The following is a 246,883-nucleotide window of genomic DNA, read 5'->3' as shown; positions in this document are numbered from 1 at the left end:
ATAAACAATCACTATGTAAAACAACTTTCTTACTTTATTGTCCTTTTTTTAGCTTTATTGAGATATAATTGACAAATAAAATTATACATTATTTAAATGTACATTGTGGTGATTTAATATACATAGACATTGTGAAAGGATTCCCCCCATAGAGTTAATTGACACAGCCATTATCCCGAATATTTAGCCTCACCCTCACCCCCTCCCACCGTGAGAACATTTAAGTTCACCTCTCAGCAAATTTCAGTTACACGATACAGTGTTATCAACTATAATCACATGTTATGCATTAGATCCTCATACCTTACTCATTTTATAATTGAAAGTTTGTACCCTTTTACCAACCTCTCCCTATTCTCCCCATCCTCCCCTTTCCCCTCCCACCCTTGGAAACTACTTTTCTACTCTCCATCTCAATGAGTTCTACTTTTTAAAAATTATTAGCCCATATATAAGTGATACGATGTAGTATTTGTCTTCCTCTGTCTGGCTTATTTCACTTAGCATGCTGCTCTCAAGTTCTACCCATTGTTGTAGCAAATGGATGTAGCAGGATTTCCTTCTTTCTCATTGCTGAATAATAGTCCATTGTATATGTATGCCACAGCTTCTTTATCCATTTATCCATTGCCAGACTTCGGTTGTTGCCAAACTTTGGCAATTGTGAATAATGTTGCAATGAACATGGGAGTGCAGATATGTCTTCTGTTTTCTTTGGATATATACCAGAAGTGGGATGGCTGGATCTTACTTTATTTTCTTGATAATTATAATTTTCCCTTCCTGATTTATAGAAGACTTTAGAAGGTATAAAATACAGTTTATACATACTGTATAACTATCCCTGACATTTCCCTGAGAATCATTCAAGTTGGACCTTTGTGTGAGCTTACTTCAACTGTGCCTGCTCTGGCAACCACCTCGTCTTGCCTGTGTTCTGTAGTCCATTAAATACCTGATTAGTCATTCAAAAACTAATTAAGGAGTACCCATAGGGTACATAGTTCAACCCTTTATTTCTCTAATTCCAGCCTCCCATCTATTATACCTTTGCTAAACATTAAATCTTTCAGAGATGAACAAGGCTACACCTTGTTATTCTAATACTAGTCATTACAACAATAACATGACTTAGATTTAATGTACACAGCATTTCTTGATGGAATTCTGATTACTGTGCAAATATCAGCTTTTTTTTTTTTTTAAATGACCAAAGCCAGAAATAGCTTGAAATGAGACATGAAGATTTCTGTGGGAAGCTTCCCAGTACCTAAACATTTCTGGCATTGAATAGACGGGACAGAAATAATTTAAAGAAAAAATGTTGGTCAAAGAAAAGGAATATTATGACACACAAGGAAGAAAGGCTAAATAAAAATCTGAAAGTTTGGTGCTGATATTTGATTAAATCTACTTCTTTAATAGTTATTCAATACAAATACACACGGCACATTGCTATACTTTTCTCTCAAGATACTTGAGATCATCTGCGTTGGGGAGCTATGCCACCTAAGCTCCATCTTCACCATCTTTATTTACAGAATGTTCCTGAAAAGGCACGCTATCTATAGTAACTGACTTCACTTCTTGACTTCCCATTCACACCTTAATCCACTGTGCAATCTGGTTTCATACTCCACCCTCCTGCAAATGCTCTTTACCTGACCAAGTCTAATGACCATTTTCATGACATCATGAAATATCTGCTGCACGTTGACAATGTTGATTCCTCCCTCATTTAGTTAAATTTCCTATGTATTAAATACTCCAGATTCTCCTTGTATTTCTCACTGGTATTATTTCACTCTCTCTTTCACCAGCTTTCCCCCAGCCCACCTCTAAGGAGTCTATCCTTTGTTCAGGGCTCTTCTTCATTCAGGCGTCCTCAAACTATGGCCCGCGGGCCACCTGCGGCCCGCCGAGGACATTTATCCAGCCCGCCGGGTGCCGCTGTCTGTCCTGCTTAGCAGCCGACTCGTCCCGGGCCCGCAGTGCGCATAGGAATTTGTTCATAGTTTTTTTTTTAAAACTATAGTCCGGCCCTCCAAAGGTCTGAGGGACAGTGAACTGGCCTCCTGTTTAAAAAGTTTGAGGACCCCTGAATATTCTCCCCTGGAGAAACTTGCCCAACTTCATGATTTTAAATACCTCCTCTATTCTGATGACTCCCAAATCATTTTCCAGTTCAGATAGCTCCCTTGAGCTTCAAAATCCAACTGCCTATTGGACACACCCAACTGGTTTTCTCAGAAATGTTTGGTCACACCACCATCCATATCTAGACACCAAGAAGTGAAAGCCATCTTCAGTTTCTCCCTCTCTTTCACTTCCCATGCCCTGTTGATAAACCAAGTTCTGCCAGTCCTGTCTTTTATTTATCCCTTCCTTTTCATCTTTATGATCAACCACTTAGTTTTACTCCTTATTGTTGCTCACCTGACTATCACATTTCCTTAACTGATCATCCAGCCTTTAGGTATGGGCCCCTCAAAAAACCGCCTCCACACTAGCCTGTATTCTCAAAATTGCAAATCTGACTAGGCTCCACTGCTGTTTAAAATCTTCAATACTCATGATCGCCTAAGGAATAAAATCTAAGATTCTCAATATGACATTCAAGTCCCCATGATCTGGCCCCACCTACTTCCAGCTTCATCTCCAACACCTCTCTCACTATAAGTCAATGAACTGTTAACAATTCCCCATATGGACCTTGCTTCCAGCCTCCACATCTTTGCTCAGCCTGTTTCCCCTCCTCAAATGTTTTCTCCCCTGTTCTACACCCATCACCTTCATTTCACTTGGCTCGCTCCCTAACCCCTCCTCTGGTTAGATTAGGTTCCTCCTCTTTGGTTCCATGAGGTCACATAATTGTGCTTACCACATGCAATGAACTCTATGTTTATGTTTAGGTTTCTCCCATTCAACAGATGGGTTTGGGAACCTGCTTTGGTAGTCTCAGGTTCCCCAGCACTTAGTATTATGTATGTGCTTCACTAGATGACTTCTGAATGAATTAATGAATGTACAAATAAATTAGCTAACAAACTTGAAGAAATAATAACAGCATGAGATGTCACAGGGCAATGTGTGATTATGATTCAAACTCTAAAAGCTTAGAGGCAAAGCCATCATATTGGGCGGAGTAATTGTGGATGGGGGAAAGGACACAATAGAATTGACAAGAGAAAATTCACAAAAGGTATGGATGTTGGAAAATTGATGAGAAAATAAGGGATCAACTACTAGTTGATTCATTAAAAAAAAATAAAAGAAAGTTATCTAAAATTCATTTAGCAAGTATTTTAAGATCAGGATTATTTAGTTAAGAAACAAGAATGGTTACAAACCCAGGGCTCTACTTAGCACAATTCCAGGAAGAGGAAAGAGAGAAAGTTCCAAAATGCATGTGGGGGCGAGGGGTGGGACCGTGGATGGTGAAGTCCTTTCATGCTGAATATTAAAACTCCTCCCCTGCCTCCAGCAGACCACCTGTAAGGCTCAGTTCCCAAACCGCTGACCTTATACTACACCGGCTTCCCACTTGCCCCCATCAGGCCTGATTCTCTCCTCTCTCATTCTCAAAGAGGTGGAGAACTCTTCTAGGAATAAACAGTGGCATCAAAGACATCACAACAGCTGATCCCTTCCATTCACACATTCAGAATTCTACTAACTGCCTTTTTAGTTTAGTGCCAGAAGACCAACACTGGCCAGATTGTTAGGGAAAGCCTCCACTTATGAAATACAGAGACCAAAAGAAATAGGAAAAAAAGGAACATTGAGGAAACGACAAGGGAAGAAAGGAAGACGAACAAAAAGCTGTAATCAATATCATCAAAGACTTAAAAACAGGGTTTTATAAAAAAGAACAATCTGAGAACAAGAAAGAGTTCTTAGAAACTAAATATCCAATAACCAAAATAAAAAGTTTCAACAAAATCTTTAGAAGAAACATTGAGGAAATATCCTAGGTAGTGAATAAAAAGACAGAGGGATAAAAAGAAATAGATGAGAAGAGATGGAAAAAATAGAGGATTAATTCAAGGAGAACAGGGTCTGACTAATAAGAGTACCACTAAGAGAGAACATGAGAACAGAGGAGAGAATAATCTTAGAAGTAATTCAAGAAAATAGCCAAAATTGAAGGATGGCTATCTAGATTGATAGGGCACACTGAATACCAGTTCTAGGAATGGAAAAACGCCCTTAACAGAGATAAAACTTTCAGAAAGAAAAACAAAAAACTTGGTCCCTACAAAGAATTGAGAATCAGAAGGGCAACTACAAAAGCATCAGGAGCTCCAGGACAATGGAGCAAGGCGTTCAAAACTGGGAGAGAATTCCATAACCCCAGCCAAACCATTAGTCAGATATGAGAATAGAATTAAGATATTGTTAGCTATGAAGAATAATGCACATCTTTAAATCCTTTTCCAGAAAAATACTGTCCGAACAAATGAGTGAACAAAAACGAGGGGACCTGGGTATCAGGAAAGCAAAGGTAGCACATTGGAGAGGAGTTTAAAAGGTTCTAGGAGAGAGCTGTGCAACCCCCTGGAGCCCGGATTAGAGCAAGAAGACAGGCCTCCAGAGGAGTGTCTCTGGGGAACACAGGACTGGACGTGGTCCGATTCCAGACACCTGATCCGACTGACTTTCTGAGAAACATTATGCAGAGGGAGTTCACAGTTGTAAAGTTGGGAAGAAAAAGTGATTAAAAACAACAACGACGACGACGATGACATCTTTGTTGTTGTTAATCCTCACCCAAAGATCTATTTTCCATGGATTTTTAGAGTGGAAGAGAGGGGGAGAGTCAGAGGGAGAGACATCAACGTGAGAGAGACACATTGATGGGTTGCCTCCCCCGTGTGCCCTGACCAGGGCCTGCAGTGGAGGGATGTGCCCTTGTCTGGGTTCTAGTCCAAGGGCCAACGCTCTAACCAGCCAGGCAAAACTAAGCACTTTCTGAAAATGAGGCAGCTTTTCATTCCAAGAAGTACAAAACAGTTTTACAATAAAGCAGACCTAACTATAGTATATTGCTTGACTTATATCACCCCACACTAAAAAGACAATGTTGGATAGCCCTAGCCCCGTGGTCGGCAAACTGCGGTTCGTGAGCCACATGCAGCTCTTTGGCCCCTTGAGTGTGGCTCTTCCACAAAATACCACGGCCTGGGCGAGTCTATTTTGAACAAGTGGCGTTAGAAGAAGTTTAAGTTTAAAAAATTTGGCTCTCCAAAGAAATGTCAATCATTGTACTGTTGATATTTGGCTCTGTTGACTAATGAGTTTGCCGACCACTGGACTATCTAATAAAGAGGGAATATGCTAATTGACCATCACTCCATCACAAAGATGGCTGCACCCACAGCTGAGGCCAAGTTCCCATAAGGAGCCTTAACGAGCAATCAGCAGGGACCTGAGGCTATGCCCTTCCCCGCCCCCATGAGGCTTGACAGGGGACCTCAGGCCGCACTCCCCGCCCTGGCATCAGGCTGGGGGACCTCAGGCTGTGCCCCCGCAACCCAGCGCCAGGCCGGGGGACCTCAGGCCACACCCCCCCCAGGTGGGGCTTGACGGGGGACTCAGGCCATGCCCCCACCCCAGCATCGGGCCAGGGGACCTGAGGCTGCACCCTGCTGCCTGGCTGGGCTTGACAGGGCACCTCAGGCCGTGCCCCCCACCCATTGGGGCTTGACAGGGGACCTCAGACCATGCCCCCCACCCAGCGGGGCTTGACAGGGGACCTCAAGGTGCACCCCCAGTGCTGGGTCAGGGGAACTCAGGCCAAGCCCCCAGCCCAGTGGGGCTTGATGGGGGACCTGAGGCTGCGCCCTCCCCTCCCCCCCCCCCGCCTGGTAGGGCTTGATGGGGGACATCAGGCCATGCCCCCCACACAGCAGGGCTTGAGAGGGACCTCAAGGCACGCCCCCCACCCTGGTCTGGGCTGGGGCACCTCAGGCCACGCCCCCCCCATCCTGGCACAGGGCCAGGGGACCTGAGGCTACGCCCCCTGCCTGGCGGGGCTTGACAAGGGTGGGACTGGCTGGGTCTGGATCTAGCCCAATGCGGGGGGGGGGGGGGGGGGAAGGCGCGGCCGGGTCTGGGTCTCACGCGATTTTGAGGCACATGTGGGTGGGCGGGGACTTGACTCTGGGTTCCGTGGTGCGCCCCAGACTCTGACAGGAGGAAGGTTTTCATATACATTTTACTAATTTTCTTTCATCTCTGACACTTCTATTATAGAGAAAGGGCAAATAGCAATATTAAATTATTTCCTCTAATTAATCCTCTTTTAATGTGCATGAATTTTGTGCACCAGGCCACTAGTTTAGAAATATGCAGGTAAATATATTTTAAAAAACTTGTTTAAGAATTGGGGAATGGAGCCTACCTCAAGCAAGAGACAATTTTCCAGCAGGTTCCCTTTGGACATCATCTGCAACATCAGCTTTTCCTGGTTGTATAGCAGACAGCCTTCAGATTTGAACTGGAACATTAGCTCTCCTGGGCCTCCAAGCTTGCCATCTGACCCGGCAGATATTGAACTTGCCAGCATCCATAATCACATGTGCCAATCCTTACTTTTTAAATATACGTATAAAAGAATTGGGGAATAGTGCCCAGCTGGTGTGGTTCAGTGGTTGAGCATTGACCTATGAACCCGGAGGTCAAGGTTCAATTCCCGGTCAGGGCACATGTGCAGGTTGCGGGCTCAATCTCCAGTGGGGGTCATGCAGGAGGCAGGAGATCAATGATTCTTTCTCACCATTGATGTTTCTCTCTTTCCTTCTCCTTCCTCTCTAAAATCCATAAAAATATATTAAAAAAAAAAAAAAAGAATTGGGGGAATGGGACTCTGGGGTAGAATAAGGTGGGGCAGTAGATACCTCTTTTATAACCTAAACCTTGTAGTACCTTTTTTTTTAAAAAAAAAAAAAAGAAAAAGAAACTATCGTTCTCACCAATGTGGCTCAGTGGATAGAGCGTCAGCCTGCAGACTGAAGGGTCCCGGGTTCGATTCCGGTCAAGGGCATGTACCTTGGTTGTGGGCACATCCCCAGTAGGGGGCATGCAGGAGGCAGCTGATCGATGTTTCTCTCTCATTGATGTTTCTAACTCTCTATCCCCCTCCCTTCCTCTCTGTAAAAAAATCAATAAAATATATTTTTTTTAAAAAAGAAACTATTTTTGTGTTATTTTGATTAAAGAAGAGTATTTCCAAAAAGCCTACAAATTCTAACTTCTGTTCCTACCTCAAGATCTTACTGCTTAGCCATAGACACATTTAATTAACTGCGTTCTGGTAGGTATTTGGGGGTGGATATTTGGGATGACAAATTTCTAAAAGACTGGAGTGTTGTGGCTATGTGGGAGTAAAAGCAGTTGCTACTTGCCTATATGGTACTATTTCCCAGTCTCTCTCTAGAAAAAAATCAGTTCCTGTCGCGTCAGTTGTCTGTCACTGTATAACAAATTATCACAAAACTTAGTGGCCTAAAACAACAAACATTTATCATCTCACAGTTTTTGTGGGCCAGCAATTCAAAAACAGCTGGACTGGGCTACGTGGCTCAGTTCCTAAGGATGTTGCAATCACGACTAAGGCTTCAGTCACCTAAAGGCTTGCTGGGCTCCCTCGCATGGCTGCTGGCAGCAGGCCTCAGTTTCTTGCAGGCTGACCCTTGCCATGTGGGCCTCTCCATGGATCTGCTGGTGTGTCTTCGTCACAGGACAGCTGGCTTCCCACAGAGGTCATGATCCAAGGGAGAATAAAGAGGAACCCCAATGCTTTTTATGACCTGGTCTCTAATTATATACTGTCCCTCCCACTGTATTCTATTTGTTCAGAGGAGGTCACTAGATCTGACGAATGGTGGGGGGAAAATGGGGAGTACCAAAAAATTTGTGTACGTATTTTAAAACCACACATCCATCAATGCTACATTATAGTTAAGTAGGAGACAATCCTTAAATAATTCTTTGAAGGTTTAAATCTATGTCATCACTGCTTGTTATGACATTTCTTTTATTGACACCCCCCCGCAAAAACAACAACAACAAGTTAGCCCTACTTTCTCATATCTCTTCTTTTCTAGTCTGTGATATTGTAAGTTCCTTGAGTCCTGATGGCATTTCTTAGTCTTTCTGTATCTCTACTTAGTTATCATGGTATCTGACATACTCACATATTTATTCATTCAGGAATTTATCTATATAACCATCTTCTGGGGATACAATAATGAGCAAGAAAATAGTCAGAGTCCTTGCTTTCCTGGAACTTATAGTCTACTGAAGGAAATGACACCAACCATTTAATCACATTTGTGAATGTATAATTACAAATTGAGCTACATTTTCTGATGGAGAGGAATAGAGTCTTACAGGTACATATAAAAAAGGAGCAGGGCTGTTCTGATGCAAGCATAGGGAAAATAGATAGGTTCATCTGAAGTTGGAATTTTACCAGATGGGCAAGAGAAAGAGAATGTGGGACAAGGGGGACTAAACAATTGGTGTTGAAATAACACATTAGTATGTGCTCATAAATAGTTATTGAATTGAACCAACTGTGCTGTCTTTTTTTCTCTGCTTTATCTTCTCTTCTTTACTTCCTGATGTCAGAGGTGCTATATTTTGATGTGGATGGGCTCGTTTGACCAGAATAGTTGCAGCTGAGTAGGAGAAGGGACTATTCCTGCTCAATTCATTTTCCTTGTTTATTGTCTGCTGCAATTCCCAGTTATACTTAGAAAAACAGAATAGAATATTCACACAACACACATACTTTTCCAAATAAATTTGAAGACATGTTTATGTGAGTTTGATAACTTAATTCACATAAATTTACACTTTATATGAATAGATAGGGTATTCCTATTTAAACTCAAAATTCAGAGCCAGTGGATAAGATGAAATCAAATGGACTCTCTTTGGAGAACTTGACTGATTCTACTGGAACAGCAATAAATTCTCTCCAAGAGCAAGGCTGGGAAAGGTACAGCTACAGAGACCTATCCCACAAAAATTGAGGTCATTACTACCCTTAAAATAAAGAATTTAAAATAACATTATTGAATGCTTACTATGTGTCAGACTTATTACGTTAGTGGCTATAGGCATACTATCTTATTTAATACTCTATGGCATCCCTATGAGATAGGTACAATTGTTATGCTCATTTTACAGATTATTGAAAGATTAAGTAATTTGTTCAAAAGCACAGAAATCTGACAGTTCTATCAGACTTCAAATTTCTGACTCAGTCTACTTGAGCATCTTTATCTTGTGCCCCACATCTCCATAATCTATCCCTTTCCACTCTTGTTGGCCTCTTTTCTGTTTCTGAAATGCGCCAAGGACTTCTTCACCTTAGGATCTTTGCACGTGCTGTTTCTTCTGCTTGGAAGGTTCTTCTCCACTTTGTTGCACAACTGGGTCCTTATTTCAGATATCTGTTTTAAATTAGTTCTCCTCACCTAGCTCTGTAACATTACCATGTTTTACTTCCAGTACAGCTTGGTCAGTTTGGATGACTATGGTACTGTGCACCGAGTTGGATTCCCAGTCAGGGCACATACTAGTACACGGGTGCCCCAGTCAGGGCATGCACAGAAGGCAACCGAAGGCAACCAATCGATGTTTCTCTCTCTCATTGATGTTTCTCTCTCTATCCCTTCCTCTCTAAGCATATCCTTGGGTGAGGATTTTTAAAAAAGTATTTACATTACAGTATGTAATTTATTACATTCTGAGATTATTTTTTTTCATCTCCCCACCAGATTCTGTACCCTTAGTACCTCTTTCATTGAATGAATAAATGAATGAAATAGCCTCCTTCCGTACCTAGAGGTCCTGGATAGTAGGACTGTGTTATACCGATAGGCCATCAAAACTATATATAAAGATTGCACATTCCCTACTTCATTCTGAACTCAGTTTATTACAAAGCCTTTTGTGGTTCCAGGGCATCAGTGATTTAAGAATAGCGAGGTCTCTTGAAAAGACCAGAATAACAGCACCCTGCTTTACCCATCCTGACCAGAAGGGGGCAGTGCGGTCGGAGGCCTCCTTCAGTGCACGCTTATGTCCTAGAAAGGCGAGATGAAGTAGAGAGGCGGGGGGGGCCAACAGAAAGGGGCGTGGCTTCTCACGAACCCGCCCTCCCAGGGAGGCTGTCCCCCCCTCGCCCCGCCCCCACCCCCGCCCGGGCGGCCATGGCCCTTCCCGGCATCCCCTATGAGCGACGGCTTCTCATCATGGCGGACCCTAGAGATAAGGCGCTGCAGGACTACCGCAAGAAACTGCTGGAGCACAAGGAGATTGACGGCCGCCTCAAGGAGTGTGAGTGCACCTCTCTTTCTACACGGTCTCGGGCCTGACCCCGCTCCGTCTCTGACAAGGCGGAGGCCTTTGACGGAGCCCGGCCACCTGGCCCAGGCGATGGGCAGGCCTCAGTCCAGGGACAAGGCGCTTTGTCATCGCGCCCTGAGGTTGGGAAGCAGAGCCTCCGCGGGCGTGGAAGTGGCCCAGTCTGGTCCAGGGGACAGAAAGAGCATTCCCAGTTCTGGGATGGACTGGAAGAGGACCCGAGGGGCGAGCGGAAGTGGGCCATCCAGGGATGCTGCCCAGTTGGGGTGCAGGTGGACAGTGTTGTCGAGGTCCCGGCCCCCAGAAGGAGAGACGTGGGTCAAGTACTTGGTCCAGCAAGAGATGGCACTCGGGTAGCTGACTTGTTAGTGGAGTGGAAAGCAGGGCGAGGAGCCTGAGAGGGAGTCCGCCCGTCATAATAACCCTCCTCGTCTTTTCTCGTGCTTCGAGTTGTACTCCGTCAGGCACACAAGTTTCCCTTAACTCTTGAGCTAAAAGGACACTTGTAGTTTTTTAATAGTGCATCTTCATGGAATTAAATGAAGCTCATAACCATATATTTCTGCGGAGCACCAAACCTGTAGCCCTTCTTTAAGGTAGAAAGCCAGAGAGCAATAATAATAATCCATGCGAGTAGGTGAAGAGGTGAGGAAGGGTCTAACTTTTATCGTTTGGATTTGTAGTGGCGAATCCGGAAGTGTCACAGTGTCAACATCTGTTACGAGTGTAGCCTAAAATGTGCTTAAACAATTAAGTATTGCCGATCAAAAAAAAAAAAAAAAGTTGCTTTCTCTGTAACATTTCATTTTTAAACGTGTCACCTATAAACAGTGTTATTTCTTTTGTACTTTGATATATTGGATATAAAATATGTAAAATGAAATAGACAAATAAACTTAAGTAAAGTGAGACTTAGTAACTTAAACCCACTAAGATTACTGTTTAATTAAAAATGTTCAAATTATATTATTTCAGTAAGGGAACAATTAAAAGAACTTACCAAGCAGTATGAAAAGTCTGAAAATGATCTGAAGGCCCTACAAAGTGTTGGGCAGGTAGGTAATGGAGTTTGCGGTGTAAGGGGTGATGATAATTGCTTTGTTGTTAAGCTGTTGGCAAAAGATAATGCTTTCTTTTTTCTTTCTTAGATTGTGGGTGAAGTACTTAAGCAGTTAACTGAAGAAAAATGTAAGTGGATTACACTGTTAATTAGTAAGAAAAAAGAGTGGACTCTGCCGCACCACCAACTTTTGAAATGCTTATAATGCTTATTATTCACAATAGTGAAGGTAGATGCTATTCTTGTGTAGACTTAATTTTCTTTGAACTATGTATTGTTTTCTTGGAGGACAGAAATAAAACTCAACCTGCCATCAATGTGGGTGTATTTCATTTTACTTGCTATTTTTAAATGTTTTCTTTCATTTTCTTTTCTCTAGTCATTGTTAAAGCTACAAATGGACCAAGATATGTTGTGGGTTGTCGTCGACAGGTAACACTTTAAATTTGTATAGTGCTGCCCTAACCGGTTTGGCTCAGTGGATAGAGCATTAGCCTGTGGACTGAAGGGTCCCAGGTTCGGTTCCCGTCAAGGGCATGTACCTTGGTTGCAGGCACATCCCCAGTAGGGGGTGTGCAGGAGGCAGCTGATCAATGTTTCTCTCTCATCGATGTTTCTAACTCTCTATCCCTCTCCCTTCCTTTCTGTAAAAAAATCAATAAAGTATATTTAAAAAAAAAAAAAAAAAAAAAGAAAAATTTGTATAGTGCTTTATAATTGGCCAAGGTGCATTCATAAAAGTTATTTAATTCTTGAAGTAAGCAGGTCAGGTATTAGGCCCATAACTCCCAAAAATGATTTGTTAAGATATAACTAATTGTTAGCAAAGCCTATAAACTAAAACCATGGGCTTTGACTCCTGGTATTCTCTACTTTCTACTGTACTTAGTTGCCTCAGTCAGCTCTACACACTTAGAAATCAAAGATTTTTATTTTTTTTATTTTTAAAATATATTTTTATTGATTTTAGAGAGGAAGGGAGAGGGATAGATAGAAACATCTATGAGAAGGAAACAATCGGCTGTCTCCTTCTCACCCCCGACTGGGGTTCAAACCTGCAACTGGGCATGTGCCCTGACCAGAAATCAAACCATGACCTCATGGTTCATGGGTTGATGCTCAACCACTTAGTCACACTGGCCAGGCAGAAATCAGAGACTTTTAGAACTAGATGTATCTCAGATAATTTTATTTTAATATATTTTTGAAAGGGATTTAAGAGGATTAGATCCTGTCAATTGCCTATGTTTTATATTTAAATATTAATGTTACTTATAGATTGTACTACAGCTTAAATTGATTTTGTATGAGTTCATTTAGATTAGAATAGGCAAATTGAAATAATTCCACATTTTATTTTGCAGATATCAAAAATGCCAACAAATGGTTTTGAATCATAATAGCCTCTGAATCCAATTTATGTATTACCCTATTCTCTACGAAGTATCCTTAGAGCATACTAGTACTTATAAGTTCTTTGGGAGGAACTTTCTCTGAGTATTTGTTATATCAGGTTTTTATAAACATTGATATAACATGGCTGTAGAATGGAATTTAACCCAGGGACTAACTCTAATCTGAGAATTTTGCATAGCATATACATGGAATGACATTTTCAAAAAAAAAAAAATATTAGATGCCTACTCTGACAGAGGATTATGTTCCTTTCAGGGCCCTCTGGATGACAAAAGTTGGCATTTCTGCCCTAGCCAGTATGGCTCGGTTGAATGCCATGCCATGGGCCAAGAAGTCACCAGTTTGATTCTCAGGGCACATGCCTGGGTTGTGGGCTCTATCCCCAGTAGGGGTGTACAGGAGGCAGCCGATCAATGTTTTTCACTCTCACATCGATGTTTCTCTCTTCCTTTCCCTTCCTCTCTCTAGAAAATCAATAAAAACATAAAATAAGAAAAAAGTTGGCATTTCAAAGATATTTAATTGTTGTATGAGGGCAAGGGAGTATTTGAAAACTGGAAAATATTAGAAAAGCCAGAATATATATTTTTTATAGATGTTAATGTTGAAATAGTTTCACATTGATCTCATTTTAGCTGTTTTTCAGGTACCTCACTTGCAATTTTTTTTTCAGTTTATTATATTAAACATAGTATTTTGCCTGCTTCTATTTATTGTAATTGATACTAAATCCTAACATTAGAGCTCTTTGCAAAATTCTGTGGTAAGTAGTAATTTGTATGATTTTGAAATTGTATTGGCAAGTTTTTTAATCTATGAAAAAGTAACTTTAGCCTGGCTGGTGTGGCTCAGTGGTTGAGCGTTGACCTATGAACCAGGAGATCACCATTCAATTCCTAGTCAAGGTACATGCCTGAGTTGTGGGCTCCATTCCCAGTGTGGGGTGTGCAGGAAGCAGCTGATCAGTGATTCTCTCTCATCATTGATGTTTCTATCTCTCCCTCTCCTTTCTTCTCTGAAATCAATAAAAACACTTTTTTTTTAAAGTAACTTTATTTATGAAAAGTAACAATGTGAGGTCGAACCTATTGGATAGATACTACCCAATTCTAGCCAAATAAGTTACTCTGCCCAAATATACCAATAAATTGTTTAGTATAGTTCAATCTAGTATAATACAGCATAGTGTCTGGCATAGAGCAAAGGCATGAAATAATGGTGGCTGTTTTGTTTTTAACAGTTTACTAAAAATCTCTAAAGGGGAAACAATGCATTTCCCCCTTATCTCCTATGATCAAGTAACACATTCTTCCCAAAAGGTATAGTTTTTAAAATAAATCCAATGGGCACACCATTTTCCTTCTCCCAAAATGTTCACTTAACAGATTTCTGTATAAATGCCTTGGTAGCAATTACTGAAGTCACTGTACTACAGTGCCTGAGTGCGCATGAGTAGAACTATATTAATGAGCCTTTGAAAGTAAATTACTAAAGGCCATTTCTTCTCTAAAAACAAGGTCATTTACATCTCAAACTTTGTGTATTAGTGATTTCACATTTCATGCTGAGATTGCACAAAAGGGGCAGATGGAAATAACTTTGAATTATAATGTTTATAGCCTTCTGAAGGCATGGTGCTAATGATCTAATATTAGTGTTCTCTCTGCAGGGTAAAAAATGATTATTTGGCTTCTACATATTCTCCCCTTTTTAAGTGTTAAACTCCTTTTGTTTTACAAAATTAGCTTGACAAAAGTAAGCTGAAGCCAGGAACAAGAGTTGCTTTGGATATGACTACACTAACCATCATGAGGTAAGTTTCTGATTCTATTTAGTTTATTTTCACAGAGGGAAAATTTTATCCAAAATATGTTTTTAGAGATCACTGAATATTCTGCCACTTCTTCCCTTTTACTAATTCCTAATTAGTTTAAACATTTAAAAATAAAATCACCAAAATGTGCTTGCATCATTTATATTCTATCTATAGATTGAGAGAAAATTCATTTTAAAAAGAAAAATACATACCTTGTCATTATAGGTATTTGCCAAGAGAGGTGGATCCATTGGTTTACAACATGTCTCATGAAGACCCTGGGAATGTGTCCTATTCTGAGATTGGAGGGCTATCAGAACAGATTCGGGAATTAAGAGAGGTTGGTAGTGTATGCTTTGTTTCCTGAATTTAATAATAAATAGTATTGGTTTTAAGATTACTGAAGGGAGAGAGAGGATGAAAAATTACTTTGTCCAAATAGTGGTTACTGAATATTATACATTTAATATTCTTGCTGAGAAGAACAGTACTGAATTTCTAGCTGTGAAAATTATATTTGTTAATGTGGAGATAATTTGGTGTTAGAAAAATCCTGCTCTTTTTGACTAAGAATCTATCTATCTTAATAAAAAGAATCTATCTTTTTATTTTATTAAAAATAACAATATATTTATTTTTTATATATATAAAAGGCTAATATGCAGCTGAAACCGGTTTGGCTCAGTGGATAGAGCGTCGGCCTGCGGACTGAAGGGTCCCAGGTTCGATTCCGGTCGGGGGCATGTACCTGGGTTGCGGGCACGTCCCCAGTGGGGGGTGTGCAGGAGGCAGCTGATCAGTGTTTCTCTCTCATCAATGTTTCTAACTCTCTATCCCTCTCCCTTCCTCTCTGTAAAATATCAATAAAATATATTAAAAAAAAAAAAAAAAGGCTAATATGCAAAGTATCCCTCGGGAGTTTGACTGGGAGACCGGGAGTTCGATCACTCGCTATGACGTGCACTGACCATGGGGTGGGGAGGGGGGTGCGTGGAATGAAGGAAGGCCCCAGCCAGCAGCCGGAAGGCCCCGATCAGTCCTGATTGCCAGCCAGGCCTAGGGACCCTATCCGTGCATGAATTTCGTGCACCAGACCTCTAGTAATTGATATAATTCAATGCTCATGCCTTCTGTGATTTTGATTATCATAGTAGGTTATTTGGGTCAGAGCACATTTGGATAATGTGTAATATAGTTTTTCCCATACCCTTATTGTTAGCTTCCCACCCTTATAGTAGAGTAAGTTACCTGTGCCCTAAATATTTTCTTTTGGTAAAGCTGTTTACTGCTGTTAAAGAAAAATACTGGCTTTAAGGTGGCTTAAACCTTTAAGCTCTTAGGTGAAGAATCTAATCAGTATTGCCCTGCTTCAAAGCACAGGTGGCTTCTTAACAATTTTCTTTAAAGCAAATCGATTGTCCTATTTATTTCAACCTAATTTAGTAGGGAAATACTTAGGAATGAATGAAGATACCATATTTTTCTGTGTATAAGACACCTCCATGTGTAAGATGTCCCCATGTATAAGGTGCTCCCCACTTTTTCAAACCAAAAGTAAGAAATCAATATCTTAAACATAAAACAATGCATTTTTATTTAATAATTACCACAGGTAATGTTTATATAGTACTATGATATTATGCAGCATATCATTTTATTCAACCTTTGTTGCATCGCTGCTCTCTTCTTCATCACTATTAGTTCCAGACATATCAATTTCTTCTGTATCACTGCTGTCTTCTGAGTCACTGTCAATATATGTGAGATCACCTCATAAACTGGTGGCATTTTCTGACCTAACTTTGTTCATGTTCTTAGGGCCAACCCTTCTCTCCTCATGAAATTGAAGCACCATTTTGCCTTTCCTGTAAAATCAACAATGTTCATTTCACTTGCAAACATTCTTGCCTGACATTGAATAAGTTTGGTTGATACACATATGCCACTCTGGCGCTGCTCCATAATCCAAGTCTTAAACCTCTGCTCCAAGTCTTCCCATTTTGCTGGTTTTCCTCCTAAGGCCTTCTTCTTTTTTGGCCTCTTACGGAGTTGTTCTTCCTGTTGCCTCCACTGTCTGATCATACACTCAGTGGGAGGAGGTCCAAATTGTCTCTCTGCAGCTCTATTTCCAAGCTTTTTTGCATAGCTGATTACATTCAGTTTGAATTTTGCAGAGTAAGACAATCACTTCCGGTATTTATCTTTTTATTTTTTGACATCTTTATGGGCTCAGAACGCTCAGGTCCCTGTTGCATCTGCATACTCTCTACCTCCACCTCCAATTACGGTATCGGCTGATGTCAGTAACAATAAAGCTCGTGATTGGAGGAAGCCTGTTTGACAAGGTATGAGTGGTTCCCTCCTCAGCTGACTTCTGTGTATAAGACGCCCCTTGATTTTCAGTCTAACGATTTTAGAAAAAAATAGCGTCTTATACACAGAAAAATACGGTACTTGGAATGGTGTATATCATCCGATTTAAACCCTAAGCCAGTAGTTTTCAGAGTTTAGTATATTAAATTTTCTAGAACTCTTATTAAAATGCAGATTGCCCTCGGCATGGTTCTGATATAGTAGGCTGGGAGTGGGACAAAGGAATTAGCATTTAAACAAGCATTCCAGGTAATTATGTAACCAAATTGTTTTTTGACCATAGTTGAGGAAGCATTGGCCTGAGTGTAAATTAAAGCCTGTTTTTCTCACTTTGTAGTTAATGAAAGGTCAACAGGAAGAAAAGTGCTTCAAAGAACAGTGAAATCTTACCTTTTACAGTGATTTGCTGCAGCAGGCATAGGAGCAGAAAGAATCTCTCCCTCTCTATTTCTCACACACACCCCCACCATATGCAAATGCAGTGCCCTTTTCCATCTACATACACTTCAGAATACTGATTTCTCACTCTTTTAGCTTGTCTTAATCATACCTTATAGACACAACTATTCAATAGACGTTTATCTCTCAAGTTACTGATTTTGTAAAGAGATTAAGTTGGGCAGGCAAATGCTCAATTTTTCCATTCTCCACTTTTTTTCCTTGAATCAGTCTTAGTAGGATCTTGGAAGCAAAATACTTGGCTCTTTTAAAGTTGCTATGACAAAATGCCAAAATATGAAAGTTTTATATACTTTTTTACTTATTGGCAGTTATAACTTACCAAATTTCCCATTTTAGAATTATTTTGTATTAGAGGCCTGGTGCAGGAAATTTATGTATGAATAGGGTCCCTAGCGGCTGCCAGCTGCCAGCCGGGACCTCCCTTCCCCCCGGCTGCCTGCTGCCCCTGCCCCCTGGTCGAACTCCCCATCAGACTCCCGATTGAGGGGACAATTTGCAATTAGGCTTTTATTATATAGGATTGTATTCCCAAATGCAAAACAGTATATGTTTTTTTATTTTGATGCTTAACTGATTGTTTTTGTAGTGTCATTTTTTCATTGAGGCATAATTTACATTAAATAAAATGCATAGATTTAGCACTAGCTGGTTTGGCTCAGTGAATAGAACATTAACCTGCAGACAAAAGGGTCCCGGGTTTGATTCCAGTCAAGGGCATGTACCTCGGTTGCAGGCTCCTCCCAGGCCTGGGCCCTGGTCAGGGTACGTGCAGGAGGTAACCAATTGATGTGTTTCTCACACATCGATATTTCTCTCTGTCTTTCCCTTTCTTTTCTACTCCCTCTAAAAATCAATGGAAAAATATCCTCGGATGAGTATTAAAAAAATCATAGATTTAAAGTGTACAGTTCAAATGTGTTTGGACAAATTATATACCTATATAACCATCACTCTAGTCAAGTGTGTGGTTTGTTAAAATAACCACACACTTTTTAATTAATTAATTTAAAAATATTTAACATTTTTTAGATGTAAGAGATATCTAAGAAAAACCTCTAATATAGTTTTACATAACATGGGATTCTAGATCTATTATGAATTATGATACCTAACTATACTGATATTTTACTTAAACTCTTTGAAAGTACATCAAAATCTTTACCAATGTTTAAGAAACATGCAACTTCTTTTCTAGGTAATAGAATTACCTCTTACAAACCCAGAATTATTCCAGCGTGTAGGAATAATACCTCCAAAAGGCTGTTTGCTATATGGACCACCAGGTTGGTATTAATTATGTCCACCCTACTAATGAATGAATCAAGGAATAAAAAAATAAGTTGGCAACATGGTATTGGAGGCACTGACCATCCCCCCCCCCCCCCCCACACACACACAGTCAGAAATCTGCATATAACTTATGCCTCCCCAAAATCCCTTGGTACCCTCAGGCATTGGTTCTAGGACCCATAGGGACACCAAAATGTGCAGATGCTGAAGTCCCTTACATAAAATGGCATAGATCAACGCATATAGTTGGCCCTCCACGTGTGCAGATTCCCAGCTGCAACTGAAAACAGTACTGGTACTTACTGAAAAAACGCCACACATTAGTAGACCTGTGCGGTTCTTAACATGCCCTATAATTCTAGTGTATCGTCCTAGATGGTTCACAGACCTCTAGGTGTCCCTGAGACACTTGTAGGAAATCTGCAAGGTCAAAACTTAGTTTCATAATGCCAAGATCTTAGTTGCCTTTTTCACTGTGTTGGTGTCTGTACTGATGGTGTAATTGCAGGGGGTAAAACTGCTCTTGTTGTAGCATGATTCAGTTCAGTCAGTGGCACAAAATGGTGCTAGTAGTCACTCTGTTTTTGCCTGTTCACACTTGCAGTATTAAAATGCCAGTTTCACTTTAAAATGTCCTTGGTGAAGTAGTAAAAATTACTGTTATTAAATTTTGATACTTGAATAATATCTTTATTCTGTGTGATGAAATGGAAAATACATATAAAGTACTTCTGCATATTGAATAGGATAGTTAATCTCTTGTGCAATTATTTGAGTTGCTAGCTGAATTAGCTGAAAGGATAATTTTTAGATAGTCTGTGATTATTGGTTATTCAGACTGATTATTGGTTATCTGGCACATGCTTTTCAAAAGTAAATGAAGTTTGCCTGTCATAAAGAAAACAACTGACACCATTTGTAGCTAGTGATAAAATTTAACCTTTCAAGGGAAGATTAGAGTTTTAAAACCTTATATCTGGCATTATGAGCTTGACAGCTTTCTACTACATACTTAAAAGGATGAAATTGGTGATGATATTAACAAATGTGATCTTTTTAGTATTGTATAATGAAAAATACCAGAATTTTGGAGATTTTCATAACTCACTGAACGAATAGTTTCTAAATAATCAATACTTGATATACAATACATGGGTTAAAGATCCATTTTGTGTGCAGAATAGTCCAATGTGTTTCAGTGTAACAAGTTTTTATTGTAATCTGTAAATAGGGTTTATATAGTTCTTTTTTTTTTATTTTGTTTTTGTTAATCCTCACCCAAGGATATTTCTTCCATTGGTATATATACATTTTTTTAGAGCGAGTGGAAGGGAGATGGAGAGACAGACAGAAACATCAATGTGAGAGGGGCACAATGACTGGTTGCCTCCCACATGTGTCCCGGCCCCAACTGGCCTGGGGATCAAGCTTGCAATTGAGGTATGTTCCTTGACCAGAACTGAACCCACAACCCTTCAGGCTGCTGGCTGCAGGCCAATGCTCTAACCACTGAGCAACCAGCCAGGGGCTGACATATTTCTAAAGTTATTGTATTCGGTGTGCTTAAAATTAGAGGAGATATTTTGAATAAAATTAAAGATTTTAATATTGAAAGTAGAAGTATTATGGAATTTTCACTGGAAATTCTGTTTAGGATTTAGCTTCCATTTTGCAGCATTTACTATCCAAAGGATTACATTCTTAAAAGGCTTTTGAAAGTTTGTTTTACTTTCCATCTAATTAAAACTTCTTTTGCTATTCCTAGGTACAGGAAAAACACTCTTGGCACGAGCTGTTGCTAGCCAGCTAGACTGCAATTTCTTAAAGGTAAAGGAAAGATTCTTTTTTGTAGATGTTGAAATTAAATTTTCTTTGAATTAATTTATTTTTACCTTAATGTTTTTTCTTTAACCAGGTTGTATCTAGTTCTATTGTAGACAAGTACATTGGTGAAAGTGCTCGTTTGATCAGAGAAATGTTTAATTATGCCAGAGATCATCAGCCATGCATCATTTTTATGGATGAAATAGATGCTATTGGTAAGAGTAACTTGTTTTTTTCTTTTTATCCTTACCCGAAGAAGGGAGAGGAAGGGAGAGATCTATGTTAACATCAATCGGTTGCCTCCTGTTTGCTCCTGGACTGGAAATCGAACCTGCCATCTTTCGGTGTCCAGGATGATGCTCCAACCAACTGAGCCACCCAGCCAATGCAAGAGTTACATCTTTAAAAATTTATTTTAAACTTTTCTTGAAAGTGTTAGGAAATTGTTTTTTAATCTAAAAAAACTTTTTTCCCTCACCTTTCATTGAAACTTCTATGAAATAACAAAATGAATTGGATGTTATCTTTTTAAAATTCTTAAAGTTTAGCCAATTTTAATGCATAACCTTTGACATTGAAAAATAAGAGTTGTTATACTAAAATCATTGACTGTCAGTATAATTCTTACTACTTAATTTTCACCTTAATGGTTTTAACCCCAGCCACTAGTCATATTCTGTCTTAAGTGATGTTTATAGAAGAAAAGAGTAACGCATATGAAATTTCATGTCATTTTTTTAGGTGGTCGTCGGTTTTCTGAGGGGACTTCAGCTGATAGAGAGATTCAGAGAACTTTAATGGAGGTAATATTTGGTAAAGGGATTTTATAAAGAAATGTTTATTGAATAAAGAAGTGAACATTGGGTAATTGAAGGTCAAATATGTACAATTTAAATGAAGAATATACTTAAGTATGAAATTTGAAAATACTGCCAGGAATAAACACACTTCTCCACATATATCTCTAGTAAGAAAATGACTACTGGAAAATAAGAAGGGTATCTACAAAATGCCCATTTGATGTACAGATGTACTGTTCTGTGTCATTTAGATATTTAAATTGTGTATTGTACTACTTGTTTTGTGAATGTGATCTTGCACTAGTTTATTTATTTTTTTAATTTTTTTTTTTTAATATATTTTATTGATATTTTACAGAGAGGAAGGGAGAGGGATAGAGAGCTAGAAACATCGATGAGAGAGAAACATCGATCAGCTGCCTCCTGCACACCTCCCACTGGGGATGTGCCTGCAACCAAGGTACATGCCCTTGACCGGAATCGAACCCGGGACCCTTCAGTCCGCAGGCTGACGCTCTATCCACTGAGCCAAACCGGTTTTGGCTTGCACTAGTTTATTACGACATTTTATATCAATGGACTTAGTGAAACTGGTGGCAATAAATGAGTTACGATTATGTATGAGGCTGCTCTAAAAATCACTAACACTTTCTTCGTTAAATTGATGAGAATGAGAGGAAACTTTATTAATTGAAGAAGATGGATGATGGGATATTAGAAGGTACATAAAGCCTTTCTCCACTCAAAAATCTGAAAGTGATAGCAAGATCCTAAATACATTTCCCACTTCTACAACAGAAGCTAGGTAGCATAGGTAATGCAGTGTCAAATTCTGTCTGAGAATGGGTATTTGAAAATTACTTTTCATAAACTCATTTGCTCACAAGATAAACAGTGTTTTAAAATTATAGAGTCTCTTAGAAACCTTAAATTGAGGTATTTTAAAACAACACTGATACTAGTTTTATTCATTAAATTTATATGTTAGCTAACGTATTTTGTGAAAGAAATAGACATTTGAGGCTAGCTATATTTTAAAAAGTTGGTTGATTGAAGTTAGGTTTTCAACATTTATTCAAGAAAACTTTAGGAATCAAAGAAAAAATGTTTAGTGTCTCATATTTCTATGTATAGTAATTTGAAGAGATATTTAATGGATTTATTACCAGATTTGTAGAATAATCATTATATTCAGTTGTCCTAATGTAAATTTTATGTCAGACATACCATAAGCACTTTATATGTTAGTTTTATTATTAGTTTTTTATTTTTAAAAGTAATTTAGTGAAAAAAACTTGAACATTGGAAATCAGATCCACATAATTTAGTTCATAATTAGTAAAACTACCTCGTAGCTATAAATATAATAGCTATAGCTATAGTGAAATAATCTTGAAACTTTGAGGATGGAAAGTATATTCTGTAATATAAGAGAGAAAAAAAATTGGGTTCCATAAAATGATGATTTCTAAGGTTATCTGTAGGCAATACATTCCATGGTATTAGGCATATAAAAGTTGTGCCTGTATATTTTTTTAATGATTGGAATGTTTTGTAAAATCTGTCTATAATTTTTATTTATAAATATATTCTTAGTTACTGAATCAAATGGATGGATTTGATACTCTACATAGAGTTAAAATGATCATGGCTACAAACAGACCAGATACACTGGATCCTGCTTTGCTTCGTCCAGGAAGATTAGATAGAAAAATACGTGAGTTAAGGCTCTTTACTTGCTGTACATTTCCCTTTGTCTATGTTCAGTTCTCTTTCTTTTTATATGTTTTTATTGATTTCAGAGAGGAAGGGAGAGGGAGAGAGAGATAGAAACATCAATCAATGATGAGAATCATTGATTGGCTGCCTCCTGCACACCCCCTACTGGGAATCGAGCCTGCAACCCAGGCATGTGCCCTTGGCTGGAATCTAACCTGGGACTTTTCAGTCCGCAAGCCAACGCTCTATCCACTGAGCCAAACCGACTAGGGCAGTTCTCTTTCTATTATTCTTCCTCACCCCCTACTTTATTTAAAAAACAAAAACAAGCAAACAAAACTGACTGCAAAAGAATTTCTTAAAATTTCTTATTTTCAGATATTGACTTACCAAATGAACAAGCAAGATTAGATATATTGAAAATCCATGCAGGTCCCATTACAAAGCATGGTGAAATAGGTAAGAAAATAACCTATTTTTATATATATTTATATTTGGTAAATGAAGCAAAATGCTATTGTATATCATTGGTAGCCTATTGAATCTAGTTTTAAATTTAGCAAACATAGTGGTCTTTTTGGCTAATATTTATTGACCATCTACTGTATGTTAGGAATTAATTTAAGTGTTGGGGATACAGCTGTGAACAAAACTGACAAATTCCTGCCTTTGTGTAGAACTTATATTCTTGTCAGGAACTACAGATAAAGTGAATAAAATATATAGTATATTAGATGATGATAAGTGCTATGGAGAAAAAAGCAAGAAAAGGGGACTAGGTAATGCCAGGAGCGGGGGGGGGGGGGGGGGGGGGTGTGTGTGTGTGTGTGTGTGTGTGTGTGTGTGTGTGTGTGTGTGTGTGTGTAATTTAAATGGAAGTGGGGAGAGGGAAGACCTTACCAAAAGGTTGATTTTTTAAGCAATGACCTGCAAAGGTGAAGAAGCTAGATAGGAATATTTGGGGGGAAATCATGCAGAAGGAGTAGCAAGTAAGAAGACTTTAAAGCAGATATATGTCTGGAATATTCTAGGGGCAGCAAAGAGGCCAAAGTGTCTGTGGCAGAATAAATGGGACATTAGTAGTAAGTGAAATCCTAGAAGTAATAGGGTCCAGATTGTGTAGAGCCTTATTGATGTCATCCTGTAGGAACTTTGACTTTTATTTGTGAAGATATGGATGCCCTTGGAGGATTGTAAGCAAAGGAATGTTTTTACTTTGTTATTTTTTAACTTTTTATTCTAGAAAATTAGAAATACATCAAAGTAGAGATAAGAGTATAATGAACTTCTAATCCTAGGTACTCACTCATCCCCCAGCCTCAATAATTATTAACCCTTTAAAAATTTCATCTGTAACCTCCCCCACCCTTTACCTTCTCTGGATGTATTTTTAAAATAGAGGTGACAGAATTTGCTAATGAACTGGATGTGGGGTGTGAACTAAAGGGAAGAACCAAGGAAGACCTAGGGTTTTTACTCACACAACTGAAATATTGAAGTTACCATCAATAAAAATAGGGAAGACAGGAAAGATTAGGTTTTAAAGGGAGAATGAGTTTAATTCTGGGTATATTAAATTTGAGATGCTTATCAGATATCCAAATAAAGATATTGATTAGTAATTCTATATGCATCAATAGTTCTTTGGGGGTGGTCTGTGCTGGAGATACAAATGTGGATAATAGCATAAAAATGATTGTTAAAGTCTTGAGATTAGATCATATTTCTGAGGAAGTGAATGTGGATAGAGAAGAGCCTCAAAAACTGAGCTGATTCTGACATTAGGAAGTTGAGATGCAGAACCATTAAAGGAGACGGCAAAAGGTGTCCCAGAGGCAGGAGTAGAACCAGAAGCTGGTGGTGTCCTGAAGATGAATGAATGAATTGTTAAAAGGAGGGATTAATTCCCTGTCAAATGCTGACAGTAGATTAGATAAGAAGAGTTCTGAGAATGGACCTTTGGATTTTTGGAGATCATTGGTGACCTTATCAAAAGCAGTTTCTTTGGGATAGTGGGAATTTGGGAATGAAAGCCTACTTCAGATGGGGTTTCAGAGATATTGGAAAGAGTGACATTGAGTTTAGACATTTCTTTCAAGGAAATCTGTAGGAAAGGAGAAGAGAAGTAGAGCTATATCAGAAATGGAGATGAGGATTTGGGGGAGTTTTCTTTTAAGATACGAGAATTTAATTTTTGTGCTGATGGGATCTAGGAAAACGAGAAATAGTGCACTTTCCTTGAAGAGGAGTTGGCACTGTCTATGAATATAGACTTCATTTATAAGAATAGGAGGAAAGGCAGAATATTATAGATGCTGATGATGACAGGTTCTCAGATATGGCAGGAACTTGTAGAATTTTTCTTCTGAATGCTTTTATTTTCTAAATGAAATAGGAAGCAAGTTCACAGTGAAGATTGGAAAGGAATGTTAGAGATTTGAGGACAGAGGACAAGTTATAAAATAGTTTTCTATAGATTTGAGAGACTAGACTAGGGTAGAAGCCAGCAAACCATGGCTTGTAGGCCAAATTCTTTCTGCCTTCTGTTTTTGTAGAATAACAAAATTAATTTGTAAATAAATTTATATTATAACACAACCATTTATCTGTATTTTGTCTATGATTGCTTTCCCACCGTAATAGCAGAAATTAGTAGTTGTTTTTTCTTTCTTTAATCCTCACCCCAGGATATGCTTTTGATTTTTAGAGAGAGGAAGAGGGAGAGAAAGAGAGAGAGAGAAACATCAATGTGTGAGAGAAACATCGATGGGTTGCCTCTGACTGGGGATCAAGCCTGCAACCCAGTTATATGCCCTGACTAGGAATTGAACCCATAACCTTTTGGAGTATGGATGACCTCCATCCAACTGGGCCACCCAGCCAGGGCAGAAATGAGTAGTTTTGACAGAGACCATATGGCCTGCAAACCCTAAAAAATATTTACTATCTGGCTCATTACAGAAAGTATGCTGACCCCTGGACTACAGAAATCTAGTAATTATACTAAAAGCCCTTTAGAAATTAATAGTCCAGAATAATTACAAATAGTTGATTACTGCCTCTTAATTTTTTCATTGCTCATATGAAAGAATTTTGAGCTATAAAGATGAACTGAACTAAAAATATCAATTTATAGGTTTCTTCCGATACTGAGCTCTTGCTAGGTACCAGATATGTTAACCTTGGAAATCACTATTTTCAGGAAGTTTATAATTTGGACCTGGTTGAACTAATTAATGAATTATCTGTATGATTTCTTTTTTTTTCCTTTTTATTGATTTCAGAGAGGAAGGGAGAGGGAGAGAGAGAGAGAAACTTCAGTGATGAGAGAGAACCATTGATTCGCTGCCTGCACCTGCACGCCCCACACTGGGGATTGATCTCACAGCCTGGGCATATGCCCCAGCTGGGAATCGAACCGTGACTTCCTGGTTCATTGGTCGAGGCTCATCCACGTTGGCTGGGATATCTGTATGATTTCTAATAGAGATTGACATACTCTAGATTGCCTGATAAAGGGTGTCCCATCAGAGTTACTCACATTGTAGCAGTCTATGCTGACTCTTATTTCTCTCCCTATTCCATATCAAGTCCATTACTGCTATGAGTTCTTCATTTTAAGTCTGTCATGTGAATAGAAAGGTCACTTAATAGTCATTGTTATCATAGATCTGATACCACTTGGAGCCTACACAAAAACCAGAAAAGCTACCCGGTGCTTAATTTAGCATTTGAAAATTCCATATGATAAAATTATATCTGATGACTATTGTTGGTATATTTATATTTGGCTTATGATATTAAATTCCATTGTTGCTACAGTTGATTTTGGTGTCTTGGTTTATTCAAATTAAATATTTGGTTACAGTTTTAATGAGTTATAGCTTGACAGATAATCTGAAGTTCACATGTGTATAACTTTCACTGCATAAAAACAGATTAAGATGTTTATTGAGGATATTTCTTGGTTTTAAAGTTTCAGAAGTATGTTTATTTCTTCTTGGTGTTGGTTTACTTAACAGGATATAGTTTTTGGTTGTTAGTATTGTGTAATGTTAACAGAGATGATGCCTAGCTGATCAAATTCAAAGTAGGCTCTTCAGTTTAGATTTTCCATTTATGAGCATAAATCAAAAACCGGTCTTTTTAAAAAAATTAATTTCCAGTGCTTTTTCCTAACCAGATTATGAAGCAATTGTGAAGCTTTCAGATGGTTTTAATGGAGCAGACCTGAGAAATGTTTGTACTGAAGCAGGTATGCTTTTAAAGTATAGTTTTTGCTATTGATTTGATTTAATTTGCTCAAAATGTGTTGAGTTTGTCTAAAAGCAGAGCCTGGGCTTTGTAAGGAGTTGGGTGCTTGTTTTTTTTCAGGGGGAGGAATGATTCCAAGAAGCAGGAGGGAACAGGGCACGTGAGATGGGAAAAGGGAATGCTATTATAAGGGTGCAACATTGAGGTAGCTGCTCTAGGCAAGGGGGGGAGGTGCTGATTTTGATGAAATCCAGAGAAACATACCAGAATGCCATTAGCATTACCCAGCTGAAATATTGGGAGATGGGCATTTATTTACCAGCCCTCACCCCCATTGGATGAGATTTGCCCTTGGGAATGTTAACCCTTTTGCACTTCTGGATGCCTAGGGTAGAGTGTGGAAAGACATGCATATGATAGAATACTGGTCCCCTGAAGTAAGTCTGAAGCTATACAGAACTGTGCACCCACACCCGTGCCTGAAATGAGACTAGGTCAGCACCACAGGAATCTGCTCCAATGTGGATGACATGTTTTCTGATGCTAGTCTGTCAGCTTTGAAAGATTGATTTATGAATTTTGTGTTCGTACAACTTGTGTAAATGTAATCATTTTAAATATAATTTTCTCTATGGTTGTGTGATCCTTTTTTTATTTCTGGTACCAAGTGGCTTTAAAACCCCACATAAGAGTCAGTTAGTCTTTGTCCTCCACACAGAATCTGAAAATCAAAAAAATTGATTTCTATGATAAGTGTTACAATGTGTGATTTCCTCTTTTTCCATATCACCTTTGGCCTTATTTTAACATTTCTTATAAATTCACACAGTATTTAAAGGCATGGCTTTTCTATAAGAGTATCTTTGTGGGTATACTCTGACTCTGAATCAGAGATCTTCAGATCTAGAAACTCATTATGAATCAGAGTAAATCATGCTCACAAAGACTTAATAATGAACAAAAAATAATATTTAAGAGGTAAACTATCATGTGGTTTGAACTACTTGAAGTAATTTATGACATTCTCTTTCTAAAATCTCCACTGACCAAATTATCAAAAGATTGCTTTAGTTAAAATGGAATCCAAACAAAAGTCTCATCCCCCATTGCATGAGATTTGTCCTTGGGAATGTCATAATTTTAAAGGCTGATACCATCAAATTATGATGATCTCCATTTTTTCAACATATATAAAAGAATGATTTTTAGCTATTTCCAACAAAGCTTTTAGCTTTTTAACGGTGGAACATTCATATCTGGAGACATATTGAAATTCTTTGGAGTATTTTTGTTAACATATCTTCCTGTAGTTTAAAATACACTATATTCAGTTATAGTTGTCTCTTCCTTTCAAACCCAGAGATTATCATACTTTCTGGATTAGACTACATCTCATATTCACTCATTTACTAAACAATGATTTGGATTCACAAGGTTTGGAAAAATAACTTGCTTAACTTAGTTGTAGCCTTCTAGACAAGTTTTAAAACTTCAGTATTAAAAAAAAATCAGTTATTTCTACTCACCTGATTTCTGAAGACAACATAGAGTAGCTATTTTCAAGACTCCTTGTAATTAGAAATCTTGAAAGGGAAGAAGATAGGAATTAACCCTTGAAATCTTCTATTCAAACCCACTCATTTTATATGAGTGAAAATTCAATATAAGCAGATACTCAATGAAAATATTAGTAGGATTCATTTAATTAGTAAATAGGGATACCTTATTGGCTTTAGCTTATGAAATTAGGATCCTCTCAAAACCTGGGATCCATGATACAATACATAATATTAAAAAGAAAAAAACACAAAAAACTTTTACCCCTTTGTCAATTATTATTTGAGAAGTAACTTGTCAAAAACTTGAAGGAAAAAATTGAATTATGATACTTGAATAGGGAAGGCACAATATCAATTTGTATATAATTAGGGTAATTTTAATACATAAATAATGGCATTGAGTTTTGTTAAAGCGTACTGTTCACTTTCTAAAAATTCCTATTCTCTAAACTTTGATTATTAACAAGTCAGGGCTATCAGAATTACTGGAGGTGTTTTGTGTTTTCCCAAACCATACATGGGTTACTTCCTTCTAAGGAATTGCTACTTGTAGAGTTAAGAAACTGATGTTTAAAATGTGTATGTTTTGTTTATAGTTGGATTTTGTTTTGATTTTTTCAAGATGCCATTGGATACAGCGGTTGTGTGATTTGGATTTTAAATATTCAGATAATTATCTTGTTTTCTAACTTTTGATTTGGAAAATAATGTTCACAAGAGCTGGAAATTCATTGAACAGTGATAGTGATTTTTAACAAATCAGAACTGCTGATTCAGAAGTAGTAAATCTAGGCTCCTTCAGTTTTACTCCATAGAATTACATTATTTAGTTTTCTTATAATAAACTAGAGGCTCAGTGCACGAAATTCGGGCACGGGTAGGGTCCCTAGGCCTGGCTGGTGATCAGGGCCGATCTGCAGGGCGACCAGTGGGGCGATCAGGGGGCCCCTGCTGGCACCCGCCGTGGCCAGCCTGGAGCCGCCTGCTCACCGGCCCCACCGCTGCCACTGGTCGCCTCCCTCTGGGGGACGGTCGTGGGGGGAGGACCTCCACTCGCACCTGGCTTGGCTGGCCTGGGGCCTGCGGGCTGGGAGCAGCTCCTGCGTTGAGCGTCTGCCCCCTGGTGGTCAGTGCACATCATAGCAACCGGTCGTTCCGCCGGTTGTTCCGCTGTTTGGTCAATTTGCATATTAGGCTTTTATTATATAGGATAATTCACATATTACATAAAGCAGTCATGTTATTTTATTTTCCACAGGTATGTTTGCAATTCGTGCTGATCATGATTTTGTAGTACAGGAAGACTTCATGAAAGCAGTCAGAAAAGTGGCTGATTCTAAGAAGCTAGAGTCAAAATTAGACTACAAACCTGTGTAATTTACTGTGAGGATTTTGATGACTGCATGACAGACATTGGCTTAATGTAAAAATAAAGTTAAGAAAAATAATGTATGTATTGGCAATGATCTCATTAAAACTCATGAATAAAAATATATGTGAATAACAAAAATTAGTAACTCAGTATTTGTACTTTTAAGATTGGTACAGAAGAAATTTGTATGTTTGTTAATGTTGCATTTATTGCAGCAGAAGTTATAAGAGTGTGTTGTAACTTTTCATATTTGTTGTGTGAGCATCTTATAAAACATTGAAAATGGTTTGAGATAGTAGTATATTTCTATGACTTATTTTATATCATTTGTTATCCTCATCCTAAAAAGTTGAATAAAATCTGTTTGATTCAGTTCTACATATATTCTTGTCTTTTATAAGAGTACATTTACTATAGTCCTTAAGGTTCTTTATTTAGTAAGTAAACTATTTAGTAACCAAGATAAAGTTGTATTTAGGTCAGGGGTGGGGAACCTTTTTTTTTCCCCAAGGGCTATTTGGATATTTAAAACATCATTCCCAGGCCATACAAAATGATCAACTTAAAAATTAGTTGTTAATTTGGTCAAACATTTAATTAACTCATCCCTGATGCCTTGGCAGGGCCAGATCAAGTAAGGCCGGCGGGCCAGACATTCCCCACCCGATTTAGATTGTTGGCTCTTTAATTTTATTTCAAAATGGTATCCACACTCTTTTCATAACAGCATCTTACTGTGTTTTCATGTCTATATACCTCCTTTCAGAAAGTCTTTAATTTTCACCTACTGTAACTAGGCTGTATAATAGTTAATTGAAATAGTACAAGCACATCCATAACCTTTTAGATTATAATTGAAAGTAATATTTGCTAATAAACGTGATTTGGTTTTCTTAGGTTATATGAGATGATAGTTCCCTTTTTGAGAATGTTACAGCCTGGGCCCTCTTCCCAGAAAAGTTGGCACATAAGTATACATAATTTTGCGCATGCTAAAACTTAAGATCTATTATTTCCCAACTTCACTCATGGACTGCATAGGTATCTATGGATACCAGGCTGAGTGTCTGATGTAGGGGATGTTCATGTCAGAAATGTTCGAAACAAAAGTTCTGTTACCTATACACAGTTCTTTCTCATATCATGTGACAGTTAAAGATTTAACATTACAATAGGAAATCATCATTGGGCATCTATTAAGATTATCTTATTAAAGTTGTTAAAAAAAGAAACTTGGCTTTAGTTTCATAAACACTAAAAAACAAACATATGACCTGGGTAATTAGTTATATAATCATTCTTCAAATTAAAAACTTACTAACAGAGCCCTGGCCGGTGTGGCTAAGTGTTCAGAGCTTTGGCTTGGGCACTGAAAGGTCTTGGGTTTGATTACTGGTCAAGGGCACGTACCTGGATTGTAGGTTCAATCCTACCCTAGTTGGGCGAATTTGAGAGGCAACCACTGGATGTGTCTCATATTTCTCCCTCCCTCCTTCCCCTTCCCTCCCTTTCACTCTAAAAATCAATGGAAAAAATATCCTCCGGTGAGGATTAATACACACAAACACAAAACTAGCAGCGTATTGTATGCCTTTTTATAACTTTAAAAGAGAAAACAGATTACATAGAAAAAATGGATTGCTAAAGCTAGCCATCTAAAACTCAAAACTATTGAACAGTTCCATTTCTGTCTATATGTTGACTGTTTCATAAATATGACATTATAAAAAGTAATAGGATATTTGTGTTGGGGGGTCTAGGTCAAATATCCATGTGATTCTTTTTACTTTATCCATTGCAATTTGCAATTTAATAAATGACTTGCTTTTTTACTTTGGTGGTGGTTGTTTTTCAGGAATCAGTTTGGTATACAAACCTTAAATATTTAAGTGTGGGTTCTTCTAAGCTTGATTTTCCTCATCTGTTTAAATACAAAAAGGATAACAATATCTCCCTAGGTCCAGAGAGAACATCATATACCTAATCTTTATTAACAATATAGTATTTACTCCTAGTCCTTTTTAAAAGATACTGAAAGCCATGTAGTTTATCATCATTTGAAATATTCATACACTTCAAATTAAAGGGAGAGACTTTTCTTCAGTATTATGTACAATTTACTGAGTTATCAATTCCACTTCTTAGGACTTTTTTCTATTTGCCATTTCTTGAGATTTTCTAGTTGTCATATACCTAAGCCCACCATTTCAATTTGCTTAAAAGTGATGGGTGTTTCATTTTTTGTGTAGCATAATTTTAAGATGAACGCTTTACTCATTACTGTTGGTTATAACCTCACCACAGATTGCGCAGGATTCTGAGAAAGGAGAAACTATGGTTTTCCTTTCGGATTCCAGCTACTGGTGGCTGGGATGTATTGACCATTTTTATACCAAAGAAGAGATTTGCGTCTGTCTGCAAAGGGCCGAGCTGTTTTGGATGGTCCTACTGCCTTTCCCAGGACCTTCAGCTGTTCCCTCCCTCCTGCTGCAGCCCCGCCTTCTCCACACCCGGTGAGCTCTGCACGGTCCCTCCGAGGCCCCGCCCCCTGCGGCTGCGCTGTCGCGAAGGGGCGGGGCGGCGGCGCGCTGACACCTGGCGGCCGCGGGGGGCGGGCCGAAGGCGAGCGTGGGCTGGGATTGGCTGGGGCGGAGCGGGGAGGGCCGGAGGAAAAGGGAAGACGGTTGTGGGGCTCGTGGTAGTACCCAAGTCTGGGCGGCCTGTGGGGCGCGAGGACTCCGAGGGAGGGAGACCGCAACAGCATGGCGGCCGGGTATGAGCCGCCCAACCCTCCTCTGCCCCTCTGTCGCCGCCGCCGCCGCCGGAGTCGCCGGGACCCTTTGGTTTGCGTGTGTCAGTTGTAAGGCCGCTGCCGCCCGCCAGCCCTCGGTCCACCGGCCCTCCTTCCTCTACCGCCGCTGCCAGCCCGACGGTCGGGCTGGCGAATCGCTCTACTCCCACCCCACCCACCAGTCCGCCGGCCGGGATCATGGAGGACGTGAAGCTGGAGTTTCCCTCGCTCCCGCAGTGCAAAGAAGACGCCGAGGTAAGTCTGCCACTGGCCGCCGCGCACAGGCCGAGGGGAACCCCAGGCCCCAGCCCTGGGAGCCTCCGATGCTACCGGAGCTCTGTTGCCTCTTGACGTCCCGGGACCTCAGGCTGGAGCCTCCCGCTCGGGGAAGGTGGGCACTTTCCCCGACTCAGTTCTTGCCCTCCTCAGGCGCCGGCGATGGGCTTGGGTTTGGGGTAATTAATGAGACGGGCAAAAGCAGTCACCCCCACCCCAAGTCAGCGTCGAGGACTTGTCTTGGACTAAGTTCCCCTTTTATTGCCAAAGCAATGAGAGGAAAATGTTGCTTTTAATCTCAATTTGAGGGATATCTTTGGTGTCATAGATTTCACTTGTGGGACACATGCCCCTGCTCCACATGTGGACTAGATACGGGGTCTGACGTTCAAAATGCTCCTTTGGAAAAGTTCCCCAAAGTAGTTGTTTTTGTTTGTTTGTTTTGAGACAAAGCTGGCTTATTTGTATCTGAAAACTTAAATCAGAAATCTTGCCCTTTGGAGGGAAGTATAATAATAAAATTCTTATAACTTGGTCTCCTGATTTCTAATTTGGGGTTCTTTTTATAACCCACTTTACTTTTCCCCCGTCTAACTTTTGTATTGAGTTTTGTGTTGTTGTTTTTTACCCCATCTATTGCTTATTTCAAATGTATTGCAGAATACTAAATTAGAATTTTCTGAAATCTAAATTAGTAACAGGACAAGGCTTGCCTTAGCACGATCAAGAAAGAAATAAGGCTAAAATTTCTAGTTTTCAATATCTTAAAAGTAATTGGAAAAAACTCTATTTTTAAGAGACCATTCAATTTATACCAAATATTCATTCTATTGAATATCTTCACTTGGGGTTCACAGTTTTTTGTTTGGAGGGATCTTTTGCTTGTGGTAGTGATCCTTGAGATTTGCATATGTTTTCAGAATAGATTCTTTTTTTTACATTTTTATTGATTTGAGAGAGAGAGAGAGGAAGGAAAAGAGAGAGAGAAACATCGATTTGTTGTTCCATCTACTTATGCATTCATTGGCTGATTTATTGTATGTGCCCTGACCAGGGATGGAACCCACAACCTTGGTGTATGGGGAGGACACTCTAACCAACTAAGCTACCTGGCCAGGGTCAGAGTAGACTCCTTAATAGGGCGCAAAAAAAAAAAAAAAGTTGAATTTGTGTTTAAAAATGAATTTAACCTTTTTCTTTGTTTAATATGGAATAGTGTAAATGAGGAGTATGTTTTTATATCTTCATAATTATTCAGTCATTTCAGCACTGGAAGCAAACTTAGGAATAATGTAGAGCATCCCCAATTTTCAGGTGAAGAAATTGCAGTTTACTGAGAATAAGTCCATGGTAACAGAGCAGCACAAGACAAAGTGAGGACCTGAATTCTTCCCTGCTCTAATCCTAAAATTTCCAGTTTAAAATGTTTACAGATTTTAATTTACTCTTTTATTGTGTATATAATATGTGTTATCCCTGCAAAAATAATAAAATCTTACTGGAAATATAGCTTTCTTGTTCTCTGTGTGGGACAGAAGTAATGTTTAAAGTCTAGTAGGTAATGATAACAGATACTACCTACTGAAAGCCAATTAATTCCTTATTTCATAACATTAGATGTTTCTTCTCTTTTTGTTGCAAAACTCAGACTAGCTTAAGCAAAAAGACATGAAGTAACTAAATCCAGAAAGTTAGAGGTGCAGCTAATCTTAGGGTCTTGACTGGATAGTATTTTAGTGTATCAGAGCTGCCACTGCCTCTCATCAGTGCTTGTTCCTACTTTGTCAAAGTGTCTCTGCTTTTCCTTGGGCTCTTTCACACGTATGGAGTTTGGCCATCAACTTCTCCTGGGCCTACACATTGAGGAATAAAAGCGCTTCTCTCCAAGCTTCAGTGTTTAAAATCTAGAGGACTGGCCCAACTTGGGTCATGTGCCCATCCTTTGGATCAGTCACTACAGCCAGGAAGTGGTAAATATAATGAAGGGCCCAGGCTAGGTCATATACCCGCTTCCTTGGCCAGGATAGTGAAGTTTATCATCGGTAGACATTTCCACAGAAGATGGAAAGTGCTTTTTGAGCAGACAAAACTTTAAATACTCATTAAATAGGGTGTGTAGTTACTCATGCTAACCTGATAAACTAATTTACAATGAGATATGTGAAGTGTGAAATGGTTTTAAATGTAGCTAGCATGACCAGCCAGCATAGTGTCTTCCACATAGGAAGCACTGCATGGAAACTAAAGTACAATCCTATCATCTCTTTAAGAACATTCTTGAAATACTGGTCAGGGCGTTCTTTATAGGTCAGTGCTTGTGTTACCAGTCCAAAGTGCCCCAAAGCTTTGAAAGGCAAGACTAAGCAGGAGCTGTTATCCTGAAGGTCACGGAAACAATGCAGACTTGAACAAGATGGAGTCAGAGAGACCAAGCATTTTACTCTTACACTAGAAGCCTGGTGCACGAATTCGTGCATGGGTGAGGTCTGGCCAGCCTGCCTGGAATGAGGCCAATTGAGGTGGGGGGGCCTATTGGGGATGGGGTGTCTGGGGGGAGGGGCCCTGGGTGATTGGCGGGCCAGCCCTGCCCCCTGGTTGAACTCTGGTCAAACTCCTGGTCGAGGGGACAATTTGCATATTACCCTTTTATTATATAGGATGAGCAAAAATTTAGCTGTGTTCAGATCAGTTTGCAAAAAGATCAGCACTCCTTTGTTTAAAAATACTGTGATTTCCCATTGTTTTGAGGATGAAGTTCAAACCTATAACATCATCTGGAGGGTCTAGAGTGATCTTGTATCTGCCTACCTCTCTTACCTCATTATGAGCTATTCTTCCTCTTGCTCCCTTCTCTGTATGTCCTAGTTATGTTCATCTTTTCTCAGTTCCTGTAATTGCTTTTCATTCCACCCCAACCCCCGCCCCCCCAGTTAAGTACCTTTGCATTTACTGTGTTCCTCTGCATGATTGTCAGCACTCTCCTTTGCACTCAACTAGTTAACTATAGGCATGCATTGCATAATGACATTTCCATAAACTCTTTTAGTTTTTATAGGCAGAATGAAGGTGGAACGAAGAAATTAAAAGTGAATTATTTAGGATAGGACACCTTCCTCTAACGGGGATCTTTTCAGACAGGTAAGAAATTCCAGATGGCCCAGCCGGTGTGCCTCAGTGGTTGAGCGGCAACCTATGAACCAGGAGGTCCAAGGTTAGATTCCTGGTCAGGGCACGTGCCTGGGTTGTGGACTCAATCCCCAGGTTCCATCTCTCTTTCCCTCTCCCTTTCTCTCTGAAATCAATAAAAATATATTTTTAAAAATCAATTCCAGACTGATTAAGATTATGATTCTGGAAGAGGTTGAAACTGCATTTAGATTCAGTATTAGCTCTGGCCATTGTTTCTCAGTAGATAGAGTGGTAGCCTGAGCACAGAAGGTTCGTGGATTCGATCCTGAGCCCCAGTTAGGGTACGTGCAGGAGGCAACCAATCAATGATTCTCACATTGATGTTTCTCTCTTTCTCCCTTTCCTACCTCCCTTCCACTCTTTCTAAAAGTCAATGGAAAAAAGTATCCTCTGGTGAGGATTAACAAAAACAAACAAAAAAAGAATCAGGTAGTCAATATAGGTTTAGTATCATTGGCTTTCATCAAGAGTGATAACCATTTAGGGCCTGTGGTTTTCTGTTTAACAGTTTTGATGATAGAGTCTTTCTTACTTGTGGCAAGATTATAGTAGTTTTTTAAATGTGAGGAAGAAAAAATAAATTTTTCAGTGTTAATTTTTTTAAAAAAATTGGTTGCATAGTTAGGACTGTTGGTTTTATAATTCAAAAATTAATCTATTTTCAAGTAGAAAGTGAAATTTAATTTACTTCAATCTTAGGTTAGCAATTTAAATGTTATGCTTTCCATTTTTCTTTTTTTTTTTTTAATGTTTTTATTGATTTCAGAGAGGAAGGGAGAGGGAGAGAGGTAGAAAGGTCAGTGATGAGAGAGAATCATCAATTGGATGCTGCCTGCATGCCCCTCTACTGGGAATCGAGCCTGAAACCCAGGCATGTGCCCTGACCGGGAATCGAACTGTGATCTCCTTGTTCATGGGTCCATGCTCAACCGCTGAGCCACATCGGCTGGGCCCTTTATTTTTTGATTCCCTTAGTACAGTGGTCAGTAAACTCATTAGTCAACAGATCCAAATACCAACAGTACAACGACTAAAATTTCTTTTGAGAGCCAAATTTTTTAAACTTAAACTTCTTCTAACGCCACTTCGTCAAAATAGACTCGTCCAGGCCATTTTGTGGAAGAGCCACACTCAGGGACCAAAGAGCCGCATGTGGCTCGCGAGCTGCATTTTGCCGACCACGGCCTTAGTACAACATCAAAAATAAGACTTGCTTAATAGCGCTGATTTGAGCATCCCTTTCCTAGTACCTTTACATTTAGAATGGTGCTTTTGTAACCTAACTTAGAGTAAAATTACCCAAGGAACTTTTTAAAAATAGCCATGCCTAGACCCACAATCACCTATTCTGATTTAATTCATCTGAAATGGAGCCAGATAATTCTAACGAAGGTGGGCAGGTTTAAGAAAAATTGATATAGAAGCATTTTACTTGAATGCCTGTCTTCCCATATTCTCCTAACCCTTTTGACTGAACATCTTTGGTCCTTTGTTTTTGGCAAAGTTTGAGCAAGGGGTGGCAATTAAAGGAAAGGGCTTATTCTCAAGAGGACTACATTTTTTTTGGAGGAGAATGTAATACTAATTTTTCTGTTTTGTGAAATGTCCCAGGTCAGATATAGTATTCTGATCATTCTTTTCCCCCTAAGTTGTTCCCCGACCTATGTAATATTTGTAATCTATCTGGGCATTGTTAAAAATTACGTTTTAATCCACCTGATAGTAAGAATTAAGTTTTTATTTACCTGACTAGAGTCCCAGTGCATGAAATTCATGCACAGGTGGGGCTGAGGGGTCCCTCAGCCTGGCCTGCACCCTCTCAAAGTCCGAGAGCACTTGGAGGAAGTCCAACTGATGGTATCCTTAGCGCTGCTGCAGAGGCAGGAGAGACTCCCACCACTGCTGCTGCACTCAGCTCGCCAGCCGTGAGCCCAGCTTCTGGCTGAGTGGTGCTCCCTCTGTGAGAGTGCACTGACCACCAGGAAGCAGCTCCTGCGTTGAGTGTCTGCCCTCGGGTGGTCAGAGCGCATCATAGGGACCAGTTGTTCCACCATTTGGTCGATTTGCATATTAGCCTATTATTATATAGGATGGTTATAGCCTATATTCTTTGGTTCATTTATCATATATTCTTTGGTTTGTTGGTTTGTTTATTTACTTATTTATTTATTTTTAAACATATTTTTATTGATTTCAGAGAGAGAGTAAGAAACATCATTGATGAGAGAGAATCATTGATCAGCTAGCTAGCTGCCTCCTGCAAGCCCCCTACTGGGACGAGCCTGCAACCTAGACATGTGCCCTGACCGCAAATTGAACCATGATCTCCTGGTTGATATGTCGATGCTCAACCACTGAGCCACACTGGCCAGGCCATTTATTTATTGATGGATCCTTGAACATTTTTATAACATTTTCTGCCCCATAAATGCAGTTTTATAGATGCTGTAACTTTGCATTTATATTGGAAAGAAGAAGATAGAATGAAAGATGTTTTAATATGTGGTACCCTTTATCATTGATGATTGAAGGATTTTCACTTGTGAATTAATTTTTATTAGGAGCAGATGTGTTTCACAATTAGGGATATTTTGACTTAGTTGGCTTGCTTTGGTTTGAAAAATATAGTTGTACTACTTGGTTAATCAACAAAATTTGGGAAATTGATTCTTCTAATTAATATTAACTCACAATAGATTGACAGTTATACTAGGAGTCTGCCCAATTAATAATACCACCATTTCTAAAGTGATGGATTTTAGGAACAGCATGAGCAGGCAGAGATTATGATTGGCAAGACTTGGTTATTAGAGATCTATTCAGAACTATGGGTGTCTGATAGAGCAAGACTGTGAGCATGAATAAATTTTAAAATCTTGATATAGTATGCCAAAGGCATGAGCAGGATTGGTAGACTAAGAAGGTTTAAGATTTGTTCTGTAGGTAGATAGTAATCCAGGCTAGGGCAAAAAGGAGGGAAGACTCTTGAGATCAAGAATAGTTCCAAATGAAATATTCTGTGATAGAAAGCTTTTAAGTTTAAAAGGATACTTTTAGCAAGTCCTGATACTTAAGGAGGATGCGAACTTATCTGTCCTATGCACAGGAATAATTTTTCATTCTCTATAACTTACTTTTTACTCCTATAATACCTTTCCATTTCCTTGAAGCCTCTTTTTCACTTAAATTTTCAGGTAAATTTTGAATTCTATCCCATATGTTCATGCTTGTTCTGATATAAAATGTTTCGACAGTGAAAATTTTTTTCTTCAAAAAATTTTTTTGGTAAATGATATTCCAGAACCTCGTTTCCCTATATATTTTCCCATTTTTCTTCTTTTTTTAAAAAAATATATTTTATTGATATTTTACAGAGAGGAAGGGAGAGGGACAGAGAGCCAGAAACATCGATGAGAGAGAAACATCGACCAGCTGCCTCCTGCACACCTCCCACTGGAGATGTGCCCGCAACCAAGGCACGTGCCCCTGACCGGAATCGAACCCGGGACCCTTCAGTCCGCAGGTCGACGCTCTATCCACTGAGCCAAACTGGTTTCGGCAGCCATTTTTCTTCTTTTATCATGCACAATTTAGAGATTTCATTTTAGGTAAACTCAAAAGTACACATTTCTTTAATCACTTTTCTTTCTCACAGCTTGACAAGTTGCTTCAGGAAGATAAGGCTGGCTGTTTAAAAATAAAATAAAAATAAAAATGATTCATAGTATCCTGTGCAATGATCACTGAATGCACATCTATTGTGTACTTATTCTTCAGGCACTATACTCAATGTTTTGTCTTGACGTATTGTCCCCTTTATCATTATAAAATGCCCACCTTTGTCCCTTGTTACCTTTTTTTAAAATAAATCTTTATTGTTCAGATTATTACAGGTGTTCCTCTTTTTTTTTCCCCCCATAGCTCCCCTCCACCTGATTCCCCACCCCACCCAATGCCTTTACCCCCCGCCACTGTCTTCATCCATAGGTGTAAGATTTTTGTCCAATCTCTTCACACACCCCTCACACCCCTTTCCCCCTGGGACTTGTCAGTCCACTCCCTTTCTATGTCTCTGGTTCTATTATATTCACCAGTCCATTCTGTTCTTCAGATTTTTTATTCACTTGATTTTTAGATTCACTTGTTGGTAGGTATGTATTTGATGTCATTTTGTTGTTCATAATTTTTATCTTTACCTTTTTCTTCTTCTTCCTCTTCTTAAAGAATACCCTTCAGCATTTCATGTAATCCTGGTTTGGTGGTGATGAACTCCTTTAGCTTTTTCTTGTCTGTGAAGCTCTTTATCTGACCTTCAACTCTGAATGATAGCTTTGCTGGGTAGAGTAATCTTGGTTGTAGGTTCTTGCTGTTCATCACTTTGAATATTTCTTGCCACTCCCTTCTGGCCTGCATAGTTTCTGCTGAGAAATCAGCTGACAGTTGTATGGGTACTCCCTTGTAGGTAACTAACCGTTTTTCTCTTGCTGCTTTCAAGATTCTCTCTTTGTCTTTTGCCCTTGGCATTTTAATTATGATGTGTCTTGGTGTAGTCCTCTTTGGATTCCTCTTATACGGGGTTCTGTGCGCTTCCTGAACTTGTAAGTCTATTTCTTTCACCAGGTAGGGAAAGTTTTCTGTCATTATTTCTTCTAATAGGTTTTCAATATTTTGCTCTCTCTCTTCTTCTGACACCCCAAAAATTCGGATGTTGGTACGCTTAAAGTTGTCCCAGAGGCTCCTTACACTATCTTCATATTTTTGGATTCTTTTTTCTTTTTGTTTTTCTGGTTGGGTGTTTTTTGTTTTCTCATATTTTAGATCTTTGGTTTGATTCTTGGGGTACGTTGATCTACAGTTGAGTTTCTGTATATTCTTTATTTTAGACAGTGTATGCTTAATTTCTGACTGGTCCTTTTCCATTTTTTTGGCATTCTCATTAAGGTCCTTGAAGGTCTCACTAAGCTCCTCGGAGGACTCATCAAGTTTCTCGGCGGTTTTTAGAAGATTCTTGAGTAACCTTATAAATGTGGTTCTGAACTCTATGTCGTCCAGTAGTTTGCTTTCCTCCATTTCTTTCTTTCGTGACATGTTTTTTTGTCTCCGCATTTTGCTGCTTCCCTGTGTTGATGGAGTGGCTTTGTTTGGTAGGTGACCTATAGGGGCCAGTAGCTCAGCCTCCCCAATCACCTGAGGTGGACGCTCTTGGTACACCCCTTTGTGGGCTGAGTGCAAAGTCTTGGTGTAGTTAAGCCTTGATTGCTGTTGGTACACTGGGAGGAATTGACCTCCAGGCCAATTGGCTGCGAGGACCTGCTGTGTCTATAATGGAAGAACTGCTGTGCTGGAGACACACATATGGTGCAGGACTTGTTTCAGTGGGGCTTTGGTGCTCACTGAGTCTGCCTCTTGAATGTGTCACTTATGGATGTGAGGAGTTGAAATCTGGTGTCTCAATGACCACTAGGTACACTGGCTTCTGGATCTCCAATGGGGTGCAGGTCAGCTACTGTCTGAGGCCACCCAGCAGGAGCTACAGCGAGAACTACAGTTTTCTCCTCTTTGCTTGGGGTTTGGCGGTTTTGGAGCTGTCTGACCAGGGCTGCAAGTTTGCAAGGTTAAGCTGGGTAGGGCAGGCCATTCATATGCTAAAGCCGCTGCTTGGAGCTTGGGTGGGTTTGTAGATTGTGCGGGGCGGGGTCTCAGGGTGTCACTAGGCTAGGGCATGGCAAACAGCGATGGTTGCCAGTAAGCCTGCTCTGCATCTCCGACCCTGTCCCTGTGTCCCGCACCCCAGCACAGTAAACAATTATTCCTGTGCGTAGCCCTGCAAGCAAGCCACCCTCACTTTCCAATCCGACAACAGACAGTCCAGCTTCTCCCCGTAGGTGTTTGGGTCCCCCGCGTCTCCCCAGAAACTGGATTCCGGAGTAATTGGGAGCTTGTCTCCCTTCGGGTTGAAAAAAGCAGCACTCCCAGTCGCCCGCCACCAGCCCGATTCGCGCGCCTCCGTACCTCAGCTTTTCAGCGCTTGTGCACGTCTCAATGCTCTTTTCTCTTTCCTTCTAGTTGTAGAACTTCCACTCAGCCAGCTTTCCCATGGTTCTGGGTGATAGACGTTTTGTCTTTTAGTTGTAGTTTTAAAATTGTTGTGCGAGGAAGCAGTTTAGGTGTTTACCTACGCCGCCATCTTGGATCCTCTCCCTTGTTACCTTTTTTATCTTGAAATTTATTTTGTCAGATATAAGTACAGCTACACCTGCTTTTCTCTGGATGCCATTTGGAGTATCACTTTCTGCCTTTTCACTTTGAGTCTCTATTTGTCTTTGTAGCTGAGATGTGTCTCCTGAAGGCAGCATATTGTTGAATTTTGTTTTTTGATCAAATCCGCTATTCTATTTCTTTTTATTGGTGAGTTCAGTCCATTTACATTTAGGGTGATTATTGATACATGAGGATTTTTTGTAGCTGTTATATTTTTTGTTTTCTGGTAGCTCTGTGTCTCCTTTGTTTCTTTTCCCTTGTGTTTCTGTCTGTTATTTTAGTTTGGTGGTATTCTATGATTTAAAAATTTTTTTTTACTATTTCCTCTTTTTTACTATTATGTGTCTGTGTGTTTTTGTGTTGTTGTTTTTTTTTTTTCAGTGTGGTTACCATTAGGCTTTGGAAAAGAAAATTTCATATATACAGCAGTTCTTTTTCTTCTGAATGCTCCTTCATTTCCCTTTGAAAATTCAGACCTTTACCACCTCCCCTTTTATGTTTCTTTTTTAATTGTCTTCTCTTTTTTTAATGTTTTTATCCTTTAACTTTTATGTTATATTTATAAGTGTACTAGAGGCCCGGTGCACGAAATTCATGCACGGGGGGTGGTGTCCCTCAGCCCAGCCTGCACCCTCTCCAATCTGGGACCCCTCTAGGGATGTCCAACTGCCCGTTTAGGCCCGATCCCAGTGCAGTCGGACATCCCTCTCACAATCCAGGACTGCTGGCTCCCAACTGCTCGACTGCCTGCCTGCCTTCCTGATTGCCCCTAACAGCTTCTGCCTGCCAGCTTGATCACCCCCTAACCACTCCCCTGCCAGCCTGATTGATGCCTGACTGCTCCCCTGCTCTAACCCAATGGTCACCCACTGATGGTCTGCGGACCACTGGTGGTCTGTGAGGTCTGAAAGGTTGGCGACCGCTGGTTTAAGGAAACCTATGGAGCAGTGGTCGCCAACCAGTGGTCCGGGGACCACTGGTGGTCTGTGAGGTCCGAAAGGTTGCCGACTGCTGCTAACCAACTGAGCTATCTGGCCAGAGCCTGTCACTAATTTTTTATAGTTTTAATATAATGTGCCTTGGAGAAGGCCTTCTGGGGTTGAGATAATTAGGTGTTCTGTTTGCTTCTTGGACTCAAAGATCCAGTGCTTTCCATAGGTTTGGGAAGTTCTTATCAACTATTTGTTGTTTTTTTGTGGTTTTTGTATGTTTGTTTTTGTTAATCCTCACCCGAGGATATTTTCCATTGATTTTTAGGAAGAGTGGAAGAAAGAGGGAAAGACAGAAACATCGATGTGAGAGAAACACATTGATTGGTTGCCTCCTGCAGGACCTTTGACTGGGGTGGGGGAGCGGGGTGGGGGGGTTGGGGGGGTTGTTTCCACCCAAGGTACGTGCCCTTGACCGGATTTGAACTCGGGACCCTTTGGTTCGAAGGCTGATGCTGATGCTCTATCCACTGATCCAAAATGGCTAGGGCTCATCAACTATTTGTTTGAGTAGGCTCTTTGTTCTTTTCCCCCTCCCTTTTCATTCTGGTATACAAGTATTCTTATATTGCTCTTCCTGATGGAGTCAGATAGTTCTCATAGAATCCTCCCTCCCTCCCTCCCTACCTTCCTCCGTCCCTCTTTTTTTTCTTTCCTCTCAAGTTTATTCTTCTTCTATCTACATCATTTCTAGATTTCTATCTCCCATAGTACTATTTCTTTCCTTCATCTGGTCAGCGCTACTTCCTAAGCTCACTAGTTTATTGAGTTCTTCAGTTCCAGAATTTCTGTTTGGTTCTTTTTTTATTTTTATTTCAAATTGTAAGAGAAAGGGCTCTTGGAGCTAAGGACCCTAACCTTTAGCTCCACCTTGACTAGGTTCCAAGAAAGGAGACTGAAAGCATAAGGAGGTGCCTCTAGCCAACTGAGAGGGCGATAAGGCACCTTACATTAACTGGTGATATTGTCAAAACAATAAAGTTGGACCTTGGTTCTTGAGTTCTGCAAAGAAAGAATTCAGAGCCAAGAACTCAAATTATGAGAAGTTTATTTAGAAAATTATAGAGTTAGTAAAAATGAGGCATAGAAGAAATGGGTTAAGGAAACAAGTTACAGAGGCAAAAGAAGGGCCCTTGGAGCTTGAGAAAGTACACTTGAAAAGAAGGGTGTGCTCTGGGAAGAGAGAAAGTGACTATTTGGTCCTTTTTAAAAAAATGTTTTTATTGATTTTTAGAGAGAAAGGGATAGAGAGATAGAAACATTGATGACACAGAAATATCCTCAATGAGCTACCTCCTGCATGCCCCCTACTGGGGATCGACCTGCAAATGGGGCATGTTCCTTGTTCAGAATCGAACCATGACCTTCTGGTTCCTGGGTCTATGCTCAACCACTGAGTAACACCAGCTGGGCTTATTTGGTTCTTTAAAGATTAATCTCTTTGGCAAAGTATTCCTTTTGTATGTGCCCTGACTGGGGATCAAACCCGCAACCTTGGTGTATCGGAACAAGGCTGTAACCAACTGAGCTATTTTATTTTATTTCATTAAACTGCATGAGTTTTCTTCTATTTCATTGTGTTTTAGGAACTGCAGTCTTGAATTCTCTGTCATTTAAATCATATATTTTGATGTCTTTAAGTTTATTCTCAGGAGATGTTTTCATTTTCTTTCTGAGATACCTTGTTGCCTTGGTTTCATGGTATTTGATGGATTTTTTCCTCTGCCTAGGCATTTATGGGAATGCAATCTGCTTTTTAAAAAGAGTGATCCTACTCTATTTAGCAGGTCTATAAGAAGAAGGTTTTTTTGTTGTCCAGTAAGTTGTGCTGAAGTGTTTTAGTTTTCTCTTGCACTGCTTTGTCTTCTTGGATCTCTGTCGGTAAGTGAAAATGCCCTATATTCCCTGGGGAAGTAGGCATCTCCTGTGACCCTTTTGTTCAGAGCACCACCCCCATGGAGGAATGTGGTGGGCAATGGGGTTCTAAACCTGTGAAATCCCAGTGCTGTCCCCTGGAACCAGCTGCTTCCTTGTCCTAGGTGTCCAGGTGTCCCCCACTTGGCTTAGCTGCAATAGGTGGAAGCAGGGTGGCCTGGGAGAGGCAGGCTTTTGCATTGTGGCTTTGTTCTCCCAGTAATGGCAGCTGTCAGACCTCCATCATGGGGACCAGCCCCAGCATGCATCCACCACTCTGGAAGGAATGCTTCTGCCTCTCCAGTTCTCAAGGCTGCAGATAGTGCTTTCTGCAACCTGATACTGCTACAGCTTCTTCTGGGCCCTGTTGCTAGCTAGTTCTTGCTGCCAGCTCCCGGTGGGTGAGGGGGAGCGGCCAAGATTCAGTGGCCTTGCTTTCTTGCTTGCAATGGCGGCTGCTAGACCACAGCTGCCCTGTCACTGGGTTTAGCTACAATATGTGCTGACTACTTAGGCAGGAATGTTACTACCTTTCTGCTCCTAAGTGCTTCAAAGAGTGCACACTGCAATCTGATTCCTCCCCTCTTCTGAGACCTCATATTTTCCAACTCTGAATTTAGGTCATTTGAAAGGTCACTTCTATTTTCCAGTTCACAAATTCTTTCTTTATCTGTGTCCTTTCTTCTATTTAATTCATCTACTGTTTTTTTATTGTTAAATTCAATTGCACTTTTTCATTTCTACATATTCCGTTGCCTCTCTTAAAAATTAGTTTCTTAATTAATGGTCATATCATATTTTTGCTACTCTCTTATTATATTAAATGTTTGGTGTGGATTTTTTTTAATCCTCACCTGAAGATATCTTTATTGGTTTTGAGAGAGAGACAGACAAACATTGATGTGAGAGAGAAACATCAATCAGTTGTCTCTTCTACATGCCCCAACTGGGAATCAGTCTTTCAGTGTACAGATGATGCCCCAACCAACTGAGTTTCACTGGCCATGGCTATATGTGTTTTGAATTTTTCCTCATTGTCTGCAATCTGTGGATGTCATTCAGTTATATCTGCTTTTCATGGTAGCTCATTTCCACTACCACCTTTTTTTAGTCAGTGTTTTTATTGTGAGCTCATTGGAACTTACCTGTGTGAATTCTTTCTTTCTATTTTTTTTTTTATTCCGCACCTGAGGATATTTTCCCATTGATTTTTAGAGAGAGTGAAAGAAAGAGGGAAAGACAGAGAAATACCGATGTGAGAGAAACACATTGATTGGTTGATTCCTGCTTGAGCCCTAACCGGGGCCCAAGCCGGGGAGGAGCCAGCAACCAAGGTACGTGCCCTTGACCAGAATCAAACCTAGGACCCTTCAGTCCACAGGCCGACGCTTTATCCATTGAGACAAACCAGCTAGGGCCCAGCTTTTTATTTATTTTTTTTAATATATTCTATTGATTTTTTTACAGAGAGAAAGGGAGAGAGATAGAGAGTTAGAAACATCGATGAGAGAGAAACATCGATCAGCTGCCTCCTGCACACTCCCCACCGGGGATGTGTCCGCAACCAAGGTACATGCCCTTGACCAGAATCGAACCTGGGACCCTTGAGTCCACAGGCCGATGCTCTATCCACTGAGCCAAACCAGCCAGGGCCCAGCTTTTTATTTTTTATTTGACTTCTCAGTTTGAGCAAATCCTAGGCTTTGTCTTATGTCTCACATGTATAGTGCTATTTAAAATATGACTGTGATGAGGATGTGGAACAACTGCAACCTCCATTCCTTGCTGGTGGAAGTGTAAATTGGTTTTGGAAAACTTTTGGCATTGTCTAGTAAAGTCAAATATAGGCTTACCCTGTGATCTAGCAATTCCATTGCTACTTACATATTCAAGAGAAATGAATGCATATGACTACCAAAGGGCACATAAAAGCATTTTCGTAGCATCTTTATTCATAATTGCCAAAACCTGGAAGCTACTTAAATCTCCACAGGAGAATTAGTAAATTGTGTAATATTCATACAGTAGTATACTGCACAGAAATAAAAAGGGGGAAACTGACATACACGACAACATGGATGAATCCCAGACATTAAGTGGAATGAAAGAAGCCAGACATAAAATAATTGATTCCACTTATAAGAAGTTAAAAAACAGGCAAAACTAATCTGTAGTGATTAACTTGCTTGTTAATTTAGCTGTGCATTTAAAGATTAGTTTTTTACATAGATAAATTATATTTTTTTGTTGTTTTTCATTTAATTTTTTCCATTTATTCACTCTATGCCCTCTTCTCCACTCTCCCACAATCACCACACTGTTGTCCATATTCATAAATTCTCATTTTAAAAAATTTATTTATTGATTTTGAAAGAGAGATGGGGTGGGGGGAGAGAGAGAGAGAGAGAGAGAGAGAGAGAGAGATTTGTTGTTCCACTTACTTATGCATTCTTTGGTTGATTTTTATATGTACCCTGACCAGGACTTGAACTTGCAATCTTGATGCATCGGGATGATGCTCTAACCGAACTACCGGACCAGGGCCAAGTTCTCTCTCTCTCTCTCTTTTTTAAACATTTTTATTGATTTTTAGAGAGAGAGGAAAGGAGAGAGAAAGACAGAAACATGGATGAGAGAGAAACATCAGTTGATCAGCTGCCTCCTGAACACCCCCTACTGGATATCAAGCACGCAACCTGGGCATGCGCCCTGATCAAGAATCGAACTGGCGACCTCTTAGTGCGTGGGACCATGCTCAATCAATTGAGTCACACTAGCTGGGCTTTTTCCCTTTTTTAAACTGTCATTACATAGACAGTTTCTCAGGATTTATAATCTTCTACTACTACTACATTGCTGAGACCAGTTTTTAATATTAAAATATATTTTCTGTTGCTTCTCTGTTTGTTGTTGTTTTTTAAAAAGCCTGCTGTCATTGCAGGAGTATTCTCCCTTTCCATTATAGGTGTATAAAAGTTCTAAATTATGTGCTAAAAATACTTTTCTGACTTGGGGAATCAGGATAAAGGAGATTTCTTGTACAATTTTTTTGCAACTTTTCTGTAATCCTAAAATTATCCTATCTAATAAAAGAGTGATATGCAAATTAACCATCACTCTGCTACACCCACAAGCCACGCCCACAAGCCAATCAGGAGTGAATATGCAAATAAACCCAACCAAGATGGCTACGGCCACAGAGAGCAGGAGGGAGGCTTGGGTTTCCCTGGCAATGGAGGAAGCCAAGCTTTCCGCCTGCCCTTGCCGGCCTAGGCCTCCACTCAAGGCTACAAAGTTTCAATGATAGAAGATACATAAATCCAAACAGAAATGGCGGCAGCCACGGAGCTGGAAAGAGCAGGAGGCTAGGGTTGCCCCCGGTGATGGAGGAAGCCAAGCTTTCCACACACCCTGGCCAGCCCAGGCCTCCGCTTAAGGCTACAAAGTTTCAATTATAGAAGATACATAAATCCCAACAAAAATGGCTACCGCCATGGAGTAAGCGGAAGGCTTGGCTCTGCTCCAGACTACAAAGTTTCAATTGTAGAAGATAAATAAACCCCAGATACCAGGGCCTCCGCTTGGATCGCCAGGGGGTGTGGCCAGCCTGCAAACCACCACAGGCCCCTCGCCCAGTCCACCCCACGCCCCAAGGGAACCCCCACCCTGATCCGGGACACCCTTCAGGGCAAACCAGCTGGCCCCAACCCATGCACCAGGCCTCTATCCTATCTAATAAAGGAGTAATATGCAGATTGACCATCACTCCAACACACAAGATGGCTGCCCTCATTGGTCAAAGATACTGCCCCCATGTGGACACAAGATGGCCACCACAAGATGGCCAGCAAGGAAGGGCAGTTGGGAGGGACCAGGCCTGCAGGGGAGAGCAGTTGGGGGGGACCAGGCCTGCAGGGGAGGGCAGTTAGGGGTGACCACGCCTGCAGGGGAGGGCAGTTAGGGGTGACCACACCTGCAGGGGAGAGCAGTTAGGGGAAAACAGGCTGGCAGGGGAGTAGTTAGGCATCAATTAGGCTGGCAGGGGAGTAGTTAGGGGGTGATCAGGCTGGCGGGCAGAAGCTGTTAGGGGCAATCAGGAAGGCAGGCAGGCAGGCGAGCAGTTGGGAGCCAGCAGTCCTGGATTGTGAGAGGGATGTCCGACTGCCCAGTGGGATTGGGCCTAAAAACGGGCAGTCAGACATCCCTAGAGGGGTCCCAGATTGGAGAGGGCAGGCTGGGCTGAGGGTCACCCCTCCCCCTGCCCGTGCACGAATTTCGTGCACTGGGCCTCTAGTTTTAAAATAAAAGGTTTGTGTGTTTTTTAAAAAAACAACACTTCCAGTTTTAACTTCAGAAACCTAATTACTATTTACAATTCTGAGTTTTAAGCAACCAAGTTAGAAACTTAGAATGCAACCCATTTATAAATTAGGACTTTCTGTACTGTATTTGATTTTTCATGTCAATTTACTGTCATTTCTTTGTTTTTTTTCCTAACTTTTAAAATATTTTGTTTTTGCCATTGGCATTTTGCGTTATTTTCCGACTTCTTTATCTTGGTCTACATTCCAAAGACAGAATGAAATCTATGCTTTCTTGAATGTATATTTCAAATGAATTAAAAAGACAGAATCTGAAGCCCAAGTAAGATATGGGAAAGGCTGTTTGACAAGCATCTGGCAGTTTAGATCAGAGATGGCAAATATTTGTCATATACCATTCTAATTTCATCCATTGCAGATACTGCTTATTGATCACAACACTCTTCTTCCTTAGTCTTTTCCACACTTTGTTTTTAGCTATCTACTGCCAGTTGATTTGAGTTGGCATGAATGTAAAAAAATGTCTATTAATATCTGTAATGTAGAGGATTATTTGGGGGAGAAACTTCTGGAATATCTATTCTTATAATTCATGAACTATTCCATTCATTGTATGAAGTAATATAATCATAATTTTGGAAGGCCAATTATTTAAAGAATACCTTGTTTCTTGTTACTTACATTTTCAGGTGTTTTTGTAGCCAATTGAATCTGCTGAATTATATAGAAATTCTTAAAGTATAATCTTTTCTTAAAATCCACATGCTTGACTGTCACATCTTTAACTTTTAATTGGGTGACATTTTTTGTAATGTTATTTAACTTTTATTCTTTTGTTTTTTCTTTATTTTTAAGGAGTGGACCTACCCTATGAGACGAGAGATGCAGGTATGACAACCTTTTTGTTTACTTAAGCCAACCTATATTACTAAAGGCCCAGTGCATTCCTGCACCAGTGGGGTCTGGCCAGCCCACCTGGATGGGGGTGATTGGGTTGGCAAGGGGCGGGGGGGGGGGGGGAGGCGAGGGGAGACTTGGGAGATTGGCCGGCTGGCCCCACCCCCTGGTTGAACTCCCGGTGGAGGGGACAATTTGCATATTACCCTTTTATTATATAGGATCATTAAATAACCTAATTTCATGAAGGATTTGAATCTTTTGTGGCTCATCTGTTGACTCATAATCTGTAGATTCATCACTAAGTATTTTTAAATATTAACAGATTTAAACTTAATTGTGAATCTTAAAGAGATGGGAAATGAATTGTTGCAGTTCTTATTTTTAAGATTAGAACCATGGACATAGTAATATATGTACATGCTTAACGAGTCACTTTGTTTTTCTGTATCTAAAAAATTTGGTACAGATTTTTATTCTTTTTTTTTTAAAATATATTTTATTGATATTTTACAGAGAGGAAGGGAGAGGGATAGAGAGCTAGAAACATCGATGAGAGAGAAACATCGATCAGCTGCCTCCTGCACACCCCCTACTGGGGATATGCCCACAACCAAGGTACATGCCCTTGACCGGAATCGAACCCGGGACCCTTCAGTCCGCAGGCTGACGCTCTATCCACTGAGCCAAACCGGTTTCGGCAAGATTTTTATTCTTTTTGAAAGCAGTTTGTTCTGTTTGTCTAGTTTAGATACATTCAGGAGAGTTCAGTGTAAATGGAAATCTGTCAAACTATATCATACCTTAGATACTAATACAATGTATTATATTAATGATTTCCAATCAACTTCCATAACTAACTCTTGCAGAAGACTGAGTTGAATTCTCCCAGTATGGAATGACTTAAGCAATAGCTAATTCTCTTAACAGTTCACTTTTCTTTTGCATTTCTCACCATTTGCAGTCACTCTCCTAGACCTAGGATTAAGCAATATCTTTTGTTTCTGGGAATCCTTTTACTTCTAAAAATCTTTTTCTTTTATTTCTTAGTGAAAATCCATTTTTTTAAAAGTATGTGAGTACCTAAGAGGCATTTTACTTGGTGCTGTGGGGAATGCAAAGATGAGTAAAATGTTATTTCTGCTCACAAGAAGCTGTTATAAGAAATCAGAAGATATCCTATAGAACTGAACTACTATGTTAGTATCTTGGGTATGATACAGCCTCACTGAAAGCATTCTAGATTGAATTCACATAGAATAAGTTTTAATGCAACATAAATTGACAGTTTAATTGTTGAAACTGTCAATAAGCAAACATTTGATATTGGTCTTTTTTTTACTTGCTATACTTTATTTCTATTATTAACTATAGATAGCAGTTCTTTTTTTTAAATATATATTTTTATTGATTTCAGAGAGGAAGGGGGAGGGAGAGAGGGAGAGATGGAAACATCAGTGATGAGAGAGAATCATTGATCGGCTGCCTCCTGCATGCCCCACACTGGGGGATCAATCCCACAACCCAGGCATGTGCCCTGACCAAGAATTGAACCGTGACTTCCTGGCTCATAGGTAGATGCTAAAACACTGAGCTATGCTGGCCGGGCTAGATAGCAGTTCTAATCTTGTATTTGGTACTGCTTTTGCCTTGGCTGAATAAGGCTTAATATAATTCCAAAGGGAAGATTTTCTTTATGCCTATTTCTGGATTTTATCAGAGAATATAAGTAAAATTAGAGGTGTTTTATTAATGTAAAAGATAATCGTACAATGTATTAATTCTACCCAAACTGCTATAAAAAGCACTATTGTCAGTAAAACTGGAGGAAGAAAAAAGCACTGTGGAAGTTCAAATATCTGGAATGTATTATTTAGAACCACGTTTGAATTTTGAATATCTTGTTTGATATATTAAGCACATCTTCATTTCTCTTCCCAATCATTTTCTCATTGTAGCTGGGAAATGCTCTCTAGAAAATAAGCTTTTTAGCAAATTATTATAACTATGAAAACACCCAATGTCCATTTTTATGGTACAGATTTTATATAGATTTAAATTGCTGATGGTAAATATCTCTTTTTTTTTTTCTAGGAAATTTTACCTGGATTGTTTTTAGGCCCATATTCTTCCGCTATGAAAAGCAAGGTATGAACTTTAGGTTAGGTTCATCAAGAGACTTTATTAACCCACTTTTTTGGAGTAATTTTTTTTTTTTTTTAGTAGTAAGAGTTTTATTTGAGGGAGAGTTCACAAATAATTGCATGTTAACAGTAATTGTTATGCTGGAGTACCTGCCTCTTTCCAAATTTTACTGGGCCAGTGATTCTCAAGTGTTTAACCACAAATCATAAATGAGTTTTTTATTTTATTTTTCTCATGAAATCCTTGTGTTTGGAAGATGTACCAAATAGTGAACCTTTATTTAATGATTTACTTACCCTCTAAAATATAAAGCCCAAAATAAGGATATTTTAGTTAACCTTTCCTTATCAAGGGTGAGTGTGTGTTTGTTTGTCTGTATGTGCATTCACATACACACACTCATTTTGATTGAAATGACTCAAATCTTATTTTTGTTTTTCCAGACTTTAGAGGTCTGGATGCTCCAAGTTCTAAAGTATTGCACTATATAAAAACTAGAGGCCTGGTGCATGAAATTCGTGCACTGGAGGGGTGGGGGGTCCCCAGCCTGGCCTGTGCCCTCTCACAGTGCGGGAGCTCCGTGATCGATTGCCCCAAAGCGGTAGGCTGGAGCCGCAAGTCCCCCGGCCTCACCACGCAGAGCTGCGGGACCCACCTCCGCACCACACACGCAGCGTCAAGCCCCTGCCCACCCACGCGCACATGCAGCCTCCTGGTGATCGCTCATTATGGCGTGAGGGCACCATGACCACATAGGCTTTTATTAATAGGGTAGAGAAATTTTAGGGAATAAATTCCTTTTCTAGGACTCATTATTTAAGCATATCTTTTATTACATTCAAATACAGTTTTAGTAAAAAGGGCAAATTAAGGCTTTTTGTAACTGTTAAACTATTTCTTTTGTAGAACTTGTCTGTTGTTTATAGGTATGAAAAGATCATAATTTGTTTTATATAATCTATTGAACAGTAAAAAGTACTCTCTTTGCTATTGCATGTGGATTCTATTTTGATAGTCAGGCTTGTTTTTACTATTAATAACCTAATATGCCTTCAAATTGTTTTTATTGTCCACAATTATATATGTTGTCTTCTAGTTCCTCACATTAATGGATATAAAATCTTCTTCAGATTATCGTAGATCAAATGTGAACAAAGAAATGAATGTTGAATTCATTTTGTAGGTTGGATAAATGTGAATATGCAACATTAATTATTAATCCTACCAAATGCTTACCTCCCTTCTTATTCAGGTTATACTTAGACATACAAGATAATTGAACTCTAATCTCTGTTAGACATAGGAAAATTTGCTGCAAAAATTAAAACTTGAAAACCTTGTTTTCTTAATTAGCTCAGGCTGCTATAATAAAATACTTGGTGCCTATAATAAAAGACTGGGTGTTTTCAACAACAGACATTTATTTCTCACAGTTCTGGAGGATGGGAAGTCTGAGATCAGGGTGCCAACAAGATTAGGTTTTGGTGAGTTCCCTCTTCCTGGCTTGCCAAAGGCTGCCTTTTAGGTGTATCTTCACATGACAGAGAGGAAACTAATGTCTCTTCCTCTTATAAGAGCACTAATTCCATCATAGAGGCTCTACCCTCATGACCTCATCTAAGCCAACAACCTTGAAAGGTGTCTATCTGATTACTTTCCAGAGACATACCTCCTAATACCATCACCTTGGAAGTTAGGGCTTCAATGTGAATTTTAGGAGGATACATTCAGTCCATAGCAAATATAAATTATCCTTTGTCTTCTCTCATGAATTATTAGTATTGCTGTTCTGGAGTATTTAATGTAGAAAGTGGGAATTAAATATATAGGATTATAGGGTTAAAATATCATAGAAAACTCAAAATTATTCTGATTCCTCAGGCCTACATGAACTGTTCATTTGTTAAACATTATTATAGAACCACTATTATATTTGAGGCACTGTTACACATACTTAATATGAATCATTGAACAAAGTCCTTGTTCTCATAGAATTTATATTTTAGCTATTAAAATAACATCATCTATAAATTCACAGAAAACTATAATGGCTTGCAAGTAAAAATTTGATATTTTCTAGAGTTGTATTAAATTGCTCTATAATTCAAGTCAAAAAAGCACCACAGAATATAAGAAGATAACATTTGGAGTTGCCTATTTTTACCTTTAGTAGAACTTTAAAATCCTGAAAGGTTTCATTAGATTCTATGAATTGTATAAATTAATTCTGGCTTCTAGTACAAAAAATATACTGGGAGAGGCCAGGTATAATCTAGAGATTTGGACGCTGGTACTACTATTATTAATTAAGTCTGTGATGTCATACAACTGTTTATGTCTTAGTTCCCTCTAAAGAAAAACAGATTATAGTCAATACATGTAACTACTATTTAATAAACACTTGACATGTGCTGAAGCCACTATGCCAAACACTGCATGTATTACCTTACCTACTTCTTACAACCACTCAGTGACTAGGTAGTGTTTTTCCCATTTTCACATGAGAAAACTGAACTGCAGAGCTGGGGTATAAAGCTTAGGCTCTTATGACTCCAAAGTCCATGCTTTTAGCCACTGTATAGTATTGTTTTCCAAATAAATTATCTTTAAGCTCCCATCGAGCTCTAAAATTATAGTTGTAAAATAGTCCTATTAGTCTTTTGAGGACATTTAATGTATTAATCTTGAATCATTGAACTCTCTTGCTGATCACTTCAGTTATATTATTGTTTCCATTGATTCTAGAGAGAGTGGAAGCGAGGGAGGATGGGGTGAGAGAGAGAGAGAAACAGAAAGAAACATTGATGTGAAAGAGTCATATCGATTAGTTGCCTTCAACACATGACCCTACTGGGGGTGGGGAACCTGCAACCAAAGTACATGCCCTTGACAGGGAATCAAACCTGCAACCCTTTGGTCCACAGACTGATGCTCTACCAGTGAAAAACTGGCCACAGCAGTTATATTATTTTAAAATTAGCTTTAATCACCTTTATTTAAAGTTCAGATGTGTCTGTATTAATTCTAATGTTGAATTGTGTATTTTCAAACATCTGTGTTACAGTAAGATGATGTTTTTCTTTTAAACTGTTTCTCTCCCCTGCCTCTTCTTTTTTTATAGCTACCTATACTACAGAAACATGGAGTAACCCATATCATATGCATAAGACAAAATATTGAAGCAAACTTTATTAAACCAAACTTTCAACAATTATTTAGGTAAGATTATTGCTCTTATTTATTAAAATGTTCCGTGTAGCAAACATGTAATCTAGTTTTTAATTCAAGTTGATTTTATTATATCAGCTTTTCTTCTGTACATAGAGATGGGTTGTACAACACATCATTTTAAAAATAGATGTCCTTTAAAATATTTCAGCCCTGGCCAGTTTTGTTCAGTGGATAGAGCGTCAGCCTGCGGACTGAAGGGTCCCAGGTTCAATTCCGGTCAAGGGCATGTACCTTGGTTGTGGGCACATACCCAGTGCGGGGTGTGCAGGAGGCAGCTGATCAGTTTCTCGCTCATCGATGTTTCTGACTCTATCCCTCTCCCTTCCTCTCTGTAAAAAATCAATAAAATATATATTTTTTAAAATAAAATATTTTAAATAAGTAATTCATGTGCATAACGCAGAATTCTAAAGGTTTGAAATAATGTATACGAAAAGTAGGTTTCCCTATTCCTATCCCCTAAAGACTGAATTCCCTTCCTAAAGGCATCCAATTGTTACTTCTTTTTGAGTATCTTTCCAAAGTAATGTTACATATATAAGCAAATTCCTAAGGTAAACTATTTTTACTCTGGCTTTTTAAAGATTGTATATTTTTTGGAGGTTACTTCATTTCATTACTTAGAGCTGCGTTATTTTTTTTAAAAATATATTTGTATTGATTTCAGAGGAAGGGAGAGGGAGAGAGAGAAACAATATCAATGATGAGAGACTATCATTGATCGGCCGCCTCCTGCATGCCCCCTACTGGGGATCAAGCCCGCAACCCTGGCATGTGCCCTCGACCGGAATCAAACCTGGGACCCTTCAGTCTGCAGGCCGACACTATCCACTAAGCCAAACCGGTTAGGGCTGCCTCTCTTATTTATCTTACAGTGAGTGCTGTGGAACATCTAATAATCTATAATTTCTTTATTTTAACTTTATTTTTAAAATTAAGAGTATACTACAGGTGGTACAAAAATGGTATATAATGAAAGTCTCTTTTCTCCTCTAAATCCAGATACCTAACTTCTCTCCTGGGAGGCAGCTACTATTAAAACTCTTCCTTGAATATCATTCTAGAGATATTCTGTGTCTATATAAAAGCATATATATGTTAAAAATACTTTAATGCTCTGCTTTATTGCTTATAAAAATGAAAGCAACCTAAATGTCCATTAGTATAAGACATTGTAAAATATATTGTGTGAACATACAATAGAATATTATAACCATGAAAAAGAATGAAATTTTTCTGTTATTTTGCTACGTGAAATAAGCCAGCCAGAGAAAGACAGATATCATATGATCTCACTTATATGTAGGATTTAATGAACAAAATAAACTGACAAACAAAATAGGACCATAGATATGGAAGCATGGAACAAAATGACAGATTTCAAAGGGAAGTGGGGAAGGAGAACAGGAAGAGATGAACGAAAGAACTGATATGCATATATGCATAACCCTCAGACACAGACAATAGTGAAGTGAAGGCCTAGGTTCGGGTTGGTGCAGGGTGGAGGGGAGCAAAGGGGGACATCTGTAATACTCTCAATAAAAATAAATTTTAAAATATTTATGTGTATATTGATATGGAATAATCTCTAAGATTTATTAAAAGAAAAATCAGCCTGGTGGCATTGCTCAGTGGTTGAGCGTCAATCTATGAACCAAGAGGTCACAGTTCGATTCCCAGTCAGGGCACATTCCTGGGTTGCAGGCTTGATACCCAGTGTGGTGCATTCACGAGACAGCTGATCTATGATTTTCATCATTGATGTTTCTCTCTCTCTCTCTCCCTCTTCTCTCTGAAATCAATAAAAAATAAAAATTAAAAAATAAAAACCAAGGTGCAGAACCATGTATACTCTCAGTGTGTTTAAAAATGTGTATAAAGCATTAGGCATATAATGGGTGTCCCAAAAAATGTATGTGCACTTCGAATGATTATAAAGTCAGTGTTTATTATTTTATTTTCAGAGAAGGAGAGAGAGAGATAGAAACATCAACAATGAGAAAAAAAAATCAATGATCAGCTGCCTCCTGCATGCCCCACACTGGGGATCGAGCTCACAACCCAGGCATATTTCCTCACTGGGACTCAAACCCGTGATTTCCTGGTTCATAGGTCAACGCTCAACCACCGAGCCATGCTGGCCCAGCATAAAGTCAGTGTTTATTAACATATAGTTCATTTTCAAAATTTAAAAGAGTTAACAGAAATTAGTAATTCTTTTGTCAATGTCTGTTTTCAAACTGGACTGTTCTGGTCCAGGCATTGCTGATAATACAAAGCAGTGGAATCACAAACATCAAGAATCAGAATTTCATTTGGAATTTGTGTGCCTTCAATTTGTCAGCTGTTGGTTTTGTAACATAAATTTTATCCTTTCTGTATCCCCATAAAAACAGTCTAGTGGCACTTTAGGATAAATTTTCTTCGTTCAAAAGTCTGGCTTTACCTATTATTTTAAATCAGGTAAACCTGAAGAGGAGTGAAAATTAAGTGAATTATCAGCTGTTAAAGTGTGTATACATTTTTTGGGACACCCTATATATTTTTGTATCTATAGAAAATTTCTGGACTAAGACTAGAAACTTGACAGTGATTGCTTTTCAGAAGGGAAATTCAGGGTCTAGAATGGTAAAGGGACCTATTTTTCATTGCAAGTATTTTTTATACTGACAGACTTTGACTATGTGTACACATTTCTCAGTGAATAAAAACTAGTTTTTAAAAATGGATGTCTGTATTTTAAAAATAAAATAGATTGAATTATTTCTAATTGTAAAAAAAACACTTGTCCTTTAAAGATACTTTGGAAAAACTGAAATGCTACCAAGAAAAATATTTGAAAAGTCATTCATAATTCCACAACCCAGATGATACACTTTAGTTAACATTTTGTTATATTTCCTTCTGAATATAAGTATATACACATAGGCTTATGTATATTAGAGAAAATGAATGTTATCATTTTACATATGTTTTTAGTACCCAGAGCAGGTTCTTTATACTAATGGAAGAACCCTTTCTCCTTAGACTGGGTATTGGCTTATAGATTGACTAGTGGCCCAGTGCACGGACTCGTGCACTGGTGGGGGTCACTTGGCATGGCTTGGGGCTCTCCCACATCCCCTGATGGGTCTGGGATTGCAAGAGGGCACAGGCCAGGCCAAGGGACCCCACCAGTGCATGATCGGGGCCAGGGAGGGACCACGGGATGGCTCTAGGGCATGTCTGGTCCGTCTCACCCAGTCCTGATTGACCAGACCCCAGCCACAAGCTAACCCGCCGGTCTGAGCATCTGCCCCCTGGTGGTCAGTGCACATCATAGTGACTAGTCGAACGGTTGAATGAACGGTTGGACACTAGCTTTTATTATATAGGATAGTTCTAGTAGTAGTTTTTAAAATATATATATGTTGCCGGAACCGGTTTGGCTCAGTGGATAGAGCGTCGGCCTGTGGACTGAGGGGTCCCGGGTTCGATTCCGGTCAAGGGCATGTGCCTTGGTTGCGGGCACATCCCCAGTGGGAGGTGTGCAGGAGGCAGCTGATCGATGTTTCTCTCTCATCGATGTTTCTGGCTCTCTATCCCTCTCCCTTCCTCTCTGTAAAAATATCAATAAAATATATTTTAAAAATAAAATAAAATAAAATATATATATGTTAATATATTTTTATTAATTTCAGAGAGGAAGGGAGAGGGAGATAGAAACATCAGTGATGAGAATCATTGATCAGCTGCCTCTCGCACACCCCCTACTGGAGATCGAGCCACAACCTGGGCATGTGCACTTGACTGGAATTGAACCTGGGACCCTTCAGTCCACAGGCCGACACTATCCACTGAGCCGAAATAGCTAGGGCCACTAGTAGTTTTTGACATTCAAAATGGCATGTAGTAAAATATTTTAGTTTAACTCTGAATTAACATTTTTCCCCCTGAAGCAATGTTTTATACAACAGGTCTACCCAGTCATTCTAAGATACTGTTGTTGTCAGAATCCTTATGGTTTTTACATTGGATTATCCTTGGATCCTGAGCTTCAACTTCTCTCTGATATGCCCTGAATTTATTTATGTTTTACCATCAAAGAACTAATTTTTAAAACAATACTGACTAAAAATTAATTTCATAACTTATTTATAGTTGTTTTAGTAAACAGGTTATGTTGGATAAATTAGAAATGGAAGTTTTTCACAAAATTAAAAAAAAACCTAGCATATTAATAATGTCTTATTTTAAATGTTTTCCAAAGCATAAAATTCCAGGACAGGTGGTCTCTTGACTTTTTGCGCTACTGAAGGTTAGTTCAAACAGTGAATTTTTTACTCTTGGCTCCATCAGGCTGCCTTCTATTTTGATTAGCTCCTTCTCTTTCAGACTTTAGGCTTCTTCTGAAGTGCTCTCTGTAGGGTTTTAAGGAGGAGTGAATTACAGGACCATTCAGAGAATAATCATAGTCCTAAAGAAGTAGAAATAGAAGAATAACAATAATCAATGTAGGCACTTTTTGTCTTTATTTTCTAGGTCCACTCTGATCTGGAGGAAGGTCTCTTCTTGTGATTTTTCTATTTTAACCAGATAGATTTTTTAGTATTAATATACCAGAGAAATGTTCACATGTGTTATTTAAGGCTTTAAATGTTATGTATGCTGCCCGACTGGTGTTTCTCAGTGGCTGAGCATCGACCTATGAACCAGGAGGTCACAGTTCGATTCCCAGTCAGGGCACATGCCCAGGTTGGGGGCTCGATCCACAGTGGGAGGCTTGCAGGAGGCAACTGATCAATGATTCTCTCTCATCATTGATGCTTCTATCTCTCCCTCTCCCTTCTTCTCTGAAATCAATAAAAAAAAAAAACACATATAAAAAATAATGTTATGTATGCTTTAGGCAATATACAGTCTATGGCCCAGTTCTTGGGAATATGATACTTTGAAAGTTGTTATGCATTCTTTTTATGGTTGTCTAGAAATTTTCAAAGTATTTTTAATACATAAAGAGAGTTTTGTCTGTAAGTGTGCTTATCACAAAATATTCTATTTTCAGATATTTAGTCTTGGATATTGCAGATAATCCAGTTGAAAATATAATACGTTTTTTCCCCATGGTAGGTATCAATATTTTAATATTATTTAAAATGTATTCATAGTTTGACCTCTTAATTATGGTTCTGAACTTTTTCTGTGTTATGACTGAATTTGTGGTGTTATATATTTTTAAAATTTGAGAAATCACATTTTGAAATTATTAAAATTAAATTTTAGCTCCTATATAATTTTTTAAACTTCAAATAGTATTTGTAGCATTTTGAAAATTCTTGAATTAATGTAATTATTATTCATATAAATTAGCAGGAAATTGTTTTCAATATATTTTGTTTCACTGTATGTATTTTATGTTTATGTTAATCTACATGTTTTATTATAACACATTGTCTTTGCCTTCAGACTAAAGAATTTATTGATGGGAGCTTACAAACTGGAGGTAAGTAATATTTACTTAGCTAATGTTTATATTTAGATTATTTAGTTAATTTAGTTAGTATTCATTTTATTTATTTATTTATTTATTTATCCTCACCTGAGGATATTTTTTCATTGATTTTTAGAAAGAGTGGAAGAGAGAGGGAAAGACAGAAATATCAATGTGAGAGAAATCCTGTCTGTTGTGTATACTAAATATACAACATCTTTTAGTTGCCTCCTGTATGAGCCTTGACTAGGGCCCAGGCCCGGGAGGAGCCTGCAACCTAGATATATGCCCTTGACCAGAATCAAACCCAGGACCCTTTGGTCCACAGACCTGCCATCTATCCACTGAGCCAAACAAGCTAGGGCAGTTAGTATTCATTTTGAATTCAGGATATGGAAGTTGTAATTATATATAATGGACTGTTCTCAAGGTTGTGTTTTCTTGACTTCTTGTTTTGTATTTTTCTATCAGAATAACTATTTCTTGTTTTTCAGGGAAAGTTCTTGTCCATGGAAATGCAGGGATCTCCAGGAGGTATGAAGTTAAAGATAATTTTTTTTTCTCTCTAACATTTAATTAATGAGTTGTGTTTTCTGTTTTTTGTTTTTGTTTTTTTTCTAAATTTTTTCCCCCCTTTTCAGTGCTGCCTTTGTTATTGCATACATTATGGAAACATTTGGAATGAAGTACAGGTAAGAAAGTACTCTGAAACCGAGCCACAATTTAAATTATTATTAAAATGGAGCTTAATGGAGAAATTGGGAGTTTAAAGTTAATCTTTTGATTTTGTTATCTAGTCATGTTTGATTAGGCAGGCTCTTGTACCAGATGCTTTGTCTCTTAACCTTTGTAGCTTGTCTGTCTTGTCTACCTTATCTACTTAGACTAAATTTTTTGTTTTGTTTTATGGAGCAAGTGCTATTATTTTAAGAAGCCAAGGTAGTTATAGTTAGAATCATCCATGGAAGACTATTTACTGCTAAGGAATTGGTTAGTATAAGTTTTAAAACGCCTACATGCAGATGTTATTGCTTTCCTTCTTTAAAAGGCTAATTTATTATGTTTTCCTTTAACAGTAGTTGGATGAAAAATTACCTAAGAATTGTTTTAGCTTCTATTCATAATTCAGTGTAGTCTTTCTTGTCCAAAATAAACTTTTCCAAGCATATGCAAAGATAAAAAAGAGAGAGGAAGGATCATGAGCTTCTTGGCCCAAAAAAGAAGATAAACCTGGCCATTGTGCAGTGTTTCCTTTGTTAGTGTGTCTAGTTGCACAAGTTAGACATCTTCTACTCATTGACACCACCACCTCTTTTATTCCCCATCTCCTAAACTGATCCATTAACCAGTCCTATCTGTTCTATATCCTAAAATATACATTGAGTATCAATATATCTTTCCCTCATCATTTAATCCCCCTAATCCAAGCTCATTTGTGTCTTCCTGGACTCTTCTAGTAGGAGCCTTCTTAGTGGTCTCCTGTATTCTTTTCTCCAGTCTGTTTTGTTCTTCACACTATACTTGGAATGATCTTTTCCAAAGATAAATCTGATCTGAACATATAATCACCTTACCCCAAAAAGTGTTCAAAGGTTTCTAATTCTTAATAACTTAACTTAGCAAATGAAACTTGCATGACATGGACCCATCAACCTCTCCATCATCTTTTTTTCAGTATTTTTTTTATTGATTTCAGAGAGGAGAGGGAGAGATAGAAACATCAATGATGAGAGAGAATCATTGGTCGGCTGCCTCCTGCACGCCCCAAACTGGGGATTGAGCCCATAATCTGGGCATGTGCCCTGACCAGGAATTGAACCATGACTTCCCCATTCTCAGGGTGCTCAACCACTGAGTCATGCTGACTGGGCAGCCTCTTTATTTTTATACCATGTTCCCCATTACTCTCCATTTGAGCTATGTTCAGCATTGGATCCACATACCTGACACATAATAAACATTCAAATGCTTGGGGTTTTTTTTGTTTTCTTGTCAAATGACTTTACTTGAGGCAACAAGTGAAATATAACTCAACAGGAAATATTACACGTGAAGGAAAAACATAGGGGGGAAAACCTTAAAGCCAAACATTCTTTTCAAGGCATAGCACTGACATGTCCAGATTGACAACAGAATGAGTATGTTTCCATGAAGCAAAATTGTGAGTCCAAAGTCTAGCTTTGAAATAGTTTCCACTTCAGCTCCATTTCTCAAGGCTCAGGGAACGATGCTTGTGGTCTTTCTCAGGGCCAGGTAGCCAGTGACAGCATAGGATGCCAGCCTGCAAATGAGGGGAAAGTCTTTGATGGTGTTGAACCGCAGCTTGCTCTGTGGGTCAGTGTAGGTGGCAAGAAGACCTGAAACATCAGAATGCTTAGCTGGTTTGAAGGATGGAGGAGCATCAATACTGAAGTAGATAGGATTGTTCAGTTGTCATGGCAATGCCCTTTCAGAAGTGGGAATTTGTTAGTTCTTCCAAGTTCTCTTCTTGCCAGCTATACCACCATGGCCAGAGTGCACAAAGATGGGATCCTTAAATGGCAAAGGTTTGCAAGTTTTCTCTGAAGGTCCTGTGCTAAAATCAGAAGGCACCATTTTCTTCTCACTGATGACTTCCATGCTGATACCCTGTGCACAGCTAGAGGTGGACACTTTTTCTTCTTATTGGCAATATATCCCCGGTGCTGTTGCTGCCCTTATGGGAAGGATTGGCTGGCCTCCTTTTGCTGTTTCGGGCTACACCAGGATGGCATGGTGGTCACAGTTGGAATTGGAGCCCCCATTTCTACCTTGAGTCTTCTTTGTCCCCACTCCCACCCCCAACTGCTTTCCCTGTGAAGGCCCTGGACTTCTGAAGTGCTTATTTAAGTGTTGTTGTTTTTTCGTATCCTTTGTGTTTAAATTATAATGAACAAGTTTGCTTATAAGTTCTTAAAGGAATATTACTTGAATACAGATAATTTATTTTACTTGAAAAAGATGAACAAGTATTGGGAAACTTTTATATATTCTCTTTATTATTTGGTGTTTTGTCAGTAATAACATTAATAGTGAAAGTAACTTCCTTGTCTTGAGTCTCTACTATGTTCCAGGCACTATTTTCTAGGTATTTTTATCTCATTTATGCTTCATAACAGTGTGGAAGTAGATACACTTCTCATTTACCATTGATAATATTGTGATCCTGTATATGTGACAGATGCTCTATACGGTGCTCTATACTTACCTCCCATCTTCTCAATAGCCCTCCAAGATAGGTATTATAATAATACCATTTTATTGTGATTAGTCTGACCATGCTTTTGATATTTCCACTACCAATCACTACTTCTCTAGTACAAGCTATATGATTATGATTTCCTATCCTATATAATAAATTTGCTAATATGCAAATGACCGAATGGTGGAATAACTAGTCACTATGATGCGCACTGACCACAACGGGGCAGACACTCAATGCAGGAGCTGCCCTCTGGTGGTCAGTGTGCTCCCACAGGAGGAGCGCTGCTCAGCCAGAAGCCAGGCTCACGGCTGGTGAGCACAGCGGCAGTGGTGGGAGCCTCTCCCACAACCATGGCAGTGCTAAGGATGTCTGTCTGACGGCTTAGTGGGCCTAAGCATTCATTAGTCGAACACCCCCCCAGGGCTTCCAGACTGCTTGAGGGCCCAGGCCAGGCTGAGGGATTCTCCCCCCACCCCACCAAGTGCATGAATTTCATGCGCTGGGCCTCTAGTTTTAGATAAATATTTATATAAGTTTCTATTTTAGATGAATTCTCACAATTAAGATTAATTCATGAACTGATAACATCACTTTAATTTTCTTTTTCTGTTTTCAGAGATGCATTTGCTTATGTTCAAGAAAGAAGATTTTGTATTAATCCTAATGCTGGATTTGTTCATCAACTTCAGGTAACTTCTATTTTCTTCCCTTTTTAGGCAATTAGAAAGCAGGATAATTAAAATCTTATGTCTGTGTAATTTAGGTGTAAAATTTACTTTGTAAATACTTAAAAATTTCCATAATCTAATTTGATTCTTCAAGTTTGCATTTCTATTTAAAAGTTTTTCTTTTTTTTTAAATTAAATTTATAGGGGTGACATTGGTTATAATATGATATACTGGTAGATTTCAAGTATACATTTCTGATACAGAATTGCTTTGGCTATTCAGGGTCTTTTGTGGTTCCATACAAATCTGATAATTTTTTATCCTATTTCTTTAAAAAATGACATTGGGATTTTGATGAGGATTCCATTAAATCTATATATTGATTTGGGTAATACGGCCAAAAGAATTTTCTTAAAAACTGCTATTACCAGCCCTAGCCAGTTTGGCTCAAAGGATAGAGCATCGGCCTGTGGACTGAAGGGTCCTAGGTGCGATTCCAGTCAAGGGCACCTATTCCCAGCCCTGGTCAGGGCGCATGCATGAGGCAACTGGTCATCATCAATGTGTCTCTCTCACACTGATGTCTCTCCCTCTCCCTTCCACTCTCACTAAAAATCAATGGAAAAATATCCTCCGGTGAGGATTAAAAAAAAAAAAAAAGATTAAAGACACATTGTTAAATATAAAGTAAAATAATTCACATTAGAAATTTCTTCAATTTCTTTCTCTACTTTGGTCACACACATTGAGTTTTGATTCTAAGTATGCTACATACAACAACTTTTTAAATTTTAGATGCTTTATCTTTTCCATGATTTTTCAGATTTTGTTGTGCCCAGAAAGATGTACCTAAAAAGATAAGATTTTTTTTTTTTTTTCAAGAAGGAAAATCATAGGTTGAAGAATGTGCTCTGGCTAATTCCATGAATAAATTTCAAATTTAGACATCAAGTACATTATAACATATATTGTCTTCAGTTACTGTACTTTAAATTTTATCTCATTTTTGTTTTATTTTTTCTTTCTTTTTTTCTCTTAATCCTCACTTGATATTTTTCCATTGATTTTTAGAGAGAGTGGAAGAGAGAGGGAAAAAAGGAGAGAAATATCAGTGTGAGAGAAATACATCAATTGGTTGCTTCCTGCATGTGCCCCAAGGGCCTGGACCAGCAAGGAGCCTGCAACCCAGCTACGTGTCCTTGAGTGGAATTGAACCTGGGACCCTTTGGTCTGCAGGCCGATGTTCTATCCACTAAGCCAAACCAGCTAGGGCCTCATTTTTTGTTTTCAATTTACTATTAATTTTTACTTCATTTTTTAAACAAATAATTCTGTTATTTTTTAAATTGAATTTATTGGGGTAACATTGGTTAATAAAATTATACATGTTTCAGGTATACATGCTACAATACATCATCTGTATTTTGTATTGTATGTTTGTCACTCCAAATCAAGTCTCCTTCCATCACCATTTATCTCTTCCTTTACCATCGTCTACCACCCCCAACCCTTCTTTTCCCTCTGATAGTCACCATATGGTTGTCTGTCTATGAGTCTTTTTTTTTCTTTTACTTCATTTAAAAGAGAAACAGTGGTATCTCTGTTCTTACCTTGTTTGTGTAAAATGTTTTTTTATTCCTTCCTTATATTATAGAAGACAAAGTTAACTGTAATTTATTAGTTTCTTTGCCTTTTAACAGTTGTGTAAAAACATCTTTTTTTAAACTGATTTGAAAAAGTAATATGCACTCATGGTTTAAAAATTTAAATTTCAACAATGCTTAAGGAGAATACAATGAAAAATAAGTCTGCCTAATAGTATGCCTTAGTATATCATTCTAAAACAGCATGTATAAAAAAACAAAACAAAAACAAAAAAAACCCAGCATGTATAGCTCTATCTGCAAAATATTTTATATGTAGTATATGTACATATATAACAATTTTATATGATCACTTCCTTTTAACATGGGCCTTTAGATTGTTTTTAGCCTTTGATGATTATAAACAGCTAGAGGCCCGGTGCGCGAAATTCATGCATAGGGGGCGGGGGACTCCTCAGCCCGACCTACACCCTCTCCAATCCGGGAGCCCTCAGGGAATGTCCTACTGACGGCTTAGGCCCGCTCCCCATGGTTCTCTGCTCTCTGCGGGGCCTGCCTGCTCCACACCACGGCGATGGGCAAGCAGGCCCTGCTGGGTGCTGTCAAGCTGCGCGGCCGCCCTTGCTTCCCCGGGCTGGTGATGGTCCCGGGAGCCTGCGGGCTTGGCACCTGTCCCCGGGACCCAGGTCACTTGGTGCCACCCCACCCCCCGCCGATTGGCGCCTGCATATGCAAATTAACCTTCCATCTTTGTTGGGTTAATTTGCATACTCACTCCTGGTTGGCTGGTGGGCGTCATGGGGATATGGTCAATTTGCATCTTTCTCTTTTATTAGTGTAGATATTGGAAAGAATAGGTGCATCTCTGTGTGAATATACTTGTAAGATAACTGATCAGAGTGGAATTGCTGGGTTAGAGGGCATTTGAAAGGTGCTGTCAAGCACCTTTAACTCTAAAAAGACTGAAGTAATGTAAACTTAACATCAACCAAAAACAAGGAGACCTGTTTTGCCATACTCTAAACAATACCAGTAATCAAAAGTATTTTAACAAACTTTTGGTTATAGTCATATTGGTAGTAAAAGTGCGACTCCTTATTGTTTGCCCATTTTCCATACAGGTTGCAGGTCTTTTTCTCATTGGTTTGTAAGAGCTCTTTTAAGGAAATCTGTCTTTAGCTAATTGATTTGAAAAGCCATTTTTATTATACAGCGAATTCTGATCTGTGCTTGGGTCTATTTCTGGACTTTGTATTCTGTTCCATTGATCTGCTTATTGCTGTACCTGTATCAAACAATTTTAAGTACTGTAATATTATATAAACAATTTATGGTATGACTCAAGACCCCCTCATTATTCTTTCTAGAATTTTTCTAGCAGGTTCTTGCATTTATATTTTGATAACTTTACTGGAAGAAGTTTTATAGTTGTTTTTAATGATATATTCACAGTTCAGAAAGAAATGGCTCCATTAAATTTTTAGTCTTCTACTTTAAGAATATGTTCCAGTTATTCAAATCAACTTTTATATCTATTAGTGTTTTAAAGTTTTCTCTGTACAGAATATATACATTTCTTATGAAATTTATTCCTAGGTACTTTTTTGTTCCCATTATAACTGAAATTATTTCTTCTCCCAGTACATTTCCCATTTGGTGTTTTGTATATAGGAAAGCTACTAGTTTTTATTACATTTCAGTTGGCAACCTTATTAAACTATTATTCTAAGAAATTTTTTAGTTGATTGACTTAGCTTTTTATCTCATCTTCAAATTATAATTTGCCACTTTGCTAATTTTATATTGCTTTCTCATTGAATTTTCATTCATTCTATTAGAATAATAAGTAATAGTGGTGAAAGTATCATACTTATTATCCTAATGCCCCAATACATATTAATCGGTAGTTCAGTGTATGATAGATACCCTAGTGCAAGCTATTGGCCTGCCTTGATTTATAGTCTCATCAGTAAATGTGAAATTATGAGGTAAGAATTTTAAGCCTGAATTTTTCTTTAACAAAATGGTACCAGATATTTTGGTATAAACTTAAGAATACTAATAATGTGCACATCAACCACTGTTTTGGGTATCCAAGAATTTAAATGTATATTGAAGTTAATTAAATTTTTTTTAGGAATATGAAGCCATCTACTTAGCAAAATTAACAATACAGATGATGTCACCACTCCAGATAGAAAGGTCATTATCTGTTCATTCTGGTACCACAGGTAAGGGTTTTTTCATTTTTGAAAAAGTTGTGGGGAGAAAGATGATAGTACATGAAAGGTAGAAAAGAATCATATTTTGCTTGTTACAAGTTACACTAACAATTTAAATAGTATATAAAAAAGATAATTTCAAATTTTAATTTTATATGAATATGTCTTATCTGCTATGTGCACACCACTAACTGGTTAATCAGTGTAAGCTGGTTAGAAGATCAAATTTCTACTTGGTTTCATTTTAAGTCTCTAAGTAGTATAACTGTTGCTACTTAGATCAGAATAATAAGAGGAGTCTGGTGAAGGGGTGATCTTATTAAGAATAAATGATAGTTAATAAATTGAAAGTATGTTTCAAGTTAGAGTGATCAGTGTCAACTACCTCGTTTTTCTTTTACCATGGATATTCAAGCCCTTCTCCCTTCCCTATTTCAGAGTCCTCCCCCATTTTCAAAGGTAAATGACTCAAGCATACTCTCACAATCTTTTAACTTTCACCTTCCTTCTCCAAGATCTTGTTACATTTGTTTGCTCTGTTCTTTTTACTTTACTGGAGCACTCATAGAATTTACTCATTTATGGTTTTTCTCTCCCAAAGTTCATTTCATTTCCATTAGGATCAACAGCCTTTTATAATAGGAAGAACAGGTTACATTCCTACTGTGTGTTGGGCTGGAAAGTGAGCACTTATGATGAACCACAAGTCAGTCCAGCACTTTCTTCACTGTATTGCACAGCCTGTTGTGACAGTTTTATATATTTATCCTTCAGGCTCAGCTTTCTAGTTGCCATTAACACCTTTTTTTAAAATTTATGATTTTTAGAGAGAGAGGGAGACATCAATTTTTTTTTTTAAATATATTTTATTGATTTTTTACAGAGAGGAAGGGAGAGGGATAGAGAGGTAGAAACATCGATGAGAGAGAAACATCGATCAGCCGCCTCCTGCACACCTCCTACTGGGGATGTGCCCACAACCAAGGTACATGCCCTTGACTGGAATTGAACCTGGGACCTCTCAGTCTGCAGGCCAATGCTCTATCCACTGAGCCAAACCGATTAGGGCGAGACATCAGTTTGTTGTTCCAATAGTTTATGCATTTATTGGTTGACTAGAGGCCCGGTGCACGACATTCATGCACTGGAGGGCGAGGGAGGGGGGTCCCTCAGCCCAGCCTGCACCCTTTAGCAGTCTGGGAGCCCTCAGGGTATGTCCGACCAATGGCTTAGGTCCGCTGGGGGGAGCGGGCCTAAGCCGCAGTTGGACATCCTTAGAGCTGCCACGGAGGCAGGTGAGGCTCCCGCCACCACAGCCGCTCTCGCCAGCCATCAGCTTGGCTTGTGACTGAATGGCGCTGTCCTTGTGGGAACACACTGACCACCAGTGGCAGCTCCAGCGTTGAGCGTCTTCCCCCTGGTGGTCAGTGCGCATCATAGCGACTGATTGTTCTGCTGTTCGGTTGATTTGCATATTACCCTTTTATTATATAGGATAGAATTCTTTATATGTGCCCCAATCAGGGATTGAGCCCACAACCTTGACATATCAAGACAACTCTCTAACCCACTGAGCTACTGGGTCAGGGCCATTAACTATTTTTGTTTGTTTTTTGCCACGCCCATCTAGTTATCAAATCTGCTATAAATTAGGAATCTGTTTCCTCAGTACCTTCCCTAATTTATAGTATTCCTAGTCTCCATCTAGTTCAGGCTCCTATCCAAAGTCTTTTTGTTAGGTCTGTTTGAACATTGTGGCCAGACTTATTTTCACTAAATATAGTTCTAATTGTGATATTTTTCCTGTACAAAAGCCTTCATTGGATTAAGTCCTACAGAAGAAAACACAATAGGTAGTGTCATAGGTAGTAATTAAAGTCTCTTCTGATTTTTTTTTTTTTTTTTGCATCCCTCACTGTTCTTTTTTTCTTTAATCCTCACCTGAGGATGTTTTTATTGATTTTTAGAGAGGGAGGGATAAAAGGAGGAAGAGAAAGACAGACAGACATTGCTTTGTTGTTCCACCTATTTATGCATTCGTTGGTGGTTTCTTGTATGTGCCCTGACCAGGGATCGAACCTCACCCTTGGCATATGTGGACATGCTCTAACCACCTGAGCTACTCCGCCAGGGCCTCATTGTTTCTCATTGTACACTCCATGATGGTTTCCTTTACCTCTTTTTTTCCACCTAGAAAGCATCACATTTAATCTCTCTGTTCCTAAAAACTTAGTTCATTTGTCATCTCCTAAAGAAAACATGATTAACTTACTCTTCCTCCAATCCCATCATTGAAACTGTTCTATCTGTACTCCTCACTTTCTGCCTTGCATTAAGGTTATTTGGACCTTACCTCCCTTAGTAGAAGGCAAGTGCAGCACCTCCTCTGAAACTCAGTTACAGCAGCGGTACTTAGCCTTGTCTAACATATTTTCTTCTTTATCCCACTGTCTTGATTTATATTTCTATCCTTATTTGATTAGTCTTATAGTGACACATTAATTTCATGTTGGAATCTGCCCTCTGAATTAACATTATTACTGTGATTTAGCACAACTGTTAGAGCATAAATTTAAGGCCATCCCATTGTTAGGCATATAATACAGCACCACTTTACTAGTTATTGTTCCCTAATGTTTTCCTCCATTGAGATTTACATTTTTTTTATTATATCTATTGGCCTTATAGTGACAGCTTTGAGTCTATGTGGAAAATTTCTGTACTAGCAGACTCTGATGTGAAGAAAATCTCTGCTTTATGTGCTGCATGCTGTCCTTTCTCCCAGCTCTAGACTTGTTGATAAAAAACACAGCTTCAGTGGAAAAATATTTTCAGCAGCATCTATGAAAGCAAAGATAATTATATCTGCAAGATAAAATTGTACAAATTTAGAATTAATTTCTTAAATTTTATGTCCTAAGTCACGATTATGGTGCCTAAACTTGATAATCAATTGTTTATGTACCATTATCTCTAAAATTTCTATTTTCAAACTATTTTAAAAATTAATGTTTATCATTTACAATACCTAAGACATACTTAATTCTCAAGAGGGAAAATGTATCCTGTTATGAAGATCCAAAGTTATTTGTGTAATTCATAACCAGAGAATTTACTTAAGTTTGCTGAAAGTTCAGTCATGGAATTTTTTTAGTGCATATATACATGGCAACACTTCAGTAAAAATGAAACTTACTAGGTATATCATTTCTAATAAATTTAAGTTCCCATTATATGTTATGTTCATGCAATACATTTAGGCAGTTTGAAGAGAACACATGAAGAAGATGATGATTTTGGAAACATGCAAGTGGCTACTGCACAGAATGGCTGACTCAAGAGCACCATAGAGGATGTGAATTTCTATTTGGGAAGGAGAAAACACTAGAAACAATACTAATGTAAAATGGTAAAAACACAAGTAGTTTCTTTTCAATTATATGTTGCTTCCAGATGTGTTTCTCTACAACTTATTAAGCAACATTTTAAGATATTGGATTTCTGCAATAGATGGCACTGATGGTTTTGCTCCTTTTTTTTTTTTTTTTTAACACTTTACAGTTTTATTATAAACTAAAATTTTGGACTTGCAAAGAGGTATTATTGCAATAATGCACTTTTCATACTTGAAATTTATTTGTATGATATAAAGTTACTACTTTAAACAAAATGCAAAGTTAGGGGGATTTGTTTATAAAATTTGGGTAATTTATAACAAAAGAATTTCATAAAGTTTGCTAAAAATTCATTTTGTGTTCTATATATTACATTTAAAAAATAATTTTACAGTTCAATTTTATGATGGAGCCTCTTACAGAAACATTAACAAATGCAGGAACCCGTCACTTTCTTTTTTAGTATAATTAAATAGCTTAATTACCCTTTTATTTTTTAAAACATCTTGATCCCTTATCACTAATCTTGAAATCATGACACATATCCTTACTTTAAGATAATCTAAGTATTGCTTTTCTACTACCTTTCTAATTTATTTAGTCTATAGAAGAAAAATATTTAATGAACAAAAGATGCATTGCTTTATACCAGATGCTGAAAAACAAGGAGAGTTTTAGATTTTCAAGTGACTTTCTTTTCCCATTTCTTAGAAGCAAAATGTTGTGTTGTTCTTTTTAGAGTTGCTTAGCCCAATTTTCTTTGTCCAAAATGGTTCTAAATAGTCTATAATAAACCAATGTAGCACCATTTTTTCCTAAATGAATCCCAAAAAAGAAAAGTGCCTTGCATCGTAAAAAAAATAAATAAATCCTCATGACCTCTAAATGAGTATGTAGAACATTGAAAATTTTTTAACGTTTTTCTTTAACTTTTAAAACCCATAAATTAGTTTAAACTGAAAGCCTGAGGCTTGAAGAAACTTCAGTAAATAATTTGGAAATATTTACTCCTTTATTTTATGAAACCCTAATAATTCTTTGAGGTTGTTCTGGCTCAGACAGAAGCTTTTCTTTGAAAAGATGCATTTATTGAGGAAAATGATTTGTGGGAGACTTTAGAGTATTTTAAATTCGTGTATTAATCAGTTCTTTGCATTGAGTTAATCCAAATTTGCCCTATAATTTGCAATAGCAAAGTCACTTTATGGATCCTATTTCTCCCTATTTTTATTTATATATATAAAAATTGTTTTAACAAAAACGTTTTTGCTATTTTAAGTATGATGTGAGGGAGGAGTGTTTTAACTTTTATAGTTGATGATTTAGGTTAGCACAAACAAAACTCCTTTCTCACTTTTCTCAGTCCTCTCTTGAGGTGCTTTACTGATGGGAATGATTTCCATACATTCCCTTGGTACCAAGAGGTATTATGTAAAGTGACATTACACCAAGTCACATGCTAGGCTTTCCTCCCTAAAATGTAATAATACAGTAAAAGCTTGTTTTATCAAGCATAGCAGGAGTAGAAATTAATTAAAATTGCTTTGTTAATAAGTCAATTCCTGTTGACCCAGGTGGTATTCCTCTTCTGATTTCCCTTCCCTTTCTCTATTTTATGACCCTGAAAACAACATGCTAATTCCATTGTGGTTTGTATTTTGTTGTGTGATTATGTCATTTGGTGGCTGGCTAGTTGAGTCAAGATTTGCACTGAGTGTTCAGAAATTCCAGTTGGTAAAGTGCCAGATAACACAGCTTTCCTGTAAATAGATCACTATTGGTTAAGTCAGCAAAGATCTCTCTTGTAATCTAATAATATATGATGCTTCATTCAGCAGAAAGTCTGCTCAAAAGAATCTTCATAGTAGTACATTTAGGTTTTAAAAATGAGGTAAAGATTTTTAAAATTAGTTTCTTAGGTATACATATCCTCTCTAGTAAGTTGGGCCAAAAAATACAGATTTAGTTATTTCTAGCTGATAATTTTCCACTTTTTCTAACCACTATAATTTTTATGTTCTCACTAAAGTGCCTGCCCAGCACTGTACATTAAAGACTCTCTATCACAACACTACGAAAAGGGACTGTCATGAGTACAATATTAAGTGGACAAAATGATGTTATTCTTTCTTTCATATAAGAACATTGCAAGTTCGTTTTATCTGGGATCCGTTCTTCCACCTAATGTTCATCTAGTTCTGGTAGCTCTTCCAGTCTTTCTTCTATTTGGTTCCATTTCTGTGCTTTCTTTATTTCTACTGATGTTTTGTGATAGTTAACTATGATACATTTAACCAATCATGATTTATTTTCTAGAATATTTGAATAATGTATAAGTGGCATAGTTCCCAACTTTAAACATTAAATATGTAATCTGGGCATAGAATTTAAAGTGAAATTGCATTAAAACATAGGACAACTGTTTTGTTGTCCATTTTGAAAGTGAGAAACTTAAATATTGAAAATATTCAAACTGGAATGGCAGTATTCTAACCTAATATCAGTTAATTGGTTTATATTATTTTACCTATTAGATGTTTTAAATAGCAGTTCCTTTTGTTTGTATCTACTCTATGGTGGGAATGTTAAATCGTAATAGCTTTTGCTACGAACTCTCAACCACTTAATTTTTAGAGTAGAATATATATATTTCAGGGGAATTTTGTTTCACCTGAATTTAGAAGTAATGTCAGAAAATGTTAAGCATGTCCTTTTTAAGAAAATATAAGGTTTCTAATTGTCTTATTACTATGGTAATTCAAGTGAATTAGAAGTATTCAACTGCAATCTTGAATTATAAAGTTGGGATGCATATATATGCATATATATCAGTCTCAACTGATGTAAAGTAAATGAGCAGTTACCTGATGGATTCTTTTTTTTTCTCTTTTTTTTTTTTTCCCAATAACTGGCTTAACCCACACTTCCACAACAAACTTAGCTTCACTTCAGTATTTACTTTATTGTTGTTCATTGAACAATGTTCCAAAAAGGAAACGTTAGGAAATAGCTGAGAATTAAGATTTTATTTTATTTTTGGTCAGAAAAATGTTTCTAGGGTCTTTGAATGCTGGATTTTTTTTTTGTCTTACCCATCCATGGCAGCTAAAAAAAAAAAAAAAAAAAAAAAAATCAAAATATTCAGGTTTACATGTTAGCTCTCTTTATAGGGAGTTGCCATACCTCACAATTCAAAGTGTATTCTATAGATCAGTACATTATACTGACATGTAATTGCAATTTACTATGCAGCAAAAATTCAAGAAAAATAACTACAGTGTCTACTTACCTTTGTATAGGCAATTGCTTAAGTTACTCTGCTTTTAACATTTGTACTTAGACAAAATGCTTATGTATGTTTAGGAATGTCACAGTGCAAGATGCTGCTAGCCCAGACACAAAGTATTAAAATTATTTTGTGAAGATTGGTGGTTGTATTAAAACTATTGTGCCGTTATACCTCAAAATGATTGAAAAGCTCATTTATACTGCTCATGCTTCAGAATTTCTTTATTTAGATTGTTGGCTTCTAGGTAGAAGTAACTTAGTTTTATTCCCACACATTAAGAAGGATAAATGAACATTGGGAATTGATAAGCACTTAAGAGTATCTTCCAATACATTGTGGACACACACAAACTATGGTCAGTAATCAATGCAAGGTGCAAATTTCAGCTCAAGTATATTTTTAATTTATCAAGTTTAAAGTTGGGAGTGAGGAAATTCATGCCTGAAAGAAATGGTAGGTGATCTATGCAGTTTCCAGCCCATTAAAAAAAATACTTCTTGCTTTGTACCTCTTCCCCCCATTAGTTCACCTACATACTATTCTTCATCAAATATAAGATGCCATTACTACACCAATATTTTAGATACTACTAAAAGGCAAAATATTACTGAATAAACTATGACAAGCCCTTGATCATAAAATATACCCAGATTTCCAAAATGTTAACATGTCCAAAAATGCATCTTAGAATCAATGATATACAAATAGACACAGTATGTGGGGCACAATAAAAATCACACCTTCCATTTCATTATACTTTTTCAAAAGCAAACAATGCTCAAATTTGTGAATATAGTTAAATCACGTTTTTGTTTTTACTCAATTTACTAACAATGTGGCTTAGAAAATAATAAACATATTCTGGTTAACTAATTGATATAGAACATAATTTTCCTCATGACACAATAAAAAAATTTTTTTTTTCCTGTCACCATTATCCCCTCTATGCCTTCTTCCACCTCCTCCCATCCCCCTCCACCCTTGCAATCACCACCCTGTTGTCCATGAGTTCTTTTTTCTTTTATGCTCAATCCCTCCACCCCTCCAATCCCCCACACCCTGAGCTGTCTGCCTGCTCTCTATCCTCATGACACAATTTTTATATTCTATACCTTGCTTGTAACTATTTCCTTTAGGGGGGATATAAAGTAAGACCTTAAGAACACCACTTAAAGGAATTTGTTGAAATGCCAACTTTGTAGATAGTTTTACATCAAATTGTCCAGTGGTCAGAAATGTAATAAAGAATTTCATTTTGCCTTTTAGTAGGCTTATTTTCTAACATGGGTGTACTTGGTAAAGCTACTGTCATGGCAAGGTTGTGGGAACTCCAGTAAAGGCAAAACTAGCTTTGTTGCTTTCATTAAAGACAGTTCAGTACATCCATATAGGTCATCAGTGGGTAAGTAGTGCACCCTCTATTGGTGAAGGGCTTCTATGGTTTCATTAATTTATTTATTAAATATGTTTTTATTGATTTTAGAGAGGGTGAGAAAGAGAAAGATCAGTGTTAGAGAGAAACATCAGTTGGTTGCTTCCCATACACCACCCAACCAGGGATCAAACCTGAAACGTGGGTATGTACCCTGATTGGGAAAGGAACCAGTGATCTTTCAGTGCATTGGATGACTCTCAACCAATTGAGCCACACCAGCCAGGGCTGGGTTTCTATGGTTTTAGAAACCAACTTTAACTTACTGCATGGAGAGAAAGCCAAAATCCAGTTGAGGTAGGTCTGAGCCAAAGGGATGAGAAACCGGTGATCTTTGCTTTCCAAGTTCATTTTATAAAGAGTACACAAAACTAATGTTATGAACCATGAATTGACATAATAGTTCAAAAGAAGACTCAAGAAAAGCACAGACATTAGGATTCTAACAAAAGACTATTCATCATATGAACAGGTTTAATGTAACATGGAATGCAAAAGATTAGAACCATTAATAACATATCTAATATATCTACTTCAACTTAAAACAGGATAGTGACCAGAATAATAGTTCTATTATATGCCAGGATTTGCTAATTCATTGTTTTAAAGTACCTTATATTTGCTCTTAGATACTTTAAATAAATACTATATTTTACACATAACACAGGTGGCACTTGGCCTCCATTAGAATTATATAAACATTTAGATGTACATTTACATTGTTTTACTTTGAATCTTATCACATTTTATAAAGTTAATTTTCATTTCTATTTTAAAAGGCTGGCCAGATTATTTGTCAATACAGCATTAAGATCAACAAACGTACTGAACTACATGTAGTTATGTCTAATGTATCCAATTTCAAGTAATATATGGGAAATGGCATACATTCATTCATATTTAAGTGTTTCTTTGAACCGAAATATTAATTTTAAGAATGTGATAAACAGCCTTATTCATTGTATGCGTTTCTTAAAATGAGCAGTACAGATAGCAAATACATAACTCCTATAGTCTACCAAGAAATAAAGCCAAATTTTAGAAAAATACAATGCAAGAAAAGATTCAAGTTTAAAATATATTCCTTTGGTTAAAAATTATCCTCTATAATATTTATTTGTAATCTAAACTCACAGCATGTTCCACCAGCCCAAAGTAATCTTCTAAATGTCATATTTGTTGTACTACAATGGTTTTTCAACCCACTATTTGTGGAGGTCACTGGGTTGTAGCAAACTATTTTAACTTTAGGAAGGGTATACAACCTTGTTGCATTAGCTCCTTTGACAAATGTCTTTCTTAAAAGATTTTTACTTTAGAAACCTTTGACACATGTAGTTTTCTTCAGATACTGTATATCCAAACTTTTTATAGAAACCAACGTTTTGTGGTAGACATTCAAGGGTAATCTTATAACAGTTCAGTTTCTTGCTTAGCAAAGTAAGGGTTGATAATAACCTGAAATTTTAAAAAAAGGGAGGGAGAAGGCATAGAGCATTTGTTAATAGAAATAGATTTTAGTAACAATATGAATATTTCATGAGATTTCAAATTTATATTAGAAATAGGTTTAGGTCATGGCCATTCCCACTATATATTCATTTAAATATTGTAAATGGATAAGCATTTAAATCACTGAAAGCATTTTAATTTGTTTCAAATATACATTATCTGATAATCTCCAGCCAGTTAATGAATGGGACAAATACTAGTTCACCCTAACCCTCTTTAAAAATAAGTTTTAAGATGATGAACACTAAAGATTGTCAATCATTTAAAAAATATGGCCTATATTATTTTTTAAGTGTTTTTCTGTAAATCTATTCAAACTACTTAGGGGAACAATCAACATTCCCACACAAAATGGGTAAGTAATCGCTTTGTTCTTTATCATTTTTAAAATGACTCTAATGTTTGTGAAAGTAGATATGAGATTAACTCTGTTTTGGTCTAACTAATATGAAGCAGAAAGAAAGCAAAAAAGTATACTTCTTTCCAGTATATGAATGGGATTCTAACTGCCTTAGGAGTTTTAAAAAAACCTTAAAAAATCTATAAAAGTTTACCTGAAGTGTTTTCTCATGTTTGCATAAACTGAAAAATCCCATCAGTTTGAAGATAGAACATCTTGATTGAAGTTATAAAATTATAAAGGATATCACCAAGTGAAGACTAGAATATTAGAATTTGGTCTGTTTTTAAAAGTTTTAAGTAAGTGTATAAAGGATTATACAGTAAAGGCTGTTTTATATGTTTCTAAAACTTAGGAGACTGAGAACATTTTGTTTTAAAATATGACAGAGAAATGGGGAAATCACCTGACTCAGCCAAAAGTTTCTGTTTCCTACTCGTGTGAGAATTTGACTATTAAATATTAGTAATTTATAGATGTTACAGTCTGCAAAATGGTACACTTCCAATTTCCAAACTTTATGGTAAAACTAATGTAAAAATATTTAGTTTTCATTAAATTTAGTCTTAGCTATAGAGTAAGAATGGATTCATAATTCATGATGCCAGAAAGAACTTCAAACAGCAAAATATGTTTAACAAGTATCTTGGCAAGGCACTGTAAACTGAAACACAAAAAGCATCGTAATTTATCCAGGATTACCTTGTTTCTGCTTACTTACAATTTGCCAAGCTGCTTTCCTCTGCATTCATCACTAACGACAACATCTTCTACTCTTCCTCTCTGAAAATATTTACAATGTTTAAAGGATTAAGCATGTAGTTTTGTTTTTAAATGAATCAACAAGTGATGGATGGTAAGAATTCACTGACAAAAATAAATGTTTTGTGAACTTGAACTTAACATAAACTAAAATGCAAATTATTTTACAGAAGAAATAATATAATGAATCAACTTGTGGTCTAATCTTGTTCTGTCTATATTCTGAACCTCCACACCCCAATGTTTTAAAGCAACTCTCAAAATTTGAAGCACCAAAGGGTAATTTTGGTTATCCATCATCCTACTTCTTGCTTAACAGCAATTTATTTCAGACATCCAAATAAAATTTAATTTCTAATACAAAGGCCCCAAAACTGCTAACTTATAGAAAACATTCCAAGTGTTCCTACCTTTACTAGTTCATGTTGAGTCATGAGGAATAAAGGGGCTCTATAGGCATTAGAAAAGTCAGAATTAGAAAAGAATATGGTATTTTGAACCTTTTACCACTTGGAAACTGATGGGAATTTGTCTTAGTGTAGTATATTCAAAATACTGTTTAAAAAACCAACATTGGGGAGTCTAAAGATTACTGCCAAGTTTCACAAAGCTTTCTTGTTTTCTCTATGACCATATCAGATTGAATACATTACAGAACAATTTCTAGCGAACAATTCATACTGTGTGTTTTTTAAATATATTTTTATTGATTTTAGAGAAGAAGGGATAGGGGGAGAGAGAGAAACATCAATGATGAGAATCATTGATTGGCTGCCTCCTGCACACCCCACACTGGGGATTGAGCCTGCAACCTGGCATGTGCCCTGACCGGGAATCGAACTGTGACATCCTGGTTCAAAGGTCAACGCTCTCAACCACTGAGCCACCACGGCCAGGCCCAATTCATATTGTTAATACACTTTCTTCCTCATAACAAAGTGGGAAATTGCCTCTTACTAAGAGATTTCTAGGAAGCAGAACTTTTTCAGGGTAATATGCCTCTCATTTTACAATGAAAATAGTGAGAAAACAGATTTGTCTAATGGAAACTCAACATAGGTTTTGCTAAAAAACACCTGCCCATTTTAGCTCATTAGCATTAATGTGAACACATACCTTAGCACAGGAATGGGTGAATTTATGTTCTATTATCAGAGTTGCTGTAGCAACAATCTGTCCTAAAGTCACATCTTCCACCACTGTAACATAATAATCCCCAGATTTCTTCATGTGTTCAAAAGATTCTGTGGAAATTAGAAGACAGTGTTATATAGCAGACATTATACTATATTAGGTGGCAAAAAAATACTAGGACTAGCTGACTTCATTACTGAACATTTAAATTACTATTACCATAGTAATTTGTATTTTGTTTTTAAGAAAATATTTTAAATGACCAGGTAGTTGAAATATCAGTGATCAGTAAGTTGGAATATAGTCCATACATTTAAAGAGTATGCTAGCAAGGTAAAAGACTAACCCAGCCTTTTTAGGTGAATAGCACTTATACAAATAAATTGTATATGTACCACTTCTGTGACTAATAAATCATTACTCAGTTACTTTAAATCGCTTTCTGGAACATTTACACTCAGCAGATATTTGAATAGAACAAAACTCTGCAAATTTTTAACAAAAGAATGTTTTTACATGGCTCCATTCTGTAATTTTTAGTCTGGTTTCCAAATATTTTGGTGAAAGTAATTCTGTTTTCTCCTTGTGATCTCAAGTGTTTCATGATTACATGACTTTTTAGAAATTACAGTAATCATTTTGTTTCCTTTGAAGGCACCTCATGAAGTAGTTGAAAAATATGTCTCCATTTCTAAGTAAATGAGTAAGAATAAGAAAGGAAAAGACCTATAAAAGACAATCAGAAAAAAAAGGCAATAACATACCCATCAATAACTACTTTAGAGGGCCTGGTCAAGATGGTGGCATAGGTAAACATGGTACTCACATCCTCCCACAATCACATAAAAATTTATGACTAAAATACAGAACCATCATTCAGAACCACCTGAAATCTAGCTGAACGGAAGTCCTACAACTAGAGAATTAAAGAAGCAGCACATCCAGACTGATAGGAGGGGTGGACATGAGGGGTAGAATAGTGGAACCAGCTGGTCCCACACCCACGTGTGGCAGTTTCCCTGAGAAGCGAAGGGTCCCTGCCCCACACCAGGCCGCTAGCCCAGGGTTCCAGTGCTGGGAAGAAAAGTCCCCACAACTTCTGAAGGTAAAAACCAGTGGGGATTGTGGCTGAGTGACATGGAGGCTGTGGGAGTCCCAGACAGTTCCTCTTAAAGGGCCCTTGCATGGAACTCCCACTTGAGCTCCAGCACTGGGAAGCAGCTTGAAAGAAAACTGGGACATTCAGGGAGGAATTAACTAGTCTGGAATCGGGGCAAGAGCTGGAGGGGCAGCTTTAGAGGCCAGTGTTTCTTTACTGAGCACTCCCTGCCTCAGAATCGACAGGCTGCGCCATATCTCAATCTCCATCATCCTGGCTCACTTTTCACCCTGCCTGGTGATTTCCTGAGACCCCACCCCTCCCTACTTGCAAGCTCATCCAAGTCATTTCCAGTGGCTTTTCCATACAACTGGCCCCTCTCACCTCATGCTTTGGACTTTACTAAAATCTTACAAATAAGTAGCAGCTGGCATCAGCATACCCCAAACCTCTCAGTAAGTGGCCCCAGGCCCGGCATTAGTGGCAGCCTATCCTGGTCTACAGGTTGGCCTCTTCTGGACACCTCCAAACTCAACATAAGTAGCAGCCTATGCAGATTGCTTGTAGCTCGTGCTGGGTGGCCCTGGGCAGGACACAGGCAGAGGCCGACTTTGCACCGCCCAGGGGGCCCCAGAGCCAGTACACCCAGTGTTCAACTTCGACCACACCAGACTACAACCCTCCCACCTCCACGAATGGCTCAAGGGGTGGACTCAGTGAGCACCAAAGCCCCACTGAAGCAAGTCCTCCTCCATAGGATTGGCTCCTGCACAGCAACTCCTCTGTTGTAGTTGCAACTGGTTCTCACAGCTGATCAGCCTGGGGGGTCAATCCTTCCCAGTGATGCCAACAGTAATCAAGGCTCAACTAGAATAGGACAGTGCACACAACACAGCTCACACAGGGGCACACCTGGAGTGCCCAGCTCTCATGACTGGGGAGGCTGACCTACTGGGCCCTACAGAACACCTACTACACAAGGCCACTCTACCAAGTCCGGGAGACATAGCAGCTCTACCTAATACATGGAAACAAACACAGGAAGTAGCCAAAATGCTGAGACAAATATGTCACAAATGAAAGAACAGCGAGAAATCTCCAGAAAAAAACCTCAATGAATGTAAGCAAGAAAACTATCAGATACAGAGTTCAAAGCAATGGTTATAAGGATGATCAAGAAACTTAATGAGAGCTCCCAGGATCTTAGTGAGAATTTCAAGGAAATTAGTGTGAACATCAACAACATAAAAAGAGGACAAGTCATAAATGAAGCATACACTGAAATAAAGAATAATTTACAGGAGATCAACAGCAGAGTAGAGACGCCAAGAATCAAATCAAGAATTTAGAATATAAGGAAGCAAAAAACACCCAAAAAGAACAGCAAAAAGAATAAAAAATAAATTGAATATAAAAAAAATAAATGAACAAGAAATCTAATGAACAAAATAAACTGATGAATAAAGTAGAACCAGAAGCATGGAAACATGGAACAAACTGACAAATCTAAGAGGGAAGCCGGTAGGGGAGTGGGGAGAGATTAACCAAAGATCTTATATGTATACTAGAGGCCCAGTGCACGAAATTCATGCATGGAGGGCGGGGGTGGGGGGTGTCCCCTCAGCCCAGCCTGCACACTCTCCAATCCAGGATCCCTCTCACAATCCTGGACCGCTGGCTCCTAATCGCTCAACTGCCTGCCTGCCTGCCTAGTCGCACCTAACTGCTCCCCACCCCCCCGCCGGCCTGAATGCCTCTCACTGCCTCTGCATGCCAGCCTGATCGCCCCTAACTGCCCCCTGCTGCTGGCCAGGTTGCCCCCAACTGCCCCCCTGCTGGCCTAGTCGCCCCTCACTGCCCCTCCGCCAGCCTAACTGCCCCCCCACCACTGGCCTAGTTGCCCCCAACTGCACCCCACCCCCACCAGCCTGGTCGCCCCTAACTGCCCTCCCCCCACCAGCCTGGTCACCTCTTACTGCCACACACCCCCGCCCCCGCCAGCCTGGTTGCTCCTCATGGCCCCCCCTGCTGGCCTGGTCGCCCCACGCAGCCTGCTTGTTCAGTCATTTGGTCGTTCCTCACTAATCCCCCTGCTGGCCTGGTCGCCCCATGCAGCCTGCTTGTTCAGTCATTTGGTCGTTCCTCACTAATCCCCCTGCTGGCCTGGTCGCCCCACGCAGCCTGCTTGTTCAGTCATTTGGTCGTTCCTCACTAATCCCCCTGCTGGCCTGGTCGCCCCATGCAGCCTGCTTGTTCAGTTGTTTGGTCGTCCCTCACTAACCCCCCTGCCGGCCTGGTTGTAGGCAGCCATCTTGTGAGGGTATGAGGGTTAATTTGCATATTACCTCTATTATATAGGATATGCATTACCAATGGACAGACAATATGGTGGTGAAGGCTGGGACAGGGTGGGAAGTGGGTGGAGGGGGTTATTGGGGGAAAAAGGAAGAGACATCTGTAATACTCTCAACAATAAAGATTAGGAAAAAAAACTACTTTAAATGTAAATGAATTAAATGTTCCAATCAAAAGTTGATTGGCCCTGGCTGGTATGGCTCAGTTGAGCATTGCCCTGTGCACATAAAGGTCGCCCAGTTCAATTCCTGGTCAGGGTACAAACTCAGGTTTCAGATTCGATCCCTGGTCATTTCTCTTTCATATCAATTTCTCTTTTTCTCTCCCTCTCCCTTATTCTCTCTCTAAAATCAATAAAAGCATTGAAAAATGTTTTTAATAAGGAAGAAGTGGTACATGTATACAATGGAATATTACTCAGCCATAAAAAAAGAATGCAATCTAATCATTTTGTGACAACATGGATGGACCTAGACATTACTGTGCTAAGTCAAATAGGTTAGAGAAAGACAAATACCATATGATTTCACATATACAGGGTGAAGCAATAGTACTTTTATAGTTGTTCATATGGAAAAATACACAAATAATAATACAAGAATAAATTTTTGTGTACTCAAAGCTGTAAACCTACTTTTGCCCACAGTGTGTGGAATCTATAAAACAGAGACAAACTCATACATACAGAGAACAAATTGATTGTTGCCAGATGGGAAGGGATTGAGAAGTACAAATGCAGTTACAAAATAGTCACAGAGATGTAAAGAAAAGCATAGGGAATAAAGTCAATAATATTTTAATAACTATGTATGATGCCAGGGGGGTACTTGAAATATTGGGGGAATACTTTCTAAAGCGTATGACTATCTAACCACTATGCACTTAAAACTAATACAAAATAGTACTGAATGTCAACTGTAATTGGAAAAAAAATTTTTTTAAAGAGGCCAAAAATAGCTAATTAGCTATTTGAATAATTTCTATTTGAACAAAAATACATATAATATAGATAAAACAGATCTCTAAACAAAAATAAAATCTTGTTTCCCTTTATTTCTTTCATTCAGAAAAAAAAGGTGGTAGTACTTACTCATAAATTGTTCAGGATTGACAACTCCAGTCTCTGTCAGCTGACCTAGTACCTTAAAAAAACCTAGTTTTGCAAAAACAGATTTCCAGTCATGAGAAGAGCAAATGAAAGAGATATCAAATGAGGCAATGTATTAGAAGAGCAAATGAAAGAGATATCAAATGAGGCAATGTATTAAATAAGCAGGTGGGATTATGAGCAATTATTTTTTAAAACTTTAATGAATCAGCCCTAACTGGTTTGGCTTAGTGGATAAAGCGTCGGCCTATGGACTCAAGAGTCCCAGGTTCGATTCCAGTCAAGGGCATGTACCTTGGTTGCGGGCACATACCCAGTAGGGGGGTGTGCAGGAGGCAGCTGATTGATGTTTCTCTCTCATCAATGTTTCTAACTCTCTCTTCCTCTCTGTAAAAAATCAATAAAATATATATTTAAAACTTTAATAAATCATTTTAAAATTACTTCAAAAGATTAAATTAAAACCCTTTATTCTTTCTGTAATCACTACATGAAACAAAGAAAAATAGGTTTAACCAAAGTTTTTCCCTACATAAGATTTTTGGAATAGTGTTAACCTTAATGTTCAATATGTTCAATATTTATAGAACCAGTGTATACCTTTCTCAATGTAATTTGCATTAAATACAATGCAAAGGATGCTTCATATTCCAAATATGTGCTTTGGTTTTACTTAAAAGTGCAAGATTCTCAATGACCAAATATGATACTAAATAATATATAAATAATTGTTGAGACTACAATTTTTAAATATTCCTGATTAATTTCATTCATGTTAATATGGCACAGCACATTTTAGAACTTTGAGAATGTTGTTTTTTTTAATATTTTTTATTGATTTCAGAGAGGAAGGAAGAGGGAGAGGGAGAAACATCAATGATGAGAGAGAATCACTGATTGGCTGCCTCCTGCACGCCCCCGACTGGGGATCGAGCCTACAACCCGGGCATGTGCCCTTGACCAGAATCAAATCCGTGACCCTTCAGTCCGCAGGCCTATGCTCTATCCACTAAGCCAAACTGGTCAGGGCAAACTTTGAGAATCTTAATGTCTATACAGTCAATTGCAGTTTGACCAAAATTAGTTTCTTCATATTTCCTACCAAAGAGAAAACGGACAAAATTGACTTTTGATTACGAAAATTTAAGGAAATTATTTTGGAAAATATAGATGTTAAAAAATGAAGTAACATGTAGACCTTTTGCATCTTATCCAAGGCAAATTATCTCTATCCTTATTCCCCACCCAGCTTCTAAAAGAAAATTCTTCCTTATGTACCATTACACATGATAATTTCTACTTTTATAAGAAGTCTTTTGGCCTCTCATAGGAAGAAGCAGTGTTGTACTTAAGTCATTTGAAGTATTTCACAGTAATATATGGCCTTAGCCATGACACATACAATTGGAATTGTGGTTCTTAGTCACTTTAAAAATGAAATACAAAACATAATCTAAACTCAAGTATTATTTTTACAAATTATCATCATCATCATGATGTTTGTGGAGAAAACAGAGTGCTAACTACAATTCTAACCAGGGTTGGTAAACTGAGTCCATACCTCTATTTAAATCAGCAGTACAAAGAGGCCTCAAAACCAAACCTTCTCCAGGATGTGTTGGGGAAATGGCTGGAGAAAATGTAGCTGTATTCTGGCTCCAGTCCACTTCTTGGAGTAGACTTGGGTCAAACATAGGCGTTTCATCAGGTTTCATCTTTGCAGTAAGATCTAAAATAAAATTTTAAATGTTAAGACAATTTTTAAAAATATATTCTTATTGATTTCAGAGAGGGAGAAACATCAATGATGAGAGAGAACCATTGATTGACTGCCTCTTGCACACCCCCCACTGGAGATCAAGCCTGCAACCTTGGGCATACACCCTTGATTGGAATTGACCCGGGATCCTTCAATCTGTAGGCCAGTGCTCTATCCACTGAGCAAAACCGGCTAGGGCAAAGCATTTTATTTAATAGAAGGAAAGTTACTATGATTGCTATACCCAGTTAAAGAAAACATTCTATTTGACACCTGCCTCTAGCTCTTTGAAACAAAGAATTTGAAGATGTTTTTCAATAACACTAGAGGCCTGGTGCACGGATTCGTGCACTGGTGGGGCATGACCTGTGGGGATTGGACCGCTGTGGGAGCGCCGCTCATCCAGGTCAGCCAAGCGGTGCCCCCACTGTAGGAGCGCAATGACCACCAGTGGGCAGCTCCTGCATTGAGCGTCTGCCTCCTGGTGGTCAGTGCGCATCACAGCGACTAGTCGACCAGTCGTTCCGGTCATTCTGCCATTTGGTCGCTGGGCTTTTATATATTTGGATACTGCCATAAAAAAAACAATGCAGGGCCGAAACCGGTTTGGCTCAGTGGATAGAGCGCCGGCCTGCGGACTGAAGGGTCCCAGGTTCGATTCCGGTCAAGGGCATGTACCTTGGTTGCGGGCACATCCCCAGTAGCGGGTGTGCAGGAGGCAGCTGATCGATGTTTCTCTCTCATCGATGTTTCTAGCTCTCTATCCCTCTCCCTTCCTCTCTGTAAAATATCAATAAAATATATTTAAAAAAAAAAAAAAAAAAAAAAAACAATGCAGGAAAAATTAAAGTCTATTTAATGACAGAACAATTTTCCCAACAACCCAGCTCCCAGCTGTTTCCTATTTCATAAATCACAATATGCTTAAGGGCAACTCTTCTTAACTTTCCCTTAAAGGTTGATTGAACTTCTGCCTGTATAACCCGATGTAACTACAGAGGTAATGCTGTAGAGTAATAGAGGCTTTGGGAAGGTGGGATAGTGTAATAATAGAAACTAACACTGTTCAGCACTTATTATGTGCCAGGCATTGTTCAAAGAACTTGATACACTACTAATTCAATTACTTTGATAGTCCTACAGGGAAGGGATGATTATTATCACCACTTTAACAGAGGAGGAAATGCAGGCAGACATGTGCACTAATTTACCCAAGGTCACAAAATTAGTGGAGCCAGAATTTAAACCTAGGTGTGGAAAGAGCATGAGCTCTGGAATCAGACTTGGGGTTCAAATGTCAACTGTGTGACCATGGCTAAGGTAGTTAAACTCTGAGAATAAAATGGGAGGAAATTACTGGCAGGATGAAATGAATTACTATATATAAGCACCCAACAGTGCCTGCCACATTTCAAGTGTTCAGTAAAATATCCTTTAGTTAGCAATTAATTTAAAATTCATGTTTATAAATTCTTAATTTTTTTCATGTTTAAATTAATGAGCTGGGCACTGTGGTGGGTACAGGTGCTATAAAAAGAATGTCAGATTGTCTATTATATTTATGTTAAACTAATAGCATTCTTGGATAGAAAAGAATAAATTTTTTTAAATCACAGTTTTTTCTTTCATTTTCCCCCTCAAAAATGATTCAGATCATGGCCAAGAGGCATATGAAAAAATGCCCAAAGTCACTGATAACCAGAGAGATGCAAATTAAAACGACAATGAGGTATCACCTCACACCTGTCAGAATGGCTACCATCAACAAATTAACAATCACAGGTGCTGGCAAGGATGTGGAGAAAAGGGAACCCTAGTACACTGCTAGTGGGAATACAGACTGACGCAGCCATTATAGAAAACAGTATGGAGTTTCCTCAAAAAATTAAATATGGAAATGCCATTTGACCCAGTAATCCCACTTCTAGGGATAGAGCCTAAGAAACCCGAAACACCGATCAGAAAGAATGTATGCATCCTTATGTTTGTAGCAGCACAATTTACAATAGCTAAGATCTGAAAACAGCCTAAGTGCCCATCAGTAGATGAGTGGATAAAAAAGATGAGGTACGTTTATACCATGGAGTACTATGCAGCAGTAAAAAAGAAGGCTCTCTTACCTGTTGAGACAGCATGGAGGGACCTGGAGAGTATCATGCTAAGTGAAATAAGTCAGTCAGAAAAAGACAAATATTACATGATCTCACTCGATTGTGGAAGTTAATTAACAAAATAAACTGATGAACAGAGAGGATCCAGAGACCTGGAATCATGGAACAGAGTGCAGAATCTCAGAGGGAAGGCAGGGGAGGTAATCAACCAAAGACCTTGTATGTATATATGCATAACCCATGGACACAGAAAATTAGGTGGTGAAAGCCTGGGGAGGGGTAGGAGAGGGCTGGAGGGAGTTAGTTGGGGGGCGGGAAGGGAAAGGAGGACATATGTAATACTTCCAACAATAAGGATTAAAAAATAAATACGTAAAAAATAAAAAAAATAAAAAGGTAAGTGGACCCAGAAAAAAAAAGACTCAGATCATAATATATTCTAAACAACACTATACCTGGCTCTAAGAATAGTAAGGGAAGGAAATAACTTTTGTTGGTTAAAACAATCATTCCTATCAATTTAACAAGCCTACAGTCCGTTTGAAACATTTTTTTTTTCAAATAAACAATTTTTTTAGTATATATACGTCTCAGGCGGGGACATATTTAATCTGGCAAGCCTACAAAACATTTTTTATAGGTTAATTTTAGTGCAAGCATCTTAGTATTTGTCCCTGATAAATGGGCCCCTGAGGCTTACACGTCTATTTTTATCTGAATGATGGGTAACAATATTGTATTTTAAGTATGCAGATTAACAGGCTAAATATTTATCGATTAAGTAAAATGGGTACATTAAATTCAGATGCCAGAAAGTATTAAGAATTTAACTTCCTCAAGGCAACACATTACTTAAACATTTTGATGTTCATGTTATTTAACATAAAGTTGTAACCATGAAGTTTAAAGAAAGTTCAGAGAGGAATTTAGATGAACATAAAGACAATTTTAGCCTGGACAACATGGCTCAGTGGTTGAACTTCGACCTATGAACTAGGACAGTGGTTGGCAAACTGCAGCTCACGAGCTACATGCGGCTCTTTGGCCCCTTGAGTGTGGCTCTTCCACAAAATACCACGGCCTGTCTATTTTGAAGAAGTGGCGTTAGAAGAAGTTTAAGTTTAAAAAATTTGGCTCTCAAAAGAAATTTCAATCATTGTACTATTGATATTTGGCTCTGTTGACTAATGAGTTTGCTGACCACTGAACTAGGAGGCCACTGTTCCATTCCCAGTGAGGGCACATGCCTGGGTTGCAGGCTCGATCCGCAGTTTGGGACATGCAGGAGGCAGCCTATCAAGGATTCTCTCTCATCATAGATGTTTCTCTCTCCCTCTCTGAAATCAATATTTAAAAGTCAATGATACTGGCTAACATTTATTGAGTGCTTTCTATTTGTTAACTAAAAAATACAATGCACCATGTATCATCATCATTCTCGTTTGGCAGACCAGGAAGCAGGCATAGCAACTTGCTCAAGATAACAGAATCAATAAGGAAGAGACTTAGGATTCAAAAACAGGCAACAGGGCCAGCGTCATGGTTGCACAGGGCCCCACACTTGGATTGTCTGCTGCCACTTTCTTGCCTTTATAAGGCCCACATATGCCTAACCTTAGCCCAGTAAATGCCTAGAGAATGAATAACGAATGGTGTTAGACTTACCTGGAGGTTACATTTCAGAAAATCCAGAAGGAAAAAGGTTTGCAAATTGCCACAAGTGATAAAACAAAAACCATACACCAAATTCAATTTTACTACGATCACTTCAGGTTTTCATTCCGTTGACTATTTTTTAGATACAATTCCAACAATTGGGTTTGCCAGCCTCTATAGCAGACCGGGATACAAATGGGGAGGAGCTGCTGCTAGAAGCAAGCAACTGAAAGGAACAAGTAATAGGCACTGGGAATGAAGATTTTTAAGTTGATTTTAAAACTGTCATGTATTTCAAGAGCTCCTGGGGCATCCCTATACTACTTCATTACATTGTGAATGGGGGGAAGGAGGACTAGTGCCGTTTGGGACTAGGGTTAACCTACATACATTTTATTAACAATTTCAATAATTTGAATTTTTAATCTAAAGAACATTCCATTTGCTGATGACTTCAATAAGCTTGGCCACATTACTAAACTGTGCAATTACACTTCACTTGAGAATTTTTAAAAGTATTTCTTGGTAGTTTATTTTATCCTTGTAATCTAGGCATCCTTCCCAGTCTGTGGACCAGGAAATTGAACCACGTGGAGCTTCAAGGAATGGACCCCACCGTAGCACACGAATGAGTGAACTGGACTAGAATCCTATTTTGTTTTCCCATCTGAGCTCTAATGCCCATATTAAATTGACACCAGTCTTGAACATCATCGTAGCTGACAGGTAGCTTTGTCTCCCCCATGCTAAAAAATGTCTGTGAATCCTGCCTAAAAAGAGCTAAAGGATTCCTCAGATCCATTCCTTGATTCGTCTATAAGTGGATATCGCAACAACACTAACCCCTTAACCGCCTGTTTAATTTAGTATGAAACGGAGTTCGGTTTAAATACATAAACGTAAGCTCCTATAAGAAAAATCCCAGTACTCAGTGTTTCTAGGGGTAGAAGGCCCCGTGAAAAAAGACAAAGGATGTCCCTCGTTCCCGCAGTGAAAGCCCGCTGTAGTCAGTGCAGCAGGTGATCTTAGAAGCAGGAACAAGTCCTCAAGTGGCTCCTCAAACCGCCGCGGGGTGCGTCTTGGAAAGGAACGGGGTGGGGTGGTGAGGAAGGGGCTGTGGGTTTCGTGCCCATTCAAAACCGATGGCGACAGAGACTGAGCAGCTGTCTCGATTCCCATGCCGAAGCCTGTGAGCGAAGAGTTAAGTTTCGACCCCGGCCCCTGCTCGGGCCTTGCCAGGGACACCCTTGCAAGGCAGGACCACTGGCCATCATCCCTCACCTCTGCTCCAGGCGCGTGTCTGCTCAACTTGCTCCGAACCGCGCTCTACAACCTCGAGTGCACGCACCCAGCTGCAAGGGTAAATGCCGGGCTCCCCACAAGGAACCGCCCGCTCCCCTCCTCCCCCCGGGCCTACCTCGCCTCGCCCCGGCGGCAGGCGCACCTGTTTGATGAATCCAAAGGCAGGCCCACCACGGCCCCCAGGACCCCCGGCGCGCCCCGCTCTCGCTCCCGGGTCCCCAACCCTCCTCACCCGTGGAGGCCCCGCACTCTGCGCTCCCCTCCGGCACCGACGGACTCTCACCCACCTGGGTACACAGCCCTGGATCCGGATCCTGCTTCGGCGCCAGCACCACCTCCAGCACCTCCCTCGCCACAGTCGCCTGCCGCCGCCGCCGCCGCCCCCGCCAAGACGTGGCAGCGCCAACGCCTCCCCCCCGCCCCCGCCGCTGACGCAGGGCCTGGCGCAGGGGGCGGAGGCGCGGGCATCTGGGGGCGGGGCGCACCCCGGGGGCGGAGCGGGGCGGGGCCTGCGGCTATAAGTCCGCGCCCGCGGCGGGGGCGGACACATCCTGGGGACTCCACCCCGCAGCGGCGGGAGGCCGGATTCGGACCTCGCTCCCCGAGGCCTTTCCCACAGCGTCGGTATGTTGATTCAGTGGAAATAATCCTACTCCGGAGTCCGCTAAGCGCTGTCAGTGGTGACTAGTGTGGGCCTGGGGTTCGCGAAGTCCAGGGCCACAGGCCTCCATCCCTCTCCCTTCACCCCTGCTGCCCCTTTCCTTGATAGTTCATTAACTGGGACTTTGGAGCTCCTCACCCCATTTTCTGAGTCACAAATCCAGCCTCCATGAGGCTGCAAGTTACTCCTTGGAGGCTGTTGTTTTATTTCTCCCTCAAATTCTTTTTGTATGAACTAATCCCAACTGCAGCGACTTTGCCTCCCAGAAGACAGTTTGGGGGAGGTAATTTCCGCCTCATGTCTGGGCTAGCGTTGGTACTGACATCTCTCCAGATGATAGAGGATATATGCCCTACAGACTAGGCACGCTGCTAAACGTTTTACGTTATACAGGGCAGCGCCCCACAACAAATAATGGCCTGGCCTGAAAGGTCAGTACTGCTGAGATGGAGAAACCCTGGGTTAGGAGAAGAAAAGGCCTTTCTATAAATTCCCATTTCCAAAGCGTTTTTTACCCAAGCAGCACGTGTACCCATTTTACTGATTACGAAACAAGTTCGGTAATTTAACAAAGTTCCATAGTTAGTAACCCCCCTTTCTTGCCTTGTAGCATAAATTTGCAAAGTATTTGGGACTAAAACAATATTGTTCAGAGAATTAACACTGTGTATAGTCTGCCAGAAATTGTATATTTTCCTTTTGAGATTTACATTTCAATTAACTCTTTTATTGATTCATGCATTTTCACAATTTAAAACATCAGTGTGGCTGATGGCATTCACATCTCTGCATCCATCCTTGTTTTTACCCATACATACAAAAGAATATATGAGACAAAAATAAACACCACTAGCTTAAGAAATATATAGCCTTCTTTTCTTACCAGACTCTGACCCTGTGTTTTCTTTATTTATTTTTATTTTTTAATCTTTATTGTTTAGATTATTACAAATGTTCCTCTTCCCCCCCCCATAGCTCCCCTCCACCCGATTTCACACACCCCCCTCATTCCCTTACCCCCCGCCACTGTCTTCATCCATAGGTGTAAGATTTTTGTCCAATTTCTTCCTGCACCCCTCACACCCCTTTACCCCCGAGAATTGTCAGTCCACTCCCTTTCTATGCCCCTGATTCTATTATATTCATCAGTTTATTCTGTTCATCAGATTTTTTATTCACTTGATTTTTAGATTCACTTGTTGATAGGTATGTATTTGTTGTTCATAATTTTTATCTTTACCTTTTTCTTCTTCTTCCTCTTCTTAAAGAATACCTTTCAGCATTTCATATAATACTGATTTGGTGGTGATGAACTCCTTTAGCTTTTTCTTGTCTGTGAAGCTCTTTATCTGACCTTCAATACCGAATGATAGCTTTGCTGGGTAATCTTGGTTGTAGGTTCTTGCTTTTCATCACTTTGAATATTTCTTGCCACTCCCTTCTGGCCTGCATGGTTTCTGTTCAGAAATCAGCTGACAGTCGTATGGGTGCTCCCTTGTAGGTAACTGTTTTTCTCTTGCTGCTTTCAATATTCTCTCTTTGTCTTTTGCCCTTGGCATTTTAATTATGATGTGTCTTGTGGTCCTCTTTGGAGTACTCTTGTTTGGGGTTCTGTGCACTTCCTGGACTTGTAAGTCTATTTCTTTCACCAGGTAGGGAAGTTTTCTGTCATTATTTCTTCTAATAGGTTTTCAATATTTTGTGCTCTCTCTTCTTCTGGCACCCCCATAATTTGGATGTTGGTACGCTTAAAGTTGTCCCAGAGGCTCCTTACACTATCTTCATATTTTTGGATTCTTTTTTCTTTTTGTTTTTCTGGTTGGGTGTTTTTTGCTTCCTCATATTTCAAATCTTTGGTTTGATTCTTGGGATCCTTTGGTTTACTGTTGAATTTCTGTATATTATTCTTTATTTCAGACAGTGTATGCTTAATTTCTGACTGGTCCTTTTCCATTTTTTTTTTTGGCATTCTAATTAAGATCCTTAAAGGTCTCACTAAGTTCCTCAGAGGTTTCTAGAAAATTCTTGAGTAACCTTATAACTGTGGTTTTGAACTCTATATCCAGTAGTTTGCTTTCCTCCATTTCTTTCATTTGTGACCTGTTTCTTTGTCTCTGCATTTTGGTTGCTTCCCTGTGTTGATAGAGTGGCTTTGTGTGCTAGATGTCCTATAGCGCCCAGTGGCTCAGCTTCCCCAGTTACCTGAGGTGGACACTCTTGGTGCACCCCTTTGTGGGCTGTGTGCACAGTCTTGTTGTAGTTAAGCCTTGATTGTTGTTGGTATCACTGGGAGGAATTGACCTCCAGGCCAATTGGCTGTGAGGACCAGCTGTGTCTATGTTGGGAGAACTTCTGTGCTGGAGACACCCTTATGGGGCAAGACTTGCTTCAGTGGGGCTTTGGTGCTCACTGAGTCTGCCCCCTGAGTGTGCCCCTTATGGATCTGAGGAGTTGTAATCTGGATGGTCCTACTCTGACCCCTGGGTACACTGGCTCTTGGATCTCCAAGGAGATGCTAATTTAGCCTCTGCCTGAGGCCACCCAGCAGGAGCTACAGAGAGATCTGCAGATTCCTCTTCTTTGTCTGGGGTTTGGAGTTGCCCAGATGAGGCCCAGCTGTGAAGCAATGCAAGCTGCTATGGGGCCTTGGGCCTTCTTTTGGATGTTCTGGGTCTCTCTGACTCAACTGCAGTTTGTTAGGTAATTTTAGATTGCAAAGGGCCAGGCCATTCTTATGCAAAAGCCTCTGTGCACAGCTTGGGTGGGGTGGGGTCTCAGGGAATCCACAGGGCGGAGCAAACAGCTATGGCTAATCCTCAGCCCTGCCTTAAGAGGCCCCTGTGTCTCAGTGTCCCTCGGTAATTGCTGCAAGCACCTCTGAGAGAAAGCAGCCCTCGAGTTCTGCCCGCTGCCAGACTGTCCAGTGTCTCCCCGTATGAGTCTGGGTCCCCAGAGTCTTGCCTGGAACTGGAGTTCAGAGCAGTTGGGAGCTTGTGTCTCCCTCCAGACTGAAAAAGACAACCGCGTCCTCAGTTGCCAGCCCTTTCTGCGTGCGCACCTCCGTACCTCTGCACTTTACTTCTGCAGCTCCTGTGAGTCTCAGTGTGCTTTTCTCTTTCCTTCTAGTTGTAGAATTTCCACTCTGCCAGCCTTCCTGTGGTTCTGGATGATGTCCGTTTTGTCTTTTAGTTGTAGTTTTGAAGTGGTTGTGCGAGGCAGCAAGTTCAGGTGTTTACCTATGCCGCCATCTTGGTTTCTCCTGGCCCTGTGTTTTCAATAAGTTTCTCCTGACCAACAAAATCCTGTAAATTTTCCAATTGAGCGAAGAGTGAAACAATTATAAACTGTATCACAGAACACAGGAGTTCTAAGAAGCACCCCGAACGATCTGCATTCCAGACATTCTCCTCCTTACCCCCTTTGTGCCATAGGAACCCAATTTCTCCTTAATAGTCAAATTCAGTCACTCCAGCCAGTAAAGTGGCCCCCTTCTTTGCCTTTTGGTTTACTTGCAATAGGAGCCCAACATAGATTGGTGACAACCACAACTTCTATTTTAATGGAATCATTGGTGTGTCCTCTAATGATTTTTATTTATTTTATGGATTTCTAAATTGAAATATAATTGACATATAGCATGTATTAGTTTTAGGTGTAAAACATAATGATTCAATATATATATTTATTGCAAACTGATTACTTCATAGTTAATATCCATCACCACACAAAGTTACAAATTTGTTTTTCTCCTGTGAAGAGAATTAAGAGCTACTCTCAGCAACTTGCAAGTGTACAATACAGTAGTATTAGCTATAGTCACCATCCCCAGGACTTATTTATCTTATTAACTAGAAGTTTGTACCTTTGGACCAGCTTCATCCATTTCACTTATCAACCACCTGCACCTCTGGCAACCTCCAATCAGTTCTCTGTATCTATGAGGTCTATGAGAGGTGTGTGTGTGTGTGTGTGTGTGTGTGTGTTTTAAGGAATTGACAGATATGAGATCATACAGTATTGTCTTTCTCTGTCTGACTTATTTCACCTAGCCCAGTGGTCAGCAAACCGCAGCTCATGAGCCACTTGCGGCTCTTTGGCCCCTTGAGTGTGGCTCTTCCACAAAATACCATGGCCTGGGCGAGTCTATTTTGAAGAAGTGGCGTTAGAAGAAGTTTAAGTTTAAAAAATTGGGCTCTCAAAAGAAATTTCAATCATTGTACTGTTGATATTTGGCTCTGTTGACTAATGAGTTTGCTGACCAATGACCTAGAGTAATGCCCTTAAGCTTTATCCTTGTTGCAAATCACTTCCCTTTTATGACTGAATAATGTTCCATTATGAATATATATCACATCTTCTTTATCCATTCATTTGTTGATTGACATTTAGGTTGTTTCCATATATTCCCTATTATAAATAACTAGAGGCCCAGTGCATGAAATTGGTGCACGGGGGATGTGTCCCTCAGCCCAGCCTGCACCCTCTGCAATCTGGGACCCTTCGAGGGATGTCCGACTGCCCGTTTAGGCCCGACCCCGGTAGGATTGGGCCTAAACGGGCAGTCGGACATCCCTCTCACAATCCAGGACTGCTGGCTCCCCAACTGCTCGCCTGCCTGCCTCCCTAATTGTCCCTAACCGCTTCTGCCTTCCAGCCTGATCACCCTCTAACCACTCCCCTGCCAGCCTGATTGATGCCTAACTGCTCCCCTGCAGGTCTGGTCACCCCTAACTGCCCTCCCCTGCAGGTCTGGTCACCCCTAACTGCCCTCCCCTGCAGGCCTGGTCACCCCTAACTGCTCTCCCCTGCAGGCCTGGGTCCCCCCCAACTGCCCTTCCCTGCAGACCCAATCGCCCCCAACTTCCCTCCTCTGCTGGCCTGGTCACCCCTAACTGCCCTCTCCTGCAGGCTTTATCACCCCCAACTGCCCTTCCTTGCAGGCCTGGTCCCTCCCAACTCCCCTCCCCTGCTGGCCATTTTGTGGCGGCCATCTTGTGTCCACATGGGGGTAGCCATCTTTGACCACGTGGGGGCAGCCATCTTACGTGTTGGAGCGATGGTTAATTTGCATATTACTCTTTTATTAGATAGGAATAGATAGGATAGAGGCCTGGTGCATGGGTGGGGGCCAGCTGGTTTGCCCTGAAGGGTGTCCCTGATCAGGGTGGGGGTTCCCTTGTGGTGTGGGGAGGCCTGGGCCAGGGGCCTGTGGTGGTTTGCAGGCTGGCCACGCCCCCCGGCGACCCAAGTGGAGGCCCTGGTATCTGGGATTTATTTATCTTCTATAATTGAAACTTTGTAGCCTTGAGCGGAGCCAAGCCTCCTGCTTGCTCTGTGGCCGCAGCCATTTTTGTTGGGATTTATTTATCTTCTATAATTGAAACTTTGTAGCCTTGAATGGAGGCCTAGGCCAGCCAGGGTGTGTGGAAAGCTTGGCTTCCTCCATTACCGGGGAAACCCAAACCTCCTGCTCACTCAGTGGCCGCAGCCATCTTGGTTGGGTTAATTTGCATACTTGATCCTGATTGGCTGGTGGGCATGGCTTGTGGATGTAGCAGAGTGATGGTTAATTTGCATATTACTCTTTTATTACATAGGATGCTGCAAAGAACATGGGGTACAGAAATCTTTTCTGGGTAGGGATTTTGTTTCCTTGAGATAAATACCCAGAAGTAGGATTGCAAGATCATGTGTGGGAACCCTAATCAGAGTACGCCAGATGATCAAGGTCAATTTGCCTTACCCATGCGTGCAGGTGAGGACACAGCAATGTTATTAGGTGAAAGGCCCCTTTGCCCTATGCAGGTGTGAGGGCAATGACTCAGTAGTAGAAATATATGTACTGTGCAAGCGCACCCTTATGTAACCTGTTTATGTTCATGTAGCACCAGCGTGTATCACTGATTGGTATGAGGCCTCTTTTGTTTGAGTGTGTCTATAAGTCGCCACTGACCAGTCAGTGCATGGCTGCTTTGTTTGTAATAAAGCAGTCCCACTGACCTCTTCCCTGAGTGTTTTTCCAGTTCCCTGCTCCCAGAAGGGTCAAGTCCCTGGCTGAGGAGCTGTGCTCCCAACAATATGGTAGTTCTATTTTTTATTTTTCAAGAAACCTCCATACTGTTTTTCATAGTGGCTGCACCAATTTACATTCCCACCAACAGTGCACAAGGGTTTTCCTTTTCTCCACAGGCTTGCCAACATTTGTTATTTTTTTTTGTCTTTTTGATAATAGCCATTCTAACAGGTGTAAGGTGATACCTTATTGTGGTTTCAATTTGGATTTCCCTGAGAAGTAATGATGTTTAGCACTTCTTTATGTATCTATTAGCCATCTGTATGTCTTCTTTATAAAAATGTTTATTCAGAGTCTCTGCCCATTTTTAAATCAGGTTTTGTTTTTTTTTTTTGCTATTGAGTTGTGTAAGTTCTTTATATATTTTGGAGGTTTTTTTTTTTATTAATGGTTCAATCAGTCTGATCAGATTTTCTGTTTCTTTATGATTCAGTCTTAGTAGGTTGTATGTTTCTAGGAATTTACCAATTTCTTTTAGGTTGTCCACTTTGTTGGTGTGTAATGTTCATAATAGTCACTTACGGTTCTTTGTATTTATCCGATATCAAGATGTTTTATGTAAGCCTCATGTTAACCATGTCTCCTCTTTCATGTCTGATTTTAAGTCCTCTCTTTTCTTGGTAAGTCTTAGCTAAAGGTTTGTCAATTTTGTTTATCTTTTTAAAAAAACCACCTCTTATTTTCTATTGTCTTAGTCTATATTTTCTTTATTTACACTTTGATCTTTGTTGTTTTCTTCCTTCTATTAACTTTAGGCAGTTCGTTGGGTTGTTTATTTGAGATCTTTCTTATTTTGGCATTAATTACTATGGACTTCTCTCTTAGAACTGTTTTTGCTACATTCCATAAGTTTTGGTATACTGTATTTTCATTTTCATTTGTCTTAGGGTATTTTTTATTTCTCTTTTTATTTCTTCATTGACTATTGGCTGTTCAGTAGCATGTTGTTTAATCTCCATATATTTGTGAATTTTTAGTTTTCTTTTTGTAATTTATTTATTAAAAAATGTATCTTTACTGATTTCAGAGAGGAATGGGAAAGGGAGAGAGTGATAGAAATATCAATAATGAGAGGGAATCATTGATTGGCTGCCTCCTGCATGCCCCATACTGGGGATCAAGCCTGAAACCCTGGGCATGTGCCCCGACCAGGAATTGAACTGTGACCTCCTGGTTCTTAAGTTGACGCTCAACCACTGATCCACATTGGCCAGGCTGTAATTGATTTTTAGTTTCATACCATTGTGGTCCAAGAAAGTGCTTTCTATGATTTTGATCTTAAAAGTATTAAGACTCATTTTACGGCCCAATATAAGATCTGTCCTAAGCCAGTGGTCGGCAAACTGCGGCTCGTGAGCCACATGCAGCTCTTTGGCCCCTTGAGTGTGGCTCTTCCACAAAATACCACGGCCTGGGTGAGTCTATTTTGAAGAAGTGGCATTAGTAGAAGTTTAAGTTTAAAAAATTTGGCTCTCAAAAGAAATTTCAATCGTTGTTGATATTTGGCTCTGTTGACTAATGAGTTTGCTGACCACTGTCCTAAAGGATATTCCATGTGTGCTTGAGAGAATATATATTCTGTTGCTTTGGGATGAATTATGTCATTTGGCTCAATTTGTTGTTGAAGTCCAATGTTTCTTTATTGACTTTCTAACTGGATTATCTATCCTTTGATGAAAGTGGGGGTATTAAATTCTCCTACTATTATTGTATTACTGTCTATTTCCCCTTTTTGTCTGTTAATATTTGCTTGATATATTTAGACTAGAGGCCCAGTGCACGAAATTTGTGCACTGAGCGGGTGTCCCTCAGCCCAGCCTGCACCGTCTCCAATCTGGGACTCCTCGGAGGATGTTCGACTGCCAGCAGTTGGACATTCCTCTCACAATCCGGGACTGCTGGCTCCTAACTGCTCGCCTGCCTGCCAGTCTGATCGCCCCCTAACCACTCCCCTGCTGGCCTGATTGACACCTAACTGCTCCCCTGCCGGCCCAATCGCCCCCAACTGCCCTTCCCTGCAGGCCTGGTCCCCCCAACTGCCCTCCCCTGAAGGCCTGATCACCCCCAACAGCCCTCTCCTGCCGGCCAGCTTGTGACAATGTGGGGGTGGCCATCTTGTGATGATGTGGGGGCGGCCATCTTGTGGCAGCCATCTTGTGATGACATGGGGCGCCATCTTGTGGCGGCCATCTTGTGATGACATGGGGTGTCCATCTTGTGACGACATGGGGTGGCCATCTTGTGATGCGAGGGCATGAGGGTCAATTTGCTTATTACCTCTTTATTATATAGGATGCTCCTATGTTGGGTGCATAAATATTTACAAATGTTATATTCTCCTGTTGGATTGACCCCTTTATTATTACACAATGAACTTCTTTGTCTCTTATAGTTTTGTCTTAAAGTCTATTTTGTCTGATATGAATAAAGCTACCCCAGCTTTCTCTTGGTTTCCATTTGCATTGAATATCTTTTCCACGCCTTCATTTTCAGTCTGTATGTGTTCTTACATCTGACATGGGTCTCTTGTGGGCAGCATATCAATGAGTCTCATATAATAATCTGTTCACCCACTCTGTATCTTTTCGTTGGAGAATATAGTTCATTTGCACTTAAAGTTATTATTGATAGGTATGTACTATTTGACATTTTTTTCATTGTTAACTGACTTTCATAATTTCTTTATTCCTTTCTTATTCTTTTGATCTGTTTTTTTGTGATTGGATGATTTTATGTAGTGATATGCTTTCTTAGATTCCTATATCTGTTGTGCATCTACTATAGGTTTTTGCTTTATGGTTAACATGAGGCTTACATAAAACATCATATATATATATATATATAAAGTCTTAGAAGTTGCTAACAATGTAAATAAAGTCTTAGAAGTTGCTAACAATGTAAATTCAAAAGCATTCTAAAACTATATTTTTACTCTCCCCCTAAACATCTTACATTTTTGATGTCACAGTTTATATCTTTTTATCTGTGCATCCATTAACAAATTATTATGGTTATAGTTTTTGGTACTTTTTGGGGGTTTTTTTGGTCTTCATAACTAGATTTTTAAGTGAATAACCATCACCATTACTTTAGATTATTCTGAATTTAACTCTATATTTACTTTAACCAGTGAGATTTATACTTTCATTTGCTTTTCTGTAAATAATTAGTACCCTTTTATCAACTTAGTGAAGTCCCTTTAACATTTCTTATAAGGCCAGTGTAGCTCCCAGTAGTTGATGGTATGCAATTTCTTCAGCTTTTGCTTGTCTGGAAAACTCTCCTTTATTCTGGACAACTTTGTTAGGTAGAATATTCTTGGTTGGCAGTGTCTTTTCTTTCTTTCAGCACTTTGAATATATCATGTCACTCCCTCTGTCCTGCAAAGTCTGCTGAAAAATCTGCTGATAGTCTTATGGGGGTTCCCTTATAACAGGTTGTTTTTCTCTTGCTGCTTTTAATATTCTCTCCTTGTCTTTTTTTTTTTTTTTAATGTATTTTATTGATTTTTACAGAGAGGAAAGGAGACGGATAGAGAGTTAGAAACATCGATGAGAGAGAAACATCGATCAGCTGCCTCCTGCACACCTCCCACTGGGGATGTGCCCGCAACCAAGGTACATGCCCTTAACCGGAATCGAACCTGGAACCCTTCAATCCGCAGGCTGATGCTCTATCCACTGAGCCAAACCGGTTAGAGCTCTTCTTGTCTTTTTTAAAAAAACATATTTTATTGATTTTTCACAGAGAGGAGGGGAGAAGGATAGAGAGCCAGAAACATCGATGAGAGAGAAACATTGATCAGCTGCCTCCTGCACACTCCCCACTGGGGATGTGCCCGCAACCAAGGTACACGCCCTTGACCAGAATCGAACCTCGGACCCTTCAGTTCGCAGACCGACGCTCTATCCACTGAGCCAAACCAGTCAGGGCTCTAGCAGCATCTTTTAAAATATGTGAATATAATTCTATCAGGGGAAGACTTTGAGATGGGCATTTCTGTCTGCTCCCTATGTACTGAGTCCTGGGGCTGTGTGGGGGAAAGAGGCTAGCCAGTTAAGAACGGTTTCTTCTTTTGTCCACAAGCTCCTTTCTTAGAGACATCAGTGACCTGGAGTTCGGTATAGCATAACTGTGATGTCTGCCACCCTACCCAGTCTCTGGATAGGGTGCTGCTAAGTCCCTATGTGTGTGTTAATTAGATGCCTGCCCCTAGGGCTGCAGCCGTGAACTAATAACCTCTTTCACAGAAAGACTGGGTATTTCTGTCGGTTGCCTCTGTGCTGTGCCCTTAGGAACGATTTCTCTCCTACTTGTTACAGACCTGTGGGATCTGCACACAGAGCCTTCGCTGGCCACCAGAGCCAGGCAACCAAGGGCATCCTCTGGGTGGCAGATGCAAGAACCATCGTGCCAGACATTGCATGAACTCCTTTTGCTCCTCAGGCAGAAGCTTTTAAGGTCAGCCAGTTGCCTCTCTCACGGAAAGCCTGAGAGCCTTTCATTCTGCTGCTTCTACACTGGGCCCTGGGTGGTTAGCCACAGTGAATTCCCGTGAGCCCTGTAAGAACTGTTTTCTGGTTCACTATAGCCTTGTGTGTCTTGTAGGGGCAAGCCCTGCTGGCTTTCAAAACTAGGTGTTTTGGGGCCCGTCTCTCAGGTGGAAGTCTTAAAAGTTGTAATGCCGGCTCTGAGGTCCACACCCTTTGCTCTTGAGGGAGTCTGGGAATTGTGAGTTCCCTCCCGGTTGTGTGTTGGTGGGTTGCTATGCCAAGTGTAGGGTTTATGGTGAGGATCTGTTATTTAGCCTCTTCTACCCATTCCAAGTGGGTATTTTCTTGTTTGCTGCTGTGTAGAAGTCACTCAACTAGTTTCTGAATTTCACTGAGAGGAAATTGTTCCTTATGTAGCTGTAGATTTGATGTGTTCGTGGGAGGAGGTGAGTTCAAGAGCTAGAACAACATTTTATGGGTTCTTTTTTTTTTTTTAAACTATTATGGATTCTTATAAGAAATGCTATATCACAAACATTTTTGATGGCACAGATAATCTTATTATGTGGAAATACTTTGATATTAGTGATTGAATCGAAAATGATTCAGCAATGTTGGACTCAATGAGAAGTTTTAAGAGTACCTTCACCAATTTATTTCATTCATGTTTTCCTCTTAATGTTTGCACAAGAATTAGATATAACAATCCATGTCTAATTAAGGGTTCTTTTAATAGGTATTAAGAAAAGTTCCAAGTAATAAGGAAGAATGTGTTATAGTTTTTAGTTGGCCACATTGTTTCTTCCATAGTGGTATGTAAATTAATGCTGCATCTTACATGCATGTAAATGAAAAAGAAGCATGTTATAGTTTTTAATTGGCTACATTGTTTCTTTCTTAGTGGTATGTAAACTAATGGTGTGTCTTACAATGTTTCTTAAGATTTGAATACAGAACATACCTTAAAATAATAATTCTCTAAACATGTTCACAAATTATTTTATTTGATCTTTATATGAATACTCTGAAATAAGGTGGGCATTATTATTTCCATAGGCAAATGAAACTCAGGTAATTTTGATTTTCTTATAGCCTCACCTATTTTGTTTTATAGACTTTTGAACGTGAGCTAATAAAATAGTTCAGTAATTTATTTTCTATAACAGTAAGCCACAAATTTAAAGCATTTCTATTGTTGAATAGATCATGTTACATAATGACACCATTTTGAAAGTCTATGATATTATAAATGAAAGATGGGAGTTAAGCATAGGGAGACTTATGTGTGAAGTTAAGGAATACTCAGATATGACAGAAATTCCTGGAAGGGAACAAAAGATCAAACTTGGGAGAAATGTGTGGTATGGAAAGTATCTTAAATCTAGGCAAGGTGCTTTTTTGCTATTCATTGTCATATTATTATAGATTTAGGTCTTATTGTTTAGTCCTTCAATGGTGGTTCATTTTCTCCTACATGCTGTGCCTTCAAATTATATAGCTGCCAATAGTTACTGCTTAGTAGTCAGCTTCTTGCTTCCAAGCAAAAAAACAACAACAAAAACCAACTCTGAAAGAATTGTTAGTTTACAGAATCAACGGGGAGCTGGAGAACCAGACTCAGGGAATTGGACAGAGGCCAAGAGAACCTAGGCAGCCAAGGACACAGCCAAGGTCACGCTGTGGGAGTAGCTTTGCTAGATCGTCACACCATCGTGCACTATACTCAGGTGACACACATGCACCTGGCTGCCCAGAGTCTGGGACAACCAATATTTTGGACTTTTGGTTTACTCCTGTTAAGAATTCTACTAGGCCCTGACTGGTTTGGCTCAGTGGATAGAGCGTCAGCCTGGGGACTGAAAGGTCCCAGGTTCGATTCCTGTCAAGGGCATGTACCTTGGTTGCGGGCACAGCCCCAGTAGGGGTATGCAGGAGGCAGCTGATCGATGTTTCTCTCTCATCGATGTTTCTAACTCTCTATCCCTCTCCCTTCCTCTCTGTAAAATATCAATAAAATATATTTAAAAAAAAAAAAAAAAAAAGCTACTAGTAGCCAAATGGGGATTAAGTTTCTGGGCAGCCAGGAAAACGAGAGATACATCTGATTATTGTATATTTTGCCGTATATATTTTGTTTAAATAGGATTGAATAGAACATTTTAAATATACATTTAATAAAGCCATTTTTAGCTATAAGGAGTTGTTCTATTATTATTGCTTTTCTTTTTTTTTTTACGGTGGTTATTTAATTAACACCAAAAGTTAAAATAAATAGAGTGTTTTTTCTCCTAGGAAACTAATCCAATTTTATCATGAAGTATAATATGATTCACCTTATTTGCTGGAATTCACCTATAAAACCAGGTATGCCTACAGATTGGTAGAGAGTCATTCTTAGATATTCCTTGATTACACCAGTTTCCAGGGGTTACTTTAACGCCGGTGGTCTTGATTCAGCATCTAAAAGGGTTCAGCAATCTGGAGAAGGGCTGTGCGTAAATTAAATAAGAGTCCAGAGACGAAACATAATTTTGGAAGGCATTATGGGGAGTCAGAGAAGCTTGGCTGAATAAACCAAGTTCTCCTTGTCTCAGGACCCCTTGCTTTTTATTAACACAATTTGTCCTAAGTCAAGGTGGAGATATACACATCAAAGGGTAGGGTTTTGTACATAATCCATTGTCAGATTGGAAGAATTTGCCTATGGCTGTTCAGGTGTTTGGCCAGTAGGAGGCAATAACATGTAGATTAAGATGCCTTGAGCTGTCTGGCAGCAAGCAATCATTTTATGCATCCTTTTCAGGTTTTGGGGAAATGCCTTTTAGCCATTCCCAGATGATTCAGCCCTGCTGACATGCTGGAATTGGCTTCTGGCATTACTTGACTTTCATCTCTGAATTCGTAGTCTTTAAGTATCTAACATATAGTTTATTTATGTGTTTATTACTCACTGCAAAAGTACATGTGTAACATTACAGAAATACAGGATAGAGTGATTAACCCCCATAATCCTGCCCTCAGGGATAACTACTGTTAATAGCTTGGTTGATCATACTCCAGACTGCCTGGGTACCATTTCCATTTAGCTGGCAGCCTTGAACAAGCTATTTGTCCTCTTACTTCCTCATCTCGGTGTAATAGTACTGGCTTCCAGGGTTTTGTGAGGGTTTAATAAGAATGTGTAAAGTATCCAGCATGGTTTTGGGGATATAGTAAATGCTTAACAAATGCTAGTTTTGTACATGCATTAGGATAGGCTAGATTATGGTGCAGAAACCAACAACAAAATCTCAGTGCTTTAACACAACAACAATTTATTTCTGGCTCATGCTGCCTGTCTCACACAGGTTGGCAGAGTGGTTTCTCCATGCAGTCACTCAGGGACCCAGGATACTGGAGAGTCCACCATGCTGTGGTCATCATCTGCCATACATGGCTCCTCTGCTCATTTTAGGAGCGAAAATAGACCATAAAATCACACGTGGAGTTTTTATTGCTCCAGCCCATAATTGACATATTCCACTTTCAATCACAATTATTGGCCATAACGAGTAACCAAAGCCGTGCCCAACAGAAAGCGAGCTGGGAAATGTGTAGTGTGGAGTGCAGACTATTTAGTGAGTACTTCTACCTCAATCACAGTCCGCTTTCTTCCACCCAGCATGGTATGATGTTATCCAAACAGTGTTGCAGTTTTTTAAAATGTAATACATCATGGATGTCTCCTCATATCAGTACATATTTATTCGTTCATTTACTATTTATTAAGCCCTTCTGGGTGTCAGGCATTATTCTAAGTAGTGGATTATACCAATGAAAAAAGCATTTGACAGTCCTTCCCTTTATGTAGTTTACTGGATTGCAAACAGATAAGAAATAAAAATACTTTGAAAAAGTATAGAAAGTAAGAAATGTTATGGTGAGAAAGAAGAAAGACAAAAGGTAGCCCTGGCTGGTGTGACTCAGTTGGTTGGGCATCACCCCATGTACTGAAAGGTTGTTGGTTCAATTCCTGGTCAGGGCACATGCCCAGTTTGTGGGTTATGGGCTCTATCCCCAGTAGGGGGCATGTAGGAGGTAGTCAATCAATGATTCTCTCTCATCATTGATGTTTTGCTCTCACATTGATGTTTCTCTCTCTTCGTCTCACTTTCTCTCTGAACATCTATTTTAAAATCTTTAAAAAGAGAAAAGGTAGATGGAGTTTTAGGGGGTACAGTTTTAAGTCCAATGTTCATAGAAGGCCTCTGTGAGGTGATTTGAGTTCAATTCTGAAAGCTGATGAGAAGTGAGCTGTGTAAATACAGCTAGAGGAAGATCATTCCAAGAAAATAAAACTGTCAGTGTGGTTTGGTGATATGTACATGGAGATGCATTCTCCTGTTTTTGTATCTGTTTAAAATTTTCCATGAAAAAACATTTATAACAAAATGTAGCCCTGGATATAAAACTTGTATCTAGATTTTATTTCTGCATTTTTGGGGGGTAAATCATGACAGAAAATTTAATAGATATTCTCAATTTTCTAAAAAAAAAATGAGTAAAAAGGTCTTATCAATTTACCTCCTCAGAAACAATGTTTTAACATCCTCACTAACGCTGGCTACTATACTATCTAGCCCTTGATTACAGATTGCTGTTTATTACTGCATAATTGTGTTGTGTGTGTTAGTCTTCTCTTTCCAATTTTATTTTATTTCATTTTAAAATATTCTTTTTATTGTTGACTAGAGGCCAACAATAGTGAAGACATGGGGCTAGGAGGACTTAGCCCCTGGAGGGGGGGGGTCCCTCAGCCCAGCCTGACCCCTCTCACAGACTGGGAGCCCTCAGGGGATGTCCTACTGATGTCCTAAGCCGCAGTCTGGCCTCCCTCTGCGGGAGGTGACCGGGCTGATCAGGGAAGGCGCCAGCCCCATCACCCTGCTGCTGCTGCCACTGCTGCAGCCACCAAGGTGTTTTCATCAACACGGACTCCAGTCCCTTCACCACGAAAAAATGACAACTTTCTTTAGGCATTTTCAAGATGTGTCTTTCATAGGATATGACATTTCTTTCTTCTTCTTTTTTTTTTTAATCCTCACCTGCGGATATGTTTCCATTGATTTTTAGAGAGCTTGGAAGAGAGAGGGAAAGACAGAGAGAAACATCAATGTGAGAGGGACACTTCGATTGGTTGCCTCCTGCATGGGCCCTGGCCAGGGAGGAGCCTGCAACCTAGGTGCATGCCCTTGATCAGAATCGAACCTGGACTCTGCGGTCGCCAGGCTGAGGCTCTATCCATTGAGCCAAACCAGCTAGGGCGGGATATGACATTTCTTAGCCCCTCCAGCAGCGGACCTTTGTTTTTTCCTCCAGGAGTGAGGTGGAAAAACCCTAGATCACCTTCTTGGATTCTCATTACCCATGTTACCAAGAACACTGCGAGTGGCAGTGTACAGGGAGCTTAGCCAATGAGCGGTCAGAAAAGGTGTTTCCTCTGCAGTTCATGCACAGAGAACCCTCTGCATTGTGTCCGCTGGGCTGGGGGCGTGCCCTGAGCCATGAGGCACCTTCCGGGAGCATGCCCCCAGCCCAGCAGCCCCACATTGTGTCCGCAGCCCTCCCTCCCTCTGTGTCCGTGGTGCAGGACACTATGGGCACTGCCATCTTTGTGTTGGAGTGGCAATTAATTTGCATATTACCCTTTTATTAGATTAGATAATATTACAGATACCTCCCCTTCCCCTTTTACCCTTATCCTCCTAGCCCCTAACCCCCCCCGCCCCATGTCTTCACTACCTTATTGTCCATGTCCATGGGCTATGCCTAGAAGCATATAAGTTCTGGTTCATCTCTTCTTATCCCCCCAACTCCACATTAAGATATGTCAGTCTGTTCCATGCCTCCATGCTTCGGGTCTTATTTTGTTGGTCAATTCATTCTGCTCATTAGATTCCACAAATAAGGGAGATCATATTATATTTGTCTTTCTCAGATTGGCTTATTTCACTTTAGCATAACATTTTCCAGGTCCAAACATGCTGTCCAAAGGGTAAGAGATCCCTCTTTTTCACAGCTGCATAGTATTCCATAGTGTAAATATACCACACCTTTTTTATCCATTCATCTACTGATGGGCACTTGGGCTGTTTCCAAATCTTAGCTATTGTAAATAATGCTGCTATGAACATAGGGATGCATATATTATTTTTGATTTTTTTTTTGGGGGGGGAGTTCTTAGAATATATTCCCAGAAGTGGGATTGCTGGGTCAAATGGAAGTTCCATTTTTATTTTTTTGAGGAAACCCCATACTGTTTTCCACTGTGGTTTCACCAGTCTGCATTCCCACCAGCAGTGTACTAGGGTTCCCTTTTCTCCACATCCTCACCAGCATAGAATTGTTGTTTGTTGATTTATTAATGATAGCCTTTCTGACAGGTGTGAGGCGATATCTCGTTGTATTTTTAATTTGCATTTCTCTGATGATTAGTGACTTTGAGCATTTTTTCATATGTTTCTTGGCCAATTGTATGTCCTCTTTGGAGAAATGTCTATTCAGGTCTTCTACCCATTTTTAAATTGGATAATTTGTCTTCCTTTTGTTGAGTTGTATGACTTTATATATTGTTTCTGACTTTTTAAAATCCCCCTTTCTATCATTTCTTTTAAAGTGATTAGACATATAATAAATTCCCTATAAAAATTACAGATTCAGAAGTAAAACTTGAATCATTAAGTTTTATTAAATGTAACCTCAGTTTTACTGTGTTGAGAATGAAAAAAAAATTAGCTGCACAAAATATTAGAACCACCAGCAATTTAAAAGTTTTGAGCATTAGTGAGCTAGTTCAGAAATGCTTTAGGCTCCCCCTGCCCCGCCTCAGTAATTGGCTAGCTGTGAGGTATAATTTGAATGGAGACTTTTCTTAGTCACATACTTATCATGATTCTTCCACTAAAAATTCGTTCTTTCAGTGGTTTACTTTCTGTTGCCATAGAACTAGTCTACATTGCACAAACATTTTGAGTCAGTTTTTCCTTAAGATGACCAAGAGTCTTAACAATTAGATGATTGTGATTGAATTAAAAAAAAAATGAAATCAGCCTTGTCCAGCCCAAAGAGTTTACTGGACTCTTTAAAAGTTATTTGGCTAGATTGTGAGGTCACACCCAGACACCAAAGAGAAATGTCACTAAAAGATCACTCACTTAGAACCACCCTACATTGAGGGGAAATGGTGACAGGCTGGTCAAGCATGAGGAAGACTCCTGTCACAGACAAATTTGTCAGTGTTAGTCACACACTAGAACATAATGTTTAAAGGAAAATGCATGACACCACTGGGAAGCTATGTTGGAAGAGCTGTGGCCAAAGAAAAGAGAATTACAAATTTAGGGAGAATTGTGCTTCCATGACACAGATAATTTGGAAGTCTGGTGCATAAAAAGTTTTGTTTTTATAATTTAGTTCACCTTAGTTAGGATCTATTATATATAAGGCAAAAATCTCCCTTTTGAGAACAGTGTCTTTACATCAGGAAGGAAGGATTACTGCGTTATGCTGACATTCAGTTGAAAACATTTTTAGGGTGTGGGATGATTCATTATCAGTATCAGACTGTCTAATCATAAGCCTTATCCAATCATAAGAATACTTTTAGGCCCTGGACCATGTTGCTAAATGGTTAGAGCATTGGCCCACACACCAAAGGGTCACAGGTTCAATTCCTGGTCAAGGGCATATATCTGAGTTGCAGGTTCAATTCTCTGCTCTGATTGGGGTGCATGCGGGAGGCAGCCAATCAATGTGTCTCTCTCACATTGATGTTTCTCTCTCTTCCTCTCTCCTTCCCTCCCTCCACTTCTACTCTCTCTAAAAAAAAAAAAAATCAATGGAAAAAATATCCTGGGGTTAAGATTAACAAAACAAAACAAACAAAAACAAAACAAAACAAAAAAAAAAAAAACACTTTCAGAACAGTGGCCATACCTCAATGTCAAACACAGAAGACATATGGCACCATTATAATTCAAAAGTTACCAAACAGCTTTGAGACCACAGACAGTAATTTTGATCTTTGAACCTCAATTTCCTCATCTTAAAAATGGACACACAGATGATCTTTCTTCTGCATTTTACTGGTATGTTTTATGTATACCAAAATTCTGAGCCTCGTTCTTCAGGCAGAAACCTGAGCAAATGGAAAAATAAATATGAAAGTACTCAAACATAACGTTCCCCTATCAATTGCTAATCATCATCCCAAGGGAGAATTTCTTTAGATTTCTACCTGAGGATTATCCAAGCTTTGCTTAATACTCCTCTATTGTATCACAAGTTCTCTATTCAGTCATCCTTCATTTATTCATTCTTCTAGTGAGTTGATCACTCGCCAAATATTAAGATCCTATTACGTGCTAAGCACTGTGCTAGGGCCTGGAGATACAAAGAGCACTAAGGCAGACACAGTTCCAACCGCGTGGAACTTGTAATAGAGCAGGGGAGACCAACATTGCACTGAGTTTATGCAGAAGCAGGACAGGATGTTATGAGAGTTTTCAACAGGGGATTTCTTAACCTATTTGGGTTTTAGAGATATCAAAGCTGAAGCAAGAAAAATAGGGAGGAGTTGGCTGAGCAGAGAGTATAAGGGAAAGTGGTTTAGGCAGAGAGAATAGCACTGAATTGATTCGGAAGTACTGGAAGGAAGGCCAACACAGCTACAGTGTAGAGTCAGGATCCAGAGCTCAGAGGCCTCATTAAGGGTTTGGTCTTTGTTCTGAGAGTAATGGGAAGCCATTGAAGTTTTAGTTTTGTTTGTCTTTTGTTGTATATATTTATGATGGAAAGTGACATGATCACTTGCATTTTAAATAAGCTAATTTTAGCCCTTGCCAGGTGGCTCAGTTGTTTGAAGCATACCAAGGTTGCAAGCTCGATCCCCTGTCAGTGTGTTATGCCCAGATTTCATGATCCCCAAAGACCACCAGGGAGCCGAGTCCGATGCAAAAGCAAAGAGCCTTTATTCGAGCTAGCTCGAGCTCCCAGTCCACCACACTCTCCAACGCAGCGGCAGGAGGCAGAGAGAGAGCCCCAGGCCCCAAACGCGCTGATTTATAGGGGGCCTGGGAGAGGTAGGAGGGGTGAGGTAGTGTGGCCTCCGCTGATTGGTTGGGGTCAGGTTGCACATGGGGGCAGGGCGCGGCTTACTTTCCTCTTGCATTTCTGTTGGCTAATTCAAAAGTGTGGGTTGGGCTCTTGGAGAGGTTCTAGGGTGGGAACCTGGAGGACATGGAACAAAGGGAACATAGAGTCGGTCTCTCCCCGCCCTTTCAAGTGCACATGAAAGAATTAACCAATGAATTAATAAATAAGTGGAACAACACATCGATGTTTTTTTCTCTCTCTCTCAAATCAATTTTAAAAACTTAAAAGCTCATTCTAGGCACTATATGTAGGAGAAGATGGCACACAAATAATGTATATGAGGAAACCAGTTAGGAGGCAGCTGGAGGAAATGAATTAGGGGGTTGGCAATGAAGAGGAGGAAATCGTGGACTGATTCAAGAGATATTTAGGAGACAGAATCGGTAGGTGCCCTTTATTTTTGCCTTGCTTTTCTGATTGTGGGCACTTTCTGATGTGAGGTGCAGGGAGGTGGGTGTAAGTGCAGAGCAGCAATATTGCTAGGTAGAAGAGGCAGAGATCAGAGTTTGCGCTGCTGAGCTGGCTGTAATGTGTGAGTCAGTATGTCCAAAATGATGCAGCTGTGAAGAGGGGAGTGTCAGAGGTCTGCGGGGAGGTTATGTTTAGGACTATTGCTAAGTGCTTGGCTACACATGTGCAAGGCAGACCATGCTCGACCTACCTGTAATAACTGTTAGGGGACAGAGCAGTTAACAGAAATACCAGTGCTGGAAGACTGACCTCCATTCGATGGAGAGATCTTATCAAATGCCTTGGACGTTCAGTGGAAACTCCAGTAAGGTTCATGCTCTTAAGACTAAAGACAAAACCGAAACAGGATAAAGTTGAATCAGAGTAATTAACAACCTGCCAGAATAAAAGTCAACACTCTTTAAAAAAAGACAGTAAACATAGTTCCTCACAATGTAGCAGTCAGAATTGTTTTATATACAGTAAGAAATTACTAGGCAAGTAATTCAAGACAGAGGGAAATCAAGAGACAAAATAGTGAATAGAAAGAGAGATGACCCTAGAATCAGGGGTGGGCAAACTTTTTGACTTGAGGGCCACAATGGGTTCTTAAACTGGACCGGAGGGCCGGAACAAAAGCATGGATGGAGTGTTTGTGTGAACTAATATAAATTCAAAGTAAAAGAGCGGAGGGGAGAGCAAGATTACTGGATAGAACAGCCAGATCCGGCCCGCGGGCCGTAGTTTGCCCACGGCTGCCCTAGATGTTAGAATAGATGTGGGTTTCAAAGCATCTATAATAATAAAAGCATAATATGCTAATTAGATGGATTAGATTGTGGGGAAATGGAGACAGGCTGGTCAACCTTCTGGACAATCTTCCAGACAAAGCCACAGCGGTGGGGGCCAAGGCAGAGGTCGCCACCACAGCTGGCAGGGGCCAAGGCAGAGGCAGTTAGGGGTGATCAAGCAAGCAGAAAGAGGCCATTAGGGATGATCAGGCAGGCAGGCGAGTGGTTAGGGGCGATGAGGCAGGCAGGCAGAGGTGGTTAGGGGCAATGAGGCAGGCAGGCGAGTGGTTAGGGGCTATGAGGCAGGCAGGCAGAGTGGTTAGGGGCTATCAGGCAAGCAGGCGAGTGGTTAGGGGTGATGAGGCAGGCAGGCAGAGGTGGTTAGGGGCGATGAGGCAGGCAGGCAAGTGGTTAGGGACTATGAGGCAGGCAGGCAGAGTAGTTAGGGGTGACCAGGTAGGCAGGCAGGCAAGCAGTTAGGAGCTAGTGGTCCTGGATTGCGAGAGGGATGTCCGACTGCTGGTTTAGGCCCGATCCCACTGTAGGATCAGGCCTAAACCTGCAGTCGGACATCCCATGAGGGGTCCTGGATTGCGAGAGGGTGCAGGCTGGGCTGAGGAATTTCATGTACCAGGCCTCTAGTCTATAATAAGTATGCTCAAGAGTTTAGGAGAAGAGAGAGAGTTTTCCTTTTAAAGTAAGTGGACAGATGGGGAATCTCAGCAGAAAATGGAAACTAGGAAAACAGAACTAAATGGAAATTTGATAACTGAAAAACTATTGCTAAACAGAGCTTAGAGGAAAACGTACTATCTTAGATGGTTCTATTAGAAATGAAGAAAGGCTAAAAACTAATGCCCAGAGCATAAAAATTAAGTTAGAAAAGAAACAGATGAATAAACAAAATAGAATGAAGGAAACTGTAAGAATAAGAGGAGCAAGTTATGACATAAACAAATTTATACAGGCCAATGCAAAAGATTAATAAAAGCAGCAAACTTCTAGCAAGGTTGATCAAAGGGAAAAAAAGAGGATGCACAAATAACAATACTAGGAATGAAAAGGGGGATTTAGCCAGAAATGCTCCCAACTTTAAAAAGCTAATAAGATATTATAAACATGTTTATGCTAAAAGAACTTGAAAATTAAATAAAATTTGATAGAAAATATAACTTCCTACAGCTATCTCAAGAACAAATCAAATCCTGAATAATAGTTCTATAGCCATGAAGTAAGTTGTCAGTAAATTAAAATCTTCCTGCAAAGCAAACTTCAGTCACAGAATTCTATTAGCCAGGAAACATACAATTCAAATATTGTACAAACTACCACAGAGAACAGAAAAAGAGGAATAACTCCCCAGCTCTTTTCAAAAAGCTAGTGTAATCTTGATGCCAATATATCACTATATCAGTATAAGCAGACTAAGACAACAGAGAATCATTATGACCATAGTGAAAATCATAATAGTAAAAATCCTAAATAAGCTGAGTTAGAAAATGGAATCTGATAGTGTATAAAAGAGACAATAATACATCATTACAGGGTACCTGATGGATGTATCTCACAAATCCATGATTAGTTTAATATTAGAAAAAAAAACTAATTGAATTTTGATTTAAAAAACCTGTTGAATTTTGATAAAATTCAACACAGATGATTTTTTTAAAAGAAAGTTCCTTAAGCAAGGAATAAAAATGGCCTTTCTAACCAAAAAGAGGTTATCTACCAAATACGGCAGCTAACATTATTCTTAATTTGATGTGTTAAAAGCATTCTCATTTAGCTCAGGAAGAAGACAGGTGGCATAAAGGAGAAAAGATCTAAATGGACTTAAGGGTGTGAAAGATACCCCTGAAACTGCAATACTGTGGCTCAGTCTAAGTAAATGAAGAAATATATCATGTTTATGGATGATAAGGTTCAATAATTTTTTAAATCAATTCTTTTCAAATTGATAGAGTCAATGCAATTCCAACCAAAATCTGTGTGTGTGGCTCTAGCTGGTTGGCTCAGTGGATAGAGCGTCGGCCTGCGGACTCAAGGGTCCCAGGTTCGATTCCGGTCAAGGGCATGTACCTGGGTTGCGGGCACATCCCCAGTAGGGGGTGTGCAGGAGGCAGCTGATCGATGTTTCTCTCTCATCAATGTTTCTAACTTTCTATCCCTCTTCCTTCCTGTCTGTAAAAATCAATAAAATATATTTAAAAAAAAATCTGTGTGTGTGTGTGTGTGTGACATGTCAAATATCTATAATTTATATGAAAGAAGCAAAAATATCCTCTTGAAGAAGAACATGATGCAGAGATTTGCTTTACAAATTACCTTTTAAAAAATTATAGTAATTAGGGCAGTGGGATGCTGGTTCAGGGATAGAAAAAAATGACCAATGAAACAGGAAGAATAGGATACCCAACAGAACCCACCTAAATGGAAACTTGATTTATGGCAGGCTTGCTTTATGAAATCAGAGGCAGAAAGAATGTACTTTTTTTTTTTTAAAAAAAAAGTGTTAGATTTAGAACAAATACTCCAAAAATTTATATGGAACTAAAGAAGACCCCGAATAGCTGCAGCCATCTTGAGAAAGAAGAACAAAGTTGGAGGGATCACAATACCTGATATCAAGTTACATTACAAAGCCACTGTAATCAAAACAGCCTGGTACTGGCACAAGAACAGGCAAATAGATCAATGGAATAGAACAGAGAGCCCAGAAATCAAGCCATTACACTCAATTAATATTTGACAAAGGAGGCAGGAGCATACAATGGAGTAAAGACAATCTCTTCAATAAATGGTGTTAAAAAAAACTTGACAGATACATGCAAAAAAAAATGAAACTAGACCACCAACTTACAGTATACACAAGGATAAACTCAGAATGGATAAAAGACTTAAATGTAAGTCATGAAATCATAAAAAACCTAGAAGAAACCATAGGCAGAAAAATCTCAGACATCTCTCATAGCAATATGTTTGCTGATACATCTCCTAGGGCAAGGGAAACAAAAGAGAAAATAAACAAATGGGACTTCATAAAAATAAAAAGCTTCTGAAAAGCAAAAGAAACCATGAACAAAATGAAAAGGGAAACCACTATATGGAAGAACATATTTGCCAATAATACATCTGATAAAAGGGTTAATATCCAAAATATAGAAGGAACTCATACAACCTAACAAAAGGATGACAAACAGTCCAATTAAAAAATGGACAAAGAACCTAAATAGACACTTCTCCAAAGTGGACATACAGATGGCCAAGAGACATATGAAAAAATGCTCAAAGTCACTGATAACCAGAGAGATACAAATTAAAACAACAGTGAGGTATCACCTCATATCTGGCAGAATGGCTACCATCAACAAATCAACAAATGACAAGTGCTGACGAGGATGTGAAGAAAAGGGAACCCTAGTGCACTGCTGGTGGGAATGCAGACCAGTGTAACCACTATGGAAAACAGTATGGAGTTTCCTCAAAAAATTAAATATGGAACTGACCCAGTGATCCCACTTCTAGGAATATATCCAAAGAAACCTGAAACACTAATCAGAAAGAATGTATGCACCCTTATGTTCATAGCAGCACAATTTACAATAGCTAAGATCTCAAAACAGCTTAAGTGCCCATCAGTAGATGAGTGGATAAAAAAGATGTGGTACATTTACACCATGGAATACTATCCAGCAGTAAAAAGTAAGGATCTCTTACCCTTTGAGACGGCATGGAGGGACCTGGAGAGTACTATGCTAAGTGAAATAAGCCAGTCAGAGAAAGACAAGTATCACATGATCTCACTCATATATGGAATCTAAAGAACAAACTAAACTGATGAACAGAGAGGATCCAGAGACTGGATGCATGGAACAGACTGTGGAATCTCAGAGGGAATGTGGGGGTCGGGGAGTAGGTGGGAAGAGATTAATCAAAGAACTTGTATGCTTATATGCATAACCCATGGACACAGACAACAGGGTGGTGAAGGCCTGTGGCAAGGGGCAGAGGTAGGTTAGAAGTGATCAATGGGGACAAAGGAGACATCTATAATACTTTCAACAATACAATTTTTTTAAGTGTTAGTACAATTTAAAAGCATGGTATTTGACCCCTACCTCCCACTACACACTAAAATAAATTCTAAATAAGTCAAAAGTCTGAATGAGAAGGGCAAACAAGAAAACTTTTAGAAAACAATATAGAAAATATTTTATGGCTTTGGGCTCTAAATTTATTTCTTTTAAAAGATCCAAAAAGTACAAGTTAAAAGGCAAAATTAAAAGGCAAAAGATAACACCCAAAGCAATCTTGAAAATGAAGACAAAGTTGGAGCACTCCCAATTTCAAACCTTATTACAGAACTACAGTAATCAAGATAGTGTGGGGCTAGTAGAAGAATAGACATATAGATCAATGGAGAAAAATGGGGAATCCAGTAATAAAACCTTAGATTTATGGTCTGTTGATTTTCCATAATGATGCCAAGACTGTTTAATGGAGAAAAAATAACCTTTTCGAGAGAAACCAAGATGGCGGCATAGGTAAACACCTAAACTACTGCCTCGCACAACAATTTCAAAACTACAACTGAAAGACAAAACGGACACCATCCAGAACCACAGGAAAGCTGGCTGAGTGGGAATTCTACAACTAGAAGGAAAGAGAAAAGCACATTGAGACTCAGAGGAGCTGCAAAAGGCTGAGGTACGGAGACGCGCAGGTGCGCGGAGAGGACTGGCGACTGAGTGCACGACTGGCTTTCTCAAGTGGGAGGGAGATGGAAGCTCCCAACTGTGCTGAACTCCAGTCCCGGGCGAGACTCTGGGAACCCAGACTCATTCAGGGGGAATTTGGACTGTCAGGAAAAGAGAAAAGCACACTGAGACTCAGGGGAGCTGTGGGAGGCAGAGGTCCGGAGACGCGTGAGCGCAGAGAGGACTGACTGCTGAGTGCATGGCCGGCTTTCTCAAGCAGGAGGGAGACAGAAGCTCCCAACTGCACTGAACTCCAGTTGTGGGCGAGACTCTGGGAACCCAGACTCATTTGGGAAGAAACTGGACTGTCTGGCAGCGGGCAAAACTCGAGGGCGGCTTTCTCTCAGAGGTGCTTGCAGCGATTACTGAGGGACACTGAGACCCAGGGGCCTCATAGGGCAGGGCTGATGGGAAACCAAGGCTGTCTGCTCCACCCTGAGACTCCACCCCATCCAAGCTGAGCACATAGGCTTTTGCAGTTTTGCAAGTCTTGTCTCATAAGGGTGTATCCAGCACAGAAGTTCTCCCAACATAGACACAGCCGATCCTCACAACCCATTGGCCTGGAGGTCAATTCCTCCCAGTGATACCAACAACAATCAAGACTTAACTACAACAAGGCTGTACACACAGTCCACAAAGGGGTACACCGAGAGTGTCCACCTCAGATAACGGGGGAGGCTGATCCACTGGGCCCTATAGGACATCTAGCACACAAAGCCACTCTATCAACTCAGGGAAGCAGCCAAAATGCGGAGACAAAGAACAGATCACAAATGAAAGAAATGGAGGAAATCAAATGACTGGATATAGAGTTCAAAACCACGGTTATAAGGTTTTTCAAGAATTTCCTAGAAAAGGCTGATAAATTTAGTGAGACCCTCAAGGATATGAAAAAGGACCAACTAGAAATTAAACATACACTGACTGAAATAAAAAATATTATACAGAGACCTAACAGCAGACTAGAGGACCGCAAGAATCAAGTCAAAGATTTGAAATACAAAGAAGCAAAAACACTCAACAGGAAAAACAAAAAGAAAAAAGAATCCAAAAATATGAAGATAGTGTAAGGAGCCTCTGGGACCACTTCAGGCATACCAACATCCGAATTATGGGGGTGCTAGAAGAAGAGAGAGCAAGATATTGAAAACCTATTTGAAGAAATAATGACCAAAAACTTCCCCCACCTGGTGAAAGAAATAGACTTACAAGTCCAGGAAGCACAGAGAACACCAAACAAAAGGAATCCAAAGAGGACCACACCAAGACACATCATAATTAAAATGCCAAGAGCAAAAGACAGAGAATATTAAAAGCAGCAAGAGAAAAACAGTTAATTACCTACAAGGAAGCACCCATACAATTGTCAGCTGATTTCTCAACAGAAACTATGCACGCCAAACGGGAGTGGCAAGAAATATTCAAAGTGATGAATAGCAAGAACCTATAACCAAGATTACTCTACCCAGCAAAGTATCATTCAGAATTGAAGGTCAGGTAAAGAGCTTCACAGATAAGAAAAAAGCTAAAGGAGTTCATCAATGCCAAACCAGCATTATATGAAATGTTGAAAGGTGTTCTTTAAGAAGAGGAAGAAGAAAAAGATAAAGATAAAAATTATGAACAACTAATACATATCTATCAACAAGTGAATCTAAAAATCAAGTGAATAAAAAATCTGATGAACAGAATAAACTGGTGAATATAATAGAATCAGGGGCATAGAAAGGGAGTGGACTGACAATTCTCAGGGGGAAAGGGGTGTGGGAAGTACAGGAAGAGACTGGACAAAAATTGTACACCTATGGATGAGGACAGTGCGGGGAAGGTAAGGGCAGAGGGTGGGGTGGGAACTGGGTGGAGGGGAGCTATGGGGGGAAAAAAGGGAAACAACTGTAATAATCTGAACAATAAAGATTTATTAAATAAATAAAAAAATAATCTTTTCAACAAATGGTGCTTGGACAACTGGATATTCACATGTGAAGGAATGAAATTAGATCTCTATCTCAACCATACACCAAAAATGGTTCGTAGGCCTAAATGTAAAACAAAAACAAAACAAAACAAAAAACTGTAAAACTACTAGAAGAGAATATAGGCATTAATCGTAGCTTGGGTTGGCAATTATTTCTTAGCTACAACACCAAAAGGGAAAATGATAAAAAAGATTAATTGGACTTCATCAAAATTAAAAACTTTTGTCCTGCATACTTTACCATCAAGAAAATTAAAAGACAACCCATAGAATGGGAGAAAATACTGGTTTCATGTGGCAAAGAAAGCCCGGTAGCAGAGCAAAAGATGTAAATGCTGGCAGTCCAGAAAGCAAACCCTATAAATAAAGCCTGCAGGCATATGGGTAGGGCACCAGTAGTACCGTGTTTCCCCAAAAATAAGACATCCTCCGAAAATAAGACCTACTTACAGGTTTCCTTCTGAGTGAAATATAAGGCATCCACCGAAAATAAGGCCCCCAGGCTCTGTCTCAGAATGAAAATTAATTTACCATAAACTGGTCGCTAGGGCCGCCCCGACTGGCGTCTAGCAACCAGTGACGTTACGCGGAGTCCTGATGTCACTGCTGCGTGGAGGCGGAGCAGAGGTCAGAGTGAGCGGTGAGCGCAGGGCGGGAGAGAGGAGGAGACTTTCGCAGATGCGTGTAGAAGAACAGGAGGATTAGAGCGGACGGGACGCGGCGAAGGTGGTGAGTGCTGGTCTGTCTCTGGTGACACTACCTGATGCTCGCGGCCGCATTCATGATGACTGAAGGTTCTCAGTCAGTGGCAGACCCTGCTCCAGCCCAGATCCAGGCCCCAGCAAGCCCAGTGACAGTCCCCAGGCAGGCCCTAGGGGGTAAATGTCTGATAAAGGGGTAGGGGGGATGTCTGGTGAAGGTGTTCAGTGGCACAGGGGTGGGGGGAGGGGGATCACTTAAAATGACACAGGAGGATCAGAGGGGGCAATCAAAATGACACAGGAGGATCAGAGGGGACAATCAAAATGACACAGGAGGATCAAAAGGGGTTACTAAAATGGTAATCCCCCCTCTGATTCTCCTGTGCCATTTTGATTTCCCCCTCTAATCCCCCCTGTGTCATTTTGAGTGATCCCCCTCCCCCCACCTTGATACCCCAACTCCTTTTTTTTTTACCCCTAGAAATGAGCGCAAAAAGAAAAAGCTACTCCGTGGAGTACAAGAAAGGAATCGTGGAAGACTCTTGGGGCCAAAATCTTACTGCTTTCTGCAAAGAGAAGATGTTGAGTATCCGATTGGTCCAAAAATGGTGAGCAGAGTATGGTAACCTCATTGAACAAGTGGACAAGGGAAATGCTAAAAAGCGCAAGTGTGGATCAGGTCAGCAACCATTATTTTCCGAGCTGGAAGACCTGATCTGTGAATGGGTTGTTGACAGGAGAGCAAAGGCTTTGGTTGTGAATAGGGCTCAGATTCAAGAATTTGCCCTTGCAATGGCACCACAGTTTGACATAGCCCCCGAAGACTTCAAAGCATCACAACACTGGCTGGATAATTTCCTTCAGCGAAGTGAACTGTCTTTAAGAAGATCTACAACATTGTTTAGGTTGGAAGATACTCAAGTTATTAAGCGAGCACTTGCATTCAAGTCCTTTATTGATGATGCTGACTTCTCTAAATACAATCTTTCCAACATGATTGCTATGGATGAAACTGCAGTGTTTATGGGCCAATCATCTCAAACAACAATTGAACAGCGGGGTGCCTCCTTAGCATACATTCTCTCCACTGCTTACGAAAGTGCACGTGTTTCCTGTATTTTGGCAATTCATCTGGATGGCACTAAAATCCCACCTTTAATCATTTCTAAGGGCAAGAAGGAAAAGATTGAACGTGTTTTGGACGTTTTTATTCCTGAAACTGAAAAAGCCTGGGCCACACAAGCAGTTATAAGGAAGTGGGTCGATTTAATGCTGCCGCTTGTTATGCGAGGGAGCCAAAGAGGTCTGCTAGTCTGGGATGCAGCCAGCACTCACCACGCTAAAGATATGAAGACATTTCTTCATGAAAGAAAAATAGATCAGATAATGATTCCCTCAGGAATGACAGCCTATCTCCAGACTCTTGATATTGCAATAAACAAGCCATTCAAAGACAATTTGCGCATGGAAATTAATGACTACATTGAAAATAGAATGGAGAGAAATCAGCGTGGAAACATTGTGAAACCTAAACTGCAAGAAGTTGTGACTTGGGTGAAGAATTCATGGGAGAAAATCACTGACAGTTGCATTGCAAATGCACTGCGAGCAGGCTACCTTGACAAGAAGTACTCATTTAAAGACAGTGCTATTGCTAAACATGAGAGATTTGGTCCACTGATTCTGAAAGAAATGGAGTCACAAGAAATTCACCAGGAAATTCAGAAATTGGATTGTTATGATAATGTTCCAGAAGATGATGACATGATTGTCATTGAATAAATGAGTAAATGCTTGATACTGTAGGATTCACAGTTTGTCTGGTTTGTGTTGACAACTACCGTACTACCGTACCATATACAGGTAATAAATTTCCTTTATTTTCATTTAACAATAAATGTGTATCGTATTCTTCTTCATGGAAAAATAAGACATCCCCTGAAAATAAGACCTAGCGTGTCTTTGGGGGCAAAAATTAATATAAGACACTGTCTTATTTTCGGGGAAACACGAAATATGCTATTACTTAATTAGGCCGAGCACGTCCAAGAAACAGGGGTAGGAAAAGTGGGTGAATCAGAGGAGAGAGAACCAATATGAAATTGCATCATGGAGGAAGTTATCATTAAATGCCATTAATTGCTTGATGTCTTGGGATAGTCTTTAAGAAGCCTTAAAAAGCCTTTGGACTTTTGTACCCGAAGACCCAAAAAGAACCTGAATACATTTTTTTTTTAAAGTTTGGTCTCCCCTCCACAAGTAGTTAGTTGATATCTGTAAATTAAGATTCTCTTAGACTGCATTCATACCTCAGGTTCCCTTTCATCAACGTCCAACTCATGATTGGTGGTAATGGATAGCAGGGATCATTGAAATCCACAGAATAATAGCTACCATTTAGTAAGCACAAGGCAGTTTTATATAATGTCTCATCTTCACAAAGTAGTTTTTGTTACAATGATTTTATTAATGCCCCAAATTAGACTCCACTAATTTAAGGAACGTGGCCAAGGTCATGAAACTAGTAAGTAGCAGACCAGTTCTTGGACCCAGGTCTGTGTTTTTTTAAAACTCCCAAAACAATGCTCTTTCTATTATACCATGAAGCCTCTTAGAAGAAAGCATTGAGATTCCTAAATCTCTTCTTAGCCAATACTTTTTTAAAATGCTATTTATTTTTTTAAATTGGTCATACAAACACCTGGCTTAAAAATTAAAGAAAAACAAAAGACTTTTCAGTGAAAGCTCTCCTTTTTTATCCTGTCCACCAGTCACCCAATTCCTCTTTTCAGGGTCAGTGTTACCAGTTTCATGTGTATCTTTCCCAAAACAGTTACGCACAAATATAAGTATTATTTTTCTGTTTAACAGAAATTACATGGATACACACTCACCTTAGGTTTCTTTTTTTCACTTAACAATACATCTTTAATTCACATCCATATCTCCACATAAAGTTTAGCCAATACTTTGAAATGTTCTCATCATTAGGACTTTTATTATTAAAAAGGATGAGATAAATTATACTAAAATGTACCTACTATTTCCCCTGTGCTACTTATCCACTATTAAAAGAATAAACAAGAAGCAAATTGTCAAAGAACCAGGCAACAGGAAAGGAGTGGAGAAACATGAAATGCACACGAGCTCGAGAGTAGCTCTCAATTAAAAGACTTTCTTGTTTTCTCTTTTGGGTTACCTTGGCCCTAACTCTAATCTGTAGTTTTCAGGTGTGTTTTGAATGTAACTGCTGTTATTCTTCTGTGTTTTTTGTTTATAGGCATGAGTGAAATGTGAGTACATATTTGTTCTGTTGGCCTCTTAAACTATCTGGCCCCAATATTCCAAGATGAGAAGATAACGTGAAAATGAGTGGGAAACCTAGCTCTTGGCCTTCTCCAAATTTCATAGTCCTAAAGTCCTCCAAATTTCATAGTCCTAAAGTCTCTGTCACACCGTGTAGCACTTGATTGCGTTTAGTTTAATACTTTTCACTAGTTGTTTCTTTCATGTAGAAAATGTCATCTCCAGGGCAGAGACCATATCTCCCACCACAGTGGGTGGATGATAGTAAGTCCTGGAGGACAGAGGAGAAATCGGGTGATCCCGATACTTCCTCCTGCATTGACAAGAGGTAACATAGGTGGTGGGGTGTGGGGAGAGGTGAGGAGGAAAGCAGAGTAGAATCACAAGGAAGATTTCTCAGCTCTCTGTGCTCATCTGCTCCTGCATCAACATTTCAGTTGGGGGAGTGAATGGGACATACACAGGGGTGGGAACAGTAGGTTCACAGCTGTGAGTGTGTGAAACAGAGTTTATTCTTGTTGAGTTGATTAAGCTGTTGTAAACCATAACCTGCGTGACAATTGTAGACCTACTTTTGCTCACCCCTGTATATTTTGAAAAAGCTCCTTGAGGGATTCTTACATTCCTGCATCTTCTTACCCCTAATTCATAATTATCGCTAGTACAAAGGGGAGGTACAAAAGATAAGAGCAAATATCAAATATCCAACTAAGTTGAAAATTCTTACGCAATTTATTTTAAATCACAGAAGATGGGACTTTCTTTAAGCCGCTCGTTACATTAGTAGTGCACAGGACGGGCAGCCTGTAATGGTGAAAGCTGCCCATCCCGGGATTGAAAAGCTCAGATGGCCCGTTCTTGTGTGTCCCAAATGTTCTAATGTGTTCGCCTAAAGTTGTTCTATCTTCTTCTTATGTCCCTGAAAAAATCCCCCTGAAAGGTCCTGGATCCACGATGTCAATGTCCACTACCATTAGTGTTTTCTGATTTGGCGGTTCTTAACTTGAACGAGCACCGGAATTACCTGGAGGCTTTGTTAAGGCGCAGATTGCTGGAACCACCCCCAGATTTCCCGATTCAGTAGTTGTAGGGTGGAGCCCAAGAGTTTTCATTTCTAACAAATCCCCTTGGATGCTGATGCTGCTGGTCTGGGAACCACATTTTGAGAACCATTGTTCTGATTATTATTAATGTCATGCTTCCCACGGTAGGGTAAGGGAGAATCCCAGGAACTAGGAAAGGTGATTGGGATCAGCAGTGCCCATGCTGGGACTAGGTAAAGCCAAAGAAAACAAGGAGAAAAAAAGTTTAGCTTTTTTTTTTTTTTTTTTTTTTTTTTATAAAGGGTTTGATAAACATGAATAAGCAAAATCACTAGAATGTCCTTTTCCATACTCACTAATAATTAGTTGTTTTTGTTTGACTTTAAAGTATGGAAAGAACATTTTGTGTACATGAAATGATCACTTTGTATTATCAGGAAATCTGGTGGCATTAGCACTGAAGTTAAGTCAAAGTGAAAAAGTACATGAGTGTGTGAATATAAAATATGTACATGTATTATGTATATATGAACACTTTACATATAATTTACACATATTTCATATCTATCACTTTAAGGTTCTTTTCTGTTCACAGGTTCTTGCTTTTTTCTGTCTAGTGATTTTTTAAAATATATTTTTATTGATTTCAAAGAGGAAGGGAGAGGGGAGATAGAGATAGAAACATCAATGATGAGAGAGAATCATTGATCGGCTGCCTCCTGCATGCCCCCTACTGGGTATCAAGAATGTGCCCTTGACCAGAATCAAACCCAGGACTGATACTCAGTCCACTGAGCCAAACCAGATAGGGCTGTCCAGTGATTTTTTATTTGGCATCAGATGTTATAAATGTTATGTTAAGTGTTTTCATTTTGTTGTCTTTTTTCAGAGTATTGAAGTTTGTTTTGGCACACAGGTTAGTGTTTAGGTTAGTTGTGGATCAGCTTGATATTTTGGAGGTTTATTTTAAGCTTTGTTAGAGTGTTCCTAGAATAGCCTTTACTCTAGGGCTACTTTATTATTTTATTATTTTTAATTTTGTTATTTTTTTAATCCTCACCAGAGGATATTTTTTCCATTGATTTCTAGAGTGTGGAAGGGAAGGAGGGGGGAGGGGATAGAGAGAAACATCTATGTGAGAGAGACATTTGGATTGGTTGCCTCCTGAATGCACCCCTACAGGAAATTGAACCCATGATTCTCCATTCCATGGGCTGACGTTCTAACCTCTGTCCCAAACCGGCCAGGGCTGTTGTTGTTATTTATTTTTTTTTCAGAGGGGAAAGGAGAGAGAGAGAAAAAGAGATAGAAACATCAATGATAAACGAGAATCATAGATTGACTGCCTCCTGCATGTCCCACACTGGGGATCGAGCCTGTAACCTGGGCATATGCCCTGATCCGGAATCAAATCACGACTTCTGGTTTATAGGTTGATGTTCAACCACTGAGTCAATCCCGCTGGGCTAGGGCTATTTTTTAAAAAAATTATCTTTATTGTTGAAAGTGTTACAGATGTATCCTTTCCCCATTGACTCCCTCTGGGTCTACTTTAGTTTTAATAATAAACTGTAACCCTCCGGAATTTCTGTTACTGCCCAATGGCTTAGGGAGGCCAGTCTACTCCGGTTGGGTGGAATTTGAACATCTCCTAACCCTTTGTGTACTCGGAGAATGGCTCAGCTTACAGCCTCTGGTGGTAGTTCTTTGCCCAGCATTGCAGAGTTTCAGTCTATGCCTGTGCAGATTGATGTTCAGCCAAACATTCAAGAAGACCCTGTGCACATTTTGGAAGCTCTTTCTCTGTATAGCTCCCTCCTTTCTGCTACTTAGCCTTATACATTGCAGCTTCCTCTCCTCCTAAAAATCCAATGTCCAGCCTTGGGCAAACTACGGCCTGCGGGCCGGATCCGGCTGTTCTATCCGGTTCTCTTGCTCTCCCCTCCGCTCCTTTACTTTGAATTTATATTAGTTCACACAAACACTCCATCCATGCTTTTGTTCCGGCCCTCCGGTCCAGTTTAAGAACCCATTGTGGCCCTCGAGTCAAAAAGTTTGCCCACCCCTGGCTAGCTCATCAACTTAATGAGACCACTGTGCTTTGAGTTTTCCTTCCCTGTGCTGTAATCTCAAAATTGTCACCAGATGGGAAGAAGTTTTCCTTTTCTCAGAGATCGGATCTTTTCCTGTCTGTCGTCACAGTGGCTGAAAACAGTTGTCTCATATCTTTTGTCCAGGTTTCCAGGTGGGAGAGTAAATTCTGCACCAGTTACTTCTTCATGATCAGTAGTGGAGCTCAGTATTTTCAATGTTGAATCTTCTAATCCCTGTATATTTATTTAGATCTTCTTTGACATTTTATCTTTTAACGTATATTTTTATAGATTTCAGAGAGGAAGGAAGAGGGAGAGAGCGATAGAAACATCAATAATGAGAATCATTGATCTGCTGCCTACTGCATGCCCCCTACTGGCCACAGGCCGACGCTCTATCCACTGAGCCAAGCCAGCCAGGATGAAAATAATTCTTGTCTGGTAAGACAGATGTTTTCACCTAGTAGGTCTGGGTTTTCCTAGCCTCAGCCCCTGGCATAGGGTGTTCCCACAGTCCAGTGGGTGAGGGTTGAGAGGGGAGCAGTCGTGAGGCAGAGCACACAGGTTCAGAATGGAAGCCACCTACTTTTTCATTGTGCTTGTGCCGTCAGGTCCTGTTTGGTTCAGTTCAATGATGTTGTTTCTACCTGATTTCTGGAGATGCCTCAGGTTATAGCTAGTGGAACAGAAGCACACACTTCACGGTACCGCTTAGACTGAAGTCTGCTGGTGGCCCTTGCCTTCCCAGAGCCTAATGTGTGCCTCAGTCGTTGAACCTTCAACATATCCATTTAGTAAGTACTAGTATGTATTGAATTCCTACTCTATGCTTGCATTGTGGATGTAGTAATGACCCAATAGACAAAAATCCCTGTTCTCATGACATTTTTATTCTAGTTTATTAAAAGGAAAGAATTAGCCCTGGCCGGTGTTGCTCAGTGGTTAGAGTGTAAGCCTGCACACCAAAGGGTCTCGTGTTTGATTCTGGTCAAGGGCACGTACCTGGCTTGCAGATTCGATCCCCAGCCCTGGTCGGGGCAGGTATGGGAGGCAACCAATTGATGTGTCTCACATCAATGTGTTTCTCTCTCTCTCTCTCTCTCCCTCTCCCCTTCTGTCCCTCCTTTCCACTCTCTCTAAAAATCAAAGAAAAAAAAATACCCTGGAGTGAGGATTAATCAAAAAAATAAAACTTAAAAAAGGAAATAATTATTTTTTGTTGTTGGGTATAGTGCTTTACTAAAAATATATAAGGGCCTTCTCCATGATCACTAATGAAAATTGCTCCTCTTGGTCTTCGTTGTCCACATTTCTAATATTTCTGAAGACGTGTGAATTCAAAAATGCTTGCTGGCTGGTGACGCAATCCTCAACAAGGGTCAGTGTATTCAGGAGCACAGCATTCACGGGAAAACAATTTACCAATTTCTGCGTCACTGGGGCCAAATTTCTGATGGGGAAAAAACCTGCAGGCGTGGACAAGGCTGCCACCAAAACCTGGACACACACGGGCCTCTTTCCTCTCAGTCTGTGAAGTGCACACAAAAAGTACACACAAAAAGTAAATTTTGCAAACGGTCGTAATACTGCTAGCTTTTTAATGCAAACTTATCACACAGGAAGTAACTGAAAATTGTTCTTTTGGACAGATGTATGCTGGCTCAGGGAAAGGTGCTGGCTGGAATTTCTTACAATTCAGGTTTAAAGAATTCCCCTTCATCGAGAACCAAAAAGATATCAGATCAAACTGTAAAAATCTAAATAGGTGAATGATGCCATTATTCACCTTAAATGATGGTGGGTGACTTACAAGATTCCACCAACAACTAGAAGACAGAACTATACCTTTCTGAACCAGATTGCTGTGATTAATATTTATCCTGGTTAAAACTCCGAGTTACTTCAGATTCTTCACTTACATGTCACAGAAATTACCATCTTCATGGTAAAAGTCATCAGTCATCTTCTTTTCTAGAACAGTTCTTTGACAGATATGTCTCCTAGATTATAAAAGAGACTCACAAAGAATCAGAGAACAGCGTAAGCCCAATAAATGACATAAATGACTTACCTTCCTACCAGATAAGACTTACCAAAATGTTTACCAAAATTAGGCTGAAATTGTTACACTCTAATCACCTCTTTTGCAATAGTCGGTGTATATTTTGTCAGGCGTTAGCCTGCCATAACTCATAAACATTAAAATATTATTGTTGTTATTATCCCTATATCTTTATGTGAATCTTAGTCCTCAAAATATGGGGACCTCAGAAAGAGGAAAGACGTTGCCTGGATGCTAAACCTGATGTTTGCTGCTGGCTCCCTTTCCTTTATTGGTGTCCTAATTTGGTACCCCCTGTAGCCTGGTAAAGCAAATGGGATACTCTTTTCCTCCTTAATTTTTTTAAGTCATCTATATACATCACTTTTATTGGAAATTGTGTGAGGAATGAGTTTATCAGGGAACTAAGTATAAAGAAGGAATATTCATTCATTCAATGAATGTTTATCAAGTGTCTACAACGTGTGTATCTAGGTATGCTAGATGCTGAGGATATAACAGAGAACAAGTCAGACAAAATCCCTGTCTCCCGGAGCTGACATTCTAATGAGGATTAAAGAATGTCTAGTGGATGCAGTTGGAAAGACATCATTAATTAAAACAGAGAAATATGCCATCTATAATAAGCAGAATCTGTAAGGATGCTGTCCATGAAACCTAGGTGTTGAAAAAAGCTTGAAGAAATACTGTATTTTTTTTTAAATACATTTTATTGATTTTTTACAGAGAGGAAGGGAAAGGGATAGAGAGTTAAAAACATCGATGAGAGAGAAACATCGATCAGCTGCCTCCTGCACACTCCCTACTGGGGATGTGACCGCAACCAAGGTCCTTACCCTTGACTGGAATCGAACCTGGGACCCTTGAGTCTGCAGGCTGATGCTCTATCCACTGAGCCAAACTGTCAGGGCAAGAAATACTGTATTTTAACAGTTCCCAAACTTTGCTGAGAGCTTTGAAAAAATCCTGATGCGCAGGTGATACCCCAACCTTATTACATGAGAATGAATGGGGGTGGGAGTCGGGCATCAGTAATTTCCAAAGATAGCCAGGTGACTCTCTGCAGCTTCCGGGTCATGATCCCCAGTAGGGGGCATGCAGGAGGCAGCCAATCAATGACTCTCTCTCATCATATATGTTTCTCTCTCTCTCAATCCCTCTCTTCCTCTCTGAAATCAATAAAAATATATTTTTAAAAAGAAAGAAAAAAAGGTGAAGGGATTAAGCAAAAATGTATATTTATGTATATATGTAGTTTGCAATTTAGTTTCAATGTTTAGAAATAAATATAGTTAAAGAATGTTAACAGTGGTTAAATGTGGGGGTAGGTTTATGAGTGCTCATAGTACTATTCTTTCAATCTTTCTGGATGTTTGAAAACTTTCAGGATACATAGTTGGGAGAGTCTTTCCATCCCTTTACTCTTCCCTGTTCAGAACAACTTATAATGTTGCAATTCTCCAAAGGGAATATATTCCCCAAAATATGAGTTGCAAGTTGGATCCCATACAAATTTAAGCCAGTTTCCAAAAGGACTTTGTTTTCTTTTTTCTAAATCTACGTTATCTCAGCCAAGGGTCAACTCAGATCTTTGGCAACATTCTCCCTGAACTTTGTCACAGCAGTTTTTAAACATTTATTTGCCTGAACTCCATTTTACTATGTACATTTACCTTTGCCAGAGGAATTGTGTCTTCATAGTCACTAGCAAGGTACTATCAATCCACACAGTCGTTCACATTATAGCACACCTGGGCAGGGTGGCGGGTGGGGGGGGGCGCAGGGTGAATCCAAGACAATCAGAAGACACTGTGTGACATGGCGAGCTTACAGCTTAATTGAAAGATTAAACATGATGAAGATGAAAAACACTCCGAATAATTTAGAAAGTGGAAATTAAAATAGTGCAGTTCCAAAGGGGGTTAAAAAGAGGATGCTGTTGCTAACATCAGCATTGAAACAAACTGTTGTAATACTCTAGATGTTAGCAGGATTGGACAGCCATAGATTTCAAACATTGCCATCCATTACATTTTTCTTCAAGTCCAGGTACATTCAGAGCATCACCACTAGAATTTTCTGATGCTGCCCACATTTTCAACTTAGGCCTTCTTTTCCCTAAAGTTGAAGCCAGGGAGTGTGACATTGTGTATCTACTCATAGAGAAATTTGTGTTTTTTTTTGTTTTTTTTTTACCAGGGTTTTCATCAAGTCCACAAAACCCCAAAGGATAAAGAATGTGTCTAGGATAACCAATATATATTGTGTACTACAATATATCACATTTTAATCCCTTAGAGTCAGACTTAAGATAATGTCATTGATTTCTCAAGCAGTGCCAAAGACTGGTTGATCTAAAAAAATGATGATAGGAAAAAAAGATGAGCTAGATTTATATAGGAGCTAAGAATTGTTGCAGATTCATGAGAAAAATTTTATTCTGTCTTACAGAGGCTATTGAAATTCTTATGCATTTACTCAGGCAACTTACGCTAACATAAAATTTATCAACTTGATATTTTGCTAAAGCATAAAGATTTATTTTTTTACCTAAGGGAAAGATGTATAAAATCATTTCTTTTTTTTCCTCTAGGTGGTGCTATGTATTGTTTTATGTAAGGAGAGTCTTAAAGATTATGCGTCTTATTTTACAGCTGAACAAACTGAGGGTCATTGAAATCTTGTCTTATTTAAGGTAACATTTCTGGTTTGAGACAGAGCCAGGACTAATGCCCTTTTTTGTAAAATGTTGAATGTATGATTTGAGTAAAAATTAGTTATTTCATAATTATTTCAGGCTTATACTTATAGTGACAGGTTTAAGAATTTATTTTACTACATGGAGTCATGAAGTTTTCTTTAGAAAGCTCTAAAAGAAAATCACTTGCTCAAGTGACATGAAAATAGATTGTGAGTAAAGATAATGGGATATCATTACATATAGTATATCTGAATTACTTTATCAAAGAACAACTCCCAATGGTTAAAGAACACACAAGAGGTAATTCACTGAAAAGAAAATGCAAATTGCTAATAATTACATGAAAACACACTGCTCAGGGCACATGCAGGAATCAACCAAGGGGTGCGTAAGTAAGTTTGCAACAGATTGATGTTCCTCTCTCTCTCCCTTCCCCTCTGTCTCTCACTAATTATCAAAATAAAACTAAAATGGCATTGTTGTGCTCCTTTGTTCTTCCAGATCAGCAAAAAGTCTGTAATGAATAACTTCAGAGATACTGAGGCAGCGGTGAGGCACCCCACCCTGTGACAGCCACACACCACTGTGTCATTGGTACAGCTTTCTGGAAGTCAGGTTAACAGATGTTATCAAGAACCCTGCATTGTCCAAACTCTTACCTCGTAGTTTAACTCCTGAGTTCCTCTCTGTAGGAATGATCAGAAATGTGGACAATGACTTATACACAAAGATATTCATCACCACATTACTTATAGTACTTACACATAAAAATATCATTACATACATTAGGGTATGGTTATACTGTCAGGCCGCCATTTGCAAACTGTTTGCAAAGAATTTTAAATAACATGAAAATGTTCGTAACACTTTACTGAATTAAAGAGGAAGTTAAAATCTACACACATGGTATTATCTCAGTTATATAAAAATATTACTGTGTTTGGAGAAAAAGAATGAAAAACAGGCAAATATTAGCAGATGTGCGAAGAATGAGTGCTTTGCTTCTTCTATTCCCGCCCCTGCCCCAGTATTTCAAGATTTCTACAAGTATATCTTCTACAAAAGTATCATAAGTAGATTTATAGCCAGAAAAAAAGTTATTTTTTTAAAGAAATAAATAGCATTTTAAATGATTTTGAAAACTGTCCCAGTTTGTTCCTTTGTCCTGGTGGTCAGAGTGAGGGAACCCTACAGCATTAGGTCCCAGTCAGACTACATATGTCTGACTTGCATTCCTTTTTAACTCTTTGATTAAGATTGAGAAAATTCCTAAACCCCAAGCCTAAGGTTCATTTTCGGTAGTCATGAATAATCATGACATCGAAACAAAAGTCCGTGAATGTACAGGGTGGGGCAAAAGTAGGTTTACAGTTGTTCGTATGGAAAATAATATGATAATTAATAAACAATACATGAATAAACTCTGGCCCCAGCCTGCTAGCTCAGTTGGTTAGAGCGCCGTCCTGATACACCAAGGTTGCAGGTCTGATCCCTGCTCAGGGCACATGCAGGAATCAACCAAGGGGTGCGTAAGTAAGTGGAGCAACAGATTGATGTTCCTCTCTCTCTCCCTTCCCCTCTGTCTCTCAAAATCAATAAATAATAAAAATTTAAAAAAGAATAAACTGTTTCCCGTACTCACAACTGTAAACCTATTTTTGCCCCACCCTGTATGTTGTCTACTTTTCTTCTTCAAGATTTTTTTTTCTTCTTTATTTTATTGTATGATCAGTATTGACTCCATTTTTAAAGTCTAGTTTTTTGTGAATTACAATTCATATTAAGTTTTCTATCAAATACAAAGTTCACATTTTTGCATGTTTTGCTAGCTATTAGTTCATTCTTGAATTGGTTACTGCAAGGTTCTCAGTTTCACTGAAAGAGCCTCTTGCTGGCTCACAATCTCCAACTTTAAACCATTCATTCTTGTAGGAGGAAATGTTGGCTCATTTGAAACTTCCTTTTTCAATTCAGATTGTCTCGTAATGATGCAACTCATAAAAAGCACACTCAGTGTTATGTAGTGAAAAAAGTCTAGAATGGAACTGCAGGAGACCTTGACTCTTGTCCTGGGAATTGGTTAGAAGGACAGTGAGAAATGAACAGTTTAGCATTTCCATCTGGCATGAATTACTGTGTGATCTTTGGCAAATGATTCATCCTCAGTTTCTTTTGCCTATAAAAGTAAGATGGTGGCCCAGATGACCCCTGACCCATGATCTTACAGGAGCAGAATATCTGAAATCTTGCTCGCTCTGGAAAATCTGGGTCACACGGCTCCGTATATTCAAGATCTCTTCTGATTTTGAAATGCTTTTCTGCTCACGAAGCCCCTTCATAAGAGTGTTTACAGCAGGAAACTGTCTCTCACGTTTGTTCCCAGATCCCACCGTTTGGAAGCCACTGTTTGCTTCTATATCCTGAGTTCCTCAGAGAGGGCAGGGCTTACGTGTTGGAGTTGGGGTCATAGAAGCTGCTACTAAACTCCTAAAATAATGTGTCAGCTGCAGCCATTAAACACATCGGGAAGGGTACAACAGCTGTACACGAATATTCCTTTGCTGGGCACGGGGAAATGTCAGCAGAAACTCCAGTGTGTGACGATTCCCTAATCCTCATCCAGGGCCTGCCTTATAGTAGGTGGAACACATTGCCGGCTACCTGCAGGGCATGATTGAGGGCACGCCAGACAGGGTGCTTCATCCAGAAAAACTAACTCAGCCGGCTCTTAGTCCAACATTATTGAGCTTAACTTTGGCTCTTGAAAGCTACCACAATTGCTTTAAAACACGTCTTTCAAAAAGTGGAAAGACATCTACTTAGGAGAACAGAAAACTCACTAAGTCAAGTTCAAACTAAAACTTTGGTGAAGCTCCAGGTGAGACTTTAAAGAGGATTTTGGTGTGTTTCCTCTGACAGGAGGCCAGCAGCAGCGACTTCTAACAACATGAGCATCTTCACGTTTCACATTTCCCTTTATTCATTCCTGTGTTATCAGTGTACCGTGCTTTCCCGGTAAGTCACAAAGTCAGCTCTCAGTTTGCCCGTTCCTGTTTGAGCTGCTGTTGAAAAAGAGATTTTAGATTATGATTTACTCTGTGGCTGTTGTTAAAAATTATTTCTTTGATCTGAGTCATATTGCATTTTTGGCCATCAGTGTGTTTATAGGCAAACTTCTCACATATATCTCTGGGTGCTTTGTTTTAACAACAACTTTGGACATTAATAATGAAACAATTAAACTTTTAAACAAGATTATGAAAATGTATTAAATACAGGGGGAATATCTATGGCATTAAACACAGTGAATAGACTTTATTTTCTCTCAAAGTTCTTAGAACTATTTATGGTTTATAAACGTAGTGATCGTATAAACTTACAACATAAATTTGTAGTTTACAGAATTCTGAGCAACCCAAATAGATAATTTAGTGTGACCTCCTTTGGCCAGAGCTCTCGTCCAGAGATTTACGAAGTACTTAACTGACTGTCTTGCTGATTTTTCTGTGATTCCTCCTGTGCACTAAAAGTATTCTCTGACGTTTTAGATACTTACCCCTTTGTTTAACCAATCATCTGTTGGATACCCGCTTTGTTCCGGGCACTGTGCTTGTGCCTGAAGTCACAAAGATAAATAAGACAACGACCTTCTCAGTGGTAGTGGGAGACCATTATAGCATAATGATACACAAATGCTTGAGGTTCCAAGAAATCTCACGGGAAGGAACTTCTGGGAATATCAGGGGAGATCTTCCCAAGGAGGGAACACTTATCAGAGAAAGATACACCTACCATCTTGATCAAGAGAGGAAGAAAGTAGGTGGCTGGTGGAGCCCTGGGCTTCTGGCTGCAGGGCACCTAGCCCAGCCTGAGAGGTTCTGGGAAGGTGCTGGGAGGGAAATATGGAATAGGAGAGCCTTCCGGGAAGGCAGACTGGAGGGCCAGGGCACCAAGGTGACTGCACATGTACTCAGGGAACTACAAGTAGTTCCGAAATGCTGGGAGACAGGCTTCATGAGGGAAGTTGGTGAGGGGGGCGTGGTGGGAGAGAGACTTGGCAATGACAGCAGTAGCCAGTGCTGATGGAGTTCTCACCTTGTGCCATGCACCGTTCTACCCGGAGCAGGTATTAGCTCATTTAATCCTCATAAAATTCTGTACAGTAGTTACTCTTATTACCTCCATTTTGCAGAAGAGGATATTGTGGTAACATAGAAATATATCCACAAATTATTTGATACTCTTCCATTTAAGAAGTAGACCCTCCCTCCTCTCCCCTTGAATGTGGGCTGGTTAATGACTTCCTTCTACCTGAATAGATATGGCAGAAGTGATCATTTGTGACTCCTGAGACTAAGTCATAAGAGGCATTATGGCCTCCTTCTTGCTCTCTCTCGGATCACTCACTCTGGAGGAATGAATGAATGAATGCCATCTGATGAGGACACTGAAGCAGCCTATGCAGAAGCCCACGGGGCAAGGAATTGAGCCTCCTGCCAACAGCCATCATGGAACCGACGCCTCCTGCCATCTGCCAGGCGAGGGAGCTATTTTGGAAAGATCTGCTTGCCCCAATCAGGCCTTCATGTGACTGCAGCCCCAGCCGCCTTGACTGCAACCTCATTAGAAGTCCTGAGCCAAAACTACCTAGCTAGGCTGCTCCCAAGTTCCTGACCTCCAAACACCTCTGAGATGATGTGTTGCTGTTTTAAGCTACTAAGTTTTGAGGGAATTTGTTATGTAGCACTAGATAACTAGTACAGAAAATGAGGCATCAACATATTAAGTAACGTTTCCAAGGTCTTGTAACTCATAAATTAAGAATTTGAAATTTGAACCCAGGCATTCAAACTCCGGAGTCTCTGCAGCTAAACTATACTATTCTGCCTTGAAAAGTAGGTGGGGCCTGTCTGTGGAGATCTAGTGCTTCTGTTACACTTTCACACACACATTCTCTCTCTCCTTCCCTCCCACCCCCCTCCCTCTCTTTCTGTCCTTAATCCCGACAGTGATAGGGAACTACTGAAAGCAATTGCATTTTAGAAAGATTCTTTGGTATGGAGGCTGGAGCGTAAGGGCTACAACTGGAATTAGGAAGAACAGTGTCAGATAATGGAAATAATCCAGATAGTGTTAGGTGGCCCTGAACTAATGTGTGGGCTAGAAAGTATAAGACAGGTTCAAGAATTATTTAGTGGGTGGGCTTGAAAGACTCCTAGGTGGTTGACTAGATGTTTGTGGTGCTGGGCAGGGGGAGTTGACGAAGGACCTTCAGAAGTGGGTAGGTCAGGGTGTGAGGGTGGAGAGGGGGATGCTGGCAGCTGGTGGGAGAGTAGGGGAGGGTCATGATGAGTCCTGCCTTAGCCATGTGCATCTGAGATTTCTCTGAGACATTTAAGAGATATCTGAGAGGTGGGGTGCTGGCTCCACTGGACGGGCATTGCAGTGGAGAGGTCTTAACTGAAGTGGGGATTGGGAGTCATCAGCCTGCCTTTAGTCATCACCCATGCTGAAGTGGACAACTGTGCCCTGGGAGAGTGTGTGGAATGAGAGGAGGAGAGGTCTCTCCAAGGAGGCGTGGTCTAACCTTGACCTAGAGTAGGCAGAACAAGAGAAGCCAAAGAAAGGAGAACCAGGGGAAAATGGCATCAGAAAAGTTGAGGAGAGAGAAACCAAGATGGCGGCATAGATAAACACCTGAACTTCATGCCTCGCACAACCACTTCAAAACTACAACTAAAAGACAAAACGGACATCATCCAGAACCACAGGAAGGCTGGCTGAGTGGAAATTCTACAACTAGAAGGAAAGAGAAAAGCACACTGAGACTCAGAGGAGGTGCAGAAGTAAAGTGCAGAGGTACGGAGGCGCGCATGCGGAAAGGGCTGGCAACTGAGGATGCGGTTGTCTTTTTCAGTCTGGAGGGAGACACAAGCTTCCAACTGCTCTGAATTCCAGTTCCGGGTGAGACTCTGGGGACCCAGACTCACGGGGAGAAACTGGACTGTTTGGCAGCGGGCGGAACTCGAGGGCGGCTTTCTCTCAGAGGTGCTGCAGTGATTACCAAGGGACACTGAGACCCGGGGCCTCTTAGGGCAGAAATGACGGGAAGCTATTGCTGTTTGCTTTGCCCTGAGACTCCGCCCCACCCAAGCTGTGCACAGAGGCTTTTGCATATGAATGGCCTGGTCCTTTGAATTCTAAACTTACCTAACAAACTGCAGCTGAGTCAGAGAGACCCAGAACATCCAAAAGAAGGCCCAAGGCCCCACAGTAGCTTGCATTGCTTCACAGCTGGGCCTCATCTGGGCACCTCCAAAACCCAAACAAAGAAGAGGAATCTGCAGATCTCTCCGTAGCTCCTGCTGGGTGGCCTCAGGCAGAGGCTAAACTAGCATCTCCTTGGAGATCCAAGAGCCAGTGTACCCAGGGGTCAGAGTAGGACCATCCAGATTACAACTCCTCAGATCCATAAGGGACACACTCAGGGGGAAGACTCAGTGAGCACCAAAGCCCCACTGAAGCAAGTCTTGCCTCATAAGGGTGTATCCAGCACAGAAGTTCTCCCTGCATAGGCACAGCTGGTCCTCACAGCCAATTGGCCTGGAGGTCAATTCCTCCCAGTGATACCAACAACAATCAAAGCTTAACTACAACAAGACTGTGCACACAGCCTACAAAGGGGTGCACCAAGAGTGTCCACCTCAGGTAACTGGGGAGGCTGAGCCACTGGGCCCTATAGGACACCTAGCACACAAAGCCACTCTATCAACTCAGGGAAGCAGCCAAAATGCAGAGACAAAGAAACAGGTCACAAATGACAGAAATGGAGGAAAGCAAACGACTGGATATAGAGTTCAAAACCATGGTTATAAGGTTTTTCAAGAATTTTCTAGAAACTGCCGATAAATTTAGTGAGACCCTCAAGGATATGAAAAAGGACCAACTAGAAATTAAGCATACACTGACTGAAATAAAGAATAATATACAGAGATCCAACAGCATACTAGAGGATCACAAGAATCAAGTCAAAGTTTTGAAATACAAAGAAGCAAAAAACACCCAACTGGAAAAGCAAAAAGAAAAAAGACCAAAAAATATGAAGATAGTGTAAGGAGCCTCTGGGACAACTTCTGAATTATGGGGGTGCCAGAAGAAGAGAGAGAGCAAGATATTGAAAGCCTATTTGAAGAAATAATGACAGAAAACTTCCCCCACCTGGTGAAAGAAATAGACTTACAAGTCCAGGAAGCACAGAGAACCCCAAACAAAAGGAATCCAAAGAGGACCACACCAAGACACATCATAATTAAAATGCCAAGAGCAAAAGACAGAGAATATTAAAAGCAGCAAGAGAAAAACAGTTAATTACCTACAAGGGAGCACCCATATGACTGTCAGCTGATTTCTCAACAGAAACTATGCAGGCCAGATCAGAGTGGCAAGGAATATTCAAAGTGATGAATAGCAAGAACCTACAACCAAGATTACTCTACCCAGCAAAGCTATCATTCAGAATGGAAGGTCAGATAAAGAGCTTCACAGATAAGAACAAGCTAAAAGAGTTCATCAACACTAAACCAGCATTATATGAATGCTGAAAGGTATTCTTTAAGAGGAAGAAGAAGAAAAAGGTAAAGATAAAAATTATGAACAACAAATACATATCTATCAACAAGTGAATCTAAAAATCAAGTGAATAAAAAATCTGATGAACAGAATAAACTGGTGAATATAATAGAATCAGGGGCACAGAAAGGGAGTGGACTGACAATTCTCAGGGGGAAAGGGGTGTGGGGGGTGCGGGAAGAAATTGGACAAAAATCATACACCTATGGAAGAGGACAGTGCGGGGGGGGGGGGGGTGGGGGCGGTAAGGGCAGAGGGTGGGGTGGGAACCGGGTGGAGGGGAGCTATGGGGGAAAAAGAGGAACAACTGTAATAATCTGAACAATATAGATTTAATTTAAAAAAAAAAAAAGTTGAGGGGAGAGAGTCTGGAGAAAGAGAGTGTTATTAAAGTGTCAAATGCAGCCTCACTATCTGCCAGATGCCCTTTCTGGTTCAGTGGAATCTGGTCACTGTGATTCCAGGCCTGCCACCGGGAAGAGCACCGGCAGGGTCCTCTGCCTCCGAGGCTCCCAGAAGGCTCCCCATGGAACTGCACATGTTAGGGGAGGGGAAGGGGGGACTGGAGGAAAGACGGTGAAAGGATTAGCCAAAGAACATATATGCATAACCCATAGACACAGACAACAGATAGCCAGAGAGTGGGGTGGGAGCTAGGTGGAGGTAGGCAAAGGAGTGGGGTGGGGTGGGGAATGGGGTCATTTGTAACAGTATCAAGAATTAAAAAAAAAAGAAAGAAACTGCACATGTTCACCTGGTCTCAGCAATCCACTCACTTAACTCGTTTCAGCTCACCAAACATTTATACAAAGTTTAGCACCTAACAGGCAAGTAATAAATGATTGTTAGATGAATAAATACTTATTAATAATACATGCAAGGCTTTACTCTACTGGCACATGCAAAAGCAATACAAGAAGACTTCCCAGAGAGTCCCACGGACTTGTATTCAGTAGCTGCAGATTTCAATGAGGATTCGATGTCTCCTGTCGAGACAGAATTGTGTTTCTCTTGTGGAAAAGCTATGAATATTAACAACAACAAAAAGGAATCAAAGGCCTGGAGATCCAAAATATCCCCTGATATTTTAAGATTGAGTTTACAGATGCAATTTGGAAAGTTAACATGGATTAGGCTGAGATTTTTAAAGGGGCTTCTTTAATAACATAAGCTTCTTTCAACTCCAGCTGTTCTAATGGCAACTTCCTGTCCATCTGGGAGTCATTATTTTTAAAAGTTGTATTTAAGTTAAATGCCATAATGTCAGTACTAACCGTTTTTTGGTAATTAGATATAGTGAATAGATTCTCTTTTTAAATTATGCTTGGATTTTCAATTAAGAAAACCACGGCAAAGTCATAAAATAATAGGTTCATAATAAAGTTTCAAAGGTCCGAAAACTTTTACAGACTGAAAAATACTGAATTTAAAAAATTGAATTCTGTGGCTTTCATATTAAAAGCAAACAAGTTTCCCACATATTTAAATAATTAAGACAATTAGAAATTTGTGAACCAAGCTTTCAATTCTGTAGCCCTTTATAGTATGAAAGTCATGTGTAAATCTGCTGGATTCATTAGCTGGGGATGCTCATTGAGTAGGGCATATAGCCCTACATATAGCATACTGGTACTTACGAGGCTCGTTTTGTTTCTTAGTTTGTTTTAAACCTCCTCAAAAGTAAAAAGACTGGGGACAGGGAAGAGTTAATTGAGCTCAGCTGAAAGAACCTTGGTCTCCTCTCCCAAGGGAAACCTTACTCTTAAATCCCGCCCAGGCCTTGGTCTCAGCCCTCCCCCTCCCGCTTCCAGGCCCTCCCACCTGCTTTGAATCCCGTGCTGGACAGGTTTTCATTCTGTCGTCTTAACTATTCTATAGTGATTTCATGGGTACTTAGTACAGGTTTGTCTCTGCAGCTTACTTTTCTTGAGGGTGGGGAGCACTCTAAGCTTTATCTCCATTTCCCCACAGTGGCTTAAACAATGCTGATCACTGAACACCTTGTTTCCAGCATTGTGATGTGTAATTTTATGTGCCAGCTTGGTTAGGCTATGGTGCCCAATTTGGTCAAACACCAGTGAAGGTTATCCACAGCTCCTAGTCAGCCCCACCATCCCGAGGGTGAATAACCCATACTCTACAGTGTAGTATTAAATGCATTTCTGCTTACGGTATTTTCAATTTATAATGGGCTTATCAGGACATAACCCCCTCATAAATTAAGGAACATCTGTCATTTCAAACCTACAGGAATGTTGCAAAAATAATAGTACAAAGAGCCCAGCCGGTGTGGCTCAGTGGTTGAGAGTTGACCTATGACCCGGGAGGTTATGGTTTGATTCTGGTCAGAGCACACGCCCGGGTTGTGGGCTCGATCCCAGTGGGGAGTGTGCAGGAGGTGGCTGATCAATGATTCTCTCTCATCATGGATGTTTCTATCTCTCTCTGTCCTCTCTTAAATCAATAAAAGTATATTTAGAAAAAAAAATAGTACAAAGAAAACCCATATAACCCCTACTAGCTTCATCTAGTTGACCCATTTACTGTATCATCATGCACCCACTGTCTCTCTCCCTGCACACACAATTTATTTTTCTGAACCATTTGAGAGTAACTCACTGTAACTCTTCACTTCTAAATGTTTCAGTGTCTATTTCCTAAGAATAGGGATAATGTACAGTTAACAGCTGAAGAAAATTTGATACTTATATATCTATTCCATAATGTGTATTCAAATTGTATTTCTTGGTCTAATATTGTCTTTTAAGTAATTTTTTTTCTCTAGTATTGGATCAGTTATCATGTCTCTCTTAATCTGGAACATTTCTGCAGCCTGTTTTTGTCTTGTGTGACATAGGTGCCATCAGTTTTAGTGCATAATTTCCAGGGAAATTGATTGTTAGCTAATGCTGGTTTTAATAAAACTTGGAGTCAGAGATAAATCAATATAGGATGTCATTTTCCTCCTAGGACTTCGTTAGGATCACACAGAATTCTGGACATGAAACACACACCCTAATGATACCTGACTCAATCAGCCAATGGTCCTGTTGTTCTCTAATAGGCTTTCCTGTCTAGGTTTTCCCCTTTGCCCTGGGCACAGTCAATGGCTGAGACAGACGTTGCGTCTGGAGTTCTGTGACTAAGCTTATTCTGAATTAGAGCTGGGTTTTGAATGAGAACCAGATCTGTTTTTCAGTTAATTAATTTATAACATAAGAGAAAAAAAACTAAGAGCTTGAGTTTTTTAAAAAATTAATGAGAAGATATTGAAGTGATTGGGAACAGGCTTTTCCCTTCAGCTTTATTTAATATATTTTATTTAAAAACAAATATAATTAAGCTAGATTTAGCACATAACAAGTTCTGGCTTTTTCTTTCTCTCTCTCTCTCTCTTTTTCTTTAACAGAGGGGAACATTAGATTAAATTATTCATCTGAAAATATTATTCGATGGGGAAAAAATCCATTAGATGCATAAAGACAGATTACATTAAATTGGGAACAAAGAATCACCTGTAATGCAGATAAGAAAAAGTTATTAGTTTTGAAGTACGTTTTTATACCATGTCATATAATCTAGTTTAAATCACTGTCATGGTACCTTTGGGTCCAAAAATGGCTGTCATGCCCTGGCCAGTGTGGCTCAAGTTGGTTGGGTGTCATCCCGTGCATCAAAAGGTTGTGGGTTGGATCCCAGCCCAGGTTGTGGCTGAATCCCGGATCCCTGGTAGGGGGAGTGCAGGAGGCAGCCAATCAATGTTTTGCTCTTACAATGATGTTTCTCTCTCTCTCTCTCTCTCTCTCTCTCTCTCTCTCTCTCTCTCTCTCTCTCTCCCCCCCCCCTCACCCCTTCCTTTCTCTCTAAAAATCAATTCTAAAAAAAGAGAATGCCATTTTAAAACAACTGAATACCATTCTCACTTAGAAACAAACTAATTGTGGGCCTATAACCCAGGTCAGGAAATTAGTAATAAAGTTTATTAAGACAAATTGGCTCACTTTCCTAATTCAGTGGATACCTCTTGCTCTGGAAACCCAAATGGACTTAAGCCAAAGGAAAACCTACTAATACCAAGTGTAAACCATCCCTGATGAAACAAAGGTTTCCAGACACATTTCTAAAACATTTTCCGTATTTACCCTACAGGAGGTTAGATGTGATGCAAATGAAAGGCAGTTCTTCTCTGTTTCTGAGAGCTACCCACCTTCCCTGGGACACCTTGACAAAGGACAGACACACTTCTTTCTCGTGTAAATGGAATAGATTGTTTCCTTCTGAATGAGTCTGTGCAGGCTGAATGCAGAACACAGTCATGTGCCCGGGAATAGATTCTGGCCTTTGCCTTCCTGCTTCTTAAAGTGGTTTTCCATCCCTTAATGTACCTAAATGGGATTTAGAGAGGCTGCTCCCCACTTCCTCCCAAAGAGATGGCTCCTCCAGTGAGTCATGCAGACAAACACACACCAACGTCCAGGGCGTTTTCCTTTCTAAGCACAGACAGGGTCTCATGTTGCCTATAGCGTCAGCAGCTCCCTCCAGTTTCTCAGAGGAGGTGGCCAGCTCTGCCTAGGGCCACCCTGAGCACCCAAGGCGGGTGTCTAAGTGCCCTACAGAGGGGGAAGGAAAAGGGGGGGGCGGTGTGTGTGTGTGTGTGTGTGTGTGTGTACCCATTTTACAAGAGCAGTAGGTGTGCCAGTGTGCAGGATGGGTGGGATAGACTGGTGGTGATAGTAAATGGGTCAAGGGTTTGGGTTGCCTGAAACAGTATTTCAAGAATTAGGCATGGCTTTTTAAATCACCATGAATAATTTCTTTTCCAATCTCCCAAGAGAGCCCAGATATAATCACTTAATTTTCTAGCTTTTAGAAGGTTGTGAACCTGTGGGTTCATCACTGTTGGATTTTATTTACCAGAACCCAATCAGATAATTGGATAAATTGTTTGTTACTTTGACAGTAACTATAATTCTTGTGGCATTATTGCTTTTGAAAGGCTAAAACTTTTAAACTTCCAAGGTTCCTGCCAATCCGTGTTAAAGAAAAAAATACTCTGACACTTGTTAAAATGATAAGGAGGACTGTTGTAGAGAGCATTGCACTAAAGGAGAGAGATGGGACCCAACTCCAAATACAATAAACACAGTTGGGGATTAATAATTGACGAGTGGAGTGAGGGGATCAGCAGATGGAAATCAAGGGTGGAAGACTTGCAAAACCAACTTAACAGGATTCTTGCCAAAGGCAGGTCAAAGACATAGACATCAAAGTTGTGGGATGAGGAACTTGATCTCGGCAAGGATGAGGGCCAAGGTCGATGCCTAGTCGAGAAAGGGCTCAGAGAAGTCTGTCTAAAGTTTGGTCAAGAAGGGAGTCTTTGTAATATGTACTAAATCTGATTGTCCACTGCAGAGAGGAGATCGGGGGCTCTGGTTCAGTTCATCTGAGAAGGAGGAAAGCCCTCTTCAGACTTGAGTTTGGGAGGCAATGCACACAGAGCTGCTGTGCAAGGGCCCCTGACTTCCTCTCTCTGAAGGGATGGCTATGAACGCAGGGGTCGGCCGTTGGGCCCGCAGAGCTTTTAGGCCTTCTGTCCACTGTGTCCGCCTCCACCAGTGCAGCCAAACAAAGAGGAAGAGTCACTTTTCATTAGTTTAATGCATTAAAAATATTGGAAGTATGTATATATCCATCCTGAATATATATTCTGGATATTAGTTTCGTATCGGGAATATGATTTACAGATACTTTCTTCCATTTTGTAGGTGGCCTTTTCAATCTGTTGATAGTATTCTTTGATATACAAAATTTTAAATTTTGATAAAGTCCAACTTACCTATTTTTTTCTTCTGTTGTCTGTGTTTTGGTGTCATATCCAAGAATTCATTGCTAAATTTTATATAATAAACATTTCCCCTGTGTTTTCTTCTAAGAGTTTTATACTTTTAGGTCTCATATTTAGGTCTTTAATCCATTAGAGTTAATTTTTTATATGGTACTAGAGGCCTGGTGCATGAAATTTGTGCATGGGGGTGTGTGTCCCTCAGCCCAGCCTGCACCCTCTCTAATCTAGGACATCCCTCTGACAATTTAGGACTGCTGGCTCCCAACTGCTCGCCTGCCTGCCTGCCTGATTGCCCCTAACCACTTCTGCCTGCCAGCCTGATCACCTCCTAACCACTCCCCTGCCAGCCTGATTGACGCCTAACTGCTCTTCTGCCAGCCCGATTGCCCCTAACTACCCTTTCCTGCCGGCCTGGTCACCCCCAACTGCCCTCCCCTGCAGTGCAGCCAAACAAAGAGGAAGAGTCACTTTTCATTAGTTTAATGCATTAAAAACCCTAACTGCCCTCCCCTGCAGGCCTGATCCCCCCCAACTGCCCTCCCTTGCAGGCCTGGTTCTCCCCCCCCCCCCCCAACTGCCCTCTCCTGCAGGCCTGGTTGCTCCTAACTGTCCTCCCTGCTGGCCCGGTCACCCCTAACTTTCCTCCCTTGCCAGGCTGGTCGCCCCTCACTGCCCTCCCCTGCTGGCCATCTTGTGTTCACATGGGGGCGGCCATCTTGTGTGTTGGAGTGATGGTCAGTTTGCATATTACCTCTTTATTATGTAGGATAAGGTATGGGTCCAATTACTTTTCTTCCCCTCCCCACTCCCCCATGGATATCCAGTTTTCCCAGCACCATTTGTTGAAAAACTGTACTTTCCCCTTTGGATGGTCTTGGCACCCTGTTGATCATTCAGTTTTATCTTCTATTGAGAAGAGGAAACAGTTAGAATAACATTATTTTTAGATGTACATTTCACTTTTCCATCAGTTTTTCAAAATCTATGCATCTGCCAGTTATTCACCAACCCTTTGCTCAAGAATCAATGGGGGTGGTGACTTCCCCTCTACTAGGGGTGATGAGGCCTGGCCATATGAAGGCCTCTGCCAGTCTGATGGTACTAGTATGGTTTGAGGAAACCCAGACTTCTCTACATTTTTGTTGTTGGGTATCCTACAGATTGAACTTTCCTCCTAAGGAACACATTTCTTCAGCTTAACAAACTTTTAGAATGCCAGCACACATGGGAGAAATAAAAAATATTAGTCACTTAAATGCCAGTGTGAATTCATTTACAACATTGTTTTCCTCCCAGTTGAACTGAGTTGGAGGATTGGGGAGAAGGAGAGGGAGAGGAAAGGCCACATTCCAAGAAGGGCAGACCAGGGCGTTACTCTGGACAGCATGAGGCACTGAGCACCCTGGATGGACCTAGAAGAGGACCATCGCCCAGAAGGGGAAGTAGGAGGGTCTAAAGATAAATTTTGCCTACTCCGCAGCTGTGCCAGGGAGAGGCCCTGGAAGTGAGTATGAGTAATCCATAGATGTGCATGACCATGACCTGGCCCTTTCGTGTTTATTTTAAAGTAGTAGCACATATTTCTCCAGGCCTGGCAACATTTCTTTTAGGTATTGTCAGTCCAATCATTCTTTTAGGGAAAAATAAAAAGATTTCAGTGCTGAAAAACATCTAAGGAGCAGATTTTCTTTCTGTGACCCTACCTCATCCTCCTGCGTGCGTGTGCGCACATACACTCACACACATTCTTATCTGTTTGGGGGATTTGTCATGATTTTGTAATGATTCTAATTTGAGTGGATTGCATATATTTATTTATTAGACATATTTAAATAGCAGATATTTGAAATGTAGACTATATTGTTGAAGCTGGATCCTCTGTGAGAACTGGATATTTTATTTTATATATTTTTATTTTATATTTTTTACCCACAAGAAGCCCTAATTTTAAATAGTTTTTTATTGATTTTTCAGAGAGAGAGAGGAAGGGAGAGGGCAAGAAACATTTATGTGAGAGCCATAACTTTATTAATGATAGAAATAGTACAGATTTCAAACCAGGCTGCAATTACTCTTTTGAAACATCAAAAAAAACCCCAAAAACACAAACAAAATCCATGGTTACAGTGTGAATTTCATAATACCATTCACAATATCATTACTGTTGATCTTCAGGGCTTGGACTGAATTTGCTCTTGACACATTTGCTTGTGACATGAGCAATTCTATGTTCTTAACTACCATAACTTGTTTCATCAATTTCTTCCTCTTCACTCTATTCTTGTACTGTTGGCGTCTGTGTGTTTCCTTGAATGTCTGAGACAGCTTCACCTTGAACTTTGAATTTCTCAGCAGCCGCTAGCAGGACTTGCTGAGATCAATCCTCGATCTATGCTTCCCCCCAAACTACGTAGGTGTCTGAGGCTGGGCTCTTGTAGGCATCTGGTTTTGTGATGACAAAGAAGATATTCTTAGATTTTCAGATAATGACCCTAGTAACCCTTGTAACTTGTCTAAGACCAAGTTTGGACACAGCCTTCTGCGCCTTCTCTTCACTCCAGCTCTGTCTGGCTTTACTGACCGGTTCTTCATCTATTTCAGCGGCTGCCGACTGGGCTTGTTGTGTGGTTTGCCTGTGTGGACTCTTTCCTCGAGCTCTGGTACTGATTCATCGCCGTCAGATTCTGTTCCAGACCTTATCTCTGCCTGCGGCTGTGGCAACTCGTGCTCTGCAGCAGGGACGTTTCTGTGACTTCAATGGGCATTTTATGTGGGGAACACAGAACCAAGATGGCCTAGTAATGAATATTTTAATAGTTCCATTCTTCCGTTTCAAGCATTAGAATGTTTTTTAAATTATTAAAGTTTGACATTTTGTCAAGCTCCTGTTTCTAACCAGAGTCATCTCTACTACACATTAAAGAAAGTAGCTTTAAATTTTGATTTTATCTCTAAAGAATCTTTTATTCACAAAGGAAAAGGTGTGCCTAGATCACATCCACCATTTATATCTCATTAATGCTTCAGTAATCCCATTAATTGGACCACACAGGCATTGACCGTTGCTGGGTGTTAGTCCCGTAAAAAGTACCAGAGTCAGAACCTGTACTCCCTTAGTTCTGTGCTAAGCGTTCTCCCTTATTTATTACAGAACCACTTATATCTCACTTCGTGGTCTTTGCACTGTTATAAGAGAGTTGACTTGTGACACTAGAGTGCAAGATATCACAAATCACTCTGGCCAATGCTTTTTCTCTTTAACAAATCACACTTGACTGTTTTTAAGAAGTTAATGAGAGCGGCTATCTTGTGCTATCATTAGGAGCTAGGATTTCTACTTTCCAGTATCTTTCAGCCAGTATCTACTTTGTTGTTGTGTTGTTTTTTTTTTGTTTTTTTTTTACTTATGTTGTCCAACACTTCAGGCCCTCAAATCCAGTGACTAATTTCTCTTAGATTGTGAACAACCCTTAACACACTGCTAAAAGAAAAAATGTACATGCCAAACAAGCAAAATATATATATATGTATTTTAATATATTTTTATTGATTTCAGAGAGGAAGGAAGAGGGAGAGAGAGATAGAAACATCCATGATGAGAGAGAATCATGGATCAGCTGCCTCCTGCAAGTCCCTGACTGGGGATCAAGCCCACAACCTGGGCATGTGCCCTTGACTGGAATCGAACCTGGGACCTTTCAGTTCGAAGGCTGACGCTCTATCCACTGAGCCAAATCAGCTAGGGCAAAGAAAAGTATTTTTAACACAGTGGTGGGCATCTTGCTTGATTAGCTAATGTATATTTTATATATTTATATTTTGGGGAATACATTTTTCCCTGTTTAGAATTACAGTTGACCCTAGAACAATGCAGGGGGGAAGGGGGAAGACCTCTGCACCTTTGAAAATCCACATACTCAGACTCCCAACCAAGGAAATGACCCTTGAACTACATAGTGGACCATGCAGTTCAAACCCGTGTTGTTCAAGGGTCAAATGTATTTCTATTATTTGAGATAATCTCTGACTAAAATAATGGAATAGCTAATAAGTGTTTGAGTGTGGTGGAATGGAATAGAAAGCACATTTAACCTTGGAATAAAATATTCCTGATAACATTTTTTTTAAAGATTCCAATGTGATATCTTAAGTGTATGCATATATCCAGACTCTTCAAATTATATGCCTTAAGTATGTGAAGTTTTTTTTGAAGCATTAATTGAGCTCTCCTTTAACAAGAAAAGAATAACTCTGTTTTTGTCAGGTAAAATGAAGCTTAGTCTTGCCTCCCCCTTGCCCCCCCCCCAAAAAAAAATTCCAATAAATGGAAAGAGATACCATCCTCATGTATTGGAAAGACTCAGTATTGTTAAAATGTTAGTTCTCCCCAAAGTAATGTGGAGGTTTTCCCATAGGAGTGAGGGGTCCTAGCCACACCAGGCCCCCAAGTTCAGGGTTCCAGTGCCAGGAAGAGAAGTCCCTATAACCTCTGGCTATAAAAACCAGTGTGAATTGAGGCTGAGTGAGATGGAGGGCTGTTGGAGTTCCAGGCAATTCCTTTTAAAGGGCCTGCACCAGGGGCATAAGGGGAGGAACTGAATGGTCTGGCCTCAGGGCAAGAGCTAGGTGGCAGCTTTCTCCCAGACAAAAGTACCGGCCTGTGTTCCTTTGATGAGCCTTGCCCCCTCAGAGCCCAGAGGCAGAGACTCAGCCAAATTTGAGTCTGCATTAACCTGGCTCACACTGTTTGCCCTACCTTGATGATTCCCTGAGACTCCAGCCCACCAAACTAGTGGGCCCCCACCAGTGGCTTTTCCATATGAATGTCCTGTCTTTAGACTTTCCCAAAATCTCTAAAATAAGTAGCGTCTGGCCTCAGCATGCCCGCTACCTCTCGCTAAGTGACTGTAGGCCCAGCACTCGCAGTAGCTGGCTGTGGTTTACAGCTTGGCTTCTCCTGGGCACCCCAAGCTCAGCACAAGTGGCAGCCATCTGCAGATCACTTTGTAGCTCAAGCCAGGCGACCTTGGGCAGAACACAGGTGGCAGCTGACTTTGGTTTGCTCCTCCTGGAGGCTCCAGAGCCAGTGCACCCTTTGGACAGCTTCAGACCACATCAAGTACCACCCAACCACCTCCACAAGTGACACACTTAAGGGGCAGACTCAGCAGGCACCAGAGTCTCACCGAAGTAAGTGCTCTGTGAGGTGGGCCCTTGTACAGCTGATCGTCCATAGTGGTCGGAGCCAGTGCTTACAGCTGATTGGCTTAGGGGTAAATCCCTCCCATTGACTTGCCAACAGCCATCAAGGCTCAGTGACAACAGTGGATGAGGGGTGCACCTGGAGAGCCCAGCTTGGATGATGGGGAGGCTGTGCCACTGGACCCTACAGCACAACTACTACATTAGGCTACTCTATCTAGCCCTGAGACGAAGCAGCTCTACCTAATACATAAAAACAAACACAGAGAGGCTGCCAAAATGAAGAGACAAAAAAAACCATGTCCTAAATGAAAGAACAAAACAAAACTCCAGAAAAAGAACTAAACAAAATGGAGGCACGCAATGTACTAGATGCAGAGTTCAAAACACTGGTCATAAGGATGCTCAATAAACTTAGGGAAAGAGTAGATGAACTTAGAAAGAACTTCAGTGACATAAAAATGACATGGAAACTATAAAAAGAACCAGTCATAAATGAAGGATACACTAACTGAAATGAAGAATAATTTACAAGGACTCAACAGTAGGGTAGATGAAGCTGAGAATCAAATCAGCAATTTGGAATATAAGGAAGCAGAAAAAACCCCAATCAGAAGAGCAAAAAGAAAAAAGAATCCAAAAAATGAAGATAATGTAAGGAACCTCTGGGGCAACTTTAAGTGTACCAGCATTTGCATCATTGGGGTGCCAGTAGTGGAAGAGAGATAGCAAGAAATTGAAAACGTCTTTGAGAAAATAACAACAGAAAACTTCCCTAACCTGGTGAAGGGAATGGACATACATGTCCAGGAAGCACAGCGTCGGAAACAAGATGAATCCAAAGAGGCCCACACCAAGGCACATCATAATTAAAATGCCAAAGGTTAAAGACAAAGAGAGAATCTGAAAAGCAGCAAGAGAAAAACAATAGTTACCTTCAAGGAAACTCCCATAAGACTGTCAGCTGATTTCTCAACAGAAACTTTGTAGGCCAGAGGGATTGGCAAGAAATATTCAAAGTGATAAAAAGCAAGGTCCTACCACCAAGATGACTCTAACCAGCAAATCTATCATTTAGAATCAAAGGACATATGAAAAGCTTCCCAGACAAGAAAAAGCTAAAGAAGTTCATCACCAGCGAACCAGTATTACATAAAGTGTTAGAGGGTCTTCTTTAAGAAGAAGGAGAAGAAAAAGTTCAAAAATATGAACAATAAAATGGCTATAAATACATATCCATTAACAAATGAATCTAAAGAAATAAAATAAATGAAGAAACAGAATAGAAACAAACTCATAGTTACAGAGAACATTTTGATGGTTGCCTGATGGGAGTGGGGGTGGGGGATGGGTGAAAAAGTTGAAGGGATCAAGAAGTACAAATTGGTTGTTATAAAATAGTCATGGGGTTTTAAAGTACAGCATAGGGAATATAGTCAATAATAGTCTTAGTAACTATGCATGGTGTCAGATGGATACAAGATTTTTCAGGATCACTTAGTAAGTTATATAATGTCTAATCACTGAGGTGTACGTCTGAAACTAATATAATACTGTATGTCAACTGCAATTGAAAAATGATTTAAATTAAAAAGAAAAGAAAAGATACAAGCAATCCATGGCCTGGAAAAAGTGGCAATATGTGTATCTACTAGAGGACTTGTTTCCAGAACATATAAAGACCTTGGTAATTCAATAATAAAGACACCCCACTTTTAAAAAGATGTATAAAAAGTCTTAAACTGACACTTCAAAGATATATGAATGGTCAGCAATCAGGAAAAGATGCTCAACATCATTAGTCATCAGAGAAATGCATATTAAAACCCCAATGAACTAGTACTATACACCCATTAGAATGGCTAAAATGAGGAAGACTGACATCAAATGTTGGTGAATCTGCAGGCAACTCTAATACATTGCTAGTGAAAACATAAAATAGTGCATCTACTTTGGGGAAAGGGTTAGCAGTTTCACATAAAAATTCAACATACACCTATTCTTTGTCTTAGAAATTCCACTCCTAAGAGAAATGAAACACATGTTCACAAAAATGAATGTTCACAGTAGTTTTATTCATAATAGCTCCAGAATGGAAACATTCCACAGGTGCATCAATAGGAAAATGGATAAACAAATTGTGGTGTATTCAGGCAAGGAATGAACCACTGATACATTCAACAACATTGGATAAACCTCAAAAACATGCTGAGCAAAAACAGCCAAACACAAGAGGACATTGTGTGTGATTCCATTTATAGAAATTCTAGAAGAGGCAAAACAAATCTAAGGTGGAAAAACCCCAAAAAGACGGTAGCAGTGGTTGCCCAAGGGAATGGGAGGAGGGATGAGGAAGGCACGTGGAGGCACTCTCTGGGGAGATGGAAATGTCTGAATCCTAAGAGGACTGTGGATTTCATCCGTGTACCCATTTATCAAATTGTACAGCTGGAATTTGTGTTCATGTCAGTGAATGTATATTTTGCCTCAAAAAACACAAAAATAATTGAGTAAAGAGTAGATAGTAGTAAAGATGATGCAAGAATGACAAGATATTAGTAATTGTTAAAATTGTGTGATGATACATGGGGATTCTATTCTGTTTATGTATGTTTAAATTCCTTTTATAATAAAACATTTAAAAAAGCGAATTGATGGGAAGGATCATGGATTTTTCTCGTTGCTGTACTTTTCCTGGACAACATTCAGTTATCCATGTTAATGGAGCAGAATACAGTGGTTGAAAATCACAAGCTTTGGAACCGTTTACTAGCTAGTTGGCTTTGAGAAAATTCCTTGATTTCTCCATAGTCCAGGTCCCTCATATGGCTTAAATGAGATGAAATACATGTAAAGTGCTTTGCCAAGTTCTTGCTCAGTAAATGTCAGTTGTTGCCTAGCTGGTGTAGCTCAGTGGTTGAGTGTCATTCAACTCATGAACCAGGAGGTCACAGTTCCATTCCCGGTCAGGGCAGAATACGCAGATTGTGGGCTTGATCCCCAATAGGGGGAGTGCAGGAGGCAGCTGATCGATGTGTCTCTCTCTCCCTCTCCCTGCTTCTCTCTGAAATAAAAAAATAAAAAAATAAATGTCACTTGTTATTAGTGGAGGGCAAATGTGGCAGAGATCACTTTTTAAAAATTTCTTATTTGGCTTTGAAAAAAATCCTTTCCTGTTTAATTCAAATGTCATTGTCTCTGATATCTGGGGAATCATCATGATGGGGTCACACAGGGGAAGGTTCGGCTGAGAAGAAATCAGAAAAGGATTCCTGCCCTTGCAGTGAACTCTTCTACTTTACGTTTACCTTGAGAATTAACACTAAACTTTATTTCCACAAGACTTCACATTTATAACATAAAGCTCATAAACTGATAATGCATACAATCCCAAAATCGTGGGGTGTTTTCTTTGTTTGCTTTTTAGAATTTGAATTCTTTTTTCTTTCCTTTCGAGAGCACCTGTCTCTGGAAGGTTTTGCTTGGGCCAATATTTAAATTGGCTCTGTTTTCTAACTTCAAAACAGCTAGTGGTAGGGAGAGAAAGCTAAGATTTTTGGACCTAAAAATAGCAAAATAAATAATCCCCAGCTGGCTAACAAAAAAAACAAGTGTATAAGCATGTTCAGTCTCAGGCCTGGAGTGCAGTTCCCTCTGAGTTTCTTTCCTTAGCAGCTTGCACTCCACGCTTTCACACTGTTCAAGGCTAACCATTTCCTTTATGGCTGGAATTCTTTTCCTTCTTCATTCAAGAAATCCATTTTGAGCACCCTCTCTGCCCCCCTCCACCCGCCCCCCCCCTGCCCCTGCAACACACACCAGAGGGAGAAAGGATGAGCTCGCCGCCCACTTGGTTCTATGGCTTGGAGACAGACACTTAGTCAATGATGAGTAACTCGCGGGGACACAGAGGGCTGTCAGGAAGGCCTCTCCCGGATGTCATGAGTGCGGACCTGTGAGATGAGAAGGAGCTCCATTGGTCTCTTTCTTGCTTTACATAGTGTGGAGTGTTGATGCCATTTCTCTTTCAAAGTCCTAAATGGAATTTGCCAGGTAGAACTACTTTGATGACTTACTTGTCGTGATCATCTTTCCAAATCCCTTCAGAGAAGTTTCTCTGTGCACCACGATATATTTTGCTTTTGAAAAGCGGATGTAGGCACATCTGCTCAGGGTCGAGGTTCTCTGTGCACCCCTGAGATGTTGCAGAGATTCCCACGCCTCAACAGTCCTGCCATTTCTCTCCTGCGCCCCCCACCCCCGCCTCCCCTGAGGCTGTGCCCAGTGCTCCTGTCTGTTTCCAGTCCCTGGCCTTCCTCATCCTGAAATGTAAGGAGCATCTATCTTATAAGTGGAAGTTGGCCTTCCGGTGGCTCTTCCCCTTGACACCTTGTTCTGGGAAGCTTCAGTGTGTCCGCCTGCTTTATCTTGTGCTTCCGTAGCACCTTTTTCGTTGCTTTCTCATCTTTGTTCCTCTGCTGCTTTTTAAAAACACAGGCATTCACACTCACTAAGGTTACAGCGGACGCTTCTTCACCGGCGGCATCTTATTTTCCATGATTCTCCGGGATGGTTTCTAATGGTTTGTCTCCCTCACGTTTTCGTTTCTCTGTCTGTACTTCTGATATAATTGCCTAATTTCAGCTTCTTTTGAATAACTCAAATCCATACCACGTTACTGCACATGATTTCTCTTTTTCAGTACCTTAATCAGTTTAAAAAACACAGACCTTCTCTGTTTTAGGTTTTCACAAATATTTATTGAACTCCTATCATTTCCTCGTGTTGGGACTGGGTTTTTCTCGCTGACCCAGAACCTTGCCTCCAGCCCTCCTGCGTTCATGCCCTCGCTCCGGGCTCCTCTCCATCCTGCCCGCTGTGTCCCCTGGGTCAGGCAGTTTTCCCAGTTGCTGGCCCGCAGCTTCTCTGACTCACGAGCACTTATCACCTCCATCGCCCACTTGGCCATTAGTCATAAACCGCCCTGTGATGCGTATCAAACTTCTCATGTGATGTCTTCCATGTTTATAAGAGTCTTTTCACCTCTGGGCCCTATTATCACTTGCTATAGTATTCTCTTCCTCTGGTGCTGAAATATTAGGATTTATTAAAAGGATAATAGCTCCTTGCTTTCTACTTCTCCACCTTCAGCTTCAGGAGCCTACTTTGGTTTTGCCTATCAATTACGGAGCTTTACCTGCCTCTGAGGAAGGGCTGTGGATTGATAGATCTCTTGGAACGAAATGAGCTGACTGGCCTCCACTGATTTGTGACCTCGTAGAGACAGGACTCCACCATTAGTTATTAAACACCCACCCGTTTTTAAAAAGCGGTTGCTTAACAGATTGCAAAAGACTATGCTCGAGGCATTTACAGAACACAGCTTCTTAGAGCAATTTCTCAGAATAGGAATCAAGGGCAAGGTTTAGAATCAAATCCAATAGCTTAGGAATCATTTTTTTTTTAATAGAGATCAGCATAATTTGATCTCAAGCAGTTGTGGGGATCGAGGAAGCATTGTTCACTGATGTTGCTTGCCTAAAACAACAACAACAATAAAACCCTACAACTCTGGAAGTTCTATATCCCACAGATTGTCTTAACCAGGAAAGATGAAAGAAAACATCTGTCCAGTTGTCTCGGTAAAGATCTTCATAAGAGGAATTCTGAGCATGTGAAAGGAGGCACGTTCACAGTATAGGCCTCTGTATATAGTGCCCTAAGGTCTGGCCCTGCTTTGCAGGAACTTGGTTCCGGCTTCCTGTGAGGAATAACTAGCAGGCATTTACTCTTCATTATGTGGTTGCTTTCAACAACATTTATGAGAAAGCAAAGGAAGTTTCTAAACAACTGCCAGATGGCACGTACTTGGAGCACTGAAATGAAACCCAATCGGAAAGAAACCTAACATATTTAGGACAAGACAGGCACCTCTGAGAACACCGGAACTGAAGCATTTCCAAACCTTCCATGAAGACACACAGACTGACTGTGCAAACTTACTTATTGAGTTTGAAGCTTAGAAATCAAAGTCAAACCTGAGTGGCAAAGGGGACCTCAACAACTGCCTCCTGTTTGCTGCCTGTCCTTGGCTCTGTGAAGTGTCTCCCCTGTTGAGGTTACGATTGAAGAGTTAACTTCTCCCCGTGTTTGGTACAGATCAGCTGGCATTGTCACCCTCCAGTAAAATGATTGCTTTTCAAAATACAGTTGACCCTTGAACGACACAGGTTTGAACTGCATGGGTCTCCTTATACGTGGATTTTCCCAGTAAATATAGTTGAGCCTTCATGTCCCTGGATTTCATTCACGTCTGCACATCCAGCCAACTGCAGATCGAGAATTCTGTTTTCTTTTTGTTTTTTTGAATTTATTATTCCAAGAACCATGTTTTCCTTTTTTTTTTTTTAAACTACAGTTCACATTCAATATTATTTTATATTCGTTTTGAGTGTACAGCAGAGTGGTTAGACATGCATATACTTTACAGAGTGTTCCCCCCAATATATCCAGTACCCAATAGGCACTGTTTATTCAGGTCCTGTGCTCACTTTTTAATTGGATTGTGTGTGTGTGTTTAGTTGTAAGAGTTCTTTATACATTTTGGATATTAAACCCTTATCAGATGTATCTTCTCCCATTCAGTGGGTTTTTTGCTTTGTTTTGTTGATAGTTTCCTTCGCTGTACAAAAACTTTTTAGATTTATGTAGTCCCATTTGTTTCTTTTGCTCGAGGAGATATATCAGAAAAAAATATTGCTAAAAGAAATGTCAAAGACTTTACTGCCTATGTTTTCTTCTAGAAATTTTATGGTTTTGAGTTTTACACTTAGGTCTTTAATCCATTTTGAGTTCGTTTTTATGGTGTAAGAAGGTGGTCTAGTTTCATTTATTTATTTATTTTTGCATGTATCTGTTCAATTTTCCCAGCATCACTTATTGAAGAGACTGTCTTTACCACTTTGTATGTTCTTGCCTCCTTTGTCATTCATTAATTGACCATATAGGCGTGGGTTTATTTCTGAGCTCTCCATTCTGTTACATTGATCTGTGTCTGTTTTTATGCCATTACCATGCTGTTTTGATTACCATATATCCATGTAGTATAGTTTGATATTAGGTAATGTGATACCTCCAAATTTGTTCTTCTTTCTGAAGATTGCTGTGGCTATTTGGGGTCTTTTGTGGTTCAATATAAATTTTTGGATTATTCTAGTTCTAGAAAAATGCCATTGGTATTTTAATAGGAATTGCATTAAATCTATAGATTGCTTTGGGCAGTATGGTTATTTTAATAATGTTAATTCTTCCTATCCATGAACATGGTATTTGCTTCCATTTATTTGTATCTTCTTCAATTTATTTTTTCAGTATCTTATAATTTTTGAAGTAAAGGTCTTTTACCTCTTTGGTTAGATTTATTCCTAGGTATTTTTTAATGCAGCTGTAAGTGGGATTGTTTTCTTAGTTTCCCTTTCCAATAGTTCATTGTTGGTATATAAAAATGCAACCAATTTCTGAATATTTGTTTTGTATTTTACTATACTGAATTCATCTATCAGTTCTAGTAGTTTTTTGGTGGGATTTTTAAGGTTCTCTCTACATATAGTATCATGTCATCTACAAATAGTGACAATTTTACTTCTTTGTTTCCAATTTAGATACATTTTATTTCTTCTTCTTGTGTGATTGCTGTGGCTAGGACTTCCTGAAAATGCTGTTTTTAGTTTGTGGTTAGTTGAATCCATGGATGCAGAGGGCTGACTGCATGCATTGATTTTTGCCATTTATATAAGGGACTTGAGCATCCTCAGATTTTTGCATCCTTGAGGTGGTGGGGGTGGGGGTGTCCTGGAGCCAATCCTGAGGGATGACTGGTAGTTAAGTTTTTGGGGAGTGAAAGGTTTTACGTGTATTTCAACCGCACAGGTGGTTGGTGCCCCTAACCCCATGTTGTTCCAGGTCAACTGTATACTTTGTAAGAAAATTTTATATACATCTCGTTTAATCCATGATATCGTGTATCTTTTTCATTCTCACGGAACCTGCACTGAACTACAGTAAATGGTCAATTTAAAAGAAAAAATGTCTTGTTTTACTGTAGCTCCTCCTTACTCTGGTACTTTCTGTATGAACCAGGAACATTTTAAAAACAAACCAAAATAGACTCTGGGTATTTTTGAGATTGTCCTGCTATATAGCAATGGTCTTTATCTACCTTTCCCATCCTTTGACTTTGTGCTCATATATTTATAAAGCACTTTCAAATCATGAAAACCTAATTTCTTGAGAATCCACATCTTATTCAGAATTCCTATCTCGTAAAGTCAGCATCTACATATACTAGTAGAAGTCTGGATCTAAAGTACAGGGGCACCTTTGATGTTCATCCAGACAGCAGGAGTAGGTGTCAAGTAAGTTCCTTGATTCCTCTCCGATGACTTGAAGGTTTAATAAGATTTGGGTTGACATCTTCACAACTGCTTATGGGTAATAACACTGTGATTGTATTCTTGAGCTTAAAGTTGATTTTCTAATTGAGCTGATCTGTTCGCCTTCTCTTGTTCAGTCCCTCTTGTGACTAACGCACATTTACAGAATAATGGTGCAGCCTGTGAACATGAAAGAGTGCAAAGCCAGCTGGACCACAGGGAACTGAACGCCTGACCCTGGACTCATTAGCTCCATTCTTAAACCAGGGCAGCCAAACAGTCAGTGGTTCACTTGGCAGCAGGGCCCAGGCTCATGTGCTGGTCTGGTCCAGACCCAGTCAAGTGCATGTAACAAAAGAGCAGAGAGGCAGCTGCCAGGAGCAAGCCTGCTTCCTTTCATTAGGCCACAGTGACTGTTGGTGTCAGTTTCACACTGGACTTTAGAATCACCAACAATCTTTTAGAAATGCAGCATTTACTCTCCAATAGGAGAGAAAAAGATTTGCCACTTCTCTTCTTTTTAATGTTTACAAATGTTACACATTTAAACCCTTTATTTATACTACGTGTCCTGCAGCTAAATTTTGGGTTCAGCATTAGGTTGCAATTCATCCATTTTGGTTTCGTATTGGAGTTTATTCACTGCTGCTATTTTATTCCATTTACAAGTGTGTTACCATTGGTCCATGCTACTGTGATGGACATTGGTTTCCAGGCTTTGCTATTGTAAGTAGTTCTGCTGTGCATAGTCTCGTGCGTATTTCCTGGTATGCACGTGCAGTTTCTCAAGGATATATGTATACACACACACACACTCACACACACTCACACACACACACACACTTACACACACACTCACACACACATACACACACACTCACACACACACACACTCACACACACACACACACTCACACTCACACACACACACACACACTCTCACACACACACTCACACACACTCACACACACACACTCACACACACACACTCACACATACACACATACACACACACACACACTCACACACACACACACACACACACTCACACACTCACACACACACTCACACACACACACACACTCACACACACACACACACTCACACACACACATACACACACACACTCACACAAACACACACCTAGGAGTGGAATTGCTGGGTTACAAGATACATCTTGAATTTTACTAGATGATGTCAAAGTGTTTCTGAAGTTTCAATTTATATTTCCACCAACATTAAGTATTCCAATGAGCCTGCATACTAGCAATACCTGATATTGTCAGACTGAAAAAAATTTTTTAATCTTCACCCAAGGATATATGTGTTGTTGTTTTTTAAATTGATTTTTAGAAAGAGAGGGAGAGAAACATCGATGTGAGAGAGAAACGTGGATTGGCTGCATCCCGTACACGCTCCAAATGGGAATCGGACCAACCTTTTGGTGTGACTCTCCAACCAACTGAGCCAACCCAGCCAGGGCCAGACTGAAAATTTTACACACTAGGTGTGCAACTGTATTTTAATTGTATTTAAATTTTGTTTTCCCCCCACTTTTACACTACTAGTGAAGTTGAACACTTTTCCATAGATTTTTGTGGCCATTAAGTTTTCCTCTTTTGTGAAGTACCCATTCCAGTGTTTTGTCCATTTTTCGTTTGGCCTGACCAGGTGCGTGTATTTATACTCTAGATGCTAATCCTTTGTCCATTATGGGTTGCAAATATCTTTTCCCAATTTGAATTGCCTTTTTATACTTTATAGTCCATAGTTCTCATTTATATGTTTTGTGCCTTAATACACAAAATCTTCCCTCAATGTCATATTAAATGCTCTCCTATGTCATCTTTTAAAAGTTATTTTTCTCATTGACGTCTTTAATCGTTTGGAATCGATGGTCCAAATTCCTCTGTTTCATAAAGCTAATCGCCGGCACCATTCATTGGAAGCCCTTCTGTTTCATCCTGACCCGCAAGGCTGGCTCTCAGAAATAAAGTTTCCACCGTGTGCATGTTTGGGCTCTGGCTACTTCATTTATCTCTGTGCCAACATCACACTTTAATATAGTTTTATACTGATTTCTTTGCTATCTGCTAAAGCTACACCCCCACCTATTGTTCCTTAGGAGTGTTTGGCTATGGTTGGCTGTTTGCTCTTCTAGAATAGAAGAAATGCTGTTTTCCAAATGTTCCTTCTCAGAGCTAATTGAATTTATAATTAGGCAAGGAAGATAGACATAAGATTTAGATAAACAGGATTTGATCAGTAAACCTGAGCGTAAATATATTTACTTGATTTTTACTTGATCATAAAGGTTACAACATTTAGATTTGAGAATTTATGCTCATGAAGTGTTTTCTTCTTCATTGTGCACTATCTACAAAGCATATTAATAAGATATGTTCAACCCATTTTGCTATTTTTATCACAAATTTAATTAACATTGAACTTGGACCACTTCCCTGAGCAGAAATGCAGATAATGCCTGGCCAATGAAGCCACATGAGACTATAATTAGATCTCATGAAATAATGGTCTCAAATTATTTTAAGTGCTTGTAATTTTTAGTATATGCAGGCTCATGCAAAAATATCAAAAGGGAAACTCAGCTAGGGGTATGTGTGTGCTGGTAACTGTTTACTAAGGAAACAGAATTTTAATATACACATTCAGCCTGGGAAAGTGAATTGTTTATTAAATAAAGCAGAGAAAGCAAGAGGAATCAGCACATGGGAAATAAGGTCACCAGATAAGGCTTTTTTCTTTTCTTTTCTTTCTTTCTTTTTTTTTTTCTACTCAGTTTCCTGTTCTGGGTTGCTCTGTGATCCACTCTGAGAATTTCACTCCTCTTACCCAGACTTAAAATTTCCCATTTCCTGTCACTCTCTGCACTCCCTCCCCCATTCTTTTTTGTCCTTGTTGTTCCTCCCCGATTCTTGAGCGGCCAAACCAAAGCAGTTCAAACAGACACACAATTAATTTGTTGGAGAGCACAGAGCTTCAGTAAACAGCTTCTTCCTGGATGCTACTATGCAGAGATGACAGGACTCTCAGCAGAGCAAGGCTGTCCAGTATCTGTAGGGTGTACACCCATGGAGCGAGTCAACTCATCCTGGCCTTTCTTCACAACTGCATAGCTACAAAGAGAAGGAATGACTGCAATAGCTACGGACGTTTGCAGGTGGCAGGATTTTTTTGGAATCGGCATCACCGTTTTTAGAATAAAGCAGAGCCTTGATGGCAGCTGTGCAGGGTTATGCTTTTAGGAGACACATTCAGGATTGGTGATGACACTGTGTCACAAGGGGCGGGTTTCAGGAAGCCCCGTTCTCTTTCCTGAATTATCGGAGTGGTGGAAGTGTGACCACGTGTTAAGTGACTGGATTAGAAACAGCAGCAGCCCTTGTCAGACTTACAGACGGTAGGAATAGTTAGGAAAGGCACAGGGTAGGGATGCATTCCAGAGGATCAATAACAAGGTTGGGTTAAAAGAAACAACTAATGTTTTACTGGGTAACTGCCATATTCAATTAGGTGTAGTGTGGGCACTTTAAATATTTTATATAACGTTGTAAGGTATTTCTCCGGATAAATTAAGTCAAGAACCCAGGTTGGTCTGATCTCACTTCATCATTAACTGGTAACAACTGTAACCTACTTTTGCCCCACCCTTTAATACTGTATGTAAACTGTAACTGAAAAACAAATTTAAAAAAAAATTTTAAATTTGTTTTAATTTTGAATGAATCCTGAGGAATCCTACGTAGTGGTCTCTACAGAGGCAACATCAGTCTGTGGAAAGAGCACTGGCTGGGCCTCCAGAGACGCAGTTTCAGGATGCTGCTGCATGTGACTCAGTGTCCTGTGGACCGACCTACCTTCCCTGGCCTCTCACTTAAATCAGCAGGTTAGACACCTAGAAGCCAGGTGTAGTTAATCAGTAATCTTAACTTGCTACAGATTATTTTTTGCACAACCTTGAACTTCAGAAGTCAGGGACCTAGAGACATTAACTCCCCCAACCCCCATTTTACTGAGGTATAACTGACAAAACTGTAAGGTTTAAAGTACATCTTGGTGATCTGATATATGTGATCTGATTATGAAAGGATTCCCACCATCTGCTTAACACATCCATTACCCTAGGCAGGGGTGGGGTACATCCGGCCCGTGGGCTGTATAAGGCCTGAGAAATCATTTGGTCTCGCCCTGCCAAGGCAATAGGGGTGAGTTAATTAAATGTTTGACCAAATATAGCAGGCTAATTTTTAAGATGATAATTTTGTATGGCCTCTGGGAATGACGTTACAAATATCCAAAAGGCCCTTGGCAGAAGAAAGGTTCCCACCCATGCTAGAGACATGAACTTTGTAGGAGGAAAGTCACTTGCCTTTCTTGACCTTCTGCTCTGACACAGACCAAGAGCAACACTGTGGCAGACTGTATTTGTCCCTTTTTGTTATTGTTGTTAAAAGTCTTATTAGGGTGGGGCAAAAGTAGGTTACAGTTGCAAGTACAAAAAAACAGTTTTTTCTTGTATTACTATTTATTATTGTATTGTTTTCCATACGAACAACTGTAAACCCACTCTTGCCTCACTGATATTAGTTTTAGTTGCATAGCATAGTGATTAGACCTTTACATACTTTACGAAGTGGTCACCTTGATCTGACAGCATAGTTAGTATATGATTGGATAACTGCATTCCCTCTGCTGCACTTTACATCCCTGTGACTATTTTTTTTAATGTTTTTATCGATTTCAGAGAGGAAAGGAGAGGGAGAGATAGAAACATCAATGATGAGAATCAGCTATCAGCTGGCTCCTGCATACCCACTGGGAATCGAGCCCGCAACCCTGGGCATGTGCTTGCTCTGACTGGGAACCAAACCGTGACCTCCTGGTTCATGGGTAAATGCTTAACCACTGAGCCACACTGGTCCTGGCCCCATGACTATTTTTATAACTGACAATTTGTACTTCTTAATCCCTTTACCTTTCCACCACCATCCCCAGTCACCCTCCCATCGATATTAGTTTTCGGTGCATAGCATAGTGATTATACATTTACATACTTTACAAAGTGATCACCTTGATCTAACAGCATAGTTCATTGCATTATTATTATATTAATTTTTAGAGAGGAATTCTCTGGCGACCATCAATTTATTCTCTGTATTTGAGTTTGTCTGTTTTGTATTTTAGATTACACATAAGCAAAATCATACAGTACTTGTCTTTCCCTTATTTCACTTAGCATAACCTTTAGGCCCATCCATATTGTCATATATAGCAAGATTTCATTCTTTTTATGGTTAACTAGTGGCCCGTTGCACGAAATTCGTGCATGGGAGGGGAAGGGGTGTCCCTCAGCCAGGCCTGCACCCACTCCAATCTGGGACATCCCTCTCGCAATCGGGGACTGCTGGCTCCTAACTGCTCACCTGCCTGCCTGCCTGGTCGCCCCTAACCACTCCGCCTGCTGGCCTGCTTGCCCCCAACTGCCCCCATCCCTGCTGGCCTGATCGCCCCCAACTGCCTCCCCTCCTGGCCTGATCGCCCCTAACCGCCTCTGCCTTGGCCCTGCCACCATGGCTTTGTCTGGAAGGTCTCCTGATCTAATTAGCATATTACCCTTTTATTAGTATAGATAGAGGCCTGGTGCATGGGTGGGAGCCAGCTGGTCTGCCCCGAAGGGGGTCCCAGATCAGGGTGAGGGTCCCCTTAGGGGACAGGGCCGGCCTGGGCAAGGGGCCTGGGGTGGGTTTGTAGGCCGGCCACACCCTCATTGGGGTGGGGGTCCCCACTGGGGGCAGTGATAGCCTGGGTGAGGGGCTGAAGGCCATTTTCAGGCTGGCCTCGCCCCAGTCGGGGTGAGGGTTCCAGCTGGGGGAGGGGTGGGCCTGGGCAAGGGGCTGATGGCCATTTGTAGGCTGGCTACATCCCCATCGGGGTGAGGTTCCCTGTGGGGGGTGTGGCCGGCCTGGGCGAGGGGCTGAAGGCTGTTTGGGGGCGGTTTGCAGGCTGGCCAAGCCCAGGCTTTGTCTGAAAGGATGTCCTGAAGGTCTCCCAGTCTAATTAGGATATTAATCTTTTATTAGTATAGAGGTCCGGGGCATGAAATTCATGCATGGAGGGTGGTGGGGGGGGTGGTCCTCTCAGCCCAGCCTGACCCTCTCCAATCTGGGACCCCTCAGGGGATGTCTGACTGCCAGTCTAGACCGGCAGATGGACATCCCTCTTACAGTCCTGGACCGCTGGCTCCTAATAGTTCACCTGCCTGCCTGCCTGGTTGCCCCTAATTGCCCCCCCCGCCGACCTGGTCGCCCCCAACAGCCCCCCCCCGCCAGCCTGGTCACCTCTCTCGGCCCCCCCGCTGGCCTGGTTGCCCCACGCAGCCTGCTTGTTCAGTCGTTTAGTTGTCCCTCAGGCTGGCCCTGGGCGGCTGCGGGGCTGAGGGGACTGGGCGCCGCCATCTTTGAGGGCATGGCAGTCAATTAGCATATTCCCTCCTTATTGACTGTGGGTGCCACCATCTTTGTGAGGGCATGATGGTCAATTAGCATATTACCTCTTTATTAGATAGGATATTTCATTGTATGTATGTATATATTTATTCATCTATTGATGGATACCTAGGTTACTTCCATATCTTGGCTATTGTAAATAACGGTGCAATGGTCCTGGTCAGTGTCGCTCAGTAGGTTGGAGTGTCGTCTTGTACACAAAAAGGTGGTGGGTTCGCTTCCCAGTCAGGACACTATCCAGGTTGCAGGTTCTATCCCTAGTTGGGGTGCCTGTGGGAGGCAACTGACTGATGTAACTCTCTCTCCTTTCCTCTAAAAATTAATATAATAATGCAATGAACATAGGGGTGCATATATCTTTTTGCATTAGTGTTTTATTCAAATGAACACCCAACAGTGGAAATGTTTGGCCATATGGTAGTTGTATTTTTTATTTTTTGAGGAATGAAGGGCTTGTTTTTAACAGGACTGGATAGGGAGGTAGAAATTTGGGTTCACTTGCAACTCTGCCTTGGCACTAATTATAGCTGTGTGACTTTAAACAGGTCACATGGCCTCTGAGCCTCATCTATAAAATGAGGAGCTTATATAACTCTTTAGAAGAATGTATGTGAAAGCACTTAGCAAAAATTCGTAATGCATAGTTACTGTGCAGAAAACATGTTCATTTCCTCTGTGTTAAACTAAGGCTATAAAAATACTAAATTGCAATAATTCCTTGATTTCCAAAGGAACTAATAATAGGGACAGTAAGACAGACTCAATCCTAATAAGGATGATTGCTCTTATGTTCCACAAAGGACCAAACTCAGTGCAGTTCATAGGGGTAAGAGAAAATTTCTGGCTGCAAGGAAACTTGGAAGTATTTTTTTATTTTTTAAATAATTCTTTATTGTTGAAAGTATTATATATGTCGCCTTTTTCCTCCCATTGACCCCCTTCAGCTCACCCCCTCCCCTGAAACTTGGAAGTGTTAATGGAAGAACACTTGAGTTCTTTCTAAAATGCTAGAAAGATGAGATTGCAAAGGTTGAGACTAGAAGAAGGCTTGGGAAATGACATGGAGATGGGTGAGTGTCTGGAAAATGTGATCTGTCCAGTTTGATCGGACTGCAGGATGTTGGGAGATAAGGATGAAACCTTGAGCTGGGAAACAGACCACGGGAGACCTCTGAGCACCTGACTGAGGACTTGGCATTTATGCTTTGGGCAACCAGGAGTCAGAGCTAAAATATAGCCGGTGCTGTGCGGGGGCTGAATTCACCGCAAAATCGCAGTGAGGGCAGTGGGCAAACCAGAGGCGGAAACATCAGCAGAGGCGGTCCTCACTTGTGGGAAGCAGTTGGGACTATAACCGACTTGGGCTGTCATAGTTTAAATACAGTTTAGGGCCTTTAGCAAGTGATTATACACGGTGACCTGTACTGAAGATAAGGAAAGGGTATATATTACTTAAACCTATTTTAATGGAAAGGAGCTGTTAAACTCCGGGGCAAGGCCTGTTATGACCTGGCCTTCGAGTACGAGTACGAAGAAAAGCCATGGAGAATGTGATCAGAGCTTTGCTCTAAGAGTCTGCGGCATCCTGGCAGGCACAGGACGAAGCCCTGCATTTCGGTGCTGGTGATGAATGACAGGGAAAGACACAAGTTTGCCTGAGGGGGAAATCAGTAAGATGGCCTGATTAAGTGCAACAGATAAAGGAGAAAGTCCAGGAGTAAAGTTTTGAGTCTGAATAATGAAACTATAGCAGTAACAGGGAGTAAAGGAATAAATGGGGTGTCTTTTTAAACCAAGAGTCATTTTGCTATTTAAAACAAATTCTGCTCAAGTCAATAATTCTATTCATGTCATATTTTTGTTTACAACTACATTTCTAACATTTAAATATTATACAGCTCATTTTTTCAAATAGTAGGAAAAATGAGAAATTCTCACTTTAACACGTTAAGCGCCATGTCAGTCACCGGTGACTGAAACGGAAAGGAAGACAAAACAGGCTTGGCGCTTAACGTGTTAAAGAAGAATCTATCCTATCTAGTAACTTTGGAATACTAGCAAACTGTTTCTCATAACATAAGATGTAGGCATTTCCAAAAGGCAAAAGTTCACTTCTACAAAATAAACCCTATGTAAACCGTGAAAACAAGAAATACATAAAGAAACATTAAATAAAAGATTTTACTTTTATTTAAAATAAAATGCATTTATACAGTCTTTAAACCATGGGTTATTGGACAATACTGGTAATCTACCCCTCCCTGGCACCCTTTTGGGCCATGTGAGCTAGGAATTTTTTTGACTAGCACCAATGCAGACTGTAACAGCGCAACAGACCAGAACATGGCCAGTCCAGGCATCAGAGTTAAGGACATTGTGGCAAATCATGACTATATTGAAGTCATTCTTAATTTAGCAGATATTAAAACTGCACATTAATTATATTTTTAAAGCATTTAATTAATGTAAAGATGCTACATACCTACGCCATTTGCTAGTTGTGAGTAATTTTTTTAAAAAAAACTGTACAATTTTATAAAATTTGTGTTTGTACATTAGTTACACAAAATGCATACTTCATAGACCTTTACTTCATATTGTAATGCAAAAATTGCATATTTTAGGCAGACAGTGAATATGCTGGTGAATACTACGTGTTGTAATACAATATGGTGTAAAAATAAAAACACAAGACAATATACATACATGCTCATTCAAGGACAAAAACAAATAAACCAAGTGTAACAGACTAATAGCATTTTCCTTCAAGGTTAAACAATGACACTATTAAATATCAGGCATCTGCCGAAACCGGTTTGGCTCAGTGGATAGAGCGTCAGCCTGCGGACTGAATGGTCCCGGGTTCGATTCCGGTCAAGGGCATGTACCTGGGTTGCGGGCACATCCCCAGTGGGAGGTGTGCAGGAGGCAGCTGATCGATGTTTCTCTCTCATCGATGTTTCTAGCTCTCTATCCCTCTCCCTTCCTCTCTGTAAAATATCAATAAAATATATTTAAAAAAAAAAAAAAAAAAAAAAAAAAAAAAAAAAATATCAGGCATCTTTTGTAGGCCTGATTTATTGAGGGGGGGCGGGTTTCAAATGGCTACCGGAAGTATGATTTTAAGAACACTAGGTCAAATTAAACATACATTAAAACACATGCATTAAACATGATAAATAGACTTCATATAGTTTAAGCCCTGGATAGCTGTAAAGTAGATGGCTTGAGTTTCTTAGTTTGGCTAGCTTCCATCAGTGATACTTCGTTCCTGACTTGCCCACTACTTTGGTTTTCAATTCTTGGCCCTAAGGAACGTGTGCCATATTCAAGTTCATACACTGTATCATGAGAGCAGGTTATAGTCGTGCTTGTTAGTGCACATGTTAACTGGTCTGGTAAGGCAAATAAGTTTTCATGATAAAATGATAAATTTCAAGCTTACTTTATTAAGCAGCATATAACAAACAACAGCTTTTAAAGTTAAATATTGTTATGGCCATGGAGTTTCATTACACAGTACTTCAATTCACACCCAACCACTGGTAAGTTTGTAGAACATCTCTTCATCTAAACTCTCATTTTGGTCTTTTGCCCGTGTTGAGAGAAATATGTAGCCACCAATGAATTCATGAACCACTTTGCAATCTACTTCAGTACAAATGAAGGACAATCGGACTTCATCTGCAAACTCTACAGTGACCTGGAACAAAGACAGAGAACTGTTACGTCCCAGTAAAACTCCAGATGAGTGGGTCCCAGTGAAGGTCTGCTCTATTACAAAATACTTGATCCTCAAATACTCTTTTTTAGTCCTAAACTAATAATGCCTTTAAGTCCAAAAGCATAAGTAAAGGTTATGAGCCTCTCCCCCACTCATGTTCTGAAAAGGAAGGCAAGGGGTTTAGGTCATTAAGTTCCCAGTGGTCTCTGGTGATTCGATTAATGAGACTGTCTCTCTCCAAATCCTGGGAGAAAATCTACTTCCTGTGTTTAATATTTGCTTTAGATATTTAACCTTTAGGTATCATGTTTAAATATTTCAGAAATAAGAGATTCTAATGAAGTAATAGGAATTGATGCAACAAACCCAGAGATCTTAAAACAAATGATTAATTAGTGAAAGATTCTGTTTATTTTAAATGATAGCAATGCATGTATTCTAAGGCTAGGGGCAGCATGATATATGGTAGAAGTGCCAGGTTTTAGCGCCAACATCTGTTTGAATCCTGATTCTGTTACTAAGTGTGTGATCGTGGACAATGACAGCCCTTAGGCCTCTACGTTTTATGCCCTCATTTGGAAAGTAGGGATAATCCACCTACCTCACAAAGCTGTGCTGAGCTTCAGAAATAGGGCACAAATGTAAAACATCTAACATGCCTGGCACAAAGTAGGCATTCATTAAAGAGTAGCTGCTATTGTGAGTGAAAGGGATTTATCCATTATAGAAAGACAACCTTAAACAAAATAAGCCAATATTCCAAGGAGATCATTATGTTCTTAGAATTTTAATAAATGGGCTAGTTATGAAATAGGCAAGTTTAAGTGGGGAATGAATAACTAACCATGTTTTATACTTTAAGAGGTAAAGCTACATATAATCCTCAGAACTTATGGGGCTTTTTATCCTTACATTTACTAATTTTTTTAGCAGTTTTCCAGTAATACCGTTGCAGCTTACCATTTTGATTTCCCAGTTTACATTCCACTGTTTCATGTTACTGAAACGCCAGGTTTTAATTGCGTCTCCTGTGCCGGCATCCATCCTAATCAGCCTGTTGTATGTAATTCCAATAAGGTCTTCTTTTTTGCCCCCTTGGAACCTATAGCATTAAAAACATATTAGGGGTGAGGGGACATGTTGGCCTGTTTCTTCCAGATGTGCATGTTAGCTCTAAAAAATAGTGCCAATCTTATACAATTAAAAACAGAAATGCAATCATTTTGAATGTTTAATGTAAAAATTATAAGTCTAGAAAACATATTCCAACATCTTTAAATTTTACTGTAAAATAGGTTAATGGGTCTCAGTTGGTGGCTTTAAAGGTTTCATTTAATTATGTGAAGTAGATTAAGTAAAAAGGCACAGATTGAGGTTTACCCGTAGGTGCTCAGAGAACCACTGACCTTGCCATAAAGTGTGTGATGCCGAACTCCGGCAAGGACTGCCATGCTTGAATAAATCTCATCTTGGCTTCAATTAGACTCATCTGAGCTACATTCTGATGGGCCTCCAAAATTCTCGCTGTTATCTAAACATGATTGAACATCAACATCACCTTAACAGTAGACAGTATTATTTCATGGCAGATTCAAGACAAAGATTTAAAAAACTGAACTATGTGTCCCACCCCAAAATCCTATGTTGCAAGAGTTGAAATTAAAAACCTACATTTGGGAATTTTAGTAAAATGACTTTTCCAAACAAACCTTGATATCTTTCTTCTTAATTTCAGTTCCCATATATCATGAAACAAGTACTATTAGGAATACAAAACTGCCACTCGACACATTCCAAGTACACACATGTCCGATAACTATTATAAAAGGGCACGTTGTAATCCTCACATACAGGGGAAGTTTTAAATTTAGCATCAAGATATATGATCAGAATACAAGTTTATAGCAGGAATACTTATTATCATCATAATTTTAAAGTTTTTCTAAAGGAATCATTAGAAAAGTTCAATTTTAATTTAAATTATACTCACTTTGGGAAGGCTACTCCCATAAGGAATGGAAGGAAATTAATACATGAGGGGAGATTGCAGCTAGGACTTTAATATTTTCATTCTTTTTTTGGTAAATATGGAGAACTTACCAAGTCTCTTATATAGCCTGGCTGTAGATGGCAATGCGAGGAAAAGAAAAAGGAAGCAGAAAGAAAAAAAGGCAATCAGAAAAAATGGCAATGAAGCAAAGGAAAAGTTGCGGTAACCTGCAAACCAAAATTCCAGCCAAAAACCATGCAAAAATTACTGTAGGTGGAAACCAAGCAAAGTAAATGCGAGCATGAGAATGAGAGCGAGGAAGCAGTGATTATTTCCATTTAGAATACTGAGAAACACTCCACGTTATTTTAGGTTGTTAAGTATTACTAAAATTAAGGGTAGAGAAAGTTGAGGGAGAAAAATTAAAAGAGCAAATACCTTTCCCCCATCATGTACCAGTTCTTACTGGTTAGGGTAAAACTAATTATTTTAGTAGCAAAATCAAAATTACTATTTAAAAGCCTTCAATATTGTCTCAGATTGAGTCAGATAACATGATCCATGCACCGCTTTTCAGACCTAAGTTGAAAGCATAACATAGGTAGTGCCCACACTGTTTATTTACACAAGAAAAACAAACACCTCAATTACCATCTGTTTTTTGCATCCTTTTTCCTGGAAGGGAAAATAAAGAGATGCCATACACTACACTAGGAATGGTTGCTATAAACATATTAGTCCATTGCAGTCTGGATTAACATGGATAAAACTATGTTAATAGTTTGGGAGTCATATTCATGTGAAAATATCCATAGCAAGTTTAATTAATATGTAGCTTTGAAGAATTCAAATAGATTTAAATATAACAAAGGCTAGCCCAACCAGCATGGCTCAGTGGTTGAGCATCGACCTATGAACCAGGAAGTCACAACTGGATTCCCAGTCAAGGCACATGCCCCATGTGCAGGCTCAATCCCCAGGGCGGGGGCGGGGGGGGGGGGGGACGTGCAGGAGGCAGCCAATTAATGATTCTCTCTCTCATCATCAATGTTTCTATCTCTCCCTCCCTTTCTGAAGTCAATAAAAAATTATTTAAAAAATATATATAACAAAGGCTATAATGATGGACCCGAAGGAAAACAATGCACTTATGCCCTAGTAGGGATGAATGAACCCAGGCCTACACACCTTCCTAACTAACTCCTGAAGGCCACTGGATTATACAGGTTAAATAATTACTGAGCACTTTGTCCAATGACCCCAATAAATGATAGGGCAATACACGGTCTCTACCTTCTGAGAGCAACATGTAAGTCTAGTTAGGGAAAGGAGGATTAAAAGAGAATGTGTGCCCAGCTGGTGTGGTTCAGTGGTTGAGTGTAGACCCATAAACCAAGAGGTCCCTGGTTTGATTCCCAGTCAGGGCACGTGCCTGGGTTGCAGGCTTGATCTTCAGTGGGGAGTGTGTAGGAGGCAGCCAATTGATGTTTCTCTCTCATAGCTGATTCTCTCTCTCTCTGCCTATCCCTTCTTCTCTCTCTAAAAATCAATAAAAACATATTTAAGAAGAACGTGCATTTGATAAGATGCCAATGTGGGAGATAGGCTAGAAGAATCCTTAACTACGATCACACACATATTGCCATCCTGCCAGTTAAGGACAGTCAAACATCCAGTGTTGAGAACTTTTCAAAGTGAAAACCTACCATTTAAAAAATTTCTAAGAAAACGATACCTAAACCAAAATTTGGCTGTTTTGATAACTATACTTTAAGATCCTTATCCACTGATACTTGATAGTGAAAATAAGATTGCTAAGATTTGAATTTATTCATTGCCTTTGAAGGCAAATGAATCTACTTTCTGAAACAAGTTTCTTTTCAAATAATCTTAAAATGAAATTACTAAGAATAAAAATAAGTAAATTAGTATTTGATTCACTTTGCCTTTTAATTTACAATCTACATTCCACAAAGCTCCCCAGGGCAGCATTTCCTCCATTCCTTAATACTCCCACATCGTAGGACTGTGGGATAAACAATTTCCATGTAGCTTACACAACCTCAGAAACCTAAAGAAATACTTGGGTGATTAAAACTCCCGAACATTTTAAATTTCTACTTAAGTGACATTAGACTCATATGATAAGCATTATATTTAAAGTTAAGAACTACTAATTGTTCTGGGCCTTTTCAGTAATGTTTCCAAATTATTTCTTAAAAGATCAAAGTGATACTAGATAAAAATATTTATTTTAAAGATCTTCACTCCCCACCCCCACCCTCCAAACTGAAGCTTTTCCTTTTATGGCAGGATGTTTGGTGTAGAGAACACTGGGGTTATCCCAAGTGAAATTCCCCTGCAAGAAACCTTTTTATGTTGTTTCCGAAGAACCATTTTCCTAAATAGCAATCCTTTTATAGTATTAATTTCCAGGAAAGGAATTCTAAACAAAGTGAACAAAAGCAGTAAATTTCAAGGAAAATTTGCCAAATATTGCCATTTTATGCAAATCTTGGTTAGGTTTTGACTGTTAATGTTTAGAAAAGATGATGTTTAAATGTAGACGATCTCTACCTTGTAAAATTTACTTCCAAAGCTGGAAAAGTCAACGTCAGCAGCAAAAAGAGTCAATATAGCTTTTGGTGGGAAATGAATCCACTGCATGAATTCAGGAACACAAAGCATTAAGGCCGTATTTAATTCCTGTTAACACAGTGGTTTCCTCAAGTCGTTTAGAATAAATATACTCCCAACTATTCCACCTCATTATCTGTCATATTAAGATGATAAAGGTAACAGTGCTCGCTTTGGCAGCACATATACTAAAACTGGAACGATATAGAGAAGATTAGCACGGCCCCTGTGCAAGGATGACATGCAAATTCGTGAAGTGTTACATATTTAAAAAAAAATTAGAAAAATGATAAAGGTATTTTTTTAAATTATCAATTTAAACTGACTGAAAGCTATTTATTTCCAATTTTATATACTAACCACCTGGTGACACTTAGACTTCCAATTAAGACTAAAAAGTTTTGTGTAAGAGGAGAAATTAAATTTAAAGTATGTGCACAAAATTGTAAAATCAACCAGTAGAAAGTGGTAGCTGGAATAAAATGAATCAAGTACCTGCTTGTTCTTGTACTTTTTTAGGTAGCGAGGGGACACCAAGCACTCAGGATTTATATCCGTTGTGATCTGCTCTGGTATTAACTGAGGATCTGGGTTTAAATGCTGCATCTTCAGAAAGGAAAGAATATTCTGAACTTCCAGGTTGTAAGAACTGTCCGCCATGGTCTTGCCCTTGGAGGCCAATCTGCAGGCTGCCATCCAGTGGGCGTACTGCTTTTCCTGTTGAAAAGGAATACCGAGGTCTGAGCAGGATGTCAGGATGGGTCCTTTGCACATAAAACGTAAGGATGACTGGATAATTCACTAAGGAACTGGAAAACTCACATTGTCACAACGAAGCCAAATTTCATTCATGCCCTCTGCAACTGGGATCAGGAGTTTGATGTTAAATTTTTGGCCTGAAATGTTTACATCTGGGGTGACTTCACATCCTGTAAAAAAAAAATAGTAATTATTAAAATAGTTAAATTTACTTTTAAGAAATCCCAAGCCAATACAGAGATCCCTCATCTTATGGCATCATCTTATCATGTAGAATTTTGCTGTTGTGGAATCTATAAATCAGGGAATGAATTTTTTTTAAAATATATTTTATTGATATTTTACAGAGAGGAAGGGAGAAGACTAGAGAGTTAGAAAGATCGATGAGAGAGAAACATCGATCAGCTGTCTCCTGCACACCTCCTACTGGGGATGTGCCTGCAACCAAGGTACATGCCCTTGGCCAGAATCGAACCTGGGACCTTTCAGTCCGCAGGCTGACGCTCTATCCACTGAGCCAAACCAGCTAGGGCAGGGAATGAATTCTTTATGCCCAGGGATTTTGTTTGGATGGAGCAGAATCAGAGAGATCTAATCCAGAGAGGCAATGGCTCAGAGGTTGTGGCCTCACAATCCACAAACCTGACTGAGAAGGAAAGGGTCCTACTGAAAAGACATGACCAAAAACCACAACTTGCACTCCAACAAGTTTTGATATGTGTTGTTTTAGCATCATTCAGTTCTTTGAATCTTAAGTTATTTGGGATTTCTGTTTCTAAATGTATAGGAGTTTTAAAATACCGTTCTTTAATTATTTTCTAACTTAATTGTGTTTGGGTTAGAAAAAAAATGACTTTTATTCTGCCTTGAAAGTGTGTGAGGGGGATTAGCCAGTTCCAGCTAGAGTCCTATACGGAGCCTCTTCAGAGGCCTGATTCAACTCGTTTAAGCATTAGCTGGTAGCTTTCCAGGAGAAAACACAGGTTTATTGAACATATACCCAGTTAGATAATGGGGTATTGGTCGGCATAAACAATTAGTGACCAGTGTAATATAGTGGAGAGGAGCTTTCTCTACCATTTAATAATTATGACCAATTTACTTAACATTCCTAAGCCCAAAATTTCTGCCTTTACCTCACAGGGATTCTGTAGGGATAAGTCAGACAATGTACATGTTAAAGCTCGCTAGAGGGAATTCCAGCTGTACTGAGTTCACGTCTCTCTGTCAGAGCACATATCAAGACTGTGGGTTCGATTCCTATGCAGGAGACAACAGATCGATGTTTCTCTCTCCCCCCGCCCACTTCCTCTATCTAAAATCAATTTTTTTAAAAAAGGTGTCCTTGTTTCCTACTTACTTCTCAATAACTATGACTTTGACTTTGACTCTCACACTCAAAACTGCTGAATATGTTCTTAATCAAGGCCACCACTCCATGTGGCTAAATCCTATGGAAGCTAACTATCTTTTCTGTAGCATCTGATGCTGAGTTACTGTGTCTTTTTTGAATCAACTTTTATCTTAGCTTCTACTGTGTATTATTTCTATAATCTTACACTTTTTTGTTTCCTGTATGAGCTTTTCTTCCTTTACTATGTACTGTCCCTTAAAAATGAGTCTTCCGCAGGTTCTGTTCTTAGCCTTCTTATATTTTAGACAGTCATTCCAATGGCTACATTTACCATTCATGCTAATTGCTACCATAGCAGTATCTGCAGCATGGATCTCTCCCATGATCCAATGGCCTACAGGTTATCTCCAAAAAGATATCCCACAAATACCTCAAATTTATTTATTTATTATTATTTTTAATCCTCATCCGAGGACATTTTCATTGATTTTTAGAGAGGGAAAAGAAAGAGAAAGGGAGAAACATCCATGTGAGAAACATTGATCAGCTGCTTCCTACACGCTCCCGGAATAGACCTGGGGATCAAACCCGCAACCTAAGTCTGTGCCCTGACTGAGAATCGAACCTGCAACCTTTCGGTGTATGGGACAATGCTCCTACTGACTGAGCCACACCAGCCAGGGCAAAGTACCTCAAATTTAACATATCCCAAAATTAAACTCATCTCTTCCCCATCTCAGTAACACCCTATCCACCTAACCGCACAAGCTAGAAACAAGTCCTTTCCCTCTGGCCCCGCCCAAGTAAATCACCTCGTCTATGGATTGAACTTCCTCAGTATTTACTGAATTTGTACCCTTTCTGCATCCGTACTGATAGCCTTAACTTGGATCACTAGCACTATCTGAAATTATTCCTCTAAACTGCAGCCAATATAAATATGATGGATGCTGTCACTTCAGGTCAATTTTTCAGTGGCACTTCATTGCTGCCAGTTTAAGAAACAATCTCCTTAACATTTTTATCCACTAATTCTTGCCAACTCCTCCTAATTCCTCTCATGTTAGCAGAACCCGGTTCAACAGCTGTTAGGAAGTATCCATCTCCTGATGACATTCTGCATCCCAGCTTTTCTCCAGGCACTTTTTACACCCGTCTCTGCCTGGAAGGCTCTTTTTCCAGCCCCCTCCTTCCTTCCCCAGATCTGAGTTTTCTCTTTTGGATCCTAAGTCCCCTATGAATTCTTTCCTAATTCTCTCCACCATTCCTGAAGACTAACTGAAACAATACCCTTACCCGCTTTGACCTGTTACTTAATTTTTAAAGTACTAGTTACTGCCTCAATTGTAATAGTTTATCTTCCCAACATGCTCTAGACATCTTGAGGGCTGGGACTACTATTTGTTCTTGCTCATGTTTCAATAGTACCCAGCAGTTTGTGGCACAGGGGTTCAATTCATATTTGCTAAACTGAATTTATTTATTTTTTAAATACATTTTTATTGATTTCAGAAAGGAAGGGAGAGATAGAAACATCAATGATGAGAAAGAATCATTGATCGGCTGCCTCCTGCACGCCCCACACTGGGGATCGAGCCCACAACCCGGGCATGTGCCCTGACTGGGAATTGAACCATGACCTCCTGGTTCATAGGTCGATGCTCAACCACTGAGCCACGCCAGCGGGCTAAACTGAATTTTTTTAGAACTTTGCATTTTATATCTCTCAGGGGCCTTAGACCATCTAGTCCAGTGGTCGGCAAACTCATTCGTCAACAGAGCGGCAAACCGCGGCTCGCGAGCCGCATGTGGCTTGCGAGCCGCAGTTTGCCGACCACTGATCTAGTCCAACAGATTCATTTCTCAGAGGGAGATACTGAGGTCCACATAGATTATTTTTTCCAAAACCACCGGGTTTGCTTAGTGGCGGGGCAGAGCCTTGGCCATTGGGTTCTCTAGTGTGATCTTCCTCGGTGTGAGGTGCCGGCAAAGTGCTCCTTTGGGAGAGGTGGGAGAAGAACACCTTGTGAGCTGTTCTCCACACCAGGACTTGACTTTTCAGTCATTCCGGGAGAAGGCTGAGGATATAACAGGGACAGAAAGGGCAGAGGCCAGAAGACAGAGCTAGTCTCTGATTCAGGAGTGGATAATCTGAGCCGAGCCTGGGCAGCTCAGGAGGTGAGCCAGAAGAAAGCTAAAACGGATTCCGAGTAACAAACACTGGTTGAGACCCAAAGTTAAATTCATGTGACTAAGAGAGAAAGGCAGGGAGACTAATGAAAAGTTTTAGGAAAATTACAGAATTCCAACCCTCGGGCATAGCCGTCTTCTCCCCAAGACAGAGGTTTTCTATTTTTATTTTTTTATTTTTACAATGCATATAACTATAAAAACAGTTCAGGTAACTACTGGGCAAATACAGATAAAGTAGAGATTTGGGAAATTTTGTTAAAATATACTAACAATACCCTAACGTTCAACATACTAAAAAAAGATCAGGAAAAACACATCTGTATTTTAAGTGATAAGTGAAATTATTTGGGGAATCATTTCTGTGAAATGAATTAGGAGACCTTTTCCTTTGCTGCCTTTGTCCAAGTTGCCTTACGTATAACAAATGTACATGTAAAATGCATCCCTAGGCTGGGCTGATAGGAATAACCAACTCCCCGAACACTTCAGAACTGGCCTCCCAGGGGAGTGCAGCTGCACTGCAATCCAGGAGCTGGGAGCCGGGAGCTGAGCAGCGTTGGTCCAGCGCCTGCCGCTCCCCACTCCTTCCTCAGCTCTGCCTCTCCAATCCTTTACTTTGCTGGGAACTCAAGGCTCATGCGAATGCGTATGTTTAGAATCTAGAAATAGTCTGGAAAATGCATGCTAGTTTTCTAGCCTTTGTTGTAAAGAGTACGGAGCAGTGAGGAGCCGATCTACGGCCTCCTTTACCAAGCATGCTGGTGCCGCGGGTGTAGACGGTCCCCGACTTACAATGGCTCCACTTAAAATGATTTTTTGACTTTATGATAGTGTGAAAGCAATATGCACGCAGGAGAAACTGTACTTCAAATTTGGAATTTTGATTTTTCCCGGGCTGGTGATATGCAGAATGATCAGAATGATACTCTGTCTCGATGCTGGGCAGCGCTGCAGCTCCCAGTCATAGGATCACCAGGGTACAACACGATTGGCTGCAGTACACTATGTTGCCAGTGGTTGGTTTGTTTGTTTTGTTTTTGGGGGGGATGTACTGTGTTCTGAGCATTTTTAAGGTGGTCTAGGCTAAGCTATGATGTTCAGTACATTAGGTGTATAAATGCATTTTCAACTTACGACGGGTTTATCTGAGTGGTTCCCAGGGGTACAGCTTCCTAGAGGAAGTGGTATCTGAACTGGAAGTGAGCCAGGTGGCTTTAGTGAACAACATCACATTAAGAGCGGCTCATCAAGAATCTACAAGACTAGGAGGAGGCCCTACAGAGAAGTCACAGCATGAGGCAAACAGGTGTCCTCCAGCTGCAGAAGCAGCCGGCGAACCTGGAGAGGAAATTCTCCTTCCACCTGAACCAGCGCTCCAATCAGGTGAGAGGTGAAGAAGGAGCAACAGAAATAGTCTAAGACGAGAACGAAGTTTTATATAGATATATATATATGTATGTAAGGAGTGCAGAAACTGCTGAAAAACTTTTCCTCCCAGCAAAATGTAGGGTATTGAATATTAGCTAAGAGATATTCTACCACCAGCAGTGGTCATCCCAACGCTTACCTCTGAGGTTCATCTGATGAGCGGGTGTGCCACTGGATTCTTCTTTGCTCTTGTAGCAAGAAATAGATGTATCTTTAAAGGTGCACCAATATTGCTTATAACCTTTTAGAGTCAGCTTTTTTGGCCTGTGTGTCAAATGGAATGAAATAACGTTATCAATGCTTTGTTTCAGCACCAAGCTTCACAATGTTAAAAGTCTAAGGCCAGGTTTTACATCTCCTGAATCAGTTCCCCTTGGCCAGTGTGTTCTATCCAATCCTGCTGTTCCTGATTTGCACCTTTGCTCCCAATCCATCTGCACGGGAGGACCTCACAAATAGCGAGTGGGCAGAGGAGAAAGACGGCAGGGCCAACATTCTAGAACTCCCATAGTTGTAGCCACCTGTATCACGAGCAGGTCACATGGGAAGGATGGGAAAAGAAAGGTGAAGTAAATGTCAGGAATTGGAAATATCCTAGGTCCTGTAAGTACCCACAGGTTTACGGTGTCTGAGGGCTGCCTTGGAGCCGCTCTGAACGAGCGAGCTTACCTCGCATGACTAAGTGAGGCAAGTGCCTGTGTCTCTCAGGGCTGTAGCTCAAGGGTGACTTTAACTTGCCACCCCCATGTCAAATATAACGAAGACAGGGCAGTCAGGAGGAGAGTAGATAAAGAAAGGTACAGGTAGATGAAAAAGGTGTACAAATGGCAAAGAAGGCAGGGGAGAGGCAGCAGCATCTGAAATCATACCCTTATTTCAGAAATGTTATGTATGTTGAACTATTTGATATTTAGCTACAGCAAATGTTTTATTCCATGATATTATATTATACTAGAGGCCCAGCGCACGAAATTTGTGCATGGGCTGTGTGTGTGTGTGTCCCTCAGCCCAGCCTGCACTCTCTCCAAACTGGGACCCCTCGAGGGATGTCCAACTGCCCGTTTAGGCACGCTCCTGGTTGGATCGGGCCTAAACGGACAGTCGGACATCCCTCTCACAATCCAGGACTACTGGCTTCCAACCACTTGCCTGCCTGCCTTCCTGATTGCCCCCAACTGCTTCTGCCTGCCAGCCTGATCACCCTCTAACCACTCTCCTGCCAGCCTGATCGACGCCTAACTGATCCCCTGCCAGCCTGATTGCCCCTAACTGCCCTCCCCTGCCAGCCTGATCACCCCCTAACCACTCCCCTGCCAGCCTGATCGACGCCTAACTGCTCCCCTGCCGGCCCGATTGCCCCTAACTGCCCTCCCCTGCCAGCCTGGTTGCCCCTAACTGCCCTCCCCTGCTGTCCCAGTAACCCCTAACTGCCCCCCTCTGCCGGCCCGGTCCCCTGCAGGCCTGGTCCCTCCCAACTGCCCTCCCCTGCTGGCCTGGTCCCCCCCAAAATGCCCTTCTCTGCCAGCCTGGACACCCCCAACTGCCCTCCCTTGCAGGCCTGGTCCCTCCCAACTGCCCTCCCCTGCTGGCCTGATCGCCCACAACTGCCCTCCCCTGCTTGCCATCTTGTGGCGGCCATCTTGTGTGTCGGAGTGACAGTCAATTTGCATATTACTCTTTTATTAGATAGGATTCCACACCCCTCCTTTCCTCTGCCTTAATGCCTAGCTCTCGTGATTCTGTGAAATATGTCTAGATTGTTTAAAAGTCTAACAGCCAGCATGGCTTAGTGGTTGAGCATCGACCTATGAACCAGGAGGTCATGGTTTGATTCCTGGTCAAGGCACATGCCTGGGTTGTGGGCTCGATCTCAGTGTGGAGTGTGCAGGAGGCAGCTGATCAATGATCTTCTCTCATCGTTGATGTTTCCATCTCTCCCTCCCTCTCCTTTCCTCTCTGAAATCAATAAAAATATATTTAACAAAATAAAATAAAAGTCTAGATTAGGTAACATACACTGAAACCTTAATTATAAAATGTTCCATGAAAAAATGAATAGAATTCAACAGAATCTAGGGCTCAAGGAAATAACTGGCAGTAACGGTTCATTATATACTACTCTTTTGCCTAGACTAGTTGCTTTATACTGATATATCACTGTACATTTCACAATCTACATATTGCAACCTAGGTTATAGTCTTTTTTATTTCATTTTTTTGCCTTAAGAAAAATATTTACCAGATAAAACAACATAATGAGTATTGTGATTTTAAGTTGATAAAAATGGTTAGTTCTCCTCATTATAATGCAGTGTTCTATTTGGTAAGTGCTTTTACAGAATGACTGGCCAAACATAAATTTCAATAATGTGAATATAACTATAAAACTGACATTTATTATTCATTAATATTTGCAATCCCTCCATTTTGTGTACTTACTTGAAAACTTTAATGTAGTCAGCAAGTTCAGGAATTGAAGTAATGTCACCCTAGGGAAAGAATTTAATCATTTCTTTTTCTTATTTTCCTTCAAATGAGAAACTCTAATATTTGGTATCTGATATCAAGAACCAGTTTACTTAATAAACAAAATTACTTAAAATACAGATTACAATGATTTTAAAGATACAATTGTATTATATGGTCATATAGTACAAAGGCATTTTTAAATGTCATAAAAAGCTAATAAAATCTGATCAAATGGCAATTTATATAACCCACAAGAATACATTGTTGATTCTAATGCACCTAAAACTGTTTGTGGAAATTTTATAAATCCTAACAGCCCGAGGTAAGTGTTTCTTATATAACTAATTCCTAAGTTTTAAAGCCATAAAACCAAACTTAACATCTGAAAAATTTCCTCTCTTCTTTTTGTACTATTTCAAATTTGGAGGGCACTAAATGGATTTATCCATGACTTGAGATTAACTTCTCCTCTGCAGAAATGTTCTACTACTACTTGTAAGAGAATGTGCAGAGTATCAGAAGATCTGTAGCTTTATTGGAGGCACAATATTAATTTTAAAAGTTTCTGAAACACTGATGTCTGAACTCTCTAAAGCATTAAATATTTCTCTACATCCCCCTAATACTTCATGAGAACCTAAACTGACAAAAAGGTAAGCATCATTCAAAGTAAATTAGTTGGTTGAAAGATTCACCCTACCAGAATTGTTGATGTTTTACCCCCTTCCAAAGTAATCTCCAGGTCTGAAAGGGCAGCATCAACTTCATCAACTTCTTTGTCACTGTTGTTCAAATGATTCTCTGATGTCATGATTGACAGCTTATTGATGTGATACTGAAACCAGAAATGACATTTTACTTAAATGACTGTTCTAAATGTAAAACTTGAAAATTAGATTATTACCTACAGCTATAGTGAATGCTTTTCATCACCTAATTTGAAAAGATAAACGTACACAGGAACTAGAATGGTAGGGAAATAAAGGGCATGGCACCGGAAATCAAAGCCCTAAGTCTGCTAATAAATACTTATCCAAAAGAATAGGGTATTTGTGCATATTCAAATAAATTCATGGGAGGCCTAGGCCTTAAGAGTATTAACACATCCTTCACTAAGATCTACACAGCAGAGATTTTTGACTTCCCCCCGCCCACTGCACTATTTATTCCCTGAACAGGGCCTGGAACCAATAAATACTGAATGAACAGAATATGCATAAGGCCATTTGTAGAAATAACATTGATTACCTTATAATCACACTATTACCCAGAGAGGGAAAGTTAGTTATCAGGATCATATTGAAAGCTAAAGCTGCACTTTCCCCCTTCCTTAATTCAATGCTGAAAATATGCCCAGAGGGAGATGCTGTTTATATTGTTACATAAGAATGATAAGACAATGTTTACCACACATAAATACTGACATATACACATGTATACACATGAGTAGTGATAACAATCCTTTATGTAAACAGAAAAATCTTTGGGTATAGCATTACTAGTCATGATTTTAAATACACTTAGGTGAGTGACTTAGAACAACTATTACTGATTGATTACATTTTGATGTTAAACCTTACAAGTAAACAGAACCTTAAACCCCTTAATCAGTTACCTTTCAAAGCCCTAAGTAGCACTCCAAATGTCTGAAGTATATTCACAGCATATAATCTGTTCGTGGGAACATTTAATGAATGAATCTGAGGCCAATTATCAATGTTCTTTTATATTTTAAGATTTAGTGAATCAGTAATGAAAAGTCTGTGGTTATGCCTTCAGTTGTGCTGAAATGAGATCCTTACAGTGGTCGGAACTTTCAAGTTCACAAACCATGGAGAATAAGGTAGGCTGAGGCTCTCACAGGCAGTGGCCTCAAACGTCAGAATATAATAAGAATCATGTGGAGAGCTGGTTAAAAATGTAGATTCTTTGCTTTACTCCCAGAGATTCCGATTCAGTTAATCTGGGTGGGGTTCAGCTGGAATCTGCAGTTTTACTAAGTGCCTTAGGTGATTCTGATGCAACAGTTCTTCGATTAAATGCTTTAAAAACAAAGTGGTGTCCTGAACAGGTGGTGCAGTTGGTTGGAGCATCGTCCCGTGCCATCAAAAAGTTGCAGATTCGATCCTAGTCAGGGCACATACCCAGGTTGCAGGTTTGATCCCTGGTCGGGGAGTGTGTGGGAGGCAGCTGATGTTTTTCTCTCTCCCTCCTTCTCTCTAAAAACCATTTTAAACAACAAAAAAACCAGTGTTACTAACTACTTCATTTTTTATCCACAGCTTCTTACTTGAATTACTTTTTCTTTTTACACCACAAGGAACCAGAAGCCCCGAAAACAGAACAGTTCAGAGTGTAGGCTATGTATGAAATAAACAGTAGGCATCTCTTTGCCATACTTTCAAAGTTTCCCCTTCTGATACCGGATGGCTATCTCAAGCCTTCAGGTCAGTCTCTGGGAAGACTTCTAACAACTCAAGGATTTGTAGTATTAAATTCTCTCATTAAATCTAGATTCTAAAATGGCCCGAGAGAGCTGTGCTTGGGGACATTCAGTTTCCACGAATTAAAAATGTATGGTTTCTGAGGTGTTTTTCACTACACTAAAATGGAATATCGCCTGTACACTGGCTTGGGGAAGCTGCAGAATAATCCCATTTCTGTGACAATATGTGTTGGAATCCGCCCATTGTCCTCACTAGCAGAGAGGTGTGGACAAGGAACCCAGAAGGCTAGTCAACCTTGAAGTTCTGAAAGGTCAGAGCCAACCACCCACTGTTTAGTTGAGACAATGGTAGCTAAAGCAACCTCCACCTTTTAGTTTTATGTAAATCCTTGCTGATTGGCTATTATTGGAATTGCCTGCCTAAGGACTATGGGTGTATCCCATAGTCTTAATAAAAGGGATAGCAAGGCCAGAGCGGGTGAAGTCCTTCCCCTTGAGTTGGGCTCCCGCCTGGCCCCCAATATTTCCAAATTAATATTTTCTAGTATCTTTCATTTGCGTGCGGCCTCCTCCAGAGCCCGAACCCCGAACCTGAACCCTGAACCATGCGGGTCGTGTGGGGGACACTCGCAACTGGCAGCCCAACATAGGGCACTTGCAAATATGTCTAGGAATACTCATTCAACAAATACTTTTTGAGCACCTACTATGTGCTAAACACTATAATATGTTGGCTTTTAAAAAGAATGCATTACCTATATATAAAAACGCCTAAGCGACGGAACAACTGGCCGACCAGTCGCTATGATGCACACTGACCACCAGCGGGCAGATGCTCAATGCAGGAGCTGCCCCCTGGTGGTCAGTGCACTCCCACAGCCAACCTCCTGTGGCCCCTCCCTCCACCGGCCCCAATCGTCCCAAACGCTGGCCAGGCCGAGGGACCCCACCCATCCACGAATTCATGCACTGGGCCTCTAGTTTTTACAATAAAAAGACAAAAGGAAATACGACAAAAAAAAAAAAAAATCTGTAGTTTCCCCCGTATATTTTACATGTATTATTATTCTGTCATTGACAAAATCCTCACTGAAAAATTACAAGCCCACATTCTAAGCAAGAAAGATGTAGGTAGAAAGTCATAGCCAAATGAGGGACTTTCAAAATAAAATAGCTCCAGAATTTAATTCAAGAAATTCTTCAGACAGTCTGTATCACATCCAAAGGCACAATAGAAGAGTCTTAACTACTCTCCAGAAAATATCTGATTAATTCATCTGTCATCACAGATTTTCCTTTTCTGGGCTTCATTTCCATTGTCTTCTTTCATCATGTAAACTACAAAGAAATTAGCTGATCTTCCTCTCTAATGGGTAATTTTTGAGTCTTAACTAGAAAACTTTTCTAAGTGCACAGAAGCATTTGGGATATTGAGAGCATTTTTGTGTTCTAAGGGGAAAAATCATAGTGAAAACTTTTCATAACAAAATACAATTTTGATTATTGCATTAATCAATACTTTAGGTGAAATCAGAATTCCACCATATCTAAGAACATTTACTGAAGCCTTACTCAGGTATCAGAAATATAAGAAAGATTAATCTAGTGGTTAATCAGACCTCAGTGCCTCTAAGAAAGCTGATTTGTGGATGCCACCCAAAAGTTATTTTATCAAAGGGGGTAGCAGTGATGAAGTGGACATGTTTTTAAATAAGCCCTGCTGTAATTATGAAGCAAGTGGTGTGCAAGAACGACATTCAGAAAACCACTGGTTTAATCTGCCTATTTACTCTTAAGGATTATGACTCTAAATACTTACTGATATTTATGTTTAGTTTCACTAATTTTTAAGTTTTTATCTTCTTAAAAGGTGGTATTTCTCCCATAGCCCACTTTACAAATATTATCATCTCCAACTGTTTATGAACTTATGCAAGTAAGCTTCCAGAAATCTGACTTTTAATACAGACTGTTCACAAAGGAAAACTGGACAGTTACCATACATCTGGGATGTTGGAGGATAATTGTTCTCCTACAGGATGCAGAAAAGTAACTATTAAGTATATCACTAAACTCTTACATAAAACAAAATATTAAACAAAATTCATATATTTATTTTGCCTTCCTAAGAGTCTATTCACTTTCTACATAGTAAAAAGTAAACACTATTAAAATGCTACTGGATTAATATGCCACTTGACTATTTAAAAGTGATCGTCGACCCTTTCCCCCACAAATGTCCCATTCACAATACTCTTCACTACCTGCAAAGCTGCAAACATCATCATTTCTTCTTCTGTGCATTCAATTTCTTCTAGGAGAATAGCCCATTTGGCCTGCTCATAAAGCTGATTGATTCTGATTGCATCATACTGCAGCAAAAGAGACACAATTCTTTTATAATATATCACTTTTAATGTTCAAAAGTTTGAAAACTCTGAATATTCACTTTAAAGCTTTACAAGAAAAACAATGTATTTTCTTTTCTGGGATTTTATTCACTAACAAATATGCAATAATAAGAAATAAATATACCTATAGGATTAGAGTATATATCTGCATCTAATTTTGCATTAAAATGGCAATGAAATATGTTAAAAGATTGTTATTCAATATTAAAAATAGATTCTGTATGTTATTTACCAGGGAAACAACCATTAGATATTACATTCCTTAACAAAATCTAACTTGAAGACATTAAAGTAAGGTAAGGATTGCTCTTCCGTATTATTATTGCAACTTGACATGCTACAATATCATAATCAGAGTAAATTATTTCAGGGACGGACATCTTGCTCACTGTAGAAAAGCATAACCAGACAAAATGGTGGGTTCTTGGAAATAGTTATTACTTTAAAATCCAAAATAGAGGGTACATATCTAGACTTGCAGAAAAGATTTACTTACGTTACTGAATTCTATTTAGTTATGTTAATAAAAATTAATAGTAATGTATTGACACAATCTTAGAATGTTAACAAAATACAAAATCCCTTTCCTGCCTCCAGCAAATGTACTTAATGTTCCCAAAATTTTGGTTTTACTAAAATTAGGTATGTTATGGCCTGAAAAGGGACTACAAAGATTTTTTATAGTTCAATATTTTTTACTGTTATACTAGTATAATGAATTATTTAAGCACTTAATAAAAATAACAATATACATTAATATATAGACTTATAATCTAGGCATGAAAAGGATGAGAAGGTAGGCAAGAGACTCCCCTCCCCGCCATGGATGATAGGGAAGCAAAAGATCCAAATCTCTGTGCCATGTCTTTTTTGGGGTAAAATACTCCATATTTTCATGGTAAATTTAAATCTTATCAGGAAAACAAAGTGCTTCAGTAGCAATCAGTTGACAGTAAAAATATATTACAATGTTTGGTCATAAGACAGAAAGACATACAGACTTAAAGAACAATTTTTTTAAGCAACATCTTTGGGTATATAATTAGAAATCAAAGTAATTGAAAAGGTAATCTTTCAGAAATGTTTCTTTTACCTAAAGTGCACTTTAAGAGAGGTATGAAAAAAAATCCAAAACAAACTTTACCAATTCTGTTTCTTTTACCAAATTAGTGCCCTTAAAATACAAATCAACCAAAAATTCAATTATCTTAAAAAAAAAAAGATTTACTTATACTTTCAACCTATTAAAACAATACATTTATTTAAAATACAGATGCCTTTGTCTAATCCTTTGGGTTTTTAGAATTCAAGATTTGCTATTTACAAACATTCCCTTATCCCACCAACTTCTAAAAAACAAGCATCCAAATGAATAAAACAAAAAGGAAAAAGAAATTCCTCTAAACCCTAGGTACCTTTGGATTCAAATCAAAAAAGCTGTAATACTTGAATCGAAGTAGCAAGGCCTCATTTTCCTTCACATCCTGTTCCATGAGCGATCTCGAGGAATCAAGCCACCTGGACAGTTAACAAGGGCAGTGGAACAAAGCAACACACGTTTAGTAAACCATTTCTACCTCTAATCAGATAAAGAATTCTTCAATAGTATGTAGATTTTAAAACTTACCCCTGGTTGATTTTTGCTTTGTCAAGAAGAGCTTGAGGCTTGAACATTTTTGCCAAGATTTCTGGTGATGTGATTGGCTGACTGACAGCAAGTATGCCAGGGTTGCCTTCTGACAAAGCACTGTCACCGAACCACGCAGAAGTCGGTGACAAGGGGCTTCCGTCATGAGCATCGTACGTGGGGGTCATTGTTTTACTATAAAGTCCTGGGCTTGAATATATACTACCTAATAAACAACATGAAAAACAGGTGGTAAGTAAGAAGTACAGAATCTCAGTTTTCAGTAACACATGCAGTAATGGTAAGAAAGCTTAGTACATTACTTTACCTGTCCTGAAAACATGTAAAATTAACTTTAACACTCTACGTGTGTAACATTAGATCATATAATATCAAGGCCAAATGAATAAAATTAAGTTGATGGAAATTCTGGGGGGAAATATCAGTTCAAGAGAATTAGAAGGCAAGTTAAGGATATAGCTAAAGCAGACCAACGTGTTTTCTGTTTTTAATTGTGGCAAGGCTCACCTTTCAGAGGGCCAATGTAAAGAACATCAGTGCCTATGGGAAAGGAAAGAAAGGAATTCAGAAGGTAAAGGAAAGGCAGCAATAGAAGACAGAAACCAAAGAATGAAAATGAAAAGGAAGTGGGAAAAAGAAAAAACAGATTTTTTTCCTAGTGGCAAATCAAAAACTGAAGTACGTATTTCAAGTGGATTTGAGAGTAAAGAACCTTAGAAGATAAAACCTAAGTACATTAAGTTTTCTGTCCAATTAAAAAATTGAAACTGTGCTTTGTTCAAGTGTCTAGTAACAAATATGTCCGTGTTTATCACCTTTGAAATCCACACCCTGTTTTAAGACAGCTCAATGTAAGTGAATTAATTCACACAAATAATTGTATGTTAATGTTTTCTCAGTGAATAGCTAAACTGGTTCCAGCAGATTTACAAACAGAATATTAAAAGTAAAGGGGTAACCCTGGCTGGTGGTTAGAACATCAGCCTGAGCATGGAAGGGTCTTGGGTTTGATTCCCAGTCAAAGCCACGTACCTGGGTTGCAGGTTTGATCCCTGGATCTGGTCAGGGTGTATGTGGGAGGCAACTAATTGGTGTCTCTCTCTCTCTCTCTCTCTCTCTCTCTCTCTCTCTCTCTCAACAAAAAAACTAAATAAAAAATAATAAAAATAAAAAAAGTAAAGGGGTAGATAAAATTTTGCCCTCAAACAGGCTAACAAAGGTACATTTTACAGTGAAAAACCCTGAAGGGATATTGTCTCTTTTATCTTCTGATTCCTTGGTATTAAAGAGCTAGGTGTATAGCTACATAAGGAATAATTTGTTGAATTGGTCAACTGATAGCACCTATCTTCCAAAGTCCCAACTCAGTTAATTATATTTTGACTGTAGTCGTAATATTAAAAAATAAAATGGGTATCACACTATTAATGGATAATGGAAGGAGAATGGTGGCTGTTTCCTTTACCTGATTTAGGAATATGCTTAGGAATCTCTCTCCTTTCCTAACTCCCAGGCCACACAATGATAGAAACAATTACCTATGAAAAAGTGGTGGCGATGCTAGAGATTTTTGTAGTTGTCATGACCTACTCTAGGACGAGAACACAATAAAAAAGAAAAAAAACCCTCTTGCTAGCTACAGGATATCTGACTTGGTGTCCCTAATATGTGTTTTTCCAATGTGAGTACTAAAGCTGCTTGTGGAATCTGAACATTGTTAAACTTAGGTAAGCAACAAAATAAGCTGTGAACTCTCCTTTTTAGGCCTTTTAAAAGAACACTGGGATATTACTCACAGCTTTAAAAACTACAAGGGTACTTGAGCAAAGTTAGAACTGATCATTTTCTTTATGAAGTTTCTCAAGCAGAAAATACATTCCCCTAAATCACACATTTAATAGAATCAGCCTCTAACTCAAATCTCTTTTCTCTCAACTTCATATTCTTTGTACACTTCACATTTGATCACTTCAGTGTTCCTATTTATTCTTATTTCTGTTAGGCACTCCATGATAATAACTCATTTATTGTTCCCAACAACCTTATTATTCTCATTTCAGAGGAACAGACGGAGGCACAGAGAGGTTGAACAACTTGTCCAATGTCAGGAACTATTAAGTTGCTGAGCCTGCTGTAAATCAGCCGGTCTGCAGCTATAATCGCTGCCTCCAGGGAACTATAACTTATTTAAGCCATACCCAATAATGTGCATTTATTTGTTTAGTGTTTGTTACCGATGTGACCACTGGTGTTGCAAAAAAGGTTTCTAATACACATTTTTTTGTGCTTATTTCCCAATTCCAGCAGCACTGCTAGGTCAGAGGGTATGTGCACTTTAAACTCCTTTTAAGTCTCAGTTCAGTGACAACCCCAACTAGCTTCTATTCCTGATTGCTCCATTTAAAACATATTTGAAACAGAAAACTAATACAAGCTTAGATGGGGAAATATCTTAGCAACAAAGTATGAGTTTGCTGAACTGCATTGAAAGATAACTTAAAACTATGAGAAGAAATAAAGAATTCAGTGAACTCTACAGTCTCAGGCTACCTTAACCTATTAGCTCCTGAGAGTAATGCTATATGTTAATATAGGAGAATCTGCCTCTTAACTTATTATTATAGTCTAGAGGCCTGGTGCACGAAAATTCATGCACTCAGGGGGGATCCCTCAGCCCGGCCTGCACCCTCACAATCCGGAACCCCTCAGGTAGGGTCCCTAGGCCTGGCCTGAGATCAGGGCCTATCGGGGCTTTCCTTCCCCGGGCTGCAGGCAGCTGGCCCCACCCCTGCCGCTGCCACTGCCACTGCTTGCCACCTATGCAGCGCTGCCCCCCTACCCTCTGCCACCCGTGGCCTCCTTCTGCAGGCGACAGGCTGGAGTGCAATGGCTTGGCTGGCCTGGGCCTCCCTCTTTCTTTGCTGGGGGGGCGGGGCCAGCCCTGTGCCTACCTGATTGCCGCTAACCGCTGGTCTGCTACCTGATCACCCCTAACCACTCTGTCTGCCTGCCTGATTGCCCCTAACTGCTTGCTTGGGGGCAGGGCCAGCCCGGCAAGGGGTCATCTGCCTACCTGATCACCCCTAACCGCTGGCCTGCCTACCTAATCACTCCTAACAGCTGGTCTGCCTACCTGATCATCCCTAACGGCTGGTCTGCCTACCTGATCATCCCTAATCACTCTGCCTGCCTGCCTGATTGCCCCTTACCACTTGCTTGGGGGCGGGACCAGCACTGACTTCTGGTTGGTTAGCCTCCGGTAGTTACTGGTCGTTATGACCCAGGGTTTTTATATACACTGAGTGGCCAGATTACTATGATCTCTGAACACATAATAATCTGGCCACTGAGTATATATCCTATATAATAAAAGGCTAATATGCAAATTGTCCCCTCGACCAGGAGTTCGACCAGCAGGCAGGCTGGCCAACTGCCCATGTCTCCTTCCCCTGGCCAGGCTGGCCCGACCCCACCCATGCACGAATTCATGCACCGGGCCTCTAAGACAGACAGACACACGCACACACACACACACACACATACATATATATATATATGTATATGAATAATCTGGCCACACAGTGTATTAGGATTATATTCATATATACATAAGTATATATATATTTAAAGAAAGTATTAATTCTAATTCATTTTAGAAAATTTTTCATCAAAATATCTCTCATACCAAATTACAGGTGAATTTAAAAAAATGTTGACATGACAGATAAATTAAAATATTACCAATATGAAATAATTTTGAAAGTATGAAGAGAAAATATAGAAAAAACTTTATATTTGTAAAGATTTTTTAAATATTTAAATCATTTTGTTATTTTTCAATTACAGCTGACATACAGTATATTAGTTTCAGGTGTACACCCCAGTGATTAGGCATTTATATAACTTACTAAGTGATCATTCCGATAAATCTCATACCCATCTGACACCGTACACAGTTATTAGAATATTACTGACTATATTCCCTATGCTGTACTTTACATCCCCATGACTATTCTGTAATAACTAATTTGTACTTCTTAATCCTTTCACCTTTTTCACCCATCTCCCCAACCCCCCTCCCAACTGGTAGGTGTGAAAATGTTCTCTGTATCTGAGTCTGTTAAGCAAGAGTGAAAACACAGAACTATAAACTAAATAACAGAATTGACTACATAAAAATGTACAACTTTAGTGTAGTAAAAAATATCACAAACAAAATGCCAATATAGGGAAAATATCTAACATATCAAATGATTAATACCACTAAAAACAAAAATATAAATAAAGTACACAATTTGAAAATAGCACAAGAATGGCTAATAAATATATGACATACTATTCATACTAGTATTTATCAAGGAAATAGAAAATAAAGCAATTCAGAAATACTACTGTCATATCAGCAAAAATTTGTGCAGACTTACATTTAATATTGGCAGAATGTAGGAAAAGGGCATTTTCATATACTGTTGATGGGAATGTGAAAGCATCACTTTAACACTATTTTGGAAATACGTTTGAACTTGGGGGAAACTTTTTGGAGTATATTTAATAGAAAAATTAGGCAGAGAAACAGTTAAATGGTTTTTCTACATGGAAAACTCTGAAGCCATTTATAAAAACTAGGGAGATCTCTCTACTCTGAAACAGAAAGAGCACTGAAACATACTGTTCAATGAAAAAACTCAAATTGCATAATATCTATAATAATAAAAGTGTAATATGCTAATTAGACCAGACAGCCGAATGACCTTGCGGACGGCATTCTGGACATCCTTCCGGATGAAGCTGTGGTGGTGGGGGCCAAGGCAGAGGCAGTTAGGGGCGATCAGGCAGGCAGGCAAGCAATTAGGGACAATCAGGCAGGCAGGCAGAGTGGTTAGGGGCGATCAGGCAGGCAGGCAGAGTGGTTAGGGGCGATCAGGCAGGCAGGCAGAGTGGTTAGGGGCGATCAGCCAGGCAGGCAGAGTGGTTAGGGGCGATCAGGCAGGCAGGCAGAGTGGTTAGGGGGCGATCAGGCAGGCAGGCAAGTGGTTAGGGGCAATGAGGCAGGCAAGTGGTTAGGGTGATTAGGGGTGATGAGACAAGCAGTCAAGCAGTTAGGGGCAATAAGGTAGACAGACAGGCTCAATGTTTAGGGACAATCAGGCAGGCAGGCAGAGTGGTTAGAGGTGATCAGGCAGGCAGGCAGGTGAGCAGTTAGGAGCCAGCGGTCCCAGATTGTGAGAGGGATGTCCGAGGGGTCCCGGACTGCGAGAGAGTGCGGGCTGGGCTGAGGGCCTCCCACCCCCTGCCCCCATGCACTAATTTCATGCACTGGGCCTCTAGTACAATACAATATTGGGCTCTCATTCATGTTGTAAGAAATAAAACTAGACATACAAGTATAAACAAACACATAGAATAGGTACTGGAAAGTTGCACTCCAACTGTTTACAACATATTTATACATAGCAATCAAAAGAAATGGGTCCAGCCAGTGTGGCTCAGTGATTGAGCATTGACCCATGAACCAAGATGTCACTGGTTCCATTCCCCGTCAGGGCACATGCCTGGGTTGCGGGCTCGATCCCCAGTAGGGGGCATGCAGGAGGCAGCTGTTCAATGATGTTTCTCTCTCATCCATGTTTCTATCTATCCCTTCCCCTTCCTCTCTCTAAAAAATCAATTAAAAATATATTTTTTAAAAAAAGAAATGGCTACTTCTTGAAAAGGAGTAACAGAATAAGTTGAAGTGTAATTTCCACCTTCAGTTTAATAAATTTTCCACACTCTTTAAATTTTTCATAAGGCTGTATTAAAGTATGACTTTTGAAATTAAAAAGATATGAGGTCCATTTATATCAGTGAAAAAATGAAAATTACAAATGTATGTATAACACAGTCTCACTTTCATTAAGAACAAAAATGAATACATAATTCTATATTTAAATTTTTACTATGTACATGCATTACTTTTATAATTAAAGAACAGTATTTTTAAAAAATGTTTTGATGCTTAAAATGGCAAGTTCCAGTTAAAAAAAGACATCCTGCATAAGTGATTTTCCTGACAGTGCAAAGCAAGTGAATACTGATTACTTCCTGTATGTATTATTTTAGGACCCAGAGTTTTCCTGCCTTTAAGATTTTTTTTTAAAGTTCTGATGCAATCATTTTGTATTTCTATTTACATAATACATCCTGAAATTAGTAATTTGTACATCAGTACTATACTGTAAAATCAATTTATTTTTGGAAAAATTGTTTTCCCCAGACCTGGGATCAGGCTCATTCAATGGGTCTCCTCCCATAGGTAATTGGAAATTAGATATTTACTTAGGTACAGCTAGAAGTGGCAAAGCCACTCAAGAATGTGCTATCTGACCACAGCCATGTAAGCAAGGTTATTTCATAGAATTTTATCATAATTCTATGTAATAATTTTACTCTAGTCTGAGAATCATTAATTCACATGCGTGATCCCTTACCTCCTAAAGCATTACCTGTTAAAAATTAGCTCTGTTGAGTTATAATTTACACATTAATATCTTACCAAATGTTCCTATTAGAATTCACAAAATATTTGCTTTAAATATAATTGGATAGATGAATGTCACATAATGGTTAGAAACACAAGTGTTGGATGGAGCCAGACAGACCTAGATTTAATTCTAGCTGTGCCCCTTTATCAGTTTTGTGACCTTGGACAAACTACAAACCCTTATATATTCTTTCCTTATAAGTAACACAGGCATAATACACCAGAATTGCAGGGGTTTTGTGAGGCTCAAATGAAAAAACAACGTATGTATTAAATAATCGTTACCATTTATTGAATACATAGTTTTGTTGACCATGAGCACACTGTGAGATGCTCACAATTCAAGATGAACGTGGGAACTAAGGGGAACTTTCTCTTCAGAAAATGAAGATTATGTCTAATCCTCACCACCCCTGCAGCAGAGGAGCGTCTGTGAAGCACTGAGCATAGTGTCTGAGGTGCTGAAGGTGTCGTGTATTGAGATATTTGGACCTGATGCTACTGATTGACACAACATGCAACTGATCATATTTTTCAATATTTGGCCCAATAATTGATTCAAGTCCTAAAAATCATAGAAAGCAGGCAAACTAGATAGTTAATATTTTTTTAAAAAAATTAACTGCACATTACTTTTATATGTGTGTATGGCACTCAGTGGACTTTTTTCTCTACAGATCATCAGTCCTCTAGATATCACTATCTTTGTGTACTTTCTCAATATTCCATATTAACTTGTTGGAACACCTCAAATGTCTTTAATTAAACTGCTTGGAAGTAGATAACTAAAACCTGTTTTTTTTTTAATTCCTTTACTCAAAACACAGTTGCTTCACAAAGACAGCACATAGTCTATGATTCATTCATGAGATTCAACAGGAAATGCTAATCTGTGGTCACAGAGGCAGAAAGTGGTTATTTTGTGGGATTGCGACTGGGAAAAGGCATGTGGGAGGCCTGGGTGGCTAGTATCATGTTATATGCTATATGCTGTATCATATCCTGGGTGTTTACAAGGTCTATACGTCTGCAAATATTCATCAGTAATTTAAAATTTATGCATTTTACTGTATGTAACACCTCAATAAAAACAAAACCTACAGCTACTCAGTCCAAAGATTTCTGGCTTTCCCTCATCTAAATTCATCATCCTTTGTTTCAAATGGTACTGTACAAAATCTCTAATTTGCAATTCTAGGACCAATCCTGCCTGATTTCAACCACCTCAAAATCACCCCAAAAGTACATGGTGGGGCAAAAGTAGGTTTACAGTTGTGAATATATGGAACAGTTTATTCTTACATTATTAGTTATTACTTATTGTAGGATTTGCCATATGAACTATAAACCTACTTTTGCCCACCCTCTTTACTTTTCTATGTAGTTCTATGTTGTTAGAATCAGATGCGTTTCCATTTAAATATAAACTAACTGAAAGCAGGGATTGTGTCTACTGTCAGGTGCCTTTATCAATACAAATCCTGTCTAAATCGATGTTAAAATTAACCTTATTCTAATGATGAACATATTCTTTTACCTCCTCAATCTGTAGCTTCTACCACTACCTGAAACCTTTCCCCTCATTCCCTCCAACACGTTTACTGACTAGAGGTGAATTTGGTATTCCTTTAAAACAATGATTTCATTTTGTAACATATTCAGAAGCCAATGACTCTACAATGCACTATTCTAAACTCCTCAGCCTGACATTAATTACCTGCCAGTGTGATCCTGAAGTTCCTTGAAGGTTTCTCTCCCCCATGAACTGGCTCAACTGGTTTTGTTCATGTTTTGTACTTTTCTTCAGCCAGCATGTTATTTGTTAATATCATTCTTTCTGCTTGGATTGCCTTTTCTTCCCATCAAATCCTAACCATTGGAACTTAACAGCTCAATTAACAAACTTCCCCAATAAAAAGTGAATGCAGTACACCCTATTTAGAATTATTTTGTCTTCTAAATCCCTACCTCCTAAAATATAGTAACTGTTTTTCAACTAGCCTCTTACTTAAGAGTAAGGATTATCTAACTGTTAATCAGATGCAATCATTACATAAGTAGTGACATAAAAGTGACCAGGTACGTGACCTTAGATATTCCTAACCTTACTGTGCCACAATTTCTTTATCGTTTAAATATAAGTACTGATATAATCCACTTCAAAGGATCGTAGTGAGAACTGAATTAATTTCCACAGGCAAAGTGTGTGAAATAGTTCTGGGCATACAGTAAGCATGACATGAAGTGTTTGCTTTTGTTATCATCACCATCATCGTCCTTCCAAAATTTAAAAAACCAAGAATGAACTAAATTAGAAGAATACCTAGCCCCAGGTTGGAGAGGTAATGGAAGGAAATTTGAAAAAGCTCCTTAAAGGAGCAAATCCTCAGGGGAAAAAGGCATGGAAGCAAAGGGACTGCCATATGCAAAGCACAGAGGAGAATTTAAGTCACCAGACAAAAGTTAAAATGTCTTAACGAAACAGAAAAAAGAAACTAAATACTGAAGTATCCAAGCGCTCTCCCTCCCAGGAGCACACCCTCACCTTTCCCTTCCCCCTCCTTTTCCCCCAGGCATTGACCATCACCTTCCTCACTCCCAAACTCCAAGGGCCGGCCCTTCCTTTACCTCTATAACTTGTTTCCTAAGTCCATTTCTTCTACAAATTACTTCTTTTACCTCTGTATTTTTCAAATAAATGTTCTCTTATAATTTGGAAAACAAAAACTATCCAGTTTCTGAAAAGCAAAGAACTGCGCCCAGTAATGGTACTGTCCCTTTTTGACTCTTCCTCAGCAGCCTCATCTTTACTGATGCAACTATTAACAATGGCAAGGTAATTTGCACGTGACACACTCTGGTAGTAATTTCATGCTGGAGGGAAAAGATGCTGAAGGTGAGCTGTTTTTTCTGACCCCTCTCCTGACCTATGTAATCCATGTATTCACTATTAAAAAGGCACACAGGCATACAGTCCATGGTTTTCACATTGAACCCTTGCTGAGGAAGAGAGACTCACCTGATCCAGGAGTAATAAGAGGTCCCTCTAATTCAAGTGCCTCATCTTCAGACTGGTCATCTAGCTTTTTCTTTTTTTTCTTGGTTGGATCTCTGGGCTTTTTCAAGAGAGAAAGTTCTTCAGGGTGCCTGATATCTGTTAAGATAAGATTATTTTACTGGAATAAGAGAAAATTTAATCACTTTACACTTGGTAAATCCATCTATTAATCCATTTCAAAATAAGAATTAGTATTTCCTTCTGTGTATGTGTGCTTGTTTTGCCACATATTAATGCCATGCAAAAGACTGAAATATGACATTTTATTAAAATTTTTTTCTTTATTTATTTTTTATTTTTATTTTTTTTTATATTTTATTGATATTTTACAGAGAGGAAGGGAGAGGGATAGAGAGCTAGAAACATCAATGAGAGAGAAACATCGATCAGCTGCCTCCTGCACACCTCCCACTGGGGATGTGCCCGCAACCAAGGTACATGCCCTTGACCGGAATCGAACCCTGGACCCTTCGGTCCGCAGGCCGACGCTCTATCCACTGAGCCAAACCGGTTTCGGCTTCTTTATTGATTTTAGAGAGAGGAGAGGGACAGAGAGAGAAACATCGATTTATTGTTCCACCATCCATGCACTCATTGGTTGATTCCTGCATGTATCCCGACTAGGAATCGAACCCACAACCCTGGGATATTAGGATGATGCTCCAACCATCTGAGCTACCCAGCCAAGGCTGAAATATGACATTTAAAAAATAATCTACTAAAGCACTTTTTAAAAATTTATTGATTAAGGTATTACATATGTGTCATTCCCCCATAGCCTCCCCCACCCCCCCAACTCATGCCCTCACCACCCTGTTGTCTGTGTCCATTGTTTAGGCTTATATGCATGCATACAAGTCCTTTGGTTGATCTCTCCTCCTTACCCCCACCCTCCCCTACCAGTAAAGCACTCTGAATTCACCTATCTAATACATGTAGTAACCTCTAACTGGCAAGATAATGATCTATGGCACAAAAGGAAAATATAAGAATTTTTACTTATATATTTATTTTTTTATCTGAAACCGTAAGAAATAAGCTTTATATTATATGGCAGTCCTCATTCATTCTGCATGTAAACGTAATGAAAATACTTTCATATCATTATCAAATCTCAAATTTTTAATTGAGTCAAACTTTTCTGCCTTGTATCAAATGGCTGCAAGTTTCTGTGTTCATTCTATTAATTTATGTGGAGAATCTGATTAGAGGTAAAATAGTTAAATGAAAGTAATAAAAGGAATTCAAATAGGTATACATGACATTATATATTATATATATTACCATGTCCATGAACTTCAAGAATTGTTAAGAAGTCAATTCTCCCCAAAATGAGCTAAAGACTCAATGGAATATCCTATTCAAAATTTCAGCTTGCTTTTTTGCACTGTAAAATGTATGTGGAAATAAGAACAATCCTAGAATAGTCAAAGCAATTTTTAAAAAGAATAAAGTTGGAGAACTTACACTACCTGATTTCAAGACATCATAAAGATACAGCAATCAAGACAGTGCAATTATTGGCTAAGTGATAAGACATATACATGAACGGAAGACAGGGCCCAGAAACAGACCCATATACAGGTGGTCAGTTATTTTGAACAAAGGTGCCATAGCAATTCAAGGGGAAAGGACAATCTTTTCAACAAAGAGGGGACTGAGCCTGCAACCTGGGCATGTGCCCTTGTCTGGAATCGAACCTGGGACCCTTCAGTCCATAGGCCAACACTCTACCCACTGAGCCAAACAAGCTAGGGCCTTCTTCTTCTTCTTTTTTTAAAAAAACAAACAAAAACAGCCAGGTAGCTCAGTTGGTGAGAGCAGTGGTCGGCAAACTACGGCTCGCGAGCCGCGGTTTGCCGCTCTGCTGACTAATGAATTGCCGACCACTGGTAGGGGCATAATCACAAGGAACAACAACAGCCTGTAATTATTGGAATCGAGAGTCTAGGTCAGTGGTCAGCAAACTCATTAGTCAACAGAGCGGCAAACCGCGGCTCGTGATCTGTATGTGGCTCGCGACCCGCAGTTTGCCGACCACTGGGTTAGAGCTTCATCCCAATATGCCCAAGTTTGTGAGTTCAATCCCTGGTCAGGGCACATACAAGAATCAACCAATGAATGTACAAATGAGTGAAGAGGCAATTCATGTTTCTCTCTCTCTCTCTCTCTCTTAAAAAAACCATTAAATAAAAATTTTTTAAGAAGCCAAAAACAAAAACCTGCTCTTTGAAAGATACTGTTGAGGAAGCAAAAAGGCAAGCTGTATACTGGGACAAAATATTCACAAAACATTTATGTATACCTGACAAAGGACTTGTATCTAAAATATAAAAATAACCCATACAACTCAGACCAATGGGGTAAAGATTTGGACAAGCACTTTGCCAAAGAATACACAAGAATGACTAAGCAACACATGCAGAGATGCCCAACATTATTGGTCAGGAAAATACAAATTAAAACCATGAGATAGCATTATACACGCATCAGAGTAGCCAACATTAGTATAAGACTGATAATACCCTGTGTGGGTGAGGATGTGGAGGAGGAACCCTCATACCCAGCTGGTGGGAATGTGAAATGAGAATTTTTATTGAACAGTCTGGCAATTTCTTATAAAGTTAAACACATACAACTCAAACATTCACTACTAGTTCTTATCTCAAGAAAATGAACAGCACATTTGTCATCATTTTATTCATAAAAGCCCCAATTGGATTAACCCAAGTGGATAAACGAAACGTTTTCTTTCATGTCAGTGGAATACTCATACAATGGAACACAACTCATCAGGGAAAAGGGACAAACCACTGACACATGCAGTAACACGAATGGATCGCCCAACCATCACACTAACTGCTAGACGCCAACTAGAAAAGGGTATATGCTGTATGATTCCACTCATAAAATTCCAAAGAAGATGACAACATCTATAGTGACAGAGCACATCAGTGGTTGTCTGGCTAAAGTTTGAGGGCTAAATGGAAATGTTCTGTGTCCTGATCATGGTAGCTTCTCAGATATGTCAACACTCATCAAACTGTACACTTTAAATAGGTTCAACTTATTTTATACCAATTATACCAGGATAAAGTTAATTATAAAAATAAAGAACGTAAAGACAGGGAGAGCTAAGAAAAAAAAATAGCAGAAGGGAGAAGCACTGGGTCTCTATAGTATAATGTTTGACGGCACTACATTATCTGTCAGGGTATGAATAGAGCAGAAAACAATACAAATCACTGCGTAACTTGTAATGCTACAGGTTGCTAGGTTAGTAGATCCAAGTTTTACATGTGGCAGTTTGTACCTTCGGAGGCCCACAATATCCACCAGATTCAATCCAGTATCATAAATTCAGGAAGCTTTTTGTTTGTAGGGGACCTGAAACTTAGATGGACAGACTGCTGCAGGGCTCATGAGGCACAATTTGAGTTAGAAGCACCAAACCAAACTACTTGGATTCAAATCTCAGCTCCAGCCCTAACCGGTTTGGCTCAGTGGATAGAGCGTTGGCCTGCGGACTCAAGGGTCTCAGGTTCGATTCCGGTCGAGGGCATGTACCATGGTTGCGGGCACATCCCCAGTGGGGGGTGTGCAAGAGGCAGCTGATCGATGTTTCTCTCTCACCGATGTTTCTTTTTTCAAATATATTTTATTGATTTTTTACAGAGAGGGAGAGGGATAGAGAGCCAGAAACATTGATGAGAGAGAAACATCAATCAGCTGCCTCCTGCACACCCCCCACTGGGGATGTGCCCGCAACCAAGGCACACGCCCCCGACCAGAATCGACCCCGGGACCCTTCAGTCCAAAGGCCGACGCTCTATCCACTGAGCCAAACCGGTTTCGGCACCTTACCGATGTTTCTAACTCTCTATCTCTCTCCCTTCCTCTCTGTAAAAAAATCAATAAAATATATTTAAAAAAAAAAAAATCTCACTCCACTATTTGTTAGCTGTGTGACTTGGGCAAGCTACTCAACCGTCTGTGTCTTGGTTTCCTCATCTGTAAAATGAGAATAATCGCACCCCTCAGGCAGTTGCTGTGAAAATTAAATGATTCATACGGGTAACATTCCTTGAACAGGGCAGGCATATAACAAGTACTTTGTAAGTTTTAGGTGTTAATGCTTTTCTCCAACTTTAAAAATTATACAATCATTTAGAAATTACAAAAAGTATAAATAATCAAGTCCCTTAAAACATGTTCTTGAAAAGTGGAATATGACTATGTAAATAAGTGATCGTTTTAATAGATGTAAAAAATTCTGTGTAGATATATCATAATTTAACCATTCTTCTAAGACTGAGTCCATTATAAATAATGGTTATATAAACATCTATCTATTTTCCCACATCTATCTATTTTCCCACATTTTCTTTCTTTAGGAATTCATTGAAGTAGAATTACTGGATCAAAGGTTATAATAATTTCAAGGCAAAAGATGGGTATGTGTTATTTTTAAAAGCTTGCTTATGTTTATCTCCTTGTTTTAATTTACATTTCTTTAATTAGTAATGATGTTATACATTTCCTAAAGGGTTTTTAGCCATTTATATCTATTTCTTCTCTTTGCTCATTTTTCTATTAGATTTCTTCAAATCAAAGTTAACTTGCTGTAAAAATTAACATATTGGCAAACAACTTTGGACTTTTAAAAAATATGTATATACACCTTATCCCAAGTTTAAAAAAAAAAGAAGTCCAAATAAATATATTAATAACTATACAGGTTTTTTGTTTCTCTGTTGGTTATCTGAATTCTACCATTAGGAAAACTCTGATACACATTAGGTTTTTGTTTTGTTCTGTATGTTACAGGCTATTTTCTGGGGAATTTTTCTCTTGAAACATCAAAATAAAATTACCAGAAAAAAAACATCCTAAACAGAGAGGTTACCCAGACAGTAGGTGAACATAATTATTCTTTAAAAAATATATTTTTTTATTGACTTCAGAGAGGAAGGGAGAGGAAGAGAGAGAGAGAAACATCACGCCCCCTACTGGGGATCAAGCCTGCAACCCGGGCATATACCCTTGACTAGAATTGAACCCCAGGACCCTTCAGTCCACAGGCCGACACGCTATCCAATGAGCTAAACCGGGCTAACTTCTTTTTAATTATTAATAAATTTGGGTAAGTACATCTTAATATTAGACAGCAGAAATCATGTTAAAAATAAATGTTCCTTAAATTCTACCACTTTCTCAAAAGCTTCTAGGTGTATCTGATTTCTTTCTTAAGTTTAAAAATAGAGCAGCATATTCTTTAACGTTACACAATTAAAAATAAAGGATTTTCTTAAATCTTATATATTCAAAGTATAAAGAAGTTAACCCACTTATCCTCAAATGTAATTTTGGGGGTATGATGCATTAGCACTAATTGTTATGATTATGTAGATTCAGAAACTCATAAAATATTTCAGGTATATCTTTTAAGCCATATTTGCTAATTTAATTAGTAAAATCAAATCATCATTTCCTGGACTGCTTAGAAAAGAAACAAGATTTAACATTCTATGAGACCTAATGGTTTATGAGTTGCACTCTAGTGGGCCCACACTAAATAATTGTCAGTGTACCCACAGTTATAAATGCCACCACTGTGCCTGTTTGGAGAATCCCCTGCAGAGGGGTGACAAACCAAACCCCACTCCTAATTCAGTTGTAGCGCCCCCTCATTAAGATGAATGAATGAACTGTCAGTGATTGAGACATCTGAGAAAGGCCTCTGTGGTAAGAATTCTAGAGATATCCCCTTAAAATTCCAGTCCCTGGGTATACAATTATACACTAATTGGGGAACTGCTGGGAAGAGACTTTGCAAATGGAATTAAAGTTATTAATCCACTGATTTTAGGGAGAATATCCTGGCTTGTCTAGGTAAGTCTAATGAAATCACAGGAGGCCTTCCAAACAGAAAAGGAAGCTGAGAGAAGCAGAGGAGGACAAGACAGAAGGAAAGGTCGGATTCGACGCATAAGAAGAACTGGACTTGCTGTTGCTGGCTTTGAAGATCGAGGAAGGGGGCCACAAGCCCGCGAATTCAGGAGGCCTCTAGGAGCAAGAATGACCTCTGGCAGACAAACCAGGGGGAACTTCAGTCCTACAACCACATGGAACCAAATTCTTCCATAAAGAATTCTTTCTCAGAACCTTCAGGAACGAACATAGTCCCACGGACATCTTATAAAACTCTAAGTGTAGGATTCAGCTCAGCCTGGCTGTGCCAGAACTTTTAACCTACAGAAACTGTGAGATGATACATTTGTGTCTTTACATGTGGCAATAAACTTAGGCTGCTAAGTTTATGGAAAACTCACAGAGATTCTAACATAAAAGATACCAAATGAAAAGAAAAACAACTTGAGCAAAAGAATAAAACAAAAAACGCTTAATTACAATTCTCAGAAAGATAAGACAATGACATCTATGAGAGATATACAGGATGTCATAAAGAACAACTGGAGCTTTAAAAAGAGACCTTGGATATTAACAAGGGGAGGGAGGGTTCTTTCCTGTATTTATTTATTTATTTATTTGTTTATTTATTTATTTACTTACTTACTTACTTACTATTTTGTTGAGGCTTAATTTATATAGTCAACAAATCTGAAATGTATTCATGGATACTGATAAACATCTAGATAAAAATATATACCACTGAAAATTAAACTTTGATATTCACTATAAAAAAATCCAACAGAAGAGATATAAAGTCATATAAGAGGATCAATTTAAGAACCAAGTCTAAGTACTAGTAACAGAAAGAACAGAGGAAACAAAGGAGGAATTAGGACACATTACTATGAAATTGCACAATTGCAGGAAAAAGAAAAGGTCCTGTAAGTTTCCAAAGAGAAAAAGCAGCCTACAAAGAAAGGATGAAAATAAAATTTAAGAACTCTATCAGGACTATCAATAGCAGCAACACTGGAAGCTAAAATACAACTGAAAATGACTTCCCAAATCTGAGGAAAAATAATTTTCAACCCAGTGATTCTATCAAAGAGCAAAATAAAGACATTTTCAAATATATCATCTCAAAAATTCACCTTTTTCTTAGTACACTGATGGAGGATATAGCCCACCACAAAGAAACCAAGATAAGACATCTTCCTTGGACAAAGGTAAAGGGAAGTCCCGGGGCTATGACTGTGCACTTTAGCCTAGAAAACATCCACCCCAGATTATTGGAGCAGAATGACGGAGGGCTTCAGAATAACTCTAGGGAAAAAGGCGGGGGTGGGGAGTTTATTATCAGGTAATGTATTTGATCATGAAAATTCTAAAGAATGTGGAATGGGTAAGAATCAGCAAGATACCGGTTGACAACTAAGCAAACGATAAATAAAAAGGCATAAGATAGGAAAAGGAAAAGTTATTTGGAGCTCGGTTTTGAACATGTTCAATTTGAAATTTCTGTAAAAGAAATGGTTTTGTTATTATAAATAATGCTTCACTGAGCAAATGATGGCTTTCAAAAAGGTATATGGCTAGAGCCCAGCTGGTGTGGCTCAATGGTTGAACCCATGTGCCAAGAGGCCACCAGTTCAATTCCTGGTCAGGGCATATCCTGGTTTGCAGGCTTGATCCCAGTAGGGGACATGTAGGAGGCAGCCAATCAATGTTTCTCTTTCTCCCTCTCTCTCCCTCTCAAATCAATAAAAACGTATTTTATATATATTAAAAAAAAGGTATATGGCTAGAAAATATCAAAGATGTAAGTTTCAGATGCACAACTTTATATAATATCTGTATATTCCATTGTGTATTCACCACCCAAAGTCTAGTTACCATATATTTGACCACCCTTACCCTCTTTATCCTCCCTGAGCCCTCTTTACCTCTGGTAACCACCATTCTGTTGTATCTGTGAGTTTACACAGGTAGGTTTTTATGTGGTCAAAAATTTAGAATCAATTGAGTAAATACTTAAGAACACAACTGCTAAATCATATGGTAAGACTATGTTTAGCTTTGTAAGAAACTGCCAACTATCACCTAATTTTTCAAAAAACGGTGCTAGCACAACTGGATATCCACGTGCAAAAAAATGAACCTAGATTCAGACCTTTCATCTTCACAAAAATTGACTCAAAATGTATCACAGGCCTAAATGTAAAACGCAAACTATAAAACTCCTGGAAGATAACATGGGAAAAAAATCTAGATCAGCGGCCGCCAACCGATGGTCCGTGGACCACTAGTGGTCCATGAGATCCAAAAGATTGGCGACCGCTGATCTACATGACCTTGGGGTTGGTGATGACTTTTTAGATACAACAAAAGCATAATAAAAAAAAGAATAACTGATAAGCTGGAGTTCATTAAAATTAATTTCTGCTCTCTGAAAGAAACTGTCAAAGGTTATGGAAAGACAAGCCACAGACTGGGAGAAAGTATTTGCATAAGACTTATCTGATAAAGGACTGTTATCCAAAATATATGGAGAACTTTTAAAACACAACAATTAGACAATAAACAACCTGATTAAAAAATAGGCCAAAGTACTTAACAGACACCTCCCAAGGAAGATGTAGATGGCAAAGGAACCTATTAAAAGAAGCTCCATATCACATAATCAGGAAAATGCAAATTAAAATAATGAAATACCATCACACATCTATTAGAATGGCCACAAATCAGGCCACTGACAACAACAAATGCTAGTGACAATTTAAAGCAACAGAAACTCTCTTTCATTGCTGTTGAAAATGCAAAATGGTACAACTACTTTGGAAGACAGTTTGGCAAAACACATTCTTACCATCTGATCCAACAATCATATTCCTTAGTATTGACCCAAAGGAGTTGAAAATATTATGTCCACACAAAATCCTACACATGGAAAGTTTATAGCAGCTGTATTTACAATTGTATAACTTGTCAACAACCAAGATGTCCTTCAATAGGAGAATGTATAAACTTTGATACATCTAGACAATGGAATATATATATTTTAAAGTTACTCATTTCTCTTTTTTTTAAAATATGTTTAGATTTTTAGAGAGAGAGGAAGGGAGAAGGAGAGAGAGAGAAACATTGGATGTGAGAGAGAAATATCTGATCAGCGGGCTCCTGCACTCTCCCCCACCCGCTAGGATAGAGCCCAAAATCCAGGCACGTGCCCTGACCAGGTATCGAACCACTTGGTGCATAGGACATTGCTCAACAAACTAAGCCACACTGGTCAGAGCTGGAATATTTTTTAGTGCTAAAAAGAAATGAGCTATCAAGCCATGAAAAGACATGAATAAAACTTAAATGCATATTACTAAGTGAAAGAAACCAATTTGAAAAAACATACTCTATGATTCCAACTGTAAGACATTTTGGAAAAGGCAAAAGTACGGAGACAGTGAAGAAATTAGTGGTTGCCAAGGGCTGGGGAAGAAAGGGAAGACTAGAACACAAGATTTTGAGGACAGTGCAACTACTCTGTATGATACAATAATGATGGATGCATGTCATTATACATTTGTCCAAACCCACAGACTGTATAACACCAAGGAAATCTAATGTAACACTGATTCTGGATAATAATGATGTGTCAATGTAGGCTTCTCTTTGCAACAAATGTACCACTCTGGTGGAGAATGTTGACAGTGGAATGTGGGTAAATGGAAACTTTGTACTTTCTCCTCAATTTTGCTGTGAACCTAAAGCTACTCTAAAAATCAAGTTCATATCATCTATCTATTTAAAAAAAATTAATAAACAAGCAATTTAAAATAGAACTTAGATTAGATGGCCAATAAAGATACAAAAACATACTTAACTTTATAAACTAAAATAAAATTGTGTATTTTTTTCACTCAGAGAAGCAAACACTAAAAACTGACAACATTCAAATGTTAGTGATGATTTGGAACGAGGGGTTTTCATACATTGTGGGTTGGAATGTAAACAGGTAGAACCTCTTGGGAGAGCAATTTGACAGTCCTCTGAAATGAATTATGTGTACACTTAAAACAATTCTACTTTTTACTTGAACACACAAGAGAAATTCCTGCACACATGTTCAAAACAGTATAAGAAAATACCCACACAGCAATGGAAGTAATAAACATATATTATTTTGGGGTATATATTTACACATAGATATAAATACATGCTTATGTGTGTGTGTGTTTATGTAGTTTAAAAAGTACTGAGAAGATAAACATTACATTTATGATAGTAGTTGCTTTTGAAGGGAAATTAAGAGAATGTAACTCAAAACTTTACCTATATTATTTTGACTTAAGAGTTTGGCAAAATGGCCCTAGCCGGTTTGGCTCAGTGGATAGAGTGTTGGCCTACAGACTGAAAGGTCCCAAGTTGGATTCTGGTCAAGGGCACATGCCTGGGTTGTGGGCTTGGTCCCAGTAGGGGGCATGCAGGAGGCAGCCGATCAATGATTCTCATCATTGATGTTTCTCTCTCTCTCTCCTTCTCCCTTCCTCTCTGAAATCAATAAAAATATATATAAAAAAAAAGTTTGGCAAAATGATATAAACTATTAATTCTAGATAATTAATTCCAGAAGTACGTAATTGTTATACAATTACCTGTACTTTTCTGTTATTTTAATTTTTCTTAAAAATTTCATTAACATAAAAGACATTATAATTTCAGAGTCATTAGATCAAAATAGTAATGTCAACCTACTTGTATCTCCCCCTAAGCTAGCGATTTTCAACCTTTTTCATCTCACAGCACCCATAAACTAATTACTAAAACTTTGCAGCACACCAAAAAAATATAGGTATAATTTTGATTAATTCACAGCAGACAGCTATGGTTGTTTTGGCTGGTGTCATTTTTTTATTTGACAATCTAAGGGAAAAGAAGTCAGTGCCCCTGACTAAATAGTTAGGTATTACACATTTTAAAAATTCTTGTGGCACACTGTTTGAAAATTGCTGCTCTAATCTATAGCACAATAGTTATAAATAATAAAGAGGTAATATGCAAATTAACCCTCATGCCCTCACAAGATGGCTGCCTATGACCAGGCCGGCAGGGGGGTTAGTGAGGGACGACCCAACGACTGAACAAGCAGGCTGTGTGGGGCAACCAGGCCGGCAGGGGTTTAGTGAGGGACGACCAAACGACTGAACAAGCAGGCTGCATGGGGTGACCAGGCCAGCAGGGGGGTTAGTGAGGGGCGACCAGGCTGGCAGGGGGGGCAGTTAAGGGCAATCAGGCCAGCACACAGAGGCACTAAGGGGCAACCAGGCAGGCAGGCAGGTGAGCGATTAGGAGCCAGCAGTCCAGGATTGTGAGAGGGATGTCTGACTGCCGGTTTAGGCCCGATCCCCGGGATCAGGCCTAAACCAGCAGTTGGAACATCCCCCGAGGGGTCCCAGATTGGAGAGGGGGCAGGCTGGGCTGAGGGGAACCCCCCCATGCACAAATTTTGTGCACCAGGCCTCTAATAGTTATAAACTAGTGATAAAGATGACAGTTCACATTTTCACTGGTGGCTGAATTCTTTTAGTCACATGACATAACTGGGTCAGCCATAATTAATCCACATCTCATGTCAGAAAGCATAAATAGAATTACTATAAGAGTATTCAAATTGTAGGCTGGATAAGGAAGACAACACTCATAGCCGTTTCCTTAGGAGCTTTGTCAGGCCCTGAATGCGGGAAGTGACATAATCTGCTTGAATCGCTAAAATCAAATAGTGACTTACGTGAAGGAAACACTGCAAAAGCTACATCCCTCTGAAAATAATACCAGTTTCCTTCCCTGTCCTCTTCTCTTTCCCATAAAAATACGTCATCAGTATTACATAGTAAATACCTGGTATACTTCTAGAAAGGAAAACATCTACACATTTCTTTATCTTAAAGTAATACAAAAACTTTAAAGAATAAAGTAAAACTTTCATAAATATACATACACAGAGAGCTGACCCCAACCCCTGCTCCTTGAGATAAGCTAAGTGTCAGTCATCAGTCATATCAGGCATGCATCACACAACTCATACTTCCATGAAGAATGTATCGAATACTTACTAAAAGTCTTACAGATGTCAGAAACAGCTTTGAAGACTCTATCAGAAAAGTTCACTTTCACTTTCACATACTTCATGTTGGGAAGCTGCAGTCGGAGCAGTTTGTGCTGGGGAGTGAACTGAAGCTTAGCATCCGCCTGAATGCCATACTTATCCAAGGTCCAATGTGTCTTAAGAAGCCAAGTTCTCTTCTTTTCCCACCAGAGAGCATGGTCAGACCAATCTTTTTTTACATCTATAAAAAAAAAAAAGTACAAACAAAATACTTAAAAAATCACCAAGATTACCTTGAGAGAAATTTAAAAGCAGAAAACTAAATATTGGGGTATTTAATATAAACAATTAAATACTAAGTTCCTATTATAGGACAGGCACAAAAGAAATACTAACAGCTGAAAAACACATCTCTGCCCAGGAAGCCAGTATACAGGCAGCTGCGGCAGAAGACCCTGGGCCCCTAACAATGCCTACGTGATGTACAAAAGGGGACTCCTGGATGACAGAGTAAACACTCTCTCTAGTCATTCCGGGAACAGAGAGGACCCTGGGGGCAGGAATCTGAAGGATAAATAATGAAGTGGAGTTGGTGGGTTCTGAGCCCCGCCTGAGGAATGGACAATATTCTGATGATAAAGTAGGTGAGAAGGCTGAAGTGAGTGAAGCTGCAGAAGTGTGTTGAGGTGGGTAAGGAGCAGTGAAAAGTAAGATAGGGAACCAGAGTGAGCAAACACCAATGGCCTAGGGCAGTGGTCGGCAAACTGCAGTGGCTCGCGAGCCTGTAGACTAATGAGTTTGCCGACCACTGGACTAGACTAAACGTTACTGTGTAGTTGGAAGCTGTGAGGATTAGGCAATTGTGGTATATTGTGTGCAAAGAGGTAAAGGGTAGTATATGACAGTGGTCGGCAAACTCAGTCAACAGAGCCGCAGTTGGCCGACCACCGGCCTAGGGGAAGAAGAGCATGGGGAAAAAGCCACTCACAGGTAACTGGACAATCTAAGAGAAAGACAAAAAACAAACAAAAACCTACATGATGTCCCAAATATATTCCAAGATAAGTAATTTATAAAGTCATGCTAACTTTCCCCCCAATGTATTTTGGTACAAGTGTAACAGAAAATGTTAGTATTTGTTAAACTTTTTAACAGCCCTATGCAATTAAATAAAACCAAGTAAAGAATATAATTTATGTAAGATTTGGCTACCCCAGATAAGGCAGCTGTTAACAGTAAACCAACAAAATACACATAAAATCTAAATCTAACTCCAACTAGTTTTTTTTTCTTAACTGATTTTTAGAGAGAGGGGAAGGGAGGAGAGAGAGAGAGAGATGGATGAGAGCAAAACACAGATTGGCTGCGTCCTGCACATGTACCAAACAGGAATGGAACTTATGACCTTGCCGATGCCCAAATCAACTGAGCCACACGTGGCCAAGGCCAGCTAGTTTTTAAAGGAGCAATAAAAGTAAAAACTTTTCGGACATGTTAAACTATGAACCAAAAAAAGGGAAAATGATATTTAAAAAAAAAAAAAAGGTCAAACAAAGCCTTCCAAGGGAAGGGAAAAAAAAAAAAAACCTGGAAAATAACATAATTGCATATAAAAACGCAAACCTACACTTCCTGGGTTGAGGGTTGCTCTCAGGACCATTACATTCCCAGCACTTCCTGGCTGCCATGCAAAACTGACCACCCACACTCAGGCAGAGCAAACTCAGAGACCTCAGGACCTGTCCACCACAGCAGCCAGTGGGCTGTGGCGGGGGAGGAGCCTCAACAGCATTTGTACAAGCTTAAAAGAAATGCTTATACAAACAGACAAAAATGTGCTGTTTTACAATGGTATCAGGACAGAAGGCAGTACTGAAAAGACAGACTAAACTGCAGTCTCGAATGTGGCCCAGCAGTAAGCAAGGTGCTGAACACAGAGACTAAGACACCGCGTGATAAGGAGCTGAGTAGCTCGTTGGAAGAAGTTACAGATAAAATTCATAAAGAGGCCATTTGTCACCAACACCAAAAGTTTAAAATTTAAAGACAGCATCAACAATGTGGAGTGTTAAAAGGTCTTTTAACAGTAGGTCAGGAGTCGGACTTTTCAAGTCAAAACTATATAGGGATGGTCTGCCTTCTGCCTGGTTTTGGATGGCCCACCAGCTAAGAACATTTTTTTAGACTCTTAAATGATTTGAAGATGACTTGGGTTCCCAGATCCAATTCCCCGGTGGGGGAGAGAGGTATTCCCACACAAGCAAATGATTCTCAGACACCGGAAGGGTGTTCAAGAATTCGACTCAATTCTGAGGCTAGCCACCAGGAGACAGCATCAGGTTCCACAGGTTAAGAGTTCAATCCTACCAGACCTGCCCCACCACACACACTTCAGACGCTGGATGCAAGCCCAGATTATGTACTCCTGACTGACTGGCTGCAGAGGAAGGTACCAGCAACCCGCTCCAACTCAAAATGCTAATTGCAAGTCCAGGTTGTCACCTGTTCTTCTCAATGACCGGCTATAAACCAGAGTTTCCCATGACCCCCTCCCTTGGGTTTGATTACTTTGCTAGAATGGCTTATAGTACTCAGTGAAACACATTACTTACTAGATCACTGGCTCACTGTGTAACTAAGGAACAGCCAGATGGAAAGACGCATAGGGCAAGGAATGTGGGAAGGGGCACAGAGCTCCCATCCCATCTCCAGGCTGCCACGCTCCCTGCATCTCCACGTGTCCACCAAACCAGAAGCTTTCCCAACCCCATGCTTGTGGATTTTTATGGAGGCTTCATTATGTAGTCACAATTGATTAAAATCATTGCCCATTGGCAACGGATTCAACCTCCAGCCCCTCTAACCTCCAGGAATCAAACTGACCTCCTGGCCGGTGTGGCTCATTGGTTGAGCATCAACCTATGAACCAGGAGGTCACAGTTTGATTCCTGGTCGGGCATGTGCCTGAGATGCAAGCTTGAAACTCAGTGGGGGGCATGCAGGAAGCAGTTGATCAATGATTCTCTTGGATCATGGATGTTTCTAGCTCTCTCCCTTCCTCTCTGAAATCAATTATATATATATGAAAGTTCCAACCCTTCATTTCCTAAGTTATCTATACTAATAAAAGGGTAATATGCAAATTGGTCAGGACGCCTTCACAGTAACTACCAAATAGCAGGCTGCTTGGGACAACAAGGCCAGCAGGTGGGATAATGAGGAATGACCAAATGACTGAACAGCAGGCTGCATGGGGCAACCAGGCTGGCAGGGGGGGCAGAGAGGGGCGACAGGCCAGCAGGCAGAAGTGGTTAGGGGTGATCAGGCTGGCAGGGGGGGTAGTTAAGGGCAATCAGGCAGGCAGGCGAGCAGTTAGGAGCCAGCGGTCCCAGATTGTGAGAGGGATGTCCAACTGCCGGTTCAGGCCCAATCCCAGGGATATCTGGCAGTTGGACATCTCCTGAGGGGTCCTGGATTGGAGAGGGTGCAGGCTGGGCTGAGGGGACCCCCACTCCACTGTGCACGAATTTCATGCACTAGGCCTCTAGAATAATTATATAAATATCTAATCATTATGCTGTATACCTGAAACTAGTATAACATTGTATGTCAACTATAATTGGGAAAAAGAAAAAAAATTCCAACCCTCTAATTATATGGTTGGGTCTCCTGGCAACCAGCTCCCATCCTTAGGTGCTTTCCAAAAGTCAATTCATTAACAAAAGACACCTCCCAACACTTGGGAAATGTTCCAGGAGTCCCAGGAGCTGAGAGCTAGCAATTATGGAAGACCAAAAGGATATGAGAAATATATTTTGGTCATCTAAATGATTCAATATATATTTCTTATAAATCACAATATTCATCTAATTTTTATATAAAATTCAAATTTCCGTGTTCATAGTTTTATGGAACACAGGCACGCTCATGTGTTTCACAGCGTCTACAACCGCTCTGCACTACAGCGGCAGAGTAGTTGTGACAGAGACCGCAGTACCCACAAAGCCCAAAACATTACTCTCTGGAGTTTTACAGAAAAACTCTGCGGGGCCCATGATGTAATAAAATCTCGACTTTCCATCAATTAGGCTTCAAACTCTCACCTGAGAAACAGATACTTGCCCTGACGCCATCTTCCCTTTAAAGTCCAACCATCACAGTGTTTCACAAAGGAGCAGCTAGTAGCTGCATACAGCAAGAATAATGAGACAAGAACGGGCATACAATCCAAAGATGTCCTAGACACCCTAGGAGTAGTGTACCCACAGGAGGAAAGAGAGTCTCTCACTGACTGGCAACACCGGCAAGATCAGTTTTTACCCACAGAAAATAGTGGATAAATAACAATACAGGAAAGAAAAATTACACAAAACAAAAGCAGAAACAGGACACCAGAAAAGATCGGAAGTGTCAATGGTGTACATGCCAAGAGAGAGAAATCCAAGGTGTACATGGTTTGAATTACCATGGTTGAGCAGTGAGGAAACAGGGAAAATCAGGCATTTACAGTCCTGGAAGATGGAACAGTTAGACTGTTGATTTCAGAGAGGAAGGGAGAGAACTAGAAACATCCATGATCCGAGAGAATCATTGATCAACTGCTTTCTGCACGCCCCCTCTGGGTTTCGAGCCTGCATCCTGGGCATGTGCCTGACCAGGAATCAAACCGTGACCTTCTGGTTCATAGCCAGGGGTCCTCAAACTTTTTAAACAGGGGGCCAGTTCACTGTCCCTCAGACCGTTGGAGGGCCAGACTATAGTTTAAAAAAAGAACTATGAACAAATTCCTATGCGCACTGCGGGCCCAGGACGAATCGGCTTGCTAAGCAGGACAGGCAGCGGCACCTGGCGGGCCGGATAAATGTCCTTGGCGGGCCGCATGTGGCCCGCGGGCCGTAGTTTGAGGACGCCTGGGTTAGACTCTGACAGATGTTCCCATAGTAGGATTTTCAGTAGCATTCTTGAAGATTCAAAATGCCAGCAACCTACACAGCATTTATTATAGGGTGATCACTGCTACAGAGTAACAACAGTGTCTACAAAATACTCATTAATTCAACAGCTATCTACTGAACAGGTACTGAGTTCAACAGCAGGCACTGTCCTAGTGCCAGAGTGATGAGAACAAGCTCCATCATCTTTGAAGAAAGCCGAGGGGACTAGGGTGGAGGAGGGAAAGAAAAGAGGAGAGGGCATCAGAGCAAGGTCAGAGTCATTTAGATTTTATTATGAGTGCAAGAGAAGCCACTAGAGCAGTGGTTTTCGGTCTATCTATACTAATAAAAGGGTAACATGCTAATTAGACTGGGAGACCTTCCAGGAGACCTTCCGGACGTTCTTCTGGACAAAGCCATGGTGGCGGGTCTGAGGTAGAGGCGGTTAGGGGCCAAGAGGGGAGGGCAGTTGTAGGTGATCAGGCCAGGATGGGACGGCAGTTGTGAGTGATCAGCCGGTGGGGGGGGGCCATTGGTGGTGAGCAGGCCGGCGGGGGGGGGGGGGGGCAGTTGGGGGTGAGCAGGCCAGCACGGGGGGGGGGGGCAGTTGGGGGCAAGCAGGCCATCAGTGGGGGTCAGTTGGGGGCGATTAGGCCAGCGGGGGGAGGCATTTGGGGGTGAGCAGGCCAGCAGGGGGGCATTTGGGGGTGAGAAGGTCAGCGGGGAGGGCAGTTGGGGGCCGAGCAGGCCGGCAGGGGGGCAGTTGGGGGTGAGCAGGCCGGCGGCGGGGGGGGGGGGCAGTTGGGGGCGAGCAGGCCGGCGGGGGGGGGGCAGTTGGGAGCGAGCAGGCCAGCAGGCGGTATGGTTAGGGGCAATCAGGCAGGCAGACAGGTGAGCGGTTAGGAGCCAGCAGTCCCGGATTGCAAGAGGGATGTCCCAGATTGGAAAGGGTGCAGGCCGGGCTGAGGGACACCCCCCCTCCATGCATGAATTTCGTGCACCGGGCCACTAGTTTCACATAAGCATTATCTGAGCAACTTTTCAAATATATGAATGCCTTGACCCAGCCCACACTACTTTGGTTTTAAGGAAGGGAATGATTTACATTTCATAACCACTGATAATTTTGAAGAACTGCAGGGGCAGGGGTGTGCATGAGTGGAAATGAGACCACGCGAAAAGTTAAGGTGGGAGTGGAAATGATGAAAGTTTGAATTACCATGGTTGAGCAGTAAGGAAACAGAAATAGGAAGAGACAACTTTTCCTGATCATTTTGTTACAGAGGGGAGAATGATGGTGGTGGAGGGGCAGACAGGGGACGGCAAGACCAAACAGTATTTTTAATTTTCTTTTTAAGAAGGGAAAGCTAGTATGAGGTTACTTAAACAGACGGGAATGATCCTGTTAAGCTTAAAACATATTTACAATTATTCTTCTTTAATTTGACTAACCCTCAGCTGAAGGTCACTGTGTCACAGTGGCACTTCAGAACTTTTTAGAGACTTGACTGGGTTCTCTTAAATTGCAAGACAATGTTTTCCCACCTTTTAGAAAAATCTTTCTTTGGTGCTAGCTTTGTATTATACTATATATCTTATTTTGAAGCTAATAGTATCTCCATATCAAGTCCCACAAATGGCTCCACTCAGGATATCACAAGAATATATCTTTTCTACTCAGAGGTAGCAAAAACGAAGTTTAAACTGACCAAAATCCTGAGAAAAATGATATTATACCAACTGAGAACCATCCACCTAAGTGCACAACAAAAATACTTAACTGCACAAATTGTGTGTGTGTGTGTGTGTGTGTGTGTGTGTGTGTGTGTGTGTGTGTGTGTGTAAAGCAACATATGTCAATGCAATAGCCGTTAAAGTACTTAGGTTATCTAGCATGTTACAGCACTACTTGTGTCAACAGTGGCAAGTTAAACCATAACACACTATGCAACTGTAACCTGTATAAACACTGTGTACACAATAGATTTCTGATATCAACACACACATTTACCTATTTCTCTAGTTACAGACTCACCACAAGCATAAAAACATGTTGACTCTAAAAGGAACACTGACTTCTCAAATAATTACAAACAAATAATGGCAAATAAAAGAAAATGCTACTAACTAGTTAAATAATAGTTTATTTTTCTTGTGTGGTATTAGGATTTATAAAGGAATAATTACTGACATCCCTGTATTTGCATACTCTAAAACGCTGAAATTACTTTTCATACATGTTAACCATGTGTACACCATAAGTGTCTATAGACGCAAGCGGCGGACCTTTTTAAATTAAACTCAAAATATTGTGGCAGTTAACTGGTTAACCACCCTCCCCATCACAATGTGAGCTCCGGCCCATGTTCAAAATAAACAAACATTTCTGCGTTTTTGGAATGGCAGCCTAGGTTTCAAACATAACATTAAACAACTGAATGGGAGACACACACACGCGCAAAACATCAGCCAGACACTTGCCATGGTAGGAGTTAGCAAACATCACCAAGGTAGGCTTGTTTCCATCAGTATTATGAAAGCATTCAAGGGTAGATCGTGCTCAGCAACATATTCTAATAGTCAATTTTTCCAATATTATGATTTTCAGTTATGCTCCAGGTACCGTGTAACTTTCTTTTATTTGGTATATTGTGATTTTAAATTACTATTTCTAGATTTTCAGAAGCAACCTACCATAACTACAAACATTTTCAGAAAGAAAAACTGAAGGGAAAAATGTTGTACTATTATGAAGTTCTTGTTTATTTTCCTTGGTGAGGGGAGAAAAAAAGGGATTTCATTATTTATTTATACATTTAGCCTGTTTAGTAATTTTTAGAAGTCAAGAATTACTTAGATTATGGTATAACAGAGATGACAAATGTCTTCTATAATAACTTTTGGTAAAACGTGTTAATTTTTCAAAACATTTTGCCAGGATTCTGGAAAGAATTATTCCTGTGTCCCTCCCCTACTTAAAAGAGCCAATCATGCTGTGCTCTGTTGCACATAAAATAATATCTGACAGGCACTCAAATTCATATAATTAAAATTGCAAATGGCTAAACATTAACTGAGTCAATAAAAATCTCCTCCCTCAACTGTGGTAGAATGCTCCTCAAATTCAAGAAGTGGTTGTATATTTATTCCACAAAGACATCGTGTGTGTTTTAAGGAACAGAAGGCGTAGGATTCATCACTCGGGGGCTGAGCACACAGATATTGGTTGTATACTGGTTACTACCAAATAGCTTTTGGTGTCAAAGCGTTCACCTGCTCCACGAGTCACAAAAGAAAACAACTACTTCAAAATTTTTCCTGCTACGGAGAACATATTATATGCCCCTCTGTATACAGTGACAGCTAGCTCACACTACAGAGAAGAGGAGCACAAGAAAGGAGGTACCACAGCGATTTTCAGCTGGTGTGCTGCAACAATTTGTAAAACATGCAATACCTGACTGATTAGTCAGGGCACTGACCTCTTTTCCCTTAGCTGTCAAATAAAAATGACAACAGCCACACAACGATTGAGCCATCCGGTGTGAATGAATCAAAAGCTATACACTGGAATTTTTTGGTCAGATCAGCAAAAAAAATTTTTTTTGGTGTGTCGCAGAGTTTTAGTAATTACTTTATATGTGCCATGAGATGAAAAGGTTGAAAATCACTGAGATACACTATTTTTTAAAAATATATTTTTTACTGATTTCAGAGAGAAAGGGAGAGGGAGAGGGAGAGAGATAGAAACATTAATGAGAATCATTAATCGGGTGCCTCCTGCACGTGCCCCGTGCCCCCCACCCCCCCCAGTGATCAAGTCCACAACCCGGGCATGTGCCCTGACTGGGAATCAAACCATGACCTCCTGCTTCATAGGTCAACACTCAACCCCTAAGCCACACCAGCTGGGCTGAGATACACTACTGATAACACCATATTTAATAGACCTACAGCAATTACTACTTGATATAGCATTCTAAAATGCAACTTTTTGCTCTCATTTGAACAAAACTTTTGTTTAAAAAGTCAAGAAACTGGTAAATAGAAAATTAACCAAATAACCTGTTTTTCTTAAGTACCCACATTTTAAAAATAAGTAACTCATTAGTAACAGTTTGGAATAAGAGAAGACAAGATATTACTTTTAATGGCTTCTAGTTCTAGTGGCACGTTTAAGGAAGAATTTTTATGAAGAAGGAAATGTAAAATTTGTTCAGTATTCTCTTAACTTCCATAGGCCAGAAGCAACGTTTATATTATGTTAGATAATCTTTGGTAAGCAAACATTTCATTTTAAATCTTAAGTACAGAAAAAAAGCTTTCTGGGCACATGCCGTATTTTTGGTAAATAGGCATTTTTTAATTTTGCTAACATTGTTGACACTTTCTGCTGTTTCCAATCCTCTTGAACCACAAATTAGGTAATAGAACTGTTACCATATTCAGGAGTTTTTTGCCTGTCTTTACTGATGGTAAAGAACATGCCAGTCCTGGAGCACGAGTAACAAAACTAAGCAGCCTGGTCTGACACGACTGCCAAGTGAGTCGTGCAAACCGACCATACCAGCCGTCATGGGCCAGTGTCCTCCCAACCGCCAAAATAGGGCTTTCAAACTCCACCGCACGCCCGCCCCCCACCCCCACACACACACCGTTTACTGTACCACCTCCTCACTCACCTACCAAACTTGGAAGACTTGTCCTCCTTCATTTCACAACCAGGCAGATTGAAACAATTACTATTTAGAGTCAACGGGGTCCAAAACATCAGTGGGCAATCCCACTCGGTTCCTCTGTCCGCCACTGTATGTCAAACTTCCCAACCCTCCTCAAACTCCTGAGGATCCTCCTTCTCAGGAGACAACCATGGATTCTACCTCAGAGGACACAGATGCCATCAGACTGGAACTATTTCACCTACATGCCAACCAAATCTACAGACGTCCTTCCACCTGCACCCAGCGGGCCACCTGCCTTTGTGTTACGAGGAAAGAAGCCTCTCTCTTCCTGCCTCTCTGAAGTCATCGCCTGCTCTGCTGCCCTCCCGCCGTCTAGGAGCCATGCACTTCTCTCCTACACTGGCTCCCTAGACATCTCAACCATTCCCATGGCTTTAAATGGCATGTTGCCCTCATCATTTTTTCACCAGCCCAACCTTTTGCTTAGAGCGCCAGCTTATACAGCCTACTGTCTACCCCACATCTCCCTCTGGATGTCTCACAGGCATCTCAAACTCAGTATCCCCAAACTTAACCCAATTTTCTCCTATCCCTACGGTTACTTTGTAGAGCACTTATCAACCCATTTGCTCAAGTGAGAAATCTGAAAGTAATGGATTCTTCTCTTTCCTGCGTTCCCTGCATTTATCAGCAAGCCCTTCAGTTCCACTTCCATCTCCACTGCACCATCCTATTTCAAGCCATCATCTCTTCCAATGACCTAGCAGCGGCCTCGTATGGGTCTCCTGGACTCCACTCAGTACTTTCCACACAATAGCCAAGATCTGTTCAACAGTTGCTTGTCATTCCCCGGCTGACGATCACCCTTATACAGGGCGGGGCAAATGTAGGTTTACAGGTGTACGTATGGAAAATACAATAATTGATAAATAATACAAGAATAAACTCTGTGTTTTGCCCCACCCTGTAATCCTAGCACCTAGCCCAGTGCCTGGCACACAACAGCTGATAAATGCATGAATCCTCATACTGCAAATGTTAAAGGTGTTCCATTACTCTAAGAAAACATTAATCCCAACAAGGAAATTATTCTTAAACCATCAAGAAATACATTAAGATTTGTTAATTTAATTGTATGTTTAAAAATTCATTTTATCTTAACTTTGGAATTAAAACATGCTTCCATGTAACTAGACATGTGGCAGAGATTCCCCCAGACGTGGGGAATCCAACAACTGACTTCCTCTGCTTTCTCCCTTCTAAAAAGGATGGATTCCTTTGCTCAAGACAATTCCTATTGTGCAAAATGATTATGTTCCAAACATTCCTTTGTTAGCCTAGAATTATGATTCACCACACAGAAACATTATAAACAACAGGTTCCAAATCAAACTGCTACCCAATCTAAAATCACCCAAAGAATATTACCAGCAATATTAAACTGAACTGATCATAGGTGTTTGCGGTTAATGCTTCGTGAGAACTACTAGCAGTGGCACCGGCAGAGAGTGGACTGGAGGGGAAGAGAGCAGATGCTGCTGGAAAACTGTGAGGGAGACAAGGACTTCCTGCTAATGTAAGGCAACCGGCTACTCCCCAGTCCTCCTTCCAAACTCCAAGAATTAACCGGCCTCCTTCCTCTTTCCCAGCTGTACGTTGCTGTCTTAGGGCCCAGTGGTCGGCAAACTCATTAGTCAACAGAGCCAAATATCAACAATACAACGACTGAAATTTCTTTTGAGAGCCAAATTTTTAAAACTTAAACTTCTTCTAACGCCACTTCTTCAAAATAGACTCGCCCAGGCAGTGGTATTTTGTGGAAGAGCCACAATCAAGGGGCCAAAGAGCCACATGTGGCTTGCGAGCCGCAGTTTGCCGACCACGGTCTTAGGCCAAGGTTTCTTTCCTTTACTAAGCTACTAACAACAAACAAGTTTCAGTTTCTGTTTTCCTTCTCAATTCCTGAAACTAATGTTTCTAATGAGATATTATTGGCAATAATGTGTAACAAGTAAAATGAATGCTTAAATGTTTTAAAAATTAATTTTATAATGGTAGCCCTCATATTTCCCGAAATATAGAGGACTTTAAATAATAATTTCACCATAGAATCACAATCATTTTTCTTAAAAACTCCTTATCCTCCAGCCTTTTAGTCTCTCTCTCCCCAAACGCCTTTTAATTTCCGCTTTGAGAAAGCTGAGGACCCCACGCCCTTGCTTTTAGAATGTGCATTCTTGATCATTCTTTATCAGGGAAAGAGGAGGCAAAGTGAATCAAATGTTATGCTTTTCAGGTACACAATCAGTAAATGAATGAATAAACATTTTCCCAGTACTTACCGTACGCCAGACATAAAGCTAGCCCTGGGAATATAAAACTAGTAAGCAAGAATTCCCATCCTAGAGGTGCATATAGTCCAAGTGAGGGACACAATTAGTCAAATGAGCTAAACAGATAAATGCCACAGAGGCCACCAACTTTAAATGTGAAAGACTTAGGCTCTGAAGAAGAGGTGACGTTTTACCTGGGTCTTGAGAGAGAGAGGGGGAGTTTCAACACATGCTAAGAGTAACTGTCCTATAGAAAATGCAGGCTCTCAATCAGAGTGTGGTCTGAGGTGGTCATGAAGGGACTGTGGAGAATGCAGCAGAAGAAGGAAGAGCTGGCAGCAAGACCAGCTGCAAGCTGGACCTACCTGACCTAAGGCACAACCTGAAGAGAAGCCAAACATGAGAGTCGTGTCTAGGAGGGAATCACAGGTTGCAATGATGATCATTAGAGATGAGAGGACAGCTGGAAAGTGAAGAGGAAAGCTAGAAAATGCCTAGGGCTTGAGTAACAGCACTAAAACATTCTATCTAATAAAAGAGTAATATGCAAATTAACCATCACTCTGCTACACCCACAAGCCACGCCCACCAGCCAATCAGGAGCGAATATGCAAATAAACCCAACCAAGATGGCTACGGCCACAGAGAGCAGGAGGGAGGCTTGGGTTTCCCTGGCAATGGAGGAAGCCAAGCTTTCCGCCTGCCCTTGCCTGCCTAGGCCTCCACTCAAGGCTACAAAGTTTCAATGATAGAAGATACATAAACCCAAACAGAAATGGCGGCAGCCACGGAGCTGGAAAGAGCAGGAGGCTAGGGTTGCCCCCGGCAATGGAGGAAGCCAAGCTTTCCGCACACCCTGGCCGGCCCAGGCCTCCGCTTAAGGCTACAAAGTTTCAATTATAGAAGATACGTAAATCCCAACAGAAATGGCTGCTGCCACGGAGCAAGCACAAGGCTTGGCTCCGCTCCAGGCTACAAAGCTTCAATTGTAGAAGATAAATAAACCCCAGATACCAGGGCCTCAGCTTGGGTCGCCAGGGGTCATGGCCGGCCTGCAAACCACCACAGGCTCCTCGCCCAGGCCGTCCCATGCCCCAAGGGAACCCCCACCCTGATCCGGGACACCCTTCAGGGCAAACCAGCTGGCCCCCACCTGTGCACCAGGCCTCTAGCCTATCTAATAAAAGAGTAATATGCAGATTGACCATCACTCCAACACACAAGATGACTACCCCCATGTGGTCAAAGATCCTGCCCCCATGTGGACACAAGATGGTCACCACAAGATGGCCAGCAAGGAAGGACAGTTGGGAGGGACCAGACCTGCAAGGGAGGGCAGTTGTGGGTGATCAGGCCAGCAGGGGAGGGCAGTTGGGAGGGACCAGGCCTCAAGGGAGGGCAGTTGGGGGCGATCAAGCCTGCAAGGGAGGGCAGTTAGGGGTGACCAAGCCGGCAGAGGAGGGAAGTTGGGGGCGACCAGGCCTGCAGGGAAAGGCAGTTGGGAGGGACCCAGGCCTGCAGGGGAGAGCAGTGGGGGGGACCAGGCCTGCAGTGGAAGGCAGTTAGGGGTGACCAGGCCTGCAGGGGAGGGCAGTTAGGGGGTGACCAGGCCTGCAGGAGAGGTCAGTTAGGGGAAAACAGGCTGGCAGGGGAGCAGTTAGGCATCAATCAGGCTGGCATCAATCAGGCTGGCAGGGGAGTGGTTAGGGGGTAATCAGGCTGGCAGGCAGAAGCGGTTAGGGGCAATCAGGAAGGCAGGCAAACAGGCAGTCGGACATCCCTCGAGGGGTCCCAGATTGGAGAGGGTGCAGGCTGGGCTGAGGGACACCCCCACCCTATGCACGAATTTCGTGCACCAGGCCTCTAGATTATTAATGATTTAATATATACCAGCAGCACTTAACACATTCTCACAAAAATAGATATTAAGGAATGAGAAAGAAGACAGACTGTACATCAACAGGGAGGTAAAGAGATTGCCAAAGTGGAAATACCAGGTCTCATTGGGGATCAATAAGATATGTGTCACGTGGGGACTGTATTTACTGACTTCCCTCAGTATCTTTCCCACCTCAGAGCTAAGTGACCTGCACTAGTAAGAGGACTACTGTGAGGTAGTAGATTTCAAGCAATCTTGAAGGCAAAGGTCTGCAGCAGAATAAAATTCTGGTGAGAGTTTCAGCAAACTTTTAAGGCTTCAATGACGAACTAAGGCAGATGAATTGACCAAGTAGGCAAAACATTTAGAAAGTAAACTTCTGAGCTTGGCCAGTTTGGCTCAATGATTGAGCATCGACCCATGAACCAGGAGGTCACATGCCTGCCTGGAGTTGCAGGCTCCATCCCCAGTGTGGGGCATGCAGGAGGCAGCTAACCAATGATTCTCTCTCATCATTAATGTTTCTATCTCTCTCTCCCTCTTCCTCTCTGAAATCAATAAAAATATCTTTTTAAAAAAGAAACGAAACTTCTGATAAAAAGTTGGCAAATGGATATTCCTGTGACATAGCTAACACTGAAAATCAAGGAATTCACTCCTTAAAACAAAATCATCTTTTCAAGTTACTTACAAACCCCAAATAATGTCTACCAATTTCAACTTAATATCTGATACAAAATAAACTCAAAGTAGCTGAGAAGTGTTATCACATAAACCATGCACATAATTACAGAATGCGCACAAACAGAAAGTATGCTGATTATTCATTTCCAGAGGGTGGGTAACTTTCCATCCAATCCTGAAGGCTTACTACTTATTTGGTTCAACTTGGCTTAGTTCCTAGAAGACTGGACTCAGAGTCCATACAATGTCAACATCCGACATTCTGAGAGGAACATCGGGGCTGAATTCATCAGCTAATATTTGATGCATAGAAGTGCTAATAGTATTTGTCTTTTAAAGGTGATCAAAGGCACAAGCTATTCAATAGTTTAAAAAGAATATCACTTTGAATATTTTATTGCCTTTGATCATTTAAATTTATCTCAGAAAGTACTAACAAATGCTAATACAGGACTGGAGTGTAGACTACTGGAAAAAACATTTCTTGGAATCCAAGAGGCTCATATCTTCTGTTATTGACTTATATGTACCTGAGGAACTTCAAATTTGTAAAAATCTGATGTCTCTTCCTGTTTAAAATCTGATGTCTCTTCCTGTTTAAAATCTTTTAATAGTATCTCACAGTTCTTATTATAACACAGTCTTTTGTTATTAATCCTCACCCGAGGATATTTTTTCCAATGTTTCTTTTTTTTTTTTAGAGAGAAGGGAGTGAGTGGGAGAGGAAGAGGGGCGGGGAGAGACAGAAACATGGATGTGAAAGAGACAAATCGATTGGTTGCCTCCCATAAGTATCCCAACCGGGTGCCTGCAACCCAGGTACATACCCTTGAATCAAACCTGAGACCCGCCCCCCCCGCCCCCCCCCCCCCCCGCTGCACCCGTACCGCTCTGTCCCCAGGCGGATGCTCTAACCATTAAGCAAACCAGCCAGGGCAAAACACAATCTTTTAAACCTGGTTTACAAAGCATTTGAAGTACCTGCTTATTTCTTAAGCCTGTCGAGCCACTGGTTCCCCAGTATGGCTCCTCCATTAGTCTTCTTTCAGTTCTTCAAATGGCCTCCCTCTCTTGGTCCACCTCTCTTTTTGGAACTTCTCATCTCCCAACCTACTGTTTTTTCCACCCCATATCCCCACACTTAATGTCCTTTGCCACCCTTCTAATTCCTACTCCACTTTCAGCTCTCAGTTTAAAAGTAATTTCCTCTAGAAATTTTCCCCTACACCCTATGTCAGGTTCCTGGGTACATACTCCCATAACTATTTCAATTTTAATAATACTCATCACATTATAGCAATGAATTATTTAAAGACTGTCTTGCCCCTAAAGACAGTGGTTCTCAACCTTTCTAATGCCGCGACCCTTTAATACAGTTCCTCATGTTGTGGTGACCCCCAACCATTAAATTATTTTCGTTGCTACTTCATAACTGTAATTTTGCTAGTGTTATGAATCGTAATGTAAATATCTGTGTTTTCCGATGGTCTTAGGCAACCCTGCTAGGGGTTGAGAACCGCTAGCAGGCATTAAAAAGGTTGAGAACCACTGCCCTAAGACTTCAAGTTGAGTGAGGCTAAGGAATGAGTTAATTTTGTTCACATTTTGTCTCTTCTATCCCTACTACAGTGCCTAGAATTTAGTAGGTTCTCATTTAAAATATTAAGTGGGGTGAGTGAAGGAATAACAGAATACAATTTCCCCACTTAGCTATATGTTTCTTCTCTATTATCTTACCTTCCACTTCTCTAAGCTAGTTTCCAATCCACTGTAAACACAGCAATCCTCAACCTGGAATGCCTTTCTTCCTAACTTTTTACCCTGACGCTCCTTCAGATGAGGCCAGTCATTGATCTGCTTCTAAAGCTCCGTCACCTTCCTGTACCACTTATTTGGCACTTCACGGCCAGACCATCAATTGAAACCAATCTTTTCATTTTGGTATTAGAAAACCACTGACATTTTGAGTAAGGACTATTTCCCATTACCTAATGTAATGCTTGGCTCTCCACAAATGTCTGCTTTGCTGCTACTGATGAGAGGTCAAATCCTGTCCCCACAGAAGTCTCATGCTATATACCTCCATAACCTATCAAAAATAGAGTGTATAGAATTACTTTATGCAGGAACATGTACACATGAATGTTCCATCTCATGCTAAGGCCCCTCTTTCCTAGTCTAATTTATTTAAGGCATTTATTCCCCCAAACTTGTACTATATGAGTGAGATACCCCAGAGGTCCATTAGGATCTCAATAAAACAATAACAATTATTGTAACTGGTAATATATATATATATATTCATATAATCCTCACAGCAACCCTATGAGGTAAATATATTATCCCCATCTCACTTATAAGGAAACTAAGTCACAGTCATAGCTTGGCACAAGGTCACGAAGTTTATAGGTAGTGTAGTCAGTGTTCAAATCCACAAGAAACTCTATCACTAGCCACAAAAGTCATCAACACCTCGCACAAAACTTTTGAAATTGGCATAGCAACTGTCTGCCTTTTTTTCAAGTTATTTTTAATTTTCAAAAAGTTATGAAATTCTTAAATCTGAATTTAAGGAACGACATTAAGGAAAAGGAAGCTGGAAGGCATTTATCCAACAGACATCATCTAACAATGCTGGCACTTTCTTGGGGTGGTGAAACACAATACAATATACAGATGATGTATTACAGAACCGTGCACCTGAAACCTGTGATTTTATTAACCAATGTCACCCTCAATAAATTCAATAAAAAAGAAAAAAATGTTAGAGGGGGAAAAAAATGCTGGCACTTTACTGGTATTTTATTCATAACCCTGAGTACTCCATTAAGAAAAAGATATCAAAAGCATCATTACACTGATGCCCTGAAATTACAATTGATCTTTAAAATACCTGATGTAATTTTTAGCTGCAGCGTAATATAAAAATAGCATAGATAAGCCTGACCATAGTGGCTCAATCGGTTGAGCATCGTCCTGTACACTGAAGGGTTGCTGTTTCTATTCCCAGTCAGGGTACCTGGGTTGTAGGTTTGATCCCCAGTTGGGGAGCATATGGAAGGCAACAGAGAGATGTTTCTCTCTCAACAGATGGATGTTTCTCACAGAGATGCCCCTTTCCCTCCCTCCTTCCCTCCCTCCCTCCTGGCTAAGCACGTCTTGGGTGAGGAATGAATGAATGAATAAATAAACAAATAAAATAGTTAAATACTACGTGAGCAAAGATTGACTAAAGATTTTAAGGCAGATGTCACCTCCTCTCCACTAGAGATTATTAGCTCCCAACCTTGAAAACTGTAAGAGTCTCCCAAGAATACACTGAAGCTAGCTGGTCCTTCTACAAGTAAATAATCAAATGTGAAAGCTGAATCATAAAAGAAAAGGAAATCCAAATATAAACCTCACCTTTTAATCCCTTACTGCTTTTCCTCTCTCAGACACACTAACTCACTAAGAAGCAGAATTGAAATTGAAAGTACCAGAAGATTCAATGTTCAAAGCATTTTACCAGTGTAACATTCTCAATGAAGTAACGTAGACCAATAATAATGACCTTTTTATCCACAATGGTATTGCTTCAGGATGCTATCCTCTACTTTAGACAGTTACCATACTTGAAAAAAATTTTTTAGAGAACTCGAGTACATTATAAAGTAAAGGGAACACTTATTTATCTATACTGTATAGCAAGCATGTCAAACTCGCGGCCAGCAAGCATGTCAAACTCGCGGCCAGCCACGAGTTTGACATGCTTGCTGTACAGATAAGGAAAATGAGATTCTGAATATTGAAAACCCTGTCTTAAAAAAACCCCAAAACACCACTCAGGTATTAAGTGGTACGGCCAGGATTGGAACCCAGACTTAATTCCTTCTATATCATTAATACCTAAAACTATCGTTCAAAGACTAGAGGCCCAGTGCACCTGGCCTGTGGGGATCGGGCCGAAACCAGCTCTCCGACATCCCCGAGAAGTTGCGGATTGCGAGAGGATGCAGGCCAGGCTGAGGGACCCCACCGGTGCACGGACTGTGGGAGGACTCCAAGGCGTGTCCCGCCCATCTCGCCCAGTCCCAATCTGGCCAATCAGGGCCGGCCAGCCAGGGAGGGACCACAGGAGGTTGGCCGGCCAGGGAAGGACTGCAGAAGGGCTCCAGGGCATATCCGGCCCATCTCACCCAGTCCCGATTGGCCAGACCCCAGCAGCAAGCTAACTTACTGGTCAGAGCATGTGCCCCCTGGTGGCCAGTGCACATCATAGCAACTAGTCGAATGATCAGACACTTAGCATATTAGGCTTTTATTATATAGGATGCTTCACTACTGGCTCATTTTTGTGACTTAAGTTCTAAATATCTAAGTTTTCCAGTAGATTAATGATACATCATTTTCATTGGACTATTATTTTATACCTCAGATTCTACCAAATTGAAATATCAATTACATTTTAAATTGATAAAACATTATCTTAAATTGATATAATACAATTATTTCCTTTCCGATAATCACTACTATACCTATATATTCCTCCTTTTAATATATAACTAGAGGCCTGGTGCACGAAATTCATGCATGGGGGGTGGGGTGGAGGTCCAGCCTGCACCCTCTCACAATCTGGGACTGCTGGCTCCTAACCACTCTATTCTGCTTGCCTCATCACCCCTAACCACTCGCCTGCCTGTTGATCGCCCCTAACCACTCACCTGCCTGCCTCATTGCCCCTAACTGCTCACCTGCCTGCCTGATCGCCCCTAACCGCTAGCCTGCCTGATCGCCCCTAACTGCCTCTGCCTGCCTGCCTGATCGCCCCTAACTATTCTGCCTGCCTGATCGCCCCTAATCACTCACCTGCTTGCCTGATCACCCCTAACTGCTTGCCTGCCTGCCTGCCTGATCACCCCTAACCATCTCTGCCTCAGCCCCGCCACTGCGGCTTCGTCCGGAATGACAACCGGAAGGTTGTTCGGCTGTCCGGTCTAATTAGCATATTATGCTTTTATTATTATTATAGATAGTAAACAGAAGCTATACAACTTACAGAACAAAATCTTTGTAACCTTGAATAGGCAGATTTCTTATATATGACAATTTTTTTTAAAAAAAAGTTCAATCCAGAAAAGAAATTGATTAAATGGACTTCATTAAAATGGAAAACTCTGCTCTTTGAAAGATATTGTGTTAAGAAAATGATAAGACATAGAGTAGGAGAAAATATTGCAAAACACATGATCTGATAAAGGACCTGTATCTAAAATATATAAAGAATTCTTAAAACTCAGTAAGATAAACACAATCTTTTAATCCTCACCCTAAGGATATTTTTTCCGTTGATTTTTTTTTTTTTTTTTAAGCATGGAGAGGAGAAAGGAGGGAGGAGGAGAGAGAGAAAAACCATGTAAGAGAGATGCATCCATTGGTTGTCTCCCTTTCACACCCCAATCAGGGTCAGGGATCGATCCTGCAACCAAGGCACATGCCCTTGACTGGGAATCGACCCCTCGACCCTATGGTCCACAGGCTGACACTCCAATCACTGAGCCAAACCGGCCAGGGCAAGAAAAACACAATTTTTTTAAAAGGCAAAAAATATGAAGCCACTGCATTAAGAAGACAAACAGATGACATATAAGCATATGGAAAGCTCCCCAACATCATTGATCGTTAGGGAAATGTGAATTAAAATCATGAGAACCACTGCATTCTTATTAGACTGGCTACAATTAAACAAAATAAAGATAAAAAACACCTGCCCTGGCTGGTGTTGCTCAGTGGTTGGATTAGTTGTCCATATATCACACCAATAAGTGGCAGGGCTCGACTATTGTTTCTTACTATTCTGTGTAATCCATTAGCATCTACTACAGCCTGGAGACAGCTGATATGGGAAATCTATACCAAATGATGTCTAAAAATATTATCTTACCTAACAGTCAGCTTAGAAAAAATTAAACTTTAAAGACAAAGAACCTATAAAAATATTCTGAAGTGAAATTTGCACTGATAAAAAATCTTATTAAAAAATAAGGTAAAGCGCCCTAGCTGGTTTGGCTCAGTGGATAAGAGTGTCGGCCTGTGGACTAAAGGGTCCCAGATTCGATTTCAGTCAAGTGCATATGCCCAGGTTACAGGCTCAATCCCTAGTAGGAGGTGTGCAGAAGTCAGCCAATCAATGATTCTTATCATTGATTAGAGGCCCGGTGCATGAAATTCGTGCAGGGATAGGGTCCCTAGGCCTAGCTGGCAATCAGGGCAGATCTGTGGGGTGACTGGCGGGGCCATCAGGGGGCCCCGCTGGCACCCACCTTGGCTGGCCTGGGGCCTGTGGGAAGCTCCTGTGTTGAGCGTCTGCCCCCTGGTGGTCAGTGTGCATTATAGCAACCGGTCATTCCACTGTTTGGTCGATTTGCATATTAGGCTTTTATTATATAGGATGTTTCTAATTCCCTCTCCCTTTCTCTCTGAAATCAATAAAAATATATTTTAAAAAAAGGTAAAGCAATGTCTTGAAAGACAAAGGCTAATGAATTGTTCTATAGGGTGACAATAAAGTCTGGAAACAGGTACTATTTACTACATGTATCTTAATATAATTTTAATAAACCACTTATTATATATTCTCCTGTGGTTCCAAACTTGGTAGCCATTAGGTTTATTAAAGGACCCTATGAGGCCAATTTAGTTATAATAAATGTGGAATGAGATCCTGAATGGAAGAAACAAAAGCCGTTACTAAAACAATTTGCAAATTTGAATATAGATACATAGTAGACAACAGTATTGATTCAACGTTAAATTCCCTGGATTTCATAATGGTACTGTAATATTTAAGAGGAAGTCCTTATTCTAAGGTGATACGTATTTTACTAGTAAGTATCTAGGTATGAAGGGTTTTGATGTCTGCAACTTAAATGGTTCAAAATAGTGTGTGTGTGTGTGTGTGTGTGTGTGTGTGTGTGTGTGTGTGTGTATACAAAGAGAAATCAAATGGCAAAATGCTAACTGGTGATATGTGAAGATTATATAATGTTTACTGTTATTATTCTTGAACAAAGTTTGAAATTTCAAAAAGTAGTTAGATAAAAGGTAAAACTTTCAATTCTCTTTCAATTTTCTTTAATAGCTATTATACACCGAGTGGCCAGATTATTATGATCTCTGAACACATAATAATCTGGCCACTCAGTGTATATTTCCAACAAGATCTTTTGGTGCTCAACTAAAGAAATTTATTTTGGTAATTTCTAAAGGAAAATCTAGTTATTTTGTCCTTCTCTGAGATAGAATGACTGTATACCATACTTCAAGATCACTTTAAGAGGCCTGGCCAGTGTGGTTCAGTGTGGTCCTGTACACGGAAGGGTCTTGGGGTAGATGTCCAGTCAGGGCACATACCCAGGTTGCAGGTTCCATCCCAAGTCAAGGTGCCATGAGTGAGGCAACTAATCAATGTTTCTCTCTCCCTTCCTCTCTCTCTAAAGATCAATAAAACCAGTCCTTGGGTGAGGATTAAAAAAAAACCACAACTACTTTAAGGAATTTTTAAGGATAATTTTAGCCAAAATTTCTTTTTTTTGATCATGTGTGATAACTTCTCAACCTAACTCTATTCTAACATACAACTGCAACATAAATGTACTCATTTCATTATTATGGCAAGAACATAACACACTTTTAAAGCAAGGACAACTTCTTTCTAAAGGTTACATTCAGAAATATAGTCCTCAAATTTTTGTAAGTCAATTCCATAGTAGATTTCTTTTTAGTTCCTTTTGAGTCCTCCAACTTACATTTTCTCCTCTGGAATATCATTTAACCTGACCTAAGCCAATTTCTACATTCTTCCGACTCATAATCAGAGCTAGAAGCATTGTCTATTCTTCCCTCCAAGCTTATTGAGTTGGCTGGAGACTTTCATTCAGTGAGTTTTATGTTATAAAAAATTCCTTACTTGTTAACTAAAATGAATTTTTATAGAAAGGTAAAAATGTAATTATACACAAAAGTTTTAAAAAGACAATTTTTATAAAGTGATACTAAAATGCACTGAAACAAAGTATCTCTTTGGAATTTAGAATCATCAGTCCTGACTAAACTCTAACTCTATGGAGAACAGTTTTAATACATCTCAATGATCTCCAGAGGAAGGTGAGGGAAGCCCATAAAATTGAGCTTCTTTACAAAATTTATTTTTGAATATAATTACTTTACAATTCTATTCTGATATCTTACTTTTGTAATCCTTATCCCTGACATTTTAATCCTTTACTTTAAAATAAAAACACTACACAGGTTTGAAAATTATTTTTAACAAAACATGCGATAAATTTTCTAAGTTGTATTTCAAGCACTCAATTTGTATTTCTAAAAAACAAAAATGTGTGAATAATTTTTCATTCTTGGAATGAGGTATAAACATTAAGGAGATCAATGTTGAGAACATTTGTCTAATATCAGCCTAGACTAAGTCCCAGAGGCAAACGTTTCTGTCACATCACGATATAATTCCCTAAAGCCCATTTCATGGTGTACACTCTTTGCTTTCTTTTAAAAGATAAGTGCAGAATGACAAAGGTGTTTTATACTAAGACTAGAGACCTGGTGCATGAAAATTCATGCACTGGAGGGGGGGGTCCCTTAGCCCAGCCTGCCCCCTCTCACAGTCCGGGAGTCCTCAGGGGCGGGAGGCAACCCAGGCGGTCAGGGGAAGGCGACGCCCCCATTACACCTCTGCTGCTGCCACTGCCGGCAGCACAAGCCTCGGCTGGCCCTGGTTACCTGAGCCTCGGGCCAGTCCTGCTTGCCTGAGCCTCTGTCAGTGGGGGGTGCAGGGGACCTGAGGTCCCCGGCGGAGTTGAGAGGACTCTGGCGGCAGGCGAGCAGAGCGGTTGGCCCTGGCAGAGGAATGGAGGATACTCTCAACGACGTGAGTTATAACTTCCAATTTGTTGGACACCATAGTCAGGCTTCAGCTTCGGGGGAGGGAAAAAGAGAGGGATGGGCAGCTCGTTGGAGGCGCGTGGGCGAGCTGTCAGTGGGACTCAAGGCCTCTGATGGGGCTGAGGGGACTCCGGCGGCAGGTGCACGTAGCAGCTGTCCCCCCCCCTGCTGTGGGCACCACCATCTTGTGACAGCATGACGGTCAATTTGCATATTACCTCTTTATTCTATAGGATTTGAAAGGGACCTTTCAGATCTTTGAATTAAAGTCATAAATCTAAGAATCATAGTTTAATGACCTTAACTGAGGTGCTAAAGTTCTTTATAAAATTCTAACTGAATATAAAGATTGCTGACACATACCAAGGAAGCATTATTTACTTTTTTTTTAGCTTGCTTAATTAAATTGCCCAATTCTGGATGAACACTGTACCTTCAGTGGTGTCATAACCCTTTTTCTTTTTTTTTTATCATAGGCCTCTTTGAGAATCTAACAAGAAGCTAAGAAGCCTCTGGCCAGAAAATCCCACATGTGCCCATATGCAATGTTAAAGGGAGGACTCATCCCAGAGAAACAATTGCTATTACAGCCTTAAAACATAGTATCTTGGTATTTATACACACTCTCATGAGAACAAGGGTATCACACAGGCATTTGAGTTGGCAGTTGTAGGTGAATGCTGTGGTAGCTACTGTTCTGAGGTACCGTTAACTGTTCCAAGGCTACAGCCGCTAACTGGTTCTGCTAATTTGTCCATCCCTGCTCTGCAATCCAGAGACACAGACCCTGTGCCGTCTCATCCCCACCATAATCTCCACCTCTTATCATTTAGACTCTGCAAGCTGCTTTGATCTATTTTAGCTACTGCTAACAAGTTAGCTACTCAGTCTGCCTTTTCACAGAAGTGACACAACTTAGGGCTTCAGAAGTCAGGTCATCCCAGTTTTAGGCAACGTGAAGAATTTTCACATTCTGTTTTTTGTTTGTTTGTTTGTTTTATATTTTTATTGATTTCAGAGAGGAAGGGAGTGGGAGAGAGATAGAAACATCAATGATGAGAATCACTGATCAGCTGCCTCCTGCACGCCCCCCACAGGGGATCAAGCCTGTAAACCAGGCATGAGCCCTTGACCGGAATCGAACCAGGGACAACTTCAGTCCACAGGCTGATGCTCTATCCACTGAGACAAACCAGCCAAGGCAAGAATTTTCACGTTCTTTTCTAATTTTACTGGAGACTGTTTTATAAAGTTTAAATACTGCTCTACTGAGTGTCTTCTCTACTTACTTGCCAATGGGTAATAAAATAACTTACCATTCAAAGTATCTAATCCTAAGGCCAAGAGCAGAAAATAATTTAGTTCTACTTATACCAAACAGGAAAGTCAGAATTATGTAGATAAGCAGTTTCTATTTGGAAGTCAAGATATTAAGAAGATCAGTACTGGTTTCGTTCAAGAAACAGGCAAGATTTCCCCATACATGGCATTTCCTACCATGTTGGAATGTTTTATTTTCACTAAATAAAATATTAAAGATGCATGAACATTAAAAGATTTAAGATTATACTACTCACTTAAAATTAACATCAGTTCTCTCGGAAAACAGTTTCTTCTCTATATTTCTATTTATGCCTGTGATTCTGTAATAAACAATTCTAACCAGTGCAATACAAATATAGAAGTCATTACTTATTCATTAAAGGCTGGCTTTCAAGAACTACATGTTGTCTCAGTCACCTTCAACAGCTCCTTTTTCATAATAAGAAATATCTCTTGTTGAAATCAGTATTATTAATAAGGTCCATTTATTATATATAAAGCAATCTATGATGTAAATGCTTGTTTCTTTTGAAAACAAAGAAAATATAAACAATTATATTTTATATTTTCTTCTTAAATAACCCCACACTAGTGCTGGACAAAAAAAGTTTCACAGTATTTTGCAAACAGTGACTGATTTATTCAAATGAGATGAGAAAAACCTTAACCACCAGTTACTAGTAAGTGGATAAACAACAGCAAAAATCTCATTTTCAAAGCTACCCCAGCTGGATGTCTTTCCGGGGCTGTCTCAGGGAGCCCAACAATGCAGTCCTGAGGAGGACGCGACCTCGAGAGGAGCTTCTTTTTGGCACTTCAATAATTAAATTTCCTGCAGGGATACAAAGCCAGTCCACCTGAATGAACTGTCTTATTCTGCAAATTTGCACCGGAACACTATTCCAGTAAGTTTATGTGGTAGGTATACAATAATCCCTTGGTAAGCAATGTTTCCTAATAAATACCACCTCTCTACTTTTCCAGAGTGGCTTGAAGGAATGCTGTTTAAAAAATGATAATAATAATAATAAAAGACCAAAAGCCTACAAAGACTGTGCTACACATGTCACCTTATCAGAGCTGCACTACATAAAAAGGCACTTTAAAGCTCAGAAGGCAGTCCTCCCAGCATTGCTCTTGTGATAAAATTATGTATTGCATCGTTTCAGTAGCTTCTTCCAGCTAAAAACGGTTTCATCCGTCACACAAAACGTGTACTGTGAAATTTCCTTCACTTCATATTGTTGGGACACCCTATCATTTAAAAATGAGTCCGTCTTAAATCAACTCAATATATATTTATTTGTACCCAAGCAAATACTGTCAATCTCGAATTAGCTCAATGCCTACTTTTTAACACAAAATTCTTTCACTAGCTTGTAATTAATATAAAACTGAACACTCGAAATAGCTTACTGGAAGCATGGACTACAGATAGTCAAACACTGCCCCACCCCTTGGTGAGAGTGGATGACTGGAACATTATTTTAATACACTCCATCACGCAGTACGGCCACAGAACCTTCAGCTTGGCGCCAGAAGTTACACATTTTCCCGTACATTTTATTCTTCAGTAGACTTTGCATCATACTGGATACCGAACGTCACCAACATTCAGGTAAACTGAAGGTAACTGATAACCACAAGCCCTGTAATAGCCCCTTCTCAACATCCACTTGCGCACCTTTCTCACTTCTTTTAATGTGAACTCGCTACACGTAAAGAACTAAGTTTTCCCGGGTAACTACGTAATTAAATTTATTAATTGGGAGGCTGGAACCGCGTTATGAAAATTTCAAAGAGTTAGCAATACAAAACAAGAAGCAGAAGGGGGAAAGGTCTATTTGCTTAAACACCGAAAGATCTTACATTTTTAAAAGAAGTGTTTGCGGGAGGCCAACCAACATTTCCAAAAGCCACCCCTCCCCCAGTCGAAAGTCTCCCCCCGCCCCCAACCCGCCCCGAGTCTGGGTGGTCGTTACCGGGACGTGGCTGGGATGCTACTCACCGAGTTTTTCCACCAACTTGAGCATCACCCCGCCAATGTGCACCTCCCCGGTCACTCTCAGGGTGACATCGCGGTTCAGGTCCGTCACATGAACACTCAGTTCCCACGTCCCATCCGCATAGCAGCCATCTGGCATCCTTATCCCGTCCAGAGCCATGGCTCCTTCCTGCGCGCACGGAGGAAATGGCTCTCGTAAGCGTCACTCCTCCCAAGGAAGGCAAACCCCACCGAACTCGCGCAGGCGGCCGCGGGCCGGGAGGAGGTGAAGGACCCCGGGGCTTGCGCACGAACTCGGGAGCGCGGCGGCGGGCCCGGCGGCGGGCAGCGATCTGCGCCCCGCGCCCTTTCCCGGCGGCCGCCCCGCGCTCCCGCCCGTGCCGGCCTCGGCGGCCACGACGCCGCCCGCCCCGCACGGCCCCCGCCTAGCGGACCGCGGCGGCTTCACCTGCCGGCCGCGCCCGCCCCGCCGACGCCGCCCGCGGGCTCCACATTCCTCCCCTCCTGCCACCCGCGCTCCCCCCGGGTCCCGGCCCCGCACGCGCGCCCCTCGCGCGGCAGACCTGCGGCTCGCGCGGCACCAGGCGCGGGAGCGGTGGCTCGCGGGCAGCGCGTCGGGTTCCCCCTCAGCCGGCGAAGCGCAGCCTCCCGGCGGGAGCGACTAATGGAGTCCCGTCGTCGCGGTCCCTTGCCTCCCTCCCCGCGCTCCACCCTCTCTCCCCGCCCCTCGGCCCGAGTCCGGCTGGGCTGGGCGCGCCCGCTCCCTCCGCCTCCGCCCCGCCGAGCGCCCGGAGCGGGCCGGCCGCCCCCTCCCCCGCGTTCCCGGGCGCGCTCCGGGCGGGGGGCGCGCGGCTCGGCTGGGGGCGGGGCGGGGCGGCGCGCGGGGGCGGGAGCTGGACGCGGGGGCGGGGGGCGCCCGCGGCGGCTGCAATCTCGGCCCCGCGGAGCCGCTGCCCTTTTATGGAAATGAAGGACCGGGCGCAGGGAGAGATTCCAACATCCGGGCTCTCGGCGGGACTGAGGAGGGGGAGCGGGGGGAGCGCGGTGGGCGGCGGGGCGCTCCCTTCCCGCTCGCGTCTCGCGCTTCGCGGGACCCGTGGTGGTGGGTGCCTGCGCTCCCCGCCGGTGGAGGGGGCTTGGCCCCAGCAAATTCCCAGGGCAAGGACGTTTTCGGGGAACCAAGTCCCTCCCGCCCCCTCCCCACGCCTGGAGCGAGTCCAAAAATCTTGGGGCGGTGAGAAGTGCCGCACTCGGGCAGCCGGAGAGTAGGGTTTGGGACGAGAAAACTTTAAAAAGTAAATGCCCAAGCCAGCTCCAGGAACATCCCAAAAAAGAATGACAAAACCCAGAGGCAACGTCCGGCGCGACCAGCAACTCCTACTGGACTCCCAGGAGTTTGCACGCGCTCTTAACCCATTCGGAAGCTCCAACCAGAAGCGAGCCAAATACGCCCTGCGATGCTCTTGTTTGGGGGGGGGGGGGGGCGGGAATCAGTGCTATGGTTTCAGAAAGTTTATCCAGCTCTTTCTACGTCTCTGTATATTTATATGCAACTCACATCTAACAGTCTACGAGGGCTTTAGGATGGACGCACTCCTCTGCCCCACCCGCAGCCACACCTTGAAGGAATTTTAATAGCTCGGGCACGGTGCCAGCCAGTGCTGGGAGGAACTGAAGAATCTTACCGGTGGAGACTGAGTAGCGATGGAGAACGGTCCTCCTGCTTCCCACTGCACTTTCCACTTCCCCACTCCGGGGAGTGCGCTCTGTTCAGAAACAGCCAGGGAAACTGCCTCCCCGGCTAATGCATGGCTCCAAAAACGTAGGTCAGGAAGACTCAGAGGGGATACCCCGCTCCCAGAAAAGACCCCAGTCTTAAAAGTCTCAAAGTCGTCTTGCACTGAGTCAAACACTTGGAAGAGGAACCCACCAGGTCAATAAGCCTCCGTTCATCGACACAATTGGGAAACCAGTAGAGGCCTCAAGAAGGGGTGAAAGGAAAGCAGCGGAAATTTAGTCAGATGCCAGAGGTTTGGCACAAAAAGATAGGGAAAACCACTGCAGTATTTTCAGCTAGTCATCATGGAGAAATTGATGCCTCCAGTCTAGTTTCTCCACTCTCCAATTATCTCTACCCATGGAGGTTTCAAGTACTTGACTTGGAACCAGAGAGGGGAGAATGTTTATGTAAATTACGGTGTTGAAAATATATAGAAAAATGTTTTTAATAGGGAATTGCTTGTCGGGGGTACAGTATTGTACATGCAGCTGTAAAATCACAAGCTTATCTATTCTTAAATATTCAGAGAAAAAAATCTGGAAGGAAACACACCACAAAATACAGAAGCTGTCTGGATGTTGAGATCATGGGAGATTTTTTTTTTTTTGGGGGGGGGGGGGGTATTCTTTATTTTCTAAAAAACGCCAAAGCTTTGTGTTCAGAACCCTCCTATCACCAGCTCAAATTGCATTCAGCATCTCAGCTTCTCTGTGCATGTCATTGCGTGCACAATGCTAGAGCAGGGTTGTCAGGGGATTCTTCGTGTGTTCTTTAATATCCACAAATAAAACAAGTTCTTTGAGAGCAGGGACTTAAAATTACTTGCATTGCCCATAAATTTACAAATAGCTTGGCACAAGGGAAATGGAAACATGCTGGTACCAAATCAACACAACACAGATGTCAAAGAAACGGGAGGTTTTCCCCACGGAGAAATCTCATTATTGAGAAAATTCTGGCTTTTCACTTTTACCTGTTTATTTCCACACCTTATCCCAAAAAGATTTTTGGCACTGTATAAGGATGCATAAACTATGAGATAGAATACATTATCGATGGCACAAAATTAAAAAAAAAAAATGTCCAGAGGTAGAGGGACAGAGATTTATAGTGGAAGCTGGAATGAGACCAAGAATTGTACCTTCTCAAACATGCCTTTATAGAACTAAAAAAAATTTAAATCTATATTCTTTCTGAATATACTTAGACAAATTTGTCAAAGCCAACTGTTTTAATGCTCACCTTCCACAGTCTAGTTCTTTTCTCACTTTCGTGTGACTTACTTTCTCAGCTTCCCACAGTGCCCACTTGTATGAATGCTCCCTGCATTTGGTGCCAGAGGGGGGTGGGTTTTAATATTGTGAGTAACAGCCCCATTTCTTAGCATTTGAAATAGCTTAATTATAGCGTTAGGAGAGAGACGTTACTAGCTTTGGAAAACCAGCCGTTTATGTTTGAGCAGTATAAAGCACAGGAAGGCAAAGACCCTCCGTTAAGTACCATTGGGAGAATAATTAGATGAGGATGGGTGCAGCTGGTCCCTTGGGGCCTTCTTTTTGAATATTTCAAGTTGTTGCTTGCTTTGAAGATTAAAGAAGAGTCAGACTTGAATCTCAAACGTTTTTCCCCCCTAGTTTATCAAGTGAGACCTTCAAGTGCATTTCTTAAATGTTTACTTCCACCTAAAGTTTTTCAGTGTATTCAGATGTGGAATCTTATCTGAAATCCCCCACTAGAAACTCTAAGACTGCAATACTTGTAGTACTTACATCATACTGAAAAGTAGCCGAGAACTCCAGTGTTTGGAAGAACAGCTCAAGCATTGAAAGCAGCAATATCCAAATAAGGTACCAAGCACTGGACTTAGATTTAGACTAAATGATACCTCACAGATCTGCCGTCAAATGCAGCCCTCTGGCTTGGTGATTTGCAGGTTGCCTTCAGCTTTTTCTCTGAGCCTAAACTGTGCTTTCTATTTCTAAAAGGTTAATACAAAAATATAACCACGGGGTTTGAAAAAAAAGAGAGGTTGGGGGATATAAGAAAAAGAAGAGATCTATGTGAGTATGAATGTGTAAGGGTGGTTAAAAATGCTCTTAAAAAGGCCATATGAGGCCATCAAGATGAACTGTAATGAATTAATCCTGTGAAATACCAGGTGAGCCGAATTCTTTCATTCTGGGGATTGCCAAAATTGGAACAAACTAGTAAAGCTACTAAAGAGGTAGAAATCAAGGGGCGTGCTGTGTGAACTCAGAATGGGAGGGAAGGTTGTAGGGGCCAACATTGTTTTGATAGAAGTAGGCAGTCCTTTAAACAGCAAGGAAAGGGCTGGCAAACTGAGAAACCAGGGAGATTTGTGAGGCGTGGAGCTGTTTCTATATAGACCTAAAGAAGGGCTCAATGTAGAGATACAATGAAATCTCTACTTCAAGGGGAAAGAAATACACTGTTTGCATTTACTGCTCTAGATTATAGAAAGTGTTTTGTAGGAAACAATGCTGAGTGATACTTAAAAATTATTTCTCTTTGCCCTGCCAGTGTGGCTCAGTGGTTGAGTGTCAACCTATGAACCAGGAGGTCACTGTTCAATTCCCAGTTAGGACACATGCCCGGGTTTTGGGCTCGATCCCCAGTAGGGGGTGTGCAGTAGGCAGCTGATCAATTTTCTCTCATCATTGATGTTTCTATCCCTCCCTCTCTCTTCCTCTCTGAAATCAATAAAATTACACTCTTAAAAAATTATTTTTCTTTGATACAAGTTTGAACACCATGTCATCTTGTGAAAAGTTCTGCCCCTGACTAAAGTATGAAATGTTCACACATATGCTCACACAAACAAGGCAGCTAATGGTGTGCTTAGCACAGTGCAGGCAGGGCACCGAGACAGACGTGCCACAAGCAGACTCCTAAGGAACATCTATGTAACGCAGGAGGCTTATATTTAAACATCAGGAAGGATAGCCACAAACAAAAAGAATGAAATTAGGCCCCTACCTTGCACCTAAAACAGAAACTAACTCGAAATAAATAATTGACCTCAAGCTAAGATCTAAACTATAAAATTCTTAGAGGAAAACATGGGAGCAAACCATTGTGACCTTGGGTTAGGACAGTGGTCGGCAAACTCATTAGTCATCAGAGCCAAATATCAACAGCACAACGATTGACATTTCTTTTGAGAGCCACATTTTTTAAACTTAAACTTCTCCTAACGCCACTTCTTCAAAATAGACTCACCCAGGCCGTGGTATTTTGTGGAAGAGCCACACTCAAGGGGCCAAAGAGCCGCATGTGGCTCGCGAGCCGCAGTTTGCGGACCACTGGGTTAGGGCAATGGCCTCTTAGGTAGGACATGAAAGCAAAAGCAACAAAAGAAAACAGAATTGGATTTTATCAAAATTTAAAATGCCGCCGAAACCGGTTTGGCTCAGTGGATAGAGCGTCGGCCTGCGGACTGAAAGGTCCCGGGTTCGATTCCGGTCAAGGGCATGTACCTTGGTTGCGGGCACATCCCCAGTGGGAGGTGTGCAGGAGGCAGCTGATCGATGTTTCTCTCTCATCGATGTTTCTAGCTCTCTATCCCTCTCTCTTCCTCTCTGTGAAATATCAATAAAATATATTTAAAAAAAAATTAAAATGCCAATGTTTCAAAGGACATCAAAAATGTGAAAAAACAAACTGCAGAAAGGGAACATTTTTGAAAATCATATCTTTTATTTAATCCTCACCTGAGCATATGTTTTTTTTGTTGTTGTTGTTTTCTTGTTTGCTTGTTTGTTTATTTTAGAGAGAGGAAGGGAACGAAACATCGATAGGTTGCCTCCCGTATGTGCTGACCAGGGATCAAACCCAAAAGCTAGGTTGGTGCCCTGGCCGGGAATAGAAGCCCCAACCTTTTTGGGATGACACTCCAACCCACTGAGCTACCTGGTCAGGGTGAAAATCATATATCTTTTAAGGAACATATATCTAGAATATATAAAGAGCTATTACAAGTATACAGTAAGAAGACTAAAAACCGAAATTAAAAATGGACAAATGATCTGAATAAACAGTTCCCTAAAGAAGATATAAAAATGGCCATTAAGCACATAATAAAATACTCCAGCTCTGGGCGGTGTGGCTCAGTTGCTTGGAGCATTGTCCTGTACACCAGAAGGTAGTGGGTTTGATTCCAGGTCAGGGTACATACCCAGGTTGCACGTTCACGATAGCAATCGATGCAGAAGGGGTGCATGCGGAAGGCAACCGATTGGTGTTTCTCTCTCTCTCTCTCTCTCTCTCTCCCCCTTCCTCTTTCTCTCAAATCAATAAGCATGTTCTCAAGTGGGGATTTTAAAAAATCACAAGGGAGAAAAACTCTATTACTCTAAGGCTAAATTGTGAAGTACAGACCCACTTTGAGGACCTAGCCTCTGAAAGGAGGTCACCAATAAAGTCATGGAACCGTTTATGAAGAAGATACATTGAAACGGATCTGAAGGAGTAGGCAGAGTTAGATCTATAAAGAGTAGTATGCAAAATTATGAGGCTGAAGTGAGCTTGGCCTGCTCACCAACCAGGGAGAAGGAAGGAAGAACAGCCAGGGAGATATGCTGGGGAAGAATGAGCATAGAGAGGCCAGGCTAGGGAGGACAGAAGTTTCGATTCTGAGAAAGAAAAAAGGAGCCATTAAAAAGTTGGTTGGGCCCTAACTGGTTTGGATAGAGCATCAGCCTGCAGACTGAAGGGTCCCAGGGTTGATTCCAGTCAAGGACACATGCCCGGGTTGTGGGCTTGATCCCCAGTAGGGGGTGTGCAGGAGGCAGCTAATCAATAATTCTCTCTCATCATTGATGTTTCTATTTCTCTCTCCCTCTCCCTTCCTCTCTGAAATCAATAAAAATATATATTTAAAAAAAGTTCGCTGGCCCTGGCCCATGTGGCTCAGTTGGTTGGAGCATTGTCCCATACACTAAGGAGTGGCAGGTTCAAATCCGGTCAGGGCACATACCTAGTTTGTGGGTTCGGTCCCCATTGGGGTGGGTGCCAAAGGCAACTGATGGATGTTTCTCTCTCACATAGGTGTTTCTCTCATTCTCTCACTCTAAAATCAATTTTAAAAAAAGGTTGATGCATAGTAGTAACATCATGAAAGCAATGTTCAAATAAGATTAATCTAGAAAAATATGCATGCTGGATTGGAAGGGCTATGGAATCAAATCCAGAAGGTTGGTTGGAATTTGTTCATAACTTGGATGTAAGAAAAAGCCTTTGATGGGTAAGATATGGGGGGGGGGGGGGCAGAGAGAATTTCAACAGAATTATTATCAGAAGCCATTGAGCATTTTTGATGTTGTAAGTGCTGTTCTTTAAATGTTCCTCACAACAACCTTGAGCTTTTATTATGATCCTTATTTGATGTGAGTTAACTGATGGCCAGATTAGTCGTCTGGTTATATAACTTGTCCTAAACCACACAGCTTGTCTATGAAAGAACTGGAATCAAAACCTAGGTCTGAAGGAAGGTCATAAGTGCTCCAAAGTTTTTACATTTGGCTGACCAAGAAGAACGAACAGTGGAGTTACTGAACTGAGAAATGGAAGTTGTGAGGAGCTGATATCAGAGAGCAAGGGGAAGATGAGGCATTTAAAAAATACATATTAAACTTGGGGTGAAAGCAATATATCCCAGTGGAAACATTTAGAAGCAATCCTATATAATAAAAGGGTAATATGCAAATAGACCGAACAGCGGAACAACCAAGCAACCAGTGGCTGTGACGTGCACTGACCACCAGGGGGCGTGTGCGGAACATGGTGGGCGTCAGCCACAGCGGGATGATGGAGCAGGTGAGCGGGGACCCCAGACCAAGGCGGGGCGCTGGTTGCTGTCACTGGGGCGAGCCTCTGGTGGTTATTGAAAATTCTTTGCTCCTGTGCACCACGGTCTCGCCTGGAGCTCGCACCCGCAGCTGGCACCAGCCCCACTCACACCCACAGCCAGCACTGGAGACGCCGCTTGCACCTGCTGTCAGTGCCCGGCGCCAGTCCTGATCGCTTGGCGCTGTCAGTGGGTGCAAGCTGCAGCGGCTGTGGGCACTGATCACCTCTTAGGGCTTCTCCACCTCCCCCTGCTTCCGAGGGGCAATAGGGCCCAGCAGCCACCTCTCACACCCACTGCTGGCTCCAGCCCCGCTTGCCCCACTGCCAACCCTACCCAGCACCAATCCCAATGGCTCAGCACCATCAGCGGGTGTGAACTGCGGCTGCTGGCCCAATCGCCCCTCTGGGCTTCTCCACCTCCCCCTGCTCCTGAGGAGTGATCTGGGCAGCAGCCACCGCTTGCACCTGCTGCTGGCGCTGTCCCCAATCACTCTACGTCAGCAGTCGGACATCCCCCAAGGGGTCCCGGACTGCGAGCGGGTGCAGGCCGGGCTGAGGGACACCCCCCACCCATGCACGAATGTCATGCACCGGGCCTCCTGTTAGGTAAACAAGGCTGACAACCTTGTGAGAGGATCAGATCACACAAAGAATTCATTAACATGGAAGCCAGCCATAATGGATGGGTCAACTCCCCAAATGCAACTGACCCTTGGGTAACTGCACCCCAAAGGCAGAAGCAAGAAGAAGAGTCATCTAAGGCAACAGAGAAGAACAGATTTGAGATGGGAAAAGAATCAGGTTAGTCCAGTGTCAGGCAAGCCAAAAAAAGAAAAAGAGAGAGAGAGAAAGAAACCATTTTCAAGAAGGAAAAGGTGGTCAGCAGTATCGAATGATACAGAGAAGTACAGGAGAATAAAGAGTGATTGAAAGAGCCCTGGCCGAATAGCTCAGTTGGTTAGAGCATCCTCCTGATACATCAAGGTTTCGGGTTTGATCTCAGTCAGGCCACATACAAGCATCC

The 246,883-nt window shown here is 40.3% G+C and overlaps 4 protein-coding genes and 2 pseudogenes across 24 annotated transcripts; 2 read left to right on the top strand and 4 right to left on the bottom strand.

Annotated features, from left to right (window-relative positions):
* The first annotated feature begins 10,199 nt into the window (after positions 1-10,199).
* PSMC6 (proteasome 26S subunit, ATPase 6) lies at positions 10,200-30,705 on the top strand. Its single transcript, XM_080685121.1, has 14 exons — positions 10,200-10,353; positions 11,356-11,435; positions 11,529-11,568; positions 11,820-11,872; positions 14,602-14,669; positions 14,898-15,012; positions 18,703-18,790; positions 20,563-20,624; positions 20,713-20,836; positions 21,363-21,424; positions 23,018-23,138; positions 23,519-23,599; positions 27,324-27,395; positions 30,212-30,705. Exons 1-14 carry the CDS (start codon positions 10,227-10,229, stop codon positions 30,328-30,330), a joined length of 1,212 nt encoding a protein of 403 aa, XP_080541247.1. The 5' UTR covers positions 10,200-10,226; the 3' UTR covers positions 30,331-30,705.
* A 2,265-nt stretch (positions 30,706-32,970) lies between these two features.
* On the top strand, positions 32,971-237,005 carry STYX (serine/threonine/tyrosine interacting protein). 10 transcript variants are annotated; one of them, XR_013961449.1, is made up of 12 exons: positions 32,971-33,371; positions 50,923-50,955; positions 53,059-53,112; positions 56,231-56,328; positions 61,385-61,445; positions 61,786-61,822; positions 62,305-62,344; positions 62,452-62,502; positions 65,650-65,722; positions 69,444-69,537; positions 235,360-235,485; positions 236,888-237,005. XR_013961449.1 is itself a non-coding variant. In XM_080684625.1 (11 exons), the coding sequence occupies exons 1-11, from the start codon at positions 33,315-33,317 to the stop codon at positions 235,386-235,388; spliced, it is 627 nt and encodes a 208-aa protein (XP_080540751.1). In that variant the 5' UTR covers positions 32,971-33,314; the 3' UTR covers positions 235,389-236,557. The 10 variants fall into 10 exon arrangements, 7 of the variants coding, with proteins under 7 accessions (XP_080540751.1, XP_080540753.1, XP_080540748.1 ...); XR_013961451.1 differs by lacking the exons at positions 235,360-235,485; positions 236,888-237,005 and adding exons at positions 87,803-88,367; positions 88,612-89,387; XR_013961450.1 differs by lacking the exons at positions 62,452-62,502; positions 235,360-235,485; positions 236,888-237,005 and adding exons at positions 87,803-88,367; positions 88,612-89,387.
* LOC308250521 (INO80 complex subunit C-like) lies at positions 64,028-64,593 on the bottom strand (annotated as a pseudogene). Its single transcript has one exon. The product of its transcript is annotated as an INO80 complex subunit C-like (transcript).
* GNPNAT1 (glucosamine-phosphate N-acetyltransferase 1) lies at positions 76,416-93,283 on the bottom strand. Of its 5 annotated transcripts, none has more exons than XM_080684705.1 (6): positions 93,130-93,234; positions 87,576-87,743; positions 85,997-86,059; positions 81,435-81,562; positions 80,278-80,339; positions 76,416-79,102 (listed from the first exon to the last, which is right to left on the bottom strand). In XM_080684705.1, exons 2-6 carry the CDS (start codon positions 87,727-87,729, stop codon positions 78,955-78,957), a joined length of 555 nt encoding a protein of 184 aa, XP_080540831.1. In that variant the 5' UTR covers positions 87,730-87,743; positions 93,130-93,234; the 3' UTR covers positions 76,416-78,954. The 5 variants fall into 5 exon arrangements, with proteins under 5 accessions (XP_080540831.1, XP_080540827.1, XP_080540828.1 ...); XM_080684701.1 differs by having other exon boundaries at positions 93,075-93,160; XM_080684702.1 differs by lacking the exon at positions 93,130-93,234 and adding an exon at positions 91,550-91,650.
* LOC308256416 (nascent polypeptide-associated complex subunit alpha-like) lies at positions 148,792-149,385 on the bottom strand (annotated as a pseudogene). Its single transcript has one exon. The product of its transcript is annotated as a nascent polypeptide-associated complex subunit alpha-like (transcript).
* FERMT2 (FERM domain containing kindlin 2) lies at positions 170,165-238,982 on the bottom strand. Of its 6 annotated transcripts, XM_080684574.1 has the most exons (18): positions 238,775-238,920; positions 238,215-238,380; positions 211,442-211,675; positions 199,383-199,517; positions 190,348-190,380; positions 189,820-190,045; positions 189,608-189,710; positions 188,046-188,153; positions 184,036-184,170; positions 183,306-183,355; positions 181,006-181,130; positions 175,955-176,061; positions 175,628-175,849; positions 173,147-173,170; positions 172,606-172,626; positions 171,912-172,036; positions 171,466-171,607; positions 170,212-170,484 (listed from the first exon to the last, which is right to left on the bottom strand). In XM_080684574.1, the coding sequence occupies exons 2-18, from the start codon at positions 238,369-238,371 to the stop codon at positions 170,311-170,313; spliced, it is 2,121 nt and encodes a 706-aa protein (XP_080540700.1). In that variant the 5' UTR covers positions 238,372-238,380; positions 238,775-238,920; the 3' UTR covers positions 170,212-170,310. The 6 variants fall into 6 exon arrangements, with proteins under 6 accessions (XP_080540702.1, XP_080540701.1, XP_080540704.1 ...); XM_080684576.1 differs by lacking the exon at positions 190,348-190,380 and having other exon boundaries at positions 170,165-170,484; positions 238,775-238,951; XM_080684575.1 differs by lacking the exon at positions 173,147-173,170 and having other exon boundaries at positions 170,165-170,484.
* Positions 238,983-246,883: the final 7,901 nt, after the last annotated feature.

This window comes from Plecotus auritus (assembly GCF_963455305.1).
Source record: "Plecotus auritus genome assembly, chromosome: 1".
NCBI classification, from domain to species: Eukaryota; Metazoa; Chordata; class Mammalia; order Chiroptera; family Vespertilionidae; genus Plecotus; species Plecotus auritus.
The sequence above is the reverse complement of the archived record's forward strand: the minus strand, read 5'-3'. Positions and strand labels throughout refer to the sequence as shown.

Coding starts and splice junctions, on each gene's coding strand:
- GNPNAT1 (XM_080684705.1), bottom strand. CDS start 87,729: ATGAAACCTGATGAAACGCCTATGTTTGACCCAAGTCTACTCCAAGAA. Junction 81,563..85,996: donor CAATCCTGAACAATTTATGA/GTAAGTACTACC, acceptor TAATTTCCACAG/AATCTTTTGAACACATGAAG. Junction 79,103..80,277: donor GGAAAGCAGCTTGGCAAATT/GTAAGTAAGCAG, acceptor TTAAAATTTCAG/GTTATTATCAACCCTTACTT.
- FERMT2 (XM_080684574.1), bottom strand. CDS start 238,371: ATGGCTCTGGACGGGATAAGGATGCCAGATGGCTGCTATGCGGATGGG. Junction 190,381..199,382: donor TCTTATTACTCCTGGATCAG/GTGAGTCTCTCT, acceptor CCTTTCCCATAG/GCACTGATGTTCTTTACATT. Junction 188,154..189,607: donor TTTTTGATTTGAATCCAAAG/GTACCTAGGGTT, acceptor CTTTTGCTGCAG/TATGATGCAATCAGAATCAA.
- STYX (XM_080684622.1), top strand. CDS start 33,315: ATGGAGGACGTGAAGCTGGAGTTTCCCTCGCTCCCGCAGTGCAAAGAA. Junction 56,329..61,384: donor AACTTTCAACAATTATTTAG/GTAAGATTATTG, acceptor TTCTATTTTCAG/ATATTTAGTCTTGGATATTG. Junction 69,538..122,422: donor TGTTCATTCTGGTACCACAG/GTAAGGGTTTTT, acceptor TTTTACCCCTAG/AAATGAGCGCAAAAAGAAAA.
- PSMC6 (XM_080685121.1), top strand. CDS start 10,227: ATGGCCCTTCCCGGCATCCCCTATGAGCGACGGCTTCTCATCATGGCG. Junction 23,600..27,323: donor TACAAAGCATGGTGAAATAG/GTAAGAAAATAA, acceptor TTTCCTAACCAG/ATTATGAAGCAATTGTGAAG. Junction 27,396..30,211: donor AAATGTTTGTACTGAAGCAG/GTATGCTTTTAA, acceptor TATTTTCCACAG/GTATGTTTGCAATTCGTGCT.